This window comes from Callorhinchus milii, unplaced genomic scaffold (genome assembly GCF_018977255.1).
Source record: "Callorhinchus milii isolate IMCB2004 unplaced genomic scaffold, IMCB_Cmil_1.0 Scaffold4, whole genome shotgun sequence".
In the NCBI taxonomy this organism is placed as follows: Eukaryota; Metazoa; Chordata; class Chondrichthyes; order Chimaeriformes; family Callorhinchidae; genus Callorhinchus; species Callorhinchus milii.
This window is the reverse complement of record NW_024704745.1, coordinates 17,470,563-17,716,449: the sequence shown is the minus strand read 5'-3', so window position 1 is coordinate 17,716,449 and position 245,887 is coordinate 17,470,563. Positions and strand designations below refer to the sequence as shown.

Genomic DNA, 245,887 nt, shown 5'->3' with positions numbered 1-245,887 from the left:
GTCGTAGTTTGGTTCATTTGATAGCGTACTTGCCTCTAAATCTCAAATGATTGTGGGTTCAAGTCCCACATTGAGACTTTGAACTTGCATTGCTTAGGCTGACACTCCATTGCATTGCTGAAGGAATGCTGAATTGTCAGAGATGCTGTTCCTTGGATGAGACGTCAAACCAAGTTCCCATCTGCCTGTTCAGGTGGAAGTTATAGATTCCAAGATAGGATTGGAGCAGGAGTTTCTTCTCGTGTCAGGGCCAACAATTCCTCAGATACATTGGTCATTCGCTTCATGGCAGTTGGTGGGACAATGCTGGGTGCAAATTGGCCGCGACTTCATTTCTCTAATAACTTTCTTAGCTTTGAATTTGAGAAAGCCTCCAAAACTGCTTTAAAGGCCCTTGTGGTTACTTTGACAAGGTTCCGCTTTAGGGATAAGTGGCTTACAGCTTAGCTTCAGTTTCCTTATGACATTAGCTGCACAAGCAAGAAAGTCCTCAGCTGCATTATAGAGTCAGCACTAGCAGCTCTCACAATGAATCGGTCACATGACAACAACAACTGGGATAGCGTCCCGGAGCGTTTGACAGTGGCGGAGTCTGACCAGGAGCGACGGGGAGGGGGTGGGGGAGGTGACTGGAAGCACGATCAAGAAGAAAGGGCTTTAGGCAGGATTTGAAAGTCGGGGGGGAGGGGGAAAGGCGAAGGGATTGAGGCAAAGAGTTCCAGAGTTTCGGGGCGTAGCGGCTGAAGGCACGGCCACGGATGGTGGAGCGGAGGGGACGTGGGATGAACAGGAGGCCGGAGGCAGCTGAACGGAGGCAGTGGGCGATGGAATGGGGGGTAAGCAGGTTGGATGGGTAGGGAGGTGCCAAGGCACGAAGGGATTTGAAAACAACCGAGAGGATCTTGAAATTGATCCATTCATTAATCGGAAGCAAGTGGAACCTGGGAAGGATTAGTGTGATGGGCATACAATACAATACAAAATTACATTTGTAAAGCGCTTTTTATGTCAGGAGTATGTCCCAAGTCGCTGAACAGCCAGGGATTGTGACCCGAGCTGGTAAGGAGTTTTGTGCGGGTGAGAATCCAGGTGGTGGAGTTCTCAATCAGTTGAATTTTGTGTACAGTGGAGCTGGGGACAACAGCGAGGAGGGCATTGGAATAGTCCAGCAAGGAAGCGATGAAGGCCTGGACGAGGGTTTCAGCTGCTTTTGTCATGAGGTACGGATGGAGCCGGGCAATATGGTAAAAAGCGTTCCTGGTCAGGGAACAGATGTGGGTAGGAAGGAAAGCTGGGGATTCAATCTGATGCCTGAGTTGCGTACAGGTTCAGTAAGTCTGAAGGAGAGCCTGGGGGAAGTTTGATACCTCGGGCGCTGACAGACTCTCATCCATTCTGCATTCATCACATCCAGGCTTGACTATGTAAACACCCTGCTTGTCAGCCTCCCCAACTCCTCCCTCCATAGGCTACAGATCATCCAGATCACTCTGCAGCCCGTGCCCTCTCTTGTACCAGGTTCCACGACCCTATCACTCCTGTCCTTGCCCGGCTCCAATGGCTCCCCGTCACTCAGAAGATAGAGTTCAAGATCCTGGTCCTCACCTTCAAAGCCCTCCACGGACTTGCTCTTCCCTACCTGTGACCAACCTATCCATTCCCTCCGCTCAGTGGGCTCTGGCCTGCTTCACGTCCCCTCCCTTACCCGCCCCCACCATTGGTGGGTGGGCGGGCCTTCAGCCTCGTTGACCCCACCCTCTGGAACTCCATCCCGCAGTCTCACCCCCTCCCTTGCCTCCTTCAAGACCCATCTCAAGACCCTTTTCTTCGACTGTGCCTTTGGTCACCCTCCTACCTCTACCCTCCCCGCCCTCCACCCCTCATGGTCCCAACCACCAGGTCGGGTGCGGATGGATCCCTGACTGTCCAGCAACTTGGGACATCCTCCTGACGTGAAAGGCACTATACAAATGGTCAGCAATGTGCCTTGTGTGGCGGAGTACCTGAATCCAGAACACTGGGCTCGATTTAAAAAAAAACAGCTGGACACTGTGATCGGAGGGTGGGTATTCTGAAAGGATGTGAGCAGATGGCTAAAGAACCTTCACCTGAACAAATCTTGTGGTAGGGTTCCAACAAAATGCACCCTCCTTATGGCTGTTGGTAGTCTCTGCTCTATAGGCGCATGACAAATGGCCTTAGTGCCCATAGGCTAGAGAACAGAATATTCTCAGTGTTCCATTTTCTAATAAAATCGCTAAAATATACTTCAGATGCACAGGCTCCTTTGTACAGTTAGTGAATAAATAATAATAATAATCCTCACATTTGATACAACGCCTCAACACATCATCGAGATGTCTCAAAGCACTTCACAATATACTGTAAAGTGTAGCGTTTTTTGTGGATGAAACGCAGCAGCCAATTACGCACAGCAGTGTCCCGCATACAACAATAACAACAACAAAATGACATTTATAGAGCGTCTTTCACATCGGGAGGACGTCCCAAGGTGCTGGACAGTCAGGTGTCGGGGCCCGAGCATGGGGAAGTGTGGCGTAGGGGTGAGGGAAGGCAGAGAGGTGGGAAGGTGACCAAAGGCATGATCGAAGAGAAGGGTCTTGAGACAGGCCTTGAAGGAGGCAAGGGAGGAAGCGAGGCGAAGTGACCGTGGAATAGAGTTTCAGAGTTTGGGGGAGAAAGGACAGTTCAGGGTTCAGTATATAGCCCTTGATTGATTTTTTTTAAGGGATTATTATCCCACAGAAAGCAATCTGCCAATTGACTAACAACGGGTTCCTACTTATTGCGAGGTAAACAGAGGTGTGTGGAGTAAGGAAACTTGCCAAAGGTTTCAAAGACAGAGAGACGCACACAGATACAAACACAGAGACAGACACACAGATTTTGAACACTCACTTTTGAACAAATTCAAGTCCAGTGTCAAGCAAGAGAGAAAAAAAACACAATCCCCCTATGAAGTATTCAAGAGGAAATATGATTTAGTCTTTTCCCTTTTCTGGTAAGCTGCAAGAACCAAACTGTACTGCTCATAAGTTCAGGTTCCTCCCTGGCTGATACACTTGTTAGGATTTATTTTTAATTCTGCAAAAAACGTATTTGTTTCAAAGAAAATGATCTGGTTTGTAACTTCCCTTTGATCTGCACCTTTCTACTCAATTCCCTTTTTTTTGCCCACAGATCTTCTTACCTGTATTAATCCTCTCGTTAGCAGTGGAAATAGTTTTCCTTTGTTAAATTGTACTCATACAATAGAAAGCTAGAGCTCCCACTGCACCAACCCTCCCTGTGCAAATTACTGCTGTTTATAGTTTAATTGCCAGTCAAGACAGAATACCTAGATGGACCTTTGAGAAACCTCAACTTCGTAATTTAGGAAGTTGGGAGATTGAAAACACAGATATAACAAGACACAGAAAAAAAAACTTTTTTAAAATTCTATTTGGCTTTAATACCCTGCAGTGTTTACTGTGCTATCAAAAGTCACAGGGTTTCCCATTAAATTCAAAAAATCTTCTTAACCAGATTAACCATATTATGTATAAAGTAGGTGCCCTCGTGACTGGTCCAGTAAATGAGGAAATGGTTTTGTCAGTAAAAATCTTAATGTGGAGTTCTGTAGCTCAGTGTTCAGAGCACTCGCCTCGCAAGCGAGAGAACTGGGTTCGATTCCTGGCAGAACAAAACCTTGGGCAAGTTTCCTTACTCCACATGCCTGATAATATTCCCTCAGGAAAAAAAAACCCAATAATAAATTGATCACTTCAATACACGACTGTTTGTGGGACACTGCTGTGCGCAATTGGCTACTGAGTTTTGCCCACAAATATACAGTCAATTCACTTTACAGTATACTGTGTGAAGCACTTTGAGACGTCTAGAAGACGTGAAAAGCGCTACATCAAATGCAAGGATTATAGTGTTGATTTGTGAAAAATATTTCCTTTGTGAAATTTAGGAAAATCCACCAAAATGTGGATATTTGTTTTAGATATTTCTGTGAAATTGATAAATTGAAGAATTTAAATACAATTCTTCATAGAACTGTTCTATATTTTCACTGGACAAGGTGTATTAGCATCCGTTACAAAGCTAAGAGAGATACAGCAAAATAAAATGTTTTATGAAGGCAAATTATTTGGGTTTTATTTTGATCTTTAAATACGTCAATTGAGCTGGTGAATAGGTTTTATTGAATTCAATCTACCACACCAACAAACCAGTAACCTAACATTCTTACCATGGTCTCAAGACAGCTTTCTTTGGTTATTCAATAAAGAGAAAGTCTCGCCCGCCAGGTTTTCTCTATAAAAAAATTGGTTTTACGACTATTTAACTCGGCCCTTCATAAATAGCCATGCAGTATCCCAGCTAGTGCCAATAGATGGCATGAGTATTACAGAAAATGTAATTTCATGTTCAAGAACTAGTTGCTAAGTAGCCCTCAATTCAAAATTGAGATCTTCGATGACTGAAAATAGTATTTTGCCAAGACAATTATTTGATAGAATGAGCGGTTGATTCAGGAAAAGCACTTGGGACTGCACTACAATCCCACCCAGGCAAAATAATCCAAAATCTATTTATTGTAACTTTACAACTACCATTTTTTGATAGCTCTAAAACGGAGTGTCGGCTTGTAATGACACTGAAATATCCCTAAACCTGTCACAGTAGACATTTGAAACTTAAGACTCTGACAAGGTTTCAAAAAATGTATTAAATACTGGAGAGGATTCAAGCCATTATTACATTAAATCTTTTTTTAAGAATTGAGAACTGTGCTATTTATATCACTATTTGATGCAGTTATGTTGAAATTGAGCAGAATAATTAAATTACTATATGGGCATCTTCTGACCTCAATAAAAACCAATGTCCCATGGATACGCCTTTAGTCTTTGAATGAAAATTCCACCAGCTGCACAAAATATGCAGAAACATATGCAGAAAAGACACAAATTGTACACATGGGAAGACAAATCTTGTATGCATATGTGGACGGGCTCATCTCCAGATGAATGATTTTTTTTTTAGAAAAAAATTGTTTTGCACTCAAGCCTGAAGCCATGGTTATTCTTTACTGCAGCATATGCTAAAAGAAACGTTGGAGCCAGATTCAATGTGTGTTCTAGTTATTCTATTGTTTAAGAGAGGTGGACAGATACTTCCACTGTTATCTAGCAGTAAGTAGGAACCCGGTTGTTAGTCAATTGGCAGATCGCTTTTCTGTCGGTAATAAATAATTCCTTTAAAAATATAATAATTGGTCACTTCAATTCACGACTGTTTGTGGGACACTGCTGTGTGCAAATGGCTGCTGCGTTTCGCCCACAAATATAATCAATTCATTTTACAGTATATTTTGTGAAGCCCTTTGAGATGCCTGGAAGACGTGAAAAGCACTATATCAAATGCAAGGATTATTATTATTTATTATTATGTCAAAACATTTGAAAACAATGCACAAGTTATTACAGCTAAATATCAGGACTGCTTTCGTAGGCAAAGACGGATGCAAATTCTGCTTTATATCAACTTACCCATCTCCCTTGCTCTGCGTCCAACCCTGCCACGTGTGCAGCATTGAGACGCTATCATGCAAAATGGTGTTATATAAATGCAAGTTGTTGCTGTCAAGTTTCCACAAAAGTCATGACGTTATGAGCGAGACCTAGGACACTAGGAAGGGGCGCAGCACGTTTAGTATTTCACAACGCATTCAGTGTTAACTTTGTGAGATTTAGTTTCACACTAAATGCCTTTAGTACCTCAAATTATGGTCATATTTCCAGCAATAGTTATCGGGCACAGCAAACGTTCTTATTCTTCTCGTGTCAAACAAATCCACAGTTATCTCTACTTGACGCAGAATCCATATTTTGCAGATCCTTTTCACCTGGAATTGCATCCTGTACTCTCTGACAAAAAAGGCGCTGCAATAAAATGACTTGCTTTAGGACGACATTTTGAATGTAAAGTTCAACTTTGCTATATCTATCTATATGGGAACCTCCATTATGAAGGCAACTCACAATTCATGCTCCTCTATAACCAACCATAAAGGAGAATTATGATGAATGTTTCCTTTGCCTGAGAGGATTCGTGAGCGATCTGTCAGTTTTGGAGCACTCTTTCAGACTTTTTGAAAACGCAGCGCAACTTACCTGTACTATAAAAGAATCTGTACTTTCAATTTCCAGAGGGGAAACTGTTGGCTTTTAACAACTTTGCTTGTTAATGGTGTAAAAACAGTACACTTCCCTAATAAAAGTGAAAAATGTGAGCAGCAGACTTTTCCCGCAGAGAAAACATTTTATTTAAAATCAGTCGTCAATGCTCCGCACATTGGTGTACATCAAACTTTCACAGAATATTTCATTTGTACATGCACTAGAATTCAGTTTCACAACCTAATTCCAGTACTGACCCGTTTTTCACCACTGATGAGAAATGCACATTCCCAGCAGCAGCAGCAAGTCATCCGACCATACTTTGTGTGTATGATGACTTATAACATCTATGGAATGTTGGCTGAATATTCAGTAACTAGTGCTGCAGTTTTAATTTTGCATCTCTAACAGAAAAAAAACTACAAACATTTCAGTTTATTTTCCATAAAAAAGAATTAACACAACCCTTTATTGGGTCTTGTGCTTTTGGTGCGTTTAAAAAAAAGCAGTAACAAATTCATAGAAATTCACTTCTCAAAAGCTTACATTTCTAAAAAATACAAAAAGCAAATACAGTAAAACTCGCAAAGTTCTTTATCAATCGTATAATCGCCTAAGTTGCACATGCATCCGAGTCTCATTCAGTTTCCTATCAAAACCACTTAAGGGTTCTTTACACTCGTCAAATTTTATAAAATCAACTCCGAACTTGTAACACCACTCCCCTACCCTCCATTACTCCTGCTCATACCGGCTGCATTGAATGGCAAGAAATGACATCCTGACCCGTCAACGCATGCGCACTTAACAGCTGGTTGCACTGAATCGCAGAAAACGTAAACCTGACCCATTACCAGGTGCGCAGAAGAACTTAATTTCCCGCTATTCAATGCGATTCCAATGCTTGCTAAATACGCATGCGGCGACGGGTCCAAACGCACTGAGGCGCTACCCTCTGTGAGGGGCGCTATATAAATGTAACTTGTGTTGTTGTTGTCAAGACGTATTAAATCACAGCAAACGTAGCCTTGACCTGTCACTGCATTCACATTTACTAGCTGCTGTGACAAAGTACCGCATTCGCACTTACTGTTGCATTGAATTAAGCATGTGGAGTGTATATTATTGATTAAATCAGATTTTGTAAATTTTATAACTTCTAGTTTGCCTGTAATTCAGGTTTCACACAACTCATACTAAATGTTATGTTCCCATTGGCTTATGTGAGTTTTACTGTAGAACTCTGCAGCCTTTTCTACGCTTCTTTTTTCATTCTGGATATGAAAATGAAGCGAGAAATAAAATGCAGTCCATAAAGCCCCTAAAGTCCTGTAGCTCAGTGGTTAGAGCACTCGCTTTGCAAGCGAGAGACCTGAGTTCAATTCCAGGAGGGGGAAACCTTGGGTAAGTTTCCTTACTCCACACAGAGCCTAATAATAATCCCTCCAAAACCAATAATAAAAATTGGTCATTTTCAATCTACGACTGTTTGTGGGACATTGCTGTGCGCAATTGCCTGCCGCGTTTGCCCACAAATATACAGTCAATTCACTTTAGTGTGTTCTGTGAAGTGCTTTGGGACGTCCTCCCGACGTGAAAGGGCTATATCAAATGCAAGGATTATTATTATAAAAATGGATAGTTGTCATGCGATCAACTTCAATTTGTACCATTATGAATGCCATTTTGTGCAGTTTGATACAAAATAAAACTCCTAAGCTAAATCTGCTTAAACAGTAAGAAATGACTACTTTTCCAGCAATGTAGCCCAGCAGCATTTTAGTTCAGAGCAATGTAGCAAAGCTAAATTTGAATGCCTTACAATGGAACATGGCTAAACAAATAGGACACGGATTCACCATTATGGGTTCTTCGTATTGCCTCAGCAAGGATCATAGATATATCAATGACCTGAAAAGGTAGGAAAAACAAACCAGTTAGGGATTGTGTATTACTGAACGCATTTCTCAATCTTTGAAAATTTGGATAGTTTTTCACCTTAATCTTTTGACAATACTTCATTTTTTCTTCCTGTGGAATGGTGTTTGTTACAACAACAGCTTCAAAACCAGCACTGTTTATTCGGGAAATAGCAGGCCCGGAGAAGATTCCGTGAGTAAGAATAGCATAAACTCTGGTAGAGCCAGCAGAGATCAACCTGAAAGATACAAAAGTGGTTAAGATTGTAAAATATGAGTTGGCCATTAGCAGAGAAGCTCTGCACAATCCGCACAACAGAAATTTTACTAGAAAACTGCATGTCCACTAAACTGCAATGAGGCTAAGGTAGCAGAACTGTAGTAACGAGCTGAAATATTTAATTATGCATGCATGTATTTGAGGCCTGGAGCACTGAACAGTGATTTATTCTGAAAGGTTATAGAGAGAGATAGATGGGAGTAAAAGTTATAGACAAACTAACTTGCATTTACATAGTGACTTTCACACAAGGTAACATTTGAAGCTTTTCACAAAGAGGGTGTCAGACCGAGCAGGGAGGGTCGGTGAGAGAGAGGGGGAACATAAGCAAGGCAGAAAGGTAGGTTTTCAGGAGGCTTTTAAAGACAGGTAGAACAGGGGTATGGCTGAGAGATTTAGGAAGGGACTTCCAGGGATTAGGGGCATAGTAGCTAGACCTGGCTGCTAATATTAGGGCGGAGAGGGTGAGGAATGTGCAGCAGGTCAGAGTTTGCAGCGTGAATGGGCTAACCAGGAGAGCGAGGCTAGAGAAAGTCACAGAGGTAGAGAGGGGTGAGGAACTGTTGGAATTGGTAGACGAGAGGGAGGATCTTGAAGTCAATCCACTGGGAGCCAACAACCTAGCGTGGATGGACTCGCAAAGCTAAGGGTGCAAACAGCCATATTTTGGATGAGCAGGAGCTTGTGGAAGTTAAAGCTGGAGAAGTCAAGTCTGAAGGCAATGAATGTGGACAAGGGTTCTGGTCACCCTGTGCGTGGTAGACAACGTGATTCTAGGTGACAAAAGATCCAGAAAAATGATCTTGGTCAGGGACTAGATGCAATTCTTGCATTTTTTGATATAGAGCCTGATTCACGCCTGCGAGACGTCTCAAAGCGCTTCACAGAATATACTGTAAAGTGAACTGATTGTATATTGTGTAGGCGAAACGCAGCAGCCAATTGCACGCAGGGAAGAATGCAAGGAAGGAAAGTTGAGGGTCAAAGAGAAACCCAAGACAGCTGAGTGAGATGGAGACTGTAACTGGGATGGCTGAGGTAATCAGAGGCAAAAGCAAGGAAGTATTGATGGGAGCTGTGTAGGATGGCTTCTGTTTTGTTGACTTTAAGCTGAAGGAAGTTGAGTCAGGCGGTCAAAACATCAATGGACCTGGAATCAAGAGTGGAACAAAAAGGTAGATTTGGGTGTCATCAGCATATACATGGAAATTTACCCTATGTCTGTGGGTCACTTCATAAAGGGAAAAGCACATAAGGCAAAAAGGGGCCTGAGAACGTAGCCAGGAGGTACACCACGGGGGACCATGCGAGAACGAGAGGAAAATCTCTTTTGGAGAAAATGAAGTTGAGGCAATGGGACAAAGGGGAAGGGGACCAGGAAAATGCATTCCTGTGGAGGTGTCCTCACCAAGAACCAGCGAGAGACCTAGAACTGGTAAGGCAGCCAATTATGAAAAGTATTTCAAAACCAGTTACTTGCACTGTAATGGTTTGAGTGATGGTTGCCATGGATCACTCAAGTTCTCTGGGTGAAAAAACTTTAAGTGTAGGTGGTAAGCTAGACTCCTTCCTAACACAACATGCATCCAACTACACAATAGAGCACCATAGATTATCTGTTCAAATGTGTTGCCTTTTAAATAAGCTTGTTGATAAAGACAAGCAATAAAAGAATTTGCATTTGTGCAATTGCTACTGATCCAACTTTCTTTGATATTTACAACAACAAATTACATTTATATAGCACCCATCGTGTCAGAAAGACGTCCCAAGGCGCTGGACTATCAGGGGTTTGGATCCGAGCTGGGAGTCAGGGTCAGAAGGGGAGAGGGGCAGGGGTGGGAGCGTGGCCGAAGGCACGGTCGAAGAGGAAGGTCTTCAGAAGGAGGCAAGAGAGGAGGTGAGGTGGAGGGATTGCTGGATAGAGTTCCAGAGTGTGGGGGCAGAGATGCTAAAAGCCCGACCGTCAATGGTAAAGCGGGAAGTGCGGGGGACCCGAAGCAGGCCGGTGTCCACCGAGCGGAGGTAAGGGACAGGCTGATATGGGGTTACAAGGTCGGAGAGGTAGGGTGGAGCAAGATGGAGGGCCTTGAGGGTGAGAACAAGGGTTTTGTACTCAATTCTCTAAGGAATGGGGAGCCAGTGAAGCCGGATAAGAATGGGGGTGATAGGTTCCTGGAGCCTGGTGTGGAAGAGGACACGAGCTGCAGAGTTCTGAATAATCTGCACCTTGTGGAGGGAAGAGTCCAGTGAGCAGGCAGTTGACATAGTCAAGCCGGGACTTAGTGAAATTGTGGATCAGGGGTTCGACGGCCTGCAGTGAGAGGTAGCAGTGGAGGGGGGGCAATGTTGCGAAGGGGTGGAAAGGCGGAATGGGTCACGGCACGAATACGGGGTTTGAAGGATAGCTGAGGGTCGAAAAGGACACCAAGGTTTTGGATTGGATCGGTGAGGTGAAAAGCGCAGCCATGACTGGTGATAGTGTCACCAGCTGAGGTGAGGAGGAGCTGCTGGGAGCAAAGCAGGAGGGCCTCGGTCTTGCCAACATTGAGCTGGTGGAAGCTGGCTCTCGTTCAGGACTTGATGTCATTTACTTACTTGTCAGCAGCATGACATATTGTTCCACAGGTGTCTGCCATGTCATCCACAAGAATGGCTACTCTGTCTTTCACATCCCCAACAAGTACCATTCGATCTACCTCATTTGCCTTTTTTCTTTCTTTATGGATCAAAGCAAATTCAACATTGAGACGATCAGCAATTGATGTCACCCTAAAGATGAAAGCACAGCACATAGCATTATGATACATCAGCCACCACATTCTATAACATGATGGCTAAACATAATACATTCAACAGGAATAAGATGGCTCATTTTACATTTATCTAGGTGGGATGCATGGAATTCTCAGTTTAGTTTGGATACTCTTAAGCATGGTGATGGGTTTCCACATGTGTCAAGACCAAAACGTTTTTATTTACATTTCAACCTTTGAGTCTCCAAAGATCTGAAATATGTATATTAAGCAGCAAATTAAATTTTTCCTTTGACAATCAAAGAAATCCAAAATACCAATCCTCCATTACATCCAAGTATATTTTGGGTATCAATTTTGGGGAAACCAAAGCTTATATCAAAAAGTGGGTTCAGAACATTGAAGCTCCTGTTATACTTTCAAGAAGTTACTTGGATGTATTATTACTGACATTTGCAAAATTGAAGTCACTGAACTTGAAAAAACTAAGGTGGTCTATATATACGTATTGACACCAAAGCAGTTTGAGCATTTGCTCACCTTTTAGCTCCTCCAGCATCTGGTGAGACAATTATACAATCTTTCCAATCTATAATGTTCTCCTTCACCCACTGCAGTACTGCTGGTTCTGCATATAGGTTGTCGACAGGAATATCAAAGAAACCCTAACAATAAAGCACAACAACAAAATAACTGGAGTGCTTTTTAACGACCAACTCTGCTGTATTCTAAACTGAAGTGAATTTCTGAAAACTCGGTCATAACTCGGCTGTGCACATAATGCTCCACACCATAAATTCTAATTTACCACTGGGAGATAAATATGTCAAATGACAAAATGCCCATCTTGTAAACATTAATTCTAAACAGTCTCTATAACAAAATATTTATTGTGTTCCAAATACCAGCGCCAACTTTAGATGGCTGATCATTGGAATTTGAACCCTGATAAACTGTGGAGTTTGGTTCCAGCTCAATAAATCAAATGAAATGTTAAATCACTAACTATAAAAACATTAAAAATGTAGACAGGTGTATACTTTTTACTTGACCCATCATACAGTGATTCAAAAGCTACATGAAAATATATCTCACAGATGTAACAACTCAGCAAGTACATGTAATGAAACAGCTCATCTCATCCATTCCAGAAGGTTTGCTTTTCAGACTATTTTTTTGCAGTATGCTACTCTTTTAGCAGGTTACTCCAGGTTAGCTGCATCCGATCGCCATTAAATACCGAAAATCTGAATACATCCTTGAACTGCCAAGCAAAACTTATACCTAAGTAGAATATTGTAAAGCTAGAGTGTGAGTTTTGCAAGATGGGTTACAAACATTAAATGTGAAGTCCTTTCTCCTTACAACTATAAAACTTACACATCATTCAGTTCATGGTCAAAGCTGAAAAGCTCAATCCAATGACTCCATCTTTTTCTTCTGCTGTTTTGAATACAAGATTCAAACAATTCCCATAGAGGATATTCGTTAAAGGAATACTCTACAGAAGGCTCTCAAATAAAACCAAAATGATAGATTTGAGAAGCTGAGCCCAATTTTCTATGAGCGCCATATAATTTAAGTAGGACAAATTTACACTTAGCCCTGCAGCAAGTTTCTTTCACTCACAGAAACATATCTGGAACTGTAGCACACTTGGAGTCATTCTACACTGAATTTCGATGAACTACAATGCACTAAAATGGTGCAGAATTATGTGAGAGCACTGATGCTGAGTCCCTGATCGCCAGACTCAACACTAAAATAAAATCTTACTACACTGTTCTCTCAGCACAGTGGATACAATTTCCAGAGAAGGCAATTAGTTGGAGTGGAGTAATCTTCTGAAAGGGCAACATATTATAAAGAAATAGATTTAATTTTAATTTAGCATCTGAGGTCAGCGCCCCTCGAGTATTCCTTTAAGGAACTTCTTAACATTATAATTCAGTCCAAAGAATGTAAACACATTTTGTGGAACAATCCTTGTAGTTTTCTGGTGGCTGTGTAAAGTAAACAGAATGTGCAATTAAAATAAAACAATACATGGTTATTCAGGTTGCACACATTAGACCCTGTGAAATTCAAGTGCACCTGCGCAAAATACAATTACTATGGTTAATACACTTTAAAAGATCTGATATTTTGCTGAAAAGAGTGGTGTTTTCACTAACCTGTATCTGAGAGGCGTGTAAATCCATGGTGATGATGTGATCAGCTCCAGCAACTGACAACATATTGGCCACCAGCTTGGCTGAGATTGGGGCACGACTCTAGAACAAAGCAGATTTCAGTCAAATAGCTAGTTCAACTCAGTTAAAAGCACTCTTCTATTCTGTCAAGCAATTATAGGAATTTCAGACATATTATTTCGTCTCCCAGTGTACATGCTGTTCAACCAAGCAATTATGTCAAGATTACCCAAATGGGAATGATCAGTGGAAATCCTTTTCAATCCTTTGTACCTAGAAACACTTGTTTTCTGGGTATTTTTCTCAAAATGCTGTACTATGTTAGTAGTCTTCCATGAAATACAGGGCTACAATTAAGGAATCCTTATCTTTATAAATGTAGGACCCAAAGCTTTCTCTGGTTAATTACAATACCACATTTATGTACAATTTTTCACCTCAAGAGGACAACTTAAAGCACTTTACACAGGTGGCTGGCACTCAGCACATCATGTCAGGAGGACTCTCAAATGTTGCACACAGCAGGTTAGCAAAAGAGGAAAATCTAAACAGAAGCTATTGGTATTGCACAACAGGGTTGAGATGTGAATTGATTTGTTCTGATATAGAAAATTATCTTTCTGGATGGCTCAATCAAAAGAAAAGGACAGTAATAATTCCTTCCCCCTGATGGGTTTCCAATTTGGTCCCAGTCTCTAATCGTAATGGTAGACAATTACACAAGTGAACAAAGTGGTGGCAATAATGTGAGACAGATTTAATATCAAATCACAATACCGAAGCAGGAAATCATCCGTGGACAGTTAATTTCATCACTTAATTCATTTTTTTTCTTAACACCTTTGATTATTCAAGATGACCTGCACTCATTAACTAGTATAAAACAAAAACTTAGCACTTCATTTTTGAAGTAGACTATTTCAAAAAGCTTTTCCATTTAGAATTGATCCGATGTCTGATTGGATACAAACCAGATCCACCGTGCTGCTGAAGTACAAGTAAAGCAAAACTTGAGTATCAGCCATCTCTGACAATGTCTCGTGATGAATAACAGTTGCCAGTATACTTCAATTTTTTCCAAAGATATATTAATTGAATGAGAGGCTTGAGTTGTGCCAGTTTAGCAATTAAATTAAGACAATTCGGGCTGTACATTCTTGCACTAAGTGACCTATGTCAACCAGAAGATTGCAAAAATTCCAATGTTTGCTAATGAAACAGGATCACCGGGAATACAATGAGATAAAACAGAAATGATGTCCAATTGTTGGTCAATTCAAAATGACATTACTTTCAGACCAATCTCTAAGTTCTGAAGGCAACAATGAACAGAAAATAATCTAATGTATGGTATATAGTATATGTATAGTAAAATTGCATTGGAATAAATTCCTTCAAAATTTTGTAAACCATCCAACTGACTGACTGCTGCAACTGAGATTTCAATTAAGAGTTGCCAGACATTAAATCCACGAACAAGTCTGACAAGGTCTGAACCCCAACCACTTCTTGAAGTAAAAAAAGGTAATTGAACATTTACAATACAAAGCAAGGTCAGTTTTGTTATCTGTTAAACTGAAGATGGTCAATTCTTAACTACAAACAAGGTAAGTTCTGTTTTGTGTGGGTCCAAATTTTGTTCCAAACTCTCAGTTGTAAAGTACTATTATACATCCCCGAACATCAGTTATATGTAAGGCAAGTTTCCTTACTCCACACGCCTAATAATAATCCCTCCAAAACAAAAAAACAATAATAAATTGGTCATTATCAATCTACGACTGTTTGTGGGACATTGCTGTGCGCAATTGGCTGCCGCGTTCGCCCACAAATATACAGTCAATTCACTTCACAGTATATTCTGTGAAGCACTTTGGGACGTCTAGAAGACGTGAAAAGCGCTATATCAAATGCAAGGATTATTATTATATACCGTAAAAAAGTTACCATTTATACTTTAATAGTGATATGAGTGAAATTTTATTCAGAACAATCTCTCACTTTTCTTAAAATTATCGGTATGTAATGCGTACGTACATATCCATAATTTTAACTGGTGTATTATAGGTAGATCATTTAAAAATATGTTGGTGAATTTCTAGACTCTCCTTGTAGCAGAAGGAAGTGAAAATGACCAATCAGTGGATATTCCTTTAATACGTTGTCGATGTTTTGTGGGCCCCAATCTATAAAGTGCCACTGATAAGAATATGAGCCACTTTATCAAAGGTTCTCTACAGGTATTTTGTAAGCACACACATGAGGCCGAGTAAGAGTACACTTACAATAGCATTTCAAGCAACTTCAAATATAGCAACAATGAAGAGTCTAGAAATTGAAACATGTCCACAAATGATGCCCATATATATAATAAAGGACATACATGACAGTCTGATGCTACAATAATAATCACCTTTGCATTTAATACAGCGCTGGTCATGTTGGGAGAATATCTCAAATTGCTACACCGGTTTTAATGTAAACTGTAATGACTATTTTGTAGGTGAACACTGCAGCCACAATGTTGAACACAATGTTCCACAGCCAATCATTAAGTGAATGACAAATTTTATTTACTTTAATTTTATCCAATGTGTAAAAAAGCAATACCGTAGTCAGCCTTTTATTTCACTCTGTATTGAACCACATGATCTTCACGGCACACAATCCCCAAACTTCAAAAAAATGTTGTCTGTAGTAGGTCAAAGAGATATGATGTAAAAAACATCAGATGTAATAATAATAATAATAATCCTTGCATTTGATATAGCGCTTTTCACGTCAGGTGGACGTCCCAAAGCGCTTCACAGAACACACTGTAAAGTGAATTGACTGTATGTAGTATAGATGTAGTATAAACCAAGCAGGTTCCCAGACATCCAAGGTATTGTAAATGGGGAGATATTGTTACATGTATTCTGAATTAAGTAGGGAGCAGCATATTGCTCTTTATCTACTCTGATCAAATTTTCAAGGAAATTTATAGAACAGCCCATAACAGGCTGTCATGTCTTTCATACCAGGAATAGAGGGACTAGATGGGTTGAGGATAGTGCAGGAAAAAACAAGATAAAAAATGTCTTCGAAAGAGAATGGGGGTACAGGATGGATTAAAAATGTAAAGCATGACTTGAAGTACTGGTAAAATATACCAGCCCATTAATGATCTGATGACAGAAACCACTTTGGTACATCAGGTAAATATGTCATGAGCTGATAAATGTTGATAACTGACAGGCAATCTGTCAGGACCACCAGCAGTCTTGAAGTCAAGGGTACAGTTGGGTGTTATCTACATGAATGTGACCAAGAAGGAAGTTTGTAGATAAAAGAGGAATAAGGAAACAGATCGAAGGAACACCTCGCATGATCGTGCATAAGAAGAAAAAGAGAAACCCATTAGAGGAGACAATAGTGAAGATGTTGGGACAGACAAGATTGGAACCAGGAAAATTCAGAAATAGTAATTCATATTATCGAAATGCACAACTGCCCCCACAACAACAAGATTTCATTTATAGAGCGCCTTTCACATTGAGAGGACATTCCAAGGCACTGGACAGTTGGGTCAGGACCCGAGCAAGGGGGAAATGGTCAGGGTGAGGGGAGAGAAGGGAGCGAAGAGGGGGTAGAGAGTCGAGAGAGGAGCTGAAGGCACAGTCAAAGAGAAAGGTCTTGAGACCGGCCTTGAAGGAGGAAAGGGAGGAGGCGGCGAAGGCACTGGGGGATAGAGTTCCAGAGCCTGGGGGCTGAGAGGCTGAAGGCCCGGCCACCGATGGCAGGGCGGTTAGGGCGGGGGATGTGGAGCAGACCGGAGCCAGAGGAACGGAGGGTACGGGCAGGTAGGTAGGGGGATAGTAGGTCAGAGAGGTAGGAGGGAGCGAGGCCGTGAATGGCCTTGTAGGTGAGGATGAGCATCTTGAATTCGATCCTCTGGGGATGGGAAGCCAGTGGAGGTGAGCGAGGGTGGGAGAACAATGTAGGTATTGAAACCACTGAAATGTATTTCAGGAGATAACCAAATTATTTTCACACTTACAACGTAGTTAGTCCCCAACGTAGTTAGTATAGATATTTCTCCCTAAATAATGCTGCAAATGGGAACACAAGTTACCAAAGTATTCCCATCCGCATCTCTGTAGCTAGAGGGAAATATATTACATTTGCTTTGGTCATTAGACCCTGAGATTTATTGTATGTAATCTGCTTTTTACCCTTTTAACATCCTGCAGTATTCATTTAGCATTCTTGTTCAACTTGTGCACGAAGCTCATTCCTAATTGCTTCCTAGCGATAACCATGCTTACATGATTTCACAGTCATTTGCTTTCATTACTCAGTCTGTCATGATCTAACCTTTTTTCTTTTACATACACTGAATATTAACTGTCGAGAATTTCTAGATATGATTATGCTCTGGTAAGTATGAACAAAACACAAAACAGCATTTATACAAATGGTTCAAGTGTCTGTTTTTTCAGAATTACTCTCAATTGCAAAATCGAATTGGTTCCTGGAAACCTAAACACTACAAAAATATGGAAATGGAAAAGCAATCAGGCCCAGTTACACCACACTTTGGTACACCATGGGACTGTGCGGTTGTACTGTGGACCTTATACCACATACTGGAAGTTCTGTAAATTTCTAGCATCTGACAGATAGAAAGCCTCCAGCAACTGCTGGAAATAAATACTCTGATGTAATTTGCTGGCTTCATACGCAGTGCAGTTTTGTGACATCAGCAGCAATCTGACAAACAGAGGTGCTGTCCGACAGCTATTTTTATAACACAGTTATATTGCAAGACTGATTTTACAGACCAAAACCACCATTATAATAGGAACTGACTGTATATTGCAGAAACTACCTTCTCAGCAGTTAGGGAAAAAAGATTTCTCCCATCACCCAAAGGGAAAGAAAGCACAAAATCAATCCAATTGGTACCTTATCCTTCTTGTCTTGTCTTGCATAAGGAAAACAGGGAATAACTGCTGTGACTCGAGATGCTGATGCAAACTTGCAGGCATTGATCATGATCAATAACTCCATCAAATTATCGTTGATTTCACCACAGCCGCTCTGGATGATGTATACATCTTCACCTCTCACACTTTCTCCAATTTCCACACTGCAAAAGAAACAAAAACCTTCAGTCGAGTCAATACTCTTGGAAAAATTATTTGCACCAAAGTAGAATAATGAAATTTGAATACAAAGAGCTTTTTCATTAAACAAAAGTCTTATAGCTTCAAGCCATCATTCAAGGTTATAGATATGCTAGATATGCATTTGTTCCATGACACAAATGACCAATTTTATTTGGGAAATTGTTGGCCAGGACACTAGGAGAATAGTGTAGAGCCACAATACAGTGCTCCCTCAGCAATGAAATGAATGGTGTGAAGCTAAATTATGAGTTCAAAGTCAAAATGTGGGGCTTGAACCTACAACCTTTTGACTCAGAGGCAAGAACAGAACCAATTGAGACTACATTTTGAATGAGGCATTAAAACTAATCTTAACCGTTGTTGCATTTCAAAATGCATGTTACATTAATAAGAAGTTATCTATTGACAATCCATATTCCAAAATGTCCCAATTGTACAATTCTGCAACAGTGTCGTTTATGTGCTGATAGTAGATACAAGAATATACTTTGAAGATTATGGCATACTTCAATGACATTGGAAACCACAAATAATTTTTTTCCCCAAAAAACATGGTAGGACAGAACTCCTGTAATTCATGTTTAATTGAAAATCGGTAATCTTCATAATCAGCACTTAAATGCCATGCTTATCTACCGATAATCTAATATTCCCCAATGAATTTTAAATGTTCAATGCATCAGCCAGCCATTGGATGGTCAAGAGAACTGAAAAAAAAAATGGGCGTTACCAAGAGTTCATAGAACTCATAGATTCTCATCTACTTCTAAGAAAAATGACACACATTTAGGCAAGGATCACGAGAATACAGCAGACTGCTTCAGAAAGTGAAAGACAGTCAATTGAGCCATTCAGGAGCGATAAGAGTATTATGAGAATACAAGAAGGCTATTCACTGCTGTATGAGAATGTACAGTACTTCAGAAGTAAGGACATTCAGGAATACAGAGCACAGCATTAAAAGTAGCTGAAAAAGACTTGCATTATTTTTAAACTATAGGATTTCATGTCTCAAAACGAGGAATGAGTGCTACATTTTGGTACAGTCAAGATCATTTAATAGTGTCCCGACAGCAGACTTACATCAGGTCACCGTTAACTTTCTTAGTATTTTTTTAAAAAACAAAAAGACCACAACCTCACCATCTGAACATCTCTCCGCTTTACGTTTCATCCAAAGGATGGCACATCCGACAATGCTACATATCCCCAGCACTGCATTGGAGTGTCAGCTTAGACTATACGAGTTCCAAGTACCGATATGGGACTTGAACCCACAACTTTCTGATAAGGAGATGAGAGTGCTAATAACTGAGCTTCAATTCAAAAGAGAAGGGAGTTTGCCCCCCAAATAAAATTGGTCATTTACTTTATGATTATTTGTGGGACATTGCTACATGCAAATGTGCTGCTGCGTTGGCCAACAAAATACAGCCATTATACTTTACATAAATCCCGTGCAGCGCTTTAAATATCCTCCAGACATGACAGGTGCTAAACCAAGTGCAAGGATTAGGATAATAATATAATATGTAACTATACTATAATATTTTTCCTATTGTTTTAACCAAGATGCCATACATCTTTCCAGCATTTTCACAATAACTAAAACTTAGAAAATGGATAGAAAATCATTTAAATAATGAAGGGATTGACAAACTTGATACAAAGTAGACACTTCCCTCTAACAGAAGGCTCTGACACTAAGGGACAGAATCATAAAATTTGTGCTAACAGCGTTAGAAAAAAAGTCAGGAAAGTTTCTTCGACATACTTGTGTACTGCTAGAGATGCAGAATCAATTAAGATGTTTAAAGCGAGATAAATGGATATTTGGGGCGTTACGGCTCCTCTCTGGCCTATCCCTCAAACTCATCAAAACAGTACGCAACTTTTGACATTGATCCTTAGCAATCGTTCCTAAGTCATTTTCAACCCTTGACCATAGCTACTTTCCTTGACCTCCGCTACATTGCCAGCCCCCTGCGCCACTTCTTACCAAATGCCACCAAAACCTTTATCTATGCTTTAGTCAATTCCCGCTCTGACTCCTCACTGAATGCCCCAGTTCCACCATCCACAAGGTCCAGTTAATCCAAAACTTGGCACAAAAAACATATGCCGATACCATAACTCTAATTCTAAATACAGGCCTTTAATCTTATATTTTAAAAGTTAGATTCAGCTCAGCATAATGCTAACACTGACTTCTGTCAGTGCAGCAAGCGCTGGCTTTGCTTTGAATCAGCTGCAGTATAATTGATCAGTGCATTTTGTAGTAACTAACTGTACCACCACTCAATTTCGCAGGTCCAAAAAAAAAGCTGAAAGCTGAAAATACATTTTCATCCCTAGAAGTATAAATCAAATGCCAGTAAGTAACACTCCATTGCCACATAGTGATTTACCCACGATCCACAGAAATAGACACATAACCCAACTCAGGTCTCTGTTCACAAAGTGCTGCAGCGACGCACTTGCCAATGCAGTATAAACTACAACTTTAATACACTTTTAATGTATGTAGAAAGTCTTATGAACTCAAATAGTTTTTACAGAAAACTTAAGTCAATTATACAAAGAGGAATAACCATGAAAGCGTTTGCGATAAGCTTCAGAGCAAATACATTAATCCATCTTACAAAAACAATCACTACATTGAAATGTATCTGAAGTACTTTCACTGAGACACTTTGACATGACACTACTATAAAAATGCGAGTTCTTTCTTCCTCCTCTAGATTTTGATCACTCATTTCAAATGTGCCCATTTTATATCTTTTTATTTCAGCATCAGTTTTCATTTATATTAGTCACAATCAATTTTTCCAATACAATACGTAATAATCCTTAGATTTGATATAGTGCCTTATTATCTCTTCAAGACGTCTCAAAGTGCTTCACAGAATATACTGTAAAGTGTAGTTACTGTATAATTTGTGGACAAAACGCAACATCCAATTGCACACAGCAGTGTCCCAAGTTTTGTTGTGCTTAATTAATTTTAAAGGAATGGAACCTTTACTGATCAGGTCATATCGCACTTGGCAGACTTAAGTAGGCTGTCTACTCATGTAAAAGAGTTATAAGCTTCTTTTGTACAAAAGTTACAAAATCATCAGCAAAGTACTTTATCCAAGTCGAAGTCAGTAGATTATTCCAAAATCCTCCACCAAAAAAAAACCCTTCAGTCTTAAATGACTGGCTGCATACTCTGCTACTTAGTAACAGCTCAGGCAGCTTCAAGTTAACTGTTGAGAGGGGACAGAAATCAAGCAAATTTCCTTCATGATTAGAACTCTATAATCCATAGAACCTGCTTTTACAATCCCTCCCTCCAATGGGCAATAAACAGTAATGTCTTGGTGCCCATTGGATGTCAAAGTCGTTGAACAACAACAACTTGCATTTATATTGTGTACTTGTCTCAGAGTGCCGATGTATTTTGTTCGACCCTCAACTGCCTTTTCTTCCCCACATCCAAGCCATGACCTGCTCTGCTTTCCCTCACCTCTGTAACATCGCCCGACTCTGCCATTACCTCACCCCTCAGGCCGCTGAAACTCTTGTTCATGCCTTCATCACCTCTAGGCTCGACTATGCAAACGCCCTGCTTGTCGGCCTTCCCTACTCCTCCCTCTACAGACTGCAGATAATCCAGAACTCTGCAGCCCGTGTCCTCTCCTGCACCAAACTCCGTGTCCCCATCTCTCCCAACTCCATTAGTTCCCTATCCTTCAGAGGATGCAGTTCCAAGATCCTGGTCCTCCTCTACAAAGCCTTCCATGGCCTCACCCCACCGTACCTCTGTCACCTCCTAAACCCCTACCAACCCGCCCGCTCCCTCCGCTCAGCCGGCTCTGGCCTGCTCCTGCACCCGCCCTCAGCCATTCTGCCCCTAACCTCTGGAATTCTGCCCCCCAATCACTCCGCCTCGCCCCCTCCTTAGCCTCCTTCAAGTCCCGTCTCAAAACCCTCCTCTTCGACCATGCCATCGGTCACCCCCCCTTCCCCTCATCTCCCCCTGACCCCAGATCGGGTCTGAAATGCTGTACACTGTCCAGCGCCTTGGAACGTCCTCCCAACGTGAAAAGCACTGTACAAATGTAATCTTGTTGTTGTTGCTGCTCCCCCGAGTCAAGGGGAGAATCCTAGGCACGGTCAAAGAGATGGGCCTTCAGGTGGGTATTAACGATAAAGAGGGAGCAAGTGGATAGGAATTGAGGCAGGTAGTTCAAGAGATTCGGGGTATAGTTGCGAAAGGCACAGATGGTGATGTGGAGGAGTCAGTGAGACTGTGAGGTGAGAAAGGGGTGGGCAGAGGAATGGTGTCAAGAGCAGGTCAGAGAAGAGGTAGGTGCTAAGACATGAAAGGATCACTAATGGCGCTGTTTGGCTTGCACCTTGTGCTGAAGGTGTCCCAACAACCACTGGAAGCACTCATGCTTCCAATTGACCCGTAATAACGTTGGGTGTGATTTGATATACCCAACTCACCACATGGTAATGGGACACAACTATATTCTGCCACTCCTGCAATGCAAGAATAAGAATCCTTGCATTTGATACAACACCTCATCGTGTGGCCGAGGTATCTCAAAACACCTCACAGGAATTTATAGACTTGTGTATTTATTTATAGACACATAGGGAGAAATATCCATGTCCTGGAGCTAACATTTATCTGATGGCCCTTCTCCCCACTGGAATCTACATGGTCCCTAGTTTCCTCACCCTTCTCCCCACTGGATCAATCTCTTTCTCCCCCTCCCTCTCTCTCTCCCCGGGTCTCCCTCTCTCTCCCTTCCCTTCACCACAGTTTCTATCTCTCCCCCCCAGGTCGGGAGACACTGCTGTGCGCAATTGGCTCCCGCGTTTCACCCACAAATTATACAGTGTATTGTGAAGCGCTTTGAGACATTTCGAAGATACGATAAAGCGCTGTATCAAATGCAAAGACTATTATTATCATCATCTCCCTCCAGGGTCTCTCCCCCCATCCACCTCGGGGTGACTCCCCCCCCCCCCCGGGGTGACTCTCCCACCCCCCCACCCCGGGGTGACTCTCGCCCCCCCCCCCCCGCCCCAGGGGTGACTCCCCCGCCCCGGGGTGACTCTCCCTCCCCCCCGCCCCCACCCCGGGGTGACTCTCGCCCCCCCCCCGCCCCAGGGGTGACTCCCCCGCCCCGGGGTGACTCCCCCCCCCCCGCCCCCCGGGGGGACTCTCCCACCCCGGGGTGACTCTCCCTCCCCCCCCCGCCCCCGCCCCAGGGGTGACTCTCGCCCCCCCCCCCGCCCCAGGGGTGACTCCCCCGCCCCAGGGGTGACTCTCCCCCCACACCCCGGGGTGACTCTCCCCCCCTCCACCACCCCGGGGTGACTCTCCCCCCCCGGCCCCGGGGTGACTCTCCCCCCCCCCCCGCGTGACTCTCCCCCCCCCCACCACCCCGGGGTGACTCTCCCCCGGCCCCCACCCCGGGGTGACCCTCCCCCCACCCCCGGGGTGACTCTCCCCCCCACCGCGTGACTCTCTCCCCCCCGCCCCCACCCCGGGGTGACTCTCCCCCCCCCCGCGTGACTCTCCCCCCCCGCCCCCACCCCAGGGGTGACTCTCGCCCCCCCCCCCCGCCCCATGGGTGACTCCCCCGCCCCAGGGGTGACTCTCCCCCCACACCCCGGGGTGACTCTCCCCCCCGCCCCCACCCCGGGGTGACTGTCCCTCACGGTCACTCACTCACTCCCTCACTCACCATGTCTCCTGGTTGCTGAACTTCTTGGTGACCACTTTGCCCAGCTCGAGCCCCAGCCGGTCGGCCACGCGCTGCGAGAGGTCCTGGTGGGAGCTGCCGCTGAAGAGCACGATGTTGGGCATGATGGCGAGCGGCAGTGGGGGACGGGGCCACCGGCACTGGTTGTTACACGCGTAGGAGGCCAGTGTACGCTCGGGGCTCACAGCGCAGCGACCGCCATCTTGAACACCAGGCGCGCGGGAGGCGGGGCAGCCCTGCTCCTGCCGTCAATCAGCGCGTCACAATCCCCGCCCCGCCCCCTCCGCCCCGCCCCGCCCAGCCCAGGCCACGCCCACTGCCGGGCACACGCTGCCTGCCAGGCAGTCGCCCACACCCGCTGCCAGGCACACGCTGCCTGCCAGGCAGTCGCCCACACTCACTGCCAGGCACTCGCCCACACCCGCTGACGGGCACACGCTGCTTCACCCACTGCCACTCACTCTCACCCACTGCCAGCCAGGCAGTCACCCTCTGCCAGTCACACTCACACACTGCCACTCACGCACTGCCACTCTCAGCGGATGATGCTTGTAAGCGCCTTTCTTGTCGAGACGACACCTCAAAGTGCTTCACAGAATTTACTGTAAAGTGGAGTGACTGTATTTTGTGGGCGAAATCCGTCAGCCAAATTGCACGCAACAATAACCCACAAACAGCCATGAAGTGAACAACCAATTAAATCTGGAGAAATGTTCTTAATAATAATAATAATAATCCTTGCATTTGATATAGCGCTTTTCACGTCGGGAGGACGTCCCAAAGCGCTTCACAGAATATACTGTAAAGTGAATTAACTGTATATTTGTGGGCGAACGCGGACGCCAATTGCGCACAGCAATGTCCCACAAACAGTCGTAGATTGAAAATGACCAATTTATTATTGTTTTTGATTTTGGAGGGATTATTATTAGGCGTGTGGAGTAAGGAAACTTGCCCAAGGTTTCGCCCTCTGCCTGGAATTGAACTCAGGTCTCTCACTTGCAAAGCGAGTGCTCTAACCACTGAGCTACAGGACTCCGTGTTTCTTCCGGACACGGAGAGAAACACCTACTTTTGAATACAGGAGGACCATGGCAGATCGTTGATGTAGATTGTAAATAGCTGAGGCCCAAGCACTGATCCTTGTGGCACTCCACTGGTCACATCCCGCCAATCTGAGAAGGACCCGTTTATCCCTACTCTTTGTTTTCTTCCCGTTAGCCACTCTTCGAGCCATGCTAATATATTGCCTTTAATTCCATGGGCCCTAATCTTGTGAATCAACCTTTTATGCTGCACCTTATCGAATGCCTTTTGGAAATCTAAATACACTACATCCACTGATTCCCCCCTATCTAATCTACTTGATAAGTCCTCAAAAAAATCTAAAAGCTTTGTTAAGCATGACTTCCCTTTTGTAAAGCCATGTTGACTCTGTCTAATCATATTGTGATCCTCTAAGTATCCCACTACGACATCCTTAATTAAGGCTTCTAGAGTTTTCCCTACCACCGATGTCAGACTAACTGATCTATAGTTCCCCATCTTTTTTCTCCCACCCTTCTTAAATAGTGGTGTGACGTTTGCGATCTTCCAATCAATGGGAACCGTTCCAGAATCCAAAGAATTTTGGAAGATCAGACACAAGGCCTCCACTATCTCATGAGCTACCTCTTTTAAAACCCTAGGATGCAAACCATCAGGTCCAGGGGATTTGTCACTTTTTAATGCCAACAATTTCCCAAGCACCAATTCTTTGCTAATGTAAATTTCCCTAAGTTGCTCCCTATCATTAGCCTCTTGGTTCATCTCTATTTCTGGTAAACTTCTTGTGTCTTCTAACGTGAAGACAGAAGCAAAGTATTTATTTAGGGACTCTGCCATATCCTTATCCCCCATTATAATTCCTCCTGTCTCTGCCTGTAATGGACCCACATTTACTTTTGCTAGCCTATTCCTCTTAATGTATTTATAAAATCTCTTACAATCTGTCTTAATGTTCCTAGCATTCCTTGCCCTCATAATCCATTTTCTCACTCTTAATGAGCTTTTTGGTTTTCCTTTGTTGGTCCCTAAAACACTCCCAGTCCTCAGGTTTGCTACTCTTTTTGGCAGTTTTATAGGCCTTTTCTTTTAGTTTTATACTTTCTCTAACTGCTCTAGTTAGCCACGGATGCACTGCTTTCCCTGTGGTACTCTTATTCCTCAAGGGAATATATGACCGCTGAGAATTTTGCACTACATCTTTAAACATTTGCCACTGTTGGTCTATTGTCATATCCATTAATCTAATTCCCCAGTCTATTTTAGCTAATTCTTCCCTCAAACCTGCAAAGTTAGCTTTATTTAAATTTAAGACCCTTGCTTCGGATTTGATTACATCGCTCTCTAACTTAATACTAAATTCTATCATGTTATGATCACTCTGCCCTAGAGGAGCCTTAATATCTATATTACCGACTAGCCCTGTTTCGTTACACAAAACAAGGTCCAGGGTGGCCTGTCCCCTAGTTGGTTGCTCGGCATGCTGCTCCAGAAAGCTATCTCTCATACATTCTATAAACTTCTCCTCTACCCTACTTTTGCCGATTTGGTTTTCCCAATCTATGTGAAGATTAAAATCACCCACTATTACTTTACTACATGCTCCTCTAATTTCTTGATTAATACCCTATGCTATTCTGTGATCACTGTTTGGGGGTCTATAAACTACTCCCACTAATATTTTCTGCCCCTCGTTATTTCGTAATTCTACCCATACGGTCTCTACATCCTGGTTATCTGATTTGAAATCCTTCCTCTACTGTTTTTATTCCATCCTTTATTAACAAGGCTACCCACCCCCACCTCATTTTCCACATTGTCTATCCTTCCTATAAGATGAAAACCCCGGAATATTTAACTCCCAGCCTAGATCTCCCTGTAACCATGTCTCAGTAATGGCTACTAGATCATACCTGTTTGCATCTACCTGTGCCTTTAATTCATCTATCTTATTCCGAATTATTCTTCGTGCATTCAGATATAGCGATTTTAATTTCTTACCATTTCCCCTGCTCTCTGATGCCCTATCTTCTTTACTAAGCTTCTTACCCCTCTTTGACCTATTCTGTTTATCTCTCACTATTCTGTTCTGCCACCTTTAGTTTTTTTAATATTGCTGGCTTGCTCTTATTTCTAATTGTATCCCCCCACCCCCCCTTTACTAGTTTAAAGCTTTATTTACCTCCCTATGTATTCGGTTTGCTAGTACATTTGTTCAAGCTGATTTAAGTGGAGCCCATCTTTTTGACCCCAATACTCGTGCCAGTGATCCATAAAATGAAACCGCTGCGTTCCGCACCATTCCCTCAGCCATGCATTTAACTCTCTAATTTGCTTATTCCTGTACCAATTTGCACATGTCAAAGGCAGCAATCATGATATCACTACCTTTGATGTTCTTTGTTTTAATTTAGTTCCCAGCTCCTTGAACTCCCTCCTCAAATCATCACAACTATGCCTTACATATGTCATTGGTACCTATGTGAAGTGCCGCTAATGAATCCTCGCCCTCATGTTTTAGTTTCTCCTCCAGCCCCGCTGAGACGTCCTTCACCCCGGCCCCAGGAAGGCAACAAAGCCTTCGGGTCTCCCGGTTGTGATTGCAGATAAGTGTATCTGTCCGCCTGATAGTCTCATCCCCAATTACTACAACTTTCTGTTTGTTTCCCCTAATATTGCAATCACGTTTTCCTTCCTCCTCACAGGATCTCATACCTGTTGGCCAAGGTTAAAGCCTGAGGCTTCACTGCCACTCTCTCTGGTGTTCCCTTAACCTCCTGCCTGTCAGACACCCTATCCTGTCCTTGGCTGATACTAGTATCTATACATTCCCTGAGCCTCAGGGGAGTGACTGGCTCCAGGATGAAACTATCCAGGAAGCACTCACTGTCCCTGATGCTGCGCAATGTCTGCGATGTCAGACACTCTGAGCTGGAGCTGCCTCAGTTGCAGACATTTGCTGCAGGTGTGGTTGCGGGGGCTCAGACTGCCCTCCAGCAACTCACACATGTTACAGTCCTCACACAACACCTGCCTCGCCATTGTCACCTCTCCCCCCACTGTGAATTAAAGTTTTATTTAATTTATTATTGTTATTTTTTAAAAGTTAAATTCTTAATTAACTTTTTTTTAAAAATATTTTATTTTTAGTGTTGTTAGTTAGTAATTAGTGTTAGTTTACTGTTAATTAGTAGTTAGTGCTGGTTTACTGTTAATTAGTAGTTAGTGCTGGTTTACTGTAAGTAGTTAGTGTTAGCTTACTGTTAGTTAATAGTTAGTCCTAGTTTACTTTTAGTCAGTAGTTAGTGTTAGTTTACTGTTAGCAGTTAGTTTACTGTTAGTAGTTAGTGTTAGTTTACTGTTAGTTAGTAGTTAGTATTAGTTTGCTGTTAGTTAGTAGTTAGTGTGAGCTGTTAGAATATTTTGATTGTGACGTCGCTCTGACGTCACTTTTTAATTTTCCTGCTGGTCGCTTGTTGTTTTATCGCTCTCCTGCCTCTGCTCCTGACTGGCTGACTGCTCTCCTCGCTGTGGCTTTTATCCCCACCGCCCCTCGCTCTCCTGCCTCTGCTCCTGACTGATGTCAGCGCCCGAGGAACGGAGGCTCTGACAGGAGCCAAGCAGGAGGGCCTCAGTCTTGTTGATATTCAACTGCAGAAAGTTAGCTCTTATCAAGGACTTGATGTCTGATAGGCAGGCTATGAGGAGAGCAGTGGTCCTGGAATCGAGGGTGGAGGCAGAGAGGTAGAGTTGGGTATCATCCGCATACATGTAGAAGTTGACCCCATGTCTGCGGATGATGTTACCAAGGGGGAGCATATAGATATTGAAAAGGAGAGGACCAAGTCAAGCGACCTGAGGGACGTCACATGTGATTGTGTGGGGACTGGAGGAGAAGCCAATAGTGGCGACAAACAATCGTGGATTGAGTGACTGAATTATTATTATAATTTTTTTAAGCAATTATTACCCCTCCAAAAGCGATCCGCCAATCGATCACTTGGTAAACAGTGGCGTGTGGAGGAAGGAAGCTTGCTTAATGTTTCGTCCTGCCCGTGAATCAAACCCGGGTCCTCTTGCTTGCGAGGCGAGTGCTCTAACCATTATGCTATAGGAGTCCATATAGGAACACTATATTATATAGCAGTGATTTGGGACATCCTCCCGACGTGAAAGGCACTATACAAATGTAATTTGTTATTGCTGTTGTTATGGACCAACAGTTGTTATGGCTGATACATCCAGCTTTCTGCTCCAGTAGTTGTTAAATCTACCTGGCATGGACTCTTCAAAATACAAGGCAGCTTTCCATATTGGCTCTGGTTTCCCATCTACCTGGAAAACTTCTCAAGCACGGCACAGGCTCTTTAAGAACCCTGTGTCTATAGTTGTACGTTAATAGCAAGTCAAAAACTACATAATTCAACAACAATGAGATGTCATGGAGACTAATTTACAGGGTATGATCTTACTTTTCACTGCAAATATAGTCTTTTATAGTTTAAACTGCAACTATTTTTCAGCCAGGGGGATAAACTACCTATTTAAATATTCTCATCATTAGATTTCGGCTTGAAATGAACACTGCCAGTGACAGAAGTGAGAGCAAGAGAAGTTTCAGCAGTAAAGCATCAGCCAAAGGCAACTTCAACATTTTGTTGAAAACTTACCACAAATTATGTTGCCCATGGAGAAGATAATTTCAGATGTCCAAAAAAGGAGACTAAAAGGGAATAATTCATTTCCAGGTGCTGTCATGGTCAATAATAAATAATAATAAATGTTATATTGTGTCAGCCCTATTCATCAAATGGATACCCAGGCGGGGTTGATTACTGTTGTGAAGGCAGGCTTGAAAAACTGGAACCGTTTTTGTAGAGATAAATAAGAAGAGATTTATTAGAGGAATTCAAAACATTGAAAGGTTTCAAAAGAATAACTAATAAATAATTAATTCTGCTGGTTGGTAAATTGGTAAACAAGAAGGTGTAAACTCAGTACTGTCACTGGAAGAGTTAAGGAGAAGGAAAGTTTTCATGCAGAGTGTTAAAAGAATGAAGAACAATGTTAAAAGGTACATGAAAGAAGATAATTACAACTAGTTTACGTACATCTACCTAATGAGTAGCTGGACAAGCAGCGGTAAGTGTGCCAGACAATGCTTTCAATTCCAAACTATGCAATTTTAGCTGGTTAAACGCCAGCAGTACCCTCAAAGCATACTCAGTGGTCTCCAATGTTGGCTCTTGCCAACCTGTGCCTAATACTCTTTGGAATTAGGCAAGGAATGTGAACTCACTCCAGGGGGTGAATACGCATTCCATTCCAGTCGTAGGGAAATTTCCATATGTAAGTGGCATACACGTGTGAAACTCTCCATCTGATTTGGATGTTCTTAGGCACGGTATTAGGTATATCGGGAAATTTCCACAAGTGTCCCTGTGAATGACTCTCAATTTTTAAAAAAAAAAGATTTGCTGAAAATGCAGAAATGCAAGATATTAACTGTGAATTTTTTTACAGGGAAAAAAATCAAAATTTGTTGCAGTTGTTTTATGAATTTTGGTGAGCCCCCCACAACCCCACAAATTGCCCCCCCATTTTACATAACAGTCCCAAGCCCGTTGGCGGAGACAGTCTACCACTGCTGATGGGTTCTGCATACATCAGACATCTAGCTATCCAGACACAATTGAGGACCAGCACAAAGCGCAGCAGTCTAATTGGCCTTCTGTGCTGTAATTTCCATGATTCTCTGATTTTTTGCTTCCTGCTCAAGGCAACACAGATACTGAATGCACTTAATATTATCCTGGAGTCCTGTAGCTCAGTGGTTAGAGCACTCGCCTCTTAAGCGAGAGGACCTGGTTCGATTCCCGGGCAGGGCAAAACGTTGAGCAAGTTTCCTTATTCCACACGCCTCTGGTTACCGAGCAGTAAGTAAGAACCTGATTGTTAGTTGATTGGTGGATCGCTTTTCCAGGAGTAATAATCCCTTCAAAAATAAATAAATAATAATTATTTGGTCACTCAATCCGCGATTGTTTGTGGAACACTGTTGTGCACATTTCGCCCTTAAATATACAGACAATTCACTTTATTGTATGTTCTGTGAAGCGCTTTGAGACATCTAGAAAACACGATACAGCACTATATCAACTGCAAGATTATTATAATTATTATCCTTTCCTGTAGTTAACCGGAGAAGCATAGGGTAAGGGTACCATTGTCTTCTGTTTTATGGATTCTTGGTGTTCTAGTGAAAAAATTAAACCTTAATTTTAAACCTTGATCAATAACACAGGCAGCAGCTACTCTGGTAGCAGCTCAATAAAACTTAAAGTGCTTTTAAAATCACTAATTGGCTTCAGTTTGTATGTGACATCAAAGCAATGAACAGTATTGGATAAGTTACATTTTGTAAATGTAGGATTGATATCGATCTCCTACTGAATGCCTGGAGCATCCTCTGCTTGCGATCTCAGCATCCCAGAAATTGGAACAGAGAACGTTATCCGAGCAGAGTTTTGGAGGATCAGCCTTAGACACAACTGGATGCATGCAAAGATTTACTGATTACAAATCCTTTAGTGCATCTCACAAATTAGACCACAATCGCACCTTAGATTTTTTTAATAGGTAGTAATGTCACAACAGTATACACTGCAATGGATTTACCCAGACTTACTCCCGACTAAAAAACACTCTTTCCAAAACCAGGGACCATTCGGAGGACAAAATTCAGCCAAAAAAGTTTGATTGTTCTATTTAGTCCAAATTAATTCACAAATTATATGAGGTAATTAATTACCAGACCTTTCCCTGTAACCTCTGTATAAAATGTGGGCGGCTGAATTAATATTAGATAGAGACAAGAAATTGATGGATTATAAATATATTTGATATTAGCTAAATTAGTATGCAATATTTGATCAGTGGTATGCTCTTCCGCCCTCCAATTTTAATGCATGTATTAGGATTATGTTTCCAAAAAAAAATTCCCAAGAAATCAGGAAGGCGCAACAGATTCTGAATAAATGATAACTGAACAAGGGAAAGGATGCATGAATATATTGATTTAGTTTTAAATTTAAATTCAGCGGTGAACCAAGGAAGGATGCATTGAATGAACTCTGTGCACCAACACTGGAGGCGAGCATGCTTTAGGAAATCTGTTGGACAGTGATAAAATTGAACAAATTACACCCATAGATAAAGGGAAGAGTGAGCTGGCTGTACATATGGTAATATAGTTCAAACCAAGTTGTCAGTCCATGATAACCCTATTTTGTAAAATTAAATGTAAAATGTTATGCCATACTCTTATCAAGTAGAAAGATTCCTTTTTAAACAACTGCTATGTGTGCGGTAGAATTTAAACTCCTATTGATTTTGTACGCTGAATGTCTTAACATTTTTATTGTGAACAATGTGATTAATGAAGTGATGTGCAAGTGCTGGCCATTGATTCCTCTTTGACTGGTGAAAGGAAAGAACATAACAAACAGAATTCAAAACTGTGTTAATTTTTTTTAAATTGAATAAAACAAGACGTGAAGACATAACGACTTAGAGGTCCCTACACAGAGGAACATTCAGGTGGATTTACCACAGTTTGAGTTAATATTAGCTACTGCTAAAATCATTAAAGAGCAATAAATAAAGTGTTAACCAACAGCCATATTGAGTGGATTTCAGATTAGATTTGAATATATACATGAATCTCTTATGAAGCTGCATCAAACTGATTGAAATTGTTCTTGGGAAGCTTAAGTAACATTCCCACCCAATCCCATCCCAAGGACAAACAATATCTAAGACATTGAAGGATATATGCACAACAAAAAATATGCACAATACATGATTTAAACTAAACTTTATTTCAGCATCTTTGAAAGAATATTCCTCTATCTGGTGTGTCTGTCTCTGTGATGAAGGTGACTTCATGAGCATTTGTTTTCCTTTCTTGCTACCTGATGGCTTTACCCAGCAAACGGGACATCCTCTGATATTATGACTGTGGTTTGCTCGGGCTGTCCATTTTATTTTAATTAAATGTTTGCTAAGGTAAATGATGTGAACGCAATTCTTTTCCATATCAGCATCAAGCACTCTCAAGTCAAGTGTAACACAAATCAAATGTAAAGTAAAACTCAAGTTCTTTTCAATCGATCTCCCTTAATGCATCATTGTGACATTTCATTTTCCCTCTTCAATCCACCCTTGTGATTTTTCTCTCAGCCTGCAAATTACAGTAGTGCTGAATTTCAAGGAGGTTTGTGCTGCAAATCCATATCTGTAAGAAATAGATTGAAGCCTAGACACACTAATTCCAGAGACAACTATAGTCAGAAGAGGCAGTATATCTCAACCACAAGAAATTGCATTTATATAACACCTATGATGCCAGGAGGATGTTCCAAGACTGCAGGGGGAAAGGATGAGTTGGTAAGGTTTTAGAATATCTCATTAATCTCAGAGGCAAAATAATACTATTCTACAATGGTCCTTGATGTGGAAGATGCATATCAGTGGAATTGAAAGAAAGAACCATGAGCAGGTGATTAACTTTTCTTCATTTTCTGTACAGATTGTTAACTTTATTCTGACTAAAATCGCTCCAGGGTAGACTACAACAACAACAACAACAAGATTCCATTTATAAAGCGCCTTTCACGTCAGGAGGACGTCCCAAGGCGCTGCACAGTTGGGTCAGGACCCGAGCAGGGGGAAATGGTCAGGGTAAGGGGAGGGAAGGGAGGGAGCGAGGAGGGGGGAAATGGTTAGGGTGAGGGGAGGGAAGGGAGGGAGCGAGGAGGGGGAAGAGACTAATGAATATAATTCAAACATACTTTTTCTCATGAGCATTCCAATAGTATCAATGTACAGTATACATCATATGGACTACACACACAATGATGATATTGCACCTTATGCCAGAACTTAGACTGAGTAACTTTATAGTGTTATGTATATTCCACCATTAATCTGTGCAGCAACATTTTACAAACAGCAATAAGAAAAATAACCAATTAATCAGTACTTTGTAAGATGAGGAAGGAATATATGGGAGCATAGCCCTACTCTTTGTTGAAATCGTTATGTGGAATCTTTAAAGTTCACTTGAACAGGGGACAGCATCTTATTTTTGTGTCTCATTTGAAGGACGGCACCTCCAGCAATGCAGCGCTCCCTCAGTACTGCCCTGGATTAATCAGACTAGATTAGTGGAGTCCCGTAGAGTAGTGGTTAGAGCGTTCACCTCACAAGTGAGAGACCCGGGTTTCATTTCCGGGCGGGGCGATACCTTAGGCAAACTTTCTTACTCCACACTCCTCTGTTTACTTAGCAGTAAGTAGGAACCCGGTTGATAGTCGATTGGCAGAACGCTTTCCAGGGGTAATGACCCCTCACAAATAAAAAAAATTTGGTCACTGTTTGTTGGACGCTTGCTGCCATGTTTCACGCACAAAATACAGTTAATCCACTTTACAATATATTCTGTGAGACGTCTCAACAACGTGATAAGATGTATCAAATGCAAGGTTTATTATTATTTATTATTATTATTATTAGGAGCTTACATTTTGGTGTAACATTCAAACACACTCAAGTGTGAGCATGACAATTCAGCCAAACTACTACACATCTAATTGCTCGATTGAACCCATAGCTTAGTATCGCTAATTGTTTTTTCCCCAATTATGTTAATACTGGGAAATGTTTTAAGCAATAAAAAATAGGTTTCAACTACTAATTGGGAAAAATTTACTTCTTCCCATTTTTATCTTCTTCATGGCTATGATATATTTCAAAGCATTTTACAAATTTTGTACAAAATGGATCATCAAACTGAAAGAAGGGTGTGGGTGTGATAATGTTGACCAAAAGCTTGGTCAAAGATATACCTTTTCAAGGTAGTTTTGATGGCAGGGAGAGAAGGAATAAAGCAAGTTGATTTTCCAAGCGTTCCAGCAGTTGGGGACATAGTGGCTGAAAGCTTTATATTAATCATAATATTCCTTGCATTTGATTTAGAGCCTTAACACATCTTTGAGAAATCTCAGAGCTTCACAGAATATACTGTAAAATGAATTGATTGGGTGTTTTGTGGGTGAAATAAAATTGAGACCAATGGCAAAAAAAAATACTCAACTGGAATAAAATAAAATTGTCAGCTTCAGGCTGCATCACAAACTGTGACATATACTTCAGTTTTATGTGAGAATATGCTTCATATGAGTTGCAGTTGAGGGTCATTTTCTCTGTGATCAGCCAAGTAAGAAGATTCGAATGACAGTTTACAATGGTATAGCAACATGTGACATGATCAGAAGATTAAATTAGTTTCAGTACTTTAAAAGGAAGTACAGTTCTGCATTATTTGCCAAATGGACTGCCATTATTAAATTAATCTACTTAATGCTTTGTGTGACCTCTTTGAACATTGAACCTCCTCAAAATTAGGCGGTTGTTATGGGGAAGGAGTCTCACATATACATTAACCTATTCTAATATATAGGAAGACAAAAATAAATGTTTCATTATTTCTGTTTAATTTGCCAAACCTTAACATCAAAGCATTGAATTCCAGTAGAGTTGAAGCTTCAGTCCCTTTCTGTGGCCCCACTAAATGGTACATGTGTTATTCTGCAGATGCAGATAGCAATTGCAAGGGAAATAAATTGCTGAGGATATAATGACAACAACCAAGCAGTATTTAATTATCCAAAGGGTAACTCATGACAGATCAGGTTACCAGGAAGGGTGGTTGGGATGAGGACACTGAACTCATTTAAAAACAGCTGGATGTGATGGGAGGACAGTCAGTTGGATATTCTGGAAGAACGAGAAGAAATGGGCTGAAAGGCCTACTTCATTTGAAACTCCGTTGTGATCGTATGATAATCATGCAAAAAATCATCCACCCGCACATTTCACTATTTAACAATTATATAAAACCTTCAGGTTACACCTTTCACCAAACCCCATGGCCTAATCGCCGTGGCGGTGGTGTGGCTGACATCTCCCGGTCCCCCCTCGGCCTTTCCCCTTACTCCTCCGGAACCTTCCCCTCCTTTGAACAACTTACTCTCTACCACCCCTCCAGGCTTTCCCTCAAAATTCTCCTTGTTTATTGTCCCCCCAAGCGTTCCCCCACCTTCTTCTAGGACATCTCCACCCTCCTATCTTCCCTCTCCCTCTGCTCTAATCTTAGGCGACTTCAACCTGCACTTCACCCCCTCCTGCTCTACCTCTGCTGACTTCTCCTCCCTCCTCTCTTCCCTTAACCTCTCCTTCCTCATCCACTCCTCCACCCACGACCATGGCCACCTCCTTGACCTGGTGATCACCCGGGGCCTCACCATCTCAGACATCACCATCATCGATAAAGCCATCTTGGACCACCACTTCATCTCCCTCAACACCTCCGTACCCCTTCCCCAACCCTCCACCATTACATACCGTCCATGGAAAAACATTTCCTTCCTCTCCACTGCCCTGGAGTCATCTGAACTCCTACACCTCTAGCCCTCACTGACTGATCTCCCCTCCTCACTCTCCTCTCTGAGACGCTTCTTTTCATGACTAAAAAACATCTATTTTACCCAGTATGCTTACCTCTTTTCACTTTTGTTTGATATTCTAATTGATTATTCTGAATATCACTTGTTGTTTAGTTCAGATTATCCAATCTGCAGATACTTAGATATTGTGATGTGATGAGTCACAATATGCTAAGTGTGTGCAGTCTAAGCTGCTTTTCTACAGCCTCTACACATAAGAAATTAGGAACAGGAGAAGACTATTCAGTCCACTCCGCGATAAGCCATTTCATGTACTACCTTCACACCATATTCTCGAAGTATCTATTCATTTCTCTCTCAAATTCCTCAACTAATTTTGCATCTATGGCTTTCTGAGGCAGTGTGTTTCAGAATTCTTATTACCCTTTGGAAGAAGAATTTATCTAATTTGCCCATAATATTTGTTAATTTGGTTAATTGTTCATTTGTTCCTTACAGGTTAATTGCCTTTTTTTAAAAAAAATTCTAAAAAACTACTGTATGAGATCAAGCCTCATAACTACACAAAATTCTACCCTATGGTCAACTCGAACCATCAATTTATGGGGCAAAAGTTATTATTATAACAAAAATAATAACTCCTTGCATTTAATATATGAGATAACAGGCCAAAAGTGTTTCACAACATTTTACTATTAATTGTTGTGTAATGGTTGTGTATTTTGTAGGCAAGTGGAGCAGCCAATTTGCACATAGTACTGTTCTACAAAAACAGCCAAGAAGTGAATGGAATTTTTTATCTGGGGCACTATTGGCGAGGACATTGAGGACATTCACTTTTTAAATAACGGCATAGGATCTTTAACGTCTTTAACATTAACAACAACAACAACTTGCATTTATATAGCATCCTCTACGGAATGGTGTGTCAGCCGAGACTAGATCAATTCAAAAACATGGGGCTTGAACCCACAACCTTCTTACTCAGAAGCAAAAGTGCTACCAAGAAGGCTTGGTTGACAATATGCTTCAGAGTAGACACTCTTAATTAAACATGGTGATTTAATTGAACATTGTTGTTGAAATCCAGGCTGCTGATGGGCTGTTACTACATGTCGAGGAATTCAGGGGTCCAGTGTTCAATAATTCAACAATTTTTGCTCCTCTCCTACATTCCTAAATGTAAATGACTTATTTTTCTTCTGCTAATTGTATGATTGATTGTAAATGTAACATTGGCAGGTTATTTGATCATTGTAGATGAATGCTAAAACATCACAGATCAGGGATCAAACCTGGAAAGTTCTTGGTCTCTGTAACTCAGCTACTCATTGAGTAAACTCATACTAACGGAGGAGCCACAAAATGGTTTCTTAAAAAAAAATCTATTTGCAAGTTTTCTAATGAAGGAACAATCCTTATTAATTAAAGACATTTTATTCCCACCTCTAAAGATACATTTGAAAGTTAATTGGATGGAATGTGAAACCTGTTTGCATTCGTAGAAAGCAGAATTATATAAATGGTATCACCTTTTCCACTCTCATTCTTGAGTTGCTAACTGTTACCTAGCAACAATTACCTTGGGAACGCGGATACAATTATTCAACCATCTTTGTCATTGCTGGCCTCTGACCGTGTTTCCATGGCATTTGTCGAGAAAAACAGGGATTAGTGAGAATGGTTTTCTAAGTATATGTTGATCTCCAACTGGCAGTCACTTCGACAATTGTTTACCATATTTGTCTGGGTAAACATGCAGGCCAGTAGAGATGGGCAGCTCAAAGATTCAATGTAGGGCTTGAAAAGGTTTGGTGGCTGAGCAGAAGCCAACACTATGGGTTTATAGACTGAGCAGGAGCTGGGTTTGGAGTGGCGACTGAGCAGTGATCAGTATCCTCAACATATAAAAAAAACAATGCGGGAGTCAGGACTGGGCAGCAGATGAGATAAGGGGTACAGAATAATATCCCCCGCAAATTACGTGTGTGTTTGGATTTTATTTACATTTGAATTACACAAATTTGGAGTATGATCATAAAATCAATATGCTGCACATCCTTAAATTGTGAAGTCCAACTACCTGGATGTGTGAATCAAACACCATATTCTGTAAGAAGGCACTCTGCCTCTGTTTACTTAGTGTATGGTGATCACTAACCAGTTCCACTGGTAGTCACATTGACAATTATTCACCAATTTTTTCTGCATATATCTGGGCACGGCTGAGACAAACATTTGCTTAAGAACAGGAAAATTACATTTTTCATATATATTAAGGTGTATCAGCCTGGCTCAGTGGTAGCACTTTCACCTCTGAAGTCAGAGGGTTGTGGGGACTTGACCTCTAAGCTAACATTCCAATGCAGTGCTGGGGGTATGCTGAATCGTTGGCGATGCCATCCTTCAGATGAGACATTAAACAGGTCCTTTCTGCCTGTTCAGGAGATTCAATTCCCTACTGAGAGAGCCAGCTAGAAGGAAAAGAAACGTGTGCAGTTCAGGACTAAATGGCTTTCAGCAAAATAAATGTGTTAAGCTTCATTTTTCAGGAGGTATGTGCTTAACGGTTCGAATGCCCTTTCTCGGTCCGTCTGTTTGTCCTTACTTAATTGCTTGCTTCTGACCAGAATTATTTAATACTTGCTAGTAAAGCATTAAAAAATACCTTTGGTATTTTTGGAATACAACAACAAGATTACATTTGTATAGTGCCTTTCACGTCAGGAGGACATCCCAAGGTGCTGAGAACAGCATTCCAGACCCGAGCTGGGGTTGGGGGGGTAAGGGAGGGGAGGGGAAGGGGGGTGTCTGATGGCATGGTCGAAGAGGAGGGTCTTGAGGCGAGACTTGAAGGAGTACATCCAAATAAAATGTAATTTATACAAAGGTGCACAAGCCAAATCCATCTTGCTGATTTAATTGCTTCAACAATGCACCCTCAAGTGTTATAGGTTATATAGTTTTACAAGTACAGTATACCTAATCCCAAACTCTGCTGCTCACATCCTTAGCAGCACCAAACTTCTCATCACCCCAGTCCTCATCAGTCTCTATTGTCTCAAAGGCTCCTGGTAGATTGATTTCGAGGTCTTCACTCTTACCTAGAAATCCATTCCCTCCCTGACACCCCTTATTCCCTGCTACCCTACTTCTCCGTTCAGCTCAACTCAGTCAATTTGGGATTGCTGCACATTCGCTGCCCCCTCTCTGCCAACATTGATGCTGAGTCTTCAGCTCCTATGTCCCTCTATCACTTGTCGTGCCCCACCCCTTTTTGTTTTAAGATCCGCCACAAATCCTACCGCTTTGATGACACCTATGGCCACCTCCCCCACTTTCTCTTGCTTGGTATCCAACCCAGTGCCTGTGAAGCACTTGAGAAACATTGCTTTACCCTACATCAAGGGCACTATGTAAATATAAATTGTACAATAGGTTTTCAAAACTACATTGGCATCATCATGGATAACAACCTTTCTCTCCATAGTGCCATGAACATAAAAATAGATGTCTCAAAACACTTTACAAAATATAATTGGTAAGAAATGGAGTGACTGTTGTTAAATAAGAATCTTGCATTCGATATAGCACCATTCACATCGGGAGGATGTCTCAAAGCTCTTCACAGAAATCATTGTGTATTTTGAGGCAATTACGTAGCAGATGTGTGGCTAACTAAATTGAATTTCTTGGATTAAGACGGGGATATATAAATCTGGATAATCTTACCAGTTATTAAGCAAGCTCCCTCTTGTACTGAAGTCTTCACAAGACCTATTGTAATTTTACAGGGCTGAAACTCCCCAACTGTTTCGCATTTTGTGCCACATCCAGGCATTGATCCCTCTTTGCACTGACTCCCAGTCACGATAAACTCATTGTCCACTTTAGACATGAAAGAAAGAATGTGTTCTCCACTGCAGTCACTTGATTCCAATCAACTGGCTGCTCGCTGGAATGTGTTAACCACCTTGTGGTATGATTGAGCTATTGCATATGGGAAAAAACATCCAACTCTATCAAATTCTGAACAGATACTTTTTTCCTAATGGTGACATTGTGTGTGGGAAATATTTAAATTGGTTAAATGTTGCACCGAATTAATGGAGAAATGCAATATTCCCTATTGACTTAACTTCATTATTCCACAAGAACCATTTGAGCCACAATGAGGCTGAAGCATCGATATTTGCTGATTCGCAGAAGTCTCAGGGTGGGAGGTATATTGCTTTTCTGTCCTATTTCAAGCATCCTTGTAATATTCAAATCTAAAAAACGCAGCAAATTTCTCAGTTGAGCAAAGGCCCAAGAAGTCAGACAAAATGTCAGGAAGCGAAACAACTTTGCTGGCTCTGGATTTTTTTTATAACAGATTTGTTGGTGCATTCAACAATTTCAGGCATTAATTAGAGATCACAATTAACATAATGACTTCCAATTTTTCTAGTAAAAAACATACATTTGCTTAAGAACAGGAAAACTACATTTTTCGTATACATTAAGGTATGTCAGCCTAGCTCAGTGGTAGCACTTTCACCTCTGAGTCAGAAGGTTGTTGGGACTTGACTTCAGATAGTTTAAGCTAACATTCCAGCGCAGTACTGGGGATATGCTGAATTGTTGCCATCCTTCAGATGAGACATTAAACCGAGGTCGTTTCTGCCTGTTCAGGTGGACATCAAAGATCCCATGGCAATATTCAAAAACAGAATGGAGTCACTCCACTTCATAGTAAATCCTGTGAAGGGCTTTGGGGCATCCTCTTAACATGAAAGGAGCTATACTGAATGCAATACCAAATGCTAGGATTATCTGTATTTTATGCAAAGAAAAGGCTCTTGAGACGTAACACTCAACACCATGATTGAAAATTGTAAGCTAAAAAGAAAATTTAAATGCTAGCTTTAAAAGTTCTAGCTTTGAAAAGATGTTAACATTCCAGGAATATTCAACTTTCAGGATTCTTGTTCTGAAATAATAATAAAGGCACTCAAACGTCAGAATTCTGTTTATTACTGAACTACATATACTTAAAAATATTTTGATTAAAAAAGATTGAAATATTTTATTCCTTTTGCTATATCTCCCAGTCTCCAGTTTTTTTCATTTTTCTTTTGTTTATTTTAATTTTTATAAACTAACTTTCATTTTCCTTTCATTCTATTTGACATACCACGTTCTATCTATTCTACCCTGTTTTTACATCACTGTAAACTGCCTGGAGAGTTAAACCCCTTTTATTTACTGTCTGGCTAGAAGTTTAATATCATTTTTTATTAGCAGTATTTTCCTCCATATTAATTATGAGGAGAATTAATGGGGACCTGGGAATAAATCATAGCCATGGAATTCTGCCAGTCACAGCCCCTGTACTACTCATTAAGTCTCCAATTTAATTTTTTCATTCTTGTGAAATAGCGCAGGTGGGTTGAAGTGTCATTAATACATTTCCTTGTCCTCCATCAAACCCACTTGAATTGTGTATCATTCAACAAATCAAGTAAATCACATACATTTTACAGTTTCTATGTTATTCTATGACATACAATCATTTTTCATTTATAGTACGCATTGTGCATACACTTACCCTCCAGTACTATCAGCAGACCTGTCAAAACATTAATTTGATCCAACATTCTTTATTGCACATTTGTTCCACTGTAGATCTTCCCTACAACTATACATTTTGAAAAGACAGGAATATGCCAATCAATTATCCATATCAAATAATTTTGTGCTGACTGTGAGCCTTTTAATACTGCCCATCAGCTTTCGATTCCGTCGAACACACCTGGAACAAAAAACCTTACAACAACAACAAAATTACATTTGTAAAGTGCCTTTCATGTTGGAAGGACGTCCCCAGGCGCTGAACAGCCAGCGATCAGGACCCAAGAGTGATGGGACAGGGTGGGGATGAGAGAAGGCAGAGAGGTAGGAGGGCGGTTGAAGTCTCTTGATAAGGAGAGATTTGAGTTGGGTAATGCTGTGGAGATAGGGAAAGGCAGAGTGGGTCATGGGGAGAAAAGACAGTTGAGGGTCGAACAAGACTCCCAGGTTCCTAACTGGCTTGGTGAGGTGGAGTGTGCAACCGTGCCAGTGTCTGAGGTGCTGAGGCGCTGGTCTGAGCCAATCAGGAGGGCTCAGTCTTGCTGAAGTTCAGCTGTAGAAAGTTGCCTCTCATTCAGGACTTGGTGTCAGACAGTCTGTCAGAATATCAGTTGTCCTGGAATCGAGGGTGGAGGCAGAGAGATAGAGTTGGGTGTCATCCGCACACAAGAGGAAGTTGACCCCATGTCTGAGGATGATGTCACTAAGTGGGAGCATTTAGAGGTTGAAGAGGAGGAACACCGCATAAGACTGTGGGGGCTGGAAGAGAAACCATTGATGGAGACAACTTGGAGACTCAATCTTCGCAGACCTGCCCTTGTCTGGTTCGAATCCTACCTCTCCACTTTTCGCCACTAACGGCTTCTCCTCCAGACCCCTCACTTTCACGTGTGGCATCCCTCAGGGCTCTGTCCTCAGTCCTCTCCTTTTCAATATTTATTTGCTCCCCCTTGGTGACATCATCCAATGTCATGGGGTCAATAACCACATGACACCCAATTCTACCTCTCTGCCTCCATCTTCTATTCCAGGACCACTGCTCTCCCCATAGACTGCATATCGGACATCAAGTCCTGGATGAGAGTCAACTTCCTATAGTTGAATGTCAACAAGATCAAGGCCCTCCTGCTTGGCTCCCGTCTGCCTTGCCATACCTTGGGTGCTGACAGCATCTCCCTCCATGGATGCACTCTACATCTCATGGAGCCAATACAGAACCTCGACATCCTGTTCGACCCACAACTGTCCTTCATACCCCACATCCGTGCCATGACCTGCTCCGCCTTTCCCCACCTCCGCAACATCGCTGGGCTCCACCACTGTCTCACATGCATTCATAACATCCAGGCTCGACTACTCAAACGCCTTGCTTGTCGGCCTCCCCAACTCCTCCCTCCATAGGCTGCAGATCATCCAGAACTCTGCAGCCTATGTCCTTTCCTGCAGTGACATTATCCGCAGGCTCCGTGACCCTATCACCCCCATCCTTGCCCGACTCCACTGGCTTCACATCACACAGAGGACATAGTTCAAGATCCTGGTCCTCACTTTGAAAGCCCTCCATGGCCTTGCTCCCCCCTACCTCTGTGACCTCCTAAACCCCTACCAACCTGCCAGCTCACTCTGCTCAGCGGGCTCTGGCCTGCTTCACGTCCCCTGCCTCGCTCCCCCCATTGTTGGCGCGCGGGACTTCAGGCATTCTGCCCGCACCCTCTGGAAATCCATCCCGCTGACCCTCCGCCTTGCCCCCTCCCTTGCCTCCTTCAAGACCCGTTTCAAGACCCTCCTTTTCGACCGTGCCTTCAGTCACCCCTTCCCAACCTTGCCCTCCACCCTCCCCGATCCCGACCCCCAGCTTGGGTCCAAAACACTTGATTGTCCAGCACGTTGGGACATCCTCTTGACATGAAAGGAGCTATACAAATGTAATTTTGTTGTTGTTGTTGTTGTCCGATCTTTGACTCCATCCAGTTTTGCCCCAACATCTGCCTCAATTGGTAGCACTCTTGACTACGTTGCGAGTTCTAGTTCCGTGTTAGGAATTAGAATTCACAGAATCCAGGCTGACACTTCAATGCAGTGCTGAGTGTGAGTTGCATTGTCATAGGTGTCGTCCTTTGGATGAGGCATTAAATCAAGGTCCCATCTGCCTGTTCATATGGATATTAAAGATCCCTTAGTACCATTCTAAAAGAAAAGGGAGTTTCTCCTGATGTCTTGGTGAACAATCCCCCAGATAAAATTGGTTATTTATTTCACTGCTGTTTGTCTACAACTATGGTTCACAGTAAAATCCTGTGAAGTGCTTTGAAATGTTCGATATAATGAACTTTGATTTTTTTTGTATAATGAACTTACTTTACTGAATAGTTTTAGTTGAATATTGGGTGCAGTGAGTATTTATCGAAAGGGGAGGAAATATTGAGTTTGACAATAGAATGAAGCAAAGTGAAGCTGAATTAACATTTGGTTGATTTGGCAATAGGACTGGCTTCCCAGGATTAAGCAATTTATCTCTGCTGATATTAATTGCACTTCTTTATACTTCCAAACTCAGTGATGTCTTCCAGCTAGTTCCCTTGATGATACGATCAGCAAACACTTGTCAAACAACCTTGCAGAAAGAGAGGAAAAATAAAGAACAATAACGCACTATAAAGCTTTTGAAGTTTAAGGCCGAGTCTAAGTGAAGGCTCTGACAATGAGACGTCATTGTTCATTAACACCTCTCATTTAAAATAATGCTTGCCTTCCAACTAATGTTCTGCAAATACATGGAACCCATGGAATAGTTACAATCAAACAACAGAAGGACTTGCATTTTATAATAAGAATAATCATCCTTGCATTTCATATAATAATAATAATCCTTGCATTTGATATAGCGCTTTTCACGTCTTCTAGACGTCCCAAAGTGTTTCACAGATTATACTGTAAAGTGAATTGACTGTATATTTGTGGGCGAACGCTGCAGCCAATTGCGCACAGCAATGTCCCACAAACAGTCGTAGGTTGAAAATGACCAATTTATTATTGTTTTTTTTGGAGGGATTATTATTAGGTGTGTGGAGTAAGGAAACTTGCCCAAAGTTTCGCCCTGTCTGGAATTGAACTCAGTTTCTCTCGCCTGCAAAGAGAGTGCTCTAACCACTGAGCTACAGGACTCCATATAACATTGCTAATTGTCCCCACCCCTCCTTAGGCATTTAACTCCTTTTTTAACCCTCCTTTGGGATAGTGATCTACCTCTCACATTACACCATTCAAGTTTCGAGAAAAGAGTCCCAACAGCAAGAATCGTTTCCAAACTCTGGCAACTAGACTATCGGTAACCATTGAAATGTCTCAAAGTGCTTCACTGGTAATTGTTGCCATGTGTAGTTATCTTGTGTTTATAGGCAGACCCAGGAACCAATTTCCACACAACATGGAAACGTTACAATCATTTTCACAATTATTGAAATGACCAATTAATCTGGAGGAGAATTGGCTAGAACAATAAGGGAAACTCCCTTTTCTTTTTAGATAAGTGTTGGGACTCATGTTTCTAAACTTGAGTGGTGAAATGTGAGAGTTGGTAGATCACTAACTCAAAGGAGGGATAAAAGAGGAGTTAAATGCCTTAGGAGGGGGTGGAAAATTAACGCGGGATTTTTTTTTCAGTCATCTCAATACAATTAGATTGTGCAAAGCTGAACTAAAATTCATCTCAGTACAAAGATACTATTAGATCACTCCAAGCACAAATATATCTTTATGTCAATGAAAGCAACAGTGCCTGAAAGAAGGGGAAGGGATAGTAAGGAACATTAGAATACAATGTAAATCAATCACTCTTCAACAATCCTTTGCTAAAGATGTGGTGACAGTGCTCCTCATTAAAAACTGCAGACGAGAGTATCTGCGGGGTGAAAGTGAAATGCCTACGCTCATCTGAGAGGGAAGCTACAAATCTTCAGAGAATAAAAATCCTGTAGTTTAAAACCTGTGAATCTTTGAAGTGACAAGAGATTGCTTACAGATAATTTTCCATATCATCTACTGTGTGATGTATTTCCTACCAATTTAAACTAAATTGGGGGAGAAACTTCACCCGGGTCGAGATTTATTCTGTTTTATTAGCATTTCAGAAAGTCCAAAATTGGCAAATTCTTAGATACAACTTTAACGTTGAGAGAAAAATAACACTTCAAAGTTAAGACTTAAGATAACAATTTACCAAATCCTGCATGGCCTGAAATGCTAAAAAAAATCTAGACCCCAATGGAATTTCTCTCCAACTAGAGCAACAAATTCCTCTCTGTAATTCCTCACTAAGTCATTACATTGAGCCTGGTTCACCCCTGGACTCCAAGCTGTGTGTGAATGGATTGTTCCAATAACCAAACTGTACAGGAGAGTAGACTGTGTTGGTGTTTGAAATGAGAACCAATGGATGAAGAATACTGTGACCCATATGAGTTTATTGCTAGCTCAGGATTATTATTTTTGTGTCAGCCTGGCTCAGTGGTAGCACTCTCGCCTATGAGTCAAAAGGTTGTGGGTTAAAGCCCCATGTCGGGATGAACTCACGTAGTCTAAATTGACATTCCAATGTCAGAGGTGACGTCCTTCAGATAAGATGTTAAACCGAGCTCCTGTCTGGATGGCACGATTTGAAAAGAGGAGTCCTTCAAATAAAATTGGTCATCCATTTCATGGTTGTTGGTGGGCTATGTTGTGCACAAATTGGCTGCTGCATTCACCCACAGTACACGGTCACTGCACTTCACAGTAAATCCTGTGTAGTGTTTTAGGATGTTGCCCTGAAGTGAGTTGTGCAAATTCAATTGCAAGGATTCTTATTTATTACTTATTTAATATTTGATGACAATCTCAGTTAAGATTGCTGCTACACCCGCTGTTTCTCTCCCTGGGCAATATAAAATAATTGAGTGAAATTCGCTGCTTCCCAATTCCTTTCCTCAAGGGTCCTCATACGATTTATCATTCCCAATGGAACAGGTAAATATATTTTAAAAATCTCAATATTTCTTCCATGATATTGAAAGCATTTAAAGACTGTTAAAACCAGTGGTTATTTAAAATTTCCCTCCTCTTGTCTCATTCCAAGCATTTTTATGACAGGACAAACAGTGTTTATCAATGCTGCTTTTGAGGAGATGTTAACTTGCACTCAAAGCTTCTCTGCCTCCAACCTACCTTCCGAAACTCTTTGCTCGTGGCATAGTCATGGACAGTCACTCATGCCTGGACAAGAAACATCTCAGAGCTGGATTGACTTGATGCCCAGGGCAAAGTGAAGTGAGGCAGCAGCCAAGATATATTTTGTTGATTCTACATCATCCTCACCTTCAGCAAGCCGCCAGTCATGTAGAACTCCAATAATTGCTGCCCAATTTTGGTTAGATTTCAACATTATTAAAGAGATGGGAGTTCCTCAATTAGAAGCTTCAAGGACAGTGGATCAGTTGCCCAGAAATACTTTCAAATTACAAAGGCTTTCCTGGTGTTGGCTGCAGTAATAGTACAATTACAGTAAATTTCATAAGTCATATCAGTTGGGATCATAACATTTAATATGACTCATGCAAAGTTTGAGTTGCAGGCAACCTTGTATAAGGCATATAAAATCGGATTTAATCAATAATCTACACTGCACATCGGTAAATTCAATGCACCATAATTCCATGCGCATGCTGTAGTTTGTCACTGCAGCCGGTAAATGAGCATGTGTTGATGGGTCAGGACCACATTTCCAACGATTCAACGAAGCCGGAAAGTGCGGGAATAATGGAGGATATGGAAGCGGCGTTTACAAGTAAGAAGATGATTAATATGACGAGTGCAAAGAAATCTAAGTGGTTTTGATAGGAAACTGAATGAGACTTGTGTATGTACAATTTAGGCGATTATACAATTTATAAAGATAAAACTTATGTTAGTTTTACTGTATACTGTAAGATATGTGAATTCATTGGATGTGAGACAAACCTATACCTCACATTGATTCTTTAAACTGGGAATTACAATGTGCAGTACTCACAAGATCACACAAAAAAATCTGCATGATCAAGAAGGCCTTCTGGAACAGGAAGCATTTAATCTCATCCCTCCTGAATACCCACCACCTCATCATCCCTTACAATCTTGGACTGTTTTCTAAATAAGTCTTGTATGGTGAACCTGTTTTAAAAGCACTGCTTTCGTGTTCCTCTGAAGATAATTATAAAGGATAGTATATGGAGTGTGACTTGAACATAAAATGTGGCTTCAATAGGATCTAATTTGTGTTTTTTCTCAAGAGATTACTTAATGAGAAATACGGAATTATGAATTTCCAAAACATCGGATGTGCTGAAAGATGTATTCTTTGTTTGGTAGAAGGTTCTTTTTGAGAACTGCAAAAAAACTAGCTCCCATGTCAGGACTGAATTTAAGCATTTTCCACAATTCTGCATAAATCTTAAACTTTAAACCAAAATGCTTTTCTTGGCAGAGTCTGTGCACTGCTGCTCATTGTTGTTGCCTTGGTTAAAATTAGGTGGAATTTCAGACCTCAACATTTTAGGAATTTGATATTTACACATTTTGTATTCATAACAATCATTATCATCATTATTATTGTGGAAACAGAAATTTGTTATNAAAAATTACAAAATGACAAATATTTTATAAGACGATAGGACTGTGCACTGTAAAATGGATTCAAATACTCTGGAACGCTTTATTTTCTTACACTTTTTGTCCAATTTAAAAATACCATGCCATTAACCATGCCATCTTTTGGTAAACGCTTGTAAAAAAAAAAGTATATCAAGTAAATGGATGACACCAAATTGGAGGGAGTAGTTAATACAGAGGAGAACTGCAACAAATTACAGCAAGACATTAATAAACTTGCTGAATGGGCATTTAAATGTCAAATGCATTTCAATGTAGAAAAGTGGTACATTTTGGTAGAAGGAATAAGGAAGTCACATACATCCTGGAAAATAAAAACCTAAATGGGATACAGGAGCAAAGGGATCAAGGGGTACACGTAAACAATTCACTAAAAGCAGCAACGCAGGTCAATAAGACCATAAAAAAAAGCAAACCAGGCATTGCGGGTTATTTCTAGAGGGATAGAAATGAAAAGCAGGGAAATTATGGTAAACTTCTATAGAACCTTGGTTAGACCACACTTGGAATACTGTGTGCAGATTCACAAGGATGATCCCAGAACTCAGAGGTTATACCTATCAGGAAAAGCTGAACATACTTGGACTCTTCTCTCTTGAAAAGAGGAGGGTAAGGGGTGACCTGATAGAGGTCTTTAAAATGATGAAAGGTTTTGATAGGGTAGATATAGGGAAGATGTTTCCATTTGTAGGGGAGACCAAAACCAGGGGCTTTCAATTAGTCTAAAATAGTCACAAATAGATCAAATAGGGAAGTTAGAAGATATTTCTTCACACAGAGAGTAGTGGAAATGTGGAACATGCTACCACAAGGCGTTGTTGAGGCAAATAGGGAAGTTAGAAGATACTTCTTCACACAAAGAGTAGTGGGAATGTGGAACATGCTACCACAAGGAGTTCTGTAGCTCAGTGGTTAGAGCATTCGCCTGGCAAGCGAGAGACCTGGGTTTGATTCCCGGCAGGGGGAAACCTCGGGCAAGTTTCCTTACTGCACACTCCTAATAATACTCCCTCAAGAAAAAAAAGCATAACAATTTGGTCACTCAATCCACAACTGTTTGTGGGACACTGCTGTGCGCAATTGGCTGCCGCGTTTCCCCCACAAATATGCAGTCAATTCACTTCACAGTATATTTTATGAAGCGCTTTGAGACGTCTAGAAGACGTGATAAGGCACTATATCAAATTCAAGGATTATTATTATTATTATAAATAACATAGATGTATTTAAGGGCAAGCCAGATAGGTACATGAGGGAGAAAGGAATAGAAAGTTATGCTTGAAGCTTAGTTGAGGAAGGGCAGGAGGAGGCTCATGTGGAGCATAAACACCGGCATAGACCAGTTGGGCTGAATGGCCTGTTTCTGTGCTGTATAGTCTAATGTATTCTAATATATTCTAATGTAAAAGGAGAGAAAAGTCCTTCTTGCATTTGATTTTGTTCCCCCAAATAATACAACACAATTGATTCATTTTATTGTTTATTGTTTATACTGTTTGCGTTGGTTAAAAAGCATAATTTAAAACTTTAGATAATACTTTAATATTTACATAGTGATGTAGTATCACATGTGTGACTGTTCGAAGTGTATCGCAGTCCTCTGGTGGCAGTATTAGGGGAAGTCTTGACACACTTGGTTGGGGCGCTAAACCATTCTGGAGCACAGGTACCAATATGAAAAATAACTAATTTTATACCACTGACTGCATTCTATATTTCCTTGTCATTTGGAAAGGAGTTTCACTTACATGTCTGTTCTAGGGCATTGAGCTGTATAACATATTAATATCCCACAGCCTGGTCATAGAAAACATAATGTACACAAAAGCATGTTTCTTTTACAGCAGTCCATATTGACCATGTGATGGACCCACGCTTACAGTAAACTCTATGTATGGCTTTACATGGGTACATTTTTAAAGTACAATTTGCATTTTATTTGTTTAAAAGCATTTTAAGTGAACGAGTTAGTGTGCTTACGATAGCTGTCATGGTAACTGAATGTCGAGCTAAGACTTTAACGCTAGGGTCAGTGGGCGCTGCATCTGATGCGGCTTCTGCAGCCTTCAGGAGACAAACATAGTTCATTACAACCTCGTCTACCTTAGCAACAATTTCCTGTTGCTGTGTTTCGGAGTTCATTACTTTAATTAATCGCATGCAGGCTTCAGTTAAACAACACAGTACTTGGAAGCTAGAAGTCATAGCTGAGAGCATTTCCTCTGGGCTTTTGTCTGCGGCAGCAATTTTCCTGCAAGCACTTCCCAACTCTCTTGATTCAATTGACAACAACTGTTTATATTGGTTAAATCGGAGTTCATAAGGTTCTGGTTTTGCATTTTCCTTTTTACCAATGGTTGATTGCAGCAGAGACAATAGTTCATTGGCATCTTTCTGAGCAACAAGAAATCCATCTGTCAATGTGAATACTTTGTCCTTTAGTGCATTGATTCTGGCAATTTTGCTCTTGAATGACATGTCTTTAAAGTTGACGTCAGTGTGTTGCTGCTCAATGTTGCTGCCAGTCTTTCCAGCAGCCACATTGGGTTGTATGACTTTGCTGGCACTGTCAGTGCCCAAAGATGCACAGATTACCTGTGATGAATTGGACAACACCTGATTCTGATACAAATGAGACAATTGGTCCTTCTTGCCATAACCATCGTCTTCATCATCGACATCAGTGTCTTTGTTAAGGAAACAATAGGTAAAAGGACCATGGCACTTCCAGTTACTTGTCTCTACCTTCGGAAAGGGCAACGGCTTAATTGGTCTGAAATCCTTTTGTACTGAAAAGATCTGTGATGATCTTCGAATCTCCTTACTGTCTGTAGCAGTGGAGCAGCACGATGAACTAGTTATAACTGATCCTTGAGAGTGACTCTTTGATAGTCTCTTGCCCAGAGGAAGTTCCATTCTTTTCTGTATAGGTTTAGGGTTGGGAACGTCAGAGAGATCAGTGTATCGGAATGCCGCAGAACTCCTTGATTTTTCTAAAAAGGTTTCTACGCTTCTCGCTCCAGGTGTAACATTGCTGCTGCAACGCCTCAGCACATTCCTTCTCTGAGGAACTCTAAAACTTCCTCCACTAACATCACAAGCCTTTAAGTTAAGTGCTGTTGCATGCGCTTGTTCTACTTTGGGAAAATCATGGGACTCTTGGCATGTACTTGGCACCTTTGTATCATTGCAAATGTCTGATGGCAGAGGAATGCTGTCGGCTTTGAATTGTTTAGTGAGAGCTGAAGATGCACCTCCTCTTCCTCCTTGCTCAGGCTCTGTGCAAGCTACACTATGGGTGGTAGAAAAACACAGAGAATCATTAAGCATCTCCTTGACAACATGCTGAAATTTACATTCTGGGTTGCACTGATTGTCCTCAGCAGAGAGCTGCTTCTCATGAAAACATCCAGGCAGAGCTATAGCATTCTCAACAGTAGCCCCTTTACTCGGAATCTGACATTGCTCTGAATGTGGATGTTGTCCTACATGCCTGTCAAAACTGACTACTTTTCTCCTTTCCTGACCAATGGGTACCTCATGATGCTTAGGTTTTAGAGTTTTCGATTTAGCTAGGTCAATATCCCTTTTTAATTTAGCAGGTAAAGTGGAGGAAAAAATATTTTTTAAATGACACAATGAAGTCTTAGATGCTTTACTTTTATTTGATGATAATGAATCGTGCTGGCTAACACTGTCTCCTCTTGATGTGGCACACGTTGAAACTAACGACGGGAACGTCAGCGTGTCGGACCCATGACATTTAGAACTTTTGGGGTGATTTTCAGCATGCATTTCAATTTTATTCGGGCATGTGATGGGTGTGCTTTTAAGATTAGGAAATGTACTGAATTTTATTTCTTGAGATTTATCCCCTGTCAGGGAGCCACTAGAACGGTCCACTTTGGATTTATTTGTCCTTTCCATAGATTTGGTATCACAGTCCCTAGAGCCAACTTCATGAGATGAACCTGACAACCGAAGGCTATTTTCATTATCATTCCCCTCTCCCTTTATTTTACTTTCAAATGTTAACTGCGGTAGCTCAACATCTGCGTAAATATTATCTCTGTTTACTGTTGTACCTGTGGTTTCTTTAATCTTGGGTACTCGATGGCACCCGTCACGTATGGTACCAAATACTGGCTCAGCATTTGATGGTGCATACGTGTTAAGGGCTGTTCTTCTATGACACGTAGCTTCAGCTTGTGGATGCAGATCTTTATAGGATGTTCCATGGTTTTGAAGCAAATGTGTTCGGTGATCTTCTGAAATGTAGCCAAGGCCTTTTAGAGAAGATTCTGACAATATGTGCTTAATATCAGATGTACAGTGGGGAGAATCTATTGGGGTAGCACACATACTGCTGCCTGTGCTGCAGGGTGCATCCACCGAAGAACACTGGGAGCTCTGCAAAGAGTAATGGCCCTCGCTTTGGAAAGAGGACATTCGTTTTGTCATGTGGTATTCACACAGTGTAGCCATGCTCTGCTCAGCCTCTGGAAGCTCTGAAGAGTGATCGTCAGGGAAAAGGTCATCACTTTCCGGATCATTCAGGTCTTTGGCTAAAGCCATGTACTTAGTGTCAGAGAGATAATCGTCATTGTGTCCAAGCCCTGAGGTGCTGGCCAAGGCACAGCCATCATCTATCTTGGAATCAGCTCCCTTCCCTTCCAGTTCACTTCTAGAAAGTGCACAGGTTTTGTGAAAATGTTTGCCATTGACTAAGCCTGGGAAATGCTTATCAGCCATCTTTTCGTTTGAAGCTTGATACCACCTTTGGGTTTCCCTACGAAAGGTGGTGCTCTCTAAATCGAAAGGGGTTGTGCGATGACTGCTTTTTGTAATCATGGTGTTATATTTGCTTTGGGATGATACGTCGTCACCCAATTCCGCCTTTCTGTTTGTGTTTTGCTTCTTCAATGATGCACTGCCATCAAAGGTTGTCTTGCCGCGAACATCACCTGCCTTGTTTTTCTGTTTATTTGGGCAAGCGTACCCCAGAGATCCCATCTGCAGTTTGCTGAAGTAATCGGTTACAGATTTTGTCTCCATTGTCTCTGGCTCCATTTCGATTTCCTCGGAGGGAAGAATTTGTTTGGAAGGCACAACTTTGGACTTTGCGTTGCTCACTCGTTGCCCGGTCATGGAATGTGTGGCTTTTGGGATCATTTTAGATCCAGGCACTACAGTCTCATTCTGGGAGATTGGGAATTCAGTTTGCTCTTCTTGAAGTTGCTGATAGCCTTCACTGGTGGCCACAAGCATGTGCATGGAGCCCTCCGAATGCTTCTGTGCTGAGACTACCTCAGAGCTTTCAGTCATTTCAGAAGAGTTTGTTTCATTGCCAGAATCCGATGATGACTCAGGACTATAAGCTCTTAATATCACTACACCTGTATGCCATAAGAGAATAAACAGCCAATTAATTACTACATCATAGGCACTTTCTTAATACTGTATTAACAAAATACTTTTATGAAACACAGCTTTAGCATTCTTAAGAATACTCGGCTTTCAGTGCATAATTAGCATCCAGAATGAAATAACTTAGATCGTTCCATTAGCATGCCAGATCAGAAATGGGGGTGACACAACTGATGATGACATTTGTTCTGGAATGTTTCCAAGGTGTTAAAACGTTTACAGATGAAACATTATGACTGTCAATGAATAAATGTGACTATGGTGAAAGAACCTGAACTGTCATCTGTTTGTTGAACGGACTGCTCCTCAGAAGCAGCCAGCGCCTCCAGTGCTTGCAAAGTAGAAACCACTGCATCGTCCAGTGCTTGCTCACCACTCTGCTCCTCAGAATGTGTAGGGACAGCATCAATCAACGACACAGGGATGTCATCACTTGGAGAACATCTGGTTTGGCCAGTCTCTGGTGTACGTTGTGCAGGCTGATGCTGGCCATCTTCTTCATCATCTGAGCTGTTGTCTCTGAAACCAGGCGGTGGAGCAGCTATCGCTATATTCAGTGTGTGAAGAAGAAAGTCATCTTCCTCATCATCGTCACCCCCGGGCGGAGGAAGTGACGTTAAATCAATTATGTCATCACTGGAGCCAGACATATTCAGCAGGTTTGTTTTTTCTGCCTCTCCCACCAGGATGTCTTCCTCACAGCTCGCCTCATCATCATCCTCAGCATCGTCCGTCGTCTCTGAATAACAGATGTCATGCAGCAATGGTTCTTCTAGGCCTTCTGTATTTCCAAATATTCGACTGTCATTAATGTTTGCATATACAACATTTGCTTCAATGCTTTCTACATCCATGCCCGGAAACGAGAACAGTGAGTCAGAACATCTAATGTCAGCAGTGTTGGGCAAGTACATTGATGCCTGTTGGTCTAAATTGTTGGGACTGTCATCCAGTAATCTTTCATATCCAAGGTTTCTTGGGTTAAAAGCAGCGACAATGTGATCCTCAAAGACAAAGGATACTTTTGCTCCTCTTTGAATGTTCTGCCCCGATTTGCTCAGCTCTTTCCCAGAGGACAGCGAGCTAACAATCTTGTTTTCAGCTTCCATGCTATCTACACTTTCAGGCTCTTGGTGACCGTGCTCAGTCATGTGTGAAATTTCAGATATCAAAACACCCCTGGAATCTTCGTGATAAAGTATGTCCTCAGAGAAATCAACATTTTTCTGCTTGGTTTCCTTAATAAACATTGCCTGCGCATTCTGATTTCTAGCATGGATATGACATGAGCTCTTTGGTAAATAATTCCATTCCGAGTTGTGTATGTTGTGCTTACTCCTGTATTCTGGGCCTATGCAAAGTGAACAAGAGACAGATCATAAGTACTGAACAATACTGTTTGACACAAATTATTGCATGCCTCGAGCACTAGCCAGTAATCCAAGCAAATTAACCTTACATTGCATAACCTGCAGGTATTAATCTAACTTATTCCTGCATTTGATAAGACACCTTACACATCAGGAGGACGACTCAAAGAGTTTCACAGCATTTACTGTGTATTCTGTAGGCAAACGCAATTGCCTTAATGCCTCTCATATTGTTACAGATGTTTATTAGAAAGGTCTCCCCCTATAGGCCCTGATTATGATCCAGATATTACTATCTGTCCCCGCTGAAAAGTGTATGTATGTGTATATAGATGTGAGAAATGGGCAGCCCCTGGTACAACTCACGGTCAGACAGCTGACATGACATTTTCTCATTGTCTACATAGGCAAGATGCTGAAAGGCTGCCACGGACTGTGAAACTCTACCTCAATGCTGCCAATAAAATGTTCTACTGTGCCCTTGGTGATTTTAAATACTACAATGCCCAGTTGTCTAAGTCACTCCCTGACACTTGCAGGTTCTAAAAACATCCACAAAGCTGTGAGTTATACAATAGACTATAAAGGGCTGTTATTTTAAACTGGTGCTCTCAAACAAAATACACTAAAAAGTAGTAGAATCTTCCCATCTGGTAATATTACCTGCTTCGCTGTTTGGACTGTGTTTGCCGTAAGCCATATTAAATATGGAGCGACGTGAGTCCACCAGTAACCTGTAATACCCAGCTGTTAAACAGGCAAGGTTCATTGCATCCGTTGACTCCATTAGTAGAATGATGGGCTGAAAATAAAATTGAGGATGATTAATTTATTATCACTGTACACTAGAAAATTTAATCCAAGGAGATTGTTCTCAATAGCAATACAGTAAAACTCGCATAGGTCTTGTCTTTATAAATCATGTAATTGCCTAAGTGGTACATGCACCAGAGTCCCTTTCAGTTTTCTATCAAAACCACTTTGATTTCTTTGACCACTTGCATCAGTAACCTCCTAACTCGTAACTATTCTCAAGTAACTCCCGCGCTTACCGGCTACATTAATCGCGGGAAATAAGGATCTGACCCTTCGACTCAAGCGCACTTATCGGCCATCTGCATTGAATCAGCAGAAACGTGGTCTTGATCTGTCAACTCATGCACAGGAGAACTTCATTTCCCACGATTCAATGCGATTCCAATGTTACCTGTAAGTGCATGGGGCCAACGGATCAAGATGCATTGAATAGCAGGATGCATTTACCCGTCACCACATGAGCACTGACTGGAGTGACAAACTACCACATGCTCACTTACTGGCTGCATTGAATTACCCATGCAAAGTGTACATTATTGATTAAATCAGATTTTATACGATTTATATAGTTTACTGCAACTCAGACTTTGTGTAAGTCATATTAAATGCTATGGTCCTGACTGATATGAATTATAGTAAGTTTTACTGTAGTTATTGCACACTGTTTGGGTCACTCAACCTGAATAGCTTTTCCCAAGCAAATGTGTCTAAATATACTATGCAATATCAGAATACTAATGAAATGCATGCATAGCAAACAAGAGTAAAGGAAGCCATGAAGTGAAATCTCATGGGTGAGAGGGGCAAAACCTGATTTAGCGCAGCCAATGACTATCATGGACTGACTTCTACGACTTTCATGCTTGAATTTATCTTAACAGTACATCTTCACCTCTTTTCAAGATGTTATCGAATGATTTAATATGCCAGGTTCAAATGTGCCCTCCTGTTAAGGTACAGTGCAATGGGTACATTGTATACTGATCTACATGGCACAGCAACAAGCCACAGTGCTTAAACTGTGGGATTGTATTGGCTAGAGATCAATAAACAGTGGTTTTGACCAGTAATTAGTTCATTTTTTCCTATTCTATATTTGTATGCCATCCCTAAGGCTCTATCTTCAAAAGCCCCTTGCGAAGGCTCCCCTGCCTTTAGGGCCTACCACATCTCCTCCCATGTTCTTACCTTGACATCCAGCACATTCAATTCAACTCTCACGTTATTTTCCTCTTCAGAGAACATCTCAATCCTGTTAACATGGCTGAAATCAGCCAGAAGTGCCACCAGGTTTGTCTTTGCGTTTATTACGTGGCTTATTCCATATCGGGGTCCCACCATCAGAGTGACTTCGGAGTGTTTCTCCCCTTGCTGTTGTAATTGATAAAAATTGAGAAATTCACGTCAAACCACATCCTGGTTGATTCTCTATTAGGAGTCTAAAATACCATTATGACCTGGCCCAATGGAAAGATTCGGCTGCACTTTTTCCGTAGAATCCACTGCAATTGCCCTCCTCCGCTACAAAATAACTTATACTATTAAAAGATGATATCAGAGCTGACTAGCATTGAGTAGCCAGGGTGAAAAATGCAACATATCATTATGCACTAAATTCAATTGGACATTGAATCTATTATGAAACATCAGATTTTCCTTCTATTCCTAAGACTGATTTAAAAAGAGAAAGGAGTTTCTCCTGGTGGCCTGATTAACAAATCCCCAAATAAAATTGGTCGTTCACTTCAAAGCTGTTTATGGGACCTTGCTGTGTATAAATGGGCTGCTACCTTCAATTGCCGACAAATCATAGAATCATAGAATCATAGAATTGTACAGCACAAAAGGAGGCCATTCGGCCCATCGAGTCTGTACCGGCTCTTTGAATAGAGCAATTAATGTCAATCCCACTTCCCAGCCCTTTCCCCATAACCCTGTAAACTCGTCCTCCTCAAATATATTTTGAATCTGTGACCTCGAGTCACCGACACACCCACCAATGGAAACAGTTTTTCCCTTTCCAACCTATCAAATCCCTTCATGATTTTGAAGACCTTTATTAGGTCTCCTCGTAACCTTCTCTGCTCCAATGAGAATAATCCCAGCCTCTCGAGCCTTTCCTCATAATCAAGGTCCCTCATTCCTGGTACCATCCTCGTAAATCTCCTCTGCACTCTTTCCAATGTCTTAGCATCCTTCCTATAGTGTGGTGCCCAGAACTGGGCGCAGTATTCTAACTGAGGCCTAACCAGTGTTTTATATAGGTTAATCATAACATGGTCACTATACTTTACAGAATATCTTGCGAAGTGCTTTAAGACATCCTCCTGACGTGAAAGGCACTATACCAAATGCAAAGATTATTATTATGAGACTGTCCATGGAACTGAACATCTTTCAATTTCGTCACAATCTTTTCTGGACTTTTCTTTCCTCTCTCACACTCATGACTTTTGTGAGTGCGTGAGGAACAAGGCGTGAGAGAACAAAGCATGAGAGATTTGTGAAGGTGGCCACATTGTATAATAATTTGAACCGAGACTGTGGGACTGGACTGTCGCCTATACTCACTGAGAGAGATTTACCATTCTTTAATGGGGAGGGCGTAAAAATAAAAGATCAATTACCAGGAGCTTTGCTTTGAACACTCTTCCTCCATATAAGCGCAGATCGCTGAGAAACTTTAAGTAGTGCACCTTGGCCTGTAGTGCGGAAAACTGGAACAGAAGAGAAAGGTTATGAAATACATTTATGTTCAATTTACATTAAAGTGAAGAACATGTTAGATATCTCTGGATTTGCAGTTTAAATTCAATAGGTCGCAGTTTAATGAAACACCCGAGAATTGTCAGAATCACCGACTGTTACAAGGAATCTCAGAATTCAGCACGCTGCAGAAATTTGCAGCACACCACGAAAGACAATGGAAAATTCAAACAAATGTAACTGGTTCCTTCTTGTATTTCCTTTCTCATCATCGCAAATCAAGCTGGAACCGTGTAAGCTAAAGATTTCTTCCTTCCCAAAAATAAACAATTTTGCATCCTTGAACAACACGATTATTATAAAAATGTCAGTTAGTTCGATATGTTTGCCCACAAAACACGCAATCACTGTACTGCACAGTTTATCTGGTGAAGCACTTTGGGACGTCCTCCTCACGTGAAAGGTGCTATAGCAAATGTAAGGATGAATTTATTATTATAAGTGCCACCGTGCTGGATATCTTCAATATGGTCTGGTGGAGTTTTATTGTGTATTCATTCACCGTGTGTCAGAGGTGAAAACCGGTCCAGAATACAATTAAGATAATGGATGACAAATCAATGACTGCAGTTATTTTGGATATGCTCGGTTGAACCCAGGAGAATTCTCATCATCTGAGACACTTTTGCAAGACATTACAGTGTCATTATATTTCTGCTTCCTTATTCCATTTCACTGAGATATTAATATTTCTCAATTATTTGGGCACTTCATTTGTTAAATTGTGTGCACCAAAGAAACAGCCCGTAGGCATTGAACAAACAAATACGTGTCCACAAAATAGAGGTTAGAACAGCTCTAGCTATATATTTTTCAATCTTGTTAGATAGGCACAGTGGCAATAGCATTACGACATCCATCCTGGGCAATTGCCACACAGCTCCCATGTGAAATATTGGATCATTGTCAGCCTTTACTTGGTCTGTACTGTGGCTAAGATGCATTAGTCAATTACTATGCCCTTACAGTGCAACGGCATACAGTACCTTTTTGCCTGGAGGAACCAGATTTTGGTTGGCCTTCAAGATGTGTGAAAGTGCCTTCTTCACATTTTTTTCTTTCATGCTTTGTAAAACCATGGGTGGAAGGAAGGTTTCAAGGCCCCATTCTTTCCTGAGAAGGAGTGGGAGTGGGGGGAATTGTACACCAGAGAAAACAATAGAAAGTTATTGGATTTAATTTGTTTTACAGTGTTTTATTCACAGAGCTCTCCATTGGATAAACTGACCTACATAAAAACAAAAAACATACATTTCTGGTGATGATGTTCCCAGTACTTATTTTTGTATGTAATCCGACACGTATAATACCAGTTAGCTAATGTGAGGTTTGCAGTATCTGGGATAATTGACTTTTACATGGGACTATCACTACCTGATCCATAAAACAGGTCTGATTCTTTTCCTCCCGCAAGTGGATCCAGCTATTAGAGAAATGTACCCAGATCTTAGACAGGTGAGCTGGAGTGACTGAAGGTGCTGAGATCTGAACCTGCATACCTCTTGCTGCTAGCTTGCCTATAATAATATAATAATAATAATCCTTGCATTTGATATAGCGCTTTTCACGTCGGGAGGACGTCCCAAAGCGCTTCACAGAACACACTGTAAAGTGAATTGACTGTATATTTGTGGGCGAACGCGGCAGCCAATTGCGCACAGCAATGTCCCACAAACAGTCGTAGATTGAAAATGACCAATTTATTATTGATTTTGGTTTTGGAGGGATTATTATTAGGCGTGTGGAGTAAGGAAACTTGTCCAAGGTTTCACCCTACCTGGAATTGAACTCAGGTCTCTCGCTTGCAAAGCGAGTGCTCTAACCACTGAGCTACAGGACTCCACGATTATGCCTATGCCTATTACATCAATCATGAGAAAATAGGGAACCATGGAATTAGCCCATTTGGACAGCTCTTCCCTTTTGCAGACTGTACTCGCTCAATCATTGAGGGAAACATTCTTCAGAACTTCCAACACCAAAGTTGCTACAACAAAACAGGGTTTAGATTGTGAGATTTGCAAAAGGAATTATCAAAAGTGAATCCCGAGAGTGTCAAGGCTAGCGTTCTTGAACTTTGCTCAATCTTGAATCTTGAATTTGAATCTTAAGTCAATGTCTGAGGGGAGCTCTGGAGGGTTGGGATCTGATACGTTTGGCATTTGCTAATTACAAAACCTTTTTACAAATGTTGAAATCTAGATCCTTATGTATAGGGTTCTGACAGTGACATTTGTGAAGGTTCATAACTATAACTATTACAGTATTAATATGTAATAGTTTGCATTCAAAAACCTTAATTTTGAGAGTTTTCCAACATATCTGGAATTGAAACTGGGATTTTCTCAGGTTCAACGACTGTGCCATGAACGTAGAGGGGGAGGTGTTAAAGATCCTTCGAGAAGATTTGAAAATGGGGTTTCTCCTGATGTCCTGGCCAATATGTTTTGGATTAATTGACCACTAATGTAATGGTAGTTTGTGGGATTTTACTGGTGCAAATAGTGGCCATGTTTTCCTTCAAAAACAGTCACTATGTGATATGTTTTGAAATGTTTTGATGTGAAAAAGTGCTAGAAAGTACACGTTTTGTCTTTTATTAGTGACCATCAGTTTGCTTGTTTTCAATAATACAATTGCCCAGAAATTAAATGAGACAGGGATTATTTTTCCTATGTGACATATCTGAGAATTCAGGTTGCTTCTCTTCATTACTGTGTAATCATAGTTAATTAAAATAAACAAAAATAGAGAGTGTGTAGGAGTTTGATATGAAAAATATGAAGAGGTGTTACATTGAACAAGCAAAAAATCAGGACCATACAGTCACACAAAATGTTTGGCACAGATTACATGAGCAATCTTCAGATATCAGCACACTCTAACCATAAGAACTATGAAGTCATTCACCAGTCAGTCATTCCAACAGATAGGAGATTCCCATTCAATGCTTTACCAGCACAATGTTACCTTATTCCCTTCACTCTCTGGCATCTTCCTACCTCTCCGACCCCCTCACTCCTCAATATACCACCCAGTCACTCCGCTCGACTGGCATCAGCCTGCTGCCTGTCCCTCGCGCCCTCCACTCCACCATTGGAGGTCGTGCATTCAGTCACTACACCCTGAAACTCTGGAACACTCTCCCTCAATCCCTCTGCTTGCCCCCTCTCTCCTCTATTTCAAGTCCCACCTGAAAACCTCCCTTTTCAACTGTGCTTATGGATCCCCCTCCGGCTTAGAGTCAGGCACCACCACTCATAAGCGCTCTGAGATGCTATCCTGCGTGGAGGCACTCTATAAGCGCAAGTTGTCGTTGTTGTTAATGTTATTGACATTTAGTGACATTTTCATTACTTACTCAATGTATTTCAGAGAGACTTTCTGGGAATGCTTGGTGCTGACGGTAGCAACGTACATCTGTAATGCAGCGAGTCGGAGAGCTATGTCGTACTTTAGCTCAGGTCCGAACCTCTCATGGACCACATCATTGCAACTCTGACGGAGAAACAGCAGAGGCAGAAGCATAATCTGCTATTACACTGAAATTGAACTAAGCATTTCCTCTGTGGGATCTCCATCTACACACCCAGCTATTTGCCAAAGTTTAGCAGATAAATTGTCTGAAGTTTGCAGCTTAGGGCATTGGCCAACTTCTGGAGGATCTGAAAAAGTGGCCTCAATCTATCATTATTATCAAGTACAAGGCAAATCAACCCAGTGTACATGTGAATCACTTTGAAATTCTGGCAGGAGGGATGACGGAGAGCCAGTTAGTTGCTGGTAGTGGCTATACAGTAAAGCAATATCATCAACTAAAAGCTATTAAACTTGTAGAGAAACAGTGTTCCATATTGGATTTTAACTATTCTTTTTCACATGCTCACTATGACCTTCTCTATTCGTTCAAACTGCAGTTTTGTAAGAAAGGAAAAGAAACCAGGTATGTTTCAGGTTATGCACATCCTTCTGTGAGTCCAGAAGAAGTGAGGGAACATCTATGCCACTGTGTAAAAGAGCTCAATTCGGACTCGCTTCACTGTACTAGAAAGCCTCCACATGGATCAGTGCATGGAAGGTTAACTCTTTATCTGTGAAGCTGCAAACTCCCTTCAAAATTCCCTTCTGCAGCCAAATTGTGGCAATAAGCCATGTGCTAAACCTGCTTTTGGGAGTGTATGGCAACTCACAACTGAGGTTTGTATGAAGATTTGATCTCTTCCTTACACCCTACCATCTTTGTATCACATCAACATCATGCTTGCTGGTAGATTCCTTCTGCTTTGCCAATGTGAATGTATATTGGTAGATTGTTGATATCTGTATAACGTGCTAGAAATCATTTATACCAGCAGCAAATACCGCCCTTTATCTGCATTTTGTCTAAAACCAAAATCATTTAACATGTTTGAAAAAGGTGTTGAGAAGCACTGCATTAGAATCCAGATGGTTTGTTGGATTTACTTACCTGAACATATAAATATTCAAAAGCAACTGCATCTCTGCGTAGAAGGTCAATTGGATCCTTTGGGACAAAGCTGATTCTAAAGAGACATTTCATCTTGTGGGATCCAGGCCTCTGTGTCACCTGAAATAAAGTAATATCAAATGAATGGTGACTGGACAGAGCCATCTGTTGTAGGAGCCTCTTAAAGGGAAGAGTGAGTGCATGTCCCCTTTAGCCAAACATTGGATAATGTATAATGACTTCAATTATATTTGAGTGATTAAAAAATAATCAGAATTTTTCCTTTAAAACCATTTGAACCTTCTATTTCCATTTCCCATCTCCTGCCCGAGCAAGAGTGACAGGTGCCTTGACAAACAAGGATTGCACNTTTTTCTTAATGGAACCATATCATCCATCAGCTATTTTAGCACGAGTCTGTGCTGTGCTTAGTCTCAGCTGTTGTCCTTATAACTTACCAATATTCATTGTTATCCTGTGAGATGACAGCTTCATCTGCTCTTTAAGAGAAATTACCTGAGTAAGGGTCTCTTGGTCATGAAGCAAAAGGAGTTTAGTCACATCCCCTTCGGTGCGCTGTTCAAGCATCAGGGAAAAGTGCTCAATGCATTTGATGGACAGCTTCTCTTGAAGGGTCATAATCACATCCTGTTGGCACAAAACACATTGTATTCCCAAAGATTTAATTGGAGTTGAACAAAGCAATCCAAACGCCACTCGAAATGCATTATTTATTTCTTGTTTGTCCCTGGGCTTGGGAGTCAAATCCAGGAATGATGAGATGGAAGTCTCATCTGTGATGGCGGTATGTTCAATTGAGGTTAGGTAATTTCAACCCAGGTCCTAGCCAGCATGGGTCCATAGCAAAGTGATTATAGTTTGACATTAACGGGGACTAAATGGCATGGCAATGTTGTTGAAAGTGTGGGTTTTGCTAACTGGACTGATTAATAGCAACATCTGCTGATAACCAGAAGTACACACCATCCCAAGAGATCTCCACAACTCTCTTCTGCAGTTCCTATAGGCAGGCATAAGGCACTTAAAGTTAACAGCAGAATATTTGTGGCTCTGAATTGGTCTGTCCAAATCCAAGTAGTGAATATAACATTTATGACCCTAATCTTGATCAAAGTATGTGGAATGCTGGAGAGGAGAATTTAAAAAAATTACAGCTGGTACAGTAGCTGATTTGGTTTGGTTAGTCAGGTGTCTGATACATGTGGAAACCCATTCCGTATGCTGTCTATGCATATAAATTCCTGCATCTGGAATGGAATGTGAGCTCTCACCCCAGAGGGACGCACCCTCCTTACCTCATTCTGGAGAGTATGAGTTTTTGGAAGTTAGCAAAAACCAAGCTTTGGGGACCCCAGAGTGTGCATTCGGGAACTGCTGGAGTTTAACCAGCTAAAATAATAATAAGAACAATCTTTGCGTTGGATATTGCGTCTTATCATATCGTTGAGACATCTCAAAGCATTTCATAGAATATACTGTAAAGTGGATTGACTGTGTACTTTGTGGGCGAAACTGCATAACTTGCCATTGTGACCAAGTGATTCCTAGCAATCCTCCAAACAAATGCATTATCCTTTGCTGGTATAAAACGAGGGAAACTTACAGTATGTGATGCACTAATTATCACAAGGGCAGGGTATGTTGGTCATTTTGGAATTGCACTTAAAGATAGGTTTAGAGGCTATTGGTTGAACTTCAGAACTGATTCAGTGTTATGCAGTGTTGGATTTTAAACCAGGTATTGTTTATTGTACACGAGCCACTGGGATGGCTTTTTAACATCAACTAATTTGTAGAGTTGATTTGTATCTACACTGTGAATTTTACTCTAGAATCCCAACGTTCCAAGAAAAATGTACAATCCTGTTCACATTTTTGAACCAATATTGTGGTAAACATTTGAAGTTTCCTTTTACTATGGTTGGGGTCAGCTGTGACCACTAGGTGGAAACACACACCATCAGACAAGTGTCCTTTTGGATCCCAGGAGGGACTATTTCTTTTGAATTTGAAGTAAGCATTTTGTATTTTGTAGGCCCCAGAGTCAAATGTTTTGAAACGTCCTCTTGATCTGAAAGGTGCTATATCAAATGAAAGGAGACTATTATAAATTGTTATAAATTCATGATATAGCCTCTTAGCTGAGAATCAAAGACCATGGCAGGGAAATGTAACAATGCGTCTAGTGGAAGCTGCTCTCAGGGGTGTGAAGGGTTTTGTCCTACTTTTCAAAATGAACAAAAAGAAATTCAAGACAATTGGGAACAAAATCACTTTGCCTTTTTTTTGTTCCAGCTTGTACCATTTGTTAAAGTATAATGAAACCCTGAGCAAACTAATGCAGGCCAACATATATTATTCAGCTGTCAAATGGAACCAATGGGATAAAAACAAACCAGCATGGGTTTCATCTTAAACCATTGATTAATTAGTCATACAATTTCCTAACTTGGTACACAATTCTACAGGTAACATCATAGAATGTGGAATACTCTAATATGAATCCTAGAAGAAAAGATTCATAAATTATTTAAAAAGGGAATTCAATAGATGGTCTCATGTTATGAAAAAACACCCACATATACTTGATAAGATGACTTGGCTCAAGACATTTCATGATAATATAATAATCCTTGCATTTGATATAGCACATCGTCAAGATGTCTCAGAGTGTTTCTGTGAAGTATTGATTGAGTATTTGCAGACAAACGCAGCAGCCAATTTACACAGCAATGTCCCACAGACAGCAATGAATGAACTATTTCATATGGAGGATTGCTGGCCACAATGTCAGCTTTATAAATGCAAGTTGTTGTCTCGATTAATGTCTCATCTGATGAACAGCACTTCTAACAATGTAAGGCTCCCCAGCATTACACTGGAGTGTCAGCCTCGACTGTGAGTTCAAACTCCCAGCGTGAGACTTGATAGCGAACTGATTCAGAGGTGAGAGTGCTACCAACTGGAAGATAAAAACTTAAATGGGGTGCAGGAGCAAAGGGATCTAGGGGTCCACATGCACAATTCACTAAAAGTAGCAAAGCAGGTTTATAAAGCCATAAAAAAGCAAACCAGGCATTCGGGTTCATTTCTAGAGGGATAGAAATGAAAATCAGGGAAGTTATGGTAAACTTCTATAGAACCTCGGTTAGACCACACTTGGAATACTGTGTGCAGTTCTGGTCCTCACATTATAGAAGGGATGTAGAGGGACTGGAGAGGGTGCAAAGAAGATTCACAAGGACGATCCCAGAACTGAGAGGTTATACCTATCAGGAAAGGCTGAATATACTTGGACTCTTCTCTTGAAAAGAGGGAAAGGAGTGACCTGATAGAGGTCTTTAAAATGATGAAAGGTTTTGAAAGAACAGACATAGGGAAGATGTTTCCACTTGTGGGGGAGATCAAAACCAGGGGTCATCAGTATAAAACAGTCACAAATAGATCCACCAGGGAAGTTAGAATATTTTTTTCTTCACACAGAGAGTAGTGAGAATGTGGAACAAGGAGTTGTCAAGGCAAATAGCATAGATGTATTTAAGGGAAAGCTAGATAGCTTGTAGAAATCGCTGGGAATTATAACTGAGCAAAATGTTCCCAATGACTATAATTGATAGACAAGGTTTTCTCCCTATTTGCGAGCTGAATGTGACTGAATAATACAATTCCTAAAGAGGAACATTTATTCTCACCTCACCAAAATTCAACTATATCCATTTATTTTGTAAATAGAAAAGTTTCCGATCTGTAAAATGTCATTGGAATTCTATAAAATAATTAATGGTCTTGTGTGTCAGGCAGCCCGGCTCAGTGTCTTGTCTCTGAATCAGAAGATTGTGTATTCAAGCCCCAATTCGGGACAAGGAATCACGTAATCCAAGATGACACTCCAACGCTATGGTGGAGGTGTATTACATTGTCGGAGGTCGTCCTTCGGATGAAAAGATGCCTGTTCTGGTGGATGTTAAAGATCCCATGATACTATTTGAAAAGAATAGTCTCTCAGAACTCTTGTATGAAATAGAAAGTGATCCTGGGAGAGTTGGTGTGCACTTTCCATACTTGAGGTACCTCTTCTACATCATGGGGATGCCTTTTGTATTTTAAAAAGTAGAAAAGTATAACATTTCCTGATATTGACGAAATATCAGGAAATATTGACTGAAGGTGTAGAAATTCCAACATATAAAAAATAAAATGGGACTTGTAATCTAGTATCTCAATGTGTATACGCACCTCTTTGTGTAGTATTCAGTAATGTTAGAGGAAGAAGCCTCTGCTGTGCGCTCAGTTAGCCTCCCTGCTCAAGGCAACAGTGGAAAAATAAAAATAAATCCCAAATCCCGCAAACCAGCAGCTCAAAGTCACAATCCAGAACTCCAGTTTGAGGTGCATTTAGCTGGTTGACATCCAGTGATTCGTTCTGGAAGTGCATTTGTATGGGTTTAAGGAGAGATTGGGCAAGGAGATATATAGTCAATTCACTTTGCAGTATATTCTGTGAAGCGCTTTGAGACGTCTCGAAGATGTGATAAGGCACTATATCAAACACAAGGATTATTATTATTAAGGACAGAACATCAGAGGAGAGGGGTGAGGAAATCCCTTGGGGTAAAAAAATAGCGATATGTGAAAGTGTTAATTAAGACCTATGCTGCTAACCACATACATTAAAAAAGCAACCTGATGATGGTTTTCACATCCATCGCCCCAAAATTCTTTTCTAATGGTTGTGGGCAGAAACTGGCCATAACATGCATTAGAGTTGTGGTCGGTGGGGTGCCAGCTTGACAGATGTTTCGTTAGTAAGCTAGTATTCCATTAACTAGAGATCAGTCAGTGTGATAATTATCATCAGATCACTTCCATCATCACATCTTAATTTTCACCCCACATTGTTAATTTGCAAACATGATTCTATGACCATTGTTACATTTAAGACACTTCAAACATTGATATCACATGAAATGACAATAAACAGATCTTGTTCGCTGTTGATGGTACAAATTACACATTGGCCCTAAGTAATATAAAGCATTGGATTAGATATGCTGCTTGACAGTGTATGGCAATATGACGACAATGAGTTAATGCTCTAGTTCAAGGTACTAGCTGTGCATGAAAAGATGAACAGAGTTGTGTTGTACATCAGGTACAATGGAAGTCATACTAAAGCATTGGCTCATTTAGCTTGCAGTCAAGGATGTTTGCAGATGTATCATTCTGGAAGTTTGTCACCACTCTTTGCTTAGAAAAAAAACTATTCAATGTAATTTTAAATAGCTAAAGTTCCATCGGGATGTTTTTCATGTGTTCCATCAATTGCATTTGTCATATTTAATGCACTGGCTGCCTTAGAGCATAGTTACTGCAGCATTTTAACTCAACAACAACAACAATTTGGATTTATAAAGCGCCCTCCACGCCGGACGGTATCTCAGAGCGCTTCACAGTAACGGATCCCGGGGCCGAGCCAGGGGGAGGGGGAGGAAGATGACCAAAGGCGCGGTCGAAAAGAAAGGTCTTCAGCAGAGACCTGAAAGTAGGAAGAGAAGAAGGGGCGAGGTGAAGGGAGTGAGGAAGGGAGTTCCAGAGCCTCGGGGCATAGTGGCTGAAGGCATGGCCGCCGAGGGTGGAGCGGAGGAGTCGGGGGAGAAGGAGGAGGCCAGATCTGGAGGAACAAAGGCGACCGGCACTGTTTTGAGGACAGAGGAGGTCAGAGAGGTAGGGGGGTGCGGAGGAATGGAGGGATTTGAGTACTTTCAAAGGTAATTTACAACTTTGGTTTACTGGAGTGGAAGGATTGCTGCCCGTCTTGAACAGAGAAATACCTTCCATCCTTCTTACTAACATACGATGAAGTATCAATGAACAAAGTTCTCCGTTATGAAGATATCATGTACTAACCACATCTATAGACAGGTTTGTATATCATTTTGTTTTGAGGAACCCTGCATTCATAAAGCTTCACTATCAAAAGCACAAGATATATCATCTCTAGTCTTCTGATTTACCTGCTGAGATGCTTGCAACATGGTGGAGGCAGATTATGTTAATCAATTCAAGAGAGAACTAGTTAATGAGCGAAGAAATCAATTGAAGAGTTTGAAATGCTGAATAGTACAGGACGATCTGATTAATTATTACATGTGAAAATTGTAGTATCACTTGTCGCGTTCTCACCCTCCACTTTGATTTGGGGAACAGACAGATACACCAGTGTGTTTTTTCCCGATCCTGTATGTTTGAATGTTCCCGTAGACATTGGGTGTATTCAATATCCGAGGTGGATTCTATGGATATCCTAACTTCAAAAGAATTATTCAGCGGATCCAACAAAATATTTACCATAATACTATGTGATATTTCAGTTTCTGGCAGCCCACATTTATTCTTTGATGTTCCAGTCCTTTAATGCTGCATTCCTTCTCCCCTCCACCCCCACTATAATTATTTTAAAATCAGTGGGCGTTAGCAAAGAAAGCAGCTCCCGAAAAATGCTTGGAAAAGAGCATATTTTAAAGAAGTACTCACTATTATTTCATGAAAAAAATATTTTTAAGGGGTTTACTTTCAGGTGGGAAAAGACCCACATGATCTATTTTGAACTGATTTGATCAGGTTGTGTGTCTGTTAAAAATAAGGAACGTTTCCAAACACTCTTTTGTGAAGTTTAAGATGTTAATATTTGCACTAACTGCAATTATGTGCTGGGAAGAGTATAATCGATCAATCCTGAGCTCATTATACTGTGCTCTGAGGATCTGAATGGCTATGTTTCTGTGAGTTTGGATCACCCGTTATCATTCATAAATGGTGTATCCTGTACCTCTGCCACTTTAACGTCCCTGCACATCTGGAGGATAACGGTGGCGAATAAAAACTGAACAACAACCATTTGCGCTTACATAGCACCCTTTCACGCAAGTTAATGTCTCATTTCAATAGTAGAGTTTCACGCCAAACCAAAGAGAAAGGGGAGGTGAGCGTAGGCCCAGTCAACGAGGAAAGCCTTCAGGTGCGATGCCACGACAAGCAAAGAGAGGGCAAGGTGGACGGAATGAGGCAGAGTGTTCCTAAGGTAAACCAATGTGACAAGGACACTAAGCCCATTTAATCTCATCCACAAAACTAAACTCACCAACTTCCTATTAGTGTACTTAGCCACACTTCCTGGTAGCCAGTACCAGCTATTGTTTACTTTCTGAATAAGGAAATAATTCTTGGTATCTTTCCTAATATTGCCCTTCGTAACACTGATTCTATATCTCTTGTTGTGCTGCCCTAATACATTTCTGAACTACAGTAGAAAGAGCAGAGCTCCATATCTGACCATGCTACACCTTTTCCAGGAGGGCTTAATGCAAATACCAAGTGACAAAAGTTGAGAAGTATTTTGTTTCTAACCAATGACAACTTTGTGATGCGCAGAAAAGAACTGAACAAAATACTTGGTGAATTGAATTGAATTATGAATAAAACTCACTTTCACAGTAGAAACATAAATGGTGTATTCCGTACCTCTGCCACTTTAATGTCCCTGCATATCTTGAGGATAATGGTGGCGAGATGATGTTTTGTAAATATATGGTTTCCTGGAGTAGCCAAATGGTGAAACTCTTATGTTTTTAATGTGTAACTGTAGTAAAGGCCAGGAGATGTGCTTGAATAACTCCTAGTTTTTATCTTAGTTCCACCAACATTACTTGGGAACTAGGGATTACAGAAAATTGATTTCTGATGACCTTTTCCGCATGTGCAAATGTTGAATGTCACTGCACAAGCCATGCAATGATGTTTGACATTTATCCAAGTGTGGAGTTCTATTGGGTCAGGCTGCTGCAGGCCTGACTCTTTTCATTACTGAATTGGATCTCTATGTGGATCCAACCAGGGGATCCAACTCCGAATAGAATTTTTCCAAACTTGGCACCAGATAAAACAGGTGTGTTTCTCACAATAGGTCAACTGGTGAGATAGGCTTGCCTCAGGAAGCAAAATCACAATGTAAAAGCAGCATTCCATAGTAGCCCAGCACACACAAATTAATTCACCCAATTTCCTGAAAAGAGCAGAATTAACCATACCAACTTTATAATTCTCAAGTTGACAACTTGATATGCCAGTCCTTAGAGCCATAGACATTTACAGACAGAAGAAGGCCATTTGGCCCATCATGCCCTTTGACTTATTGGGTTAACTCAGCAGTGGAAATTTTACAGGTCAATGTTTCCGACCCCTGATATTTAAATCTCCACCAAATCCCACTGTGGAGTTAAAAAAAAAGCTTACCAACTGAATCCTTTAGATGATCAGGATCAAACAGAAAACAGGCATCCACTCTGACCAAATACACAGAGCTTGTGTTTAGTGTATATTCCACCTACCTTCATTGTTGTACTACTATCAAATCGGAAAGATTTAGTCTGTCCATTCTCAAGATAAACTTTCAGTACATTCGGCATGAACAGCAGTGAGTTGTCTTTGATCATGTCCTGTGAGAATATAGAACAGACACATTAAAGCTTACTCAAGGATGGTATATTGAGCTTTAATACAACAACAAATTGTATTTATACAGTGCCCCTCACGCAGGGTAGTGTCTCGGAGTGCTTACATGTGGTGGAGCCTGACGCCAAACCAAAGGGAAGGGGGAAGTGACTAGGCACGGTCAAAGAGAAAGGTCTTAATGCGTAATCTGAAAATGGGGAAGGAGTGGGCAAGGGGCTTAGAGAGAGTTCCAGAGTTTTGGGGCGTAGTGGCTGAAAGCACGGCCGCCGAAGGAGGGTACAAAGGATATGCATCTGGAACTAGCCAAGTGGAGTCGGGAATAACCAAGTCGGAGGGGTAGGGAGGTGCCAGGACATGAGGGGATTTCTGAGAGTGAGAGGATCTTGAAGTCGATCCATTCTGTGATACAGAACCAGTGGAGCCTAGTGAGGACTGGTGTGATGGGGGTGAGGAGATTAGAATGGATTAGTACATAGGCTGTGGAGCTTTGGAGCAATTGAATTCTGTGTCTTGTGGAGCTGGGAGACCAACAATTGAATAGTCAAGACGGGAGGTAACAAAGGCGTGGACGAGGGTTTCGGCTGCATTGGGTGTGATATGTTCCTAATGTTACAGTAATGCTATCAATCCATTAGAAACTGCTAGAAAGCTTCATTTTTGAGCGATCCATTCTTGACAGAATTTATGCAAAACTGAAGCTCTGTCCTTGAAGAATTAAATAAACCTATTAATGCCGATGGAGAAAAAGTATTTCTCTTCAGCATCAAGAGGGCTTTTAATAGTTGTTGTCTCTTTTCAAAACCTACCCTATTCATTTTTCCTACTTTTTCTTGGCTCCTTGGAATCAAGGAACTTATCAGATTCATTAATAATATTGTCTCAAGTTACCAGGTGATTCAGTGCTATTTCGAAGCTATGTGCCGTAAAGAGACTTTAATAAATGAATTCAGTGGATTAGTGCAGTTTACTGCCTCACTTTCCAGATGCAGCATTGATGGGAACACTCAGTCAACATTTGGCTTTGCTCTAAATGTTTCACATACACAGAGTGGAGATATCTCTGCTTTGCTTCTGAATCCCACCACTGGCTCAGACGTCTTTCTGCCTCACAACTTATAGGAGGGTTTTGGTCCCAAAGGGGGGTTATTTTGCCCTTTGTATTTTTAGTTTACTAGGAATTCCAAAATTGTTAATAATAATAATCCTTGCATTTGATACAGCGCTTTTCACGTCGGGAGGACGTCCCAAAGCGCTTCACAGAATATACTGTAAAGTGAATTGACTGTATATTTGTGGGCGAACGCGGCAGCCAATTGCGCACAGCAATGTCCCACAAACAGTCGTAGATTGAAAATGACCAATTTATTATTGTTTTTGTTTTTTGGAGGGATTATTATTAGGCGTGTGGAGTAAGGAAACTTGCCCAAGGTTTCGCTCTGCCTGGAATTGAACTCAGGTCTCTCACTTGCAAAGCGAGTGCTCTAACCAGTGAGCTACAGGACACCACAATTGTTGGCCCAATTGCAACTCCAATGTAATAGTTGTATTTTGTGTGGAAGTTATTCAGTGGGCTTACATTGAAGGACATATTAAAGGTTTGGGTTTCAACATGATAGTAAACCGTGCATTTGATATAGTGCCTTATCATGTCACTGAGATGTCTCAACATGTTAAAGGATATACTGGAAAGTGGTGTGATTGTGTGCATTTCGTGGGTGAATGTGGCAGCCAATTTGTACACAGTAATATCCTACAAACAGCCATGGAGTGAGTGTCCAATATTATTTGGGGGATTGTTGGCCATGACCATTAAGCGATATTGCTTCAGGTTTCTATGGAACCAAAGCTCTACAGAGAATACAATTTTAAAATCTAATCTAATTTCATGTTTCTAATATCATGGAATTTAAAATTACATATCAATGCACAGCGATAAATCTGTTACACTTGCCAAATAGAGCAGAATAGCACTTAGTCATAAAAGCAGTTTTGATGTATTACAATAATAATCCTTGCATTTGGTGTAGATGTCTCAAAGCGCTTCACAGGATTTATTGTGAAATGGAGTGACTGTAATTGAAGGCAAATGAATCAGCTCAATTGAACATAGCAACGTTCCACAAACAGCCATGAAGTGAGTGACCAGTTTTATTTGGGGGATTTGTTGGCCAGCACACCGGGAGAAACTCCCTTCTTTTTTTGAATAGTGGCATGGGAGCTTTAACGTCCACCTGAACAGGCAGACGGGACCTCGGTTTAATGTCTCATCTGAAAGACGGCACTTCTGACAATGCAACACACCCCCAGCACTGCATTGGAATGTCAGCTTAGACTACGCAAATTAAGTCCTGATGAGGGGCTCCTCCTGACCCCAGTTATATGTATGTCATACCTTGCGATTTTAGAGTCACCCACTGCTTGAATGATGCAAAACAAATGAACCTCTTACTGGGCCGTTGAGCTGTTTGTTCAAACTATCTATTACCAAGGCACGTAATACATTGTGTTTGAATCTACTTACCGGAACCTGGCCATTGATGATAACCTCTTCAGAAAAACGAACCTTCACAGGATTGGACTTCAATCTTGCCTTCTTGGCAGCGCTGATAAAGGCTGACTTGGGAGACTGGAACAGGTAATGACAATATTAAAGATTGTGCCATTAATCTGCCTGAGTGCTCAAAATTGTATGAGCCTAGCTGCATACCCTCTGAGAAATACAAAGCATTTTGGCTAAACATGAAATTGCAGCCATTTTTAAGCTTTATTATTTTGGGAATACTATCAACACAGAAATGTATTTTTTTTACATAAATTATTTACGTAAACTCTCTAAATTCCTTTTCCATTCCTTTACCTTCCCAGATGGAAAAGTGCTGTCAGCAAACCCAAACCAACACAAGTGTTAGCTTCCTGCAATTTAAATTTGAGATCTCCATGAATTATGTTATGATCAATATTTGAAAACATAGGTGCTGATAAATGGATATTGTATCACATCTTGTACAAAATATTAATGAATTCAACTTTAGTTTGCATTTAATTGAGGTATCTTCCTCACAGAATTTAAACCTCACTTTATGCAGACCAAGGGCTCAGTTTCTCTGCTAGTCCAAGGTTATCATACACTGTATCAGAGATGAAGGCTCAATACATGGTTAATTGAAAACATGTTGCTACACTCTAATATTTGTAACCAGAAAATGGTTAAAACAAGACCTTGAATTCACAAAAAAATTGAGAATTACATTTTATTGCACGACCAAAAAAAAAGGTGCCACGTGCTTCCCTAAACAGTAATTCAAGTGTCTGTAAGTTTCAATAAGTGGAATAACCATGTGTTTAGCGAGCAGCGGGAAACAGATTAACTGAGGTCAATGAGTTTCAATAAGCAGAATACTTCTGAGTTTCAGTTAGCAGAACAACTGCAAGGTCTGTAAGGATTCGCTTACAGATTAACTTTGAGGTCTATAAACTTTAGCGCACAGATAAAGTCCTATAAGCTTTAACCCTAAGGTCTATAAGCTTAAGATTAAAAACTACAAGCTTCAGGAAATAGTACAACCATGTTTCAGCACCCCGCTGATCTGCGTGCATGGCTTTGGTCACAACTCACTGGGGAAACTGCTTCCGTCGTTTTACCGCTCTCTTGGACACTGCAGTAATTTTGCAACACTTCTTTTATACCTTAGCTTTCACAAGAAAGTGGATCTCTTATTCTAAAATTAAATGTTTATTAAAAGCTTTGGACAATAATATGAAAAAGCACGGTTCAGGAAATACCGCCACCTCACCGTGCTTGCTGTCTGCAATGGCCAAGCAGGGATACTGACTTTGAGTGAATCGATTTGAATCCCATGAGCAGAAAATAGATTATTCGTGGGATTCCAACAATGACTACATTTTTTTTAAAAAAAGGAAAAACTCAGAGCAAAATTTTTATGTCCAGCATCTATTACAAAAGTCACAAACGCAGGATCGGTTGGAATGTTTTAAAGGGAGATAGATAGATAGATAGATAGATAGATAGATAGATAGATAGATAGATAGATAGATAGATAGATAGATAGACACTATGAGAATTAACAGTATTAAGAGATATGGAAAAATGGTGGGTAAGTGCGAAGAAAGATCTGACATGATCTGATAAACCAGTGGACCAGGCTCAAGGGAATTAATGACCTCCTACTGCTATTACGTTGCTAATTATGACATACATGTACAGAGTGATAAATAGGCAAGACACAAAAATGGGGGCTTTGCCAGATATACACTCCTGCACTGGGACTAACCTACCAATTAAAACTATCACATTGCAAATGATGAGGTGCACATTGTATTGAGGCATGACCCATGTCCATGGCTGTTCACATTGCCTTCACTTGGTTCAGCAGCAGGCATTGTTAATGCATTTCTAAGAAATTATCTCTCAAGGTGTATTTCAAGTGTCTCAGTTGAAGAAGGACAGCACAAAGCCCCTCAAGAGCCACCTGTCAGGAAAACTAAAACCACTATCAAGGGTAGTTATTACTTATAGTGCAGCTGCATTTTGAGGGTTGCAAACTGGTCATTTGCTTCTCTGCTGTTTGTGAGACAATGCTGCATGCAAATAGGCTGTTGTGTTCATCTACAAAATGCAGAATCCACATTAGTCTTCAAAAAGGAACTATAATAATAATAATAATCCTTGCATTTGACATAGCGCTTTTCACGTCTCGAAGTGCTTCACAGAATATGCTGTAAAGTGAATTGACCATGTACTTGTGGGCGAAACGTGGCAGCCAATTGCGCACAGCAGTGTTCCACAAACAGTCGTGGATTGAAAATGACCAATTTTATTATTGTTTTGTTTTGGAGGGATTATTAGTTAATACTTGTTAAATACCTAGAAAAAGAGTAAACTGCAGAGAAATGGGGGAAAGGACAGGTAAACGGGAATACAAAGAATTGCTTTTAAAAGAGCAAGAGCAGACACAACAGGCCAAAGGGTTTTCTTTGCTGCACATTTTATGATTCTATGATATACTAAATTAGTTTTTTTTCATAAAAGTTAAAGGTAAGTGCAAGGAATGAGCGATGGGCATGTATTTACCCCCTAACTTCTCCAAAAACCTGGCTGTCCAGTAGACCTCTGGTTTCATCTAGAGATGGATACACATTGGAGTAATGCAAGGAGAAGGAATCAGATCGCATTTTCTCTGTGTAATTGGTGGTGATGGGATTGGCGTGTTTAGAATTGGCTGACAGACTGTCCATGAGGCTTTCGTCTTTCCTTTACAGATCCCCTGAGTACTTGCTAAAACATAGCCCAGATTAATAGAAAGTCCCTCGCCCTATATCACCCCAGTTATTAATTCCAAACGCTCAATGAAAAGAACGATTAGAGTGGAAAAAAATATTCTTACGATTTATAGTCGGATGGATAAGTATGGATTCCTTATTATAGTCTTATTATAGCACCAGGCTCCACGACCCCATCACTTCCACCCTTGCCCGACTTCACTGCTGTGCGCAATCCCCCCAGTGGATCGAGTTTAAGATCCTTGTCCTCACTTTCGAGGCCATCCATGGCCTTTCCCTCTCTTACCCCTCTGACCTGCTGACTCTCTACCAACCTGCCCGCTCCCTCTGTTAAGCGGGCTCCGGCCTGCTCCATGTCTCCCGCCCAACCCACCCTACCATTGGTGGCCGGGCTTTCAGCCTCTCTGCCCCCACACTCTGGAACTCCATCCCACGGTTCCTTCGCCTCACTTCCTCCCTCGCCTCCTTCAAGGCCGGTCTCAAGACCCTTCTCTTCGACCGTGCCTTTGGTCTCCCTCCCACCTCTCTGCCTTCCCTCACCCCTACACCACCCCTCCCCCATGTTCGGGCCCCGACACCTGACTGTTCAGCACTTTGGGACGTCCTCCCGACGTGAAAGGCGCTCTATAAATGTAATTTTGTTGTTGTTATCCTAAAAACGTTTCACGAATAAATTTAAAAATAAACTGTATTTGTAAACGAAACAAAACAGCTTAAGATTCATTCTTGCTCTTTGAGGCTTTGAGTGATCGAACATCTTCAGAAACCCATGCGGATAGGCTGCAGACAGATTTATAACCCTGATTGGGTTATGTGCAGTAAATCGCATTATAATGGACTTCTTTCTATGTTACATTAATAGTCAGAATTATTTCCTGCGTGTCAACTGTGTCAATTAAGGTGACACAGAACGGCATGATTTAGTGCAAACTGTCCGAACAATAAAATTAATCTGCACAGCAGATGGTTACTTGTACCTATGACAGCTTTGCTCTGCCGAGGGTTAAATGCTAACTGACAGCAGAGTAAAAGAATAAAATGGCACACTTGTGTGTTGGGTCTGCATCAGGGATATTGGGGTTTAAACTGTTGTGATTTGTAATGAGAATCATTAATAACTACTCCACAGTGATTCCTCAGGCACACATAATAGAGTGAGCATAAGTACGCCCTGCTGATCTGTGGGAACTACACTCCCATATTGTCTAGTCCTGGAGCTGTGTTCCCATGCTATATTCCTTGAAGTGAGTTCCCTATTGCCCTGTTCCCTTCAGAAATGGAGAGGCCAGGAAGTTGATGACCTTACCCGCCTTCTAAAATTTAGCGGGGTAATTGAGGAGAAAAATAATGAAATTTATACTGTTGTAAAACCCTACAATATATGTTAGACTATATGCTTGTCCATCAGTTCAGAAGTGGTATGACTGATGGTGGCATACCAGCAGTATTACTAGGAGCAGTTTGCTCATTTTTTCTTTACTGACTTGAGCTACAGGTTACTTTATTAAGATATCTGTGTCCTCTCAGAATTTGGGATGCTTTTTACTGATCTGAGAAGCCTGATCACTATCATGAAGAGCTCCATCTGCTGGCTCAGGCCAATCAATCACTGGTTTGTAAACTGACCAAATGACAATGTCCCAAATACAAAGCCAGTCTCACACAGACACAAAGCCATTCTCACACAGATACAAGGACTGCATTTCACACAGACACAAGGACATGAGGCAGTCTCACACATTGTTCTTGGTCCCATTCAGACCAAGAATAATGTTTTACAGACATAAGCCAGTCTCACAGACACAAGCACAGTCTTACTCATTCACACCTCATGCACGCAATTTCCTGTGGGTACAATGAATAAAGGATAAAAAAATAGATGGAACAGTAACAGGCTATGAGGGTCGTGGGACCTGAGGAGTAGAGTTCTTAAGAATATTCTGTCCAACCCAAACCCACAAGAACATAAGATTGGTTTGGATGAAGAGGAGCCAGTTGATCTTCCACTTCCAGAAAACCCAACTTCCTGTCTTTCCATTACAGCATTAAGCTGCTTTTAAGGCCAGCACCCTGGCCTCATCTAGTCTTCTGTGTAAAGCATTATTTCAGAGATCTACAACTAAGAGATTGAACTTAAAACTTAATTGCCAAGATCACTAAATGGTACATACTGTATATATGGCTGAGGCAAAGGGAAAAGAAAAATTTGAAAGATCAGAATTGCTCATCGATGTTCAGAAGTTATATGCCCTGTCCAGGAATCTAAAACCGTGACACTTCATAGATATCTAGGTAGATAGCTAAAAAGGACAGTCCTTGTGTGTGTGAGAATGGCTTTGTGTCTGTGTGAGACTGGCTTTGTATCTGGGCTATGGGGATAAATGGGACTGAAAGGATTGCTCTTTAAAAGACCCAACACACAATGGACCGATTGGCCTTTTTCTGTGCTGCAAATTTCTATGGTTCATAATGGAAAATATTCTGAATAATAACATGCAGTATTAGGTTCTTCATACTCACAGGGTATGGCTGAACAACAGTCAGGACAATCGATTCTTTGCAGCTCCTGTTGAAACAAAATATAAATAAAGTTAATATAATGCTTATGGAATACTCCTGAGAACTTCTTTCTCATCTCTTATTTTGCAATTTTGGTGTAATTTCAACATTGAACCATAGCTGGTTTGCAGCTACAGTAGGAATTTTCATTTCTGTTCTGTTGAACTTTTGTAAATATTCTGGATAAATTCTCTTGGAAGTGAACAGAAATCCCCATTATATTTTCAGGTTATTGTTTCATTATGATCTCAGGTTAAATCTAAACTGCTGTTGGGTGACTGAATTTTACATAGATTCACCTCAATTTCCTTTCTTCTCAGGTTAATAGCATACTCCACTTTAGAACAATTTGCCTGAGGATCCTATATATTTTTAACGACCAATGAAAATAATTATGAGCATGCAGGGAAAATGAAACAGAAATAAAGCATTAGCTTTGCATTTAATAGCTGCTAACTTTAGAGTCATTTCACTGGTTCAGATTTCACTGTATAATAGCTTACAAATAATACCCCTTTAGTATGTCATTACATCACCAATCATTGCTGCTTATGTGAATTTAACTCAGTGATAGCATTCTTGCCTCTGCATCACAAGATTGGTTCAGATGAAGAAGACCCTTCAGCCCATTTGATCTCCAGAATACCCTGCCTACCATCTTTACATCAAAGCATCAAGCATTTTTTAAAACAAGTCCAGTGTACTGGCCTCAAACACCCTTTCAAGCATCCAGTGCCATTCATTATTACCCTCTGGGGAAAGAAAATCTTCCTGGTATCTGTCGTGAGATTGGCCTTTGCAACCCTAAACCTGTGCCCTTTTGTTCCTCTGTCCAAAGGTATTGTTCTGAGTTTCTTTTCTCAATCCCATTCATAAACTTATATGCAGTTATATAGTTCCCTCTATATTATGTCTCTTTACAAGACTAAAGAGCCTAATTTTTTCTCATGGCTCATTCGCTTATCACTGGGGTTCACCTTTGTTGATCTTCTCTGTACTGCCTGGGTAAGCTCTAGATGTTGCGCAACCAGAACTATACCCAGTACCTTAGGTACAGCCTGACCAGATCATTTTACAGCTTCAGTATACCTTCTAGGGAGCTGAATTGATTTCGTAATATCCAAAGTTTTTTTTGCCTTGAATCTCAGTTTGTGGTGGAGTCTCTCATGTGGTACTTTATCAAATGCCTTTATTTAGTCATCATGGGTGATAAAGCACGTGTTGGGAAAGCAGCATGGAAAATTGCCCTTCACATTGGAAAAGGTCAATTCAATTAAAAAATATCAAAGGACATTTTATCATATGGCTTCCTAGAATAAATTTGAGAAATCACTTCCTCAAAAAGGTACATTGGAGGGTTATGGTCCCGAGCTTGATGGCAGAAACATGAGCTCACAGTTCAAATCGACATTCCCAGTGTAGTAATTACCTGTGAAGCTCTTTGAAATATTTTAAGATGATGAAGTGTGATGAAAATGTAAGTTATTTCTCTCATATTTCCTTGCAACCCCAATCACTGCTCCATCCATAATATCCCATTTCTATCACTCGTATGATTCCAAAATACTGATGAGACTAATAGCGTGTTTTCACAGATAGTACCATCAAAAGACGGAAATGAAATGTGAATAAAGGTTTGGATAAGTAGTGCTTATCTCCGCTGTGAATTGTTCATTATTAACCTCCTGTGATAGCACTGTCCGACCTTAAACTACTCTTACAACCAAATTACTTTGACTGAACAAAAATAATAAAACCTAAAACTGTTGAGCAGCTTATAGCTCATTTCCCCTTGGAAGATTATTTGCATGGTTTGTTTTCTGGGTATTTAAACAGAAACAAGGTACAAAGATAAAGAACTGATAGGTTATACTAGCCACAAGTAAGAAAAGCACTCTTTGTGAAATGGGAGCGTAAATAATGCCTTGCACTATGTCCTCACCCACACCTATAAACCCATTCATGCCCTACCACCTCCCTGCCTCTGTGATCCTCACCCACCCCATTTCCTCTGCTTGTCTCCTCTATTTGGCTTACTTAAGGTTTCTATACATCCACTGCGCTCTCTGGGCCACCATTGGTGGATGAACCTTCAGCAGATAAAACCTTAATCTCTGGAACTCCCTCCTCCTCTTCTCTGTCTTGTCCCCTCTTCATCTGTCTTTAAACTTATCTCTTCAACAGTGCTTAAGGCCACCTGCTGCCTCTCCTCATCCCATCTAACCTTGCTCAAGTCCAACCCCATCTTGAGAAGCATGGCAGATGTTATATTGCATTGAAGAGCACAATATACATGTAGGTTGTTGTTACATTTGAGCCCGCTGCCTGAGGACTATAATAATAATAATAATAATAATCCTTGCATTTGATATAGCGCTTTTCACGTCGGGAGGACGTCCCAAAGCGCTTCACAGAACACACTGTAAAGTGAATTGACTGTATATTTGTGGGCGAACGCGGCAGCCAATTGCGCACAGCAATGTCCCACAAACAGTCGTAGATTGAAAATGACCAATTTTTATTATTGTTTTTGGAGGGATTATTATTAGGCGTGTGGAGTAAGGAAACTTGCCCAAGGTTTTGCCCTGCCTGGAATTGAACTCAGGTCTCTCACTTGCAAAGCGAGTGCTCTAACCACTGAGCTACAGGACTCCACCTATGAGGCAAACAGGGAATTATTGAGGTGATTAGAAACATCAAAATAATGATCAAAACACAGCATGATGGCAGTTTGATTAGTATTGATGACACTAGCTTGAGATTGACAAAATTGTCTGAAATTAATCAAATCTGAGCTTCTACAGTACTAAGTAATGGCAATGCACTAGTTCTCCACACATACAGTTGTACCTCAAACGTCTTTTAGATTTTTAATAAAATAATGATATCAATTCCAAATACGATGCACAGATTTCTCCTCCAAACAAAGATGTAGCAATTGGCGTGTTGGCCCTGTGAACAGTTCTAGCTGCATGTGATGGTTATATAACTGTTAGTGTGTCTCCATACAAAAACACATTGAGCTAGTGCTTGTAACCATTATATAACTAGCCTAGTTTTCTCTCAGGTATAATGGGCAGAACAGCACAGTATAAACATAGATGTAACTGCTCTTCAACAATGGGATTGAAACACTGCTGGCTTGCAGCAAAAATCATCACAGTGAGATAGTTACTAATGCGTAAACCCAGAGTTAACTCATGGTATTCCCAAACTAGATCGCAAGACTCCAAATAAGGCATTAGCCAGTGCTCTATATAACCGCAGGTTTATTCTCTAGCCTCCATATTATATAACTCTTAATATGCAGCCCAGCATCCCAATAATTCTTTCGACTGCTTTCTCCATCTGTGAACTAGCTTTAAATGAATTATGAGCCTGGATCCTTAATCTTTTTGTTCATTTACTCCCCATTCCTTCTCACAGTACTTCCTCATTTAGAATATATTCCCCATCTGGTAAATGAACAAAAAGATTAAGGGTGCAGGCAGATAAATTCATTCTTACGTCATATCCACCACTTTGAGCTACATCACTTAATCTGCCTCTGTTGTTTTGCAAGTCTGTGTTACTTTCAATGCAGCAGGTGTGTAAAGTCCAAGATAGAGCTAGTTATGGACAGCACCTAGGAGCTGGCTTGATGGACTGAATGACCTGATCTTATTTTCTTCTTCCTTCAGACTCTCAGAATTAGAAGCTAATAGTAGAAAGTTATCACCTAGCAGACCCTTGCACTCACGCAGCTCAAATCTCTTAAAATATAGTAAGTTAGTTGAAAGTTATTAATCGAAAATTAGACTGTATTTGCCATGGTCAAGTCTGACCTGAGTTATTATTATGGAGAAAGATCAAAGACAAGAAAACCAATGACTGATTCACTTCATAATAAAGAAGAAAAAGCAATTAATAATAGTGTAAAAATGAATGCTAACAGTTTTAATAAAATAATCCTTGCATTTGATATAGATCCTTACCACATCAGCGAGGCGTCTTAAAGTGCTCGACTAGATTTTACAATACGATACCGTTTACAGTTATACAGCATCTTTCATTTCAGGAGGTTGTCTCAAAGCACTTGTTAATGGTGGATGGGCACTCGTGCTGGGATGCTGAGTGGGTATGGGGAGGGAAAAGATGACCAAAAGTTTGTTCCAAAAGAAGAACTGTGAACTGTATTTGTATGCAAAAGCAGCAGCCAATTTATGCACAATAATGTCCCAGAAACAGCTAGGAAGTGAATGACTAATTTTATTTTCATATTATATTTAAGATTGCACAATTCAAACTACCCGCTGATGAGACTTAGGGAAATTAAATAGTCACACTGAAATGGTAGAGACAGAAGAATACCTTGTAAAGATATTTTACAGATTGGAAGATAATAGGGGGGAGTGAATTCTGCCTATAATCCTGCCTTTTCATCCCCATATTAAGTAAACCATATTTATGCTCCATGTATATTTTCTATCTAAATATATTAAGAACAAAATGAATTATGTAATTAATAGTGAACATTTACCTGACTGCAATAGAATTACCTCTATTAATGCTGTAAAATGGATTATTTGCAACAAATTTCTTTCAATTGTAAGCATGTTGAAAACGAGCTACAGAGTGCACCTGGGATCAGCAAGGATTGATTGATTAACAAAATCTCACTCCAGTTGAAGCAGTGAATGGAAATGTCCTGGAACAATGTTTACACAGCACCGAGTCCAGAAGCAAAAGTGGAATACCAGTACAGCTAAATATATAAGGAGCCCTACAGCTTACTCACTCAGCTTTCACCTCACCTCTGAAACATTGCTCCTTTCTCTCCCCAGGCTGCTAAGATCCTCATTCATACTTTCATTAAGTCGAGGCTTGACTACTTCGATGTCCTGAATATCTGAATATATTCAATGGGTGTTCTATATCCCATTGAAAACAAGCATAAATGCTAGTCAGGAAATTAGACAACAGGACAGAATTACCTTGTACTCCTTTTTAAAAAAATACTGTATCACACCTCTGAAAAGGTATTACAAGGTGTGATAGTGTATTTTTATTTAGCAAACACTCTTAATTTGAATGCAGATGATTTGAGTGCCTTTTTATCATTTCAATATAAGTGATGTGACAACCCACTTCATTGTGATCTGGACCTACTGTTTGTAAATAAAAGTAGCAAATGTTTGCCAAATATGCTTTCTGTGAGATGCAGCATCCTTTTGTTGTGAATTGTTTCCATGCATCTGAAGGGCATCATTAATGATACAAAAAAAGACTGCTGAAGTAGAATGCACAATATGTAGCAAATATGCAAATCCGGGTATTACATTGTTTTGCAGAAAGGTAATACATGCCCTCATCATTTGCGGTTCAGAAATATAAATTGGACATGTTAGAAATCCACTACTGGTTGCTGCCTCATTACTAAATTAGCTGCCCATGGGCTTATTACTTCATGCTTACATGGATAAATAAAAAAAATGGCTTGAATAGTACATTTCAGTGCAGCTTTCCGACCATCTGTGTAAAAACACCCTTGACATTGCTGCAAATAATTTTCTATGCCACATTTATCTAGCAACGGCTAGATAAAATCAGATCAAGCTGATTCTTGACAGACACATGACTAATTTGGAATTGATTAAATTGTTGCATTGTGATGTGGATTACACTTACATTCAGATTTCTAAAGCCTGCTTGTATTTAAATAGATGAAATATCTTTGGTTTTAATCATTCAGGCTTGCAATTCAATATAATTAAAACAATTCATTAAAAACATGTGGTTTAATGAAAAATGACTGGCAATATTCAGTGTGCTGACCAATGAAATAGAAATAATCAGGGAATATTTCACACTTAGGTCACAGCCACTTAAGGTAATGGTTTTGAGTGAATCAGGATTTCTAAGCAAGGGAGTGAATTAGAATTAGTTCAGTACATTGAATTGTAAACTCGCTCATGACTATATGTTTACGTTTGTTATACTTGGATCAGTAAATCTGTGCAATAGGGAAAAAATGGAAAGTAATTTGCTACATTTGAATCTTAGTCCTATGTCAGAATTGTGCTCAGATCAAAAATGAGTTTATCAAGAACAACTGCATCCATTGATGCATTAAATTTGAGCTTCACTATGTCTAGCTCTGTCTAGACAATGAAGCAAGTAATCCACAGAAAGCAGTACTGTACCAAGCTTTCATTAGAAAGTAATTGCCATTGCTATATGTTGTCAAAATTTTGTCTGCAGTTACACAGATGTCCACCTGATACGAAAGGTGCTGTATCAAATGCAAGAATGATGATGAAGACTATTATTGTGTTTATTAAACAGATGAATATCACAGATGCAGAATACCTGCAGGCATCAATTTTTATGTGAAATACAAAATCAAAGTATTACATTGCATTTTGTGGAAATAACAGTGTCAGAAAATTCTGAGTGAACATTCTCTAATACTTGATGTATATTTGAACAATTGATGGTTAAATTAAGATAATGGTGGAATCAGTCACAATAGCACCAAACTGTATATTCTGAACACTGAATGCCAGAGAAAACTGCATTGAAAGGCACACTTGGCTTGATAATCTAAACTTCTATTGCTTGCCCAAACACGTTACCACTGCTTGGCTTGAATGTGTTTTCTGCTACTGATTTCTGACCTGAGTTTGAAGAATATGGGCAAGCACCAGCCTGGGAAGTTCATGCCAGTACATAACAGGTTGTAAAAATACGTCATTGATGCAATGCCAATGCAAGTCAACAGATGGATCTCAGTTGAAATTATAGCACAATATTGGACTCTAGACAAAGAAAACGCTCTTCACTTATGCTTTGTTTGATAAGAAAAAGTGGTAAGATGCTGGGCTGGGGAAGGTGACTGAAGTGCATTTGATGAGATAGGTCTTAATAATAATAACAATAATAATCCTTGCACTTGATATAGCGCCTTATCACGAATTTGAGATGTCTCAAAGCGCTTCACAGAATATACTGTAAAGTGAATTTGACTGTATATTTTGGGGGTGAAACGCGGCAGCCAATTGCGCACAGCGGTGTCCACAGTGTCTTATTTAAGGGAGGTTTTGTAGGAGAGAGGGTAGGGATGAGGTGGAGGGAGTCTGGGATGGAGTTCTGGAGAGATGGCAGATGTCAAGATAAAGTTTCAGAGTTCCAGAGCTCTTAAAGGATTTGAGGCATAACTCAAAGAGAAGTGTATACATGGAAGCATGCACACACGAGAGCAAAGTAAATAGAGGGGTATGGGGGTGGGAGGCTGGGGAGTAGGGTGTTAGATAGGTGGAGGCTCGTGAAAACCCTGGCATGATCTGGTTGGGCCAAATTGCCTGTTTCAGCGCTATAGATTCAACGTAATACCAACCTGGTGAAAAAGAGCATCTTGAAAATTAACTGACCAAACAGCACAGGCAGCTGCCTAAAGTGATTCTGGAAACACAGTGAATGGTGAAAGAAATGTACAACAACCGATCTGAAGAGTTGTGACAGCAGCAAAACCCGCCTTGGGTTATTTACTCAGTGAAGAGTGTGTTTATGTCTCCAAGCTGCTGACTGCTGGCTCTACCGCAACTGCTTTATTTGTTGAGCCAGGCCGAAAGATGTTTCTTTCAACTCCAGTCCAAAGTCAATCTTGAAGAGAATAATCAAAACACAGCTAAAGTTTGGCAAAGCTCTTAGATGTAGCAATTCTATCAGAGCTAAATTGGTGTATATATGTCTGTGTGTTTGGGTGGGGGAGGGAGGGGGCTGCATACAACAAACCCTAGGCAAGATATTAATGTCTTCTTTCAGTACAATACACCACCAACAGAGGAAGGCAGAAGAAAGCAAATGAATAAACCAGAGAAATCACACTCATAATCGTAGCTGTAACCTTCCACAGCAGAACATATCTTAAAAGTATGAATTGACACTGACCCACTTCTATGAAAGAATTAGATTGATTCTGCGTGAGTCCAATGGCCAGATTCACACTGTTCTGTCTAATCATGGGAACAACTCATCAGCAACTTCCTTTACCTGTTACCTTTGTCATTCAACAATGTTTGTTGATTCAAGGGATGGAGGGATGACAATTTACTTCCCTGGGAAGCTGTTCACCAGGTATGTGTCTGGCTTAATGCCAAAACAAACATTATTTTCATCTACCAATGAAGGTGAAAGGCAAAGGGATGTCTCAAAGTGGAAAGACAAGTTAATAAACTCAAAGGGATCCTGCTGAACTAGTTTAATTCATGCATGTCAACTAAAAAGATATATACAGGTGCAAGCCTCTTAGAACTAATTATGGTACTTAGAAAACAAGCTTTATCCTGGCAAATCTTAAATGTCATGGTCATTCCCTAATGCCTTATATTATTCTAAGTAAACCAGAGTCAATGAAGATCTACACTTTCAACCATTTCACCATTGGAGAATGACTAAGTTTAACTATGAGGCAATATTTATACTTTTCATTTGATAAGATTGAATGGCTTTGCTTGGATCCCGGTTTCCCATTGGATGGCCAAGGAATGGTGTGCCTCTAAGTGTCCGTTCCACAATGCATTTTGCAACCACAAGGGAAATGACCTGAAATCTGTTAAGTCCATTGGTCTGTTTCATATGAAGAATTGCCCTGAGTTCTTTCTTTTGGATTAGCAAACATTTAGGATGCCACACTCATACTGGTCTCCACCAGCTAGTGTCCATACGGCATCTGGAGGCTCAGTATGGGACGGCTTCGAAACCCAGGCAGGGACCTGGACTCAGAGGTTTGGTCAACTCAAAGCCACAATCCCACTGAAGTGAGGCCTGAGCCATGAGTGCTGCATGTGAAATAACAGGAGTTAATATCTTGGAAGGTGAAACATCTGTCAGTGGCACTGTTCCATTGATCTACAGTCACTTAGTGGGAGACTTGATGCATTTGTGTCATTTTTGTTAGTTGATTGGCAGATCGCTTTTCTGGGGGTAATAATCCCTTCAAAAAAATAAATCATTTGGTCACTCAATCCACGTTTGTTTGTGGGACCCTGTTGTACGGAATTGGCTGCAGCATTTCACCCACAAAATAGACAATTAATTCACTTTTCATCTCAACGACATGGAATCTCAACGACATGATAAGGCATTATATCAAATGTAAGGATTATTATTATTATTCAATTTCTCTGGTAGCCATGCCTCACCACTGCTAACACACAACAGAACAACTGAACAAAAAGTTCAGAAGGAACACATGGGCACCAGAGGGAAATGTACTGACTAGGGAGAATACCACTAAATATTATTGCAATAACAACATCATGTACAAGTTTCATCAAATTGTTCACAATAATAAATAGACTCTAACCCCACATATATGCATGCAAGGTCGGAAGCATTTGAAGAATTTATTCAATAATCGTACTGTTTGTATTAAGATTGAAAATGAGATAAATGTGTAAGAAACTTATCAACCTTCAGACAGAAGAGTATATTGAAATATATGAGTTAAAAATAAGCATCTGTTTCTTGTTGACTCTGTTAGTAAAGACTCTGCTGGGTGTGTAACAGAGCCATACCAATCAGGATGGTCTCAGATTTGATTCCCAATCTGTGCTGAGTTAGCCAATCTAGGTTGGGGCATTAGTGGGAACACTACAATTGGTCTTAACGATCCTGGGTTGGTGGAAGAGAAAAACATTATTAATACCATTACTGACATGTCCAGCTTTGTAGATTCTAGATCGGGAGCTATGATTTCCCCTCCTCAAAGCCAATGCTTACTATCTGGACTCACAAATGAAGAATGAACATTGTGCAAGATACTTGAGGGTTGTTTCATGCTTGGTGCCCTCCTAATTCACTGCAAAATTATCAAATAAACAATGAAATTCCCATAAAATAGTCAAGGGTGTAGATTGATGTTAACCTGCCTTATTTAAATGGTCAAGCAACCTCTTACACTTTCTTGGACAATGATTAGCTTCAGTTGCTTTAAATTCCCCTGTGTGTCCCTAATATATAATAACTTAGTGGTATGCACAACTGGTTGACTTCCCTTTTCAAAAGAATGTCCTTGAAGAGTAAATAACAGCAAAGCTTTAGCAATGGATTAATTTTCCAGTGAGGGAAAATATACTAACACGGTTACACACAGTGTGCAAATGAGTGACACACAGAACAGATAGAAAAGTATTCAATCCCTATCCCATTACATAGAAAGTCACTAGCGCACACTGAAGGAGAAAACAGTTCTCGTGCAGTTATTATAAATTCATAGGGGAATAATGGCTTATATTTTGTGAAGCTAACTTGGTCAGCTAATCAAACTTTTATAACGTTACTGCTAATCATGCTCAAGGCTTTGATTTGATTTGAAAATATTTAGCTACCGTCAGCGCCGCTACACATCACCATGCGCTGACAGCCTCACCATCCATGTATACTCCACCTTGCTAAGCCAGTCCGGAACCTGAGCGTCTTGTTTGACCTTCAACTGTCCTTTCTACGCCACATCTGTGCCATAACTCGCTCTGCCTTCACCCACCTCTGCAACATTGCCCAGCTCTGCCACCATCTCACATCGCAGGCTGCCGAAACACTCATTCATGCATTCATAACATCGAAGCTTGACTATGCAAACTCCTTGCTTGTCAGCCTCCCCAACTCCTCCCTCCATAGGCTGCAGATCATCTAGAACTCCACTGGCTTCCCATCACTCAGAGGATACAGTTCAAGATCCTGGTTCTCACCTTCAAAGCCCTCCTACCTCTGCAACCTCCTGACCCTCTACCATCCTGACCTCTCCCTCCGCTCTGCGGGCTCTGGCCTGCTTCATGTTCCCCGCCTCACCCGCCTCACCATTGGCTGGTGGCCTTCTGCCACTCTGCCCCCATCCTCTGGAACTCCGCCTCGTCCCCTCCCTTGCCTCTTTCAAGACCCATCTTAAGACCCTCCTCTTCGACCTTGCATTTCGACCACCCTGCTTTCCCCCCTGCCCTCCACCCTCCCTGATCCCAGCCCCCAACTCGGGTCCGAAACACTGGCTGTCCAGGGCCTTGGGACGCCCTCCCAATGTGAAAGGCGCTATACAAATGTACTTTTGTTGTTATTGTTGTTGATTATTCCTCAAATAGATGTTATTGTCAATAAGCCGCTGACCTTCAGTTCTGCAGCAACTATGTGCTGATGTAATATGTTTAGCAGAGTTCTAAATGCTAATGGGTACACATCATCAATCTATTTAGCACCAGTCAGCCACTGAAGGTCTTCATCCCAAGGACTTTCATTAAAATTCTGTGTTCAGAAGGACGTACATTTCAGATAAGTAAACACCTCCTGAGTTGATGTCACGTGTCAGAACTGTGCAATTAAAGCAATCCTGCTGACTTCGAACATTTATTTACATTTTGTATGCTTAACAAAATGTTGTACCATGATGGCTACAATTCTAGTATTTGAACATTCAGTCGATTCACTTAACACTATATTCTGTGAAGCACTTTGAGACGTCTAGAAAATGTTATAAGACGCTGTCTCAAAGGCAAGGATTATTATTCTTATTCTCCCTCATTATTGTTATTCTGACAAACATTTAGCATTACAGACTACAAAGATAAATATCATGACTGAGTCTATGAGAAATACCTTCTTGGATAGCTACAAATCAAGCACTCGTTCCCTCCTTTTTTTTTCAAGTTCATTCTCTCCATGAACTTGTGGAAGTACAGGTAACTCCATGATGGTTATTACCACTGCAGATTGTTGAATGGATGTTGCCAACTGAGGCCAGCACAAAACATGAACATTTCCTGGGAAGAACTGCTTAGTTCTCAATTTATAAGATTGATTACAGGATCAATTTGTTGTTCTACAGTGTGTTCAGTTCACGAATTGGGTACTCAACCTCATCAGTTGACAACACATCAACCTGTTCTTTATGACTGTCTGTGGGAGTGCATAATGTCCTGTTTATAAATAAAGCGATATTGCTTCCAGCAATAGAGCAATGTGGGCCAAGAAACCTGATTTATACTCCCTCATGTTCTTTACACCACAAGTTGGGTCTGATACAAAAATATACATCAGAGTTCTGAGAATGTATAACTATGGGCATCCACAGAACTTTGGTGTTAGTTTTCCAATGCTATTGAAGAGTCAGAGTCATCATAACCGTTGTACTTGAACGGTTACGACTCTGGATTTTCTCAAGCTGAATTTTCTCCAGCTTTCAGACAGTTACTGTGGGATATTTATGTTGGAGTCAGAATCAATTCACATCCAAACATAAACAAACAGCTTATACTGTTTATATTGTGTGAATCTAAGTGCTGTCAAGTCCATCAAGGTCATCTCAGCAGTAAGCAGTGGCTCCATTGTGCAACTGCAGAGGTTGTTTGATATGAATACTTGAGAACGGTTATTGAATAATTTTACAGTTGGGTGGGTGAGGTCAGTGTGATACACAGATAAGCCATGTCTTTGAAGTACACACATGCTTATGGAACAGGTCAAAGAACAACCTTTGTGTTGGAACTATGACTGAATTATTTGTATGTCATTCTAAAACACACAGACTTTGCACACTTCATTACCTTGATCCATTAAAGGACTTTTAGTACAGAGGCATCTCAGTAATTTTAGGAATCTCAACTAACAGTCATCAAAATACATGCATCAAGAGCAAGCAAATGAACCAGAAGAGCCCAAACCAACCAAACCACTCCACAGTTGTAATTTTTCTTAAGATTCATGTAGCTAACAAAAAGAATGTGAGCTTTCAACAGCACCAAAATGATGATCAATTTCAACTATGGATTACGAAGTGAATCTGTATTTACTGTGTCACTTTCCACATCTTGTTTTGTACAAAATCATTTTCTGCAAATGATCTCTGATCAAATTGCACAACTGTACCCTAATATATTATTTATTCTAAAATGCTGCTGTGGTATATTACCACAGTGTAAGGAGCAACACTTAAATATTTTAAAGTGTGTTTCATATCAGACATCATATTCCACTTTCTGCAGCTCTAAGATATACTGATTAAAATAAGATTGTTCTATGTACTGATTTTCTCCCATTCATTTCTGTGCAATTGAATTCATAGAATGGACAAGCTGCTCCTTTCATAAGAAAGCCTTTATTCTGCAGGTTTATGCTGCACAGACTATGGATTCATAGATCTGGAATTAGATGAACGAGATATCTAACCATTAATGATATAAGACTTTCTCCAGCTTTCAGACAGTTATTGTATTGTGTTTCATATGTTTCACCATTTGAAGCATCTGTCGACAAAGAAACGTATCCCCAAGTTTCAATCCTAGCAGTATTTAAAAACTGTTGGTTTAGGGAATTCCTAAGGAAAGCAATTCTAGATAGAGATTTACTTTTTGGTAAACTAAATTTGCACTCAACAGAAATCATCTGTTTTCAAAAATTCTGAATCGAGGGGTGTGATGGAAAATCTATGTGCAAAATCTCCTACTGTGAGTTACTGATCTCAGTCATGTTGTTTTGGGGGGAGGCTCTGAGCCAAATCCAGGCAATTCTCCACAGGATGGAAGTAAACACAAGAGCAAGAACCATTCCTGCAATACTGTCAGCAGCTGAATAGAGGATGAGGAATAGCTGTCGTTTGCCTATGGGTGGTGCATGCTGCAGGAAAACAAAAAGATTTGGAAAGAAAAGCGCCTTGAACAGGTGGAGTCAATCTGTTCAAAAATTCGGTGTGATTTGATTTGAACACGATAGAACAATTTCTGAAAGATGTTCTCAGATGGCAAATCCAGTTCTGTTTGGTGCTCCATTGAATCCCGGATATTAAATTCATTAATTTAAATTTAGCAAATTAAATGTACCCGGTGTGTCAGAGACAGAATCCTTGATACCATTCTACATTCAATGTCCGTACAGACAGGACAGTGAGATTGGCTTGTGGCTTGCAGATCAAGCTTTCTATTGCTGGCTCTGGGCTACCATCACCAACGCAACCAAAACCCTCGTCCACGCCTTCATGACTTCCTGGCTGGATCATTCCAATGCCCTCCTAGCTGGTCTCCCCAGCTCCACAGTACACAAAATACAATTAACTCAAAACTTGCTGTCCAGATGCTCACGAACACGAAACTCAGTACACCCCATCAAACCAGTCCTTGTCAGACTCCACTGGCTCCCAATTGCTGAACGTATCGATTTCAAGATCCTCTCACTCGTTTTCAAATCACTACGTGCCCTCACACCTCCCCACCTATCCGACCTGCTTAACTCCCACTCAACCACCCACTGCCTTCACTCTATTGGCTGCGGCCTCCTGTTTGTCTCTCGTCTGCTCTGCTCCACCATCGGTGGCTGTGCCTTCAGCCATGACACCCTGAAATTCTGGAACTCTCTCCCTCAATCCCTCTGCCTTGCCCCCTTCCTCCCTACATTCAAATCCCGCCTAAACACCTTCCTCTTTGATCATGCTTAGTGATCACCTTCTCCCTTCTTCTCCCGCTAGCTCTTTGTCAGACTCTGACACTTTAAAGCCTCCAGGATGCTACTCCGTGTGAAGGGCACTATATAAATGCAAGTTTTGCTATTGTAGTAGTTGTACCATCTATTCTAGGTTTTGTTTTGTAAAAGCCAGTGTATTGCTAACTGGCAATCAGAAGCTGCAGTTTGTGAGTTGGAAATGCAATGGTTCATTTGAGAACAGTATTGGGGACTCAGGCTTCAACACGTCAGGGTAGATGAAAACATTGAACTAATTTAAAAAGCATCTTGATGCTGCGATAGGTGGACTATAGGATGGCTGTCCTAGAGGGATGAGATGAGAAGGGCCGAAGAGCTTTCTTCATCCAAACTAATTATGTTGTGATGTGACACATCCATCCGTCCATCCGTCCATACATACATACATACAGTAAAATAAAACAAAAGATATAACTGAATAATGGAGGAAAGGAGGCATAAAGTATGGGTGGAACTGCAGCCTAGTCCTTCAGGCCCATCCTATGTTTAATTTGGAAAGATGGGGGCCATCTTAGTATGGTTCTCTGATATATAACTGGGTCATTCATGTTGCTGCAATGCTAATACTCTTCTAGGCAGTGTGAAGCACAGAGAATTAACACAGTGGGAGCTGATGGCACAAACACAGAATGTGTGCTGTGGCTGGGGAAGACATTAGTGCTATTACAAACAGCATTTATCTTATTGTACCAGGATGAAATGTTGTTCTTTGCAGACATTCAAATCAAAATTATTTTAAATTCAAAGTGTGGTTAAAGAGGGAAAATAAAATCAAACCGATAAATAAGGCACTGTCCATTGTTGGGTCATTTGGTTTGTTGAAAAAGCTTGGTGAAGATTCAAGCTTCATGACCTGGTGGAAGATTGTAAAGAATAGAAAAGAAAACAAGACAAATCATGATATTGTTAGGTGATATCAAACATGGGTTTTCAAAGCCTATAAGAATAATTTGGACGTTTGATATAGCGGCTTTCAAATTAGAAGGAAGTCTCAAAGACCTTCACAGGTTTTGCTGTAACATGTACTGACTATATTTAGAGCGAGTATATGGATTGCAGGTAGCAATAAAGAATATTAAGAGCTAGAGTTGGAGACTTTGCAATGAGTCTTGATTTCACCAGACTGAAGGAAGAATGAGTAATGTAGTGTGCAGTGTCCTTAGAGTTTACAAGAAACAAGAGAGTGTTCTGAGGAGAAATAAAGTAACACTGACAAGAAAAATGAAAGGTTGTACTGAAGTGAGAGAGAATGGTTGGAGACTAGTTTAGATGGCAGGCTCTTTTTTGTTTCCTGTACAGGAGTCTGACTGAAGTGTCAGAAGAATTCCCAATACAGAAACATATTCAAGACTTCAACAGACTTGGATTTTACAGAGAGTTAAGGATTATTGAAGTAAAAATAAGTGTTTGGTATCAAAAAAAGAACCAAGCTTCTTCAAGGCAATTTTTCTTGCAATGGAACAGAAGTGACAATAATACCAAAAGTGTGCTTTGTTCAAAAAGATTATAAAGGCTGGACAGAATTTGCAGTTCTTAAGGAAAGAGGAAAGCTGTTTAAAAATTATAAGCTTCAGACATTTATTTAGTAGCAAAGTCTCTAAAAGAGAATATAAATTCTCCCTCTTCCTCTTGTGTTCAGTAGCTTCAGTATTGATTTGATTCAAGTGTCATGCTTTCACAGAAACGAATTTACTTCAGCTATACAGAAAACCTGAAAGCTGAATTGGTGTGAAAGGCACAATAAGAAGGTAAAACAATGGCATCCGTGATGGTGAAAAAAGGTAATGTTGAACTAGTTTGACTTCTGCAAAAGAGTTTTTTCATCTGAGCATTAACTTTTGAAATGCATGTGTTTTTAAACATAGATTCTCAGTCTCTTTCAAAATGTGGGAGTCAAACCTTCAAACTTGAGGCTAAAATCAATTCCATTTCATAACATAATATTGAATTCTACACTGCACTAAATAACTAAATGCCCCAAAGGCCACCTATGGGTATATTGTTTGGATACTTTCAGCACCTCATGAATAAAAAACTTCTTGCTGGCAGCATGACAATTTTGCATCTTAGACCATTATTTTCTAAGTATTTACAGTAGTAAAGAATCAGAGGTTAATATATTGAATATTTCCAGTTCATTAAACACCACTTAAGAGTGGTTATGGATATTAAATAGTGATCTAAATTAGAAATACTCATCAAAAAATATCAAATGAAAGGAGTAACATGCTGACCAATCAGTGGAAGATGCAGCTCATTTGATTAAATAATACATGGTTGCATGGCTTCCTTAGTGAAAAAGACAGAGTCCGTTGTTTTGCAAACCCCAGTTTCCTTCATTGAAATTTATAACTTTGGCAGATAGAAAATACATAACTAATGGTGCATTGTGTCAGGGACAATTCTCTGCTTCCTCCTTGGTTTACTTACTGATGACCAGAGACTCACGCTCAAGTGTTTTATCATTATCCAACTATTGTTTTGGATAGATATTTCTGGAGTAAAAATAAGGGATAAGGCAGGGAGATAGGATAAGGAGGAACATGGAATATTTTTTGCCCACAAAAATAGTCAATCCACTTTACAATATATTCTGTGAAGTGCTTTGAGAAGTATCAATGACATGATAAGGCACTATATCAAATGCAAGGATTATTATTATTTTAATGGACCATCTGTGGTGGGTGGGCAAAAGGGCTTTCTCCTTTCCGATTTTTCTATGTTGCTTTGATTTGCCAAGTTTTTAATACTTACGTCCTGAAGAGCTTTGGCTCCTTTTTTCGTCTAAAAGGTAGGCTATATAGACATTCGACTCCCCACTTACACCTTACTCCCATGGTGGCTGTTACATATGTGTGAGTGAATCTCAGTGATGAGTGTGAACAGGATATTCAACCATTACTAGTGAATCCTATACTATTCTTACCCAAAACCAATTTAAATGATATTGGAGTTCTAAGAGATGAGTGGCACAAATCCTACCTTATTTTTCCTCCTCTCACCCACAGGATGTCAAGACCAATTGAAGAATATCTACTATTAACCCAGCAGTGATCAGTTAACTCAGCATTCTGAGATTTTCAGAACAGAAAAACAGATGGAACACCAATTCCATGGTTTTGTAGACACATTTGAATGGCATTCCACATCTAACTTCTAAGCCTCCAGTTTGGAGCCCAGTGCACAACCACAGTTACTGGATCCCTCCCTCTGAAGAGAAGATGGGATGAAATCCCTCTGTGTGTTTATCATGGAGAGCATTCCATTAGATGTCCTCATTGTCAAGGTCTCTATTCTAAGCAACAAGAGGACCATCTCACTCATAGCCACCCTATATGTGGCCAGTCAATATTTTCCATGCTTCAGTGAATACATGTTCTTGGACACAGTTCACAAATGAGCCGGTTCCACGTTTGATAGATTCCACGTTCCATTCTGACTCACTTTTATAGAACTTCTTCTCTGATATTTCGTATCAGGGTTGTTGATACAAAGCGTTATTCTGCTGACCAGTTTTTGGCCCATGATATGTAGGTGTGGAACCTAGAAGCATAGGAACAGGAGTAGCCCATTCAACCCCTCAAGTCAAGCCTGTTATAATAATAATAGGCTGTTCCGCCATTTTATTAGATCACGGCTGATCTGCACCTCAACTCCAAATAGAGTGTGGATGTAAGTGGAGTGTGTATGCATGTGTAGGGTGTCTCCCTGGGTACTTAGTATCAGTTTGATGGTGCAGAACAACATTTGTAACTTTTTACATTAACAGATATGATCAAGGTTTCTAAAGGAAGCTGAGGCTTTCAGTGTGGTAGAGTTGGGATACTATTTAAAATACAAATTTTAGCTTTGAGATGATTTGATTCATGATAATCCTACTTTATCATCTGGAGCACTGAAGTGAAAATTTCATCCTCTTTCCAAAACTCTGTTACCTATTTTTCTTTTCCCTTATTAACAGATAAATGTCCCTGTCACATGGAACTATGCATTTCCTGGTAAATCATCCCTCGATTTTGCATTGGTTAAAGACGAGTGGACACAGGTGAATGAAGAGCTATTACCTGACAAGGTCAATGACTCTCTCTCTGGGAGCTGTGCTGACAGGTTCATCATTTATCTTTATTATTTGATCTCCTGGTATCAGCTTGCCTTCAGAGGGCCCACCTAGAAGAGAAAATAAAATCTATTTAACATCCCAACAGTACGAGGCTAACTGCAAATGATGCATTGCATTTGAACGCTCAAGCCCACAACATTAACCATTTCTTGATAATAAAAAAAGGTTTAGTACTTGCTGAAGTCATTTCAATGGCAGAATTGATATGCCTTACCTGCTAACCCTGGGTGGGCAGAACATTACTTTTACAAAGCGATGAGGGGCATCCCTTTCACTTATATTCTCCTGAGCTGAACCCCTGTATAAACACGTTCCTTATAAACACATGCTTGAAAAAGCATTGTCAAAATTATGTCTGTGGTAGTCTTGATAGTTCATCACTGTCCAGAACCTAAAAGACCTAGACCTGCCTGGGTCTGCAATACACCTGGACAGTGATGATGGCAGCTCAGCCAGCCAGGACTTAGAAGGGTAGACCAGTTACTGGGGGCAGGTATTCTTTCTACTCAGCACCCATTAACCCTGAAAGCCATAGATCTAGCAGGTAGGGTGGATGGTCTTAGCTGGACAAGTAGAAGGAAGCTTGCCAGATAGTACTTTCAATGGCAAGCTATACTGTTTTAGCTGGTTAATCACCAAAGCTGTCCCCAAAGGACACACCCAAGCCTCAGCTCTTGCTAACCTGCCCCTAAGCATTTTCCAGAATATTTCCCTCCCTTGAGGGAGAGCATGTGCTTTCCATTTCAAACACAGGGAAATTCCCAAGTGTCATGGGATTTTTAGTCTGGGTTGGAGAGTAACCATGGTGATGAATTTTTGCTGTGTCAGACTCCTCGCTGACCAAAATAAAATGTGAAACACATTACCCTGAGAGTGGTGGCAGGTTATCAGTTATCTCTGTAGACATGGAGATTGCTTGGATAACCTTGCAGCAGATAGATTAATGAGGTGGGATTGATCCTCTATTTAATCTAACTTCACTCTTGAGCCGCTTGCTGGAAATGTTAGTCAAGACTAGGAGTTGAAGGCAAGATGTTTCAGATCCAATACTCCAGTGTTAATTCTCTGGTTATCCAAGATAATTTTAATATATTATCCAAAGGATATGGTTAGGATAGTCCATGTCTCTTTAACCCACATTGGGTGATTCACACAACAACAAACCCCCTGCTGCACAGAAGAAGATGCTATCACTTGAAAGAACATAGCGATATATTGTTTGAAGTTAAGAAAATATTAATCAATAAAGTATGTTGCACTTCTCGTGACTACCATACTGTCAGAGGTTCGGCCCTTGTACTAACAGATTAAAGAATCAACAGGAATAGTTGCTGATTCTCGATTATCATTTGGATTGTTTATTTGACTATAAATGTTATTTGTTTAGCAGAATAACACCACACAATTTACACTCATATAGCACCTTTCACATTGGGAGGATATCCCAAAACGCTTGACAATTCTGGCTTGGCACTGGAGTTGAAGGTGGGGAATGCACTAAAATGGAGGAAATCTCAAAGTTCAAATCACTCACTGGCTTTCGGTGTTGAGCAAGAAGTACTGTATTATCACTGTCACTGCACGTATATTTTGTACATCACCTCAACCTTTTGGTTAATACTTGATTCAAACACTGAACCTCCATTGATTGACTTCAAGGCAATCTATAATGCCCTTGTAATTGGTCTTTCTAATTGTGTTCGCAAAAAATTCATTTATTCCACACATTTAAATGTAGAAAAACAGAAATTAAATTGGCTTTGGGGTGATGATTCACAGTTATTAATCCCAATGAAAGCATTTATTTTTATTACCGTAATCTTTTTATTGACCAAAACTCCCAAGTCATCAGCTGCTTTAGTTTCTGGGTGCATGAAACTGACAAACTAATTATCGTAAATTTCCCACCAGCAGCTGAAAGTCTCAAATTAAATGATTTGAAACAATCAAAAGAAACCTCACTACAAAGCACAACTTTCTTAACATATTCTTAACACAGTGCAGTCCTGTAGATGCACCTCTGTATACTGCAAATTTGGGCATAACGTGGTCTCACAGTGGATCTGTGCCATACTGACTTCACGAGGAGAAGTCACCATTGACTGTCTGGCCTCCTAAACACAGCAATCGGGCACTGTGGGGTTCAGTGGCATAAATAGCAAACCCTGGTAGGGAAGGTGAGTTGCACCACAAAATCCACCCTGAAGGATTAAGCACCACTATAATCCATCCATCCTTGAAGGATTCTTAGCAGTGGTTTGTAACAAGGTTGGACTATGGGGTTTAGCTGATTGTTGTAGCACACAGGACGTTTCACTACAGCTCACCTGGTGTGACGGAGCGCACCACGACTGGCTTCTCGCTCCCTGCCACAAACCCAAACCCCAACACAGGATCTCGCTTCATCTCGATCTTCCGAGCGACTGGTGGGATGACCTGACCTCCCTCAAGTCGAGGGTCTTCAAAGCTTGTCTGTGTCACATGACTGAAAGAGAGCACAGAACAGAAGGTGATATTTTCAGGTTAACACAGATTATCGTCTAGCTGTAAACGGACCACTGCAAACCGGGCAATATTACATTTATACCAAGTGCAGAACTGACCACAGAGAAAAATAAGCAATGTTCTGAGACTACAATCACCTGCTTTATTCCTATATTTTCCACTGTAGATTTTTTTGTGTCTGAAAGCCCATCAAGAGGAACACTGACTCCCCCATACTTATGGAAAGAGATCCAGTGGTTTATTTACAGATCAGATGTTTAAAAATATTTGATTTTGATGTAGTGTCATATCACATTGAAACCTCTCAAGACGCTTCACAGTAATTAGTGCTAAGTCTAGTGACTGTATATTTATAAGGCAAATACAGCAGCCAATTTGTGGACGGTCACGTCCCACAAACAGCCATGAGGTGAATGACCAATTTTATCTGGAGGATTGCTGCCCATGAGGTTGGAAGGAACTCTATTTAAAATCGTGATTATGAGAGCTTTAACGTCTTTCTGAACAGGCAGCAAGGATCTCAGTTTGATAATAATAATATAATTATATAATAATATAATTCTGGAGCACTCTCCCTCAATCCCTCTCCCCTCTTTCAAGTCCTGCCTGAAAACTTTCTTCCTCGACTGTGCTTATGGCCGCCTTCCTACCTCCCCCGGCTTGGAGTCAGGCTCCGCCACTGTTAAGCGCTCTGAGATGCTACCCTGTGTGGAGTGCGCTATATAAGTGCAAGTTGTTGTTATAATCCTTGCATTTGATATAATATAATAATAATAATAATAATCCTTGCATTTGATATAGCGCTTTTCACGTCGGGAGGACGTCCCAAAGCGCTTCACAGAATATACTGTAAAGTGAATTGACTGTATATTTGTGGGCGAACGCAGCAGCCAATTGCACACAGCAATGTCCCACAAACAGTCGTAGATTGAAAATGACCAATTTATTATTGTTTGGGGTTTTGGAGGGATTATTATTAGGCTCTGTGTGGAGTAAGGAAACTTGCCCAAGGTTTCGCCCTGCCTGGAATTGAACCCAGGTGTCTTGCTTGCAAAGCAAGTGCTCTAACCACTGAGCCACAGGACTCCGCAGTATCACGCACTATATCATATAGTGCAGTATCACGTCCTTGAGCTGTCTCAAAGCTCTTCACAGAATATACAGTAAAGTGAATTGACTATATTTTGTGAGCAAATATAAAGAGGGTGAAGCCCACACCTATCAACCATAGAATATAAGGCCCAAGAGTAATAAATAATAATCCTGGCACTTGATATATCACCTTTTGTGAATATAGTGGATATAGTGACCAAATATTTTTTTTTTGAAGGTTTTATTATCCCCAGAAAAGCAATCTGCCAACCGACTAGCAACCAAGTTCCTAGTTACTGCTAGGTAAACAGGCGTGTGGAGTAAGGAAAGTTGCCTAACATTTTGTTTCCCCGCCCGGAAATCAAACCCAGATCCTCTCGCTTGTGAGGCGAGTGCTCTAACCAATAAGTTACAGGACTCCAAGTGGTAGTGACAAGTTAAGCCAAGGTTGAGTTATCAGGAGTTTACTTCATGTACACACATGCACACACATGCATTGTACTGTGTTACTGTTGGCGAGTCCTCTCACCACTAAGCTACAGGTCCCCACATGGCACCTCTGAAAATGCACTCCCCCTGACACTGCACCTGAGCATCAGCCTACAGCATGAGCTGAAATTGTGTGACGTCCAATTTCAATGATGCAACTGCAAGGGTAGAATTTGATGGATATTTAAAAAACAACTAATCATAAAATAATTCTCATTCTACTCCAAGAAGAGTTGTACAAATATAAATGTGATAAATAACCATAGAGCAGTGAAATAGAGGTGAGATTTGATCCACTATCTTTCTTCTTTGTAAATCTTTGTATTCCATAGCTCTATGTAATCTTGTTTGCCACATTTCTCTGTGTTTCATCAGCACTGCTTTCTCTCTTTGTCTCTCAGTGCCGCTGATGTCACTACCACCCTCGCTTCTGAGAGGCTGCTCCCAGTACAATCAAAAGCAGAAAAGAGATTCATTCATCTCCATGTCTGTCTTTTTCTTTTTGTTCTGCTTTCTATTATACTCAGAAACACAACGCAAACTTATTCCTGGTGAGGGGGTTCTGGCTCAGGAACAACATCAATAGCACAAACCAACTAAAACAAAAACTTTGTGCTGTTTATATGTTTGGTTTGGTCTGTCATTTGTCTGATCCATTTGTCTGACACATGCGTAAATTATTGTCATTCTTAATAGTGAGAGATCTACACATACATACCACGTATGTAAGGAAATTTCTGTGTCGGGAATTGAATGTGCCCTATCTCCCTGGAGGGAGCGAGATGCACCCTGCTTAGATAATTCTCAATAGTATTATGCACAGGTTGGCAAGAGCCAAGAGTGCTGCTGGATTGTAAGCAGCTTAAACCACATAGCTTGCTATTGTGAGCACTATCTGGAAAGCTTCCTGCTGTTTGTCCAGCAAGGATTACCTTACCCCTTACAGGTTTGGCTTGCAGGTTTAACATGAGCCGGGTGCAAAACATCCCTGCTTTCAGTGACTGATCCGTTGCTTTAAGTCCTGCGGATCAGCCAGGCCTGCTGGTCTGCCATCAGCAAAGCCTAGCAAGTACTGCAAACCCGTCTGGCTTAGGAACCTGACTCCCAAGACCATCACAGCGATAGACTTGATTCCGTTGCTAAGTACATCATTTTGGAGCCACCTCGGCCCCAAGGAGACCCCACTACCACCACCTCTAAACAATATAGACAGACCCTGCACTTTTGGCAATCATTGTTGGTAGTAACATTATAAAGTTAAATGTCCGTAGTCAAAGTAAGTGATTAAACATAAAGCTCAGCTATGAATTTTCAATCAACCTAACACAAGAAGGAGCCAGGAGAAGAGAATTCTGAAAGCAAACATTGTTGGATTTTTTTACCAACATTATATTATATTTCTCTACAAAATACACAGTAACTTCAATTTACAGTATATTCTGTGAAGTACTTTGTGATGTCCTCCCGACATGAAATGAGCTATACTAAACATAAGGATTATTAGAAACATGAAATTCACAGTGCAGAAGGCCATTGAATCCACACTAGCTCACAAAGGAAGCAGATCATTTCAATCCCACTGCCGCACCTTATCCCTCTACCCCTTCAAGCCCCTCTCTTTCATACACCTGCCTATTCCCTCTTGAAAGCTATAATGGATTCTGCCTCCACCACCCAACTTGGTAGGCCTTCCACACCCCAACTACTCTTTGGATGAAACAAATCCTCCTCAGTCCTCCTTCTGCTGTTTGTGATCATCTTATGTCCCCAAGTCATTGTTTTCCCTATCAATGCAAATAACTCTTTACCCTGTCAAAACCTCTCATAATTCTGTACACCTCTATCAGATCCCCCCCTCAACTTTCTCTACTCCAATGGAAACAGATCCAGCCAATTGCTCCTCGTAACTATTATATGTAAATATTATGACTTTATTAAGAAGGTTGGCTACAAATTGTTGAGATCAAAGTTTTGAAAATCTGATTCTGATGAATCTTTAATGTTTCAGACTTCCATCTAAGCCACATTATGAAGCAGATTTCTTTAAAAGAAGAAATTTAATTTTTTCTTGCCCCTGAATGCAGGAAACTTTCAATTGAGAATGTGTCAGAAGACTGCAACCAAGGGATGCATAGGGTGGCTAAACTGACCCCAGCCTTCCCTGGGTTAAACAGAAGGATTCCTGCCCCTGTCCCTCTACTGGTTGTGTGTGTCTGTATCAGTCACAAATAATCCCAGACCAAAACACAGCAAAGCCACAATCATGAAATGCATGGCAAGTTAGCTGTTTGGAAAGAAAAGCAGATTAGCAATAGAAAGCAGAAGGCAATCATAATTAGGACAAGCTTTATCTGTGGAGCAGGGACTAGTAGAGGCGATAGGCTCAATTCTGTGTGCACTGTTGCTCATGTTATTCAGAATTGACTTGGAAGCAAACATGGCTTGCAGTAAAACAATTTCTGATGATGGCAAGCTGTTAGGGCAGGTGAATCATGTAATAATGTTCTTGCATTTGATATAGTACCTTATCACGTCTTTGAGATGTCTCAAAGTGCCTCACAGAATATACAGTAAAGTGTATTGACTGTGTATTTTGTGGGCGAATATAAAGAGGGTGAAGCCCACACTGTAAGACCATAGAATGTACGGCTCAATTAAATGGTTTATCAACAGGAATAAATAATAATCCTTGCATTTGATATATCACCTTTCATGTTGGGAGGATATCTTAAAGGGCGTCACAGAGTTTACTTTGAAATGCAGTAACTGTGTACAGTATTTTGTAGACAAACCTGGCAGCCAATTTGTGAAGAGCAATGAGTGGCAGATAATTATTATCAACCACCCTTCCTGGTATCTTTTCTGATTATTAATTATGCTCTGGATGAATTCACAGTTCCTAGTGTTTGTCCTGAAATTGCCCGTTGTGATCCTAAATCTGTAACTTGTTCTGCTGTCTCAGTGCATCCAAACGTTTTTGTGAGTTTACTTCCTTAATCTCCTTTAAAATCTTGCATACTTCCATAAAGGTCTCCTCTGAGACATTTCCTCTCCAGACTGAAGAGCCCAAGTTTGTCCACTCATTGCTCATAGCTCATTTCTCTAACACTGCCGTGTTGCTTTCCTCTGCCTCTGGCTTTAGTGCCTGAGCAGCTCCTTTATGTTGCAGAACAGTATTCTAGGTGCAGCCTGTCCATAGAATTACATAGATCATTAGTAAACCCACAATAGTAGGGTTAGAAATGCACTCATTTGGAAAAAGGAGCACAAATGATGTCTCGCACCTCAGGACATAATGTGGATCTCACAGTGCCACAAACGAGCAAACAAAACAAAATGACTGCCTTAGAGATTAAAATAGCTATCGTAGTAAGGAAAGGGCACAGACGCCTCTTTTAAAGAGTCAAACAAACTTACTTAAATTGCCAATTAATTTCCTCAATGAACACTTTCTCCATGTTAGCTGCCTTCAGGAAATTAGCTTCCTTTCAGTAAACAGGTACCACATAATGCAAAATGCATGTGGCCCAATGGCACACATAAATTGCAAGTCTGTACAGTTTCTCAGTAATAAGTGAAGGGCTGTCATTTATTTGACTGACAAATGAGAGCACCAAAACTTTATCATACTATTACACTTAAAGCAAATGCCACGTTTCCTTCTGCGGATTTGTCTGGTGAGTTGCTATGTTTCGTTTATATAAGGCTTTCTGCCAGATCCAAGAGTGAAACACCTGATAACATTTCAACCTACGATTAGCAGAAGAAACTGTATGGATAAATAATATGTGTAAAAACTGACAGTGACAGCAAATTTATGACACAGTAGCAAGCCTGATATTCACACTTGTTGGAACTAGCCCCATTATGGATATGGTAAAGGAATGGACAATGGATATTTGTCTCAGGCTCTTTTATTTTCTGTGAGTTTGTGCCTTCCTCTAATCTTGTACCTTCTTTCCACTACCACTTCCCAATCCATTAAATTTTGATCCCTCGTTCACATGTGGAAACAAAACAAGTTTCCTGACCTCAGAGCCCAGTGCAGATAGTTGGACATGAGGGCAGTCAGCATATGGATGTGTGATACTCTACTGTATTCATCTTCTAAAAAAGTTTAGACAACCAAAATAATTCATCCTTTATTTACAAATCCATTGAGGCACAACAAAGCAGAATATTATGTGAAGCAAGAAAAGTTATCTTGAGTGTTTGCCTTGAATTAGAATGTGGCTATTGTGTCAAAATGTCAATGAAATAAATACAAGCCCCGCTGATCCTCCCTGGTTTCTTCTTAAAAGATTTGGATTTTACCCTAAATGTGTTCCTCAGCACATTGATGTACAGCAAGAAAATATGATAATCAGTACAAAAGCCAATGTGTCTACTTTACCATTGCTGCAATGCGAATATCCCTTTGTGAACATCATCAGCCATCAAGGGACTGATGTGTACTGTCAGCTTCCAGCAGCTAAATCACTGCTTAAATGCGGATAATATTCTCAATGAGCAAATTCAACAGAATAGCAACTGCAGACCCTAGGGAGAGAGTTCTTGCTGTGATCGAATCTCTAAGTTCAAACTGTAAACCTGAGCACTATTGTGGTTACTGACACTAAACTACCTGAATCTCTGTGTGCAATCACCTCGCCATTTGTCTGTTTCAGTTTGTTTAACAAATAGCTAGTGCATAAACCATTAGTCCTGCTGATTGACACAGTAGTTCCTTATGGTCAGCAAATTGAATGCTGTGAACAAGAAAGTCCAAACAATATGAATTGGCTAAATCTGGAACCTTGGATACCAATTGATAAATTGCTCTGCTCTTGTGTACTATTGTAAATTAAATGGAGGGAAACATCACCAGATCCCGAGGAGGACTTTTGTGGTTTAACTATAGTGCAGTCTATCCTTTGGACGACTGGTTAGTCTAGGTTTACAGGATCTCAGGAGATCTGTGAGACTGGTGGGAGGCCTGGAAAGGAATTTATTACACTCTTCGGGAAGTCTTACAACCTGTTCATGTCCCACATGTCCACCCAGCATATCCCTGCATACAATACATTCACATGTAACTACACGTGGTATGCTAAGGAAACTGATAATACTGAGTCTTATGATACAAGCGGTGAGGAGATGTTGGGGGGAGATGATGAATCTTAAATTCAGAAAGCCTGTAACTAGGTGGTTAAATTTGTGGTTATTTCTTAACTTATTCCCTTTGTTAATTAACGCAAGGAATGAGTTAACAAACAGTATCAAATGTTATCTCTGAATGTGTTTCTGGAGAAAGAGGATGCGGGAAATGGGTAGGTGGGGTCAATAATTCAAGAACACATAGCTTGCTAAATATATTGCATAACATTACAAATACAATGTATATACAATATACACATATTTCTATACAATGTATACAAATACAATACACTTATATAGCACGTTTCATATTAGGAAGATATGTCAAAACACAAATTAGGTTTGTGATAATTTTTGCTTTTCTGTTCCTAGAAGGGTTTGTGAGACAAAATGGGAAGGCAGGCAACTGAGAATGAGAATCAAATGGGGACAGGAAAATTGGACCAAATTGCCCTTGTATGTTTTTAAAATCCATGTAAACTTTTCTGTGGTAATGAATTATCCACAAAATAACTTTGAAAGGTTTGAATCTGAATGTGGTGAAATATGGTAAATAACCAATTTGATATGCTGACCTTTTTCACACCAAAGTTCCTATTCAAAGGACTGTAGTAACCATTAAGCTCCCTTTCCCGCTGTATAGAAAGTAATGTTCTCTGTGTGCACTCAACCACAATGGAGTTTGAACTTTGATGATGAAATTGGAGAAATCAGTCATTTCGATCGAGAATCTGGGTTGTTGAAATGTAGAAAAGCGTTTAGTTTGAGCGCACAACCTCTCCAGTAAAGGACTGAGAGATCCAGCACTGAGCAAAAAACCCTTTAGCATTCCCCACTATCAGCACTCTAATGGACAATGACAATCACGCTACGTACAACTACAGTATATGTAGCAATTATTTATAGTAACAAAGTAAGAAAGGAGTAAACCATCCAGCCATCAAGCCAAAAGCAACCAATTTCCCACAAGATTCCTTTGATAAATCCTCTCCAATTTAATAATCCTGAGAATTCGCTGAGCAGACTGCAAAGGTAGAGTGGGATAAGCATATGATGAGTATTATTAAAGGTGTTTTATATATTGCGTCGCATTACATTCCAAAGCATTGTAGAGCATTTTAAATCAGGAAGGAGCTTTGTCAGAGTTATTTCTGAATGTATCATTAATAAGTTGATCGTATGATAAATAGCTCCTTTCATATAAGATAATAACTCAAAGCACTCTGCAGAGGCGAAGCATAAACCCGAGCAAGGTGGGCGAGGGAGTTGACTGATGACATTGCAGCGTAGTTTATTTTGGAAGGGAGAGAGAAAGAGAGAGAGAGGGTGCAAGGAGAGTAATTCTGGGAGTTCCAGAGAGCAAGCCCACATTACTTGAGAGCTTGGTCAGCAATGGTGATGCGGAAAGGAATAGACACACACTGCAGGCCCATGTCTTGTGAGGGAATGGACAGGAACGTGGAGCTGGAGGAGATTGCTGAGTTACAGTGGGGCAAGCGTACGGGGAGATTTGAAAGTTAGAATGAAAATCATGAATTAAATCTTCACAATTTCCTTTCTAATGTTTACCATAGCCCTAATCCCAACAGGGGGTATTTAAGGTACTTTTTATTTTGCATTACATTACATTGCACTCTAAGCAATGGTGGAGCAAGCAGCCCCTCATCAGTATTAGGTTGCTTCTCTAGGGTTGTTCTCCTTACATTAGCAGAGTTATTTTCCTGTATATTTTGTTCCATGTTGGCTTCAGCCCTGATTAATACTGAAATACTGTGGAATATTTTTATTTTATGCTGCAGAGAAAAGATGCTCAAATCCACCTATCTTAATATACCGGTTGCTGTAGCACAAGGGTTGCAAAGAGAATATTGATTGGAGCAGTAATGGCTTCTGCATGTAGAGCATCAGGGAACTGTATGTAGGCAAGTCATTTGAAGGACGAGGCTGCATGCTACATCACCAAACTGAAGAAATCAATAAATCATGCGCAGGAGTACTGTAGGCTCCTTTTTTATTCTGAGCACCACAAACACAATCGTTAGATATTCTGCAGATCAAAAGAGAGAAATACTTTACAGGATGAAAAATAAGACGTATCACTTTAACAAAAAATACCAAACAATCTGATAACTCCTTGCTGGAAATTGCACATCTCAATTCCAATCATCAACAACAACAACAACTTGGATTTATATAGCGCCCTCCACGCTGCCCGGCGTCTCAGAGTGCTTTACAGTAACGCTTCAATCAGCATCGGTTTCGACTGTGATTTGCCTCACCCCCTGCAATAGAACAGTATGTGGACATGCACGGTCATGGTTCACATGTGAAAAATGGACATCTGGGCAAGGTATTGGGAGTATTTTCCAGTTGTTTTCCTGTATAAAGGGCTGCACCATTATAAAGGTTTGCACAATGCTAAAAAAATTACATTAAGATTTGTGTTATTACAAAGAGCAGCACTGTTACTATTACTTTCACTCACACAAAATAATGTCCTGAATTGTAATGGGCACCCAAGAAAAGTAGTGGATGTTCTGGAAGGATGAGATGTTCTGGGAGGTGACTGAAGGAGCAATCAAAGAGACAGGCTTTCAGAAATGTTTTATAAGTGGGGAGGGAGAGTATGCGGCAAGTGTTCCAGAGAGTAGGGGCAAAATATCTGAAAGCTTGCCTGGCAATGGTGGGGGGAGGAAGCAGTGGAGGGAATAGGGATGTGCAGCAGACCTCAGTTGTTAGAGCAGAGGGAGTCAGCAGGGGAGTTGGACTGCAGGAGATCACAGAAATAGGGTGGGACAAGGGCATGGATTTGTATTCCTTTATTTGGTCTGCGGGTGTCTGACACATACAGAAACCCATCACCATGTTTAAGGATATCCAAACCAAGCTGACATTTCCAAGCATTTCACTTGCACATGGAAATCCCAGAGATAGATTGTTGGAATGGAATGCACACTTTCCCTGGGGGGACACATCCTGCTTACCAAATTCCAGAAAGTATTAGGTGCAGGTTGGAAAGAGCCAAGGCTTGGGGACTTGAGAGTGTGTGTTTGGGTACTGCTGGAGTCTAACCAGCAAAAACCGCATAGCTCGCCATTGATATTGCTGTCCTGCAAGCTTTCCTGCTGCTTGTCCAGGGTTAGGGGTATGGCTTGCAGAATTAACAAGAGTTGAGGGGGTTAACTCTCTGCCCCGAGTGACTGGTCTGCCCTTCCAGATCCTGCTGATGAGCCAGGCTGGCTATGCTGTCAACAGCAGTGCCCTGGAAGACTGCGGAGCCACGCTATGTACAATTACAGTATAATAATCCTGAGAATGGGTTCAAGAACCAGACTACCGAGATCGTCACAGAGGCATGTCACCTTGGAGCCAGTTCCACGTCGGATAGGCATGGAGACATAGAGACATTTGAAAGTTAAAATGAAGATCCTGAGTTTGATCTGCTGGAGAATCAAGAGCCAATGAAACCTAGCGAGGGTGGGGGTTATCAGATTATGATTGATTCGATTAGATTTTGTTCGCCAGCAAATACATAGGCGCTATATTTCACAGTAAAGATCCCATTAAGAGGTTTGAGATACCTTGATGATATGATGAAGTGCTATAACAAATGCATGAATTATTATTATTTTGTTATGATACTATTATATTAAGGTCACTCTAATAGGTCTTGCTACACTTGTGGAAAATTGGATCCATATGTGTTTGCTTACAGTCTATCAAAGCGTAACGACTGATGATTGTCTCCCTCATAATGCCTACGAGTGCTTCACAAATCTCTTGCCAAAGGAGTGACAAAATGCGATGTGTGATGCGAGAATTATCACCGGAATATTACCCTGCATTTATTTGTGCTGTATCTGACCTGGGAGTGCTTGATGCTAATACTGGGAAGTGTTCCCTTTCCATGCACTAATATCTTCACACTGCTGTCACAATATTCACCAAAGCAAGCAAGCAACTTTTCGGATGGCAATGGACAAAAATATATTTATTTAAATCGTTATCTGAAGGGAGAATATTTATTCTGGTCTGATACATGTAGAAACCCATCACCATGCTTCAGAGTAATCAAATCAGACAGGATTGATTTGGATAACAATAGTAAATAACAATAATTATCCTTGCATTTGATATAGTGCTGTATCACATCATTGAGATGCCTTAAAGTGCTTAACAGAATATATTTTGTAAAATGAATTGACTATATTTTGTGGGGAAACACGTCAACCAATTGCACACAGCAGTGTCTCATAAACAGCCATGGATTATTTTTATTATTATTTTTGAAGGGATTATTACCTCTGGAAAAGTGATCCACTAATCGACTAACAACTGGTTTCCTACTTACTGTTAGATAACAGCATGAGACATAGAGTATCATATATGGAAACAATGCACTTGCACAGTCGGCATCATCATGGCATCTATGCTTATGATAATCTATTTTTTAAAAACTCACTCATTTTAAAATATTATAATACTAATTCAGCGATGCTGCACATGTACCTAGTTTTCACTTGTTTCATTTAAGATAGAGAACTCTAGAGGATGGAGAGAAAAGTTTAAGGCAATTTATTGCCTTCATCAGTTTGGATCCTGCTGTTCAAGTTAATGAAATAAATCTCAACTGACACAGAAGCTGTTCATTCCCTCAGTCTCTGGCACAAAATCTAGCCCAAATCCCAGTATGACACTTCAAAGCCAAGACCATTATTTCTTCTGACACACAATATTGATAAAAGCACTTTCCCATGAATTCTTATGCTGCTTATTTCACATATGTATTTCTGTGAAAATATATAATTTTTTCTTCATTCTTTGAGCAAACGATATGCCAATGAATGTGACTAATGAAAAACGTTGCGGGAACTGTTCAGCGCTTGTGGCACTAATGCTTCAACCAAACCTTTTCAAATGTCACTTAAGACAGTACAGAACATCCTGTGCCCACGCCAGTCACTTCAAACACACAATCGGTGGCTGATTGTAGTACTGGCTCATTTATACTCACTGAGATTTCTCAGCATCTTCTTTGAAATCGCATTTCTATTCTTATACTGTATATCTATATATCAAAAAACCCCATAATCACAAACTACTCCAATAAAGGCAACATTTAGTAGCTGTAAGTTCTGCCTAGATGCAATTTTAGCCCACATTTGGGGGTTAGAAATGCTATTTGTGATTTGATCATTTTCACCAGTCATTATTACCACAATGAATATCTCTTCCCCTGTTGCTCCTTAACCCCACACCGCTCGGCAAAATAAGTTGATCAGCCAAAGCTGCCACTATTGCTGTCCCCTACAGTGGGCTGTGTTTTATTGCCACTAAGTTTTATTGGGCAACTCGCCTAAATCAGAGCTTAATCCGCACATGAGAATTATCACTGGTGAAAATTATCACATCGTATTTTTCACCCCATAGATTTCCTTTAACTTTACCTTTCAAAGAGCATTTATTGCACAGACATTCCTGCTGCTGGGGTATAAAGTAACCTTATATTATTTGTTCTTTAGTCCATAATTTCATTCACTCAATAAGGTCCAATCATCTCAGAGTGTCTTAACCTATTAGCCTATCCTTGGAATATGAACTAACTGTGTCATTCGGCTAACTGGGCAGAATGTAAACTGTGGGAGGTTTCCTGTAAACTGTTTACTTTGCAAACTTTCTGTGGTACAGGTTATATGCTTAAAAATAGTTTGATATTTTATCCCAGTAGATAATAATTTATGCAATAATGATATTGCACCAAATCATGTTAAAACATCGCAAAGCACTTCATTCAATGAGTTGTCTGGAAGTGCGGAGACTGTTATGCAGGCATATAGTGGGTGGCAACAACATCCAAAAACATCAATGAGATAAATGACCGATTATCTGTATTGTGGATAACAGATAACAGCAATAATTAGGATTTGATGGTCCAAATAGTCTGTTTCATTCAATTAATGGCAGAATTATTTGCAGGATATTGCTGTGAGCAGATTGGCTGCTGCCTTTGCCTTCAAAATCAACAGACTGTTTGAAGAGCTTTAAGACACCCTCCTGAAGTGAAAGGTGCTAAATTAAATGCAAGAATTACTATTATTAATAATAATTTTGTCTAGGTGGCCATTCCCTGGATCTACCTCTATTGTTTAATTCATACTTTATATAAACATCCCTTACTTTATAAAACTTTCCCAAATTTTAACATTGCTGTGCCCAAATTGGCTGCCGTATTCACCTACAAAAACAGTGAATCGGTTTGCAGTATGTCCTGCGAAGCACTTTGGGACAGCTTCCCGATGTGAAACTTGCTATACCAAACATAAGCATTATTATTATTATAAATTAGCAGTGGGCTAACCTTTTGGGTTGGCCAAAAACTAATCATAGAAATAACAAAATATCATAGTTGTGTCATCAATCAAGAAACATGTATATTGTTGGCCAATCAAAGAGGTTGGCCAGTACTGTAAAAATTGGGATAGCAATAGTGAACACAATACAGGAGCACTGTTGGGAGACAAATGTACCCGATCGTAGAACAAGCAATTGGGTGGATATTGGCAGATATCAGCAAACTCAATCAGATTACTGGAACAGCTTTGACCAATATTGCATATTAGGTTGGGGAGAGGGTAAGGGTGGGCAGGTTAGAGTAACAAAGAGGAGATACAAACATGTTAGCATTGCCATGAAAGAGTTAAGGCAAAATCACTTTATTCTGAAACAGTTGATGAAACAAAGTGCTTTAAATCTTTAATTAAATTTCATCTATAGGATGAACAGGATTGTATACCCTTATACTTACTATGCTGAAGAAAAAAATATTAGGAAATGATATTGCAATAGTTTGTTTTAAAGTCTGTTGGAATTACAATTTATGAACCATGTCTATTTACATTTTAACTTATGAAGTCAATTTGCAGAAGGAAAGGGAGAATTTACATTTTTATTGAGCCTTATGTCACAATGTTTCAAAGTGCTTTACGAGTAAGAACACTAATGTATAGTGACTGTTTATGAAGGCAAATATTGCAGCCATTTTGACTAGCCATGTCCCATAAACAGCTATGAGGTGAATGACCAATTGGTCTGGAGGACACCAAGAGAAACCCGCTTGCTCTTTTGAGCAGCATCATGGGACCTTTCAAGTCCACCTGAAAAAAACAGTCCTTGGTTTAATGTCTCATCTGAAAGAATATGCCCAGTAGCTACTCCATCTGGGACCAGAGATTGTATTATTTATTTTCTATATTGATTGTACACCAGCCAGTCTGGCTCATTGGCAGGACTTTTAGGAACCCTTCAGAGTCTAGGGGCTCCTGTTAAGCCTACAAGACAAAGCCTTAATCCGTAGAGTGGTCTCAACTGGACAAGCTTGCAAGTGTTTGCAATGCCAATGCAACTGCATATCTCCAACCCTTGGCCAATCCACAAATAAATTCTCTGGGATTAGATAAATAGAGAACATCTCTCTGAGGAGAATACATTCCACACCAGATAAACCCAAACCTTACATTTGTGGAACTGTCAGAATTTTGGTTGGAGGGTGATGGGTTCACGCATGTGTCAAACACCTAACTGATCCCAAACCTTCTCTGGTTCACTTCCTGATTGGCTGATTGTCCACCACTTTTCACACTGCAGTTTCTTATTCTGACTGGTAGTCGGACCTTCCTGAATCTCCTGAACCAGACATTTTCTTGCCTTTAACCCAAGAAATGCCATTGATTTTAGGGGGTCTTCCATGTCTTTTCAGGATTTAACTGTATATGAGAAAACCTAATCAAAATGTTTTTTTTCAGTGAAGAGGTCAATGACTGCATCACAAAAACGAGCTCAGTCACGTTTGTGAACACATTTCTTCACTGCCAGCTAATATTGACAATAGTACATATTTAAATGAGGCTATTGGCATGTAATTGACAATCACATTCATGAGATTAACAGATAGCATTTACTATAGGCAGCAAATTTCCTCAAATACTGACCTGAAAATACAGATTTGTCCACTGTTAAGAATATTTAGTTAAAAGCAATACATTGTAAGTAAGGATAACAGGGAACTAGACAAATATGGTAAATCATGTGAGACAGGAAACACTGCTGACCCTGATAGAAAGATAAATGAAATGTGTAAAGTTGAAGCTCTGAACAATGGACACTGGGTATCTGCATCTCATGATAAGAATGCTTGCATAAACACATAACTAATATATATATATTTAGGTTAGAACGATACAGCAAGGAGGAAAGCATAGACCATATGAACAAGAAGTAAGTTTGCAAAACAGGATGACCCTGAGACTGGGATCCTCACCAGTTGTGACCATAAGGGTAGAAAATCATCTATTGTGAGTCATAGAGAGAAGGGAACCATAAGGTCCTGTCAATCTGGCTAACTAAGATTAGAGTATTGGATTACGGAAGGAGGTATTAGACAAAGAAATAATGTCTGCAAAGCATCCCGTGTTACGGGTCACGCGGAAAGTACATGATAAAATAAAGTTGGTCCAGAATGTATAGAGAATCATGTGATGCTACTGGGGCTATAAAACATCACGCTGTAACTTGTCTGGACAGCAGTGGAGGAGTCGGGAGTATGCTGAGCAGTCTTACTGCCATTGCTGTCCAGAAGCTACGATCGGGTAATATGGTCTCTTTTTCTGTATACTGTCTAATATATGTATAATGTTTTAAGGTTTATCTTGTATGCATTTGATTCCACTAATAAACTTGCTTGGTTTAAATCTGTACATTGAAGTCCTGGTGAAATCCTTACTCCATGGTGTCCTCCCTACGTGAAAGGCGCTCTATAAATGGAATCTTGTTGTTGTTGCTGTTGTTGTCCTGAGGTCCATAGTTTGAGGATACCGATCCCGTCAGTCAATCATCGGCCCACTGGTGACATCACCACACCTGCCCGTAACATCACTGCACCAGCTTATAACATCAACTTGCCCGTCCGTGACATCAACGCGCCCGTCCGTGACATCAACGCGCCCGTCCGTGACATCAACGCGCCCGTCCGTGACATCAACGCGCCCGTCCGTGACATCGACGCACCCGGCAGTGACATCACCGCGCCCGGCAGTGACATCGCCGCGCCCGGCAGTGACATCAACGCGCCCGGCAGTGACATCGCCGCGCCCGGCCGTGACATCAAAGCTCCCGGCAGTGACATCAAGGCGCCCGGCAGTGACATCGCCGCGCCCGGCCGTGACATCAAAGCTCCCGGCAGTGACATCAACGCGCCCGGCAGTGACATCGCCGCGCCCGGCCGTGACATCGCCGCACCAGGCAGTGACATCAATGTTCCCGGCAGTGACATCAACGCGCCCGGCAGTGACATCGCCGCGCCCGGCCGTGACATCAAAGCTCCCGGCAGTGACATCAACGCGCCCGGCAGTGACATCGCCGCGCCCGGCCGTGACGTCAAAGCTCCCGGCAGTGACATCAACGCGCCCGGCCGTGACATCAACGGGCCCGGCCGTGACATCGCCGCACCAGGCAGTGACATCAAGGTTCCCGGCAGTGCCATCAACGCGCCCGGCCGTGACATCGCCGCACCAGGCAGTGACATCAAGGTTCCCGGCAGTGACATCAACGCGCCCCGCCGTGACATTGCCATCTTACGTGGTATTCCAGCACGCGGAGCACTCTCTCACGGAGCTTCCTTCTTCAACTGAGCAGAATCTAAATTCATCATCATGGCAACGTGAGCGTTTCTTTTATTGGCTGTATTATCTTTGTGCAAAAGAAGCACATTCACTAATAGGTGATCTCTTCTCGTATCCCATCTTCATCTCACTTCCACGGGGGTTTCATCCACTCTTCAGCTCAGCCAAAAAAACAGCCACAAGTTCACAGCAATGTCCCCGACTCATTTGACCACCTGCCTCCAATGTCTCCTTGAGCTCTCAAAGGTACAACAACTTGGATTTATATAGCACCCTCCACGCCGGTTAGCGTCTCAGAGCGCTTTACAGTTTAGGATCCCGGGACCGAGCCAGGGGGAGGCGGGGAGGAAGGTGATCGAAGGCGCGGTTGAAAAGAAAGGTCTTCAGCAGAGAAGGTAGATCTTTGAAGGTTTCCGATTTTCTGCACCTTCAACTTCAACAGTGGCTATTTGCCTCCCACAACTCCCAGCAGCTCAATAAGGGAAATCTTTAATAATTGCTTTGCTTACATAACTGGATTTAAATAAATTCTGAAATACTGTATAATTGTACCCAGGCTGCATAATAACTGGTAAAGTAGTTGTGCAGCAGAACATATTGCTTCTAAATGAGCTTCTGTGCTAGAAATCCACATGGGTCAGCAAGTTGAGAATAGTGTAACCTAATGTATGATTCATAAGCATTTTGAAGCGTAATACAATACTCCACTTTAGCCTTATCTGCAACATTTCTGGAGAGCTGAATTATATTTTGGACAACAGATTGACACAATAGATTTATCCTACTGCACTTAACATTGCCATAAAATATAACATATGGGTGTTACTTCATATTATACTGCTTAAACAGAATCATCATTAGGTACTCCTTTCTAAAATCATGCCACCATGAGGAAATATCCTCAAGGTGAATAGCCTTTATGTTGATTAACAAATAAATTATAGCATGAGAGTAAGTGATCGGAAATGGACACTTTGCATTTTGGGTATCCGGCATCAGCGTCAAGTACTCCCAGGTACACTACTACACCTCATCAAAGGGTATTGATTTTTTTAGTCAGCTGGGTAGCTGACATATGCAAAAAACCATCACCATGCTTAGGAGTATCCAAACCAGGCACAATTCCGTGCACGTATACCAGCTACTCATGGAAATGTCTCTGTGCCTGGAATGGAATGTGCACTCTCTCACTGGAGGGTTAGACTCTGCTTAACTAATTCTGCCAAGAGCCAAGGCTTGGGGACCAGCAGTCTGGTTGGGTACTGGTGGAGCTTAAATAGCTAAACCCCCATTGAGATTAGGTAAGCAGGATGCCCTTGAAACTGAGCTAGCTCCAAGGTGATGTGCTTGACAAGGGAATGTCAACCCTCTGTGGTGGTCTTGGTAGTCTGGTTCCTGAGCCAGGGGAGTATGTACGGAATTGCTGATGACAGATCAGCCAGCCTGGCTCATGGTAAGAGTTGGTGGGACAGTCTTGGGGCAGAGATTTTTCCTTCTCAGCTCCTGTTAACCCTGCAAGCCGAAGTCCTAATGGTTAGGGTAGTTCTAGCTGGAGACTGGTTACGTGTATTACGCAATCAAAATCATTCTGTGGCTCATGTTCTTTTGTCCCCTCTAAATGTTTTAAAATACTTTATTAACTGTATTGTGAATTCAGACTTTTTATCTGCACAGACCAGAACTGCTCGATATCATCTTCAGTCTTGCTCTCTCTCCCCCATGATGTTAGAACAAGGTTAAGGGTGAATTAATTAAGTAACCTTATTTGGAATTCAGTCACAAGTTATAGTGGGTCTTCTGAGGACAAAGTCAAAATGGACAATTAAGTTGGCAGCAGTAGAAATATGAGTAAATGTATCCAGACTGATGTCAGGAGTGGAATAGGGAACAGTGAAATCTGAGGTCATTTCAGTGCCCAACCAGGGCTTCAGGCATACATGTAATGGAATGCTCCATCTTGTGGAAAAGAATGTGTTGTTGAAATTGAGAGGGTTATTGGTAATGCTGGCTGCATCCTGCATGAAGATACAAAAACAGAAGTCGCTGGCAACGCTCACTAGGTCAGGCAGCATCTATAGAGAAAGGAAAGTGAGTCAACGTTTCGGGTCCATGACGCTTCCTCAGAACAGGGGCATGTTGGGAGGGAGAGGCTTTTAAGGGCTTACAGAGAGGGGGGAGGCAGGGCAAGGAAGGCAAAGGAGAAAATGAGGTAGAGGGCAGGGGGATGATGAATTAAAGAGCTGTTAATGATGCAAAATGAAGGGGAGGATTGCAACAAAGCAGGAGAATAGAGGTGTTAATACTGCAGAACAAAAGGAGGGGGAAAAAGAACTTGCAACAAAACAGGCAAATCAGGGAGTGAAAAGGTGTGTCTGGGGCCAACATGATGTGAGAATGGTCACAGAAGAGGGGGAGGAGGAAGGTGAGCTGTTATGGTCTGAAATTGTTGAAATCAATATTGAGACCAGAGGGCTGTAATGTCCATAGCAGATAGACGAGCTGCTGTTCCTCGAGCTTGCACTGTGGCTCATTGGAACAGCATAAGCATAGGAGACTGTGGATGGAGAGGTCTGAGTGAGAGGGAGAGTTGAAGTGGCAAGAGACCGAAAGCTCAGGGTTGTGCTTGCAGACAGAATGGAAGTGTTCGGCAAATCGGTCACCCAATTTGTGGTTCGCCTCGCCAATGTAGAGGAGACCACATCGTGAGCAGCGAATGCAGTAAACTGTATTGGTAGTGGTATACGTAAATCGCTGTCTCACTTGAAAACTGTGTTTGGGGCCCTGGACAGTGGTATGGGAGGAGGTGAAAGGGCAGGTATTGCATCTCCTGCGCTGACATGGGAAGATGCCGGGGGGAATAGAGGAACTGTTAGTGGTGAGGGAGGAATGAACCAGAGAGTCACAGAAGAAAAGGTCCCTTCGGAATGCATAGAGGGAGGGGAGGGAAAGATATTTTTAGTGGTTGGGTCACGCTGGAGGTGCCAGAAATGGCGGAGAATTATTTTTTGGATGTTGCAGTTGATGGGCTGGAAAGTGAGGACAGGGGTACCCTATTACGGCTCTAGGAAGAAGGGGAAGGGGTGAGGGCAGAGTTGCGGGAAACACAGTTGAAGGTGTGTTATGAAGATACCAATGTTGGTTGATCATTGATTGGTACTGTCCATGGTACTGGTCTAGCTTATATTCTAAACTTCCTCCTTGTGGCAAGAAGGAAATTGAAAGGGAGGAGTGCAGAGAAATACAGAGGAAAGAAATCTTTAGGTTCTAGCTCCCTCTATAGCCTGGTGGGTTAGTGCACTGCCCAGTGCACCATCATATCTATTGTAAGGTTGTATTTGGTTAATGCATTGAATTAACAAGATCGGTTTGATGAAGAAAGTCCTTCAGCCCAATTGCAAAAGCCATCAGCCTTCAGATGGACATTAAAGATCCCATGGCACCATTCGAAAAACAGAAGGGAGTTGTCCTGGCTAACAATCCCCCAAATAAAACAAATGGTCATTCGTTTCATGGCTGTTTGTGGGACATTGCTGTGAGTAATTGTACTGCCTCTTTTGTCTACAAATACACAGTCACTCAATTTCACAGTAAATCCCGTGGAGTGCTTTGAGATGTCCTTCTGACGTGATAAGACACTAAACCAATGCAATAATTATTATTATTATAGTACCCCAGGTGTGGTCTGGCCAGAGCAATTTACAGCCATAGTATGAGTTTGGGGGATCTCAACTGATTTAACAATATAGCACAGCGCTCTGGGCACTAATTCAGACATTCCAACTAGCCTGATTACTCAAGCGCTAGGGAAGGGAAATAGCCCAAATTCCCACTCTTGATTATTAGCCAGAATTAGCTGTTGGAAAGCATATGTATGTTAATGGATATTGGTGGAAGATTGGATCTGACATGGGTGTGATGCTCCTGCAGTTAAATAATAATAGTAATAATAATCCTTGCATTTGATATAATACCTTATCATGTCATGGAAGTGTCTCAAAATCCTTCACAGAATTGACTGCAAAGTATAATGACTATGTATTTTAGGTAAAATGCCTGGCAATGTAAGGCTCGCAGATGAAAACTAGCCACTTGGGAGTAGAACCATATCACAATAGAAGGAAAATGAACCACCTTGAGAAGAGGAAGGAAGAAAATTGGAGAAAAACAAAATCCTGTTTTAATTCAATCAATTTAATTTGGCTGTCTGCGGAGATTGTCAACCTCTATGACAATTCCACACCACTCACCAGTATTTTATTTGGAAGCTGTACTTTATCTTCAGATTTCCGATTGCTATCGAGTGTTCCAAACCCTCTATATGTGCTGCTGCTGCTGCAGACATGGAGGGAGGAGAGAGGTGGTATGCTTTCTGTTCCCTTTTCCCTTTCTCTCTTTTTGAAGCACCTTGTCTCAGCTTTGCACCCTCTCTATCAGTATAACCTGATTAAATCACGTAACCCACTGACACTCACCATCTGGACTCCAATATGGAAAATGACCAGTTTGCCAAGGAGAGAGTGGTCAGTGCCTGTGAAAATGCATCTGAGTATAAACAAATGATTTGAAAAGCTGAGGGGAGAACAATGACAGGGGAGAAAAAGAAAATAAATTATATTATATGTGAATATTTTTATACACACACAGTATTTGCCTTATAAATTTCCCTCAAGGAAAGAGGATACACAATATTGATACACAATATCAAGAACTATCTGGATTTACTAATGATGGGAAGCCGATCCACAAAGGCAACTTACAGAAACTGCTTCATACACAAATACGCGTGTTTCTGTGTCCCCTTTGGATACACTTCACCAAGTCGCCAGCAACCAACTCACTGCTCACGCAGCTGGAGAGTATGAATGTCAGGCAGCCCAAGAATCTCCAAGGAGTGCCCCCGAGAAATCCAATATAACACATCAGCTTCTGACTAACAGCACAATATGCCCATACAACACAAAATAAAGTCTAAGCGTTTGCAGCAATTGCCTCACATAAATTCAACGACACACCACTGTGACACTTTAAAATAAAAAGGCTAAGCAGAGTCGGGCAGAAGACGTGTTGGAGGAAGGCTAATTACAGGCAGCATTCATGCACATATTTGCACAGCATAAAGCTTACCTTTCTTTCAGTTGTTCGGCTGGCAATTTTAGACAGAAATCCCAGCAAACACTGCTGTTAAGGGCAGCATCTAATCCACTGTGGCAGAGCCCACAGAAAGGATGCGATCACAGACTGACACAGTTGTCAGGTGAAAATTGAAATGCGCACAGAAAAAGCAGAAGGTGGAAGATATGCGTGGTCCCTGCAATCAGGAGGTGGTACTGCAACCTATGCTGAATAAATAAGTCTGTCTGAGGAACATTTCCAGATTTTGCAGCTACAGTGCTTGGCTATACTTAGAGGCACGTCAGCCTTTGCTTTCTTAACCCCTTCCATATTACATGATTTTTTCCCTCCATTCTCACACACTTATGCATGCATTGTTTCACTGAGTTTCAGCTGCTTTAAAGACAGGTAGGTTAATTACAATTCTGTTAGAAGTACTGAAGCTGCAGAGAGGAAGATACAGCTCAAGCTTCATACGTATTGAAGGTTTCGCAAGGTGTATGCAGGCAGTTGGAGTCTTTTGCAGCACATATGCTGGAGTCAGTCCACTGCCCTTAAAGAGAGAATTTCATCACCAAGATCCATTATCTAAAAACAAATCAACCGAGTTACAAATGATGATTAATACTAATACCAGTTTTGTTCTGCATTTTACTCTCATGTTTTGAATTGGTTTCCTTCTCTCTTTCTGATGTCCAGCACCTTGGGACGTCCTCCCGACGTGAAAGGCACTATGTAATTTTGTTGTTATTGTTTAATTTGTTTCTTTGACGCTTTTTCCCTGATTTTCATTAGTTTAAAATTTTATTCTCAGCACCCTCTTTCTGATTTTGATTTAGCGCCGAATGCATTAGGGGTTGAAGGTTCGGTGATTCATTCCATTAAAGTAATTTAGCATGTCCAATTGTTTTTTTCTCTAAATTTCTGCCTTCTGGCATATGGCTTCTGGTTAAGCCTCTTTTTTGCTGGGGTGTATTTCTACAAGCCTGATTGCTCTCTGGTATCCTGCTCAAGTGGCCATTGCTCATTTGTGAGCCTTGCCAGTGAGGGTTGGAAGTCCATTCCCAGATCCCTTTTTTTCTGGTCAGCCAGGTATCTGACACATGGTGAAACCCACCACCATGCTTAAGAGTGTCCAAACCAAACTGAGAATTCCATGCATCTCACCTGCACATGGAAATTCCAGACCTAGATTGTTTGAGTGGAATGCACACTCGCTCCCTGGAGGGATGCATCCTACTTACCCAATTCCGGAAAGTATCAGGTTGGGATATTGCTGGAGTCTGACCAGCTACAACCACACAGTTTGCCACATAGCTTTTCGCCCACAAATATACAGTCAATCACTTTACAGTATATTCTGTGAAGCATTTTGAGATGTCTAGAAGACGTGAAAAGCGCCATACCAAATGCAGGGATTATTATTATTTATTATTGATATCGTTGTCTGGCAAGCTTTCCCACTGCTTGTCCAGCTATGACCACCCAACCCATAGAAGGTGCTTTAAAGGAACCAGAAGCAGGAATGAGCCTGTTTTTCTCCTCCCTAACTCTAGAAAGTCCGGGCCTAATTTAGTTTACCCATGTCGCCTTGGCTAAGTCCAGCAAACTCAGCACGGACTTGGATTTGATCCAGCAAGGTCTTGGTCCAAAAGCTGCAGCTCTATCCAATACACCATTGGGGATGCCGAGATGAATTAATTAAGAAAAACAAAAGTCAGGCTGACTCGTGGGAATTTTCCTCTGATACAATCTACTTTCAAAAAGGAGCTCCCACAGGTCGGCATAATGTGCTTCGGCTTACAAGTAGGAATTCCCCACTTATAAATTACTGCATAATAGATCCCAATATTATCGGACTATTGAATTACCAGAATTACAGAGCCTGACAATGATAGAGCTGAATCAATAGTCTCCAACTTATTCTTCATCAGCTCTATGTTAATTCAGCCGTGCATTCCATCAGAACCTCTTAATATCTCAAAGCAATGCCCCTACTTTGCATTATTCATCCCTGTTCCAAAGTAAAACCAACTAGAGCTATAAAAAACACAAAAAACATCCAAACGCCTCCCATAGTCCTTGTCAAAAGTCAGATAAAATTAGCCAGTCACTGCTTGGCTGTTTGTGACATTGCTTTACAGAAAACTGTACAGAATACAGTTACTGCATTTTATAGTAAAATCCCGTGAAACACCAAGAGATGTCCTTCCAAAATGAAAGGCACTACATCAAATGCAAGGATGATTATTATTGTTATTAATAATAAAGAATATTAATGTTACTCATAATTCTTGGTAAGTGCCTTCATCATTTACCACAGCTATTTTATGTAAGACAGATCCCATTTCACTTATTTTATTTCAATGAGAATATTCATTGTTTAATGGGTACTAAGGTTCATTGATACATGACTGTATGGTTTGCACCCCAGAAATACAACACTCTTCAGCAACAGATTAATGTCAGAATTCCCTACCTTGACATTATTTATTTAAAGTGACAGTGCCACCTGGTAAATTGTATCTTACCTGTGGGGTGCTGTTTTCCTTAAATTAACACTGCAATTGATGGTATTTAGTGTGAAATAACATTCCTAATTTTGCTTCATGCTCAACCATCAGGAGTCTGCTGTACAAACATTCACCTAATTTAAAAATAATCTTTCTATACTGTAGACCTTGATGTTTCTATTGTAAATAAAACATAGAAAGTAGGATTGAAGAAGTCAGACTAATATTAGTTTCTCAGTCTATTCATATGACTCTCCGATTGAGGATATAACCTGAGGACTGTATGCTTCAAGATCTGTTTACAATTACCTAGTCCAACTATAAGAGCTCTAACCAGATAAAAAGGCAAGAGAAAGAACATTCAACCCCTCTGCCCTAAATTAATTTAAAACCAGCTGCCATTTGGGAACAGCCAGTCAGTTCATTACTGATGTTGGTTAACAGTTGACCTATGCAAGGACATTCAGAGTCTAAGATAACCAATTGCCTGTGAAACATTGTGGCAAATATACTTACTCCTATTTATTTTAGACCAAAGCCATTAACTCAAATATAATTGTTGTATACCGCACACGTAACCTTCAACGACACCAGATGCAAAAAGTTATTTGGGACAATTGCGACTGGACAAGCTAAATTCAAGCAGTTGTACAAAGAGAAAAATTTGAATTGGACTGATCTCCCATCCTGAAAAAACTTCCCTTGATCCATAACCTCCTCTCCAGCTACCATCCCATCTGTAACCTCCCATTTCTCTCCAAGATCCTGGACGAGTCATCGTGTCCCAGCTCCGCTCCTTTCTCTCTCGCCATTCCCTCTTTGAACTCCTCCAATCCGGCTTCCGCGCTGCCCACAGCACTCAAACAGCCCTGGTCAAAGTCACTAATGACATTCTGAACATCTGTGATCAGGGCTCCCTCTGCCTCCTTGTCCTCCTCGACCTCTCTGCCGCCTTCAACACTGTTCACCACTCCATCCTCATACACCGTCTCTCCTCTTTACTCAATCTTCACGGATCTGCCATTGCCTGGTTCGATTCCTATCTCTCTCACCATCTCCACTTCGTTGCCTCTAACAGTTTCTCCTCCAGCCCCCGCACTGTCACATCTGGTGTCCCCCAGGGCTCTGTCCTTGGATGTCTCCTCTTTAATATCTACATGCTCCCTCTTGGTGACATCATCCGCAGACATTGGGTCAACTTCCAAATGTATGCGGATGACACCCAACTCTACCTTTCTGCCTCCACCCTCAACTCCAGGACCACTGCTGTCCTGTCGGGCATCAAGTCCTGGATGAGGGGAAACTTCCTACAGTTGAATGTGAACAAGACTGAGGCCCTCCTGATTGACCATCGCCAGTGCCTCATCACCTCAGACTCCGGCAGCATTAACCTCCATGGTTGCACACTACAACTGAACAAACCAGTCAGGAACCTGGGTGTCTTGTTCGACCCTCAATTGTCTTTTCTCCCCCACATTCAAGCCATGACCCGCTCTGCCTTCCCTCACCTCCGTAACATCGCCCGACTCCGCCACTACCTCACCCCTCAGGCCGCTGAAACTCTTGTTCATGCCTTCATCACCTCCAGGCTTGACTATGCAAACGCTCTGCTTGTCGTCCTTCCCAACTCCGCCCTCCACAGGCTGCAGATAATCCAAAACTCTGCAGCCCATGTCCTCTCCCGCACCAAACTCCGTGACCCCAACTCCACTGGCTCCCTATCCTTCAGAGGATCCAGTTCAAGATCCTGGTCCTCACATACAAAGCCCTCCATGGCCTCGCCCCACCCTACCTCTGCGACCTCCTAACCCCCTACCAACCCGCCCATTCCCACCGCTCAGCCGGCTCTGTCCTGCTCCACGTCCCCCGACCCACCCGCCCCACCATTGGCGAGAGAGCCTTCAGCCACTCTGCCCCCAACCTCTGGAATTCCATCCCCCAGTCACTCCGCCTCGCCCCCTCCTTCAAGTCCTGCCTCAAGACCCTCCTCTTCGACCATGCCCTCGGCCACCTCCCTTCCCCTCCCCTCCCTTACCACCTCAACCCCAGCTCGGGTCTGAAATGCTGTTCTCTGTGCAGCGCCTTGGGACGTCCTCCCGACGTGAAAGGTGCTATACAAATGTAATCATGTTGTTGCTGTTGTTGTTGTTGATCTTAGTTGCATATATAACAGGAATATTACCATGTCTAAGTGGCTCAATTAGTATCACTTTCACCGCTGAGTTAGTAGATTGTGGGTTCAAGCCCCAAGTTGGCCTTTGAACGCATGGTCTGGACTGACAATCATCTAGTTTTGGGGGATTGCTATATTGTCAGAAATGCCGTCCTTTCGATGAAACATTAAACTGTGTCCTGACTTCCTGTTCAGGTGGACTTTAAAGAACTCGTGATATTATTTGATAAAAAGAAAAGTTTTACCCGGTGTCCTGGCCAAAAGTGTTACAAGATTTATTGATCCTTCACCTCATACCTGTTTGTGGGACCATACCGTGTGCGGATCAATTTGCTCAAATCAACTTCTGCTTATCGACACAATGGATGTTCTTTACAGTAATTGCTGTAAATAATAATAATAATCCTGCACTTGATATAACGCATTATTAAATCATTAAGACGTTTCAAAGCACTTCACAGGATATACTGTAAAGTGGATCGACTGTATTTTGTGGGTGAAAGGTGCTTTGAGATGTTTTGATGTTACAGGTGCTATATCAAATTGTCTGATATTGATTGAACATTTTTCTGGTGCTCGCAATTCCATCACATTTACACTAATTTGAGGGCTGACATTCTTGCAAATTAAATATTGATGAGACAGACAAAAAGAGAGACTAAAATAGATATATTATAAACAAAGCTCAGATCTGTATTATTCAAATCCATAGACTTGATCTTTAATTAAAACAGCATTCTGATCTGTGCATCGCTTAAAAAGTGACATATATTGCTTTTAAATATGCTATATTTCTGGTATCGTATTCAATCCAGCTTCCTTCCTGGGTTAGTATGAAGTATTAACATGTTGGTACTCCATAATGGAACAGCACCATGATATCGATTTGTGCCTGAGATTCCTTCACACATCAAGAGGTTCTGATCTCAGCCACATTGCTGTGGTGGAACAGGTCAGTTACTTTCCCGAGGGGAGGGAATACATGATTCTTAGAGCATTCTCATGCATCTCTGAGCAGTGTGGTTTTCATATAGGCATCACTGAGACCACACTCTCAGTTATGGCAACATGCGGACAAGAAAGAACAAAAGGGGAAGATTGCAAATGGATGTTCACATAAACAACATCTATCTATCATAGCAAAAGCTAGTCATTCTTTAGATGAGACATTAAACTAAGGTTAGATCTGCCTGATCTGAACGTGCCGGTCTGTGGTTTTACAATATTTTGAAGAACATAGGACCTGTCGATCTTCCTCTCTCTCACTCAAATACAAATCAGTTGCCTATTCATCTCCTTCTTGTTTGTGGGATGTTTCTGATGAAGCTTACTGCCAAGTTTATGCATCAACAGTCATTATATATCAAAACCCCACATTGTGACTTCAGCTCAGTGGGAAAGCTCCAGCCTGGGAGAGTACTGTTAGATGGAGAAACGTTTTTTCTGTGTTCAATGATACACTTTGATTTAAATCAGTACAAATTGTGCAATGAAAAGCTTGTCCTATACATGATTTCACAGCATACCTACTGCAGTAATGACACTGTGAACAGTGAAAGATTTACACACTTGTCCATCGGAGGAGGGAAAAACTAATGGATGGAAAGCCATAAGATGAAAAATCAGCCGAAATACATTGCAAACCATGTTCCTTTACAATCCTGCTGCAAAGCATTACTTGAACTCGTTGATCATTTACCTGCAGAACTGAGTAATGACTGAATTAAACTATCTCACAATTTATGGCAGGGAAACATCAGCATGTCCAAGTACATTGCAAACAATAGAAACGGTTTCTCCTGGTATCCTTGTCAACAATGCCCCAGATAAAAAGATGGGTCATTCACTTCATGGCTATTGGTGGGATACTTCTGTGCACAAACTAGCTGCCGCATTCGCCTATGATATACACAGTCACTACACTTTGGATTGTATTGTAAATCCTGTTTAATGTTATGAGACATCCTCCCGACCTAAAAGTGATACATCAGGTGCAAGGATTATAAATAAACATCAAAAAAAGCCTCAAACTAAAAATACGCTACTTAGGGATTTATGAAAATTGTACAGTATATTAAAAATAAATGAGAATATACAGTCATGTTTGAAGAACCTCACTGATACAAAATTATCAATAGATAATTTGAAAAAAATAATTTCATGAATTTCTCATTGATTTTCCATTCCCAAACCAGTTTTGTGATAAACAAGTTCAATAATGCATACTGAAATACTTTCATTATTTTACAGGTCAAAAATGCTTCCTAGATGCACAATGCATTTAGGAGGCATTTTAATCACAACAAGGTATAAAATCATAACAATGTTTAAAATACATGGTGCACTATTTGGCACTATTTTGGCAGTCTCACTCAGGGAGCCCCAGGAATTAAATAATAATCCTTGCATTTGATATAGCGCTTTATCACATCATTGAGACATCTCAAAGCGATTCACAGAATATACTGTAAAGTGAATTGACTGTATATTTTGCATGCAAAAGCTAATGTGGGAAGTGAAAAATGCCCTGCAGTGGAGTTGAGGGTTCTCTTCTGAGGCTGGAGCCGAGGCACATTCTTGGGGTAATTACTTTGCATCTAATTGTGTCTCTGACCTTGGAACACTTGCTTGAAAATAGCAAAGTATTTCACTTCCTAACACATAAACATCTTGTTGAGCACCCATAAAATTATTTGAAGAAAAGGAGACAAATAAAACCTGACATTACTGCAGTTCAAAGTAAGTTGTGAAACAATACTTCCTTTGAAATCACTTAATACATCATGGGAAACTCCTGTTAATTTAACGTTAAAAGGTGCACCTATAACAAAGAATATCACAGCTTGGAGTGTTTTAAGGCTATAATTCACCTCAGGGTTAATGTGACACCAATAAACCACTTGGGCTTAATTCCTGTGATTTATGACATTATCCAAACCCACTGATGTGTTTTTATCTGGCTTCACTCCTATCTTTTCAAGTGAAATCTTTATTCACATAGAAAAGCAATCCTCCAGATTAATTGGTCATTCAAGTCACGGCTCTGTGTGGGACTTTGCTGGCGCAAATGACTGCCTTGTTTACCTACAATAAGCTATCACTGCTCTTGACAGTTGAACCTGTAAAGTATCTAGAGATGTTTTAACGTGATAAGGCAAGTTGTCTCTTTCTTCTTACTTACAGCAAATCTGGTGCAGAATACAGAAAGTCAAAACTTCTTACTTGAAGCACAGGAGATTATGATCACAGGGCATTATTTGCTGAGGATTTACAAGGCTTTAATGTAATTTGTTGGCAGGCATGTTAGAAGCTACATTCTAAATATTGCTTTATTATTTATTTACAAAGGATAGGAGACATTATAACACTTACCAAACTCGGCAGTGAATTCTGACAAGGGGTTGGTGTCCTCATTGCCCCTTGGAACAAATTATTGTGCCGTCAAGTGCTCTAATTTGAGATGGTTTAAATAACCATGTTTTGGTTTCTGTTGGTATTTAAGCTCCTATTTAGAAATTCTACAGATTTCCTCTTCTTGCATTTGCCCTCTGCCGTGCACTTTTGAATATTTTGGAAAAAAAAATAATAATTTGGTCACTTCATCCACGACTGTTTGTGGGACACTGCTATGTGCAATTGACTGGCAAGTTTCGCCCACAAGTAATCGGTAAATTCACTTTACAGTATATTTTGTGAAGCGCTTTGAGACGTCTTGAAGACGTGAAAAGCGCTATATCAAATGCAAGGATTATTATTATTAACCGCGCGTTATTTAAGTGATAAATCTTGCTTTTGAACAGACCTCTGTTGCTGGTAAACCTGATCGATGTCTTATGAATGTTTCTTGTCTGGTATTTATGTGTTGTGCTACATGCATGAAATAGCAGAGAAGCATGGCTCTTTGTGTTTAGTCTCGGGTGTTTTATATTGCCATCAATAAATGCATCATGTCATTTATGCAGGTCAAGGGGATTGTTTCCCTGGGTCAGTACAGAAAGTAGCTTTGAACTATTTCAGTCCACAACTTATTAGATGATGTCAATTAGCATCAGTGATGCGCCAAAGCTCACTCACAGAACTGAAATGCAGTGCATTCATCTCAGTGGTACGTGTGTGTGGTCATAATATCTGTGTTACTAGTTTTCAAATTTTTTTCTTTTACATTACACTTTTATCAAACAATCATGCAAAAAACACCCTCACATTTGATTTAGAAGTCATATCACAGTTTCTCAAAATGCTTCAAATAACACTTGTTATGATTGTTATGTAGGCAAATGCAGACGCTGTCTCAACAACACCCCTCCATCGTTTGTTGGCTATTTAATCGTCTTTTTGTATGAATTCAGAAGATGGTGGAATATTGGTCAAAGGATGACACCTCCAGCATTCCACCAATGCTTTTGTACTGATCTGTACTAATCTGAGCTGTCATTTTGGATGATATACTCAGATCCTCATAAATCCATAATCTCTAAACCAGAGGCAAAAATACTGCCAACTAATTCTTAGTATGATCAGAAAAGATTAAAACAGAGATTTAGATGAAGAATGACCTTTAGCCCATTTGATCACATCTTTCCTGAATGCCAACTCTATTGCTTTCCCATTGTAGATTAAGCAGTTTCTTATATCAGCCTTCTGTTTACAAATCCTCTTCCTTTCACTCTTGAAGCTGTTAAGACTCCTTCCTGTGTTTGGCATCTTACTCAAATGATGATTATTCACTTGTAACACTAGATACACCATAACATCTTGATATCACCTTGCAACAGAAGGGTCAAATACTCTCGGATATTATTTCAGAGCCATCAAGGAAGCTTTCTGCTGCTTCTTTTATTTCAAATTATTTTTCTTCATTAATGGATCAGGTTTAGTCTGAACTAAGGATTGTGTCTACAAAGCATTAATCTTAATGTTATCCATTTCTATAAGACAGCAGTTTTTCATTACAATGTACAAGGAATGTATCAAGGTCTGAGCAAATGGTCTCTGTAGATTGATAACCTATTAATAAAGTGCCCATTAAAGGTGTTTTGTCATCATAGAAAAGTGTTTAGTAAAATCCATTTGCCAAATACAGTACGATAGCATAATTTCCCATTTTTAACATGGTTCTCAAAAGGGTGAAGGGGAGAAACAGATCATAGTCATAAAATAGTCGAATATTGTGTAGTTTTAATGCTTACAAGAACAAAATGCAACATTATCGTTAAACACTTAGAACTACCAACCAGGCCCATTTTTTTTATCATTCATAGATTCATGGTCAAAATGGTTAACATGAGGAACGATTGAACTTTTTCTCTGAAAAGATGCATTCATCAACAGTAACTAGCTGCAGGCAAGAAGACCTTTCTTTTTACTGCAATGAATACTGTGCCTAAACTCATAAACTGAATGAAGACCAGCCTCTTCTGCAGCAAGAACTCTTCTCAAATGACTATCACTTGGGAGGTCAATCAATATTGATAGCACGGAGATAAGCATTTAAATACTGGATTTTAATTGTTTTAGGACAACAGGGCTTTGAGGTAATACAGAAACAACAGGAAGAAAAATGATTGTTTTATCACTAGGTCAAATTTTTGGTTTGATTATGGATATCTATGTAACTGTTGGATCAACTGCACAATTTGCATATATATAGCGCGCTTCACATGGGTAGGGTCTTGGAGTACTTAACAGTAGCTTGACGCCGAGCTGGAAAGGGGGAGGTGACTGAAGACACAGTGAAGAGAAAATTCTTCAAGTGTGATTTGAAAACTGGCAAAGAGTAGGGCAAGACAGAGAGACTTAGGCAAGGCATTCCAGAGATTTGGGGCATAGTGGCTGAGTAGGGTCATCGTGGATCAAAAAAACGAAAGAGAAAATGAAAGACACTATGATTCTGGTATTGATAGATTCTTGAATTGCAGTGGCATAATATTAGAGGCAGAATGCCCAAAGTCTGAGGCATTTATGTGCTGCCTATGTATCTGCTTAAGTCTCATGCTATTTATTTATTTTCTAAAGTTGCTTTCTCATTACTTTTTTGGCACTTTCATTAGGTTGGTTACACTGGGAGTTTGCCCTTGATGCCAACATTTTGCACAGTAATTAAAGCTCCACAAAGCACAGCGCCTATCTATAATTTGTCACTCTGATCCTGATGTAATATAGAAAAGGAACAATTAATCTTTCCCCAAGAAGGAGCATGGTTTGGTCAGAATTTCAAAGTGTGGGAAGAAGAACTACGAAAGAGAGTTGTTTCAATGTGGGCAGCCTGCCAGTTGAATACCAATTCTGCTACTATCTATGGCTTAGAAATAAGGGAATAAATTAGAAGTCCAAAAGCATTTTTAAATGCCTGTTTCAAATAGGATCTTTTGGGTTGACTGCAGGAATTCTCTTGATCTGAATGCTAAAATATTACCAAACGTAATGGAGGCAGTTATCAAAGAATGCACCTTGTTAGCAGCTGCTACACAGTGCCAAACACAAGAACCTTTCTTAACATTTCTACAGTAGAAGGATAATGACATGCTTCATCCTATCTGATTTTCTACCTATTAGAGCTCACAAATCGACATTGTGCATAAATCAATGCGCACACACAATTCTCCCAATGGAACAGGCTTAAACATACAATGCAGTATTAGCAGCACTATCCATTGATTTTACCAAAACAGTTTGCTTTAGTGCAATATCACTTGAGCGCAACCTGATGCTATCCTTGGGAAATAATGTATGCTCACTTATCCAACCTTGTCTCTCATCATTTCTTGCCTTATCCGGTGCAGTTAGTGATGTGCTGTTCCACTAGAAACTGAATTGTAAATTTATAATGGCACAAACACTTGAAAATAAAGCACACAACTGAATGCATAGCCTCTTTTATCATTTCATCACCAGAATAAACAGAATCTTTGAACATAGAATCATACAGCACAGGAGGAGGCTATTCGGCCCATCGTGTCTGTGCCGGCTCTTTTAAAAGAGCTATCCAATTCAATCCCACTCCCCCACTCTCTCCCAATAGCCCTGCAAGCTTGTCCTCCCCAAATAATTATCTACTTTTTTCTTAAAAGTTGTTATCAAATCGGCTTCCACCACCCTTTCAGGCAATGCACTCCAGATCCGAATAACTGTGTGAAAACATTTCTTCTCACCTCCCCTCTGTTTCTTTTAACAACTATTTCAAATTGGTGTCCTCGGGGTTCCGACCCACGGCCAGTGGAAATAATTTCTCTTTGTTCACCCTATTGAATCCCCTCATAATTTTTAAAACTTCTATTAAGTCTCCTCTTAACCTTCTGTGCTCCAAGGAGAACAATCTAGAAGTTCCTCATTCCTGGTACCATCCTGGTAAATCTCCTTTGCACTGTCTCCAACGCCTTGACATCCTTCCTAAAGTGTGGAGCTCAGAACTGAACACTAGCTGAAGCCTAACCAGTGTTTTCTAACACTGACAATGCAGGAGGCACAAGTCAGGGCAGTGGGAATGGAAATGGAAATGGCTTATTTTTCAGTGAATGTTCAGTTCATAACTGCACAAATCAAGTGTCAGCCTGACTCAGCTTTCTGAATTAGAAGGTTGGCCGTCATGCCCCATGTAGGGACTTTGAGCTCATATTCTAGTTAACACTCCATTGCAGTGCTGGGAGAGCACTACATTGTCAGCGGTACCACCATTTGGATGAGACAATAAGCGAGGTCCTTTCTACCTATTCAGATGGATATTAAAGATCCTTTGCCATTATCTGAAAAAGAGATATCCATCAGATAAAATAGTCATTCACTTTCTGCTTCACTTCCTTCTCACCTCAGGTACTGACTGCAACCTTCACCTTACTGAGCCACAAGGGAACCTTGGTGTCCACTTCGACTCTCAATTGTCCTTTAAACCCCACGTCTGTGACTTGACTCATTCAGCTTTTCTTCCCTCTGCAACATTCCCGCTTCCACCAGTATCTCTCCCCTGGGGCCGCGGAGACCCTTGTCTATATCTCTGCTCACTGGACTTCCCAACTCCTCCCTCCATAAAATGCTGATTATTCTAAACTCTGCAGCTCAGATCCTTTCCGATACCAGGCTCCGCGAACCTATCATCCCCATCCTCGCCCAGCTGCACTAGCTCCCCATTCCCAGAGAATCAAGTTCTATTTAAGATTATCTAGATTTCCTATCATCAGTGTAAGAATTCATTCACTTTTATTCTCACTTATTGTCTCTTCCCTTTCCCCTACGGCTGATACTGCCTAAAACTTCCCCATTCACTCCATTATCTTCTGCCCGTTGCAACTCTCATTTGACAATATTTGACAATTCTTCACAGACAGTTCACAAATGATCTTTTCTTCCCACTTTACTACTGCCACCTCCTTCTATGATACTGCAGTAGCAATTACTAAAAATAAAACAGTGACGTATTTGTTCAACAGTGTTCAACTCACCTTTCTTAGTCTCTCCACCAAATATATTAAGGTATTTAATATGCAGCAATTTCTGATAGGATTCCTTAGTAGGGAATCTGAATGAGGACTTCTTTTCCTAGCCAGAAGTACATCACCTACATTTAACATATTGTTAAAATATACATTTTCATGGAGGAAACAAATTTTGGAATAGATCTTGCTTTGGTTTGATTTTATAGGCTAGTAAAGCAGGCAACAGGAATTTACTGCAGCAGAACAGATGTGTAAGAGCCTGGGAGATGGAAGTCAATTGGTTTAGATGATTATAAACCATGTGGATGAGGATGAAGCTCGAGTGCTTTATAAATGTAATTTAACTCACCTTTCCTAAACTCTCCACCAAATATATTAAGGTATTTAATATGCAGCAATTTCTGATAGGATTCCTTAGTAGGGAATCTGAATGAGGACTCCTTTTCCTAGCCAGAAGTACATCACCTACACTGGAATGCATTGCCTGAAAGGGTGGTGGAAGCCGATTCGATAACAACGTTTAAGAGAGAAGTGGATAATTATTTGGTGTGGCCAAGTTTTCAGGGCTATGGGGAGAGAGCAGGGGAGTGGGATTGAATTGGATAGCTCTTTTCAAATAGCTGGCACAGACACAATGGGCCAAATGGCCTCCTTCTGTGCTGCATAATTCTACGATTCTATGATTTCACTGGCCCCCCAAAAATCTGGATCAGAGTAACATCAGAGCAGAGTTCATGCATGCATTGACCTAATGTAATTTTGCATTCCTCACTCAGAAATAATGACCGCATAAAAGATCCCATTGTTACACTGACACCTGCTTAAAGCCTGTTATTTGTCATATCACAGTTCTTTTTTGTGGGTGAATGCTTATTTGGTAATTAAGATGAATGATGTAATTGGATTTTCAAAAAGAAAAACAGTAATTGAAATCGTCACACAATATGAAATAGATTTCTTGGAAATGTCACCACCAATAGCATAAATTGTCCATGCAGTAGGGTGCCTTTGAATACATCTATTTATAATATGAATAAGAGGTTTTCAACGGAAATAAATTTGAATGAGGCACTTAGTTGCCCAAGAAAACATGAGCTTCAGGTCCACTGATGTGTCTTTGTGTGATTGTTATAAAAAATATCAATCTACTTAACTTGCGTTTTTCTAGGTTTGATGATACGCTATAACCACCGTAAAATGAAATAGAACTGCAATGTTTCAAGGATTCTTCGATTACCTTGAGCACGACTGAATTCTGTATTTCTTGAATTTAAATTTCAGAGAATGTGCACGTAGCTGCAGATACCTTCCGACCACATCTGCCCTTTGTGCAGGTTCTCACAAGATGCTTTAATTCAGCAGCTTAAACCTAGCACTCCTTCACCACCTATTGCTGCAACACCTGATGAGTACTGAGAGGAACAGGATAAATGTTAGAACCACTTCTGATCACAGTAATGCAATGGAAAATGTGTGCACATTGATATTGAATAAAAGGAACATAGGGCAATTTCAGAATAGACACCAAAAGTGTTTATTTCCAAAGAGGGAAATCAACAGCTATAAAAGCTGGATTACGAGTAAGTGTGGCAGGAACCAACATACTGGACTCATTTAGAAATGATCTGATGCTGCAATGGGAAGGAGGCCGTTTCAAAGTGCTTCATAGGACTTTACTATAAAGTGCAGTGACTATGCATTTTGTAGGTGTACACGGCAGCTAATTGGCACACAGCAATGTCCCACAAATAGCTATGAAGTGAATAATCAGTTTTACTTGGGAGCGTGTTGGTCTGGACACTATGAGAAACTCCCTTCTCTTTTCAAATAGTGCCAAGGGATCGTTAACGTCCACCTGACAAGTAGATGGGAACTCAGTTTAATGTCTAATCTGAAAGACGGCACCTCCAACAATCTAACACATCTCTAGGTCTGCATTGGCTATTACATTACCATAAATCGCATCCCCCTCAATCTGTTGCTTTATCAAATAGCTATCAAGTGCTCCCTTGGAATTTGTCGAGAAAATCATCAAATTAAGACAACTTAAGTTAAGATAAAGAGCTTGAATGGATTGGAGGGATTCAGTGGACTATCTTTACCATGTTCAGAATTATTACTGTTAATTGTAATTTTTGTAGGCAAATGCAGCAGTCATTTGCGCCATTGATGTCCCACAAACAGCTATAAAATGAACGGCTATTTAATTTGTAAGTCTGTTGACGCAAAAAGACAGATGGGATCTCAATTTTAACAATGTGTCTAAAGGATGGCACCTCAGACAGTGCATCACTCTTCCCAGAACTACAGCAGTACTAGTCGAGTCTGTGAGCTCAGGTTCTGAATTAAGGTGATAGCATAACTGATGCCATGGTAACTAGCCAACAGTGGCATCACAAACATATTCTGTAAAGGGCAAAGAAAAAGCTTGTTACATTTGGAGCTGCGGAGTCATGGCAACAAACACTCTGCACAAGTGTAATGTAGCTTTACAAGGATCCTTCAACAAGAACAGGGAGGTGAGTATCTACGTAAATCAAGTCACTGGGAAATATTTTATGCAAATGATGAGCAAGTACGGTAATGTCATCTACCACATAACAGATTCGGAAAATAAAATCGGAACGTATTTCACACACTCTAGCCCACTTCAATAGCGAAGCCAAGATGGTGAAAAAAGAGAAATAACAGCAGGAAAATGCCAATGATGTAACTCATCCCACATCAAGGCTGGTACTGAACAGTGCCACGGAGCCCAGTCTAGGTCAGACATTCGATTCATAACCAGCGTTTTCATCAGGTTGTTAAGCTTGTCATGAAATAAATCTGCTTGACTCGGTGGAAAGAAATGTTTGTATATATATCAGTCTACTCATGCAGTTGAGGACTCATTCTGTGCATTGAAGATTTTTCACCGTTGAACCTAAAAGGGACCTCAAAAAGTCATCCAAATGCCTATTGACAAATCTCAGAATTCTGCCCACCTCCCACTTTCTGCAACATTGAGGGAAGTGTATACCAGTCCTCGATATACAGGGTGATATCATCATATTGATAATGTTCTTCCCATACCCATAATTGTGTCAGATTTATTCCTGAAGCCTGTTATTTAAATCTACAGAATTTCCCACAGAATGCTGATGGAATCTGCCTGGTCTGGATGGCTCCTAAACAGTGGTTTTAATGAACCTATTTTTACATTCCACCAACGAGTGGATTTGCCATTTCTGCAGAGGGAAATCAATCCATACACTTCCATTTCATTCAGGAAAGAGCATCAGTCAAACTGACAACTCGTTCTACTGACTGAGCCTGAAGCACGTGACTTAAATTTGCTTTTCTCGCTTGTCAATTTTTTCTCTTCTCCTGAAGTTTTTTGTTAACCGCCCTTTCCTTTCTTCAGAGCACAATGTGCTGATTGCTGGTCCCTCTACACTGTCTCACTGTGAAGTTGACATTATTCAAGTGTGAGCCTGGACTGTCAGTGTTGACAAGCCACTTGACTCGTAGGGGGAACATCACAGCCAAGTTTGATTTTGGCATTGCAACACAGGGGTATTTTCCAGCATGGGTCTCTGGACAGTGATCAGCATTGTAAAGCTCTTATTATAAATGCTTTGCATCAAAGCTATTGTACTCAGTGTATTGAGTTTTGTTGTCCTATACGTCCAACCCATACACCATATTTACTGCTAATGCATTTCACTGAAACATGCTTCAGTCAGTGAATGTAAATCTCAAGAATTGCATCGTGCTATACTGCATATCACAGGTCATTTGATTCCTATGCACCAGCTATTATACTATTACATAAAACATAAATATATCTCCAGTCTTCACATTTCTGCCTCTATCTTCAATAACTGGGCCTCCAGCTCAGACTTGCTATAATCCTGGGATCGTATTGCAGATTTATTCAGGTAGCATAGTTTGACTTTTGGTGAAAAGAACTAGGCTAAAGTGGCAGGTGAGTGAGTTTGAATACATCTTTGCTGAAGCTGCAAGTCACTGACTTGTGTGAAAAAAGCGACAGAAAGAACGGATGGGAGGTTGTCACTGGAGAGGTTCCATATATGTCTGATGTGCAGTGGCATCTTCTGCCTTCATTTACCTCATGCTTACTGTTAAATTAATCCATTTAAATAGTACAGCTATTCCGATAAATTGTTTTCAGTAATTACATGTCAAATGCTTTGAGAACATAAGAATTGCTATAGACGAAAGAAGACCCAGGTCCATCCAGTTTGCCTGCCACCATCCTTTCAGTCGCATGCACATGTCATGTCCCAAATTATATACTGCAGCCCAAGATATTATTTCCTAAAAGAAAGAATTGAAAAAAGTTTCAAGGTGATGCGGTGCGGCAAAAATATTCCTTCTTTCCTCCCTTTTCTTTCTGTCACTTTTTTCATAAGTCAGTGACTTGCAGCCTCAGCGAAATGTATTCAAACGCACTCTCCTGCCACTTGAGCCGAGTTCTTTTCATCCAAAAATCAAACCATGCCTCCTCAACAAGTGCCCTGAGTTCTTTATCTCGCCCCCAAAAAAACAAAGTTCAAAATTCAGCAACCGAAGACGATTGAGAATTAGATAAACACTAAGATATTGCCTGATGCTTCTCATACCAATTCATGAACATCTCTGTAGGAAAACATTGACAAGCCAAGATGCGATGCCAGGTTTATATTGTGGAGTTGTATTCAGATCAAATGAAAGTTAGTAGCTTTTTTGTTTGAAAATATACATTTATTTATAAATATATTTGGTGCAACAGAAATCCAAAACAAACAACATCATTTGTTACAACTTTTCGATTTTCTCCTGGTACAAAAAACATTCCGTTGTTTACGGTACATTCCTTCACCATGCATAGGTCGTGCAAATATTTTTTGGGACGCTCCCTTTAGCACAGTCGGGAGTCACCCTTGTGTACGCCACATCCATGTGTGCGCCCGCGCACACCCTGATAAGGCTCGCTTGCCGCTTTTGGAAGCCGCCCCGATGTGCACCGTACGTGCACATGTTTACCGTACATACATTTTCAGGACGCTCTTTGGTTACATCTCGAGCGACTTTCTGTACCGTTACTTCAGTCAGTTTTGGGTGCGCCCTGAGCGGGTTGTGCCAGAGCGGCTCCTGCCGGGGTCAGGCCCCATCTGGCCTTTGCCACGGTTGAGCCGAACTTCAGCTTGTCCCTCAGTATATAGTCCCTGATCCTAGCGTGCACGAGCCTAAGACAGGCCCTCACCGTCCCCTCGTTTTGCCAGAAGAACCCCTGGTTTCGGGAGTGCCAAAGTACCTCCTTTACCAAGTTTATAATCCCCCAGACGCACCTGATGTAGGTTTCGCTGTGAGTGCTCGGGAACAGGCCATTCAGCACCAAGTTGCCATGACACCAGCTCCCCAGGGACGGACAGCGAGAGAATCCGTTACATCTTTCTCCAGACCGCCTTTGCGAAACAACACTCCAGGAAGGATTGGTCCACGGTCTCCTGGCCTCTGCAGCCGGCCTGAGGGCAACGTGCTGGCTGGCCCGGACCTTGACTATGCACGAAAGCCCTGAGGTGGAGGAGCCCCTTTTATTGCCAGCCGGGCCATGTTCCTGACGGTTGTTGGTCAGGGCCAGTGACGAGGTGTTTTGCCAGACGTAGCTGGCTGTCGCCGTAGGGTACCTCCCAATGTCTCCCCCTTTCAAACTGTTTTGACTACCTGCCGCGTGGAACACTCGGTGATTGCGTGGGGGCCTGGGATGGTGTTCTTCAGGAATTTCTCAACATAGAATAGGTGATACGGGGGACGCTCCAACTGTGTGGAACGTTTTGAGGCAGTTCTGCCCGACCCACCCTTCTTAGTATCGGGTACAGGTAGAAACCCAGCACGTACCTGCATTTGCTGCTTGTGTAGCCGGGCTCCAGGCACAGCCTCAGGCAGCTGAACACACAGGTGGCCATGAGGATCAGGGCTACGTTAAGGGCCCCTTTCCTTCACTTTTCAGGGGTTTTGTGCATCGTGTTTCTGCGGACACGATCCACCTTGGACCCCCAGATGAATCGGAAGACCTTTCTGGTGACTGCAGTGACGTTGTTCCTGGTCAAAGGCCAGATCTGGGCCATGTACAGTAACACCGAGAGGGCCTCACACTTTATCACCAGATTTTTCTCGGTGATGAACAGCGAGCGCTGGCGATACATCACCAGTTTCTTCCTATACTGAGATGCTCCTCCCAGCTTTTTTGGCAAGTCCCAGCAGCCCTGAACCAGACGCCAAGGACTTTGATGTAGTCTGGCTTCACCGCAAAAGATATGAGACTGCGTTCTTTCCAGTCTCCAAAATACATCACCTCGCTTTTCTGGCAGTTGACCTTTGCTCCCGAGGCTTGTTCAAACCGGTCGTAAATGCCTAGCAGGACGGTGGCATCATCCATATACAAGGAGGCCTTGGCTTGTGTGCCATGGCTGCCTGGGATGGTGACACCTCCGATGCTTTCGTCCCTCCTGATGGCATATGCAAAGGGCTCTATGCAGCAGACAAAACAGAGTGGGGGATAAGTTAGTAGCACTCTCTGAATCAGAGAGTTGTGGGTTCAAGTCCTTTGATGGGACTTTTTGCTTGTAGTCTAGGTTGATGCGTCTTGCTCATGGGGTGGTGCATTGTCGGAAATGCTAAACTTTGGATGAGATATTAAACTAAGGTTCCACCTGCCTGTTCAGCTGGACATTAAAGATCCTATGGCACTGCTTGAAAAGAGAAAGATGTTTCTTCTGATGTTCTGACCAACAATAAAAAACAATAGATTTATCCCCTAGTTTATGAAACATTGCTGTTTGCAAATTGGCTGCTACACTCACCTATAAATGAACAAATGAACGTTCACTACACTTTACAAAAAAGCACTGTAAGTGCTTTCAGATGTTTTGACATGACAATGCACGATAACAAATGCAAGGATTACTATTATTTTATTATATTATAACAGAATGCAGAGATAATCCTCAGTGTTAAAGCAATGAACTCTGAGGGATGACTGAATAAGCCACGGCTCTTTAGTCTTGAAAGCAGATGTCTCAGAGCAGATTTGACAACATCAACTTCCATTTACATAGCGCCTTTCATGCAAAACAAAATGTCTCAAAGCACTTCACAAAATAAAATTGAGCAGAAATGAATGAACATTTTTATATAAGCAGACATGGGAGCTAATCTCTACCAGGAAAAACTTATAAAAAAGAATGCGATCATTAGCCAATTCATTTGAAATTGGGGGAAATTTGTAAAGAAGGGAACATAAGTCAGGATAGCTGGAAAAAGTCCATATTTCTTTGAAATATAGATAGAGAGAAGCAGGTTGTTTCCTTTACTTCTACAAGTATAAGACAGGCTGGTGCAGTGGTAGCACTCTCGCCTTTGAGTTAGAAGGTTGTGTGTTCAAGCTCCACGTCGGGACTTGGAATAACGTAGTCTAAGCTAGGGTGGTCCAACAGGCAGCTCGTGGACCCCTAGCAACCTGGCGGCTTATTTTATGAGGCCCACAACCATTTCTACCAACTTCCACTCCCTCCCTGGAGAACGTCCTCCCAGGGCAGTGGCAGAAGTCAGCGGCCGGGAGGACCCAGCGCGCAGGGCCTTTACTGTAATCCGTCAGGAAGGCAGGAGGTGGAGTGAGGGAGGGGAAGGGGGAGAGGGGGAGAGGGAAGGGGAGAAAGAGGGGAAACAGAGGAGGGAGAGAGAGTGGGACAGAGAGGGGAGAGAGAGATGGGAGAGAGGGAGGGGGAGAGAAGGGGGGGAGAGGATACTCTCTCTCCCCACCACCCTCCCCCTGGCTCTCTTGGTGGTTGGTTGCTAAGGACATGGTTGGTAATAGATGCGCTTGCCTTCCTGAGAGACTGCAGTAATGGCTCTGGGTACTGCGTCTTCCCAACCTTTGGCTCCTGCCGCTGCCCTGGGAGTACATTCACCAGGGAGGGAGGGAGGGGATTGGAACATTGGAAATGGTCTTGGGCTGGATGCAGCCTGTGGGCCGCCAGATGGCCTACGCTGGATGCAGCCCGCAGACCTTTCTCAAATAGGGAATGCAGCCACAGCAGCCAAAATGTTGGACCGCTCTGGTCTAAGCTGAGAATGCAATGCAGTGCTATGGTTGCGCTGCATTGCTGGAGGTGCCGTCCATTGGATGAGATGTTAAACTGAGGTCCATCTGCTTGTTCAGGTTAAAGATCCCATCTGGCTGTTTGGTTTAAAGATCCGGTGCCATTATTTGAAAAGACGAGGGAATTTCTCCTGGTGTGCTGGCCCCCAGTTTGTGGGACATTGCTGTCCTTCCACTTTATAGTATATACTCTGAAGCACTTTGAAATGCCTTGACAATGTAAAAAGTCACTATATCAAATGCAAGGATTATTATTATAATTGTAAATGGGATGGGAGAATAAATCCAGAACACACTTTCAGATATTCTAGGACAACAAGACCAATAATATTTAGTTTCTTTCATTTGATACAACGCCCTTCACATCAGGGGGACGTCTCAAAGTGATTCACAGGTTATATTTTAAAGTGGAGTGACTGTCTGTTTTGCAGGCAAATAAATGCAGCAGCTAATTGGCTCACAACACTATCCCACAAATAGCCATTAAGTGAATCACCAAACTTATTTTGGGTTTATCTGCCAGGACACTGGAAAACACTTTTTGAAGTGCCCAAGGGCTGATCGTTTCCAAGAGGGATTTGTAACATCCACTTGGCAATTGGGAACCTCAGTATCAAGTTTCGTCTGAAAGACGGCGCCTCCAACAATGCAGCACTGCAGTATTGTATTGGAGTGGTAGCCTAGACTATGTGAGTTCAAACAACAACAACTTGCACTTATATAACTCCCTCCACCCAGGATAGCGTCTCAGACCTTCTGACTCAAAGTCCCAATTCGGGGCCTTGATCCCTTAACCTTCTGACTCAAAGGCGAAAGTGCAGCCGAATGAGTCAAGCTGAGACCTAGGTTTGTGAAAGGTATAAAGAGTTATGAGGAGTTGTTCAGACAGACGGAAGTACAATATTCGTTTACACATTGGGACATCAACACCTACAACAGGAAGGTCGATTGAAATCAGGACGCTGGATTCCTTTAAGAAATATTTTAAATTTAAAGGGATGGTATACAGAGTTGGTATTCTGGAAATGATCCAAAGGGAATTCTTTTCTGAACATCTCTTGGGATGACTTTAACTTCAGTTACAACCTGTATTTATTTTGGTTCTGTTCCAATCTCTAGCCGAATAGAATATAACCCATTATCCTGTGATGTCTGTTATTGACTGAATTGTTCACCGAAAGTCATCTTGATTAAAACTATTATACATGCTTTTCTATTGAAAGGAACTGTACTCAAAATGAGTTTTTAATGTTAAACAGTTCAATGGCCTTACCAGATAAACGTGCCTTTTTTTTATAAAGAATGTAGTGGTGAGGGATATATCTTAAGCAGATCTATAACAACTTAACAAAGGGGAAGATGAGCAACAGATGTCATTTGATATTGAGAAATTTAATCAAATGCATTTTGCTACGAAAAATATTAACCATCATGAATTGCAAATCATGGTCTCAAAAGTCCTTTTTTTCTAAAATGTAATAATGTACAAAAGCTTCTAAATGTTAATATGTACCATTGCTTCTCTCCATTGTTTCAAGGGAGGTTAGTCATCTGAAGAAATTGCTCGCATCATACAATAATAATATGAACCCTTGCGCTTGCTATCGTGCTTATCACTTTGTAGAGACATCTGCAAGCACTTATGGTGAGGTGTCAGTATTATTGTGGGCGAATAATAATAATCAATAATTGTCATGGGTGGCCAGTAGAGCTCTGCGATTGGAAACTCTAAAGATTAAGGGATATTCATTCAATTGGCAGATGCTCTGTGGTTGAAAATAGATGAAAAAGAGACTCAAATTTATATTAAAGACAAAGATCATTTGGCCCATCACGACATTGTCACTACTGTCGGAGTCCTGTAGCTCAGTGGTTAGAGCACTTGCTTTGCAAGCAAGACACCTGGGTTCATTTCCAGGCAGGGCGAAACCTTGGGCAAGTTTCCTTACTCCACACGCCTAATAATAATCCCTCCAAAAACCCAAAACAATAATAAATTGGTCTTTTTCAATCTACGACTGTTTGTGGGACATTGCTGTGCGCAATTGGCTGCCGCGTTCGCCCACAAATATACAGTCAATTCACTTTACAGTATATTCTGTGAAGCGCTTTGGGACGTCTTCCCGACGTGAAAAGCGCTATATCAAATGCAAGGATTATTATTATTATTATTATTATTACTGCTACTATATTGCGTTTTCACTTTTCTTATTAGTTTCCAACTCCTTATTACGTCACTTAATGATATTCCTTTTATTTTATGCTTCCTCAGTTTATTATTTTACTCATTGTTTATGGGGTGTTGCTGACACAGATTAGCTGCTGCGTTTGCCTGCATAACATTCTATTTTATACACAACTGTATTGTTTATTTCCAGATTTTATTAGTTGCAGATAATCATCCTATTCTTTCACTGTGTTATTAATTTCAAGTTCCGACTGCCTTGTGGTTCAGAGGTGGACTGAAAGGAGCCATTATTACTAGAGATACAGAGATTTGCTCCTAGTTTGCCTGGTTTATATGCCCTCTTAATTCAAATTTAGCCCAAATTCAAATTAATTGGCTTCTCATCTCATTGTTTGCAGATTAGCTGCCATATTTGGCTGTATAACAACCTTCACTTCATTTTCAATCAATTATCCTTTGTAAAACGTTTCAACGCATTCATTTTTACATGAAAGACTCGATATAAGTGAAAGTTATCATAGCTTCCAGGGTGCTTATCCAGTTTCCTTTTAAACAATTCCATCGATCCAGCTTTAATAGCCACTTTGGTAATGAATTCTACGCACTCACCATATGAGCTATGAAATTGTATCGAGCCTTTCCTTTATTCTTATGCTAATGTTTCTGAGGCTATGTTCCCTTGTCACTGATTTTTGAAATAAAGATATAGATTTTTCCTATTTACCCATCAGAATTGTATACACCACTACTAATTCACTACTAATCACCTATGGAAAAATGGAAATGCTCCTTTTTAGCTGGTTTCTCTTATGTATTTTCAGCCCAAAATTCCACCTAATCTGAGCCTGCAGAGATATTTTAGCTTAAAACTTGAAATCACATAGAATTGTACAAAATACTACAAGTCAACCTTAATTTGGAATCCATTTCTTTTTAACTGCGGGAAACAGACTTCCACATTCATACTGAATTTCAGAATAGTTGCCCACAATTCTACACAATGTTACATTTTAGGACAAAATGGACTTACAAGCCTCAAGTATGAGGGATTTGGGTCCTGTTTTCTTATACCCAGTACTGTCCTAGTGAATCTGCACTTGAACCTTTATCTCCGATATCCTTCCTGGGACTCAGACACTCAAAACTGAACACAATACTGCAACTGTATCCTAACCAATGTCCTGCAGAATTCCAATGCAACTTTTCTCCTTTTATAGTACGTACCCTTATTCAGAAATCACACAATCCTATTTTCCTTGTTGATCCTTTTATACCTGCTATCTTTTCACCGATTTATGCATTTGTATGCACAAATGCTTCTTCTCCTTTACTCTAAGAGTTTTATATTTCACTCCCTATTTGTTTTCCAGGAATGCACCACTTCACATGTATCAGCATCAAAGTCACTTCTCCAACTGTTCCTATAGACTCCCAATGTCTTCCTGAAGTTTTGTAATAATAATCCTTCAATTTGATATAGAGCCTTATCACATCGTTGAAACTTCTCAAAGCAATTTTGTGCATTTTTCTGCAGTTGTAGGAGAACACAGCAGCCAATTTGCTCACAGCAATATCTGGGGGATTATTGGCCACGACACTGGGAGAAACTCCCTTCTTTTTCAAAACAACCACCCAACCCATGATTTTATATAACCATTCTCACAGAATGTCACTATTCCTAATTTGATATCATCAGAAATCTTGGACTGTAATTTCCAACATATGTCCAAGTCATTCATGTATATTGTAAAAAGGTGCTATCCTTGTGTTCACTCTACTACTTTAATCTTCTCAGTGATCATGGACAACATTCTGGGAGAGGACAAGACAACAATCATAAATCTGAAGCTTTTTCAGCCTCACACTGTGGACAACCTCCTTCTACATTCAGCTATCTGAGTTTATAAAGTGGGCTAGTGGTGTTCCTATGTTCCTATTGCTACTTTAGTCTTTAATAATATCTGCAAAATTAAGCTAAATGTATTTGTTTTAACATATATTTATAGTTTTTTTTGCACTCATTTCACATTTTTATGATGTGGAATGTAAAATTTTGTGAGTCAAATACAGTATGTATGTTGGAGCCTCATAGAGACTTGGAAGACAAGGAGGAGTGTTTCTGGTTCTCAGATTGAGATAGATTGTATGAAAGCAAAGGTAGCTCAATCCATGCTTTCTGGAAAACATGACCGAAACAACTTTTTGAAATTATGAGGTAATTCAGTGGAGTTCGTAATGACACTTTCTGAAAAAATAGTTATAGGAAAAGCAAATGACCGATTTAGAATATAAAAAACACAAGGTGGTTATTAAATGAGATCAGGCGATTATTCTTTACTGGAGTGAAAATTGCTATTATTTCTTAACAAGTCAGTTGGATAACTTGGGGTGTTACATTTACAATTAGGAGCCTGAATTTATTATTTATACCTCTCCAAGAACCCAAATATTCTCTGGTAATAACATTTTGATAAATTATGAAGTGGATTAAAGCTCTCTTCATATATTTTCCTTTCAATTAAAATCAATAAGGTTAATTGATTAATTTTCATTTAAAGGTTAAAAAGATCACTTATTCCACAACTGTTTATGGGGCATTGCTGCCACATTTCATCCACAAATACAGTCAATCCACTTTAAGATATATCCTATGAAGTGTTTTGAAGCATTTCAATGATGTGATAAGGCACAATAGCAAATGCAAGAATTATGATTATTATTATTCAGTTAATTTTAAACAATTCAATTTTGAAATACAAAATTCACCCAATTATTTATATTTAGCAAATATTGGCAATTACAAATTACCTAGACAAATATAATTGGTAATTACTTCTTTGCCTCTGTTCCTGTAGAGATACATTAACCTCATATTCGATGCCAACACTTCACATTTTCATTTCTAATCAAACTCTTTTTTGAAGTGGATCTTTTAAAATACAATGTGCACTTCATAGGATTAATCGCTGAAGATGATTGAGACGCAGAAAATGATTGACAATCGCTTGTGCTTCAAAAAGCCTGTATTTGCTTACTGGTGTACGGTGTGAATACCACAAGGTACAGAAGGTGTTGGATTTCAAGTATATTGCCTCTTAAACTCCAAATAGGCATTGAAATAATCATTGTGTTAAAGCCTATGTAATTATGTTTGCAAGTCACACTGTATCTCACATTCCTGCACCATCGACGGTCGGGCCTTCAGCCTTTCTGCCACTGCCCTTTGGAACTCCATCCCACATTCCCTTAACCTCGCTTCCTCCCTTGCCTCCTTCAAGACGTATCTCAAAACCCTCCTCTTTGACCAAGTCTGCGGCTACCCTCTTACCCTCCTATGTGGAGTCCTGTAGCTCAGTGGTTAGAGCACTCGCCTCGCAAGCGAGAGACGTGGGTTCGATTCCCAGCAGGGTGAAACCTTGACAAATTTCCTTACTTCACACACCTAATAATAATCCCTCAAGAAAAAAACAATACATTGGTCACTTCAATTCACGACTGGTTGTGGGACACTGCTGTGCGCAATTGGCTGCCGCGTTTTGCCCACAAATATACAGTCAATTCACTTTACAGTCTATTCTGTGAAGCGCTTTGAGACATCTCAAAGACGTGAAAAGCGCTATATCAAATGCAAGGATTACCCTCCACCCTCCTGACCCCTAGCTCAGGTCCAAATCCCTGACTGTCCAGCACCTTGGGACGTCCTCCCGATGTGCAAGACACTATACAAACGTAATTTTGTATTGTATTGTAATTCATCACTCATGTGAACAAGAAACTAAAATCTACAGCGGATCAAGTTTCTGCTCCCAACTGCAGGTTTTATTCACGGGATCTGTTCTGTATAAACCATGTGTAAACACACCTACAGAGTAAATTTTTTTCCCAGTACCTAAACATTAAAAAGTTGATGTCAGTTTGCGTTTTTATTTGCAGTTGTTCTCTGAGGGAGGTACGAATCTATCATAGAAACTGCCAGCAAGAGTATCACAGTCAATCACAGCCTGGTATGTGAGGGACCCAAGGCTTGGTTGCTGAGTTTAACAAGCTCATCAGCAACCACACAGGGAAGGTGCAGCACAGAGTGAATGTTCTTGCCTGGGAATAAACATACAATTCAAAGTTAGTCATGCGTTCTCACCTTCGGGTACAATCCTAGCTGGCTTTAATTCTCTTTTGGACTGTGTATTGTGCTGCCAAAACATTATTAGCCCTGTCAATTCCCCGCACAGTAATTCTAGGCAGCACACAAATAGAAATACAAATAGAATGTAAAGTTATACAGAACAAAACGGTGCCAGTAGATTTGTGATCAACTAAGGCTTTAAGGTGAAATGGTAAAATGGTACGATCAGACTTAGAATAAAAATGGCGGATTTTGAGGTTGTTAGGTTGTTAAGTCACTGCCAATAACACTTCATGAACACTGTACATGTGCAGCACAGAAAGTGACCTGTTGACCAGGATGTTGGCCATATTTTCAAGCATGGGAAGCCAGCTAGCATTTTGTGCTCATGTGCAGTAACATTACCAGTCACGTGCTCAGTGATGCTAGGATGCAGATGCATAATGGGATTTCTGTACTTGCTTCGGAAAAGATACAGGAAATAGTAACATGGCTGATTTGAGGATATGGGTCTGAGCTCTGCAGGAGGAACAATCCTGGAAAGAAAGCCGGTGAGGAAGAATCTCACTGATGAGTGTGAAAGATTAAACAACAAGGATAATGTCAACCTGTTACTTCACAGCAAGCTGAGAAAATAGGACCAAGGACATAAGACAGAAATTAGTGAAAAATAAAAAAGTTTGTGGGTTTTTTTGGTGAGCAGGATGTCTAACACATGCAGAAATGCATCACCATGCTCCAGAGCTTTGAATCAGACTGAGAGTTATCTATATGTCACCTACACATAATAATTTCCTTGTGTCTGGAATGGAATGCACTCACTTTTTGGATGGATACTCACTGCTTACTTCATTTCAGAGAAACTTAGGCGCAATTCGGTAAGAGCCAAGGCTTCAGGACTCCAAAGTGAGCATCAGGATATTTACTGGCGATTAACCATGCTAGACGCATATAGCTTACCATTGAGAACACTGCATGGCAAGCTTTCTATTGCTTGTATAGCTAGGACCACCCTATCCATTAAGGCTCCAAGATGAAAGGAAGGGGCTATATAAATGCAATTTGTCATTGTTTGGCTTGCAGGGTTAACAGAGGCTGAGTGGGAAGAATCCCTACTCTTATTGACTTGTCTGGCTCTCGAAGACCTGCTGATGAGCAAGGATGGGTGGTCTGTCATCAGAAATGCCCTGGAGCACTATGGACCTGCCTGACCCCATGTGAAACCAGTCCGAACCAGAATTACCAAGACCGCGAGAGAAGATTGACTGAATTATGAAATGTTGCTGCCAAGCACATCCTCTTGAAGGTAGCCCAGCTACCTTCCACTCAGGAGGACAGTTGCTAGTCACTTGTGGAAATATTTAATGAACTCACCAAGTGCAAAGCAAATTCTGAATCACTGCTGACCCTGGATGAAAAGTTCAGATAAATAAAGAGCTGAACAATACAAACAGACCAGACTGCTGACATTTCAAAGTGCAGTCAGTGTACAAAAATTCTGCTGTAGTATAAACAAAATGCTGATTGCTGCACACATAGCCCTAGTTTGACACTGGCCCAAAATAACAAAGTAAAAAGCGCTGATTATAATAGGAATACTTTTATGTGATATAACCTTACCTCTCATTAAAGTCTACTGCATCTGTTCTGATTGATGAAAATCTGTCAGACTGACTGTAATGAGTATGTTATTAATACTGTTGAATTCCATTAAATTTGGGGCAGAGAAGGGAAGTGGTTGCTGAGGGAATTACTGTCTGATAATCTTCTTTTTGACTCCTGCAGTACATTCTCGACTAAAAATTAAAAGCATCATATCAGTCACATCTGGACGGGCCACCCAGCCAGGTCTCCCAGCACCGCAGAAAAGTCCGGAACTGGCGGGACTGCCATTTTGTCTACTTGGTTGTTATGTGACTCAAAGATACCAGGCAGGAATAGTAATAATCCTTACATTTGATATAACGCCTTTCATGTCAGAAGGTGTGAACGTTTCACAGGATTTGCTGTAAAATGGAGGGATTGTGCATGTGTTTTGTGGGAAACAAAGCAGCAAAAATTTGGACCAGCAATGACCCATGATGTTGAAGGGAGAAACTCCCTTCTCCTGTCAAATAAGTCCATGGGATCTTCAACATCCACCCGAAGATGCAGATGGGACCTTGATTTAATGGCTTATCTGAAGGAAAGCATCTCCAACAATACAACCACCCCTCCCCACACCACCTGGACACTGCTGTGCGCAATTGGCTGCTGCGTTTTTCCCACAAATATACGGTCCATACACTTTACAGTATATTCTGTGAAGCGCTTTTTTACGTCTCGAAGAAGTGAAAAGTGCTATATCAAAATGCAAGGATAATTATTATTATTCTCAGCTTAGATTTTATTTGTTCCATGTCCCCGCTTGAAACCATAAACTTCTGACTCAGAGGCGAGATTGCTACCTTCTGAGCCAGGATGGCACAATGCGAAATTACATTTATATAGTACCTTTCACTTCGGGAAAACGGCCCAAGGTGCTGGACAGTCAATGATTTGGCTACATTGTCATTATATTATCATTATATGTATCCAGGCACTCTGAGACACTACTCTGGGTGCTATATAAGTGTAAGTTGTTGATGATATGATAAGGATTATATGCGCCGCTTAAGTGACCCCATTGTCTCCTTGGACCCCCAGCTGATACATTTGTAGTATAAATCACTATTCACATTACTCTGTTCTTGGAAACAACATCACTTAGATTCCAGCTATAATAAACTGGTTACTTTCTATTCCCATGCAGGATCATGCCTGCCTGCTCCTAACTTCTCATAGGAAATGGCTCCCTCTACTGTCTGTGTTCCTTGAATAGGAATACATAACAAACGATTATACATCACACAGGAAAGATTACCGTGACCCATCTGGCTGGTCTCAAACCCTCACATTTCCTCTCCACTGCAAATGGGTCCTTACTGTAACTCGCTGTGATTGGAATGGTATTCAGTCCTGCAGGAGGGACAAAATCGTTGTTGTGTGGGATACTCAGGATCACTTCCTGTGTGTTGTACATTAACCTTTTTTGCTGTGTCTACCAAAATTGTGCAATATAATAATAATAATAATAATAATCCTTGCATTTGATATAGCGCTTTTCACGTTGGGAGGACGTCCCAAAGCGCTTCACAGAATAGACTGTAAAGTGAATTGACTGTATATTTGTGGGCGAACGCGGCAGCCAATTGCGCACAGCAATGTCCCACAAACAGTCGTAGATTGAAAATGACCAATTTATTATTGTTTTTGGTTTTGGAGGGATTATTATTAGGCTCTGTGTGGAGTAAGGAAACTTGCCCAAGGTTTCGCCCTCTGCCTGGAAATATGGAATATGATAAATATGATAAATTATCTGGAGAACTGTTGGCCAAGACATCAACACAACTCGCCTCCCCTTTTAGAACAGTGATCTATAATACCCACTGGAAGATCAGGCAGCTGGGACTCCAGTTTTACACCTTATCCAAAAGGTCAGCAGCTCACATGTCTCACAAGTGAAAGGACCTGGGTTCGATTCCAGTCAGGGCAAAACACTCCTCTGTTTACCCACCCCGACTCCCAGCTCGGGTCTGTAACTCTGTCTATCCAGCGCCTTGGGACATCCTCCTGACATGAAAGGCGCTATACAAGTGTAATTTTGTTGTTGTCATTGTTGTAGCAGTAAATAGGAATCCGGTTGTTAATCGATCAGCGGATTGCTTTTCCGGGATAATAATTCCTTCAAAATAAATAAAAATAATTTGATCACTCAATCCATGACTGTCTGTGGGACACTGCTGCAATTGGCTGCTGTGTTTCGCCTACAAAATACAATCAATTCACTTTACAATGTATTCTGTGAAGTGCTTTGAGATATCTTGAAGACCGATAGCAGCGCTATATCAAATGCAAGGATGATTATTATAATATTATTATGTGTTTGCAAAGTTCTGGATCCCAGGAAAGAGGCATTCTTGCTTCTATTTCATGCAATACATGCTGAGGACTATTTGTCTTGTGCTCTATAGTTGTAAAACAGGATATTTAGTATTACCTTGTTTTATCACAAAATGGTGACTATTTTGTGTGTGAGCCAAAATGATTGGAAAGCTCAGAAATGCAAATGACCAGCCACAGTATGCATCCTAGAAGGTTTTGCCTGAATGAGCAGAAATAGCATTCCCATTGTTAATAAAAATGTTAATCATTAGAAATTACATTTGTCCACAAGGTAGCACCATATGTCTCTGTACATCTGCAAAAGGATATTGTGTTTTGACTAAATAATTTAAAGTGATCTTTTCAAATTGATCATGGGCAGCTGCTAGGCTGCTTAATAATTGAAAATTACATTGTAGCTTTTCGATTATTGCTCCTTACAGTTCCCAACAATGTAAGTCACTGACGTACAGCCCCATGTTAAACCTTGTGTGGAATTTGCTGAGTAGCATTCAGCAGCTTGTGCTTCTGACAAATTAACATGTCCACATTTGCGTCTTGTGAAAAATTGTCCAATTTTATGGTACTAACTTGACCTGATCATACTGTGTTGATGTTACTTAACTGCTTGTCCGATCCACTCAATGTAAGTGCAGAGAAGGCAGCTGCTTCCAACCACAGAAACTGCCATCATATTATTCAAACATAATAATAATAGATCAGTCACATTTATCCAGGTCTGTTTGTGGGACACTGCTGTGCGCAATTGGTTGCCAGTATATTCTGTGAAGTGCTTTGAGGTGTCTCGAAGATGTGATAAGGCGCTATATCAAATGCAAGTATTATTCTTATTATCATTATCATAGCTTCACATGAGTCCTGGACCTCAGAGGCATAATGACTGAAAGCTCATCCATCTATGGTGATGCAATCAAACTCCAATGTTACAATAACATGCAGTTTGATATAGCGCCCTTCATGCAGGATGATGTCTCAGAGAGTGTAGTATAGTGTCGGGGTTGGACGCTGAGCAAGGAAGAAGGGGCTGCTAACCAGAAGCGAAGAGATAAGCCTTAAGGTGGCTTTTAAAGATAAATTAAAAAGGGGGAGAGGTGGCGGGATTGAGGCAGGGTGTTCCAGAAGTTACAGGTGTGATGACTGAAAGCACGGCCACTGATAATGGGGTGGAGAGATTGAAGTACACACAACAGGTCTGTATCAATTGAGCGAAGGTGGCGGGGAGTGGAGTGAGGCAACAGCAGGTCAGAAAGATGGGGATGTGCTAGGCGTCAAGGGATTTGTGGGCATGGGTGAGGATCTTGAAATTGATCTTTTCAGAGACAGGGAACTTCGATTTTTGCTCAGCTGGGTGGCTGACCCATACATAAACAAATACACAAATATATTCGACAAATACATTTTTGCCCACAAAATACACAGTCAACTCACTTTACAAAATTTTCTGTGAAGCTCTTTGAGATGTCTCAATGACGTGATAAGGTGCTATATCAAATACAAGCATTATTATTATCATTATAAACCCAATACTGTGCTTAACAGTATTGAACCAGACAAGATTTCCAAGTATGCATGTCACCTACTCATGGGAATTTCCCTCGGATTCGCTAGTTTGTTCTTTATAGACGCTGTTATCAAGAAATAAGTGGAATATTCAGGAAGAGCTTTCTATAGCACGATTTGTTGTGTGCTTACAGAAGAGTTTTGTGAAATGCAAATGGTTTCATGCTGTTTCTACTGTGACTCACTGCAGTTTAGTGCCTAGAAATAATAGAAGCCAAGAGCCATGACTAATTTGACCTACAATTAAACTAAGATGTCTAATTGGGCCAAAAATGCATTTGTGCAAAACAAGTTTGAAGCTGAAATTATTCATTTTGTAGTGCAATTAATGATGGCTGATCAAGGTTTAGTGTTTCCTATTTGTGCTCATTCAAAGTAAGCAAGGATCACATGGGTCTGAAAATGTTTTCAATTCAAAAATAAGGAAAATAATTCATACAGTGAAACCATCTTCTCTGCTAGCAGAAATAAGCATTCAGGTGGAATTTATTGCTTAAAGAAAATCAAAGTCAAAGATCCTCTGATAATTTTAATTGCTGAGTTAATGGCACTTGTCATATTTTAAGAAAGTTGAATTACAATATGTGTGATTGAGTGCTGACTGTAAGTCAACAGGGAGCAATAGTCTGAGTAACATTGTGCACGCATGAATGAAGCTTCACTGTGTCTGTAAAATCCAGGGTTGGATTTACAGAACTGAAAAAAAACAAATGATTATTGAAGAACTAGCACACAACATGGTGCCATAGGGAGTATGCTGCTGCTGGAATCTCTCTCTCTGCTAAGTAACTGTTATCAGCTACAAGGTGGTGGGTGCAAGCACAGATAAATTGTGGGGTACAAACACAACAAATGTAGTGAGATTACTAAAGGATTCAGAAATCTGGAATTCTGACAGGAACCATATGCTGTATATCTTAAGATCACAAGATAGTATGGGATGAAGAAGCCCCTTCAGTGCATCTGATCTAAATTCTCCAGAACACCCACCCTACCATCCACCCATCACATCATCAAGCTACATTTTAAAAGAGTCCAGTGACCTGGGCTCAATAACCCTTTCCTGGCAATGTGTTCCAATCGTTAATTACCCTCTGAGTAAAGAAAAACATTGTAGTAACGATCCTGAAATTGCTCTTTACAACTCAAAACCTATGCCCTCTTATTCTCCTGTTTTTGTGCTTCCGAAAGTATTGTTTGGGTTTGCTGTCTTAATCCCATTTAAAATCTTATATACTTTTATAAGATCTCCTTAGTTTTCTCTGAAGACTGAAGAGCCTGAGCTTGTCTAAGCATTGCATTAATACGTACACTCAGCTCACAGGAACTTCGCACCAACATGACTGGATGAGTTCAATATTTGCAACTCCTTTTCAAGTGGTACATGGCTTGACAAGACTAAATGGAGGGAGAGAGGAGAAAAGTGCAGGGAGGCTCATAGGCTCATAAATTGATGCAGCACAAGCTTAACTTTATGCATTACCTTTTCTTTCAAAAACAATCTTCAAAGGTGTTTCCTTTTTCAGCATCTGTGTCTGAGCTGTGAAACTATGGTGGTGAAAATCAGTGCGGAAGCCAATAACCTGGTAATACTGAGAATTCAGCAGGAGACCAGTGTTCAGTAATATTGGTAAAGAGAGACTCTGGCATTGTGCAGTGGGAAGCAAAAGACTTACCCTTCTCCCCAGACATTGCTTATGTTTTTTTCCACTAGACTGACTGGCAATACGGCATTCTCCTTGACAGAACAGCAGATTTAAAAGTAAAACAGATTCTCTTCCAGCATTCCTTAAAGCAAGCTTCAACAATTCTAATGGATTCATCGAAGCTCTGGATTTTCAGCACTTAGATTGCACCTTGACATGGGGCTGTGGTGGGAGGAAAACTTTAATACATTAATGAACATTCAGAATTTGCTGCCTGAGACAAACTTGCCTCTGGAGGCAACTCATAATGTAAAATAATTGTTATTTCCAGCTCCCTATTTGGAGTCTGGGTACTCAGTGGGTGATGGCAGGTTCTGAAGGGCCTTCTTCATCCCAAATAATCTTGTGATCTTCCATTGCTTCTGCGTACAGGAGCTTCCATTTCATAATGAAAATCTCTGGACAAGTTAGAACAATCTGACCCGGTCACATTCCATCCATGCACAAACATCATCATATTCTATGTGAAACATTATTGGAAATATACCTTTGTAATCACTTCTACCCAGATAATTGCAGCGCAATCACAAGAAAGGCCAAAAAGAAAGTTGTTTGATATTCAGCCATAGCTCTCAGTCTCCACTATTTCCATTTAGTGTGGCAAAAATTACAAAAATATGTTCTTAATGACTTTTGCACAAGCACAAAAATCTGACATCATTTGCAAACCAAATATTGGATAATTTTCTTTCAACAGCGAAGAAACATAAGATTTTTTTAGCATATGAGGAGGCCATTTGGCCCACAATGTACTGTATTTGTGCCCTTTTTATTGATCCCAAAAGATTTATGGAAGTGTGTCACACAAGTTGCTACATGTAGTCTCCAAAAGTCTAGAGTTAATACAAAGAATCGGAGACTGGGAAGGCAGTTTGGTCCTGCATTTCAAGTTTCCAGAGACATAATAAAAAAGCAACATTTATTTTTTTCAATATTGTACCTTCACTCAGGTGCAGAACATGTCACAGATCACAATCACTTTGTAAGTAAACTTGAAAATAGCCCATTGGACGGTGTAATGCATTTGATTTAAACTAAAGTGAGTGAAGTCCTTTTGATCGCTATATTGAGATATATCAATAGATCAGTCTATTATGACTATTAAATGCTTGTGTAAGGACTTTAATACATTACATTAGAATACATTAGAATATACATCACAGAAACAGGCCATTTGGCCCAACTGGTCTATGCCGGTGTTTATGCTCCACATGAGCTCCTCCTACCCTTCCTCAACTAAGCCTTCAAGCATAACCTTATATTCCTTTCTCCCTCATGTACCTATCTAGCTTCCCCTTAAATACATCTATGCTATTTTCCTCAATAACTCCTTGTGGTAGCATGTTCCACATTCCCACTACTCTCTCTGTGAACTCTCTTCCCTATTTGATCTATTTGTGACTATTTTATATTGATGGCCCCTGGTTTTGGTCTCCCCCACAAGTGGAAACATCTTCCCTATATCTACCCTGTCAAAACCTTTCATCATTTTAAAGACCTCTATCAGGTCACCCCTTACCCTCCTCTTTTCAAGAGAAAAGAGTCCAAGTATGTTCAGCCTTTCCTGATAGATACAACCTCTGAGTTCTGGGATCATCCTTGTGAATCACCTTTGCACCCTCTCCAGTGCCTCTACATTCTTCTATAATGTGAGGACCAGAACTGCACACAGTATTCCAAGTGTGGTCTAACCGAGGTTCTATAGAAGTTTACCATAACTTCCCTGATTTTTATTTCTACCCCTCTAGAAATAAATTTTGGTTCAGATTTAGAGAAAGTGATTTTTCTTTGCTGTTTGCAGTGTTATCCAAATATTACAAAACAAGGTCCAGTAGATTAACATATTACTTGCTCACTGTCTCTGAACATTATCATTGTAACCTATGTAAATGTGAATGGGAGCATTGTTGTTTTCTTGTAAGGCATGCATTTTTTTTTAAAAAAACACTAATTTTCAAACCTACTTGATGTAGTAGTCTCTGGCATCTTTATTTGCCGCCATCTCCCATCCATAGGGGAGCCCCTGAGAACAGTTCCAGTTCGACGGTGGAGGTAACCAGCCCAAGGACTTGGTTCTGTGGCTAGAAATGATGGAACAAAAGATTAAATAAGAAACTCGCTCTCTGAGTATTACTTTCCCCTTTTAGCTACCTTACGTATATAAAGGGTATATGATACTGACGTTTTAGGAGCCTGAATTTGCTCATCATCATTTAGTGAAATGAGTATTGTAGTTTGGAGGGATATTAAGATTAATATCGTTAAATGCAAGGAACCATAACGGTGCACGTTATAATCAACGTTGTAAATATACCCAGGAGTATCCAAGCCATGTACTAACAGAATTAATCATTAAACACAAACAAAGATTCTGGAAAGCAAAACATTTCAGACAGTATCATTTCTCTAGTCTCTAATTTTTCTCTCTTTACTAATTGTAATCATGCCAGAAAATATTTGTTATCACCTTGTGTACAAATGCCTTGTTTTCTCATCAGATCATGATGATACATTCATTTCAGTTATTACTGCCTTACACAGATGTATTATCACATCTTTCAAACATAATAGTATTTAAAGCATTACTATAATAGGATTAAAATGTTCAGTGGAATTCTACACACTTAAAATTGATTACTACAGTAGTCTTGCTTTCAATTTCATCTACCACTGTCACAAATTCAGCAATCTTTCATTGTACGTTTGTGTCATTCTATAGGATTTCATCAACAGTGAAAGAGCGAATTAAACATCTAATTTAACCATGTTTACAAGGAGGCCTGACTTGCTTTTATTGGACTTATAACAGAGAATAGAATACAGATAGATAAGAACATGCATGACATCCAGTCCATAACAAATGGTGAATGACAAAATGTAACCTACTGTTCAGAAACCACAAATTCTAATTCAATGATATTTTGGACAAAGTCTACATTCTTAAACCTGTCGTTGTACATATAATAACATCAGATACTGTATCTAATTTATAGCCATTTAGATTTCTAATGATTGTTATCTTTAATGAACAATGTGCTTAGCAATGTGAGAGATGATAGTGCTGGGAATGGAATTCTTTACAATGTCACAGGACCTAGTGTTAGCATCAAAGCACTCAGATGTGGCATAGAGGTCAAATAAAACTTTCTTACTCTGCCTCAATAATATGCTTCAGTGCATCCTCAGAAGAACACCCCGTATTGCATCAGTCAGTACCCTATCTATCATCCAGTTTTTTTTTAAAACTGAGATTGCCAAATTAGTGCTGAATTTCTGCTTTTAGCCCATGACCACGAGGAACTGATTTAACTCTCCTCAAAGTTATTTCAGCCAACAATGGAGATATCCCATCAACTTAGATTTGACTTAGATTTGATTCAAAACTTAGATTTGATTCAAACCCAAGTCTCAGATATAAAAGGTTGGATTCTAACCTTTTTTACCTGTCCCCCACTTGCCAATATTTTAATGCGTCCAAAATGTACAATTAAATTTGCAAAACACAACACACGCAGGATTGTGAAGCGCTTTGAAATGACCCCCACCATGAAAGGCACTAAAACAAATTAAATTGTATTGTGCTGCCTTTCGTTACATAGTACAGCTTGTTAATGGAAGGCTACCAATGTCAATCCGGGCTTTCGCTGCTGAAGATATCAATTGTGCCTTTCAATAGCCAAGCTAAAACCTGTTTGGGGGGAATCTAACACTTTAACTGTGCTGTGACACCTGGAAGGCAACGGCAAGGATACAACTGGAAAATGAGCTTCCTGGCCAGGGTTGGCTTATCAGGTTTACTTGCATTCTTTCTGTAAACAGCCCCAATAGAACATTGTGTTCTTAGTTAGACAGACTCAGCATCAAGGCCAAAAGATTGTTTGACCATTACTCTATCAGAATATGCTTTTTTCCCTCTGATGAAAAGGAATTATGGCTGACACACCTTGGTATTATAACGCCAAAGAAAGATCTTAAAGGGATATTGTCACTATTTTTTAGTTTCTCTCAGTGTTAGGCCATCAATCCCCCAGATAAAATTGGACATCCATTTCCTGGCTGTTTGAAGGACATTGCTTTTTACAAATTCGCTGGCACATTTGCCTACAAAAAACAGATACGGCACTTTACAGTAAACCTGTGAAGCACTTTGAGACACCTCAATGAAGTGACAAGGCACTATATCAAATGCAAAGATTATTCTTACTATATCTGATCCTTGGCTCTTGCCTCCTTGTGCCTTACACTCTCCAGAATTAGGAAAGCAGGATGTTCTTCTCTGGGAAAAATAAATGATTGTAGGTTTGCTGGATTTGGCCTCAGTGCCCCCAGACTAAATCAAAGGAAGAGTTTGAGCTATGGATCAGCCTCTTGCTAGAAAGTGCACAAGTATCCATGTCAGCTGAGAGCATGATACAGTTCCATGCTCCCTCTCGTTCCACTGACTGTTTGGGCTCAAACATGGTCACTTGAGTGAGGAGTGTGGCTGGTGCCAGGGGAACCCTACCAAGAGTCAAGACGTTTGGGAGAGGATGAGGCAAGGAGAGTGAGAAAATAGAAAAGGAAGTTTAGATTCCAACTGCGGTTTAGAGCCCACTGGTTCATGTTGCTGTGTGAGGATTTTTTCCATTAAAAATACTTGTTCTGGAGCTATGTCTGGTCCAGAGCCTGAGGCTGAAAGGATAAAAGTCCCCTTAGATCCTCCAAACATCACCAAACAGGTTGTGGGTATGACTTAGTGAGTACAAATCTGAACCTGCAGATTTATGTAAGCAGTTGAACTCTGCACAACTCCTCTGCGTTAAAGCAAAATTAACGCTCAAGTCTCAGAGGAACGCAGCAGTCTGTGTTTGAAATATGCAGTAATCTGTAAACCTTGGAGGGCTCTTCTGTGTGTTAAATATACCATAATCTCCAGGTTCTGGACAGATGTTTTGTACTAATGATACAATATTATCTTGACGTCTCAAAGGAGGGTCCTCTATCTTAAAGAACAGTATTCCTCCCCAAATAAAAAAACAACCAACTCGTAATAATGATGCTTGCTTTTCATATAGCAACTTTCACAGCAGGAGGACATCTCAAAGTGCTTCACAGGATTTACCATAAAGTACAGTGGTAATGTATTTTGTAGGCGCACTCAGTAACTCATGAATCTGGTTTGGCTGGTTAACATTCACAAATAACATTCACATTTGTTTCTAACCAGTTATTTTTTTTAAAAAATTTTATGTGAAAAGTGATATTCAAATAGACGTTATTAATTATTATAAATATTTATTCCCACTGTTAAGCAGAAATTCAAGAAATTACTAGCAGGAAAGGTTACTGTCACTGAGTCTTTTTAGTATGATAAATATGAATATAATTGGGTAAAGATCTCACAGTATATCATAACAAGAAAGCACTGCATGAGAATAAGCCATTGAATCATTCAAGCCCGTCCTCACCCTCCATAGACCATACAAAGCCAACCTCATAATAAATGTCATCTCATCAAATGGATTTGCTGGTGTGAGGCTCTATATAAAGATAACATGAACCCAACATCAATTAAACAACATTTCCAGAATATTTCTTCCTTTCCACTGTTCATATCTTGTCTCCTTCTCTCCATAGACAATATAATAATGACTCTTGCATTTGAGGTAGTGCCTTATTATGTCACTGAATGAGTCACAGGATTTTACTTTAAAGTGAAGATCTACTGGGAAGAGATCTTCTGGGATTTTACTGTTTACTGCAGTGACTGTATTTTTGTGTAGCTGTAGGCCCAATGTGTATCCTATTTTGGCCTTAATAGCACAGAATTCAATGTGTCCAATGAAGTCTTTGTTTTGCAGTTGGTAACTCAAGTAGATACTTATCTGGTTCTTTTGTGAAGGAATTAATCCCTCATGTTATTCGCCAATGAATTTTAGCTCTTGCCTCTGATTAAATGCAACATGAAATCATGTGAATTCGGTCAACAGAGACAATTACAAATTTAACAAAACATTTCCAGCTGGTCTTGCAGATAGTTTCTTGCCCACCCAGCCTCCAATTTGCTTGTCTCTCTCACACACCTGTTGTCCTATACATTCTTGCTCACTAATGTGTGGCACAGTGATACAGTTTAAAGTACACCATGTAACTCAATGTCATTAACAAGAAGGCACAGCATGATTTGCATTTGTAATTTGTTCTTTAAATTACTGCAGGGCATGGCTTACAAATAAATACAATTTAATTGATGTAAGTTAGTTTAGGGCTTCTTGTGGTAATGAGGCAAGCACTGTTAATAAACATTGCTATAAACAATGTCAAATGGACCAAAACTACATCACAAACAATTGCGAGCTGCAATGGTTTTGAATGCTACCTTTTGGCCTTTGGGATAGGAGCAAATCTTCTCTCTATCCTGGCACTAAAGGTGGTGATATATCAAATTATGGTGGATGCAGGGACAAAGAACAGTGCCTGCACTAAATTGATGCATTATATCACTTAAAATGAAAAAGAATGGCTGGTATATTTATGGCTGGGACAACGGGGGAAACTCCCTTCTCTTTTGTATGCCACCTACACATGGAAATATCCTTGGGAGCCACACAGTCTAAGCTGACACTCCAATGCAAGGCTGGAGGGGTGTTGCATTGTCAGAGTTTCTGTCCTTTGGACAAGACATTAAACACAGGTTACGGCTGTCTGTTCAGATGGACGTTAAAGATCCCAGGGCACTATTAGAAAGAGAAGGGAGTTTCTCCCGTTGTCCTGGCCAATAATTTCCCAACTAAAATTAGCCATTCGTTTTATGGCTGTCTGTGGGCCATTGCTGTGTGCAATTGTGCTGCCGCATTTGCCCCCAAATACACAGTCACTTAATTTCACAGTAAATCCTGTGAAGCACTTTGAAACATTTTTTCGACATGATAAGGCACTATACCAAATACAAGGATTACTATTATTACTAATACTGAAACTGTCACAGAGTATTGACTCGATTCCTACATTCCGTTGCCAAGCATGTCACGTTGGAGCCAGTTCAGCTCCTAGAGAACCCTGGTTCTCCCCCCCACCCCACCCAGAGTATAGACACCAGTTGGTGCATTAAACAATTTACTCACACACAAATTCCTCTGCCACGTGTTCTGACCCATTTACTTCCACAATGAGGATCTTGTATGTTTTCAATGCAGGGAACTTGCACTGGTGTCTGCTTCCCACATTGCATTCTGAGCAGGTCGGCAGTCAGCTGGTAGCCCAGAGCTGTGCTGTGTAATTTTCCACAGACTCATGGCAAGAAAACAATTTCCCAAATCCTGCGGAGCAGCAACTTGCCAACCAGCTAGCGACGGTGAGTTCTTATTTCACCGAGAGGAATGCAGAGAGCAAAAACAACAGCATTCCTTTGATGCTGAAAGACACGCAATGCTACCAGCTGGATGTCTCCACCACACGACAGCAGCAGATGGCTCAGTACACTAGACAGAACATTCGGATTATAGGCGAACTCGTGGAAAAAAAAAGCGACCGTACTTAACGGGATATGAAAAGAAACTTGAATTTAATTTCCCCCTCCCTCCCCCAAAACCACTTAGTTTTGGTGGTACTTAGAGATTATTGTAAATTTATGTGAATGTATTGCAGTCTGAAAGACTGGCAATAAACAAGGAAAATTTACCAAAGAGAAATACAGACGATCTGGGTTTGGCCCTTTCTCGGCAAGTCACAAGGTTTCATCAAATCCGAAAGCAAGTGTGTCCGGCAAGTTTCATTCCATATCTGTTTGTGGGATGTTGCTATGTGCAAACTGGCTGCTGTGTTTCGCCCACAAAATACAGTCAATCCATCTTACATTATACCATGTGGCGAGCTTTGAGACGTTTCGATGACATGATAAAGGACTGTAACAAATGCAAGGATTATTATTATTATTAAGTCCATCAGCCAAATTTTCTAAACTGTCGTACAGCAAAAATAATAATCCTCAAATTCGACAGCGGGCCTTTCATATCGAAAGGCTATCTCAAAAGGCTCGCAGTATGCAGCACCTAAATGTAGCATTGGACTGCATCCCTTGCCGTAGCCACCTGCTATCTTTTTCACTAACAGCAAACACTGACAAGTATGATGGCAACAAACTACTTGCTGTAGTACTTTGAATTTTAGTGGCCACAAAGAACTTTACAGCATCGAAAAAGGCCATTTGGCCCAATTAGACTCATTTAAGGAAGACTTGATGCTGTGATGGGAAAACAGGGAAAGTCGATATTTTGGAGGCTTGAGATCAAATCGGCTAAATAGTTTTCTTCATACAAACCTCTTGTGATATTGTAGAAACTACTTAAATGGCAATGGGATTGTAGAACGATATTGCAGGGGATTCAAACACAACCTCTACCTCTAGGGTCAAGTTGAAAACCAGCCATGTTTAAAGTCCCTCGATACTGTGATCACTGTTAAAGACTACACACACAATTAATATACCAGTCTCAGTTCAGGTCAAGTCTTTGCATTGATATAGTGCCAGATTAGTTTTAACAACTTATCAGTACATTTGATATTTAATGCATTGACTAGACCCCAATGTGTTTGTTATGGAGTGCCCATTACTCCATGCAGTTCTCATTGACGTTCTCTGCAAAAATGGGCCTGTGACATTGGAAGTCTGGGGTCCCAGAACACCAGCTTTATAGATTTTTAGTTTGTTAAACTTCCTGCAACTGGATGTCAAAGGTAAACTGGAATCTCAGTGATAACTTTGCAGATGTAATAATAACAGTAATAATCCTTGCATTCGATATAGCGCTTTTTCACATCTTCTAGATGTCTCAAAGCGCTTTACAGAATACACTGTAAAGTGAAGTGACTGTATATTTGTGGGTGAAATGCGGCAGCCAATTGCGCACAGCAGTGACCTACAAGCACTTGAGAATAGCATCAGAGAAGTCTCACACACACACACACATCAATGTCTATGCAATGCCCTAAAACAAACATTGAATGAACTGGTAAATGGGCTCTACTGTCTTCATTAGAAGAGCATCATACTCACCTCAATCAATAACCGACCATTTATCTTCTCAAATTTAAAGCATTCATAGACATCGCAATACTGAGCTACCCCCCTTAACAATCTATAACTTTGTCCTTTTAAGCCTTTAATTTGCCCTGTAATTTCATTCAGGGTTTTATAAAATTACAAGATATTTTAACCATTTGGCTAATGTTTGTGAATTGGATAATTGAAGCTTTACAATAAAATATTCTAATCCACAATTTAAGTAATAGTGTATTTTTTGCTCAGAGACATGTAAAAGAATACAACTCTACAATTTTCAGCAAATCAAAATTAAAGTAGAAACTCAAATTCTTATACAAAGCCTATTTCAAAAAATGTTTGTAGTATATTATATGTACTGATAATCATACATGACTATTATATTATTACATGTACACTTCACAAAAGATCCATTGTATGTGAAGTGAGTGTACTCTATAACTAGGTGGTTTTCTATGAAGGTAATTTTAGGACAAATACTATGAAATGTTTCTTTCAATAGAGGGCAATCAGCTGGATTGGGGTGGTAGAGGCCAGGAAACTGGACTTATTTAAGCAACAACTTGATGTTGTGATGGCAAGATATCATAATGGTATTCTGGAGCCTTGAGATCAAATAGGCTAAAGGGTTTTCTTCATCCAAACCTCTTGTGATATTGTAGAAACCACTTAAATGGCAATGAGATAGCAGAAAGATAGTGCAGGGGATTTAAACAATATTTCTACCTCTAGGGTCCAGTTCAAAACCAACAAAGTTGAAAGTCCCTCAATACTGTGATCACTGTTAAAGACCTTACACATAAGATACCAGTCTTAGCTCAGGTGTCCCATTATCCAGGCACAAATACTCGCTCACCTCACCTGACTGTTATTAAAAATTGTCTTTGCTCTGATATAATGACTTTCACACAAGTAAGATGTCTCAAAGCACCTCACAGGATATACTATAAAGCCAACTTCATACATGCAGAAATATGGCCCAGACACACCCATGAATACCCTTTCAATTGTAGAGCTTTAATTTTTGTGTTTGTTAAATGCAGGCAACATTGCTCTTTCCTGATATGATTGACCTGAACCCTAGGATATATCTGATCTCTGTGATTAACCCTCGATCATCACGGGGTCTAACATAAGATGACATCTAGTCGATTTCTTAATGAGGAAGCTTGAAGTTTATCAGTAAACCTGCAGAAACACCTCTTCGACACAATCTACTTTTGGACCAGTATTACTGTGGTTCACCATAACACTTATCCAGAAACCAGAGGGAGTCCACCACTCCGATTCTTCATTACAGAATACCATTAGAAAATGTTGCATTTTACACCCTTTATTGCATTTTACACCGATACTCACTCTTCGATTTTCCATCACTACATTCTGCAAATCAACTGAAATACAATTTCATTCCTCATAGCCTAGGAGCAGTGAGGGCGGAGGGGGAAGGGGGATAAAAAAAAATATGCTCAGCCAAAGTGGCACGAGAACAGATTTGCTTAGATTAGAGAAGAATGTTAAAATCAGCCACCAGTCTGAACTGCATGGAACAGAACATTTATCCTGTTAATTTATCTTCACTCACTCTTTATGCAATCTCTCCTTCACACAAAATTCAGTTTCATCCGAGAAATACAGACGCCAGAACGAGAAGCTGCTAAAGCATATGTGCTGAGATAGGTTTAACTTGAAATATTAAACCTATAGCAATATCAATCCTTACATTTGCTCCGGGACCTTTCACATCAGGAAGGTGTCTCAAAGTCTTTCAAAGGATTTATCATAAAGTGGAGTGACGATGTTCTGTGCGCGAATGCAGGAGCCAACTTGCACACAGCAATGTCCCAGAAACAGCAGTGGATATAACAACCAAGTGTCATGAGATCTTTACATCGATCTGAAGAGGCAGACGGGATCTCGAATGAACATCTCATCCAAAGAACAACACCTTAAACAATGCAGCACATCCTTGGCACTTTGCTTTTAATTCGAGTGGAGTGTCAACCTGGACTGTATGAATTCCAAGTCCTGACATAGAGCTAATGCTCTTCAGTTTTGAAAGAAGACAATTCATAGAGGTGTATAACAATTTATATATTGAAAAAGTAACCCCATGGAGGGGGTTAGCCTTCTAATTCAGAGATGAGAAGTGGTACGAACTGAGCCAGATTGACGATGTGGGGTACAGGGCATGTCTTGGTGCTTGTATATATTTATGTCACCTTGAAGGAAGATGTACATTGATAGCTGATGAGGAAACTCTGAGGCTTGGGATGACAACTGCTGGAAGATGTTACCTGGAGTCCAGGTTTGTGAACACATGTTCATATATCCAGGGCTTGGGTCCAACTTCATTGGTTTGCAGAGAGATGAGCAGCTGTTGCTGAAGCTTTGCGCCTCCAACCGATGGAACCATCACTCAATGGGAATGGGTTTTGTGTCCATGTTGTGGGCAAGAGGATAGGGGGAATACTCTCAAACACTTCGTGCTGAACCTTGCTGCTCTCTGAGACGTTTGTAGGGAGTTCCTGGTAACTGCCAGCCTCCCAGTGTAGGCTAAAACCTGTGCTTGTCAGATATCAAATGACCAACCAGTGACTGTTGGGTGGGCGGGAGAGAGGTAGGCGGGGTCTCATTGGAGAAGAAAATTAATCCAGGCCCTTTTGATGAGATTGGAACTTCAGACACAGTCATAAGATCACAAGTCAATAAAATCTAATGATTTTGTTAAAAGCCAATAACAAGGTTCCAGCAATAATAACATTTAGAGTTGAATCCTTGGTAGTTAGGATGTGGAATAACCCGTGTTTGGTGGTCGAGGCAGGATCCATATTAACTTTCAAGATGGAACTAGTTAGATATTTAAAACAGGAATAACTTGGTTTTACGGTTCTCACTCAAGCCTTAATAATCTTTGGATTTGATATCATGCTTTATAAGTCTTCTATACGTCTTAAATCACTTCAAATATGCTGTAAAGTGAATTGACTGTATATTTTATCGGTGAAATGTGGCAGCCATTTGGGCACAGCAGCGTCCTGCAAACGGTCATGGATTAAGTGACCATTTTTTTTATTTTTTAAAAGGATTATTACCCCTAGAAAAGCAATCCACCAATCGATAAACAAATGGGTTCCTACTTACTACTAGTAAACAGAGGTGTGTGGAGTAAGGAAAGTTTTACTTTTACTGTTTAAACTGTATGTTCCACTTGTTGTGCTTGAGTTTTGTCAAATCAATTTTCATCTCTTGGTAGTGTGCCTCAGCTCGGAGATATGATTAACTAATTTCTGTTATAGCTACTGAATTCTATGCCAGTGAAAAAGCTCCAACTTTATGGGCCAGATTATGTGGTAAAGGTGATGAGTGAGGTGCGATCCTTCTCAAATTGTTTCACACTTGTAGCTTCTTTCCATGAAGGAAATTCTGCTACCATTCTTAAAGGGTGCAAAGCTGCAGCTCCATTCTCTATTCTAGTATAATAATAATCCTCCTATTTGATATAGTGCCTTAATATGTCTTCAAATCACCTCAAAGTCCTACTCATGATTTACTGTGTAATGTCCATATAATTTGCAGACAAACACAGCAGCCAACTTCCACATAGCATTGTCCCTCAAACATCCATGATGTGAATGTTCAATTTTATCTGAGAGTATTGTTGGCCAGGACTATTCTAAGTTGTTGGCAGTAATGATCCTAAATAGTTGGTGGGATCCTAAAAAATTGAATGGCGGAACAGGCTTGAAGAGCTGAATGGCCTACTACTGCTCCTGTGTTCCTATTGTGCTATTGATACCTGAGACTCTTCTAATATTATAGAGTCATGGGCATCAAGAGCACAATAGACTCTAGGTTTCAAAACCACTTCACAGATACTGGGTTGCCACTTTACGAAGCCATCAAACTGGTCCCTTTTCATCGGACCTGCTTCTGCTAATCAGGCGGCAAACACCTGCTGCTGCCTGGTTTGCTGAAGGCATCTGAACTATGTGAAACCACTTGAGTGAGTAGTACCTTTGATAGGTAACTCCAAAGATTTGGTTTGTTCCCAAACAAACTATGATTTAGGAACACGAGTGTCTGATTTTCTTTCATTTGGCTCAGAAGATAGCAGCTTTGATTCTTCAGATGAAATTCCATCTGTCTGCTGGCTGGTCACATGCTCGAGCCTTTGGGAGGCACGGGTACAAATAGCGGAGGCTTTGGCTACAATTTTTCAATCTTCGTTGGACGCAGGGGTGGGGCCAGAGGACTGGAAAGAGGCTAATGTTACTCCCCTGTACAAAAAGGGACAGAAGGACAAACCTAGGAACTTCAGGCCAGTCAGCCTAACATCAGTAGTGGGGAAACTCCTGGAGACTATAATCCAGGACAGAATAAATCTTCACTTAGAAGAATATGGGTTAATTAGGGACAGCCGGCACGGATTTGTTAAAGGCAAATCTTGTCTAACAAATCTAAATGAATTTTTCGATGAGGTAATGGAGATGGTGGATAAAGGTAGTGCAGTTGATGTAGTTTATATGGACTTTCAAAAGGCATTTGACTAAGTGCCACATGAAAGACTTGTAAGAAAGATAGAAGCCCACGGTATGAAAGGGACAGTGGCAGCATGGATCCAGAACTGGCTGGGAGACAGAAAGCAGAGAGTTGTGGTGAACGGCTGCTTTTCTGACTGGAGGGAAGTGTACAGTGGCGTCCCCCAGGGATCGGTATTAGGACCACTGCTCATGTTAATATACATAAATGATCTGGACTTGGGTATAGCAAGCACCATTTCCAAGTTTGCGGACGACACAAAGTTAGGTAGGGTGGTAAACAGTGAGAAGGATAGTAGCCAACTGCAGGAAGACATAGACAGAATGGTAAAGTGCGCAGACACATGGCAGATGAAGTTCAATGTGGAGAAATGCGAGGTAATGCATTTTGGAAGAAAGAATGAGGGGAGGCAATATAGGCTGGTAATACAATCTTAAGGGGGGTAAAAGAACAGAGAGACCTGGGGGTCCAGGTAAATGAATCTTGAAGGTGGCAGGACAGGTAGATAAAGCGGTAAAAAGGGCATATGGGATACTAGGCTTTATAAATAGGGGCATAGAGTACAAGAGTCAGGAGGTTATGATTAACCTATATAAAACACTGGTTAGGCCTCAGATGGAATACTGCGCCCAGTTCTGGGCACCACACTATAGGAAGGATGTTAAGGCGTTGGAAAGGGTGCAGAGGAGATTTACAAGGATGGTACCAGGAATGAGGGACCTTGATTATGAGGAAAGGCTCGAGAGGCTGGGATTATTCTCATTGGAGCAGAGAAGGTTATGAGGAGACCTAATAGAGGTCTTCAAAATCATGAGGGGATTTGATAGGTTAGAAAGGGAAAAACTGTTTCCACTGGTGGATGTGTTGGTCACTCGAGGTCACAGATTTAAAATAGTTTCTAAAAGAAGCAGAGGGGAGTTGAGAAGAAATTTCGGGTATTTGAGGAGGTTGGGTTTGCAGGGTTAAGGGGAAAGGGCTGGGGAGTGGAATTGACATTACATTGCTCTTTTCATCTTAAACACATAAGACTCCAGAAGCTCTTAAAACCTAGTGCACAATAAGACTTCAAAAAGAAGTCAACACCTAGCACACGTACAACAGAATCCTTACAAGATCTGAGCTTGGGCAGTTTACAAATTAATCAGTCCTTATGTTTGGTTTGAGGCCTTTCACATCGGGAAGACATCCCAAAGCAGGGTATTCACGGGATATACTGTACAGTGCAATGACTATGTGTTTTGCAGTGAACAAGGCAGCCAATTTGCATACAGCAATATCCCTCAAATAGCCATTAAGTGAATGTCAAAGTAAATTTCAGTTGTACAGAGTTTTGGTCAGACCCCATCTGGAGTACTGCATTCAGCTTTGGGCACCACACCTCAAGAAAGATATATTGGCCTTGGAGGGGGTACAATGTAGATTCACCAGATTGATACTGGTAAAGAAAAGATGAAATTATGAAGACAGGCTACATTAGCTTTTTTTTTGATTCTCTGGAGTTCAGAAGGTTGAGGGGTGTTCAAAATGGTAAGGATAGATACAGAGAAACAGTTTCCTCTGGTGAGGCAAGGAGAGAAGATCTTAAAACTAGAGCTTGGCCAGCTGGGAGTGAAACCAGGAACATTTTTTCACACAAAGAGTTGTGGATATCTAGAATTTTCTCCCCCCAAAGGCATGGGAGATTGCTGGCCAGGATACCTGGACAATCCAAATTGTGTCTTCAGACACATTTTGAAGGTTGGAGAAAATCAAGAGGTGAGGCAGACGGACTCTGGGAGGGAGTTCCAGAATGTGGGAACAGAATATTGGAATGCTTGCCTGTCAATTTTGGGGAGGATCGGATAAGGAAAATAAAGCAGCCTGATGTTTGCTGAGCAGAGGGATTGACCGGGGTGGTGGGCTGTAGGAGGTGCAGAGGTAGTTTGGGGCAAGGCCATGGAGGGATTTGAAAAGATTGACAATGATTCTTGAATTCAATTAGCTGGGGAGTGGGGAGGCAACACAGCCGCATGAGGATGGGGGTGTTAGACCTGGATGATAGAGTTGAGGGTCATTTGCATACATATAAATGTGGACCCCATTCCTACGGATGATGACACCAAGTGGGAGCCTATAGAAAGTGAAAAGGAGAGGACCGAGAAAAGAGACCTGAGGATGCTGCATTGTAACGAATAGCTTAGTTTAGTAGGAATAATTAGGAAGTGATTTCCGTAAAGCGCTTTTGCATTCTAGGAAGATAATTACATTATTTTCAGCCCTAACCGATCTGAGATGTGAATGGAATTGATTTCTTGAGGTGCCATGTTTAACAGCGAAATATTACCAATTCCCTTCCGAAGGAACATCAATTCAATGATTTTCCCCTGTGGTGTGATTGTTTTTAATAGCCACTTAGCAACTTTTCAGTTCATCTAAAAATCATAATGCAGCACCTAGATATCATCTTCCATTGACAGCTATCTACAATGGATCACATTACATTTTCTGGCCTGTCAAACTACAATAAATCCAAGTAGAAAGTAGCCTGTTTGATTTTAACCCATTAAGGACCCAGGAGCATTTCTGCATTAATGATGTTGAAATGTATTCACTTTAATGGATAACTTTTAATAAACATGTGTATGCTAAATATTTTGTATGTTTAAGAAATGTGCTTTGATTTTCTGTATTCAGCATTGTCTAACTACTTTAATTGATCTCCAGTGTTCCAGAAATGAACTATGAGCAAAGATTAGACAAACTAATGCTCTTTGGTTTTGAACGAAGACAATTCATAGAGGTGTATAACAACTTAAATGGGATTGAAAATGTAAACCCAGAAACAATACTTTAGGATGAACCAAGACAGTAAAAAAGGCACATCTTTAGAATTGTAAAAGGCAGAAAGATTTTTTTTAAACTCAGAGAATAATCAATGACTGGAACAGGTTGCTAGGAAAGGTAGTTGAGGCCAGGACACTGGACTCATTTAAAAAGCAGCGTTATGCTATGTTTGGGGGGAAGACATTAGGGTGGGTATTCTGGAAGGATGAGATTGGATGGGCTGAATCAATCTTGTGATCACATTGATTATTACGAGAGTCCAAAACTAACCTCCTATGATCGTTAATCCTCCAGATAAAATGATCTCTCATTTCATTGCTGTTTCTAGGACCATACTATCTTTGGCTGCCATTGGCTATCATTGACCACAAGTACACAGTTGACTGTAGGTACCTGTGTAGCAATTTGAGACTTCTTCTTATAGGCTTGGTGGCTAATGGAGCAATTATTAATATTATTATTTTGAGTTTAAACCTGAGCTTGCGCTGCAGAGCAGTTAATCTCCAATGAGTGCAAAGGGGGAGAGAGCCCTTCAGGCCAGTACAGAAATGCATTACAGCAGAATGCAGGAAGATGCCAATCACCCAGCCAGAGCTCCAAGAGCACATGGTGAGTTCCTTTACGTTTCCCCATTCCTTACAGCTGCTATGACAGGTATGGGTGACACAGTAAAGACATTAGATACTAATAGAGGGTCACTGGTTTTTCAACTTGATAGAGAGACCGAGGAGTGAAGAAATTAATTTTAAAAAACTTTTTCACTGGTGCAATGATTTTTTATTGCTCTGAAATCTTCACAGTGAGCAGTGACTCACACATGCACAGCTGTTTTGAAAATGTTGTTAAAACTTCCTCCAGATGTTGGGAGCCCGGCCACGTCTCTTTGGAAGTCACAGCCTTCGTCTACGGCAATGCTTCTGTTTACAGAGTCGCCATGACCTGCAGCCAGAAGGTTTGTGCCTCTGGTAGTCAGAAACCTGTCCCACTTACCTGTCCTGTAAGTCAAAGACCACAGTCAAAACATTTGCAGGATAAGACATTTGAACAGACTGGAATTGACAATGACTTTGAGAGTAAGCGCCAGGCTGCTCTTGAAACTTGGGTGTATTTCTGCCCTTCGAGGTTATGTTCTGCAATGTTTGTCCCCCTCTAATTGAGCAAGTGCAACAAAAGAGAACAGTACCAATCTAGTCAAACAATGCCTCTAGATATTTAGTGCCCAGTGGATAGTCACCTTTATCACTCTAACAGTTGGGCTGCTGACTCCATTAATGTGTTCTGACACTGGCTTTGGTTTTTTGCACTGCATTAATTGTAAAAGTACACGCTTCATTGATTTCATTGACCCCATGATGTCACCACCCTCTTCACTGGCAGAAATTATGACATTGTTGGTTTGGACAACAACATAATCCTTCCATTTAATGTTTTAAGAAGTCGTTGCAAGTGTTTTAGTTGCATCTTTTGCAGTAATTCATTGATTTAATTTGGATAAATCCTTTGTATGCTGTGACCTTTCCTGTCTCTTTGAAGACAGAATCGTGCCACATTGTTTAATGGTGCCACAATCTGGTTCTGGTTTAATTCCACTCTGTACACAGTCTGACAAAATGACAGTAATTTAGGCAGGTTAACTTTCACTTCTATCCACTGCACAGCAGAAGACAAAAATCAGGGAAGTGATTTACAGTGCTGTCACACCTTCACTGTCCTCTAAAACTGCAGTCATTGTCTAATAAACAGCAGGAGATGACCTCTGGACTGACATAGTTATCCCATCTTGTGAAAAGTAAATTTCATTCTCAATCATCTTGTTCATCCATCATTCCCTTGCTTTATTAGAATCCTTCTATTCTTTTAGCTTGCTTCCTTCACTCCGATTTCCTGAACCACATATCTGTCTTTCATGTCTGCCGCTGTGAGACATATAGCCCCTCTCTCTGCATGTTGTATTTTGAGTAACACAAGGTTACAATTTTCTCTTTGTGAAAGCTTACATAATTTACCTTGCCTCTTAGTTGATATAGCCAACCCCCTGAGATTCTGACAGTAGCCATGGTAAGGTTCTTGGTGGTTCCAAACATTTGTGTGAAAATCTGTACCTTAACATCAGTGCATAGAACATGTAAAATATAATTTCTGTTATATTTCCAATTAAGATCTGACCAGCACTCTATACAACTGCAAAATAATGGACTGTAGCAATAGCACATTTAGCATCTGCACAGTCATGATTTAATTTCAATGTGCAGATCAGTCAGGAATTACTTAAAGATTAGGTTTGCTTCACTTACAATCATGTCACTGAAGCTACAATTTTTTTTGCAATTTGCTGAAGTTGATTAATAGATAGTCCAACCAATATCTGATGAAAAGTAATCTTTGCCCTGATTCTGAGTGTTTGCACTTTCTAACCATCATTGTAAACTGGATATTCTATAGCAGCCTTGAAAACCCCTATCTGTGCCTGGCAATCCCATTTAAGATAAATATCTCCATTACTACAAAGACAACTTCAGCTAAGATATCAAATTCCCATTTAAGATCAATTTTTGTTCCAATGAAATTAAACACTTCTGATCAGTATCTCAGTGTAGCATCACCAAACCAAATATCTGAACTGCTATTGTCTGTAACTATGATACATGAAGGGAAATTATATTTTTTCTATTGGGAGCATAAGAGCATAAAATAGGAAAAGAAGTCCCTGTTCTACATTTTATTACATCATATCTGATCTGCAATATAATCCTATTTTCTTACCCTTTTACCATTTCTCTTAATATCCCTGCCTACCAAATATTCATCTACCTCTCTCTTAAGTATTTCTACTGACCCAGCATCTGCAATCTTTTGGAGTGGTTCCATATTTCCGCAGTTCCACAATCCTATCCTTATCTTGGCCAACATTCCCCCAAATAAAACTGCTCATTCACTTCATGGCTGTTTGTGAGACATTGCTGTGTGAAAATTGACTGCTGCGTTCATCCCCAAAGACACAGTCACTGCACTTTACAGAGTCCTCCTGACATGAAAGGTGCTGTACCAAATGTAAGGAATATTATTTTTTTATTATTTGTTTTCTGATTTTACTCATGATTGGTTTCGCTCTAATTTTAACAATGCGTCCTCTCGTATTGGGTTCCTGTACCAGAGGAAAAGAAAGTTTCTCTACCAACTTTTCAAAATCATTTTATTATTTTAAACAATAACATCACCCCTCAACCCTCTTAGTTCAAGGGAATATAATCCAAGTTTACCCAACACCCACTCATAGTTTAGCTCCTTCAGTCCAGGTACCAACACAGTGAATTTGCCCCTCACATCTTCTGAGGCAAATACACATTTCCTGAGATGTGGCATCCTGTACCAAACACAATTTCTAGATGAGGTCTGACCAATACTACTGAAGCATCACTTCCCTTCTTTTGTATTACTTCTCAATTCTAGTCAGTCAGCAATAAATGTAGCCAAAATAACATTAAGATGTGCAGTGCTCATCTCCATGGCTATACAAAATTTTTCAATGTTCTTCATGTGGTTAATAATTGCTACTTTTAAATCTCAGATACTGTGACAAAGGTCTGCTTTGTACTTGATACTTTAACAACTAGGCATCTTTCAGCATGCCCGTGTATTGTGGAGTCCTGTAGCTCAATGGTTAGAGCACTCGCTTTGCAAGCGAGACACATGTGTTCAATTCCAGGCAGGGCGAAACCTTGGGCAAGTTTCCTTACTCCACACGCCTAATAATAATCCCTCCAAAAACAAAACAATAATAAATTGGTCATTTTCAATCCATGACTGTTTGTGGGACACTGCTGTGCGCAATTGGCTGCCGCGTTCGCCCACAAATATACAGTCAATTCACTTTACAGCATATTCTGTGAAGTGCTTTGAGACGTCTAAAAAACGTGAAAAGCACTTTATCAAAGGGCAAGGATTATAATTATTATTATAATAGTGTGATTGTGTTAGACAATTGGAAAACACAAGAGATTCTTTAACTGTACTCTTATAACACTATTCAGCTGAGTAGGGAGATATAAGATTGTGGCCAAAAACAATGCAGACACTGCGCTCCATCAGGGACAGTGAGAGGTTCCTAGACAGTATGATGGAGGAAACCATCACTCCCCTGAGGCTCGGAAGATGCCTGCATTTAATAATAATAATCCTTGCATTTGATATAGCGCTTTTCACATCGGGAGGACGTCCCAAAGCGCTTCATAGAACACACTGTAAAGTGAATTGACTGTATATTTGTGGGCGAACGCGGCAGCCAATTGCGCACAGCAATGTCCCACAAACAGTCATGGATTGAAAATGACCAATTTATTATTGATTTTTGTTTTGGAGGGATTATTATTAGGCGTGTGGAGTAAGGAAACTTGCCCAAGGTTTCGCCCTGCCTGGAATTGAACTCAGGTCTCTCACTTGCAAAGCGAGTGCTCTAACCACTGAGCTACAGGACTTTGGTTAATGGTCAGAGACAGGATGGTTTTATCAGTCCAGCAGATAATGGGACCCCCGAGAGAGGGGTGATGGAGCCTTGGGCTTCAAACTTGTACAATGGATGTGAGGATTTCATGGACCAGACACTTCAGGAGGTGGTCACCCCACAGCCACCGAGGGTTCAGGGGGAAAGTGACTGGGTGACTATCCGGCATGTTAGGAAGAGGGGACGGGCAAGGCAGAATGCCTCCAGTAGTGCAGCACTCTCAAACCAGTACTCTGTACTGAATATTGAGATTGTTGATATCTCCAGGGAGGACAGTAAAAACCGATTGGTTGAACAGGGGGATAAAGGTAACAGAAGCAATGCTGTTGTCATAGGGGATACCACAGTGAGAGGTATAGACAGGCGTTTCTGCAACCGAAGACTGGAGTCAAGGATGGTATGTTGCCTCCCTGGTGCAACGGTCTTAGACATCACGGAACGGGTGGATAAAATTCTTCAGGGGGAAGGGGAACATCCAGAAGTGGTGGTCCAGGTTGGGATCCATGATATTGGTAAAACAAAAAAGCTGAGATACTACAGGGAGAATATCAAAAGCTGGGGAATAAACTAAAGAATAGAACATCCAAGGTGGTGATCTCTGGATTACTCCCTGTGCCTCGGGCAAATAAGTACCATAATGGCAGGATCAAGCATCTGAACGCTTGGCTGGGGAAATGGTCCAGAAAAGAGGGCTTCAGGATCATTGGGATCAGTTCTGGAGCAGGTGGGACCTGTACGATATGGATGGGTTACACCTAAACAGGGCTAGGGTGAATGTGCTTGCAGACAAGCTATCTAATGCTGTAGGGGAGGGTTTAAACTAGTTTTGAGGGGGGAAGAGAATGCAAAAAACAATGGGCAAGAAAATGGAGAAATAAAACGGGGGGAAGTGCAGAACAGATGTCGGTCTTGGAGTGCACGTGCCTAAATGCATGGAGTTTAGCAAACAAGATTGGTGAGCTGCAGGCTCAAGTGGTCATAAGGGGATATGATGTAGTAGTAGTAACAGAGGCTTGGCTCAAACAAGGACAGGAATGGGAACTGAATATTCCTGGCTATAATGTATTCAGGAGGGATAGGGAAGGAAGAAAAGGAGGGGGAGTGACAATATTAATCAAGGATATGGTTATAGCCGTGGAAAGAGTCGAGGTGCTGGAGGGCCCCAAAACAGAATCTATCTGGTTAGAGTTAAGGAACAAAAAAGGAGCTGTTACGCTGGTAGGGGTATACTATAGACTACCAAATAGTGGGAAGGAAATAGATGAGCAGATCTGCAAGCATATCTCAGACAGGTGCAAGGCCAATAGTGCATGGTGCCAATAGTGCAAGGTGCAAGGACTGGCAAAACAACAGTGCAAAGGGCAAGGAGGGGGAAAGATTCCGAAAATGAGTACAGGACAACTTTCTTGATCAGTACGTTTCCAGCCTAACGAGGAAGGAAGCAGTGCTAGATCTAGTTCTGGGGAATAAAGTAGGGCAAGTGGAGCAGGTTTCAGTGGGAGAGTATCTGGGCAATAATGATCACAACATCATTAGATTCAGAGTGTATATGGAAAGGGACAAGGAACAATCAAAGGTGAAGATACTCAACTGGAAGAGAGCTAATTTCAGTGAGTTAAAAAGGGACCTCGCCAAGGTGGACTGGAAAGAAAGATTGGCAGGTAAAACAACTAAAGAGCAGTGGGAGTCTTCAAGGATGAGATAACTCGGTGACAGAACAAATATATTCCCACAAAAGGGAAAAGTAGGGCATCCAAACCTCCCTGGATGACGAAGGCAATTGTGTCTAAAATGAAGCAGAAAAAGGAGGCGTATGACAAATGTCAAGCCCAAGATACAGAAGACAACCAAACAGAATATAGGAAGTACAGAAGAGAACTGAAAAAGGAAATAAGAGGGGCAAAAAGATTATACGAAAAAAGGTTAGCAGGTAACATTAAAGGGAATCCTAAAATATTTTACAAACATATCAAGAAAAAAAGTTAGTCAAAGGTAGGGTGGGGCCAATTAAGGACCAAGGCGGAACTCTTATTGTGGAGGGCATGGCTGATGTACTGAATAAATACTTTGCATCTGTCTTCACAAAAGACGTGGATGCACCAAATGCCGCAGTATTGGAGAGAGTAGAGGAAATGAATAGGATAAGTATAAACAGAGAGGAAGTACTTAAAAGGTTGAGGTAGATAAGTCGCCCGGTCTGTATGGGATGCAGCCAAGGTTACTATGGGAGGCGCGGATACAAATAGCGGAAGCTTTGGCTACAGTTTTTCAATCTTTGTTGGACACAGGGGTGGGGCCAGAGGACTGGAGAGTGGCCACTGTTACTCCCCTGTACAAAAAGGGGCAGAAGGACAAACCTGGGGACTACAGGCCAGTCAGCCTAACATCAGTAGTGGGGAAACTCCTGGAGACTATAATCTGGGACAGAATAAATCTTCACTTAGAAGAATATGGGTTAAAGGCACGGCACGGATTTGTTAAAGGCAAAACTTGTCTAACAAATCTAATAGAATTTTTCGATGAGGTAATGGAGAGGGTGGATAAAGGTAGTGCAGTTGATGTAGTTTATATGGACTTTCAAAAGACATTTGACAAAGTGCCACATGAAAGACTTGTAAGAAAGATAGAAGCCCACGGTATAAAAGGGACAGTGGCAGCATGGATCCAGAACTGGCCGGGAGAAAGAAAGCAGTGAACGGCTGCTTTTCTGACTGGAGTGAAGTGAAGTGTAGTGGCGTCCCCAGGGATCGGTATTAGGACCACTGCTCTTCTTAATATACATAAATGATCTGGACTTGGGTATAGCAAGTACCATTTCCAAGTTTGCGGACGACACAAAGTTAGGTAGGGTGGTAAACAGTGAGAAGGATAGTAGCCAACTGCAGGAAGACACAGACAGAATGGTAAAATGGGCAGACACATGGCAGATGAAGTTCAATGTGGAGAAATGCGAGGTAATGCATTTTGGAAGAAAGAATGAGGGGAGACAATATAGGCTGGTAATACAATCTTAAGGGGAGTAAAAGAACAGAGAGACCTGGGGGTGCAGGTAAATGAATCCTTGAAGGTGGCAGGACAGGTAGATAAAGCGATTAAAGGGATTATGGGATACTAGGCTTTATAAATAGGGGCATAGAGTACAAGAGTCAGGAGGTTATGATTAACCTATAAAACACTGGTTAGGCCTCAGTTAGAATACTGCGCCCAGTTCTGGGCACCACACTATAGGAAGGATGTTAAGGCATTGGAAAGGGTGCAGAGGAGATTTACGAGGATGGTACCAGGAATGAGGGACCTTGATTATGAGGAAAGGCTCGAGAGGCTGGGATTATTCTCATTGGAGCAGACAAGATTATGAGGAAACCTAATAGAGATCTTCAAAATTATGAGAGGATTTGATATATTAGAAAGGGAAAAACTGTTTCCACTGGTGGGTGTGTCGGTCACTCGAGGTCACAGATTTAAAATGGTTTCCAAAACTAAACAGAGGGGAGGTGAGAAGAAATGTTTTCACGCAGCGAGTTGTTCGAATCTGGATCACATTGCCTGGAAGGGTGGCCGAGGCCGATTCGATAACAACTTTTAAAAATGCGTTGGATGGGTATTTGAGGAGGATGGTTTGCAGGGTTATGGGGAAAGGGCTGGGGAGTGGGATTGACATTACATTGCTCTTTTCAAAGAGCCGGCACAGACTCGGTGGACCAAATGGCCTCTTTTTGTGCTGCACGATTCTATGAATGCACTTTTAGGAGGCTTTTGAAGGCAGGCAGAGAGGAAGTAACAGCAAGAAGTTTTTGGAAGAAACTTTCAGAGAGCAGAGAAGAATAAACAACAGTGAACAACAGACCAAATTCAGAGAAGTAGAGGAAAGAGATCAGTGAGAGGATTTTAAATGCAATCCACTGAAAATCAATGAAGCCTGGCAAGGACGGGAATAATGGGTGTGCGGAGCTTGGCGTCAAAGAAAATACATACTGTGGAGTTTTATATGAGCTGGAGTTTATGGAACTATGGAGTCCACAAGGAAAGTATGAGAGAAGTTTATCTTTGAGGTGGTGAATGTGAGGGCTTCACAGTATATACTGTAAGGATTGTGTGTTTTGTAGATGAATGTGGTAGCCAACTTGTGTACAGCAGTGTGCCACAAACAGCCATGAAGTCAATGACCAATTTTATTTGAGGGATTGCTGGCCAGGACATAACAAGACACTCTCTTCTCTTTTCAAATAGTGCCATGGAACTCTAACATCCTCCTGAACATGCAGATGGGATCTCAGTTTAGCATCTCTTCCAAAGCATACTGCTAGGAACGTATTAAAATATTAGCCAGACTATGTGTTCCAAGTACCGATGTGGGGCTTGAACCCACACCTTCTGTCTCAGAGACAAGAGGGCTACCAGCTGTGCCAGGATGACATAATAAAGTAAAGATGCAATTTAAGATAATTGGTACAAGCTTTAAATGACAAAATATATGCTCTCATACAGTTTCATACTCTTTACAAGGTTATCAGTGAGTATTTTATTCCTGTATAACATTGTGATGATAAAATGTGGAAGTTGCAACATGGATTTAAAAAGTATGGTAGATAGTGTGGTAACAGGATATGTATCACATCATATCACAAATGAATTCCCATGTTCGGGAATTCATTTGATCTCCTTCTGGGCACATCGGAGCAGACTTCCTGCTGGGTCAGTGTGACACATATCTGGTTACTGACAGGATTCTGGATTTATGTCCCTTTGCCACTCTAGGCTGTGAACGCCAAATTTTCAACCCCAGGAAAAACAGGATTTGAATCACATAACAGGTGCAGTTAAGTACAAACTCAAACGGTCAGAAATGAATGGATAAGAGTAAGCATTGTTTCATAATGTGGGTGGGGAAGTACGTGTGGAGAATGGTTGGGCGTATTAGAACATTGCACTAATACCAGATTAGTGGATGAAGTCAGGTCACATTGTATTTGTTGGCAATGCTGATGGCAGTACAAAGCTCCTGGTGACTGCATAACACTACTTGGAATAATCAATTTTTAATGTTTAAAATTTTAATTTTCATTTTTCACTATTTTGAATCTTGGTCGCTGACTCTCTATAAAGCAAAGCAGAAACACTTTCTGTGGATTTGAGTACAGTAAAATATTTCACTTGCATGACCCTTAAAACCATTAGAAAATTGCTGTCTTATTCAATCATTCCCTGAGCTGGATTAAAGCCAGGGCTTCAGAGAGTCAACACACATCAAATGATGATCACAGCGAGACAAAGTAACCCTAAATATCTCTTTGCCAAACAAAAACACAGTTAAAAAATACAGGAAGGCTAGCATAGTGGGTTTGTGAGTATTGTATGTTCATTGACAATAAAATAATCACTAATAAAACTGATGGTGCTTTCATTCCTTCCTGCTGCTCTCCTTCAAAGAGAGCAGGATATTACAGTTATTTATATCCTGTGAGCGATTTCCTATTTAAAATGGTGTACACTAGGAAATTATAGTAAACAAATCAAAATCGACTAGCAGAGATATTGAAAGTTATTATCTTATCAGTAGGAGTGACAAAAGTACAATATAGGCCACATAGGAGTGAAATAAATGGAGATTAATGGATCTACGTGGTGAAGTACTTCTTGGAATCCTGCTGATCATTTCATAGTTATCAAGTATTTTACATTACAAATCCTGCCAGGTGCTCTCAGGACCTTCCTCTTTGACCGTGCTTTCAGTCACCCTCCTTCCCCTACCCTCCTCGCCATCCACCTCTCCTGATCTCAACCACCAGCTCGGGTGTGGATCTCGGACTGTCCAGTGCCTTCGAAGCTCTTCCTGACATGAAAGGTGATATACAAATATAATTTGTTGTTGGTTGTTAAATATATAAGAATTTCACATGTCAATGCCAAGGTACGCATTTAGGAAGTAAAACCGGGAGACATCAGCAGATACTGTATCGGAAGGATAGAACTTGCCTAGAGGGAAGCTGAAAGAGATCCAGGATCCAGAATTCTACCACTTAATATAGCACCTTTGACTTCAAAGGATTTATTGTAATGTGTAGTGAATGTGTATTTTGTAGGCAAAATGAGGCAGCCTTTCATGTGCAGCAAACACCAACAAAAAGTTATATTTCGTACAACAAATTACATTTAGACTGACTATATGAGAATTGAGAAGTTTTCCGAGTGGCCCCATAAATGGGGTGAGTGACAGCTCAGACCAGCCAATCATTGCCCAGAGCTCGTCCTCCCTGATGACTGACAGCTACAGTAGTGAATCCCTGCCCGGAATTCTGCCCTTGCCACCCCAGCGAATTTGCGCCCCATTTAACCTGAAAATCCCAAGCCCTTTCAGGGAGCCAATCTGCCACTGCACGTGGCAACATTCCACAAACTGCCATAACATAAATGACCAATTTCATTGGGTGTGCGGGGGGGGGGGGGGGGGTTGATCAGTGCAGCAAAAAATCCATTCTCTATTTGAATAATGTCATGGGATCTTTAACGTTCACCTGAACAGGCAGACGGGACCTCAGTTTAACTGTTAGTCTGAAGAAAGTACCCCTAACAATGAAACGCTCCCCAGCAGTGTATTGGTGTAGCCAACCCTGTGTATTTTGTGTGAGTTCAAAGGCCTGAAGTGGAACTTGAACCCACAACTTTCTGACTCAGAGGTAAAAGTTCTACTAACTGAGCCTGGCTGACAGTTTGTCAGTCGATTAATTGCTCACCATATCTAAACAGTGAAAAGTAGCAATAAACAAGACAAACAGGATGCTGAACTATACATCCAGATTAATTGACTTCTGGGGTTCTGAAGCCCTTCAATCAGTCAAGCTTTTTCCAAATTTTGTGCACAATGCACCATTACATGATCCTGTGTATCATTTACAATAATAGTGTTCTGGTCAGGTCAGACCTAGAGTAGTAGAGTATTGTGTAGAGTTCTAGTTGCTGCATGTAAGGGCTGCCAGGCCCTAAAGAAAGTGCAGAGGAGAGCAAACTATGAGCAGTGATTAGACAGAACAAACTTTCTTCAGTCTTGAAAGAGGAAGTTTCAGGGGAGACTTTATAGAGGTGCATAACATTTTCAAGAGGTCTTTTTAGTCCAAATCTTTTGTGATTTTCTCTGTACATATGCGTTTTGTAAATTTGACCTCAATAAATTCTGGTGCTGGGGTGACTTTGGGAGTGTGAAGGAGGGGAAGCTGTCATTACTGGTAGACAATCAGTCAGAAGATTGGAGTCGAGGGCACATGGGAACAGCTAGATATCCTGGTATATTGTTTCATTATATTGAGAATTCGTTCCTGTTTTGTAAATGCAGAACTGTGCCTTAGGAGATCGAGCAATCTTATCCAAAAGGAAAACTAATTACACTTAGTAATTATCAGAATTCTGGATCCTTGCAATCCAGTATTGCGGAGGATTATTGTAAATGATACACAGGACCATGTAATGGTGCATTGTGCACAGAATTTGGAAAAAGCTTGACTGGTTGAAGGGCTTTGGTATGTTTTTACCCTACAGATTAATGCAAAAGTTACATCAAAATCCTCTTAAAATTATCCCATCTGGGTCACCAGGTACAGTTCTATATTATATTATACAGTTTTAATCTTCCATCTTCCCCAAGAACTGCTTTTCAAAAAAAAAATCATTGGGGGCTAACATGAGTGGCTTGGGCATTTGTCTCAACAAATTGAAATAGCAATTTATTAATGACATCAATATATTGCATTGTTTGCCCCTTCGGAGTGAACAAATGATCCTGTGTCGATGTATTTAGGTCGATCTCCAGGACATGGTATTTGATTCAATCCTGTACATGATACAAACACTGATCTGCAACTGAAGAAGTTGAATTCAATCTTAAGATCATAAGAGAAGTTCAGATGAAGAAGCCCTTCTAGTCTATTTCATCTCATCCTTACAGAATACCCAGCCTCCCACCTTCCCAGCATAAATTTGTTTATTAAATGAATCCAACTTCCTGACCTCCAGCATTCCTCCCGACTCCAAGCGTTAATTACTCACTGGGTTCAGCAATACTTTTTGATGTCTGTCTTGAAATTGACTCTTGGTATCCTAAAACTGTGCCCTCTTGTTCTGCTGTCCCAATGCATCTGAAAGTATTGTCCTAGGTTTTCTTTCTCAATCCCATTCTGTACACCTGTTCTGTTGTTGGCAGGTGGATAGCATTTTGAAAAAAGTCAGTAAAATAGCTAAATGAAGCACAGCAGTGAGAGTTAACTCACCTTGATTGTGTGACACCCAGCATCTTGCAATCTACAAGTTTGTACAATAATGTCTCAGATCATTTTTATCTCCCCAAAGAAATCAAAACAACAATTTGCATTTATGCAGCGCCCTTCACATGGGGTAGCTTCCCAGAGTGCTTTACAGTGGTGGAGATGTAAGTATCCATACAAAATCAGGTACTCAGAATAAACCTGTGACATTTCAAAACTTTATGAAATGACAGAATTTCAACTGATAGTTGTCAATTGGTTTCTAGAAAAGCCCTGCAACTTTGGGACAATGGATAGTCAGAAGGGGCTTTTTCTTCGATCAGCCATGCAGCCATGTTTCGCCCAGAAATATAGTCAATTCACTTTACAGTATATTCTGTGAAGTGCTTTGAGACGTCTAGAAGACGTGAAAAAGCGCTATATCAAATGCAAGGATTATTTATCTGCAGGCCTCTTGTCAAGCAATCTGTTGTCCCAAAGCTGTTGAGTACTTAGTGAAGCAAAATACACTTGATAGTAATCAAGTGAAATTCTGTTGTTGTAACTGCTCTGATCGCACTGAATCTTTTATGCAATGCTGTCAATTTTACCCTTTGGATCTTAAAGGGATACATGTAGTTGATACAGTACACCAATTCTGCTATTCAGCTACTTTGAGCATGCAGCTATAATTCACAATTCTGTGCTGCAAACTCTTATCAGAGATACACTACTCAAAGACGATGGGCATCTTAGGGATGCAATAGATTGATTGCTGACACAAGATTCAGTCAATGCATGATAATTAGTCACGGGAGGTGGGAGCAGTTGTCTCATTTGTAATGTAAACACGTTATTGTTTGATCCTTTGAATAATAAACACAATCGGACAGTCACATACAATGAACTACAAAGAACCAATTCCGATTTCACAGTCCCTTATGCAGTCTGGGTTACTTTTCTCGAATGAAATGCTGTACTAGTTTTCTTTTCAAATCAATGGTATTAATGATTTATTTTGGGATGTGATCTGAATGAAGTTTCAAATCAGTTCAGTGGAGCAGTAGGGCAAAGAACCATCAATCTTGAGAGAAATGTCTCAGAGGGGACCTCATAAAAGGTGAATACAATTTTAAATGGGATTTGGAAAACAAACCTAGAAAAATACTTCTCTCTCTCCCTTTCTTGCTCTCCTCTTTTCTCTCTTCCTCTTCATCCCTTTCTCTCCCAATCAGCCTCGCAGCAACCACTATCTGTAGCGGCAGGAGATGGCCAGGCAGGAGTCCTGTAGCTCAGTGGTTAGAGCACTCGCTTTGCAAGCGAGAGACCTAAGTTCAATTCCAGGCAGGGCAAAACCTTGGGCAAGTTTCCTTACTCCACACGCCTAATAATAATCCCTCCAAAACCAAAAACAATAATAAATTGGTCATTTTCAATCTACGACTGTTTGTGGGACATTGCTGTGCGCAATTGGCTGCCACGTTCGCCTACAAATATACAGTCAATTCACTTTACAGTGTGTTCTGTGAAGCTCTTTGGGACGTCCTCCCGACGTGAAAAGCGCTATATCAAATGCAAGGATTATTATTATTATTATGGCGGTTGGTAAGAGACGCGTTTGCTTTCCTGACAAACTGCAGCAACAGCCGATATTATTTTCACTTTCTGCGCTGTGCCCTCCCAATCGCTGGCTCCTGCCGCTACCATAGGAGAACATTGACTCAGTGGTTAGAGCACTCACTTCGCAAGCGAGAGACCTGATTTCGATCCCCAATAGGGCAAAACCTTGGGCAAGTTTCCATACTCCACGCGCCTGAAAATAATCCCTCAAAAAAAACAATAATAAATTGGTTACTTCAGTTTGTGGGACACTGCTGTGCGCAATTGGCTGCCGCGTTCGCCCACAAATATACAGTCAATTCACTTTACAGTGTGTTCTGTGAAGCGCTTTGGGACGTCCTCCTGACGTGAAAAGCGCTATATCAAATGCAAGGATTATTATTATTATTATTATTCACCAGGAGGGAGTGGAAGTTGGAATGTTGGTTACTGTCTCGCATCCGGGCCGCGGTGGACCACAATGATGTAGATTATAAGTGACATGAGTAACATGATCAGAAAAAAGAGAAAAATACGAACAAGAAGTTACTTTAAACAAAAAATGCCCTGTTCTATTGATACGTGAATGACTGGAGTGTCACTCCAGACGATGAGCTCGAGTCACAATGTGAATCTTTAACCAACAACTGTCTCACCCAAACTAACTAAACCAGGCTGACACCTTGAGGAGATTACACAGGAAGAAGCTGTCTCTGTTGCTGCTTCTTCACTGTGACTGAACTAGTTCAGGAAAAGTCTTTCTCAATTTAATGAGCAAGTGTTCTCATTGCACTCTGATAAAAGAACATTATTGCAAATGAGCTTGAAACTAATCAGGCAATTAGATCATTGTAAAATTCAGATTATTTTTACTGCAGTATCTGACCTTGGTGAAGGCACAAACTAGAATGGGATGCTGTGAGAAGCCTCCCTGGGGCGTAACTTGTGTTATCGGGCCTGTCCTTGTATCAGCGTTTTACTGAAATGGGATAGGGCTGTCTCCTGGCAGTCTCCTAGCCAGCAAAGCTGCTTTGTTTCTTAAGAAGTCTAGTTCGCAGTTGGAATTTTCGATCAGCAATAATACTGACTCCAATGCCAAACTCCACTGGCTCCGTCACAGAGCGGATGGACTTCAAGATCCTCACTCTAGTGTTTAAATCCCTCCACATCTTGGCACCCCCTACCTCTCCAACCTCCTCTCTCTTCACAGCAGTACCTGCCTCCTCCGCTCTACTGGCTCCAGCCTCCTCCTTGTCCCTCGAGTCCTCCACTCCAACATCGGCGGCCGTGCCTTCAGCCACTACTCCCCGAAACTATGGAACTTCCTCCCTCAATCCCTACGCCTCGCCCCCTCTTTCCCCATTTTCAGATTGCGCCTGAAGACCTTCCTCTTCGACAGCACCTAGGGTCACCTTCCCACTCCCCCTGGCTCGGCATCGGGCTCCACCATTGTTAAGTGCTCTGGGACCTCGCCAGCACTAACATTTGTTTTTAATTGCAGAAGTTGGCAGGCCTAAGATGCCCTCAAGTACACTTGATCCAATAGCATTTAAACATTACTTCCCTAGTACCAAACTGTTATTTAATGATATAAGTCCTGCAGAATTTGCCTTCGAAATATGACTTGTGACCACTGCTTTGTGTGAGAGTAAGTTTCACTTCAGACTTGGATAGAGGTACGGATGATATTGAATGAGTTAATTCTTTCTAAACTTTGAACATACATATATATGGAATCCATGCATATGTGTAGTTTGCTTTGGAAACTCTTAAGTATGGTGATGGTTTTCCGCATGTGTCAAACATGTGGAGTCCTACAGCTCAGTGGTTAGAGCACTCGCTTTGTAAGTGAGAGACCTGAGTTCAATTCCAGGCAGAGGGCGAAACCTTGGGCAAGTTTCCTTACTCCACACGCCTAATAATAATCCCTCCAAAAAAAACAAAACAATAATAAATTGGTCATTTTCAATCCACGACTGTTTGTGGGACATTGCTGTGCGCAATTGGCTGCCGCGTTCGCCCACAAATATACAGTCAATTCACTTTACAGTGTGTTCTGTGAAGCGCTTTGGGACGTCCTCCTGACGTGAAAAGCGCTATATCAAATGCAAGGATTATTATTATTATTATTAAACACATGGCGGGCTGATGAAACTAATAGTCTTCTTTTATTCAGATAATTTCTCCTCTCTTCAGCACACTCCTTCACTGTCATGCTTACACCACCTTCTTCAACATATTCGCTCGCTCGCTCACTCACTCACTCACTCACTCACTCACTCACTCACTCACTCACTCACTCACTCACTCACTCACTCACTCACTCACTCACTCACTCACTCACTCACTCACTCACTCACTCACTCACTCACTCACTCACTCAATCTCACCATTAAATATATATTTGTACCCACTCCCCTCTTCATGCCACCCCTTCTCCCTTCTCACACATTTGGTGAAGCCATTGAAAATACTTGTGTTCTGTAGAAATTCATTTTGTCATTTAGCGCTAACATTAAATTATTTTACTGAGTGCAGAGAAATGGTGAGAGAATGATTTGGGCACAAATGGAAAGAGAATGATTAGGGCACAAATGGACGGAGAGTGAGGCAGACAATGTTTCTTAAATCCCTCACTGTTTAGCCTTCACTCATCATCTCACATAGACAAGATAGGATTGGGAACTGATCATATGAGCATTTACTGTCTCAAAGGGCCATCTCCGAGTGTGTCGTAAAATTGGAAAGAGGCTTTATGCTAATGACCTCATTAAGGCAGCTCAACCAATTGAAGCAATCTCTTGGTGGATACAAGGCCAGGTCAAAGTAATTATATAAGATTTCTAGTCACTCATCAGCCAGCAAAGTATGAAAATGTTAGCTCAAGCCTATGCTTTCTGTGTTTTGTTTATAATCAGCCGTATGTATTTGCCCTACACTAAATCCATCTTGGCACTGCTTCTTGCAAATGTACAGACCCACAGACAACCACTGAACTACAACTCCCATGATACTCACAGTGTTTCTGGGCTACAGCAAGTATTGCACCCTAGACATTCCCATTCTTTGGCTTGAACACGGTTGCAGTGTGGCCAAAACTTTCACTTCTTCCAAGATAGCAGTGTCGTGAGACCTGACAAGCTCCAGGAGGAAAATAACCCTCCTAAATAATAATAGTAACAATGGTTATCAGTGCGAAGCTTGTACGTTTCATTGTATTTCAGCAGCTTGGATCACTTTTGGGTATTGGGTTGCAGATTTCCGTATGTCATGTCTCATTGATGAGCCAGACAGGCTCCTGAACTATCAATAGATTACTGGCATATATGATTCTTCTGAGCCAGTTCAACCCCAGGGAGAACCTACTTACTTCTCCCTTACTTATAAGGTTGTTTTCCTGAAAGATTTACTGTTCAGAAACTGATAACGTGTTAATTTGAACCGTCTGGTGTTCGCAAAACCTAAAGCTAACAATATAAGAAGTTTTTTAAAAAGCGCTATCATTATCAGAATGTCAACATGTCAAACATTCACTCAGTTCCAGTTCATTGTGAAGGATATTAGTGATTAAAACGCAAACATAAATGTGCCAGGGTTAAGATTATACAGTCAAGCGGACAGAAGGACTGTTTTGACACTATTTTCCACACTAGTCAAACAGCAGATTGAAAAGGTCAACCCGATGTGTGGCTGAATAACAACATGCTGCGATCTACTAAATCTATGAAGCTTGAAGCTTCTTAAACTGAAGCTTCTTAAACAGTTTTTTGTTTTTTTTTGTATGGTAAAGAAATAAAAATGATTTCTGCAATCACTGTACCCCATAACCAATTTGTTTTCCCCAAACCCCTGAACAGTACTCGATTTGTTGCAAGCAAATGTTGCTAAGAAAATCTTGTTAGTCTGCTATATTCCTTCCAACAAACAATGTAGAATTTGCATGACCAATAAACTTGAAAGAGGTAAAAGAACAACAACTTGCATTGATATAGCCCTTTTCATGCATGGCAGCATCTCGGAGTAATTTTCCTCTTCCCCATCCAAAAACTTGAGTGTAAAGTTTAGCACATTAACACATTACAATCTGCACCATTGAACCTCAGCCAGTTGTGTGACATAGATAACTATTTTTAAAACAATTCAAATTGGGGCAGCCCTGATAATGTAGTGGATAGAGATTGAAGACTAGGACCAGGACCTCCTTGGTTCGAATCTGAGTTTACTGATCTGGCCTTCCCGAGATTAGGGAGGGCAAAACAGCTAAATGTCCTGCTTCTGGTCTACTGACAGAATCATCGAATGGTTGCAAGTACATATGGAGGGAAGAGGTCAGGATTGACTGTGATGCTCTCCACAGTCAAGAAGCCTGCTGACACTCACTCATACATAATAATCCTTGCATTAGATTTAACACCTTATCACAACATTAAGACACTCAAAGCACTTCACAGAACATATCATAGAATTATACAGCACAGAAGGAGGAAATTCAGCCCATCGTGCCCATGCCGGCTCTTTGAAAGAATGGTCCAGACCAGGAGCAGAGAGATATAATAATCCTCGCATTTGATATAGCCCTTATCACGTTTTTGAGATGTCTGATAGAACTTCATAGAATATACTGTAAAGTGAATTGACTGTAGATTTTGTGGGCAAAACGCAGCAACCAATCGGCCACAGTGTCCCACACAGTCATGGATTGAGTAACCAATTTTTTTAAAGGAATTATTACCCACGGAAAAGAGATCCGCCAAACGATTAACAACCGGGTTCCTACTTACTGCTAGGTAAAGAAGCATGTGGAGTAAGGAAACTTGACCAATGTTCGATCTGCCAGGAATCAACCCAGATCTCTTGCTTGCGAGACAAGTGCTCTAACCACTGAGCTACAGGACTCCACAAGGGGGAGAAAATTAGAACAAAAAAGGGACACACCCATTTTATATCTAGAAAAAATCACATCCCATTTCTACAATGTTACTACGTGACATTTAACATGGGAAAGTAGCCGACTTTTATTTGCCTGTTAATCCATCAACACATAGCGGTGGGGATTACTGAAAAGGACATTCAGCACTTAAAAGGTTAAATTCATTTTAAAAGTAAACAAATCCAACAAAATGCCATTGCATTAAATAATCCGTGTTCATGGTTTGGCTCACATTCATGAGCTTCTGTGCACTGTTAAAATTCATAGTTCGCTTGTTTGGTGTGAAATTTCTCACTGAGTCTCAAGGAGATGGAAACAACAATCTGCCGAGCAGATCCTGCTCTGTCAGGCTGGCGATACATGTGTCAAACAAATTAATTCAAATTCAAAACTAATTAACTTAAAATATATCTCCTTATTAAAGTAAGTATTAAAGTAAGTATTAAAATCTCTTCATTTTTGCCTTCCTATCTTCATTTAAAGAAATAATCCAGCACAAAGACTGCAATTATCTGTAACAAATGCAAATCATTTATTAACCAGTGGTTGTTGTGTTGATCAGAGCTGTCACACCTATGAAACACATCCCATTGCGATAGGAGAGATGAAATGCTTCTACGGGGAAGTGAGCCCTCCAAAGAAGGTGAAATAAAGCCAGTTAGCTTTCTGGTGCCAGGCAGGAGCAACACCTCCAGCTGCCTTGCCATAACTCAATTGGGCTGAAACTCTTGTTCATGCCTTCATCACCTCCAGGCTTGACTATGCAAATGCCCTGCTTGTCGGCCTTCCCAACTCCTCCCTCCACAGGCTGCAGATAATCCAGAACTCTGCAACCCGTGTTCTCTCCCGCACCAAACTCCCTATCCTTCAGAGGATCCAGTTCAAAATCCTGGTCCTCACCTACAAAGCCCTCGCCCCACCCTACCTCTGCAACCTCCTAACCCCTACCAATCCGTCTGCTCCCTCCGCTCAGCTGGCTCCGGCCTCCTCCACGTCCCCCAACCCACCATTGACGGGAGAGCCTTCAGCCACTCTGCCCCCAAACTCTGGAATTCCATCCCCCAATCACTCCACCTCGCCCCCATCCCCTCACCTTTAGCCTCCTTCAAGTCCCACCTCAAAACCCTCCTTTTCAACCATGCCATCGGTCACCCCCTTTCCCCTCCCCTCCCTTCTCCCCCCCTGACCCCAGCTCGGGTCTCAAATGCTGTACACTGTCCAGCGCCTTGGGATGTCCTCCTGACATGAAAGGCGCTATACAAATGTAATCTTGGTGGTGGTAGTATTGTTGGGCAGGACTTCGCATCCAGACCCAATTTATTACCACCCTCACACATGCATTACTTCCAGTAAAGCACAGCCAGAGTAGTAATACTCTTTTCTGTAAGAACCCATGTAGTCGAATAATAATAATAATCCTTACATTTTGCATTGAGCCTTTCACAGGAGATACTGTAAAGTACAGTCCCTGTGAATTTTTTGTGGGTGAGCACGGCAGTCAATTTGCACACAGCAATGATCTACAAACAGCCGTAGAATGAATGGCCTATTTTTATTTTGGGGATTGTTGGCCAGGAGACCGGGGAAACTCCTTTCTCTTTGCGAATAGTGTAATGGTATCGTGTCCACCTGGACTGACAGAGCCTCAGGTTTAATAACTCATCCAAAGGAAGGGCAACGCACAACTGCTCCACTTGGTCTGTATGTGAACTCCCCAAGACTTGATTTTACTTAAAAAAACAAACTGCTGTTTTATAGGGCTTCTTGGAGTTTCAAGCCAGCCACAGCTTCATGTTTGTGCTTCATGCTTGCAACACAGCTTTGTGTTGCAAGCTGGAATAATGCCATCTCTTTGAGCTGGCAGCCACCCTGAAAAGTTATAATACAAGCTGAAAATTCTCTTAAAAAGGTATAAATGTGTGTATATCTTTCTAGGAGCTAGCGTGCTTTTGAATACCAAGCTTCACCTTGACCTTTCTGATTTATTTTTATTGCATACTTTTACATCATTTCTCTTCCCTGGCTCTATGCATGTCGCTTACTTTTAAGCTCTCGTTTTTCTCTTTGCCAACAGCTACTGAAGTATATCCCACAGAAAGACTATGCTTGGTTGCACTGTGAGGTCCCAGTTGTCAGTTGGAACCAGTGCTCTATATAAATCTCCTCCTTTCAAGAGTATTGCCTTGTGACATTTGAAAAATCATCTGGTTATAAAAAGAATAGCCTGCAGTGGTTGGGGCGGTCAGAATGCAGGGTACATACTTTTTTTAAAGTTGTTTTAACAGTTATTTAAAAGTTACGATACAACACAAGATGCATTCGTCTGTGCCATAAACAGTTCATACATCATGCAGACTCCAGCGGCAACCCCAACGCACATTCTAGGGTACCCAAGCCATCTCATCCAAAGGATTGAAATACGTTCCAGTTGTCAATTACCCTTTGTGTAAAGAAATATTTCCAGGTGTCTGTTCTGAAATTCATCATTGCAAACCAGAACCTGCACCCTCTTGCTCTGCTGCCTTGAATTGGAATTATTCAAATTACTGTAAAATTTAATCCACTGTAAACTGTTCTTGTACAACCCTATAGTTGTGGCCTCACGTATAACACTGACAGATTCTTGAGTTCATGTACGATGCTTCAAGACACTATCCTGCATGAACAACAACAAATTATACTTGTAGAGCGCCCTTCATGTCGGAAAGACGTCCCACGGGGCTGGACAATCAGGGGTTTGGAACCCGAGTTGGGAGTTGGATCAGGAGAGATGGAGGGAGGGGGGTGGGGGTTTAGACGGGACTTGAAGAAGGCAAGAGAAGGGGTGAGGTGGAGGGCTTGCGGGATAGAACTCCAGAGGGTAGGGACAGAGATGCTGAATATCTGTCCGCCAATGGTGAGGCAGAAAGTCCAGGGGACCCGAAGCAGGCCAGTGTCTGCCAAGCAGAGGGAGCGGACAGGCTGATACGGGGTTAGGAGGTCACAGAAGTAGGGGGGAGCAAGGCCATTGAGAGCTTTGAAGGTGCAAATGAGGGTTTTGAACTTTATTCCCTGAGGGATGGGGAGCCAGTGAAGCCGAGCAAGAACTGGGATGATCGGTTCGCGGGAGAGGATACGAGCTGCAGAGTTCTGAATAATCTGCAGCTTGTGGAGGGAAGAGTTGGGAAGGACGCTATATGAATGCAAATTGTTGTTGTTGTCACCCCCACCTTCCACACCATGCCTGAGGAAATCCTAAGTGAGAAGAGGAAAATTCAAACATAAAACCAAAGGGATTAAAAATAACAAATTCCAATGCATTTCTTGCAAATGAATCAATACCCCAAATATTTTCGTTGTTTTCCAAAACAAGATTCCTGTAAAGTATCTATGACTGCAGCTGATCCCCTGATGGAATACAAAATATAACTTGTGCTAGGAAATCGGTTTCAATAATTAATGACATTTATGCTGATACATAGCAAGATATTTCTTAAATGAACACAGTGGAGCGAGCGCTTTTGAGATAATGTTAAGTAAGTCAGATCTCATTTTCTGCACACAGTTCTCCGGTAAGAAGCGTGTAAATTAATTTTGCACTACACAGCTAATCCCCTGAATCACTGTCTAGGATCACACATGCATTAAAGATCTTGGGCAGCCGTTTCAAAACTAGCTTTGCATTCGGAAACTGGTTTATTTTCCCAGTGTCCTGGCCAGTATTCCTCCCTAATCCAAATTCATTCTCCAAAAAGATTCAATTTAACTGACCATTCATGTAATTATTGATTTGGGTTCAAATTAGCCATTGCATTTGCTTACATGATACACCAAAGCGCTTTGGAACGTTTTGACACCATAAGGTGCTGTATCAAATGCAATTATTATTATTGTTAATCAGTGGTTGAGCCCAGTCCTTTAAAGCTTTCACTGGGTTTGAAATAGTGTTCATCAGGAAAATCATTGTGTAAGTGGCACTTTGATGTTGAATAAAGCTACTCACGATTTAAAGTGTTGTAGTGTGCCTCCTCCAGACAAGCTCAAATATGTTACACCAGATTCCATGATCACAGATCGGAGACACACTTTCCATTCCAAGGCAGTTTTCTGATATTGAGGTCCAATTTTTTTTTGCAGGTTTCCCCAACCACCACTATTGATGCTGTGATAGGAATCCACAACAACTAGTCCACAATCTGGCAAGCTCCCAGTCTCTGCTATATGATTGTGTAAGGTGTAACGAGAGATATTCTCTCTTGCTCTTATGCTGCTTCCCATCCGCCACTTACAGCACATCTTAGAGGTTGGTTGCATTTTACCAACAAGCAAAAAAAAGCCAGTGATTTCAAGGCTCCCTTAAGATCAGAAAAACTAAAATTGCACTGGTGACTCCATCTGCAAACTTATTACAGTTTACAATCTCATGTTAAAGCGGCTTAAAGATGCACTGATCTCATGAAGAAATGTTTGCAAACAAATGAGGAACAGTGGGAGAACGTAAACGGAGAAGCAACAGAAGAGATGGTAATCTGTCAGAAATATTTATAATGATTCAACAACAAGTTACATTTATATCCTGGAATGGTGTAAACACACAGTGAGATTTCGGAATGCTGTAAACACAGTGAGACACTACTGGTGTATAATAATAATTCTTACCAGTCTATTATAAATTTACTTTAAAAAGGAAAGGTTAACACTGACCACTCATATGGACACTGTAGCACATTTTGTTAGGAGAACATCTCAACTCGCCTCACAAGATATACTGTGAAGTGCAGTTATTGTATTTTTTAGCAGAATGAAGCAGCCAATTTGCACACAGCAATGTCGCACAAGCAGCCATAAAATGAGTAACCAATTATCATTTTATTGTTGGCGAGCATACTACAAGAAACTCGTTTCTCTTTTTTCAAATAGTACCATGAGATTTTTCATATCCACCAGAACAGGCAGAACTTGGTTTAACATTTCATCTGCCTAGACTTGTGAGTTGAAAGTCTTGACTTAATAATCCTTGCATTGTGCTTTTCTCTGCTCCTCCTATTTACAAATGTGCATAATTAAAATAATCCAGGAATGAAATGGCATTCAGAAGGAATGCAAACAGATTACATTATAAGGAAGCAGAAGGTTTCAAGCAAAAACTGCTTTTTTGGATATCTTATTTTTCTATTCACAATCACAGTGCTATTCAACAAACAAACTCAACAGTAGTCAGTCAAAAACAAACCTGAGCCACTAATTTCTGCGTCCTGACGATCGCAATCTGAACTGAATTCTCACGGTGTGATTTACTTTTAGATTGCTTTCTGATCAACTTGACACTTGAACAAGAATGGTCAAATTCATCCTCAGATGAGAAGGCGGTGTCAATTACTAACCCTCTAAACTTGAGAATCATTCCTGTAACAAACTGTTGAACTATCAGGGCTCACAACCAAAAACAGACCCTATTATCCATTATTCTAGTTTCGGAGATTGTTGAAATTGACTTCCATTATTGCTGGGTTTGTGATTTACAAGCCCCACTGTGACCCTAGATATCTACAAAAAAGTCATTTTAACTGCAATGGTAGAAAAGCCATTTATAGCTTGAAGCTAAGCCAACAACGTTTGAAGGAAATATAAGACTGGATTTCAATTTGTGGTTTCCAGACTTTGAACATGATCAAATAAAGTACACCAACAGCATCAATCCTCAAATTACTCCTATTGTACCATGCTGTAAATGCATATAATGAGCGTTAGATGTTTATTCAGTGGCAGTGGACGCAGTGTATTATGGAACTGTGAAATGGTATAATGTAAATGGATCACAAGCCTGTTTGGGATGAAAATAGCCCATCTGATCGCATCGCTCCAGAATACCCTCCTCCCATCCTCCCATCAAGCTGCTTTCTAAATAAGTCCAAGTGTCCTGGGCCTCAACCACCCTTCACGTTTCAATTGTTAACAGCAATAACAAATTGCATTTACATAGCACCGGGGTAGAGTCACAGAGCTTTTTTTAAATTACTTTTTGGGTAAAAAGTAAACATCTAACCTGGATGGGTTCCTTCTACACATAGGAGCTCAAGGGGACAGTTTTCTGCATTCAGCTCAGTCAATAATCTCCTTCTTCTTTTAGTCGCTAACACATCTTATTACAAAAGCATTAAATATATTCATTGAATTGTAAGAAAACAGGAGGACCAGGATCTTGAACTGTTTCCTTACATGCCACCAATTTTTCATTGTCTGTCATTGTCTTACTCCAGACACGTGTACTATTTTTGAGAGAGTTTGTATCTCGCAATCTTGATTCTGGACAAGTCTTTGAATCTGCAAGGTCCAGATTCAGTCTGGATGGTGGTGCGCATTTCCAATGTGTATTAAATAAGTTAGATACAATACTGGGTGACAATAGCAACAACAACAACAAAATTACATTTGTATAGCGCCTTTCACGTTGGGAGGACGTCCCAAGGCGCTGGACAGTCAGTGTTTCGGACCCGAGCTGGGGGTCGGGGAGGGTGGAGGGCAGGGGGGGAAGGAGGGTGATCGAAAGCACAGTCGAAGAGGAGGTTTTGGAGATGGGTCTTGAAGGAGGCAAGGGAGGCGGCGAGGCAGAGGGACTGTGGAATAGAGTTTCAGAGGGTAGGGGCAGAGTGGCAGAAGGCCTGCCGACCAATGATGGGGAGGGGGGGGGGCGAGGCAGGGGACTTGAAGCACGACGGAGCCCGCTGAGTGAAGGGAGCGGGCAGGATGGTAGTGGGTTAGGAGGTTGCAGAGGTAGGGGGGAGCAAGTCCATAGAGGGCTTTGAAGGTGAGGACCAGGATCTTGAACTTTTTCTCTGTGTGATGGGAAGCCAGTGGAGTCGGGCGAGGATGGGGGTGATAGGGTCACGGAACCTGGTGCGGGAGAGGGCACGGGCTGCAGAGTTCTGGATGATCTGCAGCCTATGGAGACAACTTGCTTGCTTGCGATTCATATCAGGCCCTTACCCTTCTCTGCACCTGCCACTCAGTTCAGGCTCAGTTAGCTGTGCAAAGCACTTTGAGAAGGTTGCCTTATGTGAAGGAAGTTATATAAATGTAAATTGTTGTTGTTGAATCAACTGAGCAGCTATTTTGAGGAAATTACATTTTCTACAGAGAGAGACAGAGAGGAACGGATGATTATCTTCAAGTTGTTTTTAAAGAATATATTTGATTTTATAAATTATTTAATGATACTTTCATTTAGGAGATATTGCAACACACAATGGTGAAAGCGGAGTCCTTTTGCAATTTGCTTTTCGCAAGTAATATCAACAATTCAAGAAGAAATGCAGAACATTGCTTATCGAGCTGTTCAAGCCATATTGCACCAAATGTGGAATGTGTTCCTCTAGAATATGATCCAACCATCCCCATTTATCAGGAACCTTCCCTAAATTTATCACACAAATTTAGTACCATGCACCCACACCTGCAAGTAAATTTTGTGGGCCAGTGGACACTCAAATAATCTAGTCTCCAAGGTCCATACATTTACTAACTTTATGAGGATCACTCCTATAAGCAATACAGGTAAGAGATTTCTCATTAGGATTCTTAGGAAGGGTTTTATGTGAAATGTTCCATATAATCCTTACATTTGATATCATGTCTTTCATATCAGAAGGACACCTCAAAGAGCTTCACAGGATTTATTGTGAAGTGGAGTGACTGTTTTCTGTTGATGAACCCAGCAGCCAATTTGCTGTCCTACAAAAAGCCATCAAGTGAACGACCAAAAATCATTCTCTTTCTGATGCTGCTCCTGCATCTCCAGCATTTTTAGTGTTCATATTTTAGATTTTGAATATTCAGAGTTCTTTCCTTCTATCTCAGAAACCAGAAAATACTTGAAATGCCCAATAGGTAAATCTGAAAGTGAAAGACAGGTTAACAGTCCAGGAGTGATTCCACAATCGTTCTGTCTTTTTTGAGATGTCAAACATCCACATTTTTTCCTGAAATTGTATTGAAAATAGCAGATTGTACAATCGACGATGTTATCACATAAACTAGTCACTCTGGCACTTCAAGCTTTTTGAAACCACGACAACATATATCAAAATATTTGAGTTCACAATGCAGCAGATATTGCATATTCCGGACACGTCAAGAGCAGCGCTGGTATTTTATGCAAGTGCTTTAGAGAAACCAAAGGAAAATAGAAGTGATTCTCCAGAAAATATTGAATCCAAGAATGATTTCTGTTCAGGTATGGAATTTTTGAGCATGGAAGTGAAGGCTGTGAAAGAAATAGGAATATCCGTACGCATGTACCATTTGGTCATATTTTGTGAAATTGCCAAGCAAGGATGCTTTGTTGCAAACACCATAGATCACAGTCAGCTCAATACATAGCAATTAAGATGAATTGGTCTTCACTAGACCTGACTGCACATTTTAGCATAGTACAATCAGTCCACATTAAGTTACTCAATGGACTGTTTGAATGAAAATACGTTAACAAATAAAATTGAAATGTATGTATGAGCACAATGCCAATACAGTAATCAGAAAATATTCTACCTCTCTTTCTTCTTTGTCGCACATGTATTTTGCTTTCCAAAGGTCTACAATTGTATTTTTATAATAAAATAAGAAATCAAGGAAGCAGAAAAGGACGTTCAGCCGAACAAATCCATTCCTGTGAATTGGAAATAAATAATCTTATTTGCGACTCCACCCAATGCTTTTAATACTCAAGAGAGAATATTCTACAAAAATGATACTTGTTCCTAAAAGGTGTCACCTTCATTCAGTTGTTAGTGCTCTCACCTCTGGCTCAGAAGATCCAGGGGAACGCTGCATTGTTAGACAAAATGCAAAATACTGCAGATGCTGGAAATCTGAAACAAAAACAGAAGTTGCTGGGAATACTCAGCAGAAAAGTGACCCTGGACCCGAGTGTTCCTAGCGACTTCTGTTTTTGTTGCATTGTTAGAGGTGCCGTCCTTCAGATGAGTTATTAAAACTGAGGTTCCATCTGCCTGCTTAGATGGCGTTAAAACGTTTCATGACACTATTCAAATAGAGAAGGGAGTTTCTCTCGGTTTCTTGCAATCTCCCAAATAGAATTCCTCATTAATTTTATGGCTGTTTGTGGGACATTGTTGTGTACAACTGGCTTCTGCGTTCACCTCCAAAAACATGCAGTCCCTCCACTTTTCAGTATATCCTGTGAAACTCTTTGGGATGTCCTCCTTATGTGAAAGGTGCTTCAGCAAATGAAAAGATTATTATTATTTATTATTACATATTCACGAGTCTAATGGGAAACTTTTTTTTTCTAATCTCTAGTCTCAATTCATGATGGTTCATTTTAAACTTACATCCTCTGTGCTTATAGTCTAAATTAAGTACTCTGCTCACATCATCATCATCTTTGCCTGTCGATATTTCATACCCTGGATCATGTCCTTCTCCCAAGTTGCACATCATCGTTCACCCACAAAACACATTAACTTTACAGTAAATCCTGTGACGCACTTTGGGATGTCCTCCTGCTGTGAAAGGTATTATACTGAATGTAAAGATTATCATTAGGATTATTATTATCTTTGTAGCTCTTCAACTTTGCAACTCACTAATACGTTAGATAGGATGTCCATGACGATACACAATATTCCAAATGAGGCCTCGCTGGCAGATTGGATCTACATAGATCTTCAGAGATTGTACAGCACGGAGACAGGCCACGGGGCCCAACTAGTGTGTGCTGCTGCTTTTACTCCATGTGAGTCTCCACCCACTGCTTCCTTCCAACTCTTCTATTCCCTTCTCTCTCATGTGTATATTAAGTTTCTTCTAAAATGCATCTATACTATCTGATTCAACCACTGCTTCAGGCAGTCAGTTCCACATTCTCACTACCTTCTGCATGAAGCAGTTCCTCTAAATTCTCTTTCAGATTCTCTACATCTATCAAGATTAAAATAAGTGCTTTCACATTATGTTCAAATATTTTCCAGATTCCAAATGGCCTCCTTCTATGCCATAACTTATTTGGTGCCGTATAACCTGTTACAGAAGCACATTTACTATAAATCTGTTGTTAATATGGCTGCTGATCACATTGTATTAGCGAGTAATGTTCCAGACTGGGGCTCAGACATCACTGAAAGCTGACAAGTTGCTCACACTCCTCTGCTCCCTTTACTATGACAGATGATGAGATTGTTCAAGTCATGCATGGTCTCAATGAAAGGGCACGGATAAAGTGAATTATCGTCAATGAGGATATAATGGAGCCAGTTTCATCAAAGGTCACAAGTGAAGCAGACATTTCACATGCTACATATTACCTGTCACAGAAGCATATTTACCATAAATCTTTTGTTAATCTGATTCGAACAGTTTACAAAATTAGATTAATTATGTAATGTTGAAAAACATTACTTACGATGATATACATGAGTCTCAGATCAACAGTTCCATCTCCACGTGGGCAGAAATTCCACCTGAGTTTAGATTTACTCTCATAATGTAGCATTTCAAAGCATCCAGAATTTGGCAAATTCTTAAATATGGTCTTGTTTTTGATACCGGTTTTCTGTAAGTTCTTGCTGACTATGCTCAGATATAAAGATTAGCAACTTGGACAAGTTTACCAAAGGAGAACCAGTATTTGTAGGAGAGCAGGGTGGGGGAATCTGACAGAAATATATTTTGTTCTCAACGTGGTTGGAATTGTGTGCCCAATGAAGCAAGACTCCAACCATCAGAATTCACGGCAAATCAGGGAAAGGGGGAATTTTTTTTAATATATGAAATAGCCTCGACTGCAGGGCTGGATGATTGTTCCTCCTGCTTGTCAGTGGCATTTCACATTACAGGCAATGGAAATATCAAATACTTCTCGGAGCAAACACAATGAGCTCATTCCTTAAAACTATGTAAAATAGTAGAGGCAGCAAAGATTGCGACCATTTCTCACCAACTGACAGAAAGATCCGTTCCACAGTCTTTTCCATTGGCTTTGTTGTCAAAGCCATTTTTTAAATGGCTTTTAAATTTTTTAAACAAAAAAAGCTGACTGAAATCATGAACTCCAGACTTAAACAGTTATATCATCTGTCTCTCATATTCTCAGTTCTGTCTAAGATATGTATACACAGAGAAAGAGAGCAAACGTGTAATATTTCCACTGAATGTAGGGAAATGATTCACAACACTGCAGGCATGAATAGGTTTTGTGTGGATCAGACTAGAAATGCAATATATTCTGAGTTTAAGTCCATGCCATTAATTATTGGATTTGTATTACAAGTGTAGGGAAGAAATGGATAACAGAAGGACATTTTACCTTCATTCTTATTTTTGTTTGGACTTTCAAGCATATAGGGGAGGCTTTAGTAAATCTCCAAGTCTTTCAATTCTTTGCAGAATATATATGTCTGCTATTTGAAACTTCCTTTAGTAACTGAATGGGTGGCCTAGTGTAGAGTCAAAATCATTTTTACATTTTAATAATTAGATGCAGAGGTCAAGTTCAATACATTGTTTGCACGGTGGGTTTTTACCAGGAATATAAGTAAACACTTAAGGCTTGTAGCCTTACTGTTAGCCATTGATAAGAGAGACAATCTTCCCACCTCACATTCTTTATGAATGGTCTTGTCGTCCTGGATTCATAGAGCCAATGATTCACAGAGACTCAAGCTCCAACAAGCAGGGAGCTGTGGGTTTGAATTTAATCCCAGTACTGGACACAAATAAATTATACTAACTGTTATATAACTGAACAAAAATGTGATCAGTATCAAGGACTAGTAGAATAAGTACAGTATATTTAACACAGTTTGCACATTGTCAACTACCTTCAAATTCTTTGTTCTTATTAAACTTCGTTTTCAAACTCAGACTCGTGAAATTGCTCTATTTTATATTGTACAGTTTGAATGCAAATTTACGCAGTACTTCAGCATTAAAATGTATGATTCTGTTCCATCTGAAGCAAAAAACGAAGGTGTAATTTTCTCTTAATTATCTCCTTTCTTTGAAGACATTGATATTTAGTTTCCTTTCACAAATGATAATAACTGTCTGGTATCTTAAGTGGCCTCTCTTCATGCGAGAGCTTTGATAGCAAGGCTACCCCAACATCCAAATATGACTATTTAACAATGGAGAGGTTATTGCAAGTTGATCAGATAATTCCCCCTCCATCTCCCCTTGACGATAAAACTGCAGCATCCCCAGCACCTTCCTGGCTGCGGTCAACTAACTCAGTACTATTCTCCACCAGGGATTAACGCAACAATCTTTGAGGTTTATGCCTTAATGTTCAGTGACACACCATGTACTGTATTTACTCACTCAACCGTTGTGACATTGTAAATCTTTATATCACTCATGTCAAACTCATAGCCAGAGAAAAATTAATTGGACATTCCAAACAAGTTCAATACCACATCAGGGGAAAGCACCAGGTTGCTTCTCAACCAGAAATGATCAGGTGTGTTTGGACCAAATAGCTATTTTCCATGTGCTTGTGTACAGTTCTGCAAATTGATTAAAGTCTCAACAAGGGTTATACTGCAGCCAAAACAGGTCCGAGCTACCTCCTACTCACAAGTTTCAAACCACACCTCATTCTCTGAGAACCTTCACATGACACATGTGCCAGTCTTCATTTCGGTTGCATAAAATGATCATAAAACACACTTTATTTAGCATTTTAATTGCAAATGGTAATTAGTAGTTCTCTCATGTGTTAAGACATTTTAATGGATGACATAATCTTTCACTCTTCAGCTCCCGCCTGCATGGTTATTTCTTTAATCTGAGGTATCAGAAAGGTGCAGTATTATCACAATCATTTTTTTCCCCCTGGGGAAGACACGGATCTTCAACTCCCACCAGTAGGTCTCCACTTCTAACAGAGAAAGCCACAAACATCTATAATTAACTGATTTCAGTGTCACATCAGCCAGTAAATAATTGATGGGCCCTATAGAGTTCCACAGTGAGGAATTAAAGACTGAAGCAAACTGGATGATTGTAATGTCAATTGTAGTCTTTCTTTACGAGTTATTCTAAACAGGATTTCAAATTGTAAAGGGAATTACTGTGCTTCTGCTATAAGCTCCGTAGCTGTGTCAGTGGAATTGTAAAGGGTCACATCTAGGGCTTGGTACAATTTTAAATCCTGAAGTGCTGAAAGCAGTGTGCAACTGAAGGTATAAATAATCTGATAGCTGAAGTGTGAGGGTGCAGAATGTTGAACACATTCTGCGCTCATTTGCATACCAATTTCCAGCACACTTTTAAAATAAAAGCGCCTCGTCTCCACCACAAACTCTTCATTTATAGCTGTTACTAAGCAACTGCAGTACCTCTTCTTGCAATGGTATCACCTCTCGTCAGAAGAATCCCAGAGGCATTTCTGTTTCATGATGATAAAACATACACTGCACCCACCACCAAGTTTCAAGGACACACATCTTTTCATGTGAATGGTCCTTCCATGATTCCATCAGAAAAATCTTGTTTGTGTTTACAAAATATCAGGATCCCTCCATAGCTTCGCCCCATCCTACCTGTGACATCCTACAACCCCACTGCACCCTGGCTCGTCTTTCTGATGTGAAGGGTGCTATACAAGTGTAATTTGTTGTTGTTGCTCTATCCAATCCCTCCGCTCAGCAAAAAGAACCAAGAGGATGATTAACTAGAACAGGTTACCAGGAAGGTTGGACCAGGCCATTAAAATGCAGTGTGATAGGAGGGTGGTTGGTTGGTATTCTGGAAGGATGCGATCAAATGGGCTGAAGGGCCTTCTTCACATGTACCTGGTCAAGTGTCAGTTTATCAATTCCCACTTTTACAAAGTGATCCTCAACAAAAATGATTGCAGTTATTTTGTGAATGAAATTTATTGGTAAAAATTCTGAATAAAGCTCATCAAAAAAATAAATCAAGGGGCACGAGGCACCAAATAACATTGAACAGAGGGTAAAGATACTACACAAAATTGTAACCCATAAAGAAATTTTGAAAAGTCTTGTGGCTGTTGAGTTTGTTGAAGAGCTGCAGGAACCTGTGTCAAAAGAGTGAAGACAACAACAAGAACTGCAACAAATTGTATTTGTTTAGCACCTTTCATGTCGGGAGGACATCCCAAGGCGCTGGACAGTCAAGGTTTTACACCCGAAAAACAAATGTGGGGAGGCTGGTTTCACTGAATTTCACTCAATTTAACTTTCCAAGTTTTTTTAAACAAACAAATAATTTGTTTCAGAGAATTAAAAATATGTTAATATTTCAGCTAAAACTTAACCTTTTGTTTGGCCTTCTATTGATTTCTAGCACATACAGTTTTTACGCAAAGACACTTGACCAGGTACAGGTGAAGAAAGCCCTTCAGCCCATTTGATCTCATGCTTCCAAAATACCAACCAACTCCCATCACACTGGGATTTAATGCCCTGGTCCAACCTTCCTAGTTAACCGTTCCAGTTAATCATCCTCTCGGTAACAAAATACTTCCTGGTGTCTGTTCTCAAATTGTCCTTCGTAATTCTAAACCAATGGCCTCTTTGGCTGTAAATAAAAGTTCAGTAATGTGCAGCACAGGATATTTTTGGAGATAGAAAGAAAAACTATATGTGCTGGAAATCCATAGAAAGCCAAACAACGTGAAAGAAAAGGGGCGATTAGGTTTCAGCTGAAATATTAACCTATCTTTCAGAATCCGATTAATTTCCCGTGGATTTCCAGTATTTTTCCCTTCCCTCACCCTCCTGCTGAGAATGAAAGCACAGCCAATTTTTAATTCTCTGAAACAAATTTTTTTTTTTTAAATGCTTGAAATGTTAAATCCTCTTGTGCACCACAGATTTTGTTCACAAGCCAAAGCAACACGCTGTGTAAATTGCAAACAAATCTGATTTATTTGACAAGGGCAAATTCCATTATATACAACCAAGGCGATCAGAAGTGGATCTATACGTGCACAGACCTCACCTCTCGCATTTCTCTGTCATTCCCGAGTGCTTTTCACCTCTTCATCTGACAATTTGGCTGTGAAAAGGTGATGAATTTCTCATGTTTACCATTACTGTTTATCACTGCTCAACACTGTCAACCATCTCAATGATAGATTCAAACTCCTGAGGGAGCTCTTACTGTCCAGTGTAGTCTTTGAGTAGACAGTACTGACTAGTTATTTTGATGGACAGTGGAATGATAATTTTGATCTTTCTGTTGAAACTTCACAGGAACGGTGGTGAAGCGGATGGCCTGTCATTGAGGAGTCACTGTTGCTCCCTTAAAACTGATGGTTGGATGAACAAGAATCATTGGCTAAATAGATTGAGACAAGGAAAGATGAAAATTCTGGGTTATCAAATACAGAAAGCACGTCACCTCATTTCACTGACTGGAATAGACAATCTGAGAATGTTGGGGATTCAGTACTGAAGATTCAGTACTATTAAATGGAATAAATGTAATAAGCCATACAACAAGGTGTCCAGAATAGTCCATAATAACATCTACAGCAGTGAAAATTCTCAAGCATTTAATAAGATGTTATAATTACACATCTGAACAGCACAAACGCCATAGTTACATGTTAAAAAGTTAGCATACTTTAGAAGTAATGGATAGTTGGTTAGATGAAAATGACATGCTGAGAATAGGTCTTATTTCAGAGGGAGAATAATTGGGTGAGTGGTGACCTTATTTACAAAGGAAAATAATTTGGTGAGCATTGGGTTTTTAGCAGAGGGAGAATAATGGGTGAGAGGTGGTCTTGAGGTGGTCAGAGGAGATAGAAAACCAAAATTTAATCTGATATTTAGGTTGCTGGGTGACACTTACTGTAGAGAAGCATTATTGCCACCACAAGTATAAATACAAGAGGCTGGGTATTGTGTATAGAGTAACAGGTAGGATTCTGCAGAAAATACTGCAGCAGAATAAAAATAATCCACACCTAACATGAATCTGACTTTCCACAATTTCAGATTCCAATACCTGTGGCATTTATTTAAAATCATGCTGTAATCTTTTCACTGAAATGCAATTTTACATTGATAGTGACTAGAATTCAGGATTAGGCACAGTATTACATTAGTATTTGCCGGATTCTTATAAGTGCTGAGTAATGAGGTGTCAAAGAGATTTGTTTAGCTGAACAGTGAAATACTAACATTTGCAAAAGTGAGGAGGATCATTAATCTGCTGTTTAAGTATGCATTGAATGGCTGGAGAGCAAAGAAATCTGCTATCTAACCCTAAACTCTTATTATATAGTTAATAGAACTAGCCAGGGCTAAAATAAATAGAGGCAAATGCTTACTAGAAATAACAAAATAATGGAGTGTGAAAAGGCTCTAAATTGACACAGAATCCAAATCTCACTACATCACATCCGTTGCTGGGATTTTAAAGTCTAATTTTCTTTCCATATTTGGTGAAAAAGGGAAAGAAAACAGAGCACTTTCCTTAAGATCATGGTTTCATTAAGATCACAAGAACCTATTTGGTTGCACAGGCAGCACAACAGACTGAACAGGTAACCAGGAAAGGTCAAGGACCATGGACCTAATTAGATATGGCATGATACTGCAAAGGCAAGATGGTGAAGACCTATAGCTCAGATGTTAGAGCATTTGCCTTGCAAGCGAGAGATCTTAGTTTGAATTCTGGCAGGGCGAAACGTTGAGCAAGTTTCCTTACTCCACATGCCTCTGTTTACCTAGCTGTAAGTAGGAACCCGGAGAGCAAAGAGCTCGATTGGCGGATCGCTTTTCCGGGGGTAATTATTCCTTCAAAAAATAATAATAAATTGGTCACTCAACCCATGACTGTTTGTGGGACACTTCTTGACTGCTGCATTCCGCTCACAAAATATACAGTGTATTCTGTGAAGCGCTTTGAGACATCTCAAAGATGTGATAAGGTGCTATATCAAATGCAAGGATTATTATTATTAGGATGGGTATTCTGGAAGGATGAAATCAGATTAGTCAATGGTTCTTCTTCATCCAAACCTCTCTTGTGATAAGATACATTGTTAAAAGGTCATCAAGCTATTGAGTAAGTTTAGAAAAATAATAATCGATGTACATTTTAAATTATTTATTTTCTATTGATTGATTTTTTCTGGGCTAATATCCATATTATAAAAAATTAAGGTGAAATAAAGTCTTCCACAACTGCAAGATAGTTTTGTCGATCTCTGCAGCAGTAAAAGAGGTTTGGATATCAAATATGTTAAAGGTCTGGCAGATACAATTAGCTACATTTTGAACTAAAATCGTCCTTACAAATCAATAAAGACGGCAGCTCCTTTTTTTCTTAAGGTGTAAATTTAGGACTTTACCATAAATTACGTAGTGATTTATAAATACCATACAGGCAGCAGAAATTGCTGTGCAAAGAGAGGTGAAGAGAATGCAGCGAACGTGAGGCCAGAGGATTTATAGATCCATAAACAGTCATAAGTTGCTTAACCAGGAAATAGTAAAGAAGAATTTATGAGAGACAAAGCAAACCACTATTAACAAGAGTCGTATAGATGTGAACTATCAGAGTGAATTAAATTAAGCATTAGTACATCAGATACTCAGTTATTTTGTCCCAAATTATGTTAATTGACTTCACAGTAGAAATGACAACATAATTGTCCGAATGATTTTCTACTCCAATGCAGGCAAGATTTATTCTGTGTGTATAAAATGCAAAGTAGGATTTTCTGTGAATTATTAATCCATTCTGAATTCTAATTTGCTCCTTTTGTCACTGGAACTGCAAACCGAATGTGGTCATCCTCTGTTCTGCCATTCACAAGATCCAGCTCACCCAAAATTCTAACGTCCACATTCCTACCTTTACCAAACTCTCTCTGCACACCTATGACTCCAACCTTTGCCAGATTCCACTGGATTGAAAAGATCGATTTCAAGGTCCTTACTCTCACATACAAATCCCTTCACACCCAAACACCTCCCTTCCTTTGTTCAGACATGATGTGGAGAAGTCTTTTGATAGCCGACACTCCGAAAATAATGCTTTTAACATTTCTCCAGCCTCCATTTCACTATCTTCTCAAAGTAATCAATAGTGGTTTTATTGCTTTTTCCCCCTAAAAAAGGGCTTTGGAATTTTGCATGTAATTTAAGCACTGCTTTATTTATTTTACTCCCCAAATTATATCATCCATCTTATTTAATGTAGGTCATTTATTCCACAGAAATTCAACCCCATAGTCTATATTTATGGTCTGTATTTGAGACTGATAGATATAAACATCTCACAAGCACTGCCATATTTGGTGAGAAATTTGAGTCCAGCTATTGGAATACTCTCGCCAGAGTAATCGTCAGAATTAAAGTTTGAGTCAATATATACTGTGGTAATAGAGGAATACCGCACAGAATTAAAATGATTCATGTCAGAATTCAGTGCATTCACACAGAGAAAACAGCCTCTCTCTTACTCTGTGAAGGGCAACTGGGCTTCTCTATTCAATGTCATAGGACTCGAGAGTCAGAGATTTTGTGCTGTCAAGCAAATTGCAAATTGCCAGTAAGAGAATACTGCACGCACAGTATATTGTCTGCTGCAAACTCTGGCATTCTTTTGAACATACATTCTGGTAATACTGGATATTTTAAATACATATAATCATTTTCTTAACACCTGCTTCAAAAGGACAGGAAGCCTATTCCTCTGATTTGTTTTGTTGCGGGGGAGGGGAGGTGATGGTGTGTGTAATTATTCCAGATTGCAACTTGTGCTCACCAGGTATGGGTGACAGGCAATGACAGGCAATGACAGGCATTGCAATGACAGTCACCAGATGCAAATGCCACCTCTTGTTTCTGCTCCCTTGCTCTCTGTGAACCAAAGCATCTGCTTCCTACTGTTTGCTTTGGGGAAAATGGATGCAGCAATACAGTTCTTGGAACAAGTTCATATAAATATATTTCATCTGTGCCCACCCAATGGGATATGACATTGACTATCCGTGGAGTTGAACTGGCTCCAAGGTGACATATTTGGTAATGGAATGTCGGAATCGAGCCATCCTTCTGTGGCAGTCTCGGAAGTCAGGATCCTAAGCCAGGCGGGTCGGAAGTACTCCAGGGCACTGCTGATGAGAGCATAACCTGGTTCATCGGCAGGACGAGGAAGGGCAGAGCAGTCATTGGGGGCAGAGAACCATCTCACTCAGCTCTTGTTAACCCTGCAACCCAAAGCCCTACGAGCAAGGTGGTCCAGACTGGACAAGCAGCGGGATAATGGCCATGCAGTGCTCTCAATGGCAAACTATGTGGTTTTAGCTGGTTTGACTCCAGCAGTACCCCATGCACACTCTGGGGTCCCCAAGCCTTGGCTTTTGCTAAACTGTGCCTAATATTTTCGAGAATTAAGTAAGCAGGATGCGTCCTTCTAGGGAGGGAGTGTGCATTCCATTCCAACAAATCCATTCCAACAATTAATTCTGCAATAAATAAACCTTCAGATTTCCCCTGAATTAAGATCGATCTGATCCTTCTTTCAAATTATATTAATCTTCTTCATGGCACTTCTTAAAATAAAATCTACAGTAAGTTAACAATAATAACTATGAGAAACAGTTTATCATCTAGAGATGTTTGGTTAAGATACAAAATAAACAAAGAACAATTCTGAGTCACATTTCATTGAATCCTGAATAAATGAATACTAAAGACTTACAAGACTTGAGACTTGTAAGCAAAATAAAAGCCCACAGTATTAAAGGGACAGTGGCATCATGGATACAGAACTGGCTGGGAGACAGAAAGCAGAGAGTAGTGGTGAACGGTTGTTTTTCTGACTGGAGGGAAGTGTGCAGTGGTGTCCCCCAGGGATCAGTATTGGGATCACTGCTGTTTTTGATCTATATAAATGACCTGGACTTAGGTACAGGGAGTACTATTTCCAAGTTTGCATATAATTCTAAGCTAGGAAAAGTAGTAAACAGTGAGGAGGACAGCAGCAGACTGCAAATGGACATAGACAGAGTTGTAAAATGGGCAGACACATGGCAGATGAAGTTTAATGTGGAGAAATGTGGGTTACTAGGCTTTATAAATAGGGGCATAGAATACAAAAGTCAGGAAGTTATGATGAAACTTTATAAAACACTGGTTAGGCCTCGGCTAGAGTACTGTGTTCAGTTCTGCGCCCAACACTTTAGGAAGGATGTCAAGGCATTGGAGAGGGTGCAAAGCAGATTTACCAGGATGGTACCAGGAATGAGGGATTTCAGTTATCAGGAGAGATAGAGAAGCTAGGATTATTCCACTTGGAGCAAAGAAGGTTAAGAGGAGACTTAATAGAAGTTTCCAAAATTATGAGGGAATTTGACAGGGTGAACAAGGAGAAATTATTTCTACTGGTGGGTGGGTCGGTAACCCGAGGACACTGATTTAAAATAGTTATTAAAAGAAACAGAGAGAAGGTGAGGAGAAATTTTTTCACACAGCGAGTTGTTTGGATCTGGAATGCATTGCCTGAAAGGGTGGTGGAAGCCAATTTGATAACAGCTTTTAAGGGAGAAGTAGATAATTATTTGGGGAGGACAAGGTTGCAGGGCTATGGGGAGAGAGTGGGGGAGTGAGATTGAATTGGATTAGCTCTTTTTAAAGAGCTGGCACAGACACAAAGGGCTAAATGGCCTCCTTCTGTGCTGTATAATACTATGATTCTATGAAATAAAATAAAAGCAAATAAGCTGAAACATCTGAAGCACAGCATTTTCAAAAAGGTGCCTTGCTCTGAATGTGATGATTACTGCCTTTATACACAAATGTTTGCAGGACATTGTTTTAGAATTGGATACTTATTGCAGGCAAAATATGGTAAGTGGAAAAAAATGCATAAAATACAAGTGAAATAAAACCCCAATAATTTCACTCTCCAGCGAAGATATTTCAGCAAACACAATGCAAAAAAGATAGCAAGCTAGCAAGGTTTAGTCCCTGAAAAGTAATGCAGATGTGCTGTAGATAAATACCAAATAAATCCTTGTGTTTGATAACGCGCCTTTCATATCAAGAAGATGTCTCAAAGCGCTTCACGCAATATACTGATTAGTATAATAAGTGTGTATTTTGTAGGCAATGTGGCAGCCAATTTGCACACAGCAATGTCCCACAAACAGCCATAATGTGAATGTCCAATTTTATTTGGGGGCTTATTGGCCAGGACACCAGGAGAAACTTTTTACGAATAAAACCATGGGATCTTTAACATCCACCTGAACAGGGAAATGGGACCTCGGTTTTATGCTTCATCTGAAGGATGGCAGCTCCACCAAGGCAGCACATCCCCAGCACTGCATTGGAGGTTCAGCATAGATTATATGAGGTTCAAGTTAGCGTGGACAGACTCATATGAGGTTAGCAGGTGGGAGAATTACTGGGGAGCAAGATCGTGGAGAGCTTTGAAGGTAAGAATGAGGGTTTTGTACTCGATTCTCTGAGGAATGGGGAGCCAGTGAAGCCGAGCAAGCACAGGGATGATAGGTTCTTGGAGCCTGGTGTGGGAGAGGACACAAGCTGCAGAGTTCTGAATAATCTGCAGCTTGTGGAGGGAAGAGTTGGGAAGGTTGACAAGCAGGGAGTTGGCATAGTCAAGCCGAGACGTAATGAAAGCGTGGATCAGGGTCTCGGCTGCCTGTGGTGAGAGGCAGTGGCGGAGGCAGGCAATGTTGCGGAGGTGTGGAAAGGCAGAATGGGTCACAGCACGAATGTGGGGTTTGAAGGATAGCTGAGGGTCGCAAAGGCTTCAATGGTTTGAAAAAGATATCGCCAAACAGATGTAACATTCCACAGTGAAATTGTTCCCATCACATCAGAAATTGTAATGGTTATTCTAACCAACATGTGAGCTTGTCAGCTTTCCATAGGGATAACGGGGGTTTGCTTTGATATTGGAACCACTCAGTGTTCCAGGACAATTCTGGAACCTGAAATCAAAACCTGACAGATTAATTTTATTTCTAAAGCTTCTATGTATGTATGTATGTGTGTGTGTGTGTGTGTGTGTGTGTGTGTGTGTGTGTGTACACGCATGTGCACGTGCATGTATTTATTTATTGAAATTGAAATATTTCATTGTTTTCACATAGTGTTAGGAATGGTGAGTACTTTCAATGGGAATGGCAAAGTTGTTCATATACTACAGAGTGCAAGGGTTACACCCATTATTAAGAAGTGCTGTGTGGGTGCACACAAGGAGATCACAACCGTAGAGAATCACCTATGTAAAGTGTCCTTTATTCTGAAATTTCACTTGTTTATTCTTTACATATTTATCCGAGTCACCATATATTAAGACTATCAAATAACATGGGAAAGTATCATAAGAACATAAGAATTAGGAGCAGGAGTAGGCCATTCGGCCCCTTGAGCCTGCCCCGCCATTCGATAAGATCATGGCTGATCTTCTGACCTAACTCTAATTACCTGCCCTATTCCCATATCCCCGAACACCTCTATTTTTTAAAAATCTATCAGTCTCAGCTTTGAAGAACAACATCAACAACATGATTGCATTTATAGAGCGCCTTTCACATCGGGAGGACGTCCCAAGGCGCTGGACAGTTGGGTCAGGACCCGAACAGGGGGGAAATGGTCAGGGTGAGGGGAGGGAAGGAAGGGAGCGAGGAGGGGGTAGAGAGTCGAGAGGGGAGCTGAAGGCACGGTTGAAGAGAAAGGTCTTGAGACCGGCCTTGAAGGAGGAAAGGGAGGAAGCAAGGCGAAAACTGGGGGATGGAATTCCAGAGCCTAGGGGCTGAGAGGCTGAAAGCCCGGCCACTGATGGTAGGGCGGTTGGGGCGGGGGATGTGGAGCAGACGGGAGCCAGAGGAACAGAGGGTACGGGCAGGTAAGTAGGGGGATAGTAGGTCGGAGAGGTAGGAGGGTGCAAGGCCGTGAATGGCCTTGTAGGTGAGGATGAGGATCTTGAATTCGATCCTCTGGGGGATGGGGAGCCAGTGGAGGCGAGCGAGGGTGGGAGTAATGTGGTCGCGAAGCCTGGTGCGGGACAGTACACGAGCTGCAGAGTTCTGAATGACCTGCAACTTGTGGAGGGAGGTGCCGGGAAGGCCGGCGAGGAGAGGGTTCCCGTAGTCCAGCCTTGAGGTGATAAAGGCGTGGACCAGTGTTTCAGCAGCGTGAGGGGTGAAATGTTCAAGGACTGAGCATCTACAGCCTTCTGGGGTAGTGAATTCCATAAATTCACTACCCTCTGAGTGAAGAAATGTTTCCTCAACTGTTCTAAAAGGCTGACCCTTAATTTTAAGACTGTGACCCCTGGTTATAGATTCTCCTACCAGGGGAAACAGACCCTCAGTGTCTACTTTATCCAGCCCTTTAAGAATGTTATATGTTTCAATAAGATCTCCCCTTCTGTATTCTAGAGAATATAGCCCTAGTTTATTCAGCCTATCCTCATAGGTCAGTCCCCTCATCCCAGGAACTAGCCCAGTGAATCTACGCTGCACCCCTTCTAGGGCAAGTATGTCCTTTTTTGAACAAGGGGACCAAAACTGCACACAATACTCTACGTGCGGTCTCACCAAGGCCCTATACAGCTGCAGCAAGACTTTCCTACTCTTATACTCTAAACCTTTTGCAATGAACACTAACATGCCGTTGGCCTTCTTAGCTGCTTGCTGCACCTGCAAACTAACTTTTGTAGACTGGTGTACAAGGACACCCAGACTGGTGTACAAGGATACCCAGACCTGGTGACATAGTGATAGGAGCTTCTACCAGAGCCTCTTCTGATATGTGCAAACATCTCTGCTGAGATGTAGAAATAGACATGTTTAAGAGGGAAGGAAAGAAAATCTATGAGTTCGACAATTTGTGCCCTGGCGATAATTGGGATGAGTTCCGAAGTCCAAATTAAAATCTAAATCTGAAGTCCAAATCTAAATCCAAATCAATTTGAATAGATTTTGTTTGGGTTGGGGGGAAAGAGTAAAATCAACTCAATTCAGATTTTACAGAAAATGTGCACATCATTGAGTAGAAATTTCACCTGTGTTTAGCTTTATTCCCTTCATGTAGCATTTTAGAGTAGCCACAGTTTTTCAAATTCTTCATATTGTGTAATTTTTAAGCTGTTTTCTGTAAGTTCTTTTAAGAGCTGCAGAAAATGACTTCAAACTCTCACTGTGGTCTCCAATAGACAAGGAAATCTCTCACTGAGGCTCTCATTGGACAAGGAAAGTTCCAGCTTTGATACCCAAATTAGCTCTTCCTGATGAGTCTTGATGACCCTATTATTTTGCCCACAAAAAAGTCAATTCACTTTACAGTATATCTTGTGAAGCACTTTGAGGGTCTCGAAGATGTGATAAGGCGCTATAACAAATGCAAGGATTATTATCATTAATCTGTTTTAAAGCTTTTTTTTAAACAAATTGCAACAATTTTCATCTGATGTTTATTTAAATTGTAAATCTGGATCAAACAGTGAACATAGCTGGACTTGGGAATGTCGGGTAGTTACGCCTCAATCTATGTGTTAGACAACCAGTGTAAACAAACCATTTCTGTTTGATCTGTCGGCATTCCATTTCATGTCGATAGTTATTGATTGTTCTAAGCACGGTCTCGACTGGTCCCGTACTGAAATATTTGAACGTCTTAAGGCTCAACTTCTCTGCCCAACTATGTCATTATAGTTGGGCAGAGATGAGAGAGCAAAAAGACAAGAAAAGCAGTCTTGAGAGAAAGAGAGAGAGAGACGACAGGCTTATAGGAACTGCTTGCGTAAAATTCTGTGCAACTGACGAGAAATTTTGATCTGTGCTATGCTTCATTCTAGTGTTGGTAAACCTCGTGTGAAGGATTATTTTCGTGTTTTTATCTTTTTACTTTATTTCCTCTTCCGTGGAACTCAGGAATTCATGTGTAGAGTTAAAGAATGTGGATTGAGCAAAAACGTTGCAGCCTGAGAAAGTGGTTGATCTTTTGTCTCCGAAGTTAAGTGACTGAGGGCAAAACTACCTGGTTATCATTGCCCACTGAGTCCAGCTATTATTTGAACCTGTAGGAATCAGTGTATACTATTATGGGCTCACCGAGAAACTATGTACAGAGGTGACCGAAAATAAATGGTTGGCTTAGAAGTGGAGTGACTGAGAAGGACATTTGATAAGCTGAAGTCAAATACACAATTGTAACACAGAATAGTTTAAGAGGTTTCCAATCGGAAGCCAAATTCAGCCAAGTGTTGAACAGCAGAGGTGGCAACTGAGGTGACACAGGCCAAAACCAAACTGCTTTGGTCTTTTTCTCTGTAGCTTGGATGTATATGCAGGACTCCTGAGGGCAGCAAATGTTTTGAAGGTCATTGCTTGCCTTTAACTATTTATGTGCATTGAAATTGAATGTGTTTCCTACTGATGCGTGCTCTGCAGGAGGATCTGCTGATTAAAAGGGGTGGATAAACAGAATGAAAATGAAAGCTTCCTTCCAATGACAAAATAAAGCCTCTTTACTGATAAACATGTACTCTTGTACGAGACAGACAAGAAACAGATGTTTAAACAATGTGTCACTTGGTTTACCTGATGCTGAAAGCACTTACACCTTGATCAGTTTGTTCAATAAACCCCAGACAGCTGTACTATAACAGTCGTTAATGTATATTAATGGTCAAGATTTATCTTTCAGCAAGGGTCTAGTCTCCAGCAAAAATTAACAGCGAAAAAAAATGTAAATCCTCTCTGCCAACTCAGTAAGCCTAAGGCACTAATACGCATTCATTAATGAGCAATTGCTGGCAATTTAATTTTTTTTATCCAAATTAATGGTTTGAAATCATATTATTCCAAATGTTCTTCGTCCCCTTTCACCACTAATTGCATTACATAATTTGGATGTCAAAATTCTATTTCATTGCAAAAAACAAACATGATATCATCCCACAAAATCAAACCAAAATTATTCAATCATCTCCAAAAATCCATTAATACACAGTTAGTCTAATATTCTCAATAAACTAATGCAACCATTGCACTATACTTAGTGTAAGGTAATACATTCATAACATTAATGGGTTGTGAATCAGTAAAAAATTATAGCATGCTGCCGTTCCACTTCCTTTTTATTGAAAGTGAATGCAGACGCTTCATAACTCTGTCGCACCAATGTTCACAGACACCCACCCACACCTGCCATATTGTTCGTATCAATCCACATCCTATTGTGAAGGTAATCCACTCTATCAAATCAGCTCACATTCAATTTTACAAAGCACATTCTTATATGCTGAATAGCTCTTCATTCTCTTCTATTGCATAGAATTCCTGACCGCAAATATACCTGCTTTTTAATACTTTGATTATAATCAATCCCTGACCACGTTTCCTCTAGTCACAACAGCTCATTTTAGACATCTCATAATTTCTCTACAAAATAATTTCTTGTAAGCTGTGTTCTATTATTTTGTTCTCATTGACTTGATGGTTGGAATTATAAAATTATACAATGTAATTGAGTAAATCACTCTGAAAAGCATAACTGACTCAGCTACATACATATACGAGACATATCTTAATTCCCAATCATACTGCATTGAACAACATTAGTTCAGCAAACGTAGATAACATGAGGAAATAATCAAACAATTGTGGTCTTCTAGGAGAGTTTGATAACCACTTAATTCAGATAAATAATCTTTGGATGGATGGCATTCTACTGATCCACTTTCAAGTGCAGAGTTTGTCTTAAATTGTAGTATCATAGCTTGGCTCAGCTGGTAGCACTCTTACCTCTGACTGAGGAGGTTGGATATTCAAGCTCCAAAAAATTGGGCTTTTAAACTCATATATTCGAGTCTGCCATATCAAAGCGGTGCTGGGGGCGTGCTGCATTGTTGGAGGTGCCGCCCTTTGGATCAGGTGTTAAACAGACTTTAAAGATCCCATGGTACTTTTAAAAAAGAGAAGGAAATTCATTCAAGTGCCTTGGCCAATAATTCCTCATATAAAATTGGTCATTCACTTCACAGCTATTTGTGGGACTTTGCTGTGTGAAATAGGTTGCCCTGTTCATCTACAAGTCAACACGCAGTCGCTACACTTCACAGTATATCGTGTGAAACACTTTGAGACATCCTCCTGACGTGAAAGGCACTATATCAAATGCAAAGATTATTGATTATCATGTTATAAAAGATTTTCAGATATTCAAATAATTAATGTAATGGGTAGAGATGTTCAACTAGGGTTTAAAATGGGCTTGAAAAGTGTTTGTGGTGAAAGAAAAGCATCCCTGATGGAGCTGTTTGGAGGCTGAGATCTCTAACTTCTGTTAAGCAAATTTGCTTTGCAGTAACCCACTCACTGCTAATGGTATGTCAGACATTCTGCAGATTCAATCGTTTCAATTTTCTTCCATGTGTTATTTTTCTTGCCTTTCTGTATCCTATACAAAGCCTCTCACATTGCACTGTTTCAGGAGGATTATGCCTGGAACCTTTCTTGAGATTTAGAATATCTATTGCAGATTTCCAGTGTTTCTTTTTGTTTTCAGCTTCATTAACGATTTTGAGATAAAACATTTTTTTTCTACACACACAAAATCACCTGCTCTGATACAAGCAATACCGACCGCCTGGTCACTAAATTTAATTTGTACAGTCACATTTCAGAGGTTTATGTTAAATAAACATCGGGGTTGATAAACTCAAAACAAACAACTCAACAAAAGAGACCTGAAAGCTTTTCCCTAATCAGAACATATCCTCTGAATTTCTAGAAATGGAGAGAGGATTACCAGTTTATAGTAAACATACCCGCAGCTTATTAATGTTAACATTAACAATAATGACCATGTGCATGCTTCGGAACAATAATTTGAAATAAAGGGACCAGTATCCAGAGACATGCATAATTTGCTATTTGCATCTGAGATCTCAACAGAATACATTGAGAATGCAGCAGATTATAGGAGGATAAAATATTAAATCTATCTTTCTGCCTCCAACCTCAACTCCAGGACCACTGCTGTCCTGACAGACTGCCGGTCGGACATCAAGTCCTGGATGAGGGCAAATTTCCTACAGTTCGATGTGAACAAGACTGAGGCCCTCCTGATTGGCTCACGCCAGCACCTCTGCATCTCTGGCAAAATCAACATCCATGGTTGCACACTTCAACTCACTAAGCCAGTCAGGAACCTGGGTGTCTTGTTCGACCCTCAACTGTCTTTTCTCCCCCACATTCAAGTCATGACCTGCTCTGCCTTCCCTCACGTCTGCAACATTGCCCGACTCCACCACTACCTCACCCCTCAGGCCGCTGAAACTCTTGTTCATGCCTTCATCACCTCCAGGCTCGACTATGCAAACGCCCTGCTTGTTGGCCTTCCTAACTCCTTCCTCCACAGGCTGCAGATAATCCAGAACTCTGCAGCCCATGTCCTCTCCCGCACCAAACTCCGTGACCCCATCTCCCCCACTCTCGCCCAACTCCATTGGTTCCCTATCCTTCAGAGGTTCTAGTTCAAGATCCTGGTCCTCACATACAAAGCCCTCCATGGCCTCGCCCCACCCTGCCTCTGCGACCTCCTAATCCCCTAACACCCAGCCCGCTCCTTGCGCTCAGCCGGCTCTGGCCTGCTCCACGTCCCCCGACCCATCCACCCCACCACTGACGGGAGAGCCTTCAGCCACTCTGCCCCCAACCTCTGGAATTCCATCCCCCAGTCACTCCGCCTCGCCCCTTCCTTAGTCTCCTTCAAGTCCTGCCTCAAGACCCTCCTCTTCGACCATGCCATCGGCCGCCCCCCTTCCCCTCCCCTCCCTTTCCCCCCCCCGACCCCAGCTCGAGTCTGAAATGCTGTTCTCTGTCCAATGCCTTGGCAGGTCCTCCCGACGTGAAAGGCGCTATACAAATGTAATCTTGTTGTTGTAATAAATATTAAATATTTTAATGTCTGTTCTAATTTATATTCTGGCACTCCACTCATCACATTCCATCCTATTCAATTCCTGAAGGCTATAAATCCACGAGAACTTTCACTGCAACTCAATCTTGCATCCACGTAAAAGACAACCTCCTGATAGCTTCTCTCAACCATCCTGGAGAAAACACGCTGAAATGGATTCAGATTTCTTGTAAAATAAGAGGATTTCACTGTCCTCTCCTTCTTACCTGACATACTAAAGTAGGTAATATACTTGAGTAAACTTGACTTGAGTAAATGTAAACACTATGGATAATTTGTTCAATCAGGATAAACAGTATGTGGGTTCACAAGCTGCGGGTCGAAGCCAAAGGGTGTGGAGAGGAGAAAGATGACCAAAAGCACAGAAAAGAGATATGTCTTGAAACAGACCTTGAAAGAGGAGAGGGTGAGAGGCAGAGGGACCAGAGTTCCAAAGTGCAGGGGCAAAATGGCTTAAAGCCTACCTGCTGATGGTGGAGTGGGTAGGTTAAGGGAAATGAAGCAGGCTAGTGCTTGTTAAGTAAAGGAAGGAGGTTGCAGAGATGGGGTGGGATGAGACTTAAAGGTGAGAGTGATGATCTTGAATTCAAAGGAGTTGAGCAAGAATGGAGTGATAGATTCAATGGAGCTTGCTTTGGGAGAGGATTTGGGCTGCAAAGTTCTGAATAGTCTGTATCGTGTTTGGAGAAGATCTGTGGAGTCCAGCAAGCAGTGTGGTGGTATCGCCAAGCTCGGATGTGATAACAATGTGGATGAGAGTCTTGGTTGTCCCTCACACCCTCTGCGCCACCATCGGAGATTGTACTTTCAGCCACTAAGCCCCAAAACTCTGGATCACTCTCCCTCAATTCCTCCGCCTTGCCCCCTCTCTTTCAAGTCCCGCCTGAAAACTTTCCTTTTCGACCGTGCTTATGGACACCTCCCCCCTTCCCCCAGCTTGGAGTCAGGTTCCGCCACTGTTAAGTGTTCCACCCTCCCAGGGTTCAACTCTTTGTAATCTCTACCAAATACATTTCAGGGTGAGGTAAGCAGGGTGGATCCCTCTGGAGAGCGTATACACTCTATTACAGATAAATGGAAAATGTCTATGCATATATGAAACTCTTAGTAGTTTGGCTTGAATACTCTTCCACACGCTAATGGGCTTCCACATGAGTCAGATAGCTGGCTAACCAAAAATAATCTAACATGTATTGACTTCTAACAGAACTCTTTGACAATTGGTTACTATGCAAAGTCTACCTTACATGTCACATGTGTAGTGGAAAAAGCAGCACTGAACATCTGATTCAACTGCTGTAGTCCATCGAACAACATATCAAAGTGATACAGTAGGGTTGCAAATGAAAATGCAGTATTTACAAAAGGATTCAAAAAGATTTGCTATTGAATCTTGAAGGTAACTATATGTACCTCTGACAGGGGATCAGGTCTGGGTGTCGGCGCTGAGTATCAGCATGATGTATATCCAGTTACCAATAGGATTCAATATTTATAAAGTTCGAGTCTTGTTGCAAATGCTGCATTTTCGATTCTAATGACAAGTTAAGCAGCTAATTTTATTATAAGTGCTATTTATTCAAAATAGTTATAATTAGTATATTACGGTTAGGGTAACAGCTTATTGATATGTTTTTTACTTTTAGTGGGCAACTTGGTCGGTCTTCTTCACGTAATAACAACACTTCCATTTAATGTAGCACCTTATCATGCCATTAAGACCTCTCAAAGTGCTTCACAAGACTTTACTGTGAAGTGTAGTGACTGTTTATTTGTAGGCAAAGGCGACTGTTAATTTGCACAAATCAGTGTCCACAGATAGCCATGATGTGAATGATTAATTTTATCTGGGGCACTGTTGGCCTGGGATAAGCTCCCTTCTACACATTAATAATGAAAAGATCACTTCCTGAACAGCATTCTCTGGTTATTATGCAACCATGCTTCTTATGATCAATAAAGGAAGTGAACTGAACATCTAGACACAGTAAAGGAATTAGCACAAGGCTCTGCCTGGTCAGAAACACAATTTGTTAAATGTAAACCAATTATCAAAGCAATTGGACAACTGATATTTTTAATTTATTGGGGGACATTACTGTAACATGAAATACAAGAAGCAATTCTATTTCTGGAATTTATAGTTTGATTGTAAGCAATATGGAGAGTTGATCTAATTCACAGTAACAAACCATAATCACTTTTGCCCTTCCAGGTACTAATAATGATGGGAATTGGAAAGGTTGATGAAGATTATAGTCACCGCCACTCTTATGGATCATTTGTACATCCAACCGATCAGTACTGAAAGTTTGGGACGTCCTCCCGACATGAAAGGCACTCTGTAAATGTAATTTTGTTATTTTTGTTGTTGTTTGGCTCACAGAGATTCGAGAGAATCATTGCTCTTCCTTATTCATCCATTAACATTGCATGAAATTACAATATGGTAGTACCATTAACTATAGATACACTCGGGTAGATCTAATTACATTTTAAGATTCTACGCTTCACAGTTCTGATTTCTGATCAAATAGTTCTTGTGGTAGTCAGTAGTAATAAGAATACTTTTTACATTTTCTATAGCACCTTGCTCCTCAGGAGGACATTTCAAAGTGCTTCATTCCAAAAAAAGTCATCTAATTTGCAGTCACATCTCAACATGATGAGCACTTTTAAAAACGACTCTAAACTTAGTATCAAGATGCGAGAGAGTTTAAATGAAAAAAAATCTTGCATTTGATATACAGTTGTGCCTTATATTGCTGAGCCATTTCAAAGCGCCTCATATCATTTTACTGTATCTTGTAGGCAAATCAACAAAAGCGCCAATACAAGATTACCAGTACACTGGAGAGGAAATTTCAAGTCAATCATTTGTAAATTATTTAGTATCTGACTTGGGTTTATATTTTGCACAATAGTCATTTTGTTCACAGGGTCCATAGTTTTTTCATGTTTTGGTAATGGTGCTTTGCACCCAATATTAGAAACAATAGGAGATTTAGATCAACTCAGGTCAAATTTCACAGATCCAAGCAATAGAAAGCGTCATGACTCACAATGAACTCTCTCTATCAGTGTTAGTGTTCTCAGTCCCAGTTTGCACTGCCACACCATGTTCTGATTGATAATTTCTCAACAGAAGGTTACACACTAGCATCTCAGCATTAAAAATATAAAACTGTTGTTACAAACACGGCAATACACAGAATCCCCAAGTGAACCAACCTGTGCCTTAAATGTGATATGCACAGCTGGCTGGGCTTCAGGGTAAAAGATTTTACACTGGAATAAACATAAATATAATGCAAAGCAAACACTTATGATTTCTGAGACGTTGTATCTGTATCAAAAGTGAACGAGACGCCCTCATCCTCTTGGGCTGCTCTTCCTCTCCATTTCACAATTTTCTTCATACTTTCCAATTTCAGGTCTAAAGCATTTAATGGTCCACATCTTGTGCATACAGATTTCAATCTGCTTGCAGAAAGCCCACAGTGTGTGACATAGAACATCACAAAGAACAGATTTGTTTTCTTCCAGTTTCAAATTGCAGTTCGTCTGATCACTCAGGAGCACTGGTGTTGCAATTATTCGACAGTGTGCTTATTTCCCTCATACAATTTATATCACCAAAATATGTCAGCTCAAATAATCCGTACCAATGTTTATACTGCACTTGAACCTCTACCTTTCCTGATTCACCCCTATCTAGCCTCTCCCCATTTCCCTCTATACCATTCTCCTCATGTATGATTCAAGTTACAGTGGATTCTGTGAAGCGCTTTGAAATGTGATAAGGTGCAATATCAAATGCTAGGATTATTGTTATTAAGTTTCCTTTTAAATGCATCAATGATTTCTGCTTCTACCACTGCTTCTGGCAGTGAGTTTCACATTCTCACCACTCTCTGTGCAAAGAATATTATTTAATTATTTTGAATAATCACTGCTACAGGAAAAGGCAAGTTTCCTTACTCTACACGCCTAATAATAATCCCTCCAAAAAAAACCAATAATAAATTGGTCATTTTCAATCCATGACTGTTTGTGGAACATTGCTGTGCGCAATTGGCTGCCCCATTTGCCCACAAATATACAGTCAATTCATTTTACAGTATATTCTGTGAAGCGCTTTGGGACGTCTAGAAGACGTGAAAAGCGCTAAATCAAATGCAAGGATTATTATTAACAGTATGAATTCACACATTAATATGATATAGATTTTGTGCATGTTAGCTTTCTTAAGAACACTTAGCACTTTTAGTCATTATAAACAACAGAAGCCCACATTCAGTCAAGCTTACACCCATATTTAAAAAGACAAATGTCAAATATTGACGTCTTACTGATTGTCGAGTCAGTTCGGTTTCTCTTCACCAAATGTAATAAAAAATTTAATGGAATAGATAATAGCACCATTATTACCTTGACATAAAATGCCTGACCTAATAAGAGATATCATGTTCCAGTATCAGTTTTGGATGAGAGCTTGTAGAATCACTTTTAAGTGGAACAATTTTGTCTTAGGTTTAAACAAGTTTTAAGTTTATTTTTTCAAAATGAAACACATTTCTCCTGGATTCCATTACCTTATTTTCTTGTAAAATCAATGAAGCTTTTATCTATGTGGCATTCAATGAATATATAAAACAGTTTAATTTGAAAAACTTCCCAGATTTATTGAGAACTCACCAGATCTCTGTAAGGTCTTTTGTTAAGTTAACTATATTGTGTTGGTTAATTGTATGATCTGCTCAAGTTGGGATGAATAGATAGAATCTTCGTTCTATGTTTATTTTTGATCTGCCTAGTATCTGACGTGCAAAAACTTTGCATCATTCATACGAGTATCCAAACTAAATTACAAGTTCCATTATGTACGTCACCTACACATGAAAATGTTTCTGGGTCTGGAATAGAATGTGCACTTTTCCCAGGAGGGACACAACCTGCTTACCTAATTCCAGAAATTATAGGCAACGGTTGGCAAGAAGCTTGAGTGGCCCACAAAGTAACTGGGCACCCACATACTGAATTTGTTGATGGTACGCTAATGGTTAAAATGGAAGCTCAGCCTTTAATGTACAATTGTCTGGCGAGCTTCCCCACCACTTGTCCAGCTAGGATCACCCTACTCATTGTGGCTTTGGCTTGCAGGGTTAACAGGAGTCGAGTGGGAAGAAGTTCTGCCCCTTGTCTCCCCTTCTATGTGCTGTCAAACAACAGCAGTGCCATGGAGTACTGTGGACCTGCCTGGCTTGGGAACTGGATTCGGCTCCTGTTAACCTTGCAAACTGAAGCCCAAATGGGTAGGGTGGTCCTAGCTGGACAACCACTGGGAAACTTGTCAGACAGTGATTTCAATGGCAAACCATATCATTTTACCTCCAGCAGTACTCCACACACACCCTGTGGTCCTCTTGGCTCTTGACAATCTGTACCTGATATTCTCAAGAATTAGATAAGAAAGATGCACCCCTCTGAGGAGAGACTACACATTCCAATCCCGACATGGGAATTTCCATGAGTAGGTGGCATGCATTGAACCCTCGGTCTGGTTTGGATACTCTTAACTACAGTGATGGTTTTCCACATGTGTCAGACAGACACCCAGCTGACCAAAAAATAAATTATATACCACCTGATTAGCCTGCATTTGGAATTTGCTATCACTGAAAAGAAATAAGAACAACAAGCAGGGCAGTATAATAATAATAATTCTTGCATTTGAAATAGCACCTTATCACGTCTTCGAGACGTCTCAAAGCGCTTCACAGAATATACTGTAAAGTGAATTGATTGTATGTTTTCTGGGCAAAAGTATCAAAGCAACAGTTGGCGTCCAAAATAACCCCAAACAATAATAAATTGGTCACTTCAATCCACTACTGTTTGTGGGACGCTGCTTAGCGCAATTGGCTGCCGCGTTTCGTCCACAAAATATACAATCACTTCACTTTACAGTATATTCTGGGAAGCGCTTTGAGACGTCTAGAAGACCTGAAAAGCGCTATATCAAATGCAAGGATTATTATTATTATAGATACAAATCAACTATTGGTACTGCTGCTCCTTGTGTCTTCCAGTTAATACCTCAAAACAACCATTATCAACCCCACCTTGAAGAAACCTTCCCTTGGCTCTTCACAGCTATCCAGCTACCGGCCCATCTCAATCCTCCCTTTCCTATCCAAGGTCCTTGAGATAGCTGTTGCCGCCCAGCTTCGCTCTTTCCTCTCCTCCCACCCCCTCCATGAACCCCTCCAATTGGGTTTCCACGCTGCACACAGCACGGAAACTGCTCTGGTCAAGGTCACAAACAACATCCTGACCATGTGTGACCAGGGCTCCCTCTGCCTCCTTGTCTTCTCCACTGCCTTTGACACCGTGGACCATTCACTCCTCCTCCACCGCCTCTCCTCCCACCTCAACCTTCAAGGTTCTGTCCTTGACTGGTTCAGATCCCACCTTTCACACCACCTCCACTTTGTTGCAGCAAACGGCTTCTCCTCCAGCCCCCGCATCGTCTCGTGCGGTGTTCCTCAGGGCTCTGTCCTCGGTCCCCTCCTCTTCACCCTCTACATGCACCCCCTTGGTGACGTCATCCGTAGACATGGGGTAAATTTCCACATATATGTGGATGACACCCAACTCTATCTCTGCCTCCACTCTCAACTCCAGGACTACTGGCATCCTGACCGACTGCCTGTCCGACATCAAGTCCTGGATAAGAGACAACTTTCTCCAACTCAACATCAGCAAGACCGAGGCTCTCCTGATTGGCTCGCGCCAGCGCCTCTGCACCTCGGGCGCTGGCTGTAGCAGCCTCCATGGCTGCACACTTAACCTCACTAAGCCAGTCAGGAACCTGGGTGTTTTATTTGACCCTGAACTGTCCTTTCTCCCCCACATCCGCGCCATGACCGGCACTGCCTACCACCACCTCCGCGACATTGCCAGACTCCGCCACTGCCTCACCCCTCAGGCTGCCGAAACCCTCACCCACGCATTCGTCACCTCAAGGCTTCATTACGGGAAATCCCTCCTCATCGGCCTTCCCAACTCTTCCCTTCACAAGCTGTAGATCATCCAAAACTCTGCAGCTCGTGTATTCTTACGCACCAGGCTCCACGATCCCATCACTCCCACCCTCGCCTGACTCCACTGGCTCCTCAATCCCCCAGATGATTGAGTTCAGGATCCTCGTCGTCATTTTCAAGGCCATCCATGGCCTTGCCCCCTCCTACCTTTCTGACCTGCTGACTCCCTACCAACCTGCCCGCTCTCTCCGTTCAGTGGGCTCCGGTTTGCTCCATGTCTCCTGCCCGACCCACCCTACCATCGGTGGCTGGGCTTTCAGCCTCTCTGCCCCCACACTCTGAAACTCCATCCCACGGTCCCTTCGCCTCGCTTCCTCCCTTGCCTCCTTCAAGGCCGGTCTCAAGACTCTGCTCTTCGATCGTGCCTTTGGTTGCCCTCCCACCTCTCTGCCTTCCCTCACCCCTACACCACCCCTCCCCCATTCTCGGGCCCCGATACATGACTGTTCAACGCTTTGGGACGTCCTCCCAACTTGAAAGGCGCTCTATAAATGTAATTTTTTTGTTGTTGTTGAAGGCCCGCTCTCGAGCCAAGCACAGGCACATAGCTTGCATTCTCCATTATGTTCCAGTATTCAAGATGGTGAGTGCTGTGCACAAGATAATTTATGCATTAACACTTTTGAATTTCCTATTAGTTCTGAACATAAACATCTCAGATACTTCTATAGGGTATTCGATATTTAACAAAATGTTTCCCCCAATGGTGTGGCCAAAATTACCCTGAAAAATTGCCACGAATGAATTCAAACTCCTCTGCTTCACATAATACTAGGTCTATGTCGATGCATAATGAAAGCTCATAATTCACCCTGAAGTTACGTTCCTTTTAAGCTTTCCATTTGTTAAAGGATGCTGTACTGTGACAAGGAAATCATCAGTAACTCCACACTTGACCAACTACTGAGTAAATCCACTGCATAACATTGAAGGGAAAAACAACTGAAGCTCTTGCTCTTGATCACAATCCAGCCACTGCTTGAAGAAACTTGTTGGGTGGTCAGAATTGAGCTCAGTGATAATAGTCTCCACAAAACCTTTAAATAATCACAATGTTTACAAATTAGGGTGTCACCCTGGCTTGGTTGGAAGCATACTTGCCTCAAAGTCAAAGGATTGTGGGTTTAAGCCCCATGTCGGGACTTTGAACCCATATAGTTTAGTTTGACACTCCCAATTTTTGGGGGAGCTGCCACTTTCGCCTACAAAAAAAACGCAGTCACTATACCTTAGAGCATACTCAGTGAAGCACTTTGAGACATCATCCCTACGAGAAAGTCATTATATCAAATACAAGGATTATTATTAAGTCTTATTGAGTCTTCTTATAAATAGCAAATTGTGTGAGATTGTGTCTATCGTCTCAGATACCTATAGACACAGGGATACAGTTATGGATCGAGGAGCCAGTGTGACATACCATTTCAAACATCATCCTGGTAATCACTGCATCATTTTCATTACATGGAATTGTTCAGTATTTTCACATCCGTTGATGATAGGTTGCACTATATTTCCTTTGTCCTTCGAAACATTCTTAAATACTCATATTTGATATAGTCTCTCACCATTCCCCCATGTCTTAAAGTGCTCCGCACAATCAGTTAATTTGAAGTTTAGTGACTGTTGTATAAGAAAGTGTGACAGTCAGTCTGCGCCAAAGGCTGAGTTTCCATCTTCAAGAGAGGATGAAAACTGAAGGATAAAGAAAACGGCATCAAACAGTATTATAATACACTAAACACACAGAGTGCACCTTTCCAATGCAGTTCCCTTGCTCTACTTACATTTGTACTCATTTCGGACATAGATTAAGTTTTATACCAGCACAAAACATCTTCCTATGGAATAAAATCACCGTTCAGGTGCAAGAATCACGTGTTCATGTCAGTGCTTCAGCAAAGTGAGCTGCAATTCAAACAATGTGAAACCAGTGCAAAATTAATATTTTTCTGTGATCTAGGTTGCTGGAGCAATAGACCCAAGTAACAAGTACAACAACAACAAGATTCCATTTACAGAGCACCTTTCATGTCAGGAGGACGTAGTTGCTGCAATAATTTTACAAAATGTCACGCATGACCAAGAATGCAAATGTGAAGAGGAGAAAGGGAAGAGAAAGAGCAAAAGGGGAGGAGGTAATAATAATAATCCTTGCATTTGATGTAGCGCTTTTCATGTCTTCTAGACGTCTCAAAGCACTTCACAGAATTGACTGTACAGTGAATTGACTGTATACTTGTGGGCGAAATGCGGCAGTCAATTACGCACAGCAGTGTCCCACAAACAGTCGGGGATTGAAGTGACCAATTTATTCACGTTTTTTTTTCTTGAGAGATTATCATCAGGCGTGTGGAGTAAGGAGACTTGCCCAAGGTTTCACCCTGCCGGGAATGGAACCCAGGTCTCTCGCTTGCCAAGCGAGTCTTCTTACCACTGAGCTACAGGACTCCACAAAGGTAGAGTGAAAGAGGAAGAGATAGTGAAAGAGAGAGAGAGAAAAAACAGAGAAGGATTAAATTGATCAAAATATTATGAGGTCATTTTTTTTCTCTAGTACCAGCCCACAAAGAATACAGGCAGCTGACTGGCCTAGAAGTTATATTTGCCTCTAATTCAAAGCTGAATCAGAATACTCTGATCATCTGAAGCCCTGGCTGTGTGTATGAAAGGTAACCAAAAAAGCCACATATTCAATAACGGTGCAGCAAGCTTTGAATTTGTGCTCTGCCACATAGTCACTAATCTAAGGTGGATCCTCCAAAGCATTGCTGGATGAGCCCTGTATTTTTGGAGGTGCTTTCCACCAGACGAGATGTTAAATGGAAAGTGAAGGGAGTTGCTCCTGGTGTCCTGGCCAATAATCCCCCAGTTAAAATTGATCATTTACTTCATGGCTATTTGTGGGACACTGCCGTGTGCAAATTGGCTGCTGCAACTGGAATTGTATCAAATGAAAGGATTATTTTATATTATTTATTTAAAAACAGGGCAGAGTGCCAAACATAAAACTTTACAGTATAAAAAGATGAGCTTCGTCTTCTGTAGATCTGAAGATGCATCATGAAACATTGCATTTAAATCTTCAGAGAAATTGATTTGAGCATTATACCTTTTATCTAATCTACAGTACAGCATATGTAATAATTGGAGCAGCTAGGCTGGGACTAGTGATAGATGTTCAAATCCAGCTGTTACAAGTCTCAGATATCTATAGACACAGGGATTCATATATGGATCGAGGAGCCAGTGTGACATCATCCCGGTAATCACTGCAAAATTTTCATTATGTGGAATTGTTCAGTATTTTCACATCCTTTGATGATAGGTCTACGAAAATCATAGCATCACAAGCCCAAAACAGTCAGTTCCCATGACACGGATCCTTCAAGTCCAAATTACTATCAACACAGTTGTTAGCCCACAAGATAATTACTTAATTAAATTCTACCTGCGTATTTGATACTATACATCAAAGAATGATTGCAGTGCTGAATCTTTATAGACGTTGGTAAACATACAAGTCCCTGTTAAATGACAAGAGAATGCTAACTATGAGTACACTATAACACTACCTTGGTCAAAGTGCTTGGAGACGGCTAGTAATTGTCAGGTGAACTTAAGCAAGGGGGATATATCCTTGTTCATTATCTAATTATTTAATGGTGGTAACTTTTAAAGGGGTAAATTCAAATATTCCAATCTCAGTGACGACTGATTTCTTCCCTCCACTGTATTTGACACTGAAATAAGAAATTAATTTTACCAGCAACACTGGGTCAAATTTCATTTCTAACATTAAGCGATCGTATTGAGTTATAGCATTTCTTACAGAACCAAGGCTTCCATGACATTTTATCCAAATGCTTTTTCACTGAGTTCCTCAAAAGCATAATGATGAATGACATATAACACCCAAGATCTGCACACATTATTGCGTGCTCAAAAATGGGAATCTGACATTTTAAATGTGCTGTAATTGCTAAAGAGATTAAAAGAGTAGCACTTTCACCCACAAAACACACAGTCAATCCACTTTACAATATATTCTGTGAAGTGCTTTGAGACATATCAACATGATATGTGATAAGGCACTATATCAAATGCAATTATTATTATTTTTTAGAACATCATTATGATACCACAATATTTCCATAAAAAACAATGCAATTATTTCAACACCTTTATATAAAAAACACAGAAATTGCTACCACAATCAATTTAGAACTGCATAGTTTCCATTCTGCATATGTAATTACATACTTTCCTTGTTTATTTTTAAAATCAATACCTGAACTCTATTTGCTTTTTTTCCTTAAAGAAAAATACGGAGAATATATCTGATGAGAGCTGAAGACAAACAACTAACAATACCAACTGCAATTTATAATAATAATAATCCTTGCATTTGATATAGCACCTTATTATGTCATTGAGACGTGTCAAAGCTCCTCACAAATTATACTGTAAAGAAAACTGACTGCATATTATGTGGGTGAAATGCGGTAGCCAATTGAGCACAGCAGTGTCCCACAATAAGTCGTGGATTGAGTGACCAAATTATTATTATTAAAAATGTTTTAAGGCATTATTACTCCCGGAAAAGCGATATAGCAATTGACTAACAACCGGGTTCCTATCTACTGCTAGGTAAACAGAGGCATGTGGAGTAAGGAAACTTGCTTAAGGTTTCACCCTGCCCAGGAATCAAACCAGGTTCTGCTTGCTTGTGAGACGAGTGTGCTCCAACCAATACGCTACATTACTCCACTTGCATTTATAATGTGCTCTTCATGTAGGACAACATTTTGGGGTGCTTCACAGTGACGTTGTTGGACAAATGGAAGTATTGTTACTTAACTAGCATATTTTATGCCTTGTGCTTAATGAATGGGGGCAATACAACAATAAATTAATACATTGGGGGAATTTTTTTTGTCAGCAGGGCGTCTGATACATATGTTAACCCATCACCATGTTATCTAAACCAAACTGAGAATTCCATGGATCTGACCAACATATGGAAATGCCTGAGATAAATTGTTGGAATGGAATGCGCACTCTCTCCCTAGAAGGACACAGCCTGCTGACCTAATTCCAGAAATTATTAGGCGCAGGTTGGCAAGAGCCAAGGCTTGGGGACCCCAGAGTGTATGTTGGGGTACTGCTGGAATCTAACCAGCTGAAATCGCATAGCAACAACAACAATAAAATTACATTTATAAAACACCTTTCACGTCAGGAGGAAACCACAAAGCGCTGGGATAGTGCTATCAATTGCCATTTACAGTAGAACACCACTTCTCTGAGACATCAAACCTGCTGCACATTACAAAAACATTTATCCAATGTGAAAGTTTGCTCTTACATTTGCTTTTACCGTTAAAAAAAAGCAAGGAATCAGCTAAAACCTTTCCTGAGCTGAGAATTCCTTTTATGCAGTTTTCTTTTTCTTAAATTAAAAAAAAAGGTTAAAAAAGAAAACTCGCCTATTGCTGTTTAAACTTCCTGCTTCTAGTCCCATCTTCTGGGTGGGCTGGAGTAGCATGGAATTCAATGGTCCGATGATAAGACAATCTGTTATCCTCTGCACTATTTTGCTCCCTCTCTCTCCTCACTAAGGGAAAATGTAAATAGAGGAAGGGAGGACGTATAATCTGAAACACTGAACCTTACTTTCCTGGATCCGAGCTTGAAAATCAGAACAAGACTGTATTTCACCCACAAAACACACAGTCACTCCACTTGACAGTAAATCCTGTGCAGCACTTTGGGGTGTCCTTCTGACTTGAAAGGCTCTATACCAAATGTAAGGCTTATTATTACTACTGTACTTTAGTTCTGGGAAAAGGAAGTCATGGAAAATCTTTTACACCAAGAATGCCTCAACACTTTTTATATGAAAAAAGTAGATCATGCTCATAGTGTAATATTGTTTGGAGCAATTGTTAGTAACATTGTTAGTACATTTTATGCACTAATATGTGCATATTACTCGATCAGGTCTCGCAAATACCAGAGATGATGTTCATATACAGTATTATGAGAGGTATTGGAGTGAATGATGAACTTTAAATTGAGGAGAGATGGCAGCTTCTGCAATTGCAAAGCATTACAGGCTTATAGTTGTCTTAATCCGCATTTACTCTTTTGCTCCTTACATTTCCCGTCTTACATTAAACAGACTAAGACACTGCAATAGCCTGCGAGGATAGGTTTTACTAATAGACTGTCACTTTTGAATTTCTGCAAAGGTAGTGAGTGAATTCTCCCAATTGGTCCCATTGATGCTTTCTTTCCTTCTCTCTCTCTCTGTTTGATTCGCACAGAAGATGGATACATCACAAAATAATAGAACAATTTAATAAATTGCATGTTGCGTTAATGTCAATGATCTATCCTATCTGATCATATCTCGGCATCGTTCCTAACCCGTTTAGCTGATATGCATTACAAAGATCTCAGTTCCTAGTGGATGCATTTGTACCAGCATGTGTCCAGCATGAAAATACAGTCACTTTGCAATATATTCTGTGAAGAGCTTTGAGAACGCCTCAACGATGTGATAAGGCGCTATATCAAATGCAAGGATTATTATTATTATTATGAAAACGTTGAATATTTGATTATAAGGCAATGTGCCATTTTCGACACACGTACATCCAGATAGTTCAAACAAAAACCCAAAGGACTGCAGACATTTTAATTGGATATTAACACTTTAAATTTTAATTTCTTCCAAAAATAAGTTTCCTCTTCAACTTCTAACCTCTTCCACCAACACCCCCAACCCCCCCCCCCCCCAAACAGAGAATATGAAGATACCTCCTACCTCAGGGTCCTTATCTGTTGCCTTCTTGACTAGTAAGCAATGGAAATGTCACTGCAATGTTGCTGGCACACGACCAGTGCTTGTATCAATCGCAAAGAAAATTGAATAAAGTTTCAGATTCACACACACACAACAACACAAATCAAGAGTTGAAATCAAAGTCCAAATAAAGTCTCTCCACCACCAAGTTGGGTGTGAGTTGTGTTCCAGCTGTGCACTGCCTGTGACTCACTCTCAGCCCTTTTGCCAACGGGAGAGATTCAGGTGCTTTCTCCTCTGGTCGCCCTCGTGAACCACAGATGGATGGGATACGGATGGACGGGAACAGCCCCGGAGCGGGAGCGCCAGAGGTCTTTTTTTCTTTTCTTTCGTGGCAGTTCACCAGCTACTCCGACAAGCCCAGTCGCACGAGTGCTGGCGGTGTGGGTCCTGTCCGGACCAGGTCCGTTGTAAACTCCATCGCCCCCCCCCCCCCCCCACACCCCCCTCCCCTCTCCTCCCCTCCTCCTCCTCCTCCTCTCACTCCTGGTGCATCGCAGTCAAACGTTGGGGACTGGTCCTGTTGCTGCGCGCACACAAGTCAGCAGCAGCCGCAGCCACAGGCAGAGCCTGTCTCACTCACACACTGAATGAAGCAGATTGCCTTGCCCCTGCCCAGCCCCTGCCCCTGGCCCCCTGCCCCTGCCCAGCCCCTGCCCCTTGCCCCTGCCCCTGCCCAGCCCCTGCCCCTTGCCCCTGCCCCTTGCCCCTGCCCCTGCCCAGCCCCTGCCCCTTGCCCCTGCCCCTGCCCAGCCCCAGCCCCTGCCCCTGCCCCTTGCCCCTTGCCCCTGCCCTGCCCTTGCCCCCGCCCCTGCCCCTGCCCCTGCCTTGCCCCTGCCCCTGCCTTGCCCCTGCCCTGCCCTTGCCCCTGCCCTGCCCTTGCCCCTTGCCCCTGCCCCAGCAATGCTTCAAGTCGATCCATCCATCAGAAGCCGTGCCTTGTCCCTCCAGCTTTTGAAAAAATATGATACAACAAAAGCAACAACAACAACACACCAGAACTAAACCTTATACTACCAGTTGCTCCACTGTTTTGCTTCCAGCCCCCTGCACTCACCCACTCACTCACTCACTCACTCACTATCACTCACTCAATAAGCAAACGCTGGTCTGAGTGAGAACTGGTTCAGGGAAGAACGAGTGCAAAATGCACTGCCCAAACCAACCCTCCTCTCCCTCTCTCCTCTCTCCTGAGAATAGGAATCATTAATCTGAAACGCGAGGAGAATTACTAACAAGAAAACCTATCCCCAGTCCTCATGCAGCTGGAATTCAATTCCTCTTCGATTCTTTTACAAGGGGTTTGGGAGTGGGGGTAGAAACATGCATTATTGCTCTGCAATTTACAGCTAATCTTTTATTTTTTTTCAAAAAAATGAAGACAAGTGAAACTGCACTTACTCACACCAGTGCTCTTCCCTTTTGGGCTTTTGTGCAGAGTCTGATTTCGTGTCCCCCCTTTGCATTTTATATTTTTTTCTCATTGGAATACTATTATTTTTATATCCATGATTCCTCCCATGCCCCCAAGTCAGTCATTATATAACCTAAACCGGTAATTGAAAAAAAAATCCCAGTAAAATTGTTCTGTAAAGAGTCATACTCCTATTGACTTGCTCATTGATCTCTTTTCAGCAACTAACTGAGTATTATGGGATGATTAATTACTGTCAGAATGCATTTACTATTTGGGAGTGTCATCAACTGGAACAGATTTTTAAAAAAAATTCATACCACTTTCTATTGTTATACAGTAGTGAACCCTACTTCACTAAAGTCTATACAGGACAGGAACAACATCAGTTTGTCTGTGTTTTTTTTAAAAAAGGGACACATCTCTCCACTTTCTTTGGTTTCCAATAATATCTGTTGGGTTAGGTTGGTAAGAATTTAGGGAGCTTTCATTTGTTTCGCTCACAAAATATACAGTCAATTCACTTTACAGTATATTTTGTGAAGCGCTTTGAGACATCTTCAAGACGTGATAAGGTTCTACATCAAATGCAAGGATTATTATTATTATTTATACGCTACAGGCACAATGGGCAGACAACTTAATCCTCATGACCCCAGCCCGCACTGTTTAATTGCTTATTTAGCAGGCTAGTTTAATGCCTCATTACTTGTAGCTGCAGGAGCCCAGTGTTACATTGAAACTCGACGTGGATCAGCCCAATCACTTTCATCTGAGTAAATGGCAAACCACAATTTTTTAAAAAATGTTGAATTACAACACAGTTTACATGCGCTGTATTGGTCCGGCAGAAGTGAATAAACATTGAGGAAATCAGTTATTCAATTGATTTAACGGTATATGCATAACATTACAGAGCACAGAGAAAGTACAACGGCACCTCACTGTGGAGCATCTGAAAAGTGCACAGTTTATAGAACGCAAATGATTTTATCAAATGCATAAAAGTACACCCAAATAATTAGATTTGTCAAATTATTTCATGTGACCTATTAAACACATTCATCCTAAACAGCCCCCTGGATTGCTGTAAATTGTGTGAAAGAAATGCTTGTTATAATGCGAGACAGCAAGTGAAAACTAGAGACTGCTAGGATTAGAACTGCAAAACAGTCTTTATCCACATCTGGGCAAAGTCGAATAACCTCAATTCGAGCACTGGATACAAGCTCATATTTTAAATAGGTCAAGGTACACCCAGAAAACTGCACCATTATAAGAAAAATAATATTAGATTTGCCACGAATACATCTGCAATATACTGTATTCAAAATGGTTGATAGAATTATAAGATGCAGAAAAGCATGGAACGTGTAAAAAAATTATACTGTATGAACCTTAGAATATATACATTATATTTTTTCGCAATGAAATATAGTAAAGAAAGGAGGAGGAATTTATTTACTGAATAATAGAAGGGAGTTTCTCCTGGTGTCCTGGCCAACACTCCCCCAAATAAAACCGGTTATTCACTTCATGGCTATCTGTGGGACATTGCTGTACACAGATTGACTACCACATTCACCCAGAAAAGATGCTCCACTCAACACTATATCCTGTGAAGAGCTTTGAGACCTGTTCCTGACATGAAAGATGCCACATCCAATGGAAAGATTACTATTATATTACATTTCAAGTCATTTTGATTTTGCAAAGAGTTTCAAGACACATGAAAGAAATTATATAAGGACAAGTTCTTATTATATTCCCAGGGTGGGTGGGGGGAAGGGGGGAAGAATCTTAAGGTTTTGCGAGAAAGTTATTTAGTCAAAGTGGGGGGATATCTTGATCTGGAATTGGATCTTTTACCAGAACTATTGCATAACCGTGAATTGTTATCTGTGCGCTTCCTACATCATTGTGGTATCTAAGATCTTTATTTTTGGATATACATAACCCTGGAAATTAGCAAATATCATATGAACATGTCTGTACCTTTTTGAAAGAAAATGGAAATGCATTAGTCATATTGGGGTAAACATGTGATATTTTATTAGGTCACATATTTTCCCCAAATTACTTTTCTCCCCTTCTGATTAAATTACATCAGGATTGTTTTGTGGATGATTTTAGACATAGTTTCAAAATGACTGAATGTAAAGTCAAAAGTATAGTTCCAGCTTTTACATTCAAATCTTTCCCGGCTAGGACAACAGATTTGCACTTTAATTGCCCTGCAGCTTGGTTGACTGAAGATGTGTGTCCGGCAGATGTGATGACTACTGAGTGCGACTCCACAGTGTTTACTGCTGTCACCACCCCAGTAAACAGGCATCTGTCAGTAACCTGGCTAAAAACAGCAAGGGTGCTGTATTATCCATCTGTCCAAGCAGGAAGGAAACGTCATAACAAATGACAACCTAGGTGGCCTAAATAAGAAATTACAGAGTGCTTTTGTCTGAGGAATAAAAAGAACACTTATAAATAAACGGAACCAGGAGTAATTCTGTGAAAGTGGGATTTCACCCATTTATGTTTGGTTAATCTTTAAATATGTTCACTTTTCCTGCCCTCCCCTCCTGTTTTAAGAAGCATTGCTTGAGGCATTACTGCAAACTTACCGTCATGGAAAAATGTTTTCAATAAAGCCTTTTGTCCCGCGAGTGATCGACTACTGCTTGCAGCTCACCACCTCTGACCCTCTTATAGCCTTCATGCATAAATGACAATCAATTTCCTGCCAGGAATATGGGGTGTGTTATTATAGATTATTCTCCATCATGAGAAGGGTTAGGATGAAAGCAATTAGTAACGACACAGCAGGTGACGAGGACATATCGTTTCCTGCAAATAATAATGTGACATTTACATCAGGCACATTTGGAATCTGTGGATAACCAATAATGGATTTGGGATTATGCTTTTAAGACAACCATAGTGTCAAAGATCCTGGTTCTATTTCACAGATGTGTTCATTTCACTTGTCTGAGGCTGTCAGTTTAAACTGAACAAGTATCATTAAACTACATTGGTAGGACCAGAATTCTGTCTAATTCTGGTCCTACTAGGGTACCAGAATTAGACAAACATGCAATTAATAGAAATCCAGGGTTATTCTAATAACTGAACTGGGCATGCATTATATATACTGCATATTCACTGTATGAAGGTGAAGCAATAATCTCCATCTTGTGGTGGGAAATCAGCAATGTTGCACAAGCTGGATTCTGTACAATCTCAAGCACACGATACAAGTCAGGTTCATGAGCAGATTTTTTTTGTCACAAGAGGACAAAGAGGACAAAGTATGGGACCGGGTGTGGGAGGAAAGGGATAAAGGTGCATCATTCATTTGAGGGTTTCCACATTTTAACAAGATAAAATAAGGCCCAAATCTGAAATGCGGATGATTGTTTCTTTTGCTGAAAGGGCGAACGTGTCAATGAATTGCGCTAATTAGATCTGTTTGGGCGTCAGTTACTGAGGAATAGAAAGGCAATATCATGATAAATTAATGTCACTGAAAGACACATTTTATCTGAACACAGTTTATAATATAAAAGTTGGTTTTCTGGATGTTTTATGGATTATTTTAGTCTGATACAAGCCAATAAAAATAAAGTGTTGGATTTTATCAGCTGCTAAATAAACAGAAATATTGTAGTATTTAAACAATTAATGATACAACAACAACAAGATTACATTACGTCGAAGGCGCTGGACAAAGTACAGCATTTCAGACCCAAGCTGGGGTTGGGGCGGTAAGGGAGAGAAGGGGAAGGGGGGGTGACCGATGGTATGGTCGAAGAGGAGAGTCTTAAGGCAGGACGTGAAGGAGGCTAAAGAGGGGGCGAGGCGGAGTGACTGGGGGATGGAATTCCAGAGATGGGGGCAGAGTGGCTGAAGGCTCTCCCGTCAATGGTGGGGTGGGTGGGTCAGGGAACGTGGAGCAGGCCAGAGCCAGCTGAGCAGAGGGAACGGGCGGGTTGGTAGGGGGTTAGGAGGTCACAGAGGTAGGGTGGGGCGAGGCCATGGAGAGCTTTGTATGTGAGGACCAGGATCTTGAACTGGATCCTCTGAAGGATAGGGAGCCAGTGGAGTTGGGCGAAAGTGGGGGAGATGGGGTCACGGAGTTTGGTGCAGGAGAGGACACGGGCTTCAGAGTTCTGGATTATCTGCAGCCTGTGAAGGGAGAAGTTTCTATATAATGATAGAAACAATTAAAGTCCTCCTTTAAGCCAAAACTCTCTCTCGCTCTCTCTACCTCACTGGCAAATTCTCTTCCTTTAAAATTATGCAGATGCTCACTCACATTTTTCCAGGGTAATTGAGAGAACATGCTAAACATTAAAAGATAGAACCTTATTAAAATCTTTAATTATGTGAAATAATTCAAAACTTCCTAAATCACATGGCTGGTGGTAGATCAAATGCAGAGCCATCCGATGCAATAGGCCTTCTCCAGCCCTCCAGGACTGCTGCAGATCTGAAAATACTCATATGAAAATCCTCATTATAATAACTTTAAAGTCACAAGACTTGTGGAGTTATGTAGCTCATTGGTTAGAGCACTTGCCTCGCAACAGAGACATGGGCTCGATTCCCGGCAGGGTGAAACCTTGGGTAAGTTTCCTTACTCCACACACCTAATAATAATCCAACAACAACTTGCATTTATACAGAGCCCTCCATGTAGGGTAGAGTCTCAGAGCGCTTAACAGTAGCGGAGCCTGACTCCGAGCCGGGGCGGAGGGGCAAGGTGGCCATAAGCATGGTCGAAGAGGAAAGTTTTCAGGCAGGATTTGAAAGATAGGAGAGGGGGCAAGGTGGAGGAATTGAGGGGGAGTACTCCAGAGTTAAACCCTCAAGAAAAAAAACAATAATAAATTGGCTACTTCAATCCATGACTGTTTGTGGGACACTGCTGTACGCAACTGGCTGCTGCGTTGGCCCACAAAATATACAATCAATTCACTTTACAGTATATTGTGTGAAGCACTTTGAGATGTCTAGAAGACATATCAAATGCAAGATTTTTTTTGTAAACCATAAATAGATTTTTCACGTTGTTTTAAACAAAAAAGGATGCTCACTACAATTCAAGAACACATTATTCCTGTGAGTTTAACACACAGGCATAATGTGTTTGGAATTTTGCTGGATTAAATATTTGATCCTAATCTTCCATCATCTTCACAAACCCATTCATTCTGTTACCGAGCTTATAACAGTGGCATCCGTTAAAACACACGTTGTTGATCATGCTTAAGAATTCTTGGCAAGTGAACTATTTTTATTAAAACTGCTTTTGCTTAGAATTGGTTGAAAACAAAATCACTTATTTATATTTGAAATGTACACCCAGCTGTTCTTGGTTATTGGCAATCTGGGCCTGGAGCTTAAGATTCTTCAATTTAGTGCAAATTCATTTAGCATCTTTCATGCTGGCCAAGATGAAGGAAAGGTTCAGCGTAGGGGAATGATGATTTTCTTTACACTATTGCACCCAAAATCAGCATTATGGATTCCCTAGTCCCATCTGAAACGCAGTGAAGGACCCTTCAAAACTACCCCAATAATGCATTTTAATGGAAATTTCATAGAGCCACTCACACTCCACTGATATGTTCACTCTCCACATCAGCCATCTTAGGGACAGAATAAGTCAGTTTAGTAACACTGGATTCACGGAAGACTTATGACAGAGAGAAAGCGACAGAGAGAGAGGAAACTTTAGTTCCAGCAATTGTGACAAGAACTCAGAACACAGAGGTGAAAGTACAGAGATCAAACACGTTGAAGCACACAATCTTCTCTCATCATCTATTAAATACCTAAAATTAAAATTAATTCTAAAGAGGTAGGAAAAGGTTTAAAAAGTGAATGAAAAATATGAATTGAAAATTTCATAGCTAGAATCTATCCAAATGAGCTCAAAAGTCATGTTGGAATGGATAAAATCATCATGTCATTTAATTTACTGCAGGTTATAAACAATTTACTTTATTGATGGAACTAATGTTTCTCCTGCTTATGTATACATACGTGTAATGGACAGCAGTCTGAGTGGAGTCTATTCAACATTGACTATCCAAGCTGTTCCATCCCAGAACAAATCTGTGCTGCAGCTTCAGGTCTTTTTTTTTAATAAAATGTAGTGAATGTGTACGTGAAGAATTTTTGTGATGGGAGGGAGTTGTAACTGGGATAATAGCTAAAATGAATTGAAAAATAATTGGAAATAAGACTTTGCACTTTCCTTCCCTAACATTTAACCTTTTAGTCTGAGAGACTGTGATTTTTAAGGAGATACAACATTTTATGTGTAATTATCTCAGGACCAATTATTTCCGATTCACAATTATGATATTTGTAATAGATTCTTAATTCCCTTATTAGATAGCTTCAAAATAGTAAAATAATTTCCTATTATACCCTCCTGTGAATCTTATAAATACTGTTCACTTATAATACTTATAAAAACTGATAATCATATTGAGGCATGTCCCAGCCTTTAACCTGTGTTATTCCTCTGCGACTGTATTTTGAATTAATCATTTCCCCTTTTTTGAGATAATGCTTTAAATAACAATGAGATTAGAATTAAGATAAGTCTGTAATTTCATCTCAGGGTTCAGATAACATTCATAAACCATCCAAGGTTCACTGTTGTGACTTACAGTGTCAGCTGCCCCCTGCCCTCACTCAGCGAACATTATACATTAATCAATAAACCACATCTGTGGACAGAGTCTGGCAATAATGCATTTTCAGTGCTGTGACCTTGCTCAAATCCTATAATTTTGCTACCAAACACTGTATGGAAGTAGGAATCCTTAATAAAGAACCCAAAGTATGTTACCTGACCTGCAGGGACTCCATTCCAGCAAGTCACCTGCAAATACAGTCACTGCACTGTACAGTAAACCCTGTGAAGTACTTTTAGATGTTTCAACTACATGATTAAGCATTATATAAAATGAATGGATTAGTATCATTTACTTTTGGCGTAGAGTTCTAGAGGTTGCCAAGACACAATTTCAGTTACTGAAAGGAATCCTCACTCGGATTTGTTATTAAGGAATCCCATTCAAACTCAACTACGGAAAATAAATTAAGATGTTAATTGCCTAACTCACATTTAATCCAGTAGTCCTATTGCAGACAAGGCACTTCAGATCATTGTTCTAACCCATTCTTTGTGCTAAATGCTCCTAAATATATACCACCTTTAATGCATTCACCCTAACTGCATGTCTATTGTGTAAAGCCATGGGTAATATGACCATAATATTGCTGCAGTAACTCCTTTATTCGTTCTGCACCAAATGAGTCACCGCTAAATCAGTACACGTTCTGGGAGCAGTAGGATGTTAAATGTCCACTTGTAAGCCAGCCCATAACTCAGCCGTGACCGAGTTATTCACCACAAAGCATCAGGTCTGCCTCCAAGGAAGAAATAAATGTCTCACCTGTTGCTTCTCAAACTGTGTCATCTAATATATTAAAATCAAGGGTTAAATGATGCAAATGATAGAATGCATTATGGAGTGCTTCAACACGTCTCGATGACACGATAAGAGAATATAACAAAAGCAATTAATATTATTAATTCGTAATTCAAATGTTTGCTATTCTACAACATAAATGTCTGAAACTTAAATATACCTCCAAACAGTCTGGGCTTTTGCACTTGTAGCTATAATCAATTCTGGGTCTCAAAGATTTTTTTGTTGCTAATCCAATAACAAATTATAGGAAAATCATAGGGAAATTACCATCTATTTTGCAGAATTTTGTTAATTAATGTTCCAACCCATCACATTTACTTAAGGGAAACTTGCTCCAATAGAAAGAGAGAGGGATAGATACTTGGGTATTATGGGAGTTGGCAAAACTTGGGGGATTGGAATTAAAAGATTCGCCAAATCTAATAAACTTGTGGTAAAGGGTCGAATGGCCTCTTTCTGTTTTCCTACGTTCATATAAGGATGTTTAAAAAGGTTAGAGTGTTGTACCCATTAATTTGAGTTAAATC

General features: G+C 40.8%; 2 protein-coding genes and 2 non-coding genes across 4 annotated transcripts; 2 read left to right on the top strand and 2 right to left on the bottom strand.

Annotated features, from left to right (window-relative positions):
• Window positions 1-7,782: 7,782 nt before the first annotated feature.
• LOC103177588 (ribose-phosphate pyrophosphokinase 2) lies at window positions 7,783-24,539 on the bottom strand. The gene is made up of 7 exons (XM_042334326.1): window positions 24,263-24,539; window positions 18,289-18,472; window positions 13,324-13,422; window positions 11,690-11,814; window positions 10,992-11,165; window positions 8,193-8,352; window positions 7,783-8,105 (listed from the first exon to the last, which is right to left on the bottom strand). The coding sequence occupies exons 1-7, from the start codon at window positions 24,382-24,384 to the stop codon at window positions 8,013-8,015; spliced, it is 957 nt and encodes a 318-aa protein (XP_042190260.1). The 5' UTR covers window positions 24,385-24,539; the 3' UTR covers window positions 7,783-8,012.
• A 6,601-nt stretch (window positions 24,540-31,140) lies between these two features.
• trnak-cuu lies at window positions 31,141-31,213 on the top strand. Its single transcript has one exon. It is a non-coding gene; the product is annotated as a tRNA-Lys (tRNA).
• Window positions 31,214-50,043: 18,830 nt separating this feature from the next.
• Window positions 50,044-50,115, top strand: trnaa-ggc. The gene has a single exon. It is a non-coding gene; the product is annotated as a tRNA-Ala (tRNA).
• Window positions 50,116-50,625: 510 nt separating this feature from the next.
• Window positions 50,626-236,413, bottom strand: frmpd4 (FERM and PDZ domain containing 4). Its single transcript, XM_042334492.1, has 17 exons — window positions 236,397-236,413; window positions 159,805-159,921; window positions 101,335-101,492; window positions 98,952-99,054; window positions 80,350-80,395; window positions 75,050-75,154; window positions 72,405-72,512; window positions 64,513-64,644; window positions 63,997-64,116; window positions 62,890-63,026; window positions 60,515-60,641; window positions 59,390-59,479; window positions 57,951-58,133; window positions 56,610-56,748; window positions 54,848-55,927; window positions 53,235-54,545; window positions 50,626-52,436 (listed from the first exon to the last, which is right to left on the bottom strand). Exons 2-17 carry the CDS (start codon window positions 159,840-159,842, stop codon window positions 51,085-51,087), a joined length of 5,229 nt encoding a protein of 1,742 aa, XP_042190426.1. The 5' UTR covers window positions 159,843-159,921; window positions 236,397-236,413; the 3' UTR covers window positions 50,626-51,084.
• Window positions 236,414-245,887: the final 9,474 nt, after the last annotated feature.

What these genes read in the sequence shown, in the direction of transcription:
- LOC103177588 (XM_042334326.1), bottom strand. Translation starts at nt 24,384, where the DNA reads ATGCCCAACATCGTGCTCTTCAGCGGCAGCTCCCACCAGGACCTCTCG. An exon ending in TTCAGCAACCAGGAGACATG is followed by an intron (nt 18,473 to 24,262) that starts GTGAGTGAGGGA and finishes TTTCTTTTGCAG; the next exon opens with TGTGGAAATTGGAGAAAGTG. An exon ending in AGTATTGTCAAAAGATTAAG is followed by an intron (nt 8,106 to 8,192) that starts GTGAAAAACTAT and finishes CTACCTTTTCAG; the next exon opens with GTCATTGATATATCTATGAT.
- frmpd4 (XM_042334492.1), bottom strand. Translation starts at nt 159,842, where the DNA reads ATGGCGGCAAATAAAGATGCCAGAGACTACTACATCAA. An exon ending in TTGAATATTTATATGTTCAG is followed by an intron (nt 63,027 to 63,996) that starts GTAAGTAAATCC and finishes TTTCTCCGTCAG; the next exon opens with AGTTGCAATGATGTGGTCCA. An exon ending in TGTTCAAAGCAAAGCTCCTG is followed by an intron (nt 58,134 to 59,389) that starts GTAATTGATCTT and finishes CAATTACAACAG; the next exon opens with CAAGGGGAGAAACACTCCGA.